Source organism: Athene noctua, chromosome 2, assembly GCF_965140245.1.
Source record: "Athene noctua chromosome 2, bAthNoc1.hap1.1, whole genome shotgun sequence".
Taxonomy (NCBI): Eukaryota; Metazoa; Chordata; class Aves; order Strigiformes; family Strigidae; genus Athene; species Athene noctua.
Window position 1 is genome coordinate 47,270,234 of NC_134038.1, and position 288,358 is coordinate 47,558,591.

General features: G+C 40.5%; 1 protein-coding gene across 9 annotated transcripts; it reads left to right on the forward strand.

The window, feature by feature from the left end:
- Positions 1-41,236: 41,236 nt before the first annotated feature.
- Positions 41,237-242,555, forward strand: NOL4 (nucleolar protein 4). 9 transcript variants are annotated; one of them, XM_074899009.1, is made up of 12 exons: positions 41,237-41,941; positions 76,273-76,422; positions 86,894-87,005; positions 87,519-87,631; positions 91,606-91,738; positions 159,989-160,272; positions 193,230-193,409; positions 194,153-194,344; positions 205,937-206,050; positions 230,109-230,289; positions 234,317-234,397; positions 240,625-242,555. In XM_074899009.1, the coding sequence occupies exons 1-12, from the start codon at positions 41,675-41,677 to the stop codon at positions 240,816-240,818; spliced, it is 2,001 nt and encodes a 666-aa protein (XP_074755110.1). In that variant the 5' UTR covers positions 41,237-41,674; the 3' UTR covers positions 240,819-242,555. The 9 variants fall into 9 exon arrangements, with proteins under 9 accessions (XP_074755110.1, XP_074755111.1, XP_074755112.1 ...); XM_074899010.1 differs by having other exon boundaries at positions 41,237-41,884; XM_074899014.1 differs by lacking the exon at positions 41,237-41,941 and adding an exon at positions 42,510-42,854.
- The last annotated feature ends 45,803 nt before the right edge of the window (positions 242,556-288,358 follow it).

Consider the following 288,358-nt stretch of genomic DNA (forward strand, 5'->3'; position numbering starts at 1 on the left):
TCAGGAATGAAAGACAAAAAGAGAAACAGGAATGCATTTGAAAGATCATGGAAAAACAGCATGTGCAAGAGGAAATAAATATGATTTTTCTATAAAAATGTGAGGACAGCTGGGTTCAAATTGCAATACAGCAACAAATACCTGTGGCACTGTCCGCAGTAGCAAATGCTATGTTGTACAACTCCAATTAAACCCAACTTTACAAAATGCACAGTATATTATTTTCCTTTCAGATGTGAGGGATATAAAGCTTTTCTTGTTCTAGAGTCTAACTAAAATAAAATTGCACAGAAGACACTATCTCTGAAAGGGAAGCTGTCAGGGCTGACAATGCTCCCACACGTGCAGGCAGGACAGTGGACACTCCCGTCAAGTCATGTCTCCTCACACACTGCAAAGTAATATTCTGAAATTCTAAAGACTGTTTGAATTTAGACAACTTCACAACCTCACAACAACTGCATTTCACTGTTACCTGCCTTGGGAAGTAAGTTGTCTCTTTATTGCCTATGTGCCATGTAAAAGCATCCAGTCTGTGTTTACATAGTTACCATTTATTTTAAACTCATAATCAGTTCAGTATGCTGGAAGATGCTAGTGTTACCAACGCGTCTTTTGTATCTTGTGACAGAGACAATTTCATCTGCAAGTATTACAGGGCAGACTATGCCTAGAAGTCCAAAGAGGAGGCAGCTCTGCTCCCTGACCTATTTTTTTCCTCTTGGCAAGTTCATGCCAATGCCCAGAAACTGCAGGAGCAGCTCCAGCACTGCTACACAGCCATCCTTGCTCCCGAGTGTTGCATTCGCTAAAAAAATCACTGTTTTCCATAGCAAGCCATGAAGTGGGACCACCTGGTGCCCCAGGCCCTCTCAGGCAAGTTAGACAGCACTGCAGGGGTAGGGAAACAGAGGGGCCTCCACCTCTCTGACATGATTTCCTGCCAATATAATGCCAGTTCTCCCACAGTTCTTTGGTCACATTTCTGTATCTGGTCCTCCATCTTCAGAAACCTTGGCTGTGCAAGATCTGCCAGACCTAGGAACTGCGAGGATGTCTGCACAGCTTTTTAGAGGGTGATGTGCTCTGAAATGAATGGAAATAATACTGTAGGTGCCATGCCTTTAGAAATAAAGGAACCTGAAGACATGCCTTGAGCCAATTCCAATGCTTAGAAACCAGACATAAACAGAAAACAAAGTGACTGCTACTGAAATAGATGATGAACGGTTGTTTGAGGGAAGGCTTTGGGTTTTCTTCTCCACAGAGTTAAACCTGGAACAGAGTTCAAGTGGTGGTTCTCACCCTGACATTTCCACCTGCATCCATATTCTGTGTCCATCTCACTTCCCAGTTTTGCAGAAAGTCATGCCCAGGAATGAGGGAAGAATGTCTTTCATGAGCACCAGCCAGGTTTTCACAGCAAAGAAGAGACAAAGTTCCCCACACCAATGCCCAGCTCTGTGCAGGCTGCAAGCACTTTTCCTAAACCCAGCAGTTGGCCTGATTTCCTGGTTTCATGCTATTGTTAGAAAGGAAAATCAAAGCTGGGTATTAAAGAAATGGGTTAAATTGTGCCCTAAGTCTGTGAACACAGATGGGTGAGAGCACACCCTGTTTATAAACTGCAGCGACTCTGTCGCCTGGAGATGACTTCATGGCTGAAGAACTCCTGTAACCTTTTTCAATTGATGCCTTTCTTCTTCTCTCACATAAATGTCACATAAGGACATACGCTACATTATATGAATGTCAGAGATAACTGCCCAGCAATTGTGTTTTCCTTTTACTTCCCTTTTCCCTCAAAAGTGAGTCCGTCCTTTTCTCTGCATGTGAACAAAAATGGGATTTGATGACAAAATCTAATACCCAATCTTTACCAGTAAAATTTTCAGAAAAGATGATAAGCAGACACACAAGTACAGCTCTTTGCTGTGATTATCACAGAAAAGTATAATGAAGAGTAATCATCACTTTATCAATGTAACCCATTTTTTAAGCACCTCAATTAAACAACAGCTTAAATTCTGTAGAAGTGGCTGAGCCAAAGATGTGCCATGGTGATGTGCTAGTGTCTTCTCTTCCCAAGGAGCCCAAGGACAAATTCTTGCACACTCTCTGAAGTTGAGCCAGAAGCAGTAGCACAACAGTTAGCTTCATTCCTACTTCTGTGCTATGGGCTTCACTGCATTGGGAGTTATCCCAAATTAACTACCTTTGATTAATTTCCTGAGTAGATGCTCTTATTTCGGAGCAAGTGCACCTACTTGTGAATTGGCACAACTCATTCTGCACACAGATATAAAATACGTATTCCTATGTAATATATGTGCAATGTCATATCACTCATGCATGCCTGTGTGCGAGGCATTAGGTACAGATGGGATCGGGCACACGGTGAAATTAGGGCAGGCTGCTCAGGCTGAAGAGGAGATATTTGAGGCTGAGCAGCATCTGCAGCTCCCCGTTATCCTCATTCCCATGTTATTTGTAAAATTGGCTGGATGGGGAGGAGGGGAAGCAGCTGGGTCCTGAGGGTGTGCTTGCTCCAAAGCTGTTTCCCCTGCCTTCTCCATTCCTCTGCTGTGCCCACAGCTGCCCAGCCCCACTGCATCGCATTATGGGTGCTCCAGGTCCTCTGCCCCCAGCCTCTCTGCCGTCTTTATTTCAGAGTGTGGGCATCCTCCTGGTGTGAGGCAGGCTCCTACTGCATTCCCACACCCCAGCAGGGCCTAGCCGCAGGCAGGGCACCCAGCCGCTAACCCCTCACCCCAAGAATGTCTCACAAAAAATAATATGTATTTGAGGTATGAGCTAAAAAACTACCCTGATTTAAGAAGACGCAATGATTGCCAAGTGCAAAATTCCCAGGCCATAAAATCTTTAAAACACCATTTCTGATCATTCTTGCAAATAGCCTTACCCAAGCGGGAAACAATTCTCCTGGTTTCCCTGTAAATGGCTTGACTGGTGGGCAATGCCTTAAAACTCAAGTTTTCAGGTCTTCAGTTTCATTTATATACATCACTGTGATTAGTCAAGCATGTGCTTAAGCCTGTTGTTGGGATAAAGCCCCGAGAAGCTATGCTATGGCATGGACATGCACACACAGATGGCCAGCGCCTGAACAAGAACAGTCATTACACTGAATCGAGTGGGGGAGAAAAAAAAACCCAAACACCTTTTTGTGTAGCACCAGTAAGACTGAATACCATTCACACACAGGTTAACTACAGACACCTTTTTACTTGAGGCCTCAGTTGCTGGTCACTAAGGGAGCAGAAAGGCTCTCGCTGTGGCTGCCCTTTGCTGGCATCCTTCCCTCAGCATCTGCTGTGACCCCTGTTGAGGCAGGAACCAGGGGGATGCCTGAGTGGCTCTCCCCATGCTCTTTCCACCAAAGTCCATGGGGTACCTGCCTGAAATAACTATCTTTCTACTAGTTGTGGGATATTTCAGTCCGCTTGCTCCTGTTTTTCTCTGAAATAATTTCTCCTGCAAATGCTCACCCTAAAAGTACTTGGAGATTTACCTGACTGAGAACTGACTTTAAAAATGCAGATTTTCAACATAATTTTAAAAATCTAATAGATCATTTAACTAATTCATATTTCTTTGTCCCTCTTTGATCATATACTACAATTGAATGCTTGAAAATAAAGCAAGCATAAGGTGCTCTGACAGATTTCTAGGCCTTCTGACACGGCCATTTTCAAGATAATATTAGGAGACAATAGGAAGCATAATCATTAACTACCTGGTAGTGATGTCAGACCTTCTGTCCTTTTGGGTTAATGTATGATTTAATTACCACAAATGGAGGTCTTCAGTATGCCCTTTTACTGGGATTAAGTTCTGGTTACATTTTGACATCCATAAAGACTTCAAACAAATACAGTGATCTATATGCATAATATGGTAATTGTGTCAACTTGAAATCGAGACAGATATTGATAATTATATGTAGTGAAAATGGCTGATAGCATTACCTATTTCACTGATTAATAGCACTAGTTAATAAAACTCCTGCTGACTTAAATCTTACCTATACCTTATCTTAAGATACAGAGAGAAAGTAAAAATGAAATATATAATATTTTATACTGCAAATGTAGCACATCTGGCTGGCGTTTTTGGCATGATATATATGTGCAGACACATCACAAAGCCCAGGGCTGCATACATTGCAGACTAACAATGAACCACTAAACCCTTTATGCTGTGACTCTGAGGCCCCTGAAAATTACTGTATTTTATCCTACAGTTTCCTTTCTTTAGCCCACCCTTACTTAAAATATACTCTACTAAATGAGCACTGATTTCTCTTACTAGTGGCACTCCAGAAACAACAGAAAAGCTAAACCCTGTGTAAATTTGCCTTGCTTTACTGCTATTTTTATTTATATCAAAATGTGGCTTGTGCTGGTGGAACTGGTGGTGCTGGAGCTCTGCAGACAGCCCAGCCACTGGCCCCACAAGCTGCCTTGCCTCTGACCTGCCGGACCCCCATCACAGGCTGGGAAGGCAGCTCACTCCCATCTATCTTCACTACTTTGGCTAATTGTGGTATAGATAGTTGTCAGCAGGACTTAAAGCAAAAGCATCAACGCATTTTCCTAGGTTAGTGATTTACAGCCAGATAACAAGTTATGGTCACTTCAGACAAGGATCAGAGGTGAAGGAGTGACCCGGAGTTGAAAGGTAATGCATCCTATTACCAGTCTGTATCTGACCACTGCCTTGCAAGCCTCCCCTTGCACTCACTAGGGGAAAGCAGATGTCTTATTAGCTGCCACCCTTAAGTGGCTTTTGTAATCATGTCAACCTTGAAATAACACAGGGTGGGTGGGGGGAAACAATGGCCAAAAATGAGCTGCTAGACAGTTTAAAAAGAGCAAGGAAAGATGCTAGTGTTTAGAAAAAGGAAAAATGCAAAAATCCAGAGAAATATTTTTTCTACCTTTGTGGACAATGAGGGAATAAAACTTGCACCCAGTTATCACAAATTATTGTGATACTTAAAATAGGAGGTGCTTCTACTGGGGATGGACTGAAGAAAGCAAGCTGCAGAAAAATGTAGAGTAATGCTCAATACTCATACATTTGTAAAATGTATAGTTAGCATAAAGCCTGTCTGACAGGTAACCTACTCTCTCTCCCAATATCTAATTTAACTGATGTTTTAAAAATGTGGATGCCCATGCAGACTTCTCACTTGACTGCTTGAAAGACATTCTTCGTATCACTGAAAACCACTCTTTTAACCCAAGGGATTAATTTACCGGGGCTGAGATGAAATCTTTGATCCCTCTTTTCTGTCCATAAGAAAGAAGGCAGGTGGAGCAGAAGCTGGCTAATCTCAGGCCATTTCAAAGCTGGGGAGGAGCATACCCAGCTCGTGGCAGAGTGGCCAGGGCACAGCAAAGGCTGGTGGCTCCATGATGGGGGACATGCTGGGAGATGAGGGCACCCACAGCATGAGCTGTGCCCTCACCAGTGGGGTGCAGGCCCAGAGGGTCTGGCCATGGCGGGCAGAGACGGGTCCAGTGACAGCCCCATGCAGGGCATGGGGTGAGCCAGGCCTGGAGTCCATATGGGGAGGCCTAGGCACCTGGTTTGGCGTTTGCCACATTTTTTCACTCACAGAAGATGTCATGTTCATGCTGCTACGTAAGAGAGAGAAGAAGGTTTACAGCTGTTGGTCCAGTTGTTCCTCTGGCTCCAGAGAGCACAACGGCCATGTGTGCTCTTGGAGGAAAAACCTCAGCAAGGAAGGAAATAAATGATGGAGTTGCTCTGGAATCAGAATTAACTTTGCCCTTGTTCTCCTTTAGAGGTAGAAGTGCAAGGCAGGAGGTAAAGCAGCACACTGTTGACACCAGACTGAGAGGCACTGCCAGCAGAGCAAGGGCTGGAATATTATCTGAAGGCATAAGGTATGAGCATGAGGACTAGTGGGGTAAAAATGGAAATTTATCTAACAGCAAAGTAATAGTCTTTGTGTTTTGGGATTAATCATGGAAATTTCTTTGAGTTCATCAGCTGTGAATGACAGAGGAGGAGTAAGTCTGGGTTTTATTAGTCACAAGGTGACAATGAGCCACTGAGATGTGTTGGCTGTGAAGAAAAAAAAGGTGACCACAAAATCTATTAGGCAAGGCACTTCCTACAGAGAGCAAGACTTATTAATGCTATCACAGAAATCTCTGGAGAGATCTCATCCCTGCTGCTTTATACCAGTCACTCTCAGTCAGGAAAGACGTGGCCAGCCTGGAGGAGAGGCAAAGGTGATGGCTGGGGGCAGTCACTCTCCTATGAGGAATATGCACAAGAGTAATTAGCTCAGCAAAAGACTGTAGAGCTACTATGATTGCTCTTCATAAGTAATTCAGAAGAGTTAGTAGCAGGAAGGGAAAAGGGCTATTTAAGTTAAGCTAAAGAGCAGTTTTGGCACAAGAAGGAGTGGTGTGAGAGGCTGCAGGGATCCCACCATGCCAGCGAGGGAGCTGAAGGAAGTGAGAAATGCCATTAACCTTTCTGGCTGTCCTTGGCTGTGAGCTGAGTAAACCGGCTCAGCTGCAGGGGACTTGGTGGGCTTTAAAAGGGAACTGGGAGGTTAATGACAAGTTCATTGGAAGAGAGAGCTCAGTTCTGGGTAGCTAGGGGCTTTGGGGTGGGGTAATTAGTGGATAATATAAGCTGCTATCTGCATTTCTAATAGGATATAGCTATTTCAAGATGCTGAGAAGTCTGGGATATTGAAAAGGATGAAACTCAGTTTGGTTTGTGCTGAAAAGCGAGGTTACGAAGCTGAAGTGAGAGTTAGCATTAAGCACAAAATCTCTTTGTCTGAGTCTGGGGTCTTCTGCCCCTGTGCCTTATGAATGAATGCTGAAAAGGGTGGATGAAATACATGCAATGAGTATATATGTTGAGAGCAAAGAAGAACAGTTCTTCATTCACATATTTGAGTTTAAACTTACTATGGCCAAAGTACAGTTCAGCTATTGGTAACTTCAGGCATATGTAGGTTTGAATTCTTTCATCTTCTCTGACAGAAACTACCTGGCCAGATACTTCACTGAAAGAGCAGAAGTTCTATTGTACAGTAGCACAGAGGACTCTGCAAATCTTGTGCTATCTCCAGCTGTGTACACTTCCAGCCTCCAGAACAGCAATTTCCTTTTTATGCTGTCAATCATGAAGACTTCATTAGCACCAAGTTGAGGTGTGTTTGTGGTGGGGTGTCTTGCACCTGTCCAAGCTGTGGTGATCTGAAATTGTGGAATTGTTAAATGGTGAGCCCAGGTGTCACTGTGCCCTTTTTGAGTGACACTGTAATGTCTCTTGAGTGTCTTCTTAACTGGGAGAACTCCCTTCTTTTGGGAGTGTCCAAGGCAATATCCATACTTACAGAAGCGCCCTCCAGGCATGTGCCACAGAATGAACACCAGATATGTTATTTTTTTCAAGTTCTCCACCATTACACACAAAATACCTTTCGGAACTGTAAGGACTGCTCATCCAAAAACCCATGCAGCTCCCTCGTATCTGCCAAAAGCCTTCGTGGCAAAAGGAATCCTGTTCATTCTACCAACAGCACAGCCTGCACAGTGCAGTGCAAAGCTGGTTTTCAAAAGTCAGATGTTTGCTGCAGTGGAAGTGTTATTAAGGTGTAAGACACAAGCAGACAACTTTTCTCTGTTTTAATGGAGAGGTTCTTTTTGCCTTTGACTAATCTGAGAAAGTGCAGGCCCACTGGCTGTATCTGCTGTTCCCTGTGATGGCCACATTATGGTTGATATGGTTCTGTGTGGGAGGTAGAGATCCCAAGTTGTGAATGATGCCTCAGGAGAAACAAACAAATCAGATACTTCCCTGTAACTCTCTCCCCCACCGTCCACCTTTCTTGTCACACATTCATTTTTACAACAGAAAATCGAAAGTCAAAGAGCAAGGCCTAATGTAAAACTTTGTTGCATTAAATCATGGGAAGGCAGTAACTATCCTGTCATCTCTGGCCACCTTCTGAAAGCAAATACATGCTCTTGCTTAACATTACTAGCCTGCATATAAGATGTCAGTACTGAAGATTGGCTTTGTATGTTGACACAGAAGATGTCCTAACATAGGAAGACAGAGTGGGAGAGTGACAGCAGGTGATCAAGGACAATCCACCCTCCTGAACAAGCATTAAATGCTGATGGAGAAGTATGAACTTGATAGGGATGGGGGAGGAAGGAGTTTTGAAGAAACACTGATTGAGGTCACAAAGATTTCCCTTTTAAAAAGAGAGAGACAGAGGAACATTAAACAGGCAATGACAAAGTAAATGGAGGAAAGCTACTGCACAGTACAGCTGCATGATAATCAGGACAGGTTATACATGTATTCACTAGCTATTTGCACTGATCAGCCCAGGGACTTAGATCATGATGGTATCTGAGCACATAACAATAAGAAGAGATTTCCCAGGTGATTGTAGGCATGATCCAAAATGAACTACCTGCAGCTCTGTGGCCATGTTGTAACGCAATACTGCAGTATACCAAATATAATACCCAGGAGTTCAAAGGCATACTTTGGACCCTGTCCATCTCCATTCCCTAGGAAGCTGAGGGAACACATTTAAATAGAATAATCATGTGAAAATCAGGATCTGTGCAGCTGTCCTTCTTAGGGACAAATAACTTCAACTGAGACCAGTGGGACCTAGTCATAAGGGGTCTGAACTGAAATCCTCTAAAATAAGTGGGAGTCCATAGTCCTATTTGCTTCAGCTCTGCTTTGTTCTGTATTTTTTCTGAGTCAGGAAAAAAGATCTCTATTGCTTCAGGTTTGGAGAGAAGTGATATATGTATTCCTATTAGTGTTAAAAATTGCATCCTTCTTTTAGTGTAGGAAGAAAAACCTGGTGACCTATGCTTCTAAAATACCTTTTGGACTAGGCAAGACTAAAAAAGGCTTCTTAATGCCACTGTTTGTAAAAGAACCCTTCCAGTGCTTCAACGTGAAAGTAGGCTGCCCTGGAATAGATATCTGCATCCTCTCATCTGCACCGTCATACTACAGCAGAGCCTGGCAAACTTAATTACCACACAGCGTTCTGTTTTCTCCCAAAGAGGAGAGAAATTTGTTTGCCTCTTGCCCTGGGCTTTTGCATGTTGTTCAGAAAGCTCCCATGCACCAGCACGGTCTGGGTGAGAGCTCGGCAAACGCAGGCCAGCTGCCAGGAAAGCTGCCTCCAGCTCTGCTGCTCCAATTCCTGAGCTGTCAGCTCGGCTCTTCCAGGGGAGCAGAGCTGTCGGGGGCAGCCGGAGCTGCACCACTCTGCTGCCCTGTTGTAATTACAGCACATCCACCATGCAGGCTGTCAGGAATACCTTTATTAAACCAGTGCCGCTGACGTGGCTTTCCCTGCTAATGTGTAACACTGCTCTGCTTTAAACCTGAATGTTTCTGAAGCATCGGCAGTGGCTTAGCTGTATCAATTGCTGTTGCTGTTAGCAGTGCAGGTGGAAGGGTGGGAAAGAGCCTGAAGCTGATCCAGAAGAAGGCCTGCATTGATAGCGCTTTTCCTGTCTCTGTGATGTGGGAATTGTCAGGATGCCAACAATTCTGCTCCCTTCGAACATCTTCTAGCAAAAGAGACTTCTGATTTCTCTTCCAGTTGAAATGCTTCCACTGGTTTCTCTTGGTTCCACCTGAAAAATAGGCTTTAGATCAGAGACTTTGGGCAACAGATTTTCTCGACACATTACTGATCCCTGGGGCGGTGGTTCACCAGTGGAAACTCCGGGAAGGTTCCAGTGGAATGTTGTCTGTGAGAGGTGAACTTGACCTGAAAATAGATTTCAGCTTCAAACATCAAAATTAACAGAAATGATTTAACTTCCTGGAAGAGATTCTGTCTTTGTGATGGTCCAGAAAAAGCAGTGCAGGAGACCAGACCTACTTGTACCCTCAGAACCCACCTCAGTCCTCCACCTTCTGCCCTTTAGTAGACCTCTGTCCAGCTGATGCCATCTGCCCATGGCACTAAAATTACTAGTTACACCAGAAATGGTTCACACTGGGAATACCTTCATTTTCACAGCAGTGCCTCACATCAGACAGTGGGTACAGATCAGCATGAGTCTCGCAGTGGCCTCACATATCCCAGAGATTCTCCAGGGCTGAAGACTTCTCACATCATTAGCTAAACACACTTCACAGTTGCTTTGATTATTACAACAGAAAGTACCATGACCAGACTGGAGGACCTGATCTATATACTGTACAGAGGCACAGCCCACAATATTTCTATTCAGTCGACTGTGTGGAACTATGTCTCAATCATAAAATCAGGCTCAAAATATTTTAGTTAGTACAATTACAATTCAAAGAATATTAAACTGGTTTTTTTTGCATTAGTTTAGAAAAAAAGAGATTTAATCCAACTAGAAGAATACTATGTCCTGACTTGAAGAAGGGAATCACTGATTAACTTTCAGCATACAAAAAAATTGGCAGTTTCTGCTAAGAGTCACAATACTTCACACTGAAATCACAGCTGAAAATCAGAAGACAGAATTACTTTCCCATGTAGAGGTATTAAGTGCATTTCATGATGGGCAGAAAAGTCTGTTAGGACATTTCTCGTTCTGGGAATTTGCAGGCTAAGGAATTAGCAGAGACATAAAATGAAGGCACTTGGGTAGGATAAGAAACTCAAGCTACTTTTACCAATATGCAATGTGATGGACTTGGCAGACACTTCACTGAAGTATTTTTTTAACTGGGATTGATTATGGGTTAAAACTGCTTTCACTGCTCCAGTTTTATCAACTGGCTTGGAGGGTATTTTTTTCAGAATAAGAAATCTGCATTTAGATGGTCCAGGGTCAGTGCAGCTACTTCAATCTTGACATCCAGTATAGCAGACTGGGGCTGTGCAGGATGGCAGGGATGTATTTATCCAAGACCACCCCATGTCCTACATTATCCTTTCCCCTTACACAGGAAAAAGCTACTTGGGTTTTCTTCTCTAACCCGGAACACACAGGATTGATCAAGTGAGCACCAAACCCTTATCCATGAAGGCTGTATAGGATGGCATTGCCTCTTGCCTGCACTGAGCATAGGTCAGGGAGACTATAGTGTAGCTTGTGGCAGGGACAGTATTTAACTTGTAGTTTTATTGTACAGAACAGAACGATTATTAGTTGATTTGGTCTGAGTGACCTAAGAGTCTCTCAGAGCAGGCGCTGAGACTTTTTGTGGTCAGAACGCAAATGGATCCATTCACCCCCAGGGGGTTTACCATGCCAGGCTTCAGTCTTGCCAGTAAACCTAATAGACAGCCAACCCTATAAAAGTCAATGGGACAACTTACATATTCACAGCTATGGATGAGTGCATGTTTGCAGGCTCTGGATCTTCTTTTTTCCCCTCTTTCTTTGAAACTTGCTGGACTACTGGAAGTTTATGTGTGTGACACGCTGCTTTTCCTTACACTGTTTAGATGAGACCCCTGGGATGAGCCTTAGTATGGGAGCACAGTGACTTCAAGTCAGCTCTGTGCAAGCACAGGGACTGTTCAGCTTTCCGTGAAGTACTGGGATCTCCATGCTTTGCCCAAGTGTTGTTGATCACCTTCTTAGGAAGCAGTGCTCTCCTTTAATTTCTGGACTTTGCCAGGGAAACCATTGATCTAACTGGCAGCTCAAATTTATCAGATACTGATCAGATGCACGTTTGCTGAAGAAAAAGGTCTTTTTGATCAATTGCATTGGGAATTCTACCTGGAATTCAATACACATACAGTGTCTGGAGGCAAAGATTTTCACTGAGTTTTATCCTGAAGTAGAAATAGCCTTTGACTATAATTGTTTTACTGATTTGCAGTCATGTCTTTTCCGTACATGGACAAGATTTCTAAGTAAGGGTAGGTTATTAAGATCAGATTCTAGCAATGATTATGCTGCTGGTTACTTTCCTGCTTACAGCATGTAGCCTTTTTTCCTCTTCCCTCCTCAGAGAGATTTAGTTCCAATAGAGACCCTTTTGTACTGAAACAGTAATTATTCTATTGTCTGTTGTTCACCTATTAATGTTGTTAATTCTCTTCAGGCATACTTTTCTTTTTTTGGTTGGTGCCTTAACAATTCATTCTGTAATTTGCTTGCTGTTTTTTTCAACCTTATTGCAAACTAGAATTTTAATCCCTGAGCTGAAGAATATAAATCCAACTTTCTGGAAGTAAAAAAATGAGGGATTTTATAGTTTATTTGATATTTAGAGCTAATAAACTCAAGAGAGTGGAGAATGCTTATCATCTCTTAAAATTAGGCTTTAAATTCTCTTCATTGAATTAGAAGAACTGTTATAGAGATTTACTTGATTTTCTGGAGCTCTTCACACCATGTGCATTAAAATACAGCCAAATGTAAATTACATATCCAGGGCAAGGGAATAGGCATCATACTTACAGATTGGATGTTCACATCTTAAGAAACAGCAGCATGCAAGAAGATATGAGGGTCCTAAGAAAGAGGCAACATAGTAGGACATCCCAGTGCTCTGCTTTGGTGATGGGCGCTGTGTATGAACTGCCAACTTGTGAGGAGAAAAGATTTTGCCACTAAATGGGGCATCAGGGTCACCATTACTGGAATAGTACAGGTCATTCTGCTGTTGGTGCTTTAAAAAAGAAAAACAGAAGTCCAGAACTGAAAAGGACAAAGATGAGGCCTGGACAGATGCTTTGAAGGGTGGAGAAAATGCCTTGCAGTGAGAGACTTCGACTCAGTCTGCTTAGGTTAGCAAAGAAGGCCAAGAAGTGACTTGATATCACTGCAAAGTACCACCACAGAGGAGGAATATCAATCCAAACAGCCCTAACCTAGCTGAGAAGACAGAAGGGATGAGGCTGACAGAACAAGGGAAACCAAAACACAGACAAATCCAAAACCAGTCATGTTTTTAACATTGCAGAAAACTGACTGAAGAACGAACTAAGGGGCATTGTTGGCTGATCATCTCTTCAATCTTGATAGAAGATAAGGGTCAATTAAAAATCAGCAATTTTGTGTGGTGCAACCTTATTGGGTAACAGTTCATATCCTCTGTCATACCAGGGGTTAGCCTACACAACCACAATACTTCTGGTCTTAAACTATATGCTACTACAAATGAAGTGCTGCTTCAAGTGGAAGCACTTGAGTTTGAGGTTTCTTTTGTAATGTCCTACTGGCTCAAGCAGCAATGACAGGCAAGTTTTTGTCCTCCTTCCGTGTTTTTTCTGCTGTTCCATTTCCAAAACAGAGAATAAAGTCACAAGTTTCAAGTCCTGATGTTTAAGTCCAGTATGTTTTGAGATTGTTGGACAAAAGGCTGAGTCTTAAAAGGATAAAAGGGTACTTCTGCCTTGGCTAAAAGGCTGAAGTATTAAAAAATTCATGTTTGCTCTAGTATAAATCTATGTATTTCCAGCTGTGGTGGAGCAGAAGGAAGACTGGAATATTTGCTTCCTGGAGGCTTACGTTGAATATCAGTAGATTACCACTCATGGGGAGAAGAGGTACCTGTATCTATCTGTATGTCAGACAGTTATCTTCACCATAAGAATAATCATAGGAGTGGGGTAAACAATCACTGAAACACTCCCTCACTGCTCTATTCCTAGGGAATACAGTTGTCTTACAAGGTCCTTTTAAAAAAGTTTATGAAGCATTAATTACCTGCTGTATCTGCTGTGTGAAGCCGTTGTTTCTCAGAGAGCAGCGACTATGAGATCTCTCATCTGAGAACTGCCACAACAGAGACATAAGGTGCTTTGGAAGGTAACCCATGCCAGATTTGCTACTGAATTATTCTTGGCTGCTTACTCTGGTCTCAAATGCTGGTCTCATTTAAGTCCTAGCTAACTGAAGAGCCAAGAGCTATGAAGTTATTTCTATTTCACTTTGATGATTTGGTATTGAGAGGGAATATTCCCCAAAGAGAGGTGAAATCATGACTACAGTTCACGGGTGGACATTTATTGCTTCTGGTTTATTGCAGGTAGGAGTTCCCGCCTACACTACAATCAAGCATGCAAAAGCTGTGGCACAGTAGGGTACTGCTTGTAGAAAATGCTATTGCTTTTGAGTTCATGTGAAAAGGCTTCTCTGATAAGAGATATCCTAAAGAAGAGTATTACTGTGCTATTATATGAAAAGAAGCTTGTTCTGGAGCTGTCCTTGACAAACTGCAGGTTGTGATATTTTCTATCTTTATTTTAAAACCAAAATTATCTACAAACAGTCAGGGACATTGGTAGTGAGCCAGGTGATTTTCCTGGGCTTCACAAGCACAAGTTGGTCCTGCCGAACATCTGTTGTTCCTTGCTTTTTTTCCTCTGCACATTGGTTTTAAAACAATTCAGGAAGTTCAAAAGCAGCATAAAGTTTCTCATTGCCCTTACACATGCGGTTTAAAACTTCGTGGACATGCTAATAGTCAATTTTGTGTAAAAGTTTCTTTAATCATCCCCTTGAAGCTTAAGGCTGGTGATATTAATGGTGCATTGGGCTGGTACTGGCTTTGTGAAGCAGAGTTTTCTCCAATACAAAAAGCTATGAACACAAGAAAAAAAATAGGTCTAGCAGATATGCATTGCATGGTACTTAACAATAGTTTGAAAACCTAGTGCAGAGAAAAATCTCAGGTTGGGCCCTTCTTGTTCGTTTAATTAGTTTAATTTCATTGTTTCATAAAGTTTAGTCCTTATCATTTTAGTGCAGATAAGTATTGCATCAGTTGAGGTGCCTCAGTGAAGTGTTTCTTAATGACTCAGATTTATTTCAGCAGATAGATGGAGGTGTTTGCAACTTGCTGAGCAAACTGCTGGTGTTTTGTTTCTATTCAACACAATGAGAGTCGTGTACTGAGCATGAAGCAAAGGACAGCTGGTGAGAAACATTTGGCTGAGGCCAGCTCAGCAGGCAAAAGGTTCCTGGTAAGGCCCTCAATACATATTGGCTATTAGGTGATTAGGTCACCTTATTAGGCCATTAGGTTATTAGGTCTCCATTTCTGTTTTATTGAGCTAGGGAAGACTAGAAGGCTGTTATTAATTTTTGACCTATTTTATAACATTTCAAAATATTCAAATGAATCATGTTTGAAAGCTCCAAGACTCACGTTTGCAGTATTTTGCCTCATCTTGATTTGTCCAGTTACTTAGAGTTCTTGATCCAAGGTTCCCAAGGGGACCATAGACATGTAAACATTTTAAAAACAGATATGAAAACTGCAGCACAAAAACAAGTTAAGAGTTGGAATGCTCTGGGTGCTAGTTGTAGCTCTGATGGATTAGTAGAAGGACTAGGGAGATTACTTCTATAAATGCTTCAAGTGCTTCAAAAACCCTAATTTCCCTGCCTGTAAAATGAACATTTACCTACTTCTCAGGCTGCTATACAAATCAGACTCAGGCCTTTGAGAATTTAATAGGAACATTTGTAAAGTGTGTAATAGTTTACAGACAGCATTATTCCCCCCCATTTCACAAAAGAGGAACCACTTCAGTACCACTAATACACCAGCTACCCAGTAAGACTCCAGTGATTTCAGCTCCAGAAGAGCTTGAATAATTCAGTAGTATTTGCTATGTGAATATAAACTGTGACTGGGCAAAGTCTGATCCATAAACAGCCTTGACACTACCCCCTCTTCCCCTTACACAACTACCACATTCAGTTAAATTTGTTGCATTTCATGATGAGGAACGAAAGCAGCTATGCAGCATGAGATGAGCCTCCATGGCCAGCAGTATTTTATTAGCTTCTATTCGCCAAATACAATTTTCAGCAAGCTGTCGCTGTCCTCTTTACTATACGGAGTTTCCTGAAGATACTGTACATATATGCAACATGCATGTAAATGTATTAGTAGTTGAAACCATATTACTAGTCTTTTTATTAATTTGATTTGTATTATAGTTTGCCCGTGACAAATGTTTTTTTTCCCCCCTTCAAAGCAGACTGCTTGCAGTCTGTACAGCCTGAGACGCTGCTAATAAAAACTAAGCCACCAGTCAAAGAGCAACATGACAAACATGCCAGGCACTGAATTGCAGAATGGTAAATTTATTTCTCACTTGTTCACTGGAATTATATAGGTTTTGTTGCACAATCAGCACTGACAGATATGTTTGAAACAGAGGCTGTTCTTTCCTTTGGGAAGAATATACCTAGTGAGGGAGCCAGCCCAAAGCACATTGCTGGCTGTACAAAAGGGCTCGGGATGAGTGGTCCCTCAGGCCACCTCGCTGCTGGGCTCAGTGGCGGCCCAGCCCAGTTTTTCTATCCTGCACAAGCTGCTGAGACACTTAAAATAGCAAATATGAGCTTCTGAAAGGAAGCAAACATTAAGGAGAACGCTATTTCCACAGTTAACAAATACGAAACTCTCATTATGTGATCCGCCTCCCTCTCTCCTCCGCATCCACATCCGTATGCACACAGAAAGGAAGACAACTGAAAAGAAAGCACCATTAAGACCACCAAAACCATCTGCACTCAGATTTCTTATGTGTGTGCGTGCCAACTGTTTGATTACAATGACACATTTGGAGGAGGGACTCCAGGAAACGTGCAGCCCCTGGCAGTGAGTGCCTGAGAAGCATTTGTTATGCTTACTTTTAATTTAGTGCATGCTTTTGGTTTTGTGAATGTATCTAGCCACGACCACTACCCTCTTGCCATAATCTCTTAACAGCCAGAACAGAAAGGAGATACAGGTCACAACTGAGGCTGCACATATACCTTTTTAAATAATGTACCAGTCCCTTCTTACACTGGACGTTGATCTCCTTTAGGGGATAGTTGTGAAGTCCTGCTTTCATTCTTTTCTTCTTTTTAATTTCTTAGAAATCATGGAAGGAATGTCTACAGTATGAGGCGTGTGCTGTCTTCATGCTGTGGAGCATCTTCATCTACCAAGGTTTATGCACTTTATGGCTTTGCCATTTAAAACAAAGAACTAATTTTGTTAACTGACCTTTGAATTTTGAGTTTACACTTTCTCAATATTCATTTTGACAGTGAATAAGGGAAGAGAGAAAGGGGAAAAAAATTAAAATTAAATCATACTGATTTCATATAGGTGTTTACTGATAGTCCTGTAGCCAGAAATAAAGCCAGAAAACACTCCTTTTCAGTATGATAAATATCCAGGTAAATCACAGAACTCACAGAAAGCTAAAAGTATGAAGAGCTTCATGTAGGAAATACTCTACAAAATTTTTTACTGCATGAGCAGCTGTCATAAAGTTATCTTTTTAAGTAGCTAGAAGACCTTTAAAACTTATTTTCTATAGGAACGTGTGATCCTTGCTTCTAATGTAAAATGCACAAGAGTAAGAAGACCTCGTTACTGAGGCAGGATAATTTATTAGCTACAAAGTGAAATAATTGAAGTTAACTTTGGACGTTGTAAATAAAACAGAGGTAGCTTTGCACTAAAAATCAGCAATATTTCCTGAAATCTACTTTAATGGTGAAAAAGCATTTCACGTTATTTATGCCAATTCACAAAAGAGTTAAAATTATTGAACCACAAATTTTCAATATCCAGCTTCTGTGATGATTGTGTATGACAAAGCCAGTTTGAGGTGCTGGGAAGAATAAGCATTGCCTACTTGCAGCACCTCAGTGTTTAGTGCTTTATTGCTACATGACAGCTTCCATGCAACCAGGAATGAGCATTTTGCTGGATAAGCAGGAGGTGGTCATTTAACTAGTCACTTTTTTCAGAAGCACAATATCTAGAAGAGAAAAAATAAAAAGCAAAATCTCTAAGTTTGTTTCCACTGAGTTTCAATCAAAACAGCATTTGTTCTTCACCACAGTTACCTTGGTGAGTTTGGATGGCAGTAACTGCAAAAATAGAAGTTTCATAATAGCGAATATAGGCCATAAGAAACTCGGGCAAGGAAGCGTTACCTTTCTGTACATGAGCTAAAGCTGCAGGTAGGATTTTAAGAAATACTTTGATCACTTAGGCAAAACAAAAAAAAATTGCTATTGATTTGTAATGGGATTTACACCTCTAAGTTATTTAGAGAGAGATTTTCAAGATGTATTTAAGTAGGTAAACATCTAATGGGATCGAGAGAAACAGGGAGGTTATATTCTCAAGGGCTCTTTGGCATTTGCAGTGGCCAGCACCTAGCAGCCCCATCATCTAGTCTAACCCTTGTCCAGGCCCAAGACTACCCCAGTGTGACTGACATCAAGTCGGGGGACTCATGTAAGGGAGCCCAAGAGACTGAAGAGCAAGGGCAAGGTACACAGAGGAAAGGAAGAACCTATCTGAAACACCTATGAGCTGCCCACAGTGCCCTCTTTATTATCTGTACTGTGATCATCTTACGTAAAAATCAAGGACAATGTCACGAAAGGCAAAGCATTTTCTTTATAAAATTACTTTTTTAGGGCAATATAATTTCCTTATTCTCCTATTAAGTGTACATATCTACCATCTTCAAATACAACTCCATTTTAAGTTTCAATTTATTGTGTAAAATGGTACTTAACGTTAGTTGAAACATACAGTTTTAAACTCACCTATAAAACATATTGTACACAGAGTAAAAATTTATCTGTATCTAAGCTTCAAGTTAATGTTTAGCAGGCTTCTGTCATCTGTCCAACAATGCTTATACAAGAAAAATACTCTTTCCAGTGCTGCACATGAGGCTGGGCATAAATTCTACATTAAAAAATGTGACAGAACTAAGCTTTGGAAACAGAACACAAGCCCATTTCCTAACACAAGACTCAAAGTATCCACTCATATGTCTTACTAAATCTCTAGTTTGCAAAACCCTCAAACACATGAATATATGAATATCCAATTTTTCTTCAGTTTAATCACATCACTGAGACTTAAAGTTTCAGAAAAATCAGCATCTTATTCAGAGAGAAAGACTGCATTACAAGAAAGTCTTTTTGCTTGCTGAAAACAAAAGAATGAAACTTTTCCAGACTTAACACAAGGTATCTCCCTGTTTTGTGTCTTCTGCCATGTTATGATTAAGAATTGACATCTTCTGCTGCATTTTAATGTTGACAATATTAAGTATCTCACAGAAATCTTTTGACACACCTGTCTAGATCAAATGACTCCTTGCTACAGTTGTTTGCTGCATCATGCAGTAGAATCATTTAGGTTAGAAAAATCCTTTAGGATTCAAGTCCAACCATAAACCCAACACTGCCAAGACCACCACTAAACTAGGTCCCTAAACGCCACATCTACAAGTCTTTTAAATACCACCAGGGATGGTGACTCAACCACTTTCCTGGGCAGCCTGTTGCAATGCTTGACAACCATTTCAGTAAAGAAATTTTTCCTAATATCCAGTCTAAACCTCCCCTGGCACAACTTGAGGCCATTTCCTCTTGTCCTATCACTTGTTACCTGAAAAAAGAGACCAACACCCACTTCACCATAACCTCCTTTCAGGTAGTTGTAGACAATGATAAGGTGTCCCCTGAGCCTCCTTCTCTCCAGGCTAAACAACCCCAGTTCCGTCAGCTGCTCCTCATAAGACTTGTTCTCTAGACCCTTCATCGCCTTCATTGCCCTTCTGTGAACACACTCCAGCACCTCAATGTCTCTCTTGTAGTGAGGGGCCCAAAACTGAACACAGGAATCGAGGTGTGGCCTCACCAGTGCCGAGTACAGGGGTGAGATCCCTTCCCTGTCCCTGCTGGCCACTCTATTGCTGACACAAGCCAGGATGCCATTGGCCTTCTTGGCCACCTGGGCACACTGCTGGCTCCTGTTCAGCTGGCTGTCAATCAACACCCCCAGGTTCCTTTCCACCAGGCAGCTCTCCAGCCACTCTTCCCCAAGCCTGTAGCATTGCATGGGGTTGTCGTGACACAAGTGCAGGACTCGTCACTTAGCTTTGTTGAACTTCACACAGTTGGCCTTGGCCCATCAATCCGACCTGTCCAGATCCCTCTGTAGACCCTTTCTACCCCCAAGCAGATCAACACTCCTGCAAAACTTGGTGTCATCTGCAAACTTACTTGAGGGTGCACTTGATCCCCTTGTCCAGATCATTGATAAAAATATTAAAGAGAACTGGCCCCAGTACTGAGCACTAGCGACCAGCCGCCAACTGGATTGAACTCCATTCACCACCATTCTTTGGGCCCGGCCATCCAGACAGTTTTTTTTTACTGAGTGAACAGTACACCTGTCTGAGTCACAAGCAGCCAGTTTCTCCAGGAGAGAGCAGTCCCATACCAGGATTATCTAACCTTTTTTTCAGTTTGTGTGCTCCTAAATATTTTCAGTGGAGAAATAAGTACCAACACCATGAGACTATGTAGTACAGTAAACTTAATGACAATACTTGCTTTCCTAATTTATGTTTTTGGGGAAGCCAAGTTGCTCTTGTTTCAGAAGGGTCTGTTTTTCATTCTTCTTGAGGTTAGCCACATGGTTCCCAACTTTCCTTTGACAGCTCTTCAGCTGCACAGAGCAATTTCTCCCCCTGCCTCGGGTGATCCTTACATTGGGGAACACCAGTTCTCATGTCTAGGCTCAAGCCAAGATGGAGAACTACAGAATGCTTAATTTACTCCTTTGCTTATAAACCTGCTGTAGGGCCCAGTTTGTAGCCACAGTGAATGATTTAGTCTATACGCACTACTTACTGACCCCCCAGGAAAAAACCCAACATGTAAATGATCTTATTTAAAATATTATTTATCTATTTCCAGAAGGTTTTTTCCTTTAATTTTACTTTGCAATCTGGGTTATGAGTGTAAAAAACAGAAGTACATATAACATTTCAGTGGGGAAATCGTGAAAGTGTAGCCACATTCGTGATTTTTATTTCAGATAGGCAATTCCGCATGGCTTTAGGGAGAAAATATAAGTTTTCTGATAAAATTCAAGGTTAGGGTCTTCAAAATATCAGCCTTGTTAGTTTACCTAGTTGAGGATATGGAGCTGCAGAGCTGTATCTTTTAAATGAAATTGCCAATATTAATTATTATTAAATATAATAGAAAAAACAGATAGAAAGGGATTGCCTAGTGCCTCTCACTGTTTCAAAGCAGGATTAACTACACCTGCAAGCTTTTACTCACATCACCCCCAATATTCCTTGCACCAGTTTAAAGCCATTGTTCTTATCCACTATAACTGAAGAGACAGTCTCCTGCTCTGAAACAGCCTCTATATACTTGAAAGTGACAATCATTCTATTTCTCCCACTCCCAGATTTTTCTTTCTTAATCTAGATAATTTAAAAAAAAATCTTTTATTTGTAGGTTATGTTCTTTACTAAGGAGAACATGTTATTCTCCTCTGGATGCTCTCCAAGTGTGCCACATTGCTCTTAAAGTATAATATCCAAAACCAGCCACAGTGCTCCAGCTGAGGCTTGATCAATGATGGGTGGAAAAAGGATCTTTCCATGTGTCTTGCAATCTATATTTCTGTCTCTCCCACTCTTATGAGGTTTAGGGGGAGTGTTGGCAACAGCAGTTATGATTTATGTTTAGTATACTCCCAAGACCCTTTTCTGAAAAAATGCTGCCTAACCATTTATTTCTCATCCTCTATTGGGAAGGAATAATCAACTAAGAAATGTATTACATCTTATTTATTTTTACTAAATCTTACCCAGTATTTTTAATCCATTTCCCCAGATCTTTTAAATTCTGAATAACTTCTGTGCACTTACAGTCCCTCCCACCTTGAGTCATGTTCAAGTTTAACTCCCACTTTCATTGCCTGAGACCAAACAGATCAGCATTAAAGCAACCAAGATGTCTCTGGCACTTTACCCCAGACAAAAGGCTTGTTTCAGTGTCAGAGGAAGTAAAGTGGCCTGACACCTCCCCAGGGAACAGGCATAGGCTGTTATTTATTTCTTTGTGATTCTCCCCATTACTTACTAGTCTTTTTATGTGTGTTCTTTCTAGGAACTGGCATCAGGCTGGCCAATCTACAGCTACCACAATCCTCTGCTTTTGCCTTTTTTTTTTTCCTGAGAAAGCTATCCCATTTACCGTTTTCCAGACCCTTATCCATCTTCAGAAATACCCGCCACATTCTAAGACAACTTTAGTCAGTTTTTAAGTGTTCTGGGCCCATCTGATTTCAAAATATCTACCTTAAGAACACTTAGTTCTCTTCTTACTCTTGGAGATCAATACTTCAGCTAATAACTGCTTTTACAATACATTTTGAGGTTATGCAAAAGCTATACAAAAGTCAAACATCAGATTTCATGACTAGTGTAAGTATACATCGTATTTCCGAAAGTAAATAAAATACTGGTGGGACTGTATACTTTCAGGTTTTAGATATATTCAACAATTTATTAGTGAGTGAAGGGCACAACATACTTTCAACAGTATTCCTAAATTTTTATCAGACCTTCCTTGTAAGAATCAAGTCTCATAATCAGTTGAAGACTACTGTGAAAGCAGAAACCCAGTTGTTTACTGCCAAATCTATAGGCTATTGATGAGAGCAAGGAGATTTGTTATTCCATAGCTTATCTTCCCCCCCATATTTATTGATCAGTATCTAACAGCTGTATTCGTATTATCACTTAGATTTCTTGCTTTGGGAAATGACTGATGTCTGCAGCAATTTTATCAATGCCTTTTTTTCCAGCCATTAGGGAAAGGAGACAGGAGATGCTAGCAAGAGTCAAAGATCACATCAGAACTCAGTCTTAAGTGTGTGATCTCTGAAAAGCTCTGCTTTACCCATGTATTAGGGTAGAGAGACAATCTTGGCACACGTTTCTTCTGACCACCACTACTGCCTTGTTGCATGACTGCTCCGAATACCTCCCTGCAGTCACCAGCGACCACAGAGCACCGGTTATATAGTCGGATGAAGTTACAGCTACAGGATGCTGCAGGCCCATAGCAGAGACAAGAGGAAAAACGTGAGTATTAAGCAGTGCCATCTAGTGTAGTGCAGTCTCTCATTCACAGGGAAGGGAGCTGGCCTCCGGGCGATGTTCAGCCTTTAACTATAAGGGAACCATGATACTAAACCCATACACACCACAGAAGGGTTTTGCTGGCAAATAAAAGATGCCAGAGAGGCTTTGTGCCTTTTAAGTTCTGCCGGATTTACACCCTGGATACCCAGATTTTTTTTTTTTTTGGATCTTTGCCTAAACTACAAAGAGGGGAGTGTGCCTGCATAAGCCTCTCTATAGATTTGAGCATTCATTCTGCCAGATTAAGAGACCCATTTGAACACTGCAATGACAGATGGTAAGAACTTGGTTGGAGGAAGCTACCAAACCAATTTGTGTACAGCACCTGGTACTATAAGGCTTTAAGGGAAGCTCTAGCAAGATTTGAAGCCCCTGATAGTACAGATGCTTTCACAAGAGAATTAGAACTCCTACAGAAGAAATTAATGCACTCCCTAGTTTTAGGCATTGCTCATCCTATACAGATCTCTATACTGCATGATGGTAAACCCTCCATATTCCTTTACTAGAGTTCATGCTTGTGGCATAGTTCAAGGACAAAAATATAGATAAAATACTCTACAAAATCACTTCAACTACTGTTAAAAGACAATGGGCACACACTACAATAAGATATCTCACATAGGCCAGCAACAATTGCTGTAATAAAACAACATTTGCATCAGCTGAACATTTTCCACTCAGCAAGCATCTCCTCAGCCCTCTGTTTCCCTTGAGCAGGCTAGCAGACTAGCTGGCTGAACTGAACACAGGCAACATTTTCTGAGACTCTTCCTAAAGGGAATAAAGCAATTACAAGCATAATTCAAAACCAGGTAAAATAGGTAAGCCAAATCTTACCACCTGACTCCTTTCAGCTCTCTACCATCACCTAGATAGCAGATAGATCAGCCAGTTTTGCATAATAGAGCTTTATCCTTAACGTGACCCAGTCTCTTTAGCTCTAGGAGGCTCCCACCCTTAAGTAAGCTGCTTGTTAGCCTTATCTCATCAGCTGGGAGACAGCTGATTAGTTACAGGTGGAGGCTAAACCCATCATCTGAAAGTCCCATCTCACATGTGACCTGAAAAATTCTATTTTTTTAAAATGTGTGGAAAATGCCCATCTTTTTTAGTACAGACATTGAAAATTAGACGTTACTAAGAAACCAGATGACATTATGTGACCTGTGTTATACAGAACAATGGGTTAGATGAGACACTGGCTTCCTCCTTCTTAAAAACTGTGAACGTATTTTGGTTTGAGCAGTACAAGAAACGCTTCGACTTGTGCCTGAGTTGTAAAACTACGTACTCTACTACATGAGAGCATTATTGTCACAAAGAAACTTTCTCTTTAAAGGAAGCAATTTCTTTGAAAATGGTTATCTATAGAAACAGGCAAATTAAAGCTTCTGAAGTTTTCAATTCTCAGTTTGGGCTTCTAAAGTAATCACCTCTGCAGATAAATATAACTGTATGTCTATTGTTATTCACAAAACAAATATTTGGAAGAGTACTGAAAAGCAGAAAAAAGTAGGAGTGTGACACCTGAGGTAGGACAAGGGGATGGGAAGGGCGAAGCAGGCAATGGCTGGTTGCTCCCCACCTGCTGCTTTGCCCCCAGCCCCATCTCTGCCCCTGCAAAGCGGGGAACTACAGAAGAGGTTTCTTCTCACCCCTCTGTTCTTCTGCTCTGCTATCCTGTACCTTTGCAGATTTGCTTGGTATTCATAGGCCCTGATGTCTGGCTTGGAAAATGCTGTGTAACACTTTACTGGCCTTGGGATGGGGAATGACAGCATCACTGGTCTTGGGAGAGGGAGTGGCTGGCACCTCTGTGCTCTGTGGCGGGTTTTCCAGCAGGTCATGGGTGGCAGTGGTTGTGTCCCCTCACAGAAAGGTGCATCCATGTCTCTCTGACTCATTTAGCTGGGAATCTGGAGGGGAGGAACATACCCTGTAGCTCTCCAGTGACAGGCTCATTACATCCATCTCTGACTGAGGCTGGTAGCAATTGGCCTGACTTTATGTTGCCCACTCATGAACACCTCCTTCCTTTACAGCAAGATCTTTGAAGACCACATGCCAACATTTTGGAAAATATGTTGTTTATTGAGAAATCTGGAAAAGATGTCCCATATTATTTCATCACGGACCTCCTGTCAAAAACCTTATGGTGAGAAAACAGGGTCAGTTATCCCACTGTAGGTTCTTAGAAGGTGCTGCTAAGAGCAGGCAGCTTTAGCCATGCTGATGCCTCAGGGACTGCCTGGTAGGCATGCCCTTAGATTTGGCCCTGTATGTAGACTCAGGGTCTACGTACAATCTAAATGTGGTGGTGATTTTTACATTTTATCACTGTGTAATTTAACAATGCTTTTCCAGAGCCTGTGTAAAGCAGCCAGGCATAGCATCCCCCTGAGAAATTTCACTGTACAATAAGTGATTTTTAACCCATATTTGCTAGGGGCAACCCATTCTCAAAGCAGGTACAATAGTGGGGGTGAAGGTCTCAGAATAGGCAAGTCCCTTATACCCATTGGTAAAGCTAAGGTGTGGGTTTGTCTAACAACAGTGATTCACATTAGAAACTGGAGCAAGCTTGGGGGGGGTGTGGTGGTGATTGCAAAATTCCCGTATAAAAATATGGTTTTCAAAGTTAGGTGTGAAGCAGTTATATGTTTGTCATGTCCCGCTCAGACGAGGGGGATAAGTGACTCAGATTCACAAATCCCCAATTGGAGCAGACAACAAGTCTCCAAGTTCAAGATTTATTAACTACCCACAATGTACTAATTGAACACACGATAATTGGCTAAGTACAGAGCAAGTTGTGGCGAGCAATATAACATGCCTTGCATTTCTTAATGGAAAAAGGAAAAGAGGGAGATAGAGGGAATGGGGGAATACAGATCACTGGTCTGGGTTTCTGCACTGATCCCGCCGGCGAGGGTTCCAGGAGGCGGCCGTCTTTTTCGCTGGCATCCGTCTTCTTCGCTTCACTGCTCTCTCCAAACCACCAGGGGAGAGGGCAGAGGGGGGGGCAGGGAGAGGGGTAGAGAGAGAGAGAGCCCTTTCTTCTCCCCTTTGATTTATACCCACTTTCCTTGGTTCCGTCCCCTAGGTCGACCCACATAGCTACGTATCCCATGTACAGGGAGGGGTAAGGTGTTTCATGGGATGATGTAATTAGCATGATCGTGTCAGCCCTCGTTAGCATATTGAGGGGTGTTAACTTTAATATGCATTTCGTGGATAATGAAGCAAAGTTCATTCACTGGACACATGGCCCTTGAAATTTGCCCAGGTGCCCTAGAGGAGAGCCGTCCTGTCTCCACAGGGCTCTCTCCCCCAGCTACATCGGACAGCCTTATCAGCTTCGACCTCCACAGAATGTACCCTGTGACTCAGAGTTTTGTCTTGAGAGTGTTTGAGGCATTTCTTCAATCAGCCTCAACTTTTGCTTTCCCAGGTTGTTTGTCTTAGTTTCTCACAGGCCTGGTTTCTCGTCTCTCACAGAGTTAACAGTGCCAGAGACCAGCCTAGCAGGGATCTGTCAGTATTGACCTGCATTGATGGTTTTTTTCCACTAAATGAAGGGTTCTGAGTGAGTTTATCTTGAATGACCAGACTGCATTCACCGCATTGAGCACCTTTTTCAAAGGGACAGTTGTTCCTCGCTGTTAGCAAAATTTCCAACTTTTCCAACTATTCAGTGATTGCTATCAAAAAAATTCAGGTCACTGTGGATGTCCTGAGCAAAATTACACAGGATGTCAAAATCAGGAACTGCCCCAATAGCACCCTGATCTGGGCTCACTCTCTAATCACCTAATTGACCCAAGATTGCAAATAGGTAAGGTTCTGAGTGCTTTTTTATTCTTCCAAAGTTGCTGTTACCTGTTAAATTGCACTGCAGATCACAGCAATTTTTCCTCCTTCTCCCTCATCCTCCAAAAATCTCTAATGCTTTACAATGCATCGCCACATATTTTGCCACCTGAACACTCTCACAGAAATGACTGACTAATCTCTGCTGTTAATGCACATCACTCATATCTGAATCATTCATACCCTGTGCAAGCTGAGTCTCATTCAGGGGTTTAACACACTAGTCGAAATCTATATTACTGTCATTTAGTAAATGAGTGATTGTTTTGGTCTTCAGAAAGGAAGGTGGGAGAGGGGAGTATTTTTGTTTTCTGTTACAGTGTTGCTGTCACCTAACTTGAACGGGAAAAAAAAAGTGATACCCAGTGTCTAACTCTTTTCTTCTCTTACTTTTTGTTTGGTTAAAGATTTTTTTTTAATTATCTTCATTATATCTTGATATAAAGTGAGGAAAAGCTATTATGAGTTGCTCTTTCTTCAGAAAGAGATGGTGGATGATTACAGCAAATAGATTCAACTTGATCATGGATAAAATTCATAAAAGGTTATTTTTCTGTGAAGTAAGTAACTGACATCAGTAGTTCAACATACAGATTCTTTTAACTACTTTTTTACTGCTATTTCTATCCATTTGAACTTCCAGACCTAGTCTGGAGGGAGAGGACACCATTTTTATAAGGAAATTTGTCATCGCTGTTAAAAAAAAAAAAAAGTGATAAAAAACTAACAATTCGTTTTCTCACCTTTGCTTTAATGTGCGTGTTTTAATGTGTGTGATCATTGCTTTTGTTTTATTTCTCAGCTCAAGTACTCTGTGCTGTATGTAAAATCAGTACTACTAACAATACTGTTTATGCAGAAAGAGCGGTAGCACTGTAGCCATGGCAGTTCAAAAACTGTTTTGCTGACTAAGGATACCAATTAAACTCGGACACCAGAGTGAAAAGAGTAGGCATATTTTATTGGTGATAACCAAATAATGTAACAGTGTAATACAGAAAACATGCAGTAAGAAAAGGCAGAATAGTGCACCTAAAGCAACAAACAGGAAAATACAGGGTAATGCATCAAATCATTACTATGTGAGAGAGAGAATAGTGATTAAGAAAAATACATCACCACTTGCACACGTTACCATCACCCAGCCCCGCAGTGTCTGGGCAGCCCCGGTTACAGCGAGGGTTTGCAGAGCCTGTCCCGGCAAGGGGGAAATCCTACGCGGTGCGTCCACCCATAGCTGAGGCTTCCAAAGTCGCTGTGAGCAGGTCCAGCCTTATACACCAGAGATCGGCAAGCCAGAATAGCTGGCACCTTTGTTTCGAGCAGAAAATTTCTGGTTTCATTCTCCTGTTGGATTCCACCCAAAGCCTGGCCAGGGCTCGGGGCGGGGAGACCAAGGGTATTTCTAACAGGGGCAAATGCATGGGTTCTCAGCCTTGAACAAGGCTAAACAAGGGAAGTTGGATACATTCTCTCAGCATTTTGTCCTCACTACTGATTATATTCTAGGCCGCATCTTTCACTAGTGAGTTTACATACTTTGTTAATGATTACACACCAAGTTAGCAGCTTCGTCTCGGGGCCTGTTGTTCAGGCTTCAGTACTTCAATGCTTTAGCACTTTTTACATCAGCATAAGTGGGGTGTTATAACTTAGTACAATACCTACTAGCACAATGGTTTCAGTTATAAAATATACAGGATTCATCTATAGGTCAACTCTGGCTTGGGCCTATTGTCCAAGCCTTAGCACTTCAAAGACACAAAGTTTGCAAGAAAAAGTTAACTAACCTCTTTGATTAGAACAGCTGCTATATTAATTTTTTCCAGCTGTAATAAAAGACACTCCCCCCCATCTTGACTCTTTTATATAGCTATGTATGTTGTAATGGCTTCAGATGCACTCTACTGAACTGCCCAGAGCTACACTTTGAAGTAATTTTTTTTTTTTTTTAAAGAATTTACAGTTCTGTATATAGTTGGTCTCCATGACTTACCATCAAAATAAGGAAAGGGTTCTCCTTTTCCTTGTGAGCAGTAATTTTCTAGGTCAAGTAACATTTGCACTGAGGACTGCTCAGAGACAGACACTCAGCTGGATTTAGACAGTATGGTTTGATGCAGTGGCTTGGAAGACCTTGTACAAGTATATAAACAAAAATTTGTCTGTCTATTTTAAACTAGATTTTTCCTTCTTATTTCATAGGCCTCAGTGAAAGGTGATCAGGAATAGAGATGGCATTTCATTTTACTTTTAGATCTGCATAACAAAATCCATGAAGGACTATTAATTGGTATTTTTGGATTTTTTTGGTGTGGCAAATACAGCATCATTTTGCCTCATCCAGTGGAATTCACTGAAATCCAAGTCAAGGTGTCTGCTGGCTTCAGCAGAGGCAGGACCTCATTCTTCAAATTGGATCTGGGGTGTAATTTACAAAAGAGACTGGAAAAATCAGGAGATTACATTCCACTGAGATGGATGACTGGGGCATCCCGCTTCCCCCTGCAGCCCTGTGGCGAACCTATGTGCCTTTTTGAAATGGCTGCCACCAATTAGATGTCAGGTCCTCAAATAGCACAGGAACGATGGGGTGAAATGCAATGCTCTGTGCTGGAGGCACTCAGGCTAGATGATGATCAGGGGTTCCTCAGCTTTAAAATCTTTGAATCCATATATCAGACAGAATGTCCCACCTGAACAGCATGCATGTAGTCCTTCACTGTACATTTCCCAAACAAATGTAAATAAAGTGAAAAATGTTTGAATCATGTTTACTAGTTACAGTAGGACAATAGGACATAGGCAACTATGCATTAGCTATTTGGTTCAAGTTTAGAGCTCATGAAACTGGAAGGACCATTTGCGATCATCTATTTTTTTCCCTGTATTACAGGAGAGGTTACAGGACTTTCTTGAATTAACTCCAGCGAGAACTACAGCATTTCTCTGAGAAAATCAATCAATTTCAACTTTAAAATATTTAGTGATGGAGAATCCATTACAATCGTTGGTAAATTGTTCTAATAATTAATTACCTTCCATGTTAAAATGTGTCTAGTTTCAAATTTCACTGGTTCTTGTCAGACTTTTCTCCACTTGACTGAAATGTCATGTAATATCAAATTTCTATTCTTCTATTTCTACAGGGAGATAGGAAGTTTATAAATGATAACCAACTTTCCCCTTAACCTTGTCTTTTTAAGCTAAATAGATTGATGTACTTAAGTCTCTCATTGAAAGACATCCCTCTGCCTCTTGTAGCCCTTCTCTGAAGCTCTCTCTGTTGGCTGATGGTGGACCCAAAAGCAAACACTACTTCAGTCACCACTGCACTGCTGATACAGAGGCAACACAGCTTTACTCTGAGAAATCCTGTGGCAAATACGAGGCACTGACAGTTTGACTCACATCCCTGGACTGAAAATTTACATTTAGCAGATTATTCATCATTACTCTTTTTTTTTTTTTTTTTTTGAGAGAGAGCCTTTATACATATGCACAATACCCCAGTACTATAAATGTATATACCGAGCCCCAAAGTGAGCCTGGAGATCCTAAGCACAGTTACGCTCAGTCTGAAATGGGTCTGATTTGGCAGGAACTGTGTGCAAAAGAGAAAGGGATTTCTCTCTAGAAGGGATGCATGTCAACTGCTTCTCTAGATACTCTAAACTGTGCCTCAGACATGGAGAACAAAAAGCAGCAACTCCCTTAACAGACTACTTTTCATGTGTACTCCAAGATCTGTGACTGTTGCTTGGTTTCCTAGACAGAATTTAAGATACTGGGATTTTTCTACAACACTCCACAGTCTTTTTGGATTCCTCTCTTCTCCTGTTTGGGAATGGTACCCACCATGGCCAGAACACCCAGCAATACCAGAGAGTTACAGACAGAGCAGTATCTGGAATGGTTGTTTACCTTTAGTTATCCTTTAGGATATATTTCATGCTCACTCTTTAAAATGGGCTGATGAGAGAATTTGACGTGTTGTATCTGTACATGGTTTTGAGAACACAAGTGATAGAGTGTTGGGATTCTAGAGGGCTTTCCGCGAGAGAATGAACATGTGAGCAATCCTGCGTGAGAACAAGATTGATAAGAGCCTCAGCCGAGCAAGAATGAGATAAGGATGTGACTCTGAATGAGGGGGGAGAAACTTGACGAGAAAAACAACCCCCGGAAGGGGTTGGGACGGAAGAAGAAGTTCCACAAGGCAGGAAGCCTGGCAAGGCTGATGTGGCACTTTTTATCCAATCATAAGAAGGTTTAAAGCGCGGGCTAAGTTAACTGTCCAATCTTGAGGACTTGTACTGCATGTTACTCACGTGTGCGGGAGAACATTATAAAAGGGCTTTCTTAGTTGTAATAAACGGGCATTGCTTGATCACATTGGTCGTGTGCGTGCTCAGCTCTCCCGCAGTAGAGTTTGACTTCAACACATTATGATTATTTCCTGAAGTATGTTTGCAAACCTGCTGTTTGTTTTCTAGGGATACTGCATCTACAGATGGATTTATTGTATTTTAATTCATTCTCAGAGGCCTGTAGCAAGTGATGGGCTAAGGGATCACCTCTTTCATGAATCCATTCATGATGCGTAAATAAAAATGACAGAACAAAGCAAGATGAACAACTGGGCCAGTCAGCATGAGCTAATGTATCATGGACAAGTTTTGGTCTAGCCTATGTTGTTTTTCTGTTCCCTCTGATTAGTTAGCAAGATAAACGCCGGAAATACAAAGTCACTAATATGCCAACAGGTAGCTTTCTGCCCATGCTAAGCACAACAACAGAGTGGGTGTTTACAGAGCAGGGAGTCTTGAAAGTTTGGAGGCAAAGGCCAGAATGGTCTTTTCCTTCCCTTAGAGATTAGGAAACACCATGGCCATACCTGATCTTACAGAGAGAGTAAATATCTTTTAAAAAAAGCCCAAACAACAAAACCTAACAGCAGAAACAGTAGAATAGCTTCCTAATCTACCCTGTCTATGGCCACGCACATTTCTACCTCCTCGGTCTCGGTCTCTGGTAAGACTAAGAACAGTGAAGGCAAGGCATTGCTGATGAAGTTGAGTGCATTACACAATGAGTAAAATTCCCCTACTGAGTCATCATTTCTCTAGCATGTAGTACCTGTATAACAAGCTGGCCAGAATTTCAACACTGCATATGACTTTTGTCATGCACAAACATATTTTTTATTGCATATTTGTTTGAGTGAGGATATCAGCTCCAGAAAACAAAGTACACCTCTGGTTCAAAAAATGGCTGTGGGAAATACAAGGAGCTCCTGTTTTACTTTCTTCCATAAGAACCATTATGCAAAGTTTGATCAGAAATGTATGAAAATATATGGAGCTTAACACTGCAGAGTTCAGTATGTGTTAAACAGAGTGAGGACTTTGCTAAGGCAGCATTGTTCTCTATAGCCTAGTGGTCATAAATACAAATATTCATGCAATCTTTCACATTTCAGGCATACCACTGTCACTATCGAGGTTCTTCACTAAGTATTTTTTTCTGTTTCTGAGCCTCGAAGCATTAGTTAATAGACTGTTTTTTTTTCAGACAGTCTTCCTTTTGGGGAGAAAGCAAAATTATGTAAGAGAACATGCTGGTTGAAGTGAATCACTCAGGCTTTAGCAGCAACAGGCAAATCTCAGAGGTACCTTGGAGACTTGTAAGCATCCAAAAGATAAGGCACCAGGATCATTTTTGTTAAAGCCACTTTTGCATTGCTTTATATACTAGAGAGTGGTCATTAAATGGCTGGGGACGGCAGGTGGAGAAATGCTACTGCTTAAAAGAAGTCCTTCCTGAAACAAAACAGGCATTTTTGCTGCCTTGTGCTCCATCTTTATCTTTCTTTCCATATCCCAACTCAGGGGCTGTATCAAAGGGGTGCCTTGGGCAGAGTGGTCATGGTGATGTCCGGCTCCATCTAAAACTTCACTGTCATAAGACCCTGATTGTGGCTTTTGTTCTGAGTAACGTGAATATGAGATTAAAGAAACACAGGCACACAAAGGTCTAAATAAACCTGCTTTTAACAGCAAATAACCCTCAAGGTCTTCTTGGTACAGATAAATGCTGTGATTCTGGCAGATCTCCAGAGACAGTGCACAGAGGGGCAGTCCTGGGCTCATACCTCATTTAATTCCTGAGTGCTGTCATCTTTCACACTTAGTGCCTCCTTGCTGCACTGCTTGCAGTAGGGCACAGCAGTTAGAAAGCAGAGCGCCACAACTATTTCCCTGCTGTTGCGAACTATTGTGGATTTTTGCCTCTTTCTGCAGGTTTCCAGATTGACATAAAGGGCTGGGAGAGCCCTGGAGCGTAGGAGAAACACGGAAAATGTGTTTTGTCCTTGACTAAATGTTACAAGGTACTTACACTAGATGGGACCTGTGAGGAGGTCCTCTCCAGACTTGTATTCCTAAATTGGGAGACCTGCAGGACACAACAACAACCATCTCCAGCGCCCTATCTTGGCATTTTCTGCATATGATGACTCAAAATTCTCTACCTCATTTGATTCGTGGCAGTGTCCTGCTGCCTTACAGTGGGCAGGGACCATCCTTGGTCAGGGGTCCTCCTCCTCACTCCTGAAGGGTGAGGAATAACCCAGTCAGGCAGAGCACACAGAAAGCACAGACCAACAAACAAAACCAGCCAACCAGAAGAACCCTCCAGACCAAACCAAAACTGCTTCTTGGGTCTGAACCAATTTTACTTGCCATAAATTAATGGAGATCTGCACCCCACTTCTATTTAGAAATCCCCAGTTGTTCTGAGAATTCCTTTTATTTAATCAAGTTTGTTGGTTGTGTTTACTTTTTAAAATTAATCATCTTTCTTCTGTTTTTATTGTTTGGAATGGGGTTATACCGAGTACAATTTATTCAGTATTTTAACAGGAACAGAGAGACCAGCCTAAGAAGTGTGCAATAGATAAGCTGCATTTGGTGAGTGGGGTAAAGTCACATGAAGGCAGATACTATTTATACTGTTCTGCTGCTTAAAGTTGATGCTAATGGCATGGACTTTGTGTTTTGATGATAACTTTATTTAGGATATCGAATGTTACCAAGTAAAAGCTACCAGTAACGACAGTTTCTGAAAGGGCACTTTTTAACATCCATTTTATGACCCTACACATACAACAGCACGATGTGTGTGGTATTTTCATGTAAAGAGCATGGCTAGCTTATATTAAAACTACAGGGGCACAAATTTGGGAAGTACTTTGAGCAAATTTCACCTGTGAAGCAAGATCAATTAGGTGAAGGCGCTAACAACCATAAAATAGTGAAGGAAGCAGTATCTGCAACATGAAGTGACACTCATTTCTCCCATCTTGGTCTTTTAGTTATCAATCTCTTTAATGTTGTGAAGAGGTGGGAGGACCCCATGTTGCTGATGCAAAAATAAAATTTGGATTTTACTTTTACATCATATGCAAAAGTAAAACTTGGATGATATTTTATACTGGGGAGGGATTAATGTTGTATTCTGCCAAATATTTCAGACTGAGTAATTATCTTCCTTCTTCTTCCTCCACAGTCTCCTGCTGCTGTAAGGAGGGCAGTGCCAGCTAGTTACCCACACTCCACTTCACTGTTGGCTTTGTTTAGTAGTGGCTGACATGTTGGCTGTAGAGCCATATCTGGAACTTTCTGGAAAAATTTCCAATTATCACATCGTCCTCCATGGCAATGAAGTTGAGAACGCTAACAGAGATAGGCTGCTAGCATTTTCAGCACTGCCTTATTAGTCCTGGCTTGGTTTAGACAACACACTGGGTGATATTCCAGTAGCTGGTTTGCATTAGTTTTGCTCTAGCTGAGAAAGATACATTACCTGTAGAAAGAATAAAAAACACTACACACAAAAAAAAATCCTTGGTGCACACCTTCTCCTTCAGGATAAAAACAAGCAAAGTTGAAGGTAAGGCATCACTATAACGTTAAAAATCATTTGATGCCTATATACAAACTTTAACACATTTGAAATATTCTTTTCATTCCACTGTATGTTACATATTTACTCCCTTTCCTTTGCTTTATTACTAAAGAAATGAGGACATTTGCATGAAAACAAGAGCTTAGAGTCTTAGAAGTTTGTCTATTCCTGCTTATATTTTCCCGCTTTGAAGGGATTGGACCCTTCTGTAGAGTATATCGCAATTGCTTCCAACCCAATGAGCTGTGATGAATAAGAAGCAGGAACTTTTAAACAAAGATCCTGTTTTCATGCAAATATTCTCAGTAATAAAGCAAAGAGTAAAAGAAATATGTGAAATTATGTTTTTCAGAACCGCTACTTAAAGCAAAGCAGTTTTGTAAAATGAAGCTGAGTGATTTTTTCTAACTGCACTAAAGGCAAGTGAGTTTGAGTATTTTCCATAAGAGATTCCAAGTGTCTCCAAACAAGATCATTAAAAGGCAAAGTTGGAATATATCCCAATATTATCCTAATCAGCGTCATCAACATTATTCTGTGTGAAAAGTTCCTAACCAGAATTATGGCACCATTCTCTCATTTCTTTATAAACCCAGGAACAGCCTCCTTCCCCCACAGGTTTAGCAATCTAGTATGTACTTATAACGCATCTCCAAGTCATTGACTTGGTCTACCCCCTCTTAATTTTCCAAACTCACCAGTAACTGACCAAAACCTACTGAAAAGAGAACAGTATTGGAATTGGAAGCAATACAGAGTTTGTAGGAAACATTTATACTCAGTAATAACAAATAGTTTAGGCTTTGCTTCACAATAGCTCAATCAGCAGATAAATCAAAAACCAGGAGGCAGTTCTCATTATTACATACATTAATACTACCAAGTATACACCTCTCTAGTTTCTGGTCTTCTAAGCAGCAAATGCCTTTGAGTCAATGATTATCAAGAAGAACTTTCTAGAGTGGTTGTTTGCCAGTAATGCTAGTAGGTGGAATGGTGACTATTTTCTCTTTGCAGAAGCCATGTCACAGCAGAGTCCTACCTCTCCAAAGGTAATGAGGTGATGGATCATTCAATCGCTCAGGGGGTTTTGTTGTGTCCCTGAGACCAAAGGAAAACAGCGCAGACGAGCCCAGGCAGTGCGTGAACAGTGACTTCTGCCTCCACAAGCAGCAGGGCTGCCAGTGCTCATAGGTATTGCCATCACCAGGCTGTGAAGCATGTGACAAAAGACTTCCGCTGAAATTCTCTCTAAAAGAGAGGAAAAGTTCTAGCAGGTACGCAGTTTAAAATAAATAATTTGGAGTTGCAGTTTCTTTATTTCTCAGTGCATCTCCTCTCAGTTCAGCATGGAAGATTTTCAGTGTGCCCAGACATTCCATCGTAACTCATGGACGGCGGCAAGTAAGAAGTGTCAAAATCATTTCTCTCTGTCAGTGAACAAAAAACAAGAGGCAGAAAATTCTTACCCTCAAAGGCTACCCTGAACCATCCAGTAACTCCGTAACAAGCACTGCGCTGAAATACTACAGTGCACGTTTTCTAAACACTCCTCTTTGGCAGAAGCTGGATCACAGATTTAAGCCAAAAGCCTTCTCTTTTTTTTTTTTTTCAGCAAGTTTTAAAAACTTGAAAGTGTCTTCTCAGCTTTTTCTATGGACTCAGTGCTATGGCACCACAACACCGTAATTTCATCTAGAAACACTGGTAACTTTAATGAGAGACATCAGGCCCTATTCTGTCCAAATCTTCACTTTCTATTGCCAATGGACTCGTTAGAGCTGATAATTCCAAAAATACAATATTTATAACTTATTCATGATTTATTTTAAACCTCTTTCACAGCCTGATGCACATGAGGCAATTTAAATCACCAAAACTTTTATTTTGCAACTAACACTTCATTACACTGAATGTAAAAGTTCACACATCTGTTGGTGTTGTATTGTTTCGGGCTGGCTGCAGAGCAAACAATCCAGCAAGGCAGATTTGCTGTAGGAAGGCTGACTCCAAACTAGAGGACAGAAACTTTCATTTTCTAACAAAGGCAAATGAGTTCTGCAGACTGCAGATTGCAGAAGAGCCTCAGTCCATGGCATCGAAGGACCAACACAGCTCCCCAAGGATGCCAAGAGAGTTTCTGCAAGTTCAGCTGAGTAATGGGGTGTCACTAGAAGTCTTGACAGAAGGAGGGTCTGTGCAAGCCTTTTTCCTTTCAAGGAGATCCTGGTCTGTGTTATTAAACCCTGTTAACTCTGATACCAAAAAACCAGAATGGTGAACCTAACCTCATGCAATTTTCCTTACTTAAATATAATCTTATAGTACTAACAGCAAAGCCTCAGATGACTTAAAAACTGGGGATTAAAAATCTGCATTCTAAACCCTCCAAATAAATGCTGCTGAAAATACTATAGACATATATATATGGATGTATGTAACAAGTACAGGTTATGCAAAGATATTCTACAATGTATTTTTATATAAAAGTGAAGTCATACACCATGCAATTGACCTCATTCAGATGACAAATTCTTTATGGTAAGCACCAGTTTTGTGTCCTGTGCTGATCCATTGCCTGGCATGGTGGGGTTGCAGGATGCTCCTATGAATTCTAGCCAAGTCATTAATGGAATCAGTAATAAAATATCCATACTTCTCACCAACGCAAATCAAAAATCCCAACTGTAAAACAAAGAAACAAATCCAGCTGAGTTAAATATTATGCGAATTTCTACTCTCCATCCCCACTCCACGCCACAGTTGGTTTTCATCTGCTTGTTTGTTCTCTCTCCTGTCATTAAACAGTTTGAAAAAATAATGAACATTTCTGGGTTTTTTTAAGGCACGATCCAAACCCAGCTGAACTTAGGAATTTGTCTCTGCTGAGAAGGCATATGGCTCCTTACATGATCCAAAGCAGTACTCCTGGATATGGAATTATTTCCCGATATACTAAAGCACTCTTGCTTATTTCAAACATTCCACTCATCCATGCTTTAACTGTCTGTATTGCCACTCCTGCCTTCGTTGCATCTTCCTTTCCCCCCCTTGCTTTTGTGAGCTTACTTTGGATTCAGGCATAGCACAGTATCAGTATGATACGGAAGTTACCGAGACCCTCAGCAGGAGGTTGGCTTGAGAACAATTATCTGACAGAATTGTTTAGCAGTGCAGCCCAATCTATGTTATGACCCTTTTTCTAAATGTAGCTATAATGGTGCATTAAAGTAATGTTACATTTCATAAAGCCTGCTGGGTGAGGGTTCAGTGAGGTTCCCCTCGCTTCCCTTCTGCACAGCAGTTCCTTTGTTACTGCCTCTCCTCCAGATCCTGTGATGGACGGGAGTCCCGCGCTCCTCGAACACTAAAACAGGGCTACCAAGGTAATTTACAGGCCCTGTGGCCAACAAAAAGTCTCAGGCCTCCTTGAGTTATCTCTAAGTCCTACTTTTCTCAGCTCATTGTGCCAGCTTTTCTTCTCAGATTTTACAAATGCCAGGAAAGGTTTCAGCCACACAAACATCCTTCAGCGCGCTGCTTTTAAACAAGTCTTCTCCCAGCTTCGCCTGCGTCTGTGGCTGTGTTTCTAGACAGAAATCAGAAAAGCAGAGAGTAAACAGAGGACTAGGGGGAGAGAAGAAGGAGAGGAGAGGGAGAGGAGAGGAAGCAGGGAGGGTGTGGTTCAGGCGGGGATATGGAAGCCGGGTTGAGGTGCCCACACGTGGGGCCGGCCCGATGGACGAGCGCGGTCCCGCCGGTGCGCGGGAGGAAGGGCTTCTCCCGGCCCTCTCTGCACCTTCCCTTCTTGCACTAGAAATCCAGGCTCGGCACTAGCAGCTTTCCTGGCACCGCAGCCCGCGGCAGCCTCTTCCTGTGGGGAGCAAGGTAGTGAAAGCAGAGGGTGCTCCTCACTGCCCAAGCCCGGGCAGGAAAACCTTCAGCGGCCTCTGCACCGGGTCCTTCCAGGCCCTGACCGGCTGGAAACCCAGGCACGGGCAAGATTTCTGCCGAGTGCGCCGAGTGAAGGCTTGGGAGCCCCACAGCCTCTTTCATTCCAGCGCAGCGGCCGCGCTTCGCCCCACCTCGGCCTCCCCCCTCCACGCCACGACGGCCGCAGAGCCGCGAAGCGGCCGCTGGCTGCCGCGGAGCGCTGCGCGATGCCCGGCGCAGCCCGGGGTGCGATGCCGCCGCTCCGCCCAGCCGAGACCCGCCCCCCCCTCCCCTTCCCGCCGCCCACGGGGTCCCCCACGCGCGGCTGCGCCCCGCGGAGCCGGGTTGCGCGGAGGGTCCCGGAGCCGACCGGAGCCACACGGAGCGCTGGAAGGGGTGTTGGTGGGGGGGCTGCCGCGGACCGCTCCCCTCCCCGCGTCCAAGGGAAAGCCCGTCCCGGCGGCGGCCACGTGTCTCCGCAGGGACACGCACCCCCCCGCCCCGGGGCCCGCCGCAGCCTCGCCGGCCGGTGCGGCGCAAAGTGCGCGGTGCCGCCGCTCCGCCCCCGCCCGCCGGCGGCTGCGGCGTGCGCGGGCCGGCGGCGGGGGAGGGGGGAGCGGGGCCGGCGGGGAGGGCGCGGAGGCCGTCTGCCCCCCGCCGCGGCTCTGCGCGCGTTCCTTGCTCCAATAAGCAATAATTAGGTCCTAAGCTAATGATGTGTCAGCTGATCCGCTCGCTCCGTCTGCGCGCGGGGAGGGCGGGGGGGGTGTGTGTATGTGTGTGTGTGTGTGTGTGTGTGCGCTGCGCCCGGAGACATCGCCATGGAAACGCTGCCCTCGCCTCCCGTCCCCCGTCCCCCGTCCCCGTCCCCCCCGCCCCCCTTCCCCCCGGCAACCCGCGGCCAGGTCCGCGACGGCCTCCGCGCCCCCGCCGCGCCCGCGGAGGCGGGGGCGCCGCGCGCGCCATCCCGACATGGGACAGCGCTGCCCGTCACCGCGCCGCGCCGCCGTCGCCACAGAAACTTTTGTCCCGGCGGCCAATCAGGGCGCGGGGGGGGCGCGGAGCGGCGCTGGGCCCGGCCCGGTGCGCCGCCGCCGCCAGCCCGCCGCGGAGCGCAGCGCAGCGCAGCGCGGGGAAGGGAAGGGCGCAGCGGAGAGGCGCGGAGCGGTGCGCGGCCCCCGGCGCGCAACCGGCCCTCGGCCCGGCCCGGGTGGGACACGGCGTGCCCCAGCCGCGGAGGTGCCGGCTGCGGGCGGGGGCGCGGAGCCGGGCGCTGGATGGCGGAGGCGCGGGCGGGCGCGGCCGCGGAGAGGCGACGAGAAGAAGCGCCGCCGAGGCGCCTTCCCCCCGCGGAGGGGGTGTCCTGCTTGGCGCGGCGGGGGAGACCGGGGAGAGCGCGGAAATCTCCGGCGTGAACTGAAACTGTGGCAAAGGCAGGGGGAAAAATATCAAGATTGCTGCTTCCCCCCCTTCCCCTTCTTCTTCTTCCCCCTTTAAAAAAAAAGGGGGTTTGCTCAGCATCCGCACGCAAACTTACTTGAATGCCTTGTAGCCAGTTTAGCCCAGAGACCAAAGGATACCCCGCACCCGAGGAGTCCTACATGTGTGAGCACCATCATTACACTGGCAGAGCAACCGAGAGCCGCCTCCTTTCCTTTACCAACATCCTCCTGGGACTGATCTCTCTCTCCTCTGGTCCAACATCAGAGACTATTTCGTATATATCTGGCTTTTGGTGTTTTTTTTTTTTTCTCCATCTGCTGGGATTGCTAAGTAAATAAATAGAGGAAAATTCCTAAAAGGGCATCTGAAAATTCAGTGGGACTGAATATGAGGAAATGAAATGCTCACAGCCCTTTTTTTTTTTTTTTTCCTTTTTTTTTTTTCAATTAAAAAATATGTACTTAAAACGCGGATCGGATGTATTAGGCTTAGAAAATAGCAGGTAAGAACTTTCTTTCTTTCCAGTACCTTCATGCCCGGAGCGGGGATATCTAACGCAAAGCCGCCCAGCCTTGGAATAAAGGGGGAGCAAAGAGACCAGTTTGCCCTTCAGTGCTTCCTCCATCCTGCGCGGCGAGGCGGCTTTGGGCAGAGGCACAGCCCGCCAGGACAGAGACAGAAAGCCTTTCGAGAAGGCAGCCGAGGGCTGCCGGGGCGGAGGAGGGTGGGCTTTTTTTTCTTCTTTCTTTTTGTTTCTTTTCCCCCCACTCTTCACCTGCACTATCCAGGGTGAATCCGGGTGCAGCTGATGTATGGAAAAGAAGAAGGATCCGAGTCAATATTTTCGCTGAGCCGAGGGATAGGATTTTAATTATTTATCCATCCGAGCCCTCACCGGGTAAGACGCTGCTGGAGCCAGTGGGATAGTCCTGCCTTGCACAATTATTAAAGAGACTGATCACGTACAGTGGGAAGGATAAGAGGAGCCTCCACCAAGCCCCGTTTTGCCTCCTCTGAAAAAAAAAATAAAAAATGAAGGAGAACATTGCCACACTATTGAATTGATTGCTGCCCCCCCTCACCCATCCCCCTCTCGGCCCCCCCACCCCCCTGAACCACCACAACAACAAAAAAAAAAAAAAAAAAAAAGAGAAAGAACCACCACCAAAGCAACCGCTGGGATCTGCCTGCACCGGGACCTCCTTCGCTCCGGCTCGGAGGTGGATGCATTTTTCATGAGCGCTGGGTGAACAGGTGCAAAGTGCAGCGGGGCGGCCCGGCCCCGCACCCCGGCCCGCTTCGGGGCGGCGTGTGCGTGTGTCCGTCCGTCTGTCCGTCCGTCCGCCCGTGTGAGTGTGTGTGCGTGTGTGTGTGTGCGTGTGCGTGTGCCTGTGTGTGCGCCCCGGCGTGTGCATGTGTGCGTGTGTGTACTAGGAGATTATGGAGAGCAGCGACCGGGACATGTACCGCCAGTTTCAAGACTGGTGTCTCAGGACTTACGGGGACTCAGGAAAAACCAAGACGGTGACCCGTAAAAAATACGACCGGATCGTCCAGCTCCTGAACGGCTCTGAGTCGAGCTCCACGGATAATGCCAAATTCAAATTCTGGGTCAAATCTAAAGGCTTCCAGCTCGGCAACTCGGACGAGGTCAGTGGTGGTGCTGGAGGAGGGAAGCAAGTGCTGTACGTGCCAGTCAAAACCACGGTTAGTAGAGAATTGTCTTCCTTGTTCTATGTCGGCCGCTGCAGCCCGCTCCGGGAGCGAGAGGCACAGGGGGAGCCGCAGCCACAGTTGGCTCCTTCCTCCCTCTTCCCCCAAGTCATCATCACCATGTTGCGTTTGCCTGTCACATTATACACCGCCGAGGTCTTTGTGGGTCCTTTTATTTAAAGCGATCGTGCGCACAACACACCCTTGCCGGGTCGGTGTCGTTCTCCTCCTCGGCCCCCCTCGCTCTCCCCGTCCCCCCGTCCCCCCCGGGCCGCCGCGGCGGGTTTGGGGTGGGCTATTGTCCCGCTCCGGCCATTGTGCCGGGCCCCGCCGCCCCGGGCAGCGGCCCCCCGCCGCCGGCGGGGCTGATGCCGATCGATAGCGCTCGGGGGGAGCCTGCCTGGCACAAAGCCAAGCGCGGCGCCGGTCGGTGATTTGGGGGGGGGGGGGGGGGGCGGGTTGGTGTTTCCCCGGGATATCAGTTTGGGGTTTTTTTGTGTGGGTTTTTTTCCTCCTTTTTTTTTTTTTTTTTTTTTTTTAATTTTTATTGTTAGCCCGCAGCCCTGGAGCCGCCGAGCGGCACGAATGTGCCTGGCTGGCTTGCTGAAGCGCCGGCTGCGATAGTAACGGCGGCGGGGAGAGAGAGAGGATGCTCAACAAAGGGAAGAGAGGGCTCCGCATGCCCGAAGGAAGGGTGTATTTTGTTCCCTCTTTCTGGGGTTGCGCGATTCTCGCAGCCATAAGGCTTCCAACTCAATTCGATGCGCTTAGGGTAGCGTGGCATCCCCCGGCAGGCGCCGGAGCTGCGGAGCTCGGCGCGGGTCTGGCAGCGGGAGAGCTATTATGCTTGGTGGTGGCAGGAGCGACAGATTTTCCTATTTAAGAAGATGGGGACTGTTGGCTGCAAGTAGGTTTTGCCTATTGAACTCTTAATGTATCATTATTCTTACTTCTTATGCTCTGGGTCACGCAAGCTAAGCTCCTTTTGTCTGTGAGTGGGGCGGGTGGGGAGGGGGAGCTGAGAAAGGAAACCTGGCAATTAAAAATATTCCTGCCTGGGCATTTGGCTTGGATGAGCAATATTCCCTCTCTCTCTCTTTTTTTTTTTTTTTTTTTTTTTTTTTTCTCGGAGTGCCAGCTTATTCTGACCTAACGGGAAGGTTGCTGGGTGGCGCAGCGAAGGGGGCTTCTTGGAAAGTATTCTGGGTTGGGTTGTGACGTAGGCTGCCGGGGAAATCTGCCTCTCTCTGCCTCGCTGAAGTCATAAACCTGGGCATTCCCAGGGGCCGGCTTGTATTTGCCCCCTTGTCATCAGCGCCGTCATGGCTGCGAGGAGGCTGAGGTGGGAAATTAATTTGAAGGAGATTACAGATACGAAGATAGAAAGTGAAAGAGAAGCTCTGGGCAGAGTTTATTCCCTCTCTATGGTTTTTATTCACCAAAGCGTTCTAGGTTTGCCTATAGATTCAGGTTATTTGGCAGATTTCTGTTCTACCGTTAGATGACTGATTGCTAATCTCTGACCCCAGGGGGTACTGCAGATACAATTTATAATGAAAACGTTGTCTAAAGCAGGAGGCTCAAATTAGTTTGGTATTTTTTAATATCTCTTCCGCTTACTGAAATAATCATTTTGGAGAGTTAGTAGGCAAGATCATTTATTCCTAAGACTATCCTTTTCCCTGCAAATTCAATACTGTAAACAAATTCAGTATTTTCTAAAATTACATTGACTACGCTACTAAATAAAAAGGCTAACCTAAATTTTACATGATGGAATTTAAAAATTAAATGCCCTTCTGGGCCTCTGAAACACAAGACACAGTGATGATCAGCTTGTCTTTTTTTCCCTCTCACCTTTGCTAGACCATGATGGTGGTCTGAAAGCCTGGAGTCCCACCTTGCATCCCCTCTTCTATTTTATTTTCAGATCAAATAATCAAAATTTTTCTCTCTTTTTTTTTTTTTTTTTTTTTTTTTCCCTTCAGAGATTTCAGTCGGAGGTCAAGCACCTTGCTGGTCTTACCTTTGTTAATTTGGGGGAAGCATACCCTCAGCTGTGGATGTCTCTATATCACTGTATATGTATCTATATTCATATAGAAGCAACTATCTTTAGATAGCTTAAGCAACCTAATAAAGTAAGGATGCCTGCTCATAAAATTAAAAAAAGGAAAGTTAGCATGACCTATCTGTAAGCAATTCCTGAGTGTATGTACAGTACTTGAACAATAACATATAAACCCTTACAGAAAAGGTCTTGCATGCAGGTAGAATTTCCTTCTTCTGGCCAACACAAATCTCTTGTCCAACATAAATGAGCAAAGGTGATACTCAGCACTCATACAACATTCAGCTCTGAGAAACAAATGCTGCCCTCTTCCTAAACCCATGGATCTGGTATTACTAGCCCATCCCAAAAGGCAGAGGAGTATTTAAGTAGACCGGTAGGGTGGCAGTGAGCTATTGCCAGGGCAGGGGCAGTGCTTGCCAGGTGCTAAAGGCTCAGAAACAACCCATTTGGCAGAACAGGGATGCAACCCCTGGCCTGGAGAAAGCCAGTGGCAAAGCTCCTATTGACTCAAGAGGCCTAGGATTTTACCCAGCCAGCAACGATAAGTTACAGGGGGAAATACTGGATTTTCATGAGATAGTAACAGTTGTTAAGCCTTAAAAGCCCATTCTTTAATTTCTTTAGCTGTTACTAATTATTTAAGAGTATTTTTATGACCATTTAGAAACATCCTCATTGTTTTGTTTTGTTGTTTTCTTCTCATTATTATCTCATATATTTGAGCCCACCTAGTCCGCACTGAAGAGCCACAGAGTAACAGATCCCCAAATTGTGAATCTCTCCCTCATCCTCTCTCTCTTCTTGTCCATCACTTGATCTCACCATAGGTAAAAATAATTTCAATTTAAAATTAATCACTGGTGGCAGCATGAGCACTCCCTCTGCAGTAACAGGATGGATGAAATTACAAGTTGGACTCTACTGTCACAAGCTGGTCAAAAATAAGCAAATATTCAAATACTTTGTTAGGAATTATTCTCTCCTTGAAGCTTTAAGATTTGCTGCTCAGCTTTGCTGTCAGCCAGAGAGATTTGCTCCTGATGGTGCTGTAATCCACTGCTGCTGGTAATTAGACATCATTACTGCTGCGTTAAAGGGAAAGAGAGAAGGGGAGAGGACAGGCTGGGGCTAATTAACTACTTGATTCTAATGAAAGAAAGAGAGCCTGATAGCAACTGGGAGGTTGCACCGGAACAGGCTAGATGTACAACACAGACTTAATTGAAGCAGGGGTGTCTTGTAGTCTCACAGTAGCTGGGGCTTGGTCTACTTTCATATTCTGTGGGCAGCAGCACATGAGGTATTATTCTGTTTTTCCCTTGCCTGGTTGGTAAGTAGCTCAAAATCACAGGCCTATCTTCAATATCAAGTTTAAACATGCCAGCAAGGAAAATGCATAAATGATAATGTGCTGGCTTAATCTCTTTTATGGGTATGGTCTCCTCAAGAGCAACAGGAACAAATCAATTTCTGAATGTTCACATCCCTCTGTGGCCTAGGAGATGCACTTTTGGTCACCAGGCAACAACATCCCCTGCAAAACAGCCATTTTAGGTCCAGGGTGGGACAACACACAGTAAGGTATTCTGATACGCAACCCAGTAGGTATCTCACTTCTGCAACTTTTCAGATGGCTACTGTTATCACCATAGGTTTTCCTTCATCAAGCCCAAGCTGCACTACATGAAAATAGTGAAAATATGCCTAGCCTAGACACGCTGTATAAATACGTAAGGCCAACAAATATGCCAAATGGCTGACAGTATTGACTTTTAATGGTTGGTGCTCACAATCCATAGGGAGGTGTGGAACTAATATTTCTGGTATAATATCTTTTCTAACTGTATACATGATTTTTATGGCAGATTTTTTTGTGTGCATTTTCTGCACAGTTCTTTTTTTATCGATTGGCAACTTGAAAACAGATTTCTTTTCACCACTTTTCCTTCTCTTGCTTAATGTTGTCCATAGACACAATATGGCTCCTAAAATCAGCCTTGATTTAAAAATAAGTTATAACATAATGGCCCAAGATACATCAAGGGATTCTAAGCAGAAGTTTCCTTTAAAAAAGAAGGGCCAAGATGACTGCAGAATACCTCTCAAATATAGAATTTACATGGTATTAGCAAACTAAGAGAATATAACCTCAAAGGCCAAGTTCAGATTGCTTTTATGTCATTATTAATTCGGAGTGACTCCACTGACTTGAATGAAATTGCAAGCCTAATGTATGAATTTTCCTGTGTCTTACATTTTCCAACTAGAAGCATAGAATGAGATTTCATTCAGAAACCAAATTTTGTTCAGTTTAGTTAAATCTTTAGAGCCTCCAGAAGGATCTGGAACTTCTTGGATTGCCACTAACAGAGCAGTGAGGCTCTCTGCAGGTGCAGGGCTGTGCTACTGAACCTGATTACAGGATTTAGGGCTTAAAATTACAAGCCAGTCACTTCCATGGAACAGGCTGTATCCCAGCCCACCTCTTGTTCTGTTGGTGATGAAGAATAGTACGTGGACGTATGAGTTTATGGTTTGTTTGATTTTATATAAATGATATTGTTTATGAACAACAGAAGAAGCAGATCACAGTATAAATAGCTTGTATGTCAAAATATGGTGCTTTAAATTATGTTTTAAATTGTTCATTATTTTAGGGCGTTTTATAGCAATCTGAAAATATGCTGCTTTGCTTCATTGTGTTTCTTCCCATTTTTGTTGCCATCGATATAAAAAATGAATAAAAGTGTTGTCAAATATATATTGGTAGCTCTGTAGCCTACTGAACTGCCAACACATAATGGCAGTAAGTACCACAGAAAGGTGATGCTAAGGGTGAGCTATAATTTATCCCAAGGCACAATTCTGCGGTAGTTTACAGTCCTGTTAAATGCACCTTCCAGGCTCAGAAGTGGTATTTGAGCCCTACCGTATTCATCCTGTTTTAACTGCCCACCACATTTTCCTTAACCCCTGTTCAGGTCTGCAGAGCTTCGTCTCCTCCCGCTACCCGCAGCCTCTGCCCTGCTGTTTGCAGACCTCCCGATGGACTCGGTGAGGAGGAATGCTGGTGAATCAGACAGACAGTGCGAGAAAATGGTCATGGCAGATGGAACAAAAACCGGTTTAGTTGGCAACTCTTAATGCAGGCATTCAGTGATGTGTGCATATAATAAGGAGAATAACTCTGTCCTGAAATTTAAAAATGTTAAAACGGCCATATGTAAGACACCATCTCCACATGCGTGTGTGAGAGAGAGGCAAAGGGAGATGAGGATTTGAGATTTCTTGGTAACAATGTTGAACTAGATTTTTCCAAAGAACTGTGAGCCAAAAAGAGCAAATTTTTAAAGAGGAGGAATTTTAAAGTGCTTCTTCTGTAAAACTAGAAACTGTTAACGTTACTTTAGAAACATTAAATAGGGTATAGCAATACCATAACAAAACCTACTACTGATACATGCATCCCATGCATATCTTGAGACAGGATGACAGATTCAGTGCTATCCCCTGGTAAAGGCCAGGCTTGTAGCTCAAAAATAAAACCTCTCAGTTTAATTTTCATGCTGCTGCGAACCTTTGCCGAGAAGACTGAGGTGACAGTGAGCTTGGTTCTTTGCCGTCTTACCCTCAGCCTCTTGTTGGTGAAGCTGCACTGGATTCAGCCGTGATGCAGCATGGTAGGGACTCCAGCTCCGACACTTCAGCCCTGATTTTCTTTAGTTGCACCAAGTTTTGTTTCTGTGGCTACATAACTATGTGATCGGTGGGAAATGAGCAGGCATTTGCTAGCAAGTTAGTGATAAAATGGGCTGATAGGCATCAGTACAGCCCAGTGTGTCTTTTTCTGATCTTTTTAGGGAGAAAGTTTCTTTCCCTAACTTTTGGAGTGATCACCACTGCTCTTGTTCAACACTCTAGACAGAAAGGAGACACAGTCTGGAGAGACTACACACATATATACACAGAAAGACTCCACGTAGAGAGGGTTTATCATTGCACACGGGCCCCTGGGTGAAGAAGGCTAGTGCTAGTGCTGGGACGAATCTGGGAGTTAATAATTCAAATTTCATTTTACGCTACAGATATAAATTAAAATGCGCTGACATTGAACCATGAGTTTTGGTCTGCTGTTGAAAGGAGGCAGCCAGCAGCTGTTGAGTTTGGTCTGAGGGAAGCTATTTGGGTCCTGATCTTTCCCCATATGCAGGGTACACCTGTTGAGAGTTTGCTGGTAAAAGAGGAACCAAACAAGCAGGGCAAATGTTGAAGCGAGATATAAATGAGATAAATGTGGAGAAAGACCATGAGATAGCATAGCAGGAAACACTCTCCAGGAGGATCATACCAGATTCTGCAGCCTCCCATGCACCACAGAGCATCACAGGAATCTTTTGTTCTTCATTGAGTAGGTTGATCCTGGTCAACACAGTCTCCATCATGAGTAGAGCTTGCCAGGATGTAAAAGATGTTTTTATCTTGTATATGTCATTTTAACCTGCAAGAAGCCTATCTGACTTTCGAAAACTCAGAAGGTATTAGCTGGTTCAAGAGAGTTGTTTGCATTGTCCTGCAGCAGCACTGAAAGTGATCCTGTAGCTTTCTTAAATTACCTTTTTGTTCTATTTAAATAGATGAGCCTCTAAACCTTATACTTCCACTAGCAAGGTATTTTTGATGGTTTATAAAAATAACATATCCAGGTAGGCATTGCCAGTATCCAGGAAAGACTTGCTACAAGTTTCGCCGTTGAGCATTCTTCCAGATGCAAATGGATTTTTTTAGTGATCAACTTTATCACAGACAGTTGTACAGGCTTCTAACTGCTTATTCAATAACTCTGCAAGCTGCAAAACCTGACAGTTACTATGTGCATCTGCAGGGATTACGGCTAGTTGTTGAAATTGAATTGTAGGGTTTGAAGCATTTAGTTGTATATGCGGATACCCTTCAACTTAAGGGGCCATCTGTAGTGAACATTTTACTTAATAAATCTGATCTATGTTAGAGTTAACCTCAAGTAAAGACTTTTTTCAGAAATAAATATTCTGTATAGACTTGGAAGGACAATTTTTATTAAATGACCTACTTGAGCCTAGGATGAAACTCATTCAACCTTTTTCACTTGACAGCCTGTAATTAAGCTCCCCTGGGAAATGAGAGGTTTTATATATTATATTGCCTGTAAGGTCTGTGTGTCTAAAAGTTTTGTAAATGTTGTTCCCCCAAAGTTTTTAATACAGCAAGAGATCGATGCTATAACATTTTGATGGTACTCACCTCTAGGAGGTGAGATCACTTGCACTTAAATGACTTATGACTTTAATTCACCATACAATTTTTAAATGAGGACGTCTTGTGATTGCTGTCTTTGTTGCCCCTGGACTTATACATACCACTACCAATACAGCCAGGTGAATTTTGGAGAAAACTTTTGTGCAAGGCAGATCCAGAGCTGCAGTAGCTGCCACGAAATCATGATCTATCTATCTGTAGGTTAAAGCAGCATTGTGTTGGCATATGGGAAATCAAACCTGGAAATGCGCTAAAGTTCACTGCCCTGAGCTGATCGAAGATGAGTAGCAAGCAAGTAATTCTATAAGAGTCCAGATACAATAACAGAAGAACAACTAAGGTATGGCCAGAGGTTTCAGCAGACAGGAAAGACAATGAGTATAAACAGGTTGCACACAACTTTATTTTTCAGTATCTTCTCTGTTGTGAGTGATGAGGAAATACCTACCCTGGGTTTACATTTTTCAGGTGATGAAACTGGAGAATGGTCAGAAATAGAGAAATAAAAAAAGAGGTGATGGCAAATCAAGATATGAAATTGCAGTGTATCACCAGGACTAATAAAAATCCAGAACACTAAAGAATTTAAAGACTGAGATAACCAAAATATCATTAAAATGCATCATTTGCCACTGTATATGGCAAGGATGCTGTAGGCTAGCCAAAAATTTACTAGAAAGAGAAAAAACAAGGTGGTAAAGATAGTTCATAGAAATGACAGACCAGTGAACCATATTTCAACACCAGAAAAAAAAATCAGTAAGAAAATAATTAAAAATAGAGTTGTTAAGTGTCAATATGAACTGTACCTGGTTGGTGCAACTAGTTTGGATTTTGTAAGGGTTAATTATGTTTCTCTAACCTGTCGTGTTCAGAAGTCTTTTAAAAAACAATTTTCAGGTGAAACTTTGGTTCTGGCTTTCTTCTGAAATGAAACAGATCTGATACTGGCTTTATTAAAGCTGGGTTGAAACTTTGGCTATGACAACGAATTAAAGCTGGTGAAGAGTTGGGAAACCATAGGAAGTGTTTGAGAGTAACACAAAAGCGATCCAATGTGCATATATACACACACATAAGTATATAAGTATACATAATATACACATAAAACGCAGACAAGGGGTTTCAACACTGGATGGAAATGCAAATTAGTTATGTTAAGCAAGTCAAAGAAGAATTGGGATGGAAAATAGAAATATCATAACAAAGGAGAAAAGGAGAAATCATGGCAGGCAGAATTCCCTACAGACCACTGCCAGATAATTTACATTTTATGCCATTGTGACATTAGCTTTTTGAAAGGAAAGGAAGAACTCAAACTTTTCAATCACATTTAAAATATATAGAATTAGTATCACATCTCAAGGGAAATATTGAGGAATAATTTCAAACAAATCAATAAGCGTATCTTCAATAACCATAGCAGGTATAACAAAAATTAGCATTAGGAATAGTATAGAGAATAATATTGAAAACTTACTCTTCTCATTAATTAAATGATATGTCCTTGCCTTTAATAACATGCTTAGTGTATTTACCTTATCTCTAAAAGGTCATGACAGATGAAAGGTCCAGGGAAGGTAACTGAGCTAATTAAAGAAAAGGGGTACTCATAGTAGATTTTAATGGTTCTATCACTCAGAAAGATGAACAGTAAGAGAAAATGCACAGTAGAAAACAGATACATAAAGAGGTAGAAAGAAGCTGAGAGAAATGGTGTGGTGTAAATACTGATGAACAGCAGAAGACAGAAAATTCAGCAGCCACCCTTTTTAATCCTATTCCATCTTCTAAGACTCTTTTGACAACCATCTCAAAAGGTAGATACAAAGCTAGGCCATTGTTTTATAACCTGTAGTGCTGGGAATGGAAAGTCTGCATTGCAGCCCCTAGAGAAACTCCTGATTGATTCGGCCAAAATTTCTACCAAGGGTTTTACAAGAGAATGATAGCCCTGTGGCTCTCGTAAGGATGTAGTATGCTCTTTATGTCAGTTAAGCTTTGCTGGCTGGAGCAGAAGTGAGGACAGGGTCACGTTCCTGCCCGTCCTTCTCTGTTCCCTGGGGAGCACAGGCATTGGTGATGGCACTTACCTGCTGCCTTGCCGTTACCTGGTGCCTTGCAGCATCTCCCCAGGTGTTTTTCCATAGAGTGTCTATCAGGGTTAGTCACGTTCCAGCCCATACAGTCAACACAAGGAGAGACTTGTGGAGTATGGTGAAATCCCAGCGTCTTCCCCATCCCCTTCCCCTTTGTACTGAATTTTAAAATTGCTGGTGGTCTCAGCTGTGATGCTCTTGTTTCATGAACAGATCATTAAGTTTTAGGTATGTGTTCTTAGGTTGGCTGAAGCTAGCGGCAGAAAATAATTCAGTCATTGCACAGGGCACCTATATTGCACTGTATTTTGTTTAGGGATTTACTTGTTTATTTACCAGTTCCCGAGCTCTGAAACACCTTTTGCAGACTCTCTTGGAGACTGGGACTAGATGGTTCATTGGTCAGTTTGGCTGTAGCAGTTTTTATGTCTCGTTGCTGTAGTGATATTTAGTCTGGAGGAAGGAAGGAGACCATCAGGTTTTGGAGCTCCAGCACTATCCTATGTGGACCAGTACATGAGGTTATTGTGATTTGCATGGAATGTTTGCAGTGCACCCTCTTCCAATTTACTCCACTTGTGATGAGATGTGCTGTTTTCACCTCCATATAAAAATATGTCTGCTTGTAGCTTTTTTGTGTGTATTTGTTGCAACTGTTACCAAAGTCTTACTACAGTGGAAGAAAAGAAAAAAAAAGAGCAGAATTATTAGAAAATTAATTGCAAATATGAGAAGAAATTAGCTCATTCAGATGATGACAATTTCTGGAAGTTTTTTGCTTTTGACCAGTCTGACCAGCAAGTGTGGCATATGTATAATTAGATGACTTGTCCCATTGCATTTCTCAAGAAATTGAAGTGGGAAACCCCCCCAAATGTAACTCATTCTTTTCTCCCTTAATCTAGACATAGTTGTATTTTTTTTTTTTAATGACATCTTTTGATAACCTTTATCTTCTTATATTCTGAGAGTTCAGCAAAGCCCCACAGCCACGGCTGCCATAATACTGAAGTTTTTCATTGGTCGTGAGCAAACAGCTCTAATGAGTGCTCTAATGAAACAGCTTTAATGAGTGCTATATTCCAGTTCCAGGCATCTGTCTAAAACCTGTAGTTCAGACAGACCACACCACAGACAACAGGCAAATGCCTGGTTTTGTCTCAATTTGGGCTGGAGATGGATGCAGCAGCAAAAACCAGAACTTCTCAAAAAGACATATATTGTAAACTTATTGCACTTTGACCCTGCTTTTTTGGAAAACCTACACAAATGCTCTGCTGTGTTTTGCCAGTGAAGGAAGTTATCATTGGTTATCATTGTTTTGGTGTAACTGAGAGTTGAATCAGGCATATAGTGAGCTTTCAAGGAGTTAAATTTGCACCAAAGCAAAAAATAAAGCAAGACAAATAAAGCTAGGTCTACAGCTGAATAAAGCCGGTTAAAGTAAGACTTTCTTCCTTTTAAATTGCCCTTCTGTAATAGCAATTTTTAGTATTTTTCTCTTCAAATCAGCCCTGTTTTGGCAAAATGATACATCAGACTTTGGGGAAACTGTGGAACTGAAAAGATTGTTTTTACCTGTATTCCTAATTGAACCTTACACTTTCATCTTGAACCAAAAGGGCTGCTTTCAAAAACTGCATAGGAAAAAGCATTACTAAATAGGAGAAAGCAGGTCAAATTTTATTAATAATAGTAAGTAGAACATTTTAATTAATAGAATTCTAATGAAGTATGTCCTTTCTGCTACTTATCGTTGAACTTTAATGAATTTATAGGTAATTACCAGATTTTCTTTAGACAGTTAATTCTTAATAAATGTAAAGTCAGGAAAATTTTCACATATACAGACTTCAAAAATTTTAAGAAATCTGCATTATCATGCTTGCTGTAATTTGAAAGCAGGCAGATAAACAAAGTACAATTATAGATGGTTATGTGGAAATATTTTTAAGTTAATTAGTACTAGGCCTAATAGATCCAAAAAGTGAACTAAGTACCCAGTACACAGATGTACGAAAGAGCTGAAAAACTGTAGCTGTAGGAAGTTGGAAGGAGTCAAGCTTGTGAAATCTGTGAGGTTTTGAAGGACCCGTCCTGTCATCCTAAATTGCACTGGATGAAGTCCCCTCCTGGGATAGGACCAGCAGAAGGTCAGTGGATCATTTTTTTGGTACAGAGATTATGTCCCCTGGTTTGAAGGCATAACGCAGTACTTGGGTGATGCTTAGACTTTGCAATGGTCAGTGCCTAACAGAGGAGTCCACCCACAAAGCATCTGCCATGTGCACTTAACACCCCGATCAGTTGGTATTGGTTGACTGGGTGACAATGACTGAATTCTCAGTAGGATACGTTCAGATAGTTTTTCTGTTTGTAAAGAATATTTTACCTGTACTGCTATCCAGTTTTGCCACAGTATATTCCAATGGGCTAGACCAGAGCTTAGAAAGTGTATAGACCTATTTATAAAAGGTACAAAAATATATATAAAGGTTTAATTACAGCAAGGCCAAATTCAGCTGTAAAATAACACTAGGAGCACCCTGCTCCCACCTCTTTGGTTGTAATTTTCTGCAATGCCAGAGTCGCGCTCATGGCAATGCACTGTACAGACAGCTCTCTGTTGTAGAAATCCCCATATTCTGATTGTTTAGGGAGGAAAAAAACAATCTGGAGAATGTGCTTGATCTTAGTCCTTTAAACTCTCCATACATTTAAGTCAATTAAAAGTGCATCTCTCATCCTGTCCCCTTCCCAACTAAACATACGCAATACATACACTCACTTTCAGTTACACGAGGTAGGTTGTTTGATTGTTTTTAAGTATTCTCCCTTTTCTGTGGGTATGGCATCAGAACAGATGCTATGGGGAGAATTCAGATCTGTTTCCCTTTTCCCTGTCTCTTTTAACTATATTTACATTAGAACAATCCTTCTGATAAGAGTGGAAGAAAAGTGAGATGAGAGAACAAATGGAGTATAAAGTCAAGTATAAACAAACTTTGGCTTAATAGTTCTCTATGAGCTCATCCTAAGGCAAGAAAGTCAGCTTTGGGAGAGGTGGAGGCTGGGAAAAGTAAAATAAGCCCGGAAAACACATATCACACATTTCAGAATAACAATAATGTTAATGAAGTAAACCAGCTAAAAGAAAGCCGATGCTTCCTGTTAATTTGGTAATAAAACTACTGTTGATCTTCGAAACCAGTATTTAAGCAACTAAGCATACCTGTTGGCCACCTATAAGCACAGAACAACCTTAAGATATTAACTACCTAACAGCTAAAACTACCCGGAAAATGTGAGGAAGATGAAACAATTTTTGGGGAGGCATTGTTCATGGAAATCTGATTTCAGCAAAATTTTGAATGAATTGTGTCTATTCCATGGTATTTATTTCAAATTGGAGTTTATTAGTCAACATTTAATTTAATGAGTATCACAGCATGACATAGCAGAAAGTAGCTAAGCAGAATGTTGCTAGACATGAAAAAGCTTGTCGTTATACAAATAAGCAAATAATTAATATAGGTGCTAGATATGCCTCACAATCTGAATTTGAATGTGTTCGCCATTGTGTCATAACTCCAATATCTATTTGGTGTCCACAGCGCTATGCATTTTCCTCGATCCTTGTCATTTGTCTTTGGTGCTGCAGATTATTATTTACTAATAGGCAGAGAACAGTTTTTTTCCGTGTGTTGCCTTTATTTCCAGACCTTGAGGCCTGCTGTTTCTCATTTTGAATTCCAATCCAACGGCAGGTGCCAAGATTCAAACGTACATTATCTATGGGCAGTAGGATCAGCCGGTTTGTGTAACATCGAACTGAACCACTCACTGTGCAGGCTGCATTTTAATATTTTTAATCTTTCTTTGGAAGGCACGCTATTTTGGTGAGCAACCAAATGCAGTCTAAGCTGCACAGAAGAGGAGATCTACAAATGGGTTTCTAAATCTAGGCTTCTGTAAAATTAAAAAAACGAAACAAAACAACTTAAAAACATGTAACTGGAGAATCTATTAGGTCCAATCCACCCACAACCATCTGGAGTAGTAAGTTATCTATCTTATTTGTCTAAACGAAACTTTGGACAGGACATGAGCAGAAATGAGGGGAATAAGTTGAGCTGAAATAATTTGTACATTAATCTTTTAAAGTGTCCAAGGCCAAGAAGGCCAATTTTAAGAACTGCTGAATGACATTACCATAATAATGTGAAATAGACCGTTTTAAAGGCAAAAACCTGTTCCCACTGCAGTCAATAGCAAAATCCCACTGACTACAATAGTAGTGGGATTGGTCTGCTAAGTAGCAAACCATGCTTTAAAAAAATCAATACTTCAATTTTACAAGATAATATGGATAGCAGTATAGTTGCCTATTATCAGATCCCATACTCTGTGGATTTTATCTCTCTAATAATACCGAGGTTCAGCACCTATCTTATGAATCATTGAGAGGAAAGACATAAGCCATTTCAAAGCATTTCCCCTGCCCCTAGCCGAGAAAGCTCTCCAGAGGCAGGATGTGCTGCACCGAGCGTGCCTCCATCAGCGCCGCGCAGCAAGGATTACTCTGAAATGAATGACTGCCTCGCTCAAAAAAAAAAAAAAGCATTAATCGCTGTGGAGCCCGCAGTAGCGTTTGATGCCCAGAACTTCAATTCCAACTCTTAATACGGGTCAACAATAAACTAAAATGCGCTGAAATGGGTCAGGTTTTCATCTCAAACCACACCACAAAAAAAAAATACTGATGACGTTTATTTTTATTTTGCATTTTCCTCTTACGTTTCAAGCATTGCAGTGTGGTTCAAAACAGAGCTATATCCCGTACGTTCATCTTTACACAAAGGATATACATAGATTTTAACAGAAATAGGCTTCGAGGAAAAGGCTGAATTTCCCCTCAGCGGCAGACCGCTGTGTTTTTTATTCCCTGGAGCTCAAACCATCCCTTGCAAGACAGAGGGTTTTCTGGGTCCCTCTGCTCCGGGGCACGCCGTACCCCAAAATCAGTGTGTTGATGGGAGCTGCGGCGGCGGGAGGGGCTGGATGTGCGTGTCCGTGTGTGTGCCCGCGGCCCCGGGCTGCGGTGCGGGAGGCGGCGGCGGGCCGGGTGCCGGCGGGAGGCGCGGTGACCGTGACTCCATCGGACATAATGAGCGCAGCGGTTCGGCAGCCGGCAGACATTTCCTTCACCCCTCCCCCTGCAGCCATATGGTGCCGTAAACAACCGCCGCGCCGTGCGGAGTTGGGGTTTTGTTGTTGTTGTTGCTCCCCCCCGCCCCCCGCCCTCTCCCCGCGCTGCACAGGCCGCGGGTGTCTCCCGGGGGTGCCGGCCGGTGCTCCGCGGCGCCTCTCCCGGGCGCACCTTGCCGGGGGGAGCGGGGGGGAGGCGGGCGCGGAGCGGCGCCGGCTGCGGAGGGGCCCATCTGCCACGGCCGCCCCCCGGGGGCCCGAGGGCCGCGGCCGCCCCCCGGGACCGCCCCGCCAGCTGGGTGCGGGGGCTGCCCCGAGGGGCGAGGAGGGGCCGGGGCCGGGGCCGGGGCCGGGGCCGCGCCGCCGCCGCCACCGCCCCCCCCCCCCCCCCCCCTTTCCCGTCCCGGTGCCGGCTCCGCTGCGGCTCTATTAATTGATTCAGGGCCCGGGCTGGCATTGAGGGCACGGGGGAGGGGGGCAGCGCGGAGAGGGTGCGGCCGTGCCGCCATCGCCTCCCCCCGCCTGTTCCTATGGCAACAGTGGAATACCTCCGGGACACACACGCACACACACGCCCGCACACCCGCGCCTCACTCCCACTCGCGGCGCGGGGGGGCTCGGCCGGGCACGGCCACCGCGCCCTCGGCACCGCCTCCCCCCCGCCGCGCCGCGCCGTTCCCATGGCGACGGGCTGCAGCAGCACCTGTGCGGCCGAGGCGGCGCAGAGCGGCTCTCGCCCGGCCATCGCCCGCCGCCCCCCCGCTCCCGCCCCGCCCCGGCCCGGCCTGCCGCCCGGCGGGGCCCGCTGCGAGGCCGGGCCAGCCCTGCAGAGGGAGGGCTGCGGTTGGTAGGGGCGGCGGCCGACCCGGCCCGCAGCCGCCATCCCGCGGACCGCCGGGCCTCAGCCCGCGGCGGGTCCCGCCGGTGGGCCCACGCTAGCCGCCGCCGCGCGGTTTAACGTGCGGTAAAATAGTAGCCCCTGTGAGTGTTTTCAGTGGAGCAGATGCCCCCATGCCAGCCCACCATGGTGGTTACTGCTGGCACTGGTAGCACCCAGAATAATGCTAGGGCTGGAGATAGGGCGGTGACACCCTCCTGCGGCCGGAGCAGCCGTGGGTGGATTCCCACACTAGCCTTGCCCAGTTCCCGTCAGAGGATGGGTGCTGGCCTGTGTACGCGGCGATGTGGCTGGTACCTATTTCATCAGGGCGGTCCCGGATGTCCGCAACGCTCTTGCACTGTGGCCGTACAGCTGGCGGACATCACAGGCCTCCGGGAAACAGCGGTTCGGCTTAGGGAAGCCGTTGTCTTTGGAAACAAGCCCCAAGTCTCTTAAGTAGATTCACCGTACCATGACGTGATGCCACATGAGACCCTGCTGGCAGATGTAGGGCTGCCCAACGGCTCAGCGGCTACAAATAGTTGCAGTAAATAGTCACATGTCGTGGTTGGCGTGACTTGAGGTGCAGGGAATGGAAATAAAACCTTGCACCTCCGTCACTGCTGGTGTTCACCCTCGCTTTCTGCTTTTGCCAGAACCCAGCGCTTGAGACGCCTTTTACTTATCAGCCTGGGTGCTCTCTTACCCGGTGTATGTAGCTAGACAGTCTGTAGCACGGTAAATAGTTACAGCTATCACTGAAAAGTAGTGTTGCTCGACTTTTGGCCCTCGAGGTACTAAACTGGCTTATTACAGTCCATAAAAACGTTTGCATATAGTTATGGCATGAAAATGCGGTCTTGGGTCCCTGATGTACAAATATTAATCTGATATGTTTTGAAGCCAGGTCTATCTCTCTGAAGAAGTCTTGTGAGTCTGTTCCTCCATGTAGCTGACTGGGGCGGCCCAGGAACTGGGAAGAGGGTGGATAGGAGGAATGTCCTTAGCCCCTGGTACTAGAAGAGGTTTCTCTTAGCTGTAATATGAGAAAACTATTTTTTATCAGCTTCACTAAATGCTGGATTGCGTGTCATCGAATACAGCTGGAGGACTCCCATTGTCTTTAATAGAATGCAGCTGAGACCTAAAAAGATAGTAAAATACCTGACCAATAGTATCACCCATGAAAATAAAAATTTAATTCCTTTGGGAAAAACTAACCACAAAACCACATCTGTATCCTAAAGATGTTAATGTAAAAAAGAGAAGGAAGCTTTCTCTTTCTTTATAGATATTAAAATAGCTTAAAAATGGAGTGTTATCAACTGTTACAATTTCATTGTGAGTCCCATGGTGTTTTGTCATTTTTTCTTGAAAAATCCCATCTCCAGTCAAATGATTGTGAAAATTCTACTTTTGTGTTAAAAAAATCAGACAAAAATAATTTAGTAATCCCCATAGCTTTATAGAAGAGATTGTCAGTTTTAGCAACAACTCCTCGTCAATTCTCAAAATCTCTCAAGGACCATGGGTATTTCATTATCAGCCTTTTGACTGACGAGTGTATAAACTGCTAGTGCTTAGTGGGGTTCTAGAGACTGATACTGTTGATGTATAAACCATGAATGGTCTTGCAGGCTGCTGTTTGAGAACTTTCATGTTAAGATCTGCAGATGTCCCAAGTGGACCCTGTAGACTTAGGAACCAGGAAACAAAAGTGGTTTTCTTCTTAAATCATAAAATTCTTCAGACCAATTTAAGGATTTTCCGTACCCTATAGCATTAATTCAAATATCAGTTAAATAATTATTTTTAAAACAAAGGCTATAAATATGAAATACGAGAAGACAAAGGATATAATTTCAGGAGAATCCTTGCAACATAATGCCAAGTAAGCTCTTTGAAAAAATTTCAGAACATCCTCAAAATAACAAAATCAGACTAAAATTTAATTACAGAGATAGGAACACTGAATACTTCTTAAATTATGTAAAGCTCAGCTTTATAATAGGGAAGTCTAGAAGCTTTGGTTTCTGAAGTTTACAGATCACATTGTAAAAGTTAATATGAAAAAAAATAGCAGAATTTGCTGCACCATAAAGCAAGCTCTGGAGAAAGAGAGCGTTCTAGTAAATGGCTTGCTGAAGACCGTATTTCCCAGGTGCCATCTCACCACAGTCAGGAGGCATTCCTTCTACTGCAACACAGGAGCACAGGAGGATCAGATGTGAAAGCAACATCAATGCCATTATTTCTTGGCCCCATAATTCTAATAGGTTGACTTCTGTGGGACCAAGAATGCAGAATACAGTGCTACAATACCTACAGCATCAATAACTCACAGGAATTAATTCAGATAATTTATATAGCTTGAGTTATACATAGTTCCTTTTAAACCATTATGATCATCACCACCATAAAAGAAGTGTGGCCAGCAGGTCGAGGGAGGTGATTCTCCCCCTCTGCTCTGGTGGGACCCTACCTGGAGTACTGTGTTCAACTCTGGAGTGCTCAGCATGGGAGAGACATGGGCCTGCTCGAGCGGGTCCAGAGAAGGCCACAAAGGTGATCAGGGGCCTGGAGCACCTCTCCTGTGAGGACAGGCTGCAAGAGTTGGGGTTGTTCAGCCTGGAGAAGAGAAGGCTCCAGGGAGACCTTATTGCAACCTTTCAGTACTTAAAGGGGGCTTATAAGAAAGATGGAGAGAAACTTTTTACGAAGGCCTGTAGTGACGGGACAAGGGGCAGGTTTTTTAAACTGAAAGGCTTTAGACTGGACACAAGGAAGAAATTTTTTATGATGAGAGGGATGAGACACTGGAACAGGTTGCCCAGAGAAGCTGTGGATGCCCCATCATTGGAAGTGTTCAAGGCCAAGTTGAATGGGGCTTTGAGCAATCTGATCTAGTGAAGAATCCCCCTGCCCGTGGCAGGGGGGTTGGAACTAGATGACCTCTAAAGGCCCCTTCCAACCCAAACCACCCTATGGTTCTATGAGTCTGTCTCTGTAACTCGTGATACCCAGTATGACTGAGGTCTGGGAATGATGAATGCAAACAATAGAATGCTAGACTGGATGTTGTCATCTTAACAGATTTTTTTTATTTCAATGAATGTACAGAGCTGAAACATACACCGAACAGAGAAGGAATGTCTATAAGCTACAAGTGGAAACAAGGAGAGAAAAGACCAAAAAAAAAAAAAAAAAAAAAAAGGAGCATCTGAGCAGAAAATTTAATAGGAAAATATGAAACAGAGCAACCTTTTGCTTCAGCATCCAAAATCTGAGGGAGTTTCAGAAAATTTTTTTTTTTTTTGTATAATCAAAAATCATAAAATATGTTTGTCAGAAGGCCCAAGGAAAAGGTATTCCTGACCCCTGGAGGAGAGTGCAATGATGGCATTGTGTTGTGAAGTACCCTCAGATGGCAGCTTACTGTTAAAAATGACAGAGCAAGACGGGAAATGGGGTGTAGTGGTGAACAGATAGATGGGATGAAACCCCAGATACGGAATTAAACCCCATCCTAAATGCATTGTAGCACCTGACGACAGCTACCTCAAGGGTCTATTCGTTTTTCTTAGGCAACATTTAGCCAGCCTGCCATGCCAGTAAAGTATTGTCGAATCGAATTGAATTTAATTTCACACACACCCATACGTAAAAAAAACCAAACACACATATTTACCAGGCATGCAGCTGTGTCTGATGTCTCCCCAGAAAGTAAATTCCAGGATACATGCAGAATACCCCCAATGAAAAGTTATGCTAGATATGATTTGATTTGATGGGAAATTACTGTGTCATTTCCTTTTAAAGACTGTAGCACTCAAAATGTAGTCCTGTAATAGGCTATTTGCACAGAACAGATCAGGGCTTGTCTGCGTGGTCTTTTTAACATCTTCCTGGTGATCCATGCTGATTTGGCAGTTGTAGATGTGGGATTTTGCATTTAGAATTTTCCGAGTGAGGGAGGACTGGCTTTATATGTGGTTTGGGTAGCAGGTGTGATTCATCAATAAAGTAATAGCATATTTTTCTTAGAGCAGACAAGGCTTAAATGATGCAGATAAAGTACATATTCAGTCCACATAGCTGACTCCATCTGTTGGTGCAAGTGCTGCAAAGCCTTTTAGGTTATTTGGAGATAGTGGTTGCTATAAAGTGCAAGCAAATGAGTGGGTGCAATGTATTTACAAAGAGGGAGATGTGGTGCAAGAATTCCTACTACACTGGCATCCTTGATTTTACTAAATGTTTCACGATACACATGATCACCTTCTGCAATGGGTCTTGGGAATTGTAGTCCAGGAAGAATTGAGCTTAATGTATGGAAAAGGTGAAGGTGACAAAAGCAAATTGCAGCTTCCTGTAGGCACAGCAGCATCTCAGAAGATGCAGTTTAATGTTGAATTGATGCAGAAGGAAACAAAATACTCCATTTGTAAATTCAGGCCTTGTTAATGTCTCGTTCAGCAGAATAAAAATGTCCTTCATGTTGTCATCAAGATTAAAATAGATGTTGGCTCTCTGTGTAACATAGATTTGAAGCTTTATACCTTTAGCAATCTCTAACATGTATGTGAAACTGTGATCTCTGTATCTGTATCAGCTTTGCTGAGGAACTAAAACTGATGATGGTGCATCGTTAGTTCTTTGCAGGCAGAGCATCATTTTAGAGAGAACAGGACAATTTGGGAGGTTGAGCCATAGCTTATTAAAATCAGTGTGAGTTTTCAGTGGGATTTTTAATTATGCTATTATTTGTGAAGAAAGAGTATGCTGGACTCCTTGCAAATGAAGCTGTTTTTGGCAGGAGCAGAGCGGGAATTGGGAGCTGCGCTGGAAACAAGGCAGTGATATGTCAAAGCCTTAGGGAGGTGATCACCTATTTCTCGTTGCCACTGAGAGGCCCTTGCTAACTCTTTCTCAGCAGATATGATCTAATATGTCAGAGAAACTCTATTTCCCAAATGAGTCCTAGACAATGTTAGTATCATGTCTGTCTTCCAAGTGAACATAACTAAGGAACAGCAGCGCAGCAGTCTGCAAACCTTTTGCAGCACGCACTTGGCATGGCCTCAGCCAAAGATTCTGTATTTACCTCTATTAGTCTGTAAAATAGTCTCTCAGAGGCAGTGATGAAAGCTACCTCAGAAGTGTTATTTAAGAAAAGTACATCATGAGCACCAGAAGACAGTCCCTTTTCTGCCAGGGGATGGGCTAATTGACCATTTGATTTTTTTTTCGTCTACAATGTCTCTGATTATGTACAGTACTATTAATCCCAAGAGATCCCATAGCACACAGCAAGCTAAGGCGTGAATTACAGCTCTGGGTTGGATGGCTGTATCCATCAGTCAAACTGTACACAGCGTGTGTACGTAATGAGAGGAAGAGAAACATTATTGTCGTTATTATTACTGAAGACATCCGAGTGCTGTGTCCCATTATCTTAATACAGCCAGTATACACAGAGGAGCGAGAAAATGGGCAAGTCACTTAATAGTGGCGAATTATGGTTTTGCTACAGTTTGAATGCAGTAGCTTGAGATATTGGGAGACAGAGCACTAAATTCTGGTGAACCTGATGATAATAATAATAATAATAATAATAATACAGTCATTATACTGTATTTCATATGTAGTTGAATTTTAAGTTGAAGTTATGTTTCAACTTTTCTTCCTGTTCTGGTAAACAGCTGAGAAATTTAAAACTTTGTTCTTTTTATATAAAGAAAGTGCAAGTAAGGATACATATTCAAAGAAAAAAAAGTTAATATAGTGCTTAGTTCGTGTTTTGGGCACAGAGTTATACTAATAATTATGAAGATTCATAGAGTTTGCATGTTAGCTGTTGCAGATATGAAAGAATAATCATGAACTTTAACTATACAGAGCAGACTATTTCATCTCCATCTTTTATTTCATCAACTGTGCTTTACATATACTAATATTAGCATGTGAAGTAATACTGTATGGTAGTAAATTCATAGAAATATAGAATTGTTTAAGTTGGAAAAGACCTTTAAGATCATCGATTCCAACCGTTAACCTAGCACTGCCAAGATTAAGATGAGCATGCCTAGATTAAGGCAGATGACTTGTGAACATCTGATTAATAGGGAGCCTTCAACTTGCAAATACTCTGATTTCCTGTCTTCTGTCATGCATAAGATGCTGGGTAAATCTGATTACCTACTTATTCAAAACATGTATTTTTGCAGTACTGTTGAGGAAATATGTTTTCCTTCATTATTTGACTGTTTCTTTAATTCTGTTGAAAAAGAAATGGTGGACATCATCATTAGTGATCAGAACTGGAGTGTACCTCCACTAAAAAATTAAGAAGCTGAATTTACCCACTAAAGCTGTCTTTGCAAAGTCAGTGTTGTGATTTGTAATTATCGTTGTTTTGAACTGTTTGCTGTTTAGGGCATGCTCCAGATTTGATACAGGAAATGTTCTGAGTAAAATTTGTGTAGCTGAAGGTCTAATCCCTTTCTGCTAGGAATTTTCAGTCCAGACATCTATGGCTGTTTCAGTTTCAAAGCAACATATTAAAGGAAAAGAGTTCCATTCACTCTCCTGTTTATAATCAGTGAAACATGTGCATGTTAGATAAGACTTCAAAACATATAAAAGAAAATTCATACGGGGGCATATATTTAAAGTATAGACTTTCGAAGAAGGGGACCACTCTGCAGTAAAGGTCTGAACGAAGGACACAACAAGCATGAAGCCACTGAATTTCATTGCCAGTGGCAGAACAGACACAGCTTTTGATTCCCAGCCCTCGGATGAGTGGTGGTGCCTGAGCATGCCTGAGAGAACATGCACACAGTCCCTGTGGAAATGGCTAACCATAAATCAGTTTAAGCCCTGAAAAAAGTGTCTGCACTGCATGAGGAGCTGCAGATAGACTGAGAGAGGAACAAGGGGGAGAAAAAGTAAAAAGTAGTGGGGAAAATGCATTTTATTTTACTGCTTCTGTAGCAGAATGAATATCACTCCCACAAAATATTTGAGTATTCTCACTGCTTTCAGAAGGGCATTAAGTAAGGCAAGAAAGACTTATGTTATTACAGTGCTTATTGAAATAAAGGTCGATAGAGTTTATTTAGAGAAAAACTGAGTCTACTGGGTCTTCAAAGAAGTTCAGGAGACTGTTTTGGGTGGTTCTGTTCTCTTGGGGTATAACCCTACAGGCCAAATAGAATTTGTTGGGCTTTCATGAAGGTTCATCGTGTGTAACATTAGCAAGTGTTTTCTATCACACAAACAGCTTCAAAGTAGTATTTGATACAGAAGAATTTTCCTTCTGAAGGAGGTTTATCAAAAGGCTTTGTAAAAACTCCCTTTTTCAATCACCAGCACCATTTTTCTCTTAGATTCCTTTTAGATATATATTTCATTTACATCACTGTAGCAAAAATTAATTGGCAAGGTGAAACTGTAGATCAGTGTTGAAAATTTCTCCTAAGCAAAGTCTGGCTAATATTGACTTCAGTGTACAGTAGCAGCATGTTTGTGCTGAATGGTGATATGAACTCTCCATCTGCAGATGTCAGCCTCCTAACTATCATGCTGGTCAGGACTGAACATATGGTTGAGCAGTGTTTTTCAAAATTTGGTTCTGCTGGCAAGGATTGTCCTCTTCATGCTGTGGACTTTGTTTACAGTTGAGGAAGGGAGGAAGAAGAAAAGGAGAAAAAATTGGTGTAAACGATCTGACCACAACAGTGCTTCTTCACAGAAACACAGGTTTTTGCATCTGGCACTTGTTCTTGCCTAGGTTACTCAGGAGAAAACAGTGCTGTTGTAGGAGTGAAAAAAATAGGACTATGGAAATGTAATTTAATTAAAGAAAAAGCCAACAAATACATTGTTAAAGAGGCCCACATAAGTCTGCTGAGGTAATTTCATTTTGTAAAACCTGATCTGTGTACACACACACAAATATTAACAAAACTACTAAAAAAGGCGCAATGTTTTTTATTTACTAACTAATTTAGTTTGCTGATACTTTTGAGTGCACAAGCCCTCCCTCAGGTCTGAGATCAAAACCCATTGTTTTTTAAAGGTATTTTTTGAAGAATAACTTATGTGCCTCTCCTAATGAATTTTCCTGAAGAACATGGCTAGATATTTGGTTCATGGTATTTGCTGGCTACACAGAGAATTTATTGCCAATATCTGACATGACATTTGCTGCTTCTCTTTTGGATCTGGTGCAGAGATTCTGTATCCTGTGTTTTGCCTCATTTTTCTGGGTGCTGTGTTGCTTCACCTGAGAACAGACCCTCATTCTCCCTACAGTTCCTACTCTGCTTATGTTCATAGGTCATCCGTGCTGTAACACCACTACTGCTAAGACCGCCCACAGGCAGAAGTCAGTGTGCCAAGCACAGACCCATGCATTCAGTTTTGTACTAATCTGACCGCTCAATCCCCAGCGGCCTCTATCCCTAGTCAGGTAACATTACCTGTGCAATTACAGTGAGCCCCTTCGTAATCCCTGCCCGTTTGTCCTTTCTGAAATCTAGAGGGACCTCCATTAGAGGCTGTTAGTTTATACTCCAGGAATATTTAGTCTTGGAACGACCTCTTTGCTCCATGGAACAAATAGATTTCTTCCAGCATGGGAAGTATATTGGTAATGTGGTCAGAGAACCAAGCCGTGTGTGGAGCACGGTGTGCCCTGGAGACTCCTGTCCCCTTTGGCACTGGAGCTGGGGACAGTTGTTGTTACTCTGCGCTTTGCCTTGCAAGCGAGGTTGCTGAACCAGTGCCTGGGTGTATCAGCACCAAAGTTTTGTATGGATGATGTAAAGCCACTAATATTTTCTCATCTGTCCCCACCATAAGCTGCCTGTACAGCACCAGTGCAGCTTAAAATCCGATCCCTACTGTCTTTACTGATGTTGCTAATGAGGTTACCAATTAATGGCACCTAATGGTCTGTTGTAGCAGTGGTTTTGGTGATGGAGACAGCTGTCCTCTGGGAACTGTGCTGAGACAGTGAATTCATTTTGTATAAGCAAGTCAACAGCTGTTGCAGAAACATCGATGGGAGAGATTAGGTCACACATTTCATCTCCCTGCCACCCCAAGGCTATTCCTTGCAGTAGGCAGCAGGTAGAAGGTGGAAGCAACTTTAAGGGACAAAAGCCCTTGCTGGAGTTGGACCCAGAGATCTAGACACAAACCCACTATATCCTGTTAGCAGTCTTCTGATCCATCCTGTTCCCCTTTTTGAAGTATTTTACAAATTAACTAGGATTTTAAAGTAATTTATTATTTTTTTAGAGGTTCTGTCACTGGGCTGTGTTGATCTGTGGTGTGGTATCCTCTTGGCACCTGCTTGCAGTATGTAACTCTTGGCACTTGCATATCACGTTATTTATTGAAAAAGTTCCCTCTGCTAACACACTTGCATCAGAGGCTTATGAGTATTTGGAATGTAATTTTTAAATAGACCTTTAATTTCACAGGCAGCACTTTGGGGTAATGAGTTCTCATTTTTTAAGCTTCACTTTAGTGTTAGGTTACTTTTGATGTACAGTAGTTGCATTTCATCAGTCTGAAAAAAGGTGGCATTATAGATCTACATTGCATTCCCCTAGTGCTTGAATACCTGTGAAGTATAGCACATTTCAAAATACAATTGTGTAATTGTTCATTTTTGGAACATGACAAGAGTGCTAAGAGTTAACATTTATTAGTAGTTTGCCCATTTCTTTTTGCTGAACTGATGACAATATCAGATAATTTAGAAAAAAATCCAAAACATACTAAACAGGTCCAAGTTAGGATTCACACCCATTCATTTTAAAATCCCCTACAGTCAAACATATTTGGAGAGAGTTAGTTGTTTTATCCTGGTAACTTTATTTGGGAAAAGCAAATCTTTTCATTCTCACCAAAGTACTATATAGATACAAAGAACTGTCTGTTTTGAGTGGAAAGTAAGAGTAAGTTTTGTATGTATTGTCATTACTAGTAACTTTCAGAAGCAAAGTTTCATGAAAATTAATGTACAGTGTGCTGAGCTGTCAGAGTGGGGAGCTGAAGTCCCTTCCCTCAGAATACTCACCAGGAGTAGCTGACCCTTATAGATTACCTGTGAAATCAAAAAGGCAGTTTCCCCTGCTTAGCATTTAGCTTGGCATTGCAGTCTTCTGTGAAAAAATCCTGAAGTAACTGTTTACAGCTTGGCAGATATAATTAAATAAAATGTATGAAGAGTAGAAAGATATGAAAAAGTGTTTAAAGGGAATGTCTTCTCAGTATTTGGATGTGGTCACTGAGTTGTTATCCTTCTATTTTTTTGGCTTAGTCTGATGGTGTATTTACAATTTTTTGAACAACTGAAGAAATCTGTACAGAGATAGATTACCTCCAACCTCAGAATTGCTTCTTTGAACTTTTTTTGCTGTCTGTTAATTAGGAGAAATCTTATTTTGTAGCTATCCTAATACTTAACCTTTGCATTCAGTTTTATTTTCAGTAAAAGAATAACATGTTACTTTAATGGGATGGATTTTCACACACTTTCATCCCGTTTCATGATAGAACTGAAGTCTTGGCAGTTTTTAAACCTTAAAACCTGTAATTTCTTAGAATTCACACAGTTACAGAAAATTCTGGTGGAAGTTCCTCATACCTAGATGAATCCTCTAATGAGTTATCGAGAAGGAATAAAGACATTTAAATTTTGACCATGAATGTGAGTTTAAACAAAAACTTCAGTTAAATTCGGCTATGTTACACTCCTCTGCTCAGTTATCCTTAATGTCCTAGCTAGGTTTATTTGCTCTCAGCTGCTTACCAAATAATGAGTTTGAAGTGGGAAGCAAAGTGTGCTGGGTATTTCCAGAACTGTAGTGAGTATTTTTTAAAAAATAGACTTCAAAGTCAAACCTTAATTATTTCTGATAAAAACTACCCCACTAGAAAAGAGACAGCATCCTACAGGGAATAGGGAATAATACAATCTGGTTATCAAAACCAGGAAGTTATTGCTTCTCTTTTAAAATACAGGCTTCTGAACAAACTTTCAAAATAGTCTAAGATCAGAAATTATTTTCAAGATGATCTTTTACAATGAAGATTTCTTTGGTAAATTATAGTTAAGTTGAATTTAGTAAAAAAAAATTGCAATTTGCTGAATTTTTGTCGTTGTTGTTGTTAGGAATTGGCCAGAATTGTTCACCTTTGAAGTGCAAACTGCCATCTCCCTGCAGGTGTTACACGTGCTCTTCCTCTCTGTCCAATTTTAGCTTTGGTTCAGTTGGAATTGTCCCGTACCTTTCACTGAATATGATGCATTTAACGCCTGGATTAATTGTTCCTGTATTAAATATACCAACTCAACATACTTTTGTAGACAGAATACAACATTACTTTGCTTTCTCTGTCAGACAACTAAAGAAAAGGAAAAAAAGGCCAGCTGCAATCAGACTGCACCTAATGATTACATTAGATACATTATCTGTTGTTTTAACAGTCTGAGTAGGCAGAAATTTGCTTTAGAGGGAGACAGGCAGAGGGAGTAATGGGGTGAATATGGTCTCCATGTCAGAATAGGTGTTCGTTCAGCTTCTTTCTGCTCTGCCCAGTCACACCAAGGCCATGTGTGTCCCCAAGCTAGACACTGAAGTATCTTCCTCATAGATTTGGGTAATATTCACCACAATGTGCATGTGTGAAAAATCCTATCTTGTTGTCTTACTGAGGAAGCAATGGCTGCATCTGCACTGTCATTTTAGTATGGAGAATGAATGTGCCTTTGTAACAAAGCTCCTGACCATGCTCACTGTGCTTCGTTTCACACTGCAGTTTGAGCCATATTCCTTTCAGTGAAAGAAAACTGTCATTTGTTCCAGGTGTGCACCTATGGGGTTGCAACCAGAAGTGGATGTCCAGTGCAGGGGACCAGGTTAGAGCTAGCCTGAAATATGTACGGTGTGGAATCAGCTCCTTTGTATCAACTGCTTTGCTCCACAGATCTGCTATTCCTGCGGTGCCCCAGTTGCTCACAGAGATAGAGCTCATGGTGTGTTTGGTTAGCTTGCAGCAACAGACTTCACAAATAGTAAAATGTGGTCTGTCTTGTGACCTGTTTTTGTCCAGAATGGTTGTGTAAATGTTTAAACACCTAAGGAAAAAAAAAATACCAGGTGTTAGTGCGCTGAGGGAAAAGAATATTCAGATCTCAGTTAAGAAGTAACTCTTAACTATGAAGAATAAACTGCAACCAGGGCTCTGCCTGTCCTGTATTCCTCACTGGGGTTTTGTCTGCTATTCCTTCAGGGCCCTCAGTGCAGTTGATCATGAGGCAGCTTTTTGAAATTGCCTCTTGCTTCCCATGTCCATGCTTATTTTCAGTATGAGACACAGGAGTCAGTAGACACATTCCATGTTTCATTTCAAAGCTCTTCTCCTGCACTGGCAGTGTTAGATCTGCCTATCTATCCACACTTCTGAAGGAAGATGAAAAAGTTTCTGCCCTTCTCCAATATGGAAAAAGCTTTAAATGCTTATCTCAGAGACCACTGGCCATGTTATGTTGTTCATGCCCAAGGGGCCTCTGAAGATACCTTTGAAGGGACCTTGTCTATCATGAAATAATCTCCAGGCCAATTTTACTGCACTTCAAGAAAAGAAAGCTGACAGACCTTTCCCTTTGCAGTTTGGCAAGTTGGATTTCACAACCCATTATCTGTAGTTGCTAGAGCTTAATTTAATAGAGCTAGCGACTCACACCAAATGATGGCCTCACCTGAAAGAACTCCGTAGGATAGTCCTTTGGTGGGATCTTTTAGACTTATATGGCACTCAGAATACACCCCTTATTGTTTATGGACAGAGATTTGGCTTCAGTGCTTTCCCATCATCTGTACTGATACAAGAGATAAAGGAGAAAGGGACTTCTGCTCAGTATTGATTTGGTCTCTCTTGATGTTTATTGGGTCTCTTGGACTCCCCTGTCAAGACAGTTAGAGGACTTTTTCTCACCTACAGGTTTGTTTCATAACATCCCCAAACTTTGTGTCTGTTGTTTAGTTTTAGTCTCTCATCTCAAATCGCATATTATTTTGCCATTTTACTTCACTTTATTCTCTTTATTTTCATGATCTATTTCCACAATTAGTTTGACCTGTTGCAGCTATAACATAGCTTATTGATTTAGTCCTTGTAGGGTTTGTTGCTCTAAAGGTTCTAGAGAGAGGACTTGTCAGCTGGAAGTTGTTCTGGTGCCTTAGTATAACTGAATTTTTCCTGTCTCCATCTGCTGGTAAAATATGAGATTTGCTGTTCAAATAGATCATATAATGAGTAACAGAAATTATAAATTACAAATAATAAATACCCCTTTTGCTTTTACAGACACTTTCCATTAGGAACTGGATAGAAATGATCCATTTATTTATTTTTAGGCCACTTAATAATAGCTATCAAATACTAATAACTTTTGATCTGTTGTAAATTCATACTGTGCTGACAGGAATGAGATAGATATTCAAATCGATGTACTAATAACCTGGGATTTCAAATCAGTGTGCTGATGAACCTACATTTGTTCATTTCTATGGGAGTAAGAGGCATTCTTAAATGGTCATCACTCTTTTTAAATAGTAGTATTTTTACAGTCACTGAGCAAGGAGATAAAGGAAATAACATATAAAGGGATTTTCAATCTGTTCATTTATTTCAACTTATTTTTGCAGACAAGTGTATGAGTTATACATAAACTACCACTGGTTACTCCTAACAGTTACAATACGAAATTTTCTAGTGTTGAGTCCAAAGGGAGTAAAACACCTACATACATTCATGTCAGGAGCTCATTATGTATAAGCTAACAAGGCGGGGGTTTATGTGCAAAACTTTTTGTAAAGATACAGCTCATTAAGAGCACAATGTTTTAGTCAGCAAAAAACTTTGCTTCCCATCCAGGGGAAGTGCATCTTCAAGACTGCAAAAGGCGATGCTAGTCAGCAGAGTTGTGGTGACACAACTGTGCTTTAACTCTGCTGTTGTCTGAACTGTTATGTCAGAAAAATGTTACACACCGTATTTCTGCATTCAAAGCAGCCTTACATTTGTATCTGATTTATGTTATGTAATGAAATGTTTAGTTTGATTGTTATTTCCATCTACTCCTAATGTTTTGTAGATGCTTCTGGCTTTGATGCATTTACAACAGAGGTTTTTATAGACCCGAGCATTTTCTATAAAACCACCAACGAAGCCTTTACTTTTATTTTCTATTTCAGTCTATCATGTGTTTATAGGAATATTTTTTCAAACACTGTAAAATGCTGGTAGTTATATTCATTCATGAATCAAGAGGGTGTTTTATGAGATCTATTTCCCCCAAGAAATTTCAATGTGAGATAGTGCAGGTATTCTCAGGCAAGGAACTGCAAGCACTTTTGTTTCAGTGGCTTTAATTTTAAAGGCTTGTATTAAATTTTTTTCTCCTCTGCAAAGTAACTGTAAAAATAACAGGCTTTCATTTAATAGATCTTTTTGCTGTCTTGATGAGTTTTATCTGTTTGCTTTACTGGCAGACTTTTTCCCCTTCTTTACTCCCGCTAGCCCTGTAGATTCCACCTCAGTAGAAGAAACTGAGTTTCTCTTTAAGCAGTCTTATTCAAACAGATACTTAGCACTTTCTGAGAGGTACACAACTCTCTGTAAAAGTCACTTCTGTCCAGAAATGTATTCTTTGTGTAGATATCTAAAAACAAACAAACAACTTTAATCTCAGAGTGCAAATGGAATTTATAGGACTGAAAATGAAAAGAAACATATTTATTTGTATCCTAAGAACATAGGAAGAACACTGAATAAACAATGAAAACAAGAGTACTCAAGAAAGAGTAAAATTAAGTAACTTCTTGCTGGTAGAGATTGAAACTATTCCAGCATCTGTTAAAGGATGAATTGTATTGTTGCAGGGCCTGTCATGCTGTTGTCTGAAGAGGAATCTAAGACAACTGGTTTAGGATAGGGGCATACCTCTATGATGGTTGGAACAAGCGGGATGAAGCTTGGCCTGAAAGATTTAGGAGTCTAAGTCCAATTTTTCAAATGAAACATTCAGTGAGGCTTCCATTCCTAAGTAATTTTTGAAAGTAGGGCTTGGACTCTTGCCATGGGGAATGAAAGTCCTAAAAATACCTCAGTGATTTATAAATATCCTCCTTGCCATTCTAGAGTTGTTAGTACCCAAGTCACTTTGAAAGGGGCATTTAAGCTTATCAGTCATAGAGTTATCAAGAAGGAACTAAATTAGTATTTAGTCTATCCAAGACAGGATTTACTCAAACTGTCCCTGACAGATATTTGTCTAACCTACTCTCAAAATCCTTCTGTGACAGACATCCTGTAGCCTCCCCAGGCAAACTTATTACTGCACTTGACTATCTACATCAATAGTAAGTTCTTCCTAATGTCTAATGTAAATCTCCCGTGCTGTGGTTTAAGCCTATTACTTGTCCTGTCCCTTGTGGACATTTCATAGCCTTTCAGACATCTGAATAGCATTATCATGTATTCCCTCATTTGTCTCTTTTAGCCCTAGTTGAGGCTAAAAAAATGTCCCCTTAGGCACTGTGAAAATTTTTACCCAAAGCCAGCTTATAAAGTAGAGCTTCTTTGTTAATGCCTTTATCAAATAGCAATTTCAGGATAAAAGTGTAGTGTAATGGCATATGGCAGGAAAGCCTGATACAACTGTGTCCACTTCAGAGGCTTTATGGTTTAAATGGAGATTTGAGGTTGTATTGTTTGCCCAGCTTTTTATTTATTAGGATGTCAGTATTTGGATATCAAAAGTCTCAGTAAGTATCTACCTTATTCAAGTCACTCATCTGGTGTATTGCTTTTGCAGCTGAGGTTTACATCTGCACGGCATTGCGCGTTGCCAGATGGACTGAACAGCTTACTCACAGCAACTCAGCACCTTCTGCAGCACTGCAGGCTTTCTGAAACAAAGTCAACCTTATAGCCTTATACAGCACTGAGCAGAATGAAGCCTGACCTAGGCATGTCCAGGCCCCACCATATAAAGTTATGGTGAAATTACAAGTATAGGTGTTAAATGATAGTACTGGCTTTGCCTGAAGCAGTTTCTACTCCATGTAAACCATTTTTTTCCTATCCTTATTGACTGACAAGATTTGGAAAGTTTGTATTCATTTTCTGGCACTTCAATTATGAGACAAGACAGAGAGTTTGTGTAGTTTTCCCTTCCTTGTCTTTTTAGAAATAGTATAGCGATGCTTACTATTTTATTCAGCTGGATGGAGAAATGCAGCTTCAAGAGCATACCCACATTATGCCTACCTACCTTTGAGTATCAGTGTCTGGGGAGGGAGGTAGGAGGACCATTGAAAAAGAGCACTGCACACTATGGCCGCCAAAAGCCGCAAAATGAATTTTAGTTTTGAGTTTCTTTTTTGAATGTATTCCTAATGTTTGCATGTGTCAGCTCTGCTGAGGTGGCATTTCAGGTTTTAAATTACTAATGTTGTAATGCTTTTCTCTTTAATTAAAAAAGAGAGCTCCCCCCTAGGAAATTCCTTAAAACAAAACTCATTAGTAATAAACAGATCACATCTTTATCAGTTAATCAACACTATAAACTTCTGAGTGTTTGGAGAGCAGTGTGAGATAACACTGTCGTCATAATAAGAGTGTTTGAAATCATTAGGGATCCCACCATGCCATTTGGGTGGTGAGAAAATAATGATTGAAGATGGGGCCCCCTACAGAGTTTACGTGTGAATTCCGCTGAAGATTAAAGATGCAAGGATTTTATGTTGGCCCCATCTCTAAAGCATTTTTTTTTTTAGATAGTGGGCAATAGTGGTGGAGTGGTGGACAATATCAAGCAAATTCTTAATGATGGTGGTACCAGAATCTGTCATGATGCCACAGAATTTTTGAGCTGGTGGTTAGTGAAATTTTAGGGACTGTTCATGGGATGGGAGCCTTGCTGCCTTCTCAGAACTGTTCCCAGCTGATCTCTATGAGGCTTTAACCTGTGGTGAAGGCTGCACTGCAAATTCCTCATCTTCCTCCACCCTAAATCCTCAGCAGTCACTTCCATCAGGACTATGGTAGTTCTCCCATCACATGCGTGCAGGAGTTCTGCTCTTGTCCAGCTCTCTCCTGGGGATAAAAGAGCCCAACCTGCTGTGCAGATAGAAGGGACCACACAGCTTTAGACCTCTCTGAAGAAGGTTGGGCATACTGGAGCAGGACAGGACAAAACTTATCTGGCTGGTAGTGTATCAACACCTCCTAACCTGGGACCATTTTGAGTCATGCACATTTAGAAAGTTATGCTATAAAGGCACTGACATTTTCTCCATTGCTACTGGGAGCGTGTCAGAGCTATGTCACCCTCGGGGGGTTCTTTGGAGCCATTGGGATTTTTTGAGTTCTTTCCATGAACTATGAAGAATAAAAGTAAGTTGGCTGGAATAAAAATTGGGACAATGACAAAAATATATGGTGTTTGTCCACATCCAGTGAACTTACTGGAATGGATTAGCAAGAAGTTATGAGCAGGGGGCTGGCAACTGGGAGTCGTACATATTGCCTTTTCATTTCTTATCTTACATCTTTATTTGGTCACCGCATCAATAATTGCATGTGTTTTGTCACAAAAGGGTCAGTATAAATCAATTTGGTCGTGGCATGAATTACAGCAGCAGTAATGGTATAAGTTTGGAGCACCCTTATTGGTTAAAATATACATTGAAGTTTAGGTGACACTGCTGCCTCCAGAGGTCTAAATTCAAATACCATGTTGGAGTACAAGTGAATTGGCCATTCTTATTTTATTCTTCATATACTTATTTTGTATTACAAAGCACAGCCTGCTTGATAGGTGCCTGCTCTGAAAAAAACAAGAGTCCCAGTTCCTGTCCCTTCATTAGATTTGAATCCATAGACAGGTGTAAGACAAAAAAAAAATCCTCATATATATGGTCCTATTTAAAAGGCGGGAACTGAACTGCACTGATTAATTTCAGAGACACTGGGGACTGTTTCTGTTTAGAAGTCTTCAGCTACCATGGTACTATCATTTTTGAAAATCAGATGGTAGGTGTCCTCACTGGACATCTGTGTGCAAAAATCACAAATTTTAAAAACATTTCTTCCTTTTCCTCATATTGTGATATGTCTTCATATAGTACATTTTCAAGCAGGTTTTTCTGGAGTAAATTGTTTGTAACAAATTCCTTTGTATTCATAATTACAGTCAGCTCTGTCACCTGTGAATTAAAACCTTTTATTAAATACCTTTATGAAGTGCTAGGTAGAGATTTACTGGGAGGGGAATGAGAGGATAAAAGAGCTGTTGTGTTCTTATTAACAGCTGCATAATGCATTTCTGTGCCACGTGTTTGGGACTGCTTCTGCCTTTGAATCTTGTTTGTGTATTTGGAGAAGAAGTATAGATACTTTTAATTTCTTTTTTTAAATACTGGAGTGAAAGATCACTTTCTATCAAGAGACTAAATGTCCTGCCTTGGCAAAATGGACTTCCTTCAAGAGTCCATATGATCTTTCTGATCATATAGCTTTCCTACAATACTGTTTCTGTCATTCACGGGGTGGGTGACCTTCAGATCTCAGTGGATCTGCTAAAACAGGAGGATGTGTCCCATGATTATCAGAATTTACCTATTCATCCCATCCTCCTTACTTTTTCTTTTTTCTTTTTTTTTTTTTTTTCTTTCAGGATGGAGTAGGTGTGGATGAGAAGCTGTCTTTACGGCGGGTAGCCGTCGTAGAAGATTTCTTTGACATTATCTATTCCATGCATGTTGAAACTGGGCCTAATGGAGAACAAATCAGAAAACATGCTGGACAAAAGAGAACGTATAAAGCAGTAAGTAAAAAAAAACAACTAAAAGTGAACACCATTCTCTAAAAGTGTGAATTACTTGGGCTTCATCACATGGCATGCGATTTGTGTTTTTTCCAGTTGGATTAGTACTGCAACCCTTACCCTCAAATCTGTTTTGGAGATCTTTCAATAATGCATCAAAATATAAAGTTTAGAAATCACATTTTCTGTGTAATAAGGGCCAGATCCATTGACTTCAGTAGAGATTTTCTCATTGGTACAGTCAGATAATTTATTCTTTCTATAATGGTGTGACAATTTCTCTAATAACTCTGTATTAATTAATTGTTATTAAATGGATGAAGTCTTAAAGAAGACTTAGAAGCTGTTGCCACAACTTTGCTAAATGAGGTGCAGTACTTCAGCATATGAATGCAGCTGCTTTATAGTTTATTGCTGCAGACTAAGCGTACTTAATGGTGTAATGGTATGAAACTTGTAAATAACCTAAACTCAAAAGTCTGGAAAGCTACTAGGTGCAATGAGAGAAGTATTGAGAGGGCAGTTCTCACACCTGCATAAACTGGCTGAGTAGAGATTATTTCTAAGATTTTTAATTGCATGTTGTTGCTTGACCTAACCAGCCTTAAAAAAGCTATAAGTAGCTTTTGTGTTTAGTGGCGCAGATATAACACTTTATTTTCTTACAGAGAACTAATGAAACGTTTACTGCACTTTCCCAAGGTGCTTAAAAAGTATGTGCTTGCCTGGATTTGGATGGCCAAACTTCCATGTGCATGGCTGTGGTAGTGCCAGGCACGCTCAGTGATTGATTCTGACCCACCTACCCAGCTGTTTCCAGCTGCTGAAGCATGATGGGCTCCCCCAAGGCAGCAGGGCAGGGGCTCACAGCCGGGGCCCATCCCACAGCCCCGGCCAGGGTGCAGGGCATGACATCCAAGGCCTCTCTCCCCGTGGTCCCAGAGGAGTGAGGCTGGTGGGGGGCTGTGCACAGGGCCCCAAGATGACCTGTCACCCTCAACACAAGTGTTCTTCATGTTAGAAACAACCTGAAGTTGTGTCAGCCGTTTTTTGTCAGAGGTCACCAAAATGTGGGGAAACTCCAGGTTTCTGATACTCACATCTTCGATTTTAGCTGTAAAAAAATAGCTATTTTTCCATTACTTTTTTTTTTTTTTTTTTTTTTCTGGTATACAACAATCTTTACTATGTATCTATGACTTCCTTCACAGATATTTTATTTATAGGCTATTTCAGACGGTTTGTTGTGGAATAAGCTCTTGGCAAAATTTCTTATAATTTGTTCCCAGTGGTATTGATCTTAAGATAGATATATGAAGGAAGACATCAGTCATCTGGGTGTGCTTTTGTAAGGCTTGGAGTGTTATTTCAGGATGAACAAAGACAAACTGTCTAAATTAATTTTCATCTGTCACCTCAGCCATTTTGATACTTCATCTTCTCTTTTAGAAAGCATTAGAAAAGTAATATTTTCATTGACCTTTCTGTTTTCTTTTACTTCAGTAAGCTGTTCAAAAGTATAGGTCACAAACTTTGTAGAATAATATACAAGTATAAGGAATGCTGCCAACTATAAATACAATACTTCAAGTCATCATCCTACAAATACATGCCAACTATAATATTTACCACCCCATGATTCCAGATCAGATAAGAAATATATTTATTGCAAACAGCATGAAAGACAACTAGTGTATCTTCTGTGAGGAGAACGATTTGTGCAGATTCAACAGCCTATACAGTAGTTTCATTTGTTGTCAACTTTTATAGCAATTGAGACCTGAGCTTATTATGTCACTATGAACAGAGGATAAGGATGCTTAAATGGTGTCATTACCAGTCTGCAATATTTATGCATTCATTTCATTGCATATTAGTTTATTAAGGGTATTGAGTCATATTTGCCAAGGACAGGATTCACATATATGATTTTTAAAAACTTACATAGATTATAAAAAGAAAAAAGACTCCAGAACAAACTAATATCAACTCTTGCTCTCTATCCCAACATGAGAATTAGGTTAAGTAAACAGGTCTCAAACTCTACCAGAGTAACTGGGGAAATGCGTGCTCCTTTACTGGATGTGTCAGTGAAAATGCCTTCACTAAAAATGATGAGTTGTAGTGTCAGTCTGTTCCAGCAAGCCACGCACTATCTCTCCTCTGTGGCATTGCAGGAGGAAAGAGGTAGTATCTTGGGTAACTGTCTCACAAAACATTATACCCTAAAAGCTTTATAAATCAAACTGAAGTACTTTGACAGGGTTTAATTTTATTGAGTGAACTGGGAACGAGATTAATTTAGTCTTTTTTCTTTATTCACATGTCAAAAGTGAATCATCCTTGAGATCTGTGAGTGTATTTATCATGCATAAGTATTCACCAAATAGTTTGAGTGAAGAATTTTTACAGGAAGAATGGTTCACAACCTGTATGCTACAACTGCTATTTGTTATTCATAATTCCTGGCATGTGATGATCACATTGCTTCTGCTCTCTGACTGGATAACTGAAACATTTTAACAGAGAAATGATGGGGAGAAAAGCACCACAGTTTTGGTACAAAATTCCTAAACTTCTGAAGTGCATAAATGTTGTCATGGTCTTTCAGTACCTGAGTATTTCTAAATAACTAATGGCACAACCCTAAGAATCGCAACATACTGATTTCAAATAACTAATTTGATTATATGTGTGAGTCTCTATTTTCAATAGTAAACCTGCTCCCCTCAAAATTTTGAATAGCACTCAAGCATGACTGGGTAATGGAATTGTCAAAGGTGACTTAGTTAACTACTGTTTGCATTTATATGGAGTAACAAACTTGGAACAGGTAAAGTCTTTGTAATTTTTGATAGAGTCACCCCAGATGCTGGAGTGTTCAGATACATCAGTATGTCTCTCTGAAAGCGTGTTCAGAACAGTTTACAAACTCAATTAGTGAATCTGTTATTTGCACTGACTTGTTTATGTTAACTGTGTGGTAATGAATGGCATTTTTACAACTGATTGATTTCTGTGGGACTTCCTACAGTGGTGCTGTACAAGAAGATAAATAGGATGTGGTGCTTGGTAGCTCTAAAAGAGCAGTGTATTGGAAGGGAGCCTTTATATTTTAATTGGAGCAGCAATGTACCAAAGTCAAACTTTATGATTTCCTGGCACTAACCTTATAGATTAATTAGGAAAGCACCTGTGCTTCAATATTTAAGTTGAGAATAAGGTTCCATTTTCTTCTCTGCACACTAGCAAATGAAATGAGAATTGTACAATGTCTATGTAGATGATGTGGGAGAATAACCTTGAAAACATGCAAAGAGTGAGCTTCCCATTTAACTGTCAGGTTTTGTGCTCATTTCAAGTGCCCAACTTGTATACAATATAAGATTGATGGGCTATGTTCCTTGCCAGCATAGCTGTAGGTAGATCAACACCAGCAAAAATAAAGACCTGGCTTGCTTACATATAGAAAATGACACCAAGAACTTTAAATTATATCCGGAGTATGCCAGACTGAAGGAATACTTAATACGATGTTTATAATCTCAGCTAGTTCCCTAGTTCTCAGGGAAGTTTACTAACAGGGAAAATGTTGCAGGCCTTGATCTGGGAGATAATTCCCTCACAAAGGCAGGATATGTGACACAAGGCCTCGCCGAGTCGTTTGCTCAGCAGGGGCACAGGTGACTAGGAAGGTGCGGAAGGTGAAAAGAGCATGTGCTTTGGTGCCAAAAAAAGCAGTGGTGCCCCTGCTTGTCCTGCATTCCCCCTGGGTCCTCTGCCAGTCTCCACAGGAGGTGGGGTGAAATGTGCTGATGCAAGGAATTGGTTAAGCGGTAGGGAGAAAGTATCAAGGATCCTTGTAGGGGTGACTCTGCTAGCACTCGCTGCTACAGCTCAGTGTCGTAGAGGAACTGTGTTCCTTTGGGATAGTACTTTTCACTCTCTGTCCTAAAGGACTTATTTTTGCATAGGCATAACACCCTGAAAGGGGAACTGCGGTGTCAAAGTGGAGACGGGGATGCACGGGAGGAGAGTGTTCAGGAAAATAATCCATCTGGTGTATTGGGAAAGGTGTGCAACAAGTGCATAGTGGGCTTTCTGTGACTCTGTAGAGCTGCAATTCTTGATTTAAACTATTCAGCTGTGTCTAAAATTTAAATTCAAGTGCTTAGGGGTATATCACAAGTGGGAGTAACTGGGTGAAGTTGTGGCTACGGTAGCAGCATAATGCAACAGGCTCAAGCTGTTAGGACAGTTCTTTCTGATTCAGTGCAAACCAGGAAAAAAAAATAGCCTTATTACATTTTTCAAGAAACTCAAATAGTCTGTGACGAGACCTAAGATGGAAAACATCTCTGCTTCCTCTCAGGCCCAGCTGTCAGTACAGGTAGGCCAGATTTAGGGATCAAGCCCTATATTTCAGAGTAGATTTTATTTTCTTTAATATTCTTAAAAAAAGAGGTTAGATTTTCTTTCATTTAAACAATAGGGAAGTGCCTTACTTTTGTATGTTATATCTGGACAAAATTTCTCGTAACTTAAGTGCTTCATCTACCTGAGAGCTGTTTGTGTAAGTCTCATAGCCACCTCAAGCACCTTAAATTCAGTGTGCATATTCCACTTGAATATTTTTACCTGTGAAGGATGATCTGCCTGTTGAGCGTGCGTAGCCACTGTGCAAAGCCTTAAAATGTTACAGCAGTGAACTTGAGTTGTGAGTGAGGGTTGCGATGTCTGAGCAGGAGAAATGGGTCAGTTAATAAAACTCCCAACCCATGAATGAAAAAAGAACACTGCTCTGATGAGCTGGAAGAGAAGCAGGCTTCTGAAACATGGGGGAGATACTGATGTGTCAAGGGGAAGTAGCTTCAGGCAAGACTCTGATCAGATAGGTAGTACATACATATATAACACCTGAGGCATAACGGGAGTCTATTACATGTGGGGCAATATCTGGGGTCCTGTGATTCATCTAGCTGTTTCAGTAATAAATGTTTCTTGGTTTGGGAACAGGCTGCTGAGTAGCCTCCCTCTTTCTTGTCATCCTAAGAAAAAGATGGCGTGGCTCTTTTCCCCTCCCAAAACAGGAGTGTGCTTGTAAGTCCTGAGCATCACAGCGGACGTGTTTTCCCTGGGAAAGAATTTTTGACAGGTCGCACTGTGAAATATCATCATCTCCTTCCAGTACAACTTCCCTGATCAGACAGGTTTAAAGCAGGTTTGGGGCCTGGCTGGTTTATGTCCACGGCAGACCGTGTTCTTGGGGAAGTGGAAGAATAGGAGGTTTGTTCAGGGCCTTAACACACTTAAATCCTTGCATCCATGCAGCTCCTATATGTACCGCCCATGCACTTTTACTCTATGGACTTGTTCTTGCTTCTTTGCAAAGGGCGAGTGTTGAGTGTCCTGGCAGTGGTCCCGCTAGCAGGTGTTCCCCACCGCTTCACTCACAGAAAGTGGCTTCTGCTACGCAGGGAGGGAAGGGAAGGGAGCTGTGAAGTGCAAGTTTAGCACGAGAGGGAACAGCATTTTCCCCAGTATAGCAGGGTAGTGAGCTCTTGATAAAACTCCCAGCAGTAATATATCTGCTTTCCTATGTCAGACTTCTACTATGACCTCTTGCTGAGGAAAGGAGAGGACTTTCCTTGGCTGGCTTGCCCTCCTGTCATCAAGAAACCAATTTCTGCCACCTGGTTTGATGGCTGTGGGCCCAGGACAGATTACCATCTTCACTCTCTCTCCCTGTCTCTCTCTCTCTCTCCTCTTGGAAATCTTCTTTGGATCATCTTCCCCCCCCACCCCCCACCCCCCCTTACCCTCCTTAATTAAAAAAATATACACACACACCAAAAAAACCCTCTATTCTGACACATTCTATCTTCCAGACTACACATACATCCTCCATGTTAATTCTTTAGGGGTTAATAGGTTCATTTGCAAAATTTCACTCCCTCTCCTCACACTTGTCTTTCCTGCTCTGCCATATGTGTCCTAAAATCTGCCTTTCACTTTAGAGCTTGTTAATTTTCCAAATAAAAATGTAGCTCTGGAAGCTACATCATCACAACACCCTGCACTTAGATCATCTGAATATTGGAGAGCATAATGGAGACTTTACCCATTTTCTCTGCCTGCAGTGGTGCAGTAGGAATGCAATACGCTTCTCATAGACAATTAGGGCATGCATCACTTAGCTCCAGTGTAAATCAGATTACATACTCAGGTACTGGATTACTTGCCTTGTAGTAGTTGTGCTCTTCATGGGATCTAGCATGTAGGTCAATTATAGGTCTAGAAGGCCTTCATTGTTGAGCAATGTTTTGGATGGGTTGATATATGTCAAATTCTATTATATCATAGACTTTTTGTGAACAGTGGAATAAGATCATAGAAGTTTTGACCCTGAAGCTACTGAAGTAAACTCTATTTTCTTCTGAATTCAGAGTTAAAAAGAAATAGTGGATTGTAATGTTAGAAAATGTTTGCTTCGTATACTCCCAACTTCTGAGGCTAAAACCAACCCTATATGATTTTTGCACTCTGCTTAATGCTCCAGTTGTCTTGTTTCTTCTTGTATTTTCCCTTTACAATGTAAAAAGCATTCAGCTGTAAGAGCTATACCTACTACACAATTCCTAAACACCAACCTGCTAGAATCTGCTTATTTTCTGATTTGTTCATGATACAAAATACATCCAGACAGAAGATAACATGTTTCTACAAGCAACAGAAGATATACTAATGTGCCATAAAACCACTAGTAAGAATAAGCAGTCCCATAAGGATACTTCTAAAGCTTCATATTTGAAAAAAAGTATACATAAATTTTTTTTAATGCAATCCAAGTAATGTTATCAATATAGCAAATCATCACTGATTGTTCTTTGATTGGTACAGGCATATGCATGAGCAGTTTCTTTTAAGTCATGCCAAAAACATGCCGATCTGTATTGTCAAGTGTGTGCATGTAAATAGTGCAATATACCCTGCTTCAATTCACTTTTCTGGCTTTATTTTTTTGTTAAAATGTAGAACTGTTTGTGTTTGGGGTTTTTTTGTGTGGAATTGCAATAAACCAATATTCTTTTATGGTAGCACATCACTGAATGAGATAGTCTGGCTGTATTTTTTGTTAGCTGATGACCTGGAGAAGAGAGCTAGGAGCTGGGCCGCTGAAGGCAGTGAGAATATACAGCATCACTGAGGACTGAGTCATTATTGTTTTCTTTCAGGTAGAATAAAGGACAGAAAATATTTTTCCTGATCAATTCAGACCACTGAGTAAGATATTTCTGTATAGCTACTTAGGAAGTGTCACAGGCCTCCAGGTTGTGCTCTGAAATACTCACACGCAAGCCAGCTCTGTCAAGTACATCAGCCCAACCTTGTGCACAAGCTGGTAAAGTCTACTGAGGGGTGAAATATAGGATTTTGTGTTTGGCCTTGTGCTTATTTGGTTAGAGAGCTTCCCAGCTACAGCTGGTGCTAAGCCAGCTGGTTCGGAGCATGGCCAGAGCTAGCAGGCGGCTATCTGCATCTTATAAAGTAGATGTGCCCTTCTTTAATGAGAAAGGCAAACAGGACTCTGCACTGTTGGGGATGTGAGGCTTGGGGTTTTTTCTTGTAAGCTTTTTGACATTGAAAACTGAAAAGAGCTTTTTGTGTATATTCAAGCAGAAGAACAAAGAACGCTGTGGATTTTGTCCTCTATGTATCTCTTTTAATGTAATACCTATTATGTTATGCTGGTTTATACAAGCTGAAGTCTTGGAATGTAAGTGATTGATTCAAATTACAAAGTAAACAGGGGAGGAAGTTGGTGAAATCTGCTGTTATTTAGGGAAGGGCATCCTTAAAACTGTGTTGCAGTGGGAGGATGGAGACACAAGCATCTGCTATGTGGACAAATTTAGTTATAAAACCCGGTTCCCTTATAGTCAGTGGAGCATACCTGTCAAATCTGGGCCTTAGCTCACTTGCTTTCCATGGAGGATTTTCATCTTGTTTAAGCAGAACTGGAATTTTGACAGAGATGCTTGATTAGAATAAATGGAGCATTCCTATCAAATGCAGGCAACTAATGAATCCATGGGTAAGCTCCATTAATTTCAATACAGTGCTAAATGTGTTAAATGTTATGAGAGAAAGGTTGCTGCGTATGCGCACTTACCAATTTTGTTAATGCTAAATTCTAGCTTGTTTTAAGTTCTTTTTTTAGATTCCATAAAGCATGAGTATAACCAATGTTTTCATATTTAGAAAGGTAAATAAGCATCTGTTCTGTGGTACAAATCCCAGGAAAAATAATCTGAAAACATTTTTTTTGGTAGGATCTCCCATTCAAAAGTGGCTTAATTTAGTGACTTCATTTTCAGATAAATTGTTTCAGGCCCAGAGAAAGTCTTTGCCAATTATTATCACAGAACAAATTTTGCTTTTATACTAATCCCCTTCTCCTCCACAGTAAGATTTCTGTTATGTAAGAAAACAACAATAAACAACCTAAACAACAATACCATAAACGGAATGGTATAATTTGTGTTCTTATTTTACGATGCATCATTTCCATGTATTTCCATGACTCATGTCTCATCAACAAACACTAATTTAAACTCCACCTGTTTTCCAAAACACTGTCACTGATAAATTTGGTCCATGGAGTTTTAGGAAACGTAAGTTTCAACACAGGTTAAGTAGGTGACAAGCCAAGGAGAAGAGTGTTAGAGAGTTAAAACTGGCCATTCCTCCTCCTCTTAGGACCCTTGTGAGGAGCATGAGTGATCTGCACAATATGTAATCCCATTTACATTCAGTTAAAGAAAGTTACCTTGTCCTTTCTGTATCCACACTTTCATACACCCCACCTCCATCCTTCTGCACTTCCTACAGAGACATGCATCAACGTAGTGCTTGATAGGAAATCAAATCCTACTGTAGGTTTTACAATAAGGGAATAAAAGCAGATATTAGTTGACTTTCTCTTGCTGGGACTTTGTCTTTCTTTAAGGATTATCTCCACTGCAAAACAACCACCTTGTTTGGGGAAAGAAAGGCTAGAGTTTCCTTACAACACCTGCACTGTTCAAATGAATCACAGAAAAGCCATGACTTTGCCTTGTAACATCTTGAAAACATGCAAGTTTGGAAATTCTTCCACTCATCTGATAAAGCTGCTCCAGTGCATTGGCCTATTAGTGAAGAATTTTCTGCTGATGTCATTTGAATGTCCTCAGCTGCAGTTGGTGGCTGTTGTCCCTGGTTATACCCTCTGAAGAGTTTCTCTCCACAGTTTTTTACCTCCCCTTCAGGCAGTGGTGGGCTGCAATTAGATCTATCTCTGCCTCATAACCTACATAAAACAAATCCAGCTCACTCAACATTTCCTTCAGGGTTTTCTTTAGGTTCCACCTGCCGTGGTGGCCTGCCGCAGAGCCCTCTCCTGCTTCTCAGCTTTCTTGAACTGTGGAGGGACAACCTGGGCACATTATTTCAGCTGCTGTCTTACCATCACTGAATAGAGAGGAATAATAACTTTTCTTATCTGCTGGCCATACACTTAATGTAGTCAGTATGAGATGTGCTTTATCTGTGATCAGAGACTGTGCTGTTGGCTCATTTTCAGCTTGGCATCAACCTCCAGGTCCTTTTCAGCAAGGCAAAATGTCTATAAAGATATATGCATCCTTGAGAGTGGGGGGAATGCAATTTTTAAAAACAGCAATAACTGCTTCTTCCTCTCCCCTTTCAAAAAACAAAACAAAAATCCCTCTGATGCCTGCTTGTGAGTGTGTGGTTGGAAAGAATGATAATGTTGAAATAAGAAAACAACCAAAGTCTGTTGTTTCAAGGTATGTCCAGATAAAGCAGAGTCTTTAAAATTAAGCGATTCACAAATTCTATAACTATTAGTGAAAATAACATATTTACTCCATAGTATTAAATCATAAGCTTTCCAACAATATTTTCACGAAACATTGAAAGTTAAAATAGTAAGGAGACTGTCATTGCTGCTAATACATGGAGTCCTATATCTAATCTACTAATTGCTACAAGAAAAACAGAGCACATAAGCCAGGTACTTTCTTTTTTAGGTATTGGTTATAAGAAAAAGGTTGCTTTTCCACTTTTTTTTTTTTAAACCTTTTTTTTTAAATCCCTCAGTGGGATGCCTGTTATGTATGAATCTTTTTACTGAAAGGAATTTGAAAAAAACTGTAAACAGAAGACAACCCCCCTTTTGATGTAAGTGAAATTTTGTTCAGTATCAACTGTTATTAGCCATTAGATGATAAGTACACAAATTGGATAGATGTTTCTTGAAATCCTACATAGTATGCAGAGCATGCTTTCATTGTGCTTCCTGGCATTATAAGATAATACGCCTTATTTGGAAATGTAATGATCAGTTCTGTTAAATCATGTTCAATCAGCTTATAAAATAACACCTATATTTTGTTACTCATTTCAGATTTCAGAGACCTATGCCTTCCTACCGAGAGAAGCGGTGACACGATTTCTAATGAGCTGCTCAGAGTGCCAGAAAAGAATGCATTTAAACCCAGATGGAGCAGATCATAAAGGTAGTTTTAGTGTCAAATAGTGGGATGTAAAGTAATTTTATTCCTAATAGCCATTTATATTTTCCCAGCTTAAGTGAGGGTTCATAAAAATTTGGTAGACTGGAACAGTTCAACAAGTCAGATCGTCTCATTTACTTAAGCTGGAAGGTAGTGAATTTTCTGCTTTCACTTAAGGATGGAGTATAATACTACACACACCCTCAATAGAAAGATTATTTTATCTGAAGGAAATAATTTATTTTGCTATGGAAATGTTTATATGGGGGCTTAAACATAAGGAATAGATAGGATGCATGTGCTTGTAGTCATTTAGGGTAGAAGAACTTAATCACTTCTCAGGGTTTGAACTTGATTTTCATTTTTCTTTGGGAGACTTCCATCTGTACAGCCTACAAGTGATTGAAAATACCAAAGTTAGAACTAAATGACATAACTGTCTGACTTTGACTGCAGAGTAGGCTGAAGTAGCCTCCACAATTAACATATAATGCATAATAAGTATTTTTATTGCAGATAATGGAAAACCTCCAACTTTGGTGACCAGTATGATTGATTACAACATGCCAATTACTATGGCTTATATGAAACACATGAAGCTACAGCTACTGAATTCACAGCAAGATGAGGTAAAACCTGAAATCTTTTGTTTTCCTCTTCTCCTGTGTTCTTTGGGATTTGTCTTGGCGGTAGCCAGGAAACTGAACTGAAAATGACTGTTGATCCCATCTTCCTAATTTCATTGCTAAAATAGTCTGAAACAAAACCAAAGCTGTTTGCAAGTAATCAGGTTGAGAGAAAATGTCATGGCTTACCACCCTTCCATGGCTGGGGGTAATATACTGTAGTGCTTCAAATTACCTGAAGGTGCGCTTTTACTGTCTGGACCAGCAGAAGGGGTAATGGGGGCAGCGTGTTCACCCAGGACTTAGTGCTGTGTTCAGCATTCAGTTTCATTGTCTACTGCTAGAAAACAATACCATCAACAGCTGAAATAAATGACATGGTGTTCTCAAGGTTAGGAGCCAGGATGCAACACATTGTAGTAATAGATGGAAGCCCTGGCAACATCATTTGAAATGTTTAAGGCAAAAAAGCTTGATCAATAAGAGTAGGGGTTCGAAACTTTGAATAAAAAAACAGGAAAAAAAAGGGAAGAGAAATAGCCTGAGAATCAAGCTTCTTCAGAGAGAACTGAAGTTGAATTGTATTTTTTTCTTCTCAAAAATTATTTTCTTTCTGTTATTTATTCAGAGTTTTTCCAAATCTTAGGAAGTGCTTCATCAACTTGATGGCACCTACCAAATTATTTGTAATAAACTAATTTTTCTAGAAATGTGTTCATTTACCATTTGAGCTGCCAAATAGTTAAAGCCCAGCTATGTGCCAGCCAAAAAGCAGTCCTGCATGCTGCGTCCTTCTGCCTGACTACAAGATATTTTTTAATACAGAAAACCTTCAAAAACAACCCTAGCAGCTGGATTATGTTAAAGACCCTGACTGCCTCCTGACTTCTGTGAAGTTAGCCAGATTTCGTTTCATAATAAGTAGATATGGGCTATTGGTGGAGATTTATGAATTATTCAACACCCCATAGAACGGGGATTTTATCACTCTTCTAGAAATATCAAGATCTTTGTTTCACTTTTTCCTTTTTTTTTTTTTTTTTTTTTTTTAATTGTGGAGGGTGTGGGGAGAGATTCGTGACTCAAGAGTTCTTTGTGCACAAATACAGTCTGGTCATCTTTACCTCCTACTGAGCCTCCCCTCTGCATGCTGCCCCTTTTCAGGCATCTGGCAGCAGGATTTCAAGTAACAAGAGAGAAGAGGCTTTATCCCTGCAGTAGCCTTAGTGGTTTTTCCACTTCTTCCCTTTGAGAATTACTCCTCCCACAACAGGGTCAAGCACTCATGCTAGAACAGGGCCACCTGCCACAGTGCCTGAACGTTTTGGTGTAGTCCTTCTGGTCTGATGACTGAAATTTTTGTTAAACCAGTTTTTCATCTAGGTGAACCAGTGACAACAGGAAGCACCATTGCTTGGTATCTCCCTGCCCAGCTCAGTTTTGCAGCTCTAATGTTACTGTGTATGAAATGTCTGCAGCACTGGGTTTATGAAGAGAAAGTAATTTTTTGTATGTTACAGTAAAAATATTTTTGCCAGGGCAGAGTGGGCACAAGGAAAGTTCTCAAGATGATCTTTATGTCTTTTTCTCAAAGCAGAGTTTTGCTAAGAATTTCTTTTTTTTTCTGGGCTGTACATTTGTTGCACTGAGAACAAAATGACAGTGAAAATGTTGTAGTACAAAGCAGGAAGATTTCTGGTGCATACATTCAAACTATTTCATGCACTTAAAAACATGCTTGGGTTGTAGGAAGGCTGTTTCCAAGGTTTCATCAATCATATCTGTATTCTTGTGGAGGGGGTGGAATTGAGACAGGAGTAAACTTGGATCCCACAACTAGCTAGCACAGTGACTGAAAGCCTCCTAATTCTCTCATCTTCAATTCATCATTTTTAAGCTGAGGTCATCGATGAAAGGGAAACAAGCTTCATCTAAAAGGAGAACTCATCACTGTGGGAATTTACAGCTGTGCTGCAACCAGTACAAAGATGCCAGTGGCTCCCTGCTCCTCTCCCCATGTCTGTGTGTCCACACAGATTCAGATGAATGTTTACACAGTTTGGGGAGTGAGGTGGAGATATTCCTCAGAGTGCTGCAGGCAAACACAGGCTGCCCACGTGTGTTGTTTTATACCTATGCAAGCATTGGATAACCAGAGCACCCTTTCTAGGAGCCCACACAGGTTGTCTAACCTCAGAATTGGAAAATGTAAGCTGCTGCTTGCTGGTTCCTGAAGTATTCAATGAGAAATACCACTGCGTCTTAACAGAGACACAGCCTTCCAGAAGGTCTGGGGGAGTTTGTGTTCTGATCTTGCTCTTCGAACATGCAGTGTGCGTTTTCCCTAAACCTCAGAACCAGCTTGGCATGTGCCTGGGCCCCGTCTGTCTGGGGCAGGAGGCTAGCGGGCATCACCGTGAGGGCAGTGCTTGGGTATTTGCTGCTGCTGTAACTGGGGTGCTCCTGCCTTATCTGGGCAAGACAGGTGCCCACTAGAGAAGCCCTCACTCTTCCATTTAGTTTTTTACAAAACTCTGAGAGCAAGGTATGCTTGTTGCATTATTTGTCATTGTTCTGGTCTGATGGTGCAGAACAGCATCATGTTGTGTGTTGTCCCACTCTCACTCCTGAATGGCATTTGGCTCTATTTCATCCTGGTTCAACAAGTGACTGCAGGGAACTTGCCTTCCGAAAATGACAGAAATGCCCATGCAAGCTGGAAACATCACTGAGATCTGGGAGAGGAATTGGTTCAAGGGCCAAGCACTCAGAAAGAAGAAAGCAGCTATGTTAGTATCTGTAGAAACCAGTTCACAACAAGTACAGAGTAAATCGTATTCTAAAGATTGCTGTTTTTCTAGGTCAGTTCTGGTGAGCAACCCAGAAAAATAGAATCCTGTCAGTTCTGTTTTTGTTTAAAAAAAAAAAAAAAGATTGAAAAAGTATTTTAAACTGATCTTCAGGAGTTACAAAATTATTTGCCATAATTTTCTCTATGTTCTTTAAAATGCTTTTCTTCATAACAGAAGTAATTATCTCAGAAAAGTTGAGACTAAAAATATATCACCTTAGATTTGCATGTTGCCTCAGCAGCTTGCAGAGCAAGGCTTGTGGATGGTTAATTTTTGTTAATGATGGGATGCATGAACTTCAGTGGGACTGAAACAAGCGAAGTTAAACATTTATGTGAACATTTGGTGGTCTATGTGCAAAATGATTTTGCTTTTGTAAATGGGGACAAAATATTTGATTGGGACTTTTACTTTTTGCTCTCTGCTATCTTCCCTGGTAGATGCTCTGTAGCTAGACTTGATGGATAAATCATATTAAAGGTATATAAGGTAGAATAAATTTGAAGTGATTCTCATGTGATTATATTACTTTGGTTTGCCATTGACTGTCATTTGAACACGCTCAGAACTTTTATAAGCTTTATAATTTTCACAGATGCTTCTTTAAACACAGTAGCAGTGCAAGGGTGACATCATGTCAAGGGAATTTGACTTGAATTTGACTAAGAAATTGATTCTTATTAGGTCAAGTTGCCATTTGGAAGTATCTTACTGTGAGTGGTTGTCTTGGGGTTACCGACCTCACTTGCAAAAGGTAGAAGATTCAGGCAGGGAATGTGGAGAGCTCTCCTCAACCAGATTTGAATAACAAGGGCTTGGTGCTGGGTCTCTAGTTACTAGGCCTCTTTTGCTAAATATTGTGGAAACAGTTATGAGCGTGTAGTAATGGAGTATCCTCACAGTTGAACAAATGGCATTTCTCAGATTATCATATCACATAAATGCTGTATTTTCCTTGATCTTCTTTATGTGCTCTGCTTGTTTGTTTATATACACAAAGATTCAGCACGATTACACTCCATGCCAGGTGTGACTGAAACAAACAGGAATGAGTGAACTGCACATAGAATGTGAACAGCAGCATATAATGATTTCTGACACGTCTCTGAAACTTTCCATTTGCAGGATGAAAGCTCTATAGAAAGTGATGAGTTTGATATGAGTGACTCGACTAGGATGTCAGCTGTGAACTCTGACCTCAGCTCAAATCTGGAAGAGAGAATGCAAAGTCCTCAGAACCTTCAGGGCCAGCAGGATGGTAAGGCTCTCGTTTCGTACAGAAAATGTGGTATTGCGTTGTCTTTTTCCCATTCTGTGCCTTCATTTAGTACCTGCTGTGTTCTTTTCTTCATAGTGTGTTTCATTAGGTAATTTGAAATATATGTATGTTCCCTATATCTCAGCATGAAGAGGATGAAGTTAGGTTTTTTTGCAGGTTAATTTATTTGTTGCTTAGGCAACAGGTGAGTGCTTAGACCACTATATGTTAAGTATTATTATTTTTCTATTTTTATGTGTGTAGTGTGATCATACACAGGCATAAAAGGAAATGAAATGAAATTCAAACCTTTCTGAGGTAACCCAGAAGGCTTAGAAAGTAGTTTTTATTGGTTGAGATGAGGGAGAAGGGTGTGACATCAGCATGGTTATTTAAGAGGTAGGAATTGGGATGTGATATTCAGAAGAAAGGATGAAGAAGACAAACTCTGATAGGGAAATAGAGATAAAAGAAGAGAGATCAGAATGAGTCCATTGTAAATTTGAATGTTAATTATTTCTAGATTAGTTACAACACAATGCTAATCTGTTGGTGAAAGAGATGGAAGTTTTACTTTGCATAGAAGATGCATAGATGTGTACATTTTGATTTTAGCACTTGTTACAAAACAAGTTAGATGGGCCTGGTTTGGAATGAACTTTCTCCTTGGCTCCTCTCACAAAGAGCCCGTCCACTACGGACTGTGAGAGTGGCTAATGAGTGACATGTGAATGTACAACACCCAAAATGCAGGTCTATTGCTATTAGGAACAACACATTGATATTCTGTACTTGTTACTCTGTAATTTCCTGGTCATGTGTGCCAGTTCAGAAATGCTTCTTATGTTTCTCCTGAACACTAAATATATGGGATTTGACAGTTAAACTGGATTCTTTCCACTTTATGCATCATGGTCAATTGCTAGCTGGTAAGCTATTTAGGTGAGAATGGGTGTGTTGCAAGGTGGCTGATAGGATCTGGCGATGGGTAGAACCTTCTGCTGTGTTGCTCTCCAGACAAATAAAGAAGGATGTCTGTGGTGATTTGATAGGCCAGTTTCCAACCACAGCTGCCTTTTTTTCTCAGCATCGTCAAGCTATCACAAAATTTGTGCAACTTTTGACTTAATTTCTATGTATGTTCACTAAAATAGCAGTTCTGATGCACAAGATGTAGAGAAAGCCAGTTCACTTTCCTGCTGAAGTTTGACTTTTCAGGGATATTATAATAATATTGCTAAATTAGAATTTTCAGGGATACTTTAGAAGGTGCCATTTTTATGTATCTAGCTTTCAGTGCCAAACTGTGCTTTAGAGGTTTTTGCTTACCTATATACTCAATCTGTTTCATATATAGAGTGTTTCTTAATAGTAATTGTGTACATGTATATGTCTGAAATAAAAACTATAGCTCAGACAGTAAACTATGAAGAAATGCCTGTCCTACATGTCTTAATACCTGCCATAACCAGATTCATGTGCCACATCTAATCATATTAGAACTTAAGTATGAATGATAAAATGCTGCAAATCTGTCACTTGCTATTTAAATGTATGGGAAATAAATGCAGTGGTCTTTGAACTGCAGGTAGTGTGATCTTACAGAATTGCTTTAAGTCTCTCATCTTTCCTTCCCTTCCTTCCAGATGGTACTTGCTCACCTTCCTAAGGCAATCCTATTTTTTGCTGCATCTTCTGGCTAAAGCATCTGCTGATAGAGAGGTTTGAAATAGAAGCTCTTCCTGCTTCACGGTTTTCCTGTGCTAGTTGTTGTCAGGTAGCGAACTTGAGTGTGGCTAGTTATAGCAACACTGCTTTTCAGATATGGGAGAAGAGGCTGAGGGAGAACTGAAAGACATTAGAGAAGCAGGAGAGAAAGAAGACTGATAGGAGAGAGCAGGAAAAAAGAAGACTGGGAGAAAATAATGCACACAGTGATAGAGAGATGGAAGCTGGAACAGGAAGGAGGGAAGAGAAAAGGGAACTTTCAATGATTTTAGCAGTACAATCCCTTTTGCTGTCACATCCTTCACTGTAAAATTTTACAAATTTAATAATTATAGCACACCCCCCAAAAAAATCATCACCAATGCATGAATTTGTCTGTCTAAAGTGATTCCTGCCCCTTTCCCTCAAACATTTGATGTGTCCATGAGAGTTATGTCAGCCATTACATTCAGTCTACAGATAAAGACACTTGGCATTTGGCTCATCTGAAATGTCTTTGCTGCATTCCGGCAGGTGAAATCTTACTGCTGCATAAGGTTGCCTGTGCACACACGGTTGGGAAAGGTGTCTGTGGTGGAGTGGGACAGCACAGGTCTTCTGCTGCCCCAAGCATGTCTTCACTGGGAGAATGATATGCTAATGGCAATCATTAGGAAAACTGCTGCCTGGGGTGGATTAGTGACAGCTCCAGTGTACCTAAAGGTGAAGTGTTCTATCATTTTGCTTACCTGGCTTTCCATGTGAGGCGCCATGAGAATATTTTGGGATGTCTGTTGTTTTTTGTCCATGGATCTCAACTGATGTGGTACTAGGATATAAACAGAGTCCATGTACCCTAGAGTAATGTAATAGTGAGCTGGGCCACGCCACTGAGGAATAGATGGAGTTTATCAGAGCACAGTGGAATGCTGCTTAAAAGGAGTAAGATGGTTTCATATCCTTTTCTCTTGGGTCTATACCTGCATTGTATTTAGGCAGGCATTTGGTTTTGGGACTCCCATTCAGAGCTCACACTAGAAAATTTGACCTGAGGTTTCTCAATATCTTCCAGTCTAGGGTTCTGTGTTCTGTTTCTCATGGTGGGGTTATTTGAACCTAAATAGAATAAAGGCAAGTATGAGAGCAACCCACAGTATCAGCTGAAAGCAATAGACTACTGCACCCAGAAATGTCATGATAGGTAGGAAAAATGCTGAGGAGGGCACATAGAGGGAAGGTGTGTGTTTGCTTGCAGTAGATGGGTGCTGGTACTACACAAAACTCCTGGGCTCTGCAGATGTACTGAGGCTTCGTATGATTCCTTGTATATAAGGCATATTAGGGTGAAAGAGAACAGGGAATTGAGGAAGAAATGAAAAGTGGGGAGAGTTGTATCCATAGTACTGAAGTTGCCACAATACTACAAAGGACAGTTCCCACTTTAAATTAGCCTTTGTACGCTTTTAAATAACAGGGCCTTGAGTCACACCTGCTGGTGAATGACTGAAAATAGCATCCTGAGCACCTGCAGGGCTGCTGCAACGATGGGGGAGGAGTTGGAAAAGAGCTGCTGCTCTTCCCTGGGGAGTTAGAAAAGGAAAGCAGCTTTAATTTGCAATCGGTTCATTCCCAGCTGGGAATGGGGTAGGGCTATCTGGTTACTAGTGCCTCAGAGCTGCTCTCCCTAGCAGCCAGCTGCATAATAGGGCTGCAAATTGCTGGTGTGTTTCCTTTCTCCTTCGCACCCTCTCCCCTTCCTGGTCCCTATTGTCTTGCTTCCTTATACATACTACAGCTCCCTTGTCCTAAGCTGGTTCTTTCGAGCGAGCCCCGCGGACCACTCACCCGTGGGCAAAGGTCCCACATGAGAGCTGTCTTTAGTTCTCCTTTCTCCTAATAATGCCCTAGGGACTCTGATGTTGCTGGAACAAACCCTTTTGTCCTTGTCTCAGACCACAGACAGCAGACAGGGTTTGCAAAACTGAGGTTTTCTTTTTGCTTCAACCTGTACAAAAATGGGTTTTGTATTGAAAACTGACCTCAAGATAGGTCTGTCAGAGGGGCAACAAGAGCTGCTACCATGAAGGAATACAGGACTCTTGTTACCTTTGCCTTTTAGCTGGAGCCCCATGCAGAACAGCTGAGTGTGTTTGCTCCCTTGGTGTGGTGATTCATTAGTTACCAAGACATGAGAGGTGTAGAGGGGTGCTCTGATCAGAGGAAATTAAGAACCTGAACAAGTCTAGAAATAACATGAGTTAGGTATAAATTTTCTGTTGAATTTTTTTTGGTTTTCACTATGTGAGCTATCAAATAAAAACCAGGGATGAGACTGACTGTAACCCAGTGATAGATGCAGAATTTGTTTATTTTCAGTACTTCTCACTGTACTGAGGTACACCAAAACATATCAGTGCTTTGCCTGGATTTGGGTGGAGGACCTGTGTAGTTTTTAGAAAATGGTAGTTACATGTCTATACATATTTATATAGAACTTCTCCTCACAGGCACTGTATGGAGACTGTGCTTACAGCAGCTAGGTATGACAAAATATGTCATGATTCAACCTTTGACAGGGGTTGTGCTATCATCTTACATGTGGAGGTTACTAATGAGTTTTTCCTGGTTGTACTTTTTTCAATTTATAGAAAATTGAGCAATAATACTGAAATGTAACGGAGAACTATGCTTTCAAGTAGTTTGTGGTCATTTGAATGGTGCCAGTTCTCTTTCCCCGCATGTTCAAGTTGCCAGGCTTTCCACAGTATGAATGTAGGAGATGCGATTGTTCACATTGACTATCTCCTTCATTCATTCTGTGTTTGTGGTAGATACAAGTATTGGAGTCAGTCATCTAAATACCTGTTTACCTGTTTTCTGCATCAAAGCTATAATCTTTACTTAACGCCTTCACCTGAAACAAGTAACATCAGCTAATTAAGTTGTCAAAACCGTGTATCTGTGCAAGGGTGCAGAGTTTGCTGTACCTGTGCTTGGAATTGATTTGTTCACTCTAAACTGAGTCCAAACCATTGGTGAAATGGCAGACCATTTAAAATTACATCTGAGCTGAGGCCCAGAGAGCTGAATTTTGTGATATATTCAGACCTTCCAGTCTTGCTTGAGCCAGTGAAACTTACAACATTTTGGGCAATAATCTCACTTCTTCAGACTAAGGATGAAACAATAAATACTGGTCTTTTGAAAGAGATCTAAGATACCTGTCTGTCTCATGGCAGTGGAAAAGGAGAGAAGAGTATAGTAACATCCAACTAATGCTAGCAATACAGCACCTTATGCATAGTATTTTGTGATCTTGCTGTAATTTCCCTGAAGGGGAAAGACCACCTGTATGGAAAGATTTTAGATTTCCCCTATTCTGGGAGATAAGAGCAGAGGCAGCACAGGCTGAATGAGGGCAACAACCGCGTCCCAAAGATGAGGGCTGAGACAAACTGGCAAGAGAGAATGAGGAAGGTCTCTGCTTTGGCTGCCCAGCAATCTGTTCTGAGGATAAGCAAAGGTCTCCTGTCTCTGCAGCTGTCAATCTGCCACTTTTTGCAAGCACCAGCTTCATTACTGAATAAAGCAAAAGACAGCACAGTCACATGCGCATGTTACGGAGTAAGTCTATGGACTGCACTAAACCATTATCTTACATGTGTCAAAATCACAAAGGTTTCTTTAGACAGGGGGTTAGTTATAATATATTGCTTTATCTGAGAAAAACAGTATAATCTTTAGCTAAGCAGAGTTAAAGTGGACCTGGGAACCTGGCATATAGTACTAGTATTATTTTGCTTCAGTGGAGCTACACCTGGGGTGATTTGGCCCATCAGATTTGCTTTGCTGTAATATGATTTGCATAAACCAATACATTTCAGAAAGAGGAAGAAAATGGTGAAACAATAACAGAAAGCCAGAGAGTTGTGGAAATGTGGCATTTTAATGGTTTCTTTAGAGATGATACCTTATCAGTGCAAAAGGCACTGTGGGTGACACTGTAATGACACTTGAACAGTGTTATGATGTCAGTGATAATGCATTGTACTGAGCCAGGGCAAGAGCTTGAAATGTTGGTGCAGCTGCATTAGAAACTTTCAGTCCTTACCATCATTAAGGAGAGCTGGGTGGGATTTTGAGCAAATCACATATTTTAATGTACTGGCTGCTGACAAGGCAGCTGGTATGTGCATTGTCAGCAGAATACTAAGCTGATACATGAGGCACTTCCATTGTACAATAAATTAAAATCTTCCTTTGACTCTCTATACAACTCAAATTTAGTAAGAATTAAGCCTCAGTGTCTTTCCATGGAGAACACTCCTTCCTTCCTCCAGTTTAATGGAAGGAAATTCCAGAACTTCACGGACTCAGTGGACCTGCCTAATCAGACCAGGGTCTCAAACCAGGATTTGGACATGAGAACTGTTCTCACTGAAGTGTAGCAAATAGATTACTTTTACAACTGACTCTTTTAATATATAGAGTTACTGTATTTTCATTTGCTAGTTGCAAGCATCTTGTGAGTTGACTGTGCTGAATGTCTCCCCCCTGCTCCGTTTTACTTTGGTGTGTCTTCTCTCATTTTTTAATAACTTGAGTTCTTTTTATTTTTGATAAGACTTTGTTTGTTTTTTATCTTATACTGTAATTTGCTTTAGAGACTAAAATATTATTAAACATGAATTATGCATTGAGCAGAGTCTCTGCTAGAGCCTGACTGGTCTGTTGCAACCAGAGAACAATCCCGTTTCTCGCACCACCCTCCCAGCTGCACAACTGTCACTTTCTATTATGCTTGCCTTGAACAATTGAGTGTGGCTTGTAATGACAATAATTGCCTCAAAATTGTTTGTCATGTTTGCCTTGTTAGCAACAAACTACTAACTGTTGGTTACAATCAAGTTCTCAGCTATTACTCCATAATTACATCAGGGAATACTTGCAGCCAATAATAGCTGAGAAATTAGAATTATCTTTTCACAAGTAATGCTAAAATGCTTGTAGGCCATTCACTCTGTTCACAGCCATTCTTTTTCACATCAGCAATCTAGTGGTAAGTGAAGCCTACCCCTGTGTAAAAGGCTAGCCACAGACCTGTAGCCTTTTGCATCTTTAAAACAGGTCTGTGGGTTGCATCAGTGTTGTACAGGTCCTCTATCAACAGATATTTCACTTTGGTAATAATACTTAACCAACCAAGCTATCTCCTCCTTATGCAGGTACTGAAGGGAACCAATTTGCTTTTGATTGTAGTGTGCAAGCCCTTGTAACTAAGCTTAGCAGGATTTCTGAAAGAATAGGTTTGGGTTTGGTTGTTTTTCTTTGTTCTTTATCTTAGCATCCTTCAGGCTTTTTCCTCCCATTTCTCTGTAACATCAAAATTAAGGAGGGGCATTCTGGTATAGGGTTTTAGTTTTGCTTTGCAGGACAGACACTTTACCCAGATTATCCTCTTCAGCAGGGTCTGTGTGCACAGATCATGTGATTTAATTTGATCTATTTCCTTACAGTATAGGTAGAGGTTTTTTTCATAACTACTGTTAAAATGCATGCTAGGCATTGTCTCTTTTTTCTTTTTTCTTATTATGTTTAATATAGAATAATATAATAGAGCATTTTTATTTCAGTAAAAGGAATGTAAAACAATGTGCTTTAAAGAAAATGAAATCTAGCCATTAATTCTTTACTGTGTTATATTTTAATTAAGGAAGCTATTAATTAATTTTTTTTAACAGGAAATTCCCTGGAGACATTGGACTATCTTGTGAAAGATATATTTTTTACTGGAAAATTCTTTGAAGTGTTTCTTGTTTGATTTATTTGTAATGCTAAACATTTAAAATTAGTAGTGATTTTTTAACCAAATAAAAATATTTTGATTACAAAGAGAGTAGTACTTTTTCAGCACTATAGTGTTTTATGATATTTAACACATAAGAAGTGGTAATATATGTTTTTCTGAGATCTGTGAAGCAGTGTTTTCAAATAATTGATTTAGTATTGCCAAATAGTAACCATATTGTTGTGAGTCAAACTGACATGCTACCTCTAGCATGTCTTAATAACAGAATGGAAGAAATTATATAATCATTCTGAAAGTTTCAGAATAGGCTCAACTCCAGTGGTGTCCTCCAAGTATTTGTGAATGCTGATAGCCTGGTTATTCTGAGAAAGATAGAAGTGATGGTTGCAGGTTGACTGGAGACAGAAAGATAGCAGAGCGGTTACATTTAGCATCAACACAGATTAAAATGTAGCCCAGCTCTTTTACAAGTTTATTTAGCACTTGGTGACTGTTTAACAGCTTGCTGGGAGATGTGTGAGGCTCAGGCAGTCTCTCCACTGCTGCATGCTCGATGGGCACTAACCAGTGCTGGTTGCTGAAGGAGCACACTTCCAGACAGACTTTAGTGGCTACTCAAACACACCGTGCAAAAAGATGGGAAGGAGCATACCTATTTATTTGCCTTTGTGGGCTGTACTGTGTGTTATGCTGAGAAACCAATCCAGAACCTCAGTTGTAAGGGTTGGCATTAACAGAAATTCAGACAAGAGCTGACATAAAGGAAGAATCCAAATTTATATAATATATAAACATATAACAATTTTCAGACTTAGGTGCACAGAAATGAAGATAAATTGGTGCCTTAGGTCAGCTCCAAGCTTTTCTCCATTTCCGTCAAGTAACAACCCATTACTGTGCTAGTCTTGCATCTGGAATGTGGTTTTCCAGCAGAAATATTGCCCTGAGATCAGTTTTACTGCAGAAATCCCTGGTTATGGGGATAGTTGCATCTTTATATCTTAAGTTCTTCCTCAGTGCTTCAGTTTCATTTCAGACATTTTACAAGCCTGCTTTCTTGTGACATGAATGGAGAAGTCAGCTTAATGCATCTCTGAGAGAACTAGTGACTGCTTCTACTGAACTTCTACAGTCCTGATGTTCTGTGTGCTTTACTGGATAGAGTTGTTCCCTAAGAAGAAGGTAGAGTGATCCTCATTAATAACCATCCTGTATCCCTGCTATAAACAAACTGTTAAACTTCCATAAAAGGAATAATTACTTCTGATGGGAACGTGGAGTTCAAACCTCTGTGTTTAGCTTCTTGTGAGATCATAAACTGGAGTAAAGCATGTGGGTCACTAGCAGCTTTTAAGTAAGGCAACAATAATAAGTACTTTGGGGCAATCATTGATTTGAAAATTTTATTTTGTGCTTTGAGAAACAGTGTGATAAAACCATGATATCAACAGACTAGTCTAAATTCTTAGGTACGATAATTTTCATAACAGCTTTGATGGGAAAACAAATTATGAGATAAAGACAGGGAATAATGTTTTTTTTCTTCTCTGCAGAGAAAACAAAATAGAAAGATGACATTTCAGTTACACAAAGTTACTGTTCGAAGAAGAACCAAAATGTCATAGAATCGCAGAATGATTTGGGTTGGAAAGGACTTAAAAGATCATCTGGTTCCATCCCCTGTGCCATGGGACACCTTTCACTAGACCAGGTTGCTCAAAGCCCCATCCAACCTGGCCTTGACACTGCCAGGGAGGGGGCAGCCACAACTTCCCTGTTCTGTGTAACCTGTTCCACTGTTGCACCACTCTCACAGTAAAGAATTCCTTCCTTATGTCTAATGTAAATTTACTCTCTTTCAGTTTAAAACACCCCTCATCCTGTTACTACACTCCCTGTTAAAGAGTCCCTCCTCATCTTTCCTGCAGGCCCCTTTAAGTACTGGAAGGCCACTGTAAGTTCTCCCCAGAGCCTTCTCCAGGCTGAACAACCCCAGCTCCCTCAGCCTGTCCTCATAAGGGAGGTGCTCCAGCCCCCTGATCATCTCCCTGGCCTCCTCTGAACCCCCTCAGCCAGATCCATGTCTTCCTTATGTTGGGGACCCCATAGCTGGACACAGTACTCCAGGTGGGGTCTCACAAGAGCAGAGTAGAGAGGGAGAATCCCCTCCCTTGACCTTCTGGCCACACTTCTCTTGATGCAGCCCAGGATATGGTTGGCTTTCTGGGCTGCAAGTGCACATTGCTGTCTCGTAGTCAGTTTTCCATCCACTAATACCCCCTTCTCCTCAGGGCTGCTCTCAATCCACTCACAGCCCAGACTGTATTTGTGCTTGGAATTGCCTTGACCCATGTGCAGGACCTTGCCCTTGGCCTTGTTGAACTTCATGAGGTTTGCACAGGCCCACCTCTCAAGCCTGTCCAGGTCCCTCTGGATGGCACATCCCTTCCCTCCAGTGTGTTGACTGCACCACACAGCACAGCTTGGTGTCATCAGCAAACTTGGTGAGGGTGCACTCAATCCCACTGTCCATGTGACCAACAAAGATGTTAAACAGCGCTGGTCCCAATACCAACCCCTGAGGAATGCCACTCACCACTGCTCTCCACTTGGGCATCGAGTCATTGACCACAACTCTGTGACCTTGAGCCAATTCCTTATCCACCGAGTGGTTCACCCATCAAATCCCTGTTTCTCCAATTTAGAGACAAGGATGTTGTGTGGGACAGTGTCAAATACCTTGCACAAGTCTAGGTAGGTGATGTCAGTTGCTCTTCCCTTATCCACCAGTGCTGTAACCCCATCATAGAAGGCCACTAAATTTGTCAGGCACGATTTGCCCTTGGTGAAGCTATGTTGGCTGTTCCTAGTCACCTCCTTATTTTCCATGTGACCTGGCATAGTTTACAGGAGGATCTGCTCTATGATCTTGCTGGGCACAGAGGTGAGACTGACTGGCCTACAGTTCCCTGGGTCTTCTTTTTTCCCTTTTTAAAAATGGGGGTTACGTTTCCCCTTTTCCAGTCAGTGGGAACTTCACCAGACTGCCACAGCTTCTCAGATATGATGAATCGTAGCTTAGCCACTTTATCTGCCAGTTCTGTCATGACCTGTGGATGCATCTCATCAGGTGCCATGAACTTGTGCACCTTCAGGTTCCATAGATGGTCTCAAACTTGATATTTTCCTGCAGTGGGTGGTTCTTCATTCTCCCAGTCCCTGCCTTCAGCTTCTGCATCTTGGGCAGTGTGGCTGGAGCCTTCGGCAGTGAAGACTGAGGCAAAAACATTATTGAGTACCTCAGCCTTCTCTATGTCCTGGGTAACCAGGTCTCCCGTTTCCTCCCAGCGAGGGCCCACATTTTCCATAGTCTTCCTTACATCATCAACGTATCTATAGAAGCTTTTCTTGTTGCCCTTGATGTCCCTGGCCAGATATAATTCTATCAGGGCTTTGGCCTTCCTAACCTGATACCTGGCTGATTGGACAGTTTCTCTATACTCCTCCCAGGCTACCTGTCCTTGCTTCCACTCTCTGTAGGCTTCCATTTCATGTCTTTGCTTATCCAGGAGCTCCTTGTTCATCCATGCAGGCCTCCTGGCGTTCTTACCTGACTTCCTCTTTTTTGGGATCCATCACTCCTGAGCTTGGAGGAGATGATCCTTGAATATTAACCAGCTTTCTTGGACCTCTCTTGCCTCCAGTGCTTTATCCTGTGGTACTCTACCAAGCAGATCCCTGAAGAGGCTGAAGTCTGCTCTCCTGATGTCCAGGGTAGCGAGCTTGCTGTGCACCCTCCTTGCTGCCCTAAGGATCTTGAACTCCACCATTTCGTGGTCACTGCAGCCAAGGCTGTGCTTGAGCTTCACACTCCCGACCAGCCCCTCCTTGTTGGTGAGAACAATGTCCAGCATAGTACCTTTTCTCGTTGGCTTCTCTATCACTTGGAGAAGGAAGTTATCATCAGTGCTTTCCCGGAACCTCCTGGACTGTTTGTGCCCCACTGTGTTGTCCCTCTCAGATATCAGGGTAGTTGAAGTCCCGCATGAGGATCAGGGCTTGTGAACGTGAGGCTGCTCCTATCTGTCTATAAAGGGCCTCATCCGATCGGTCTTCCTGGTCGGGTGGCCTGTAGCAAACCCCCACTATAACATCTCCTGTCCCTGCCCTCCCTTTAATCCTGACCCATAAGCTCTCCGTCAGCTCCTCATCCATCCCCAGGCAGAGCTCCATGCACTCCAGCTGGTCACTGACACAGAGGGTGACACCCCCTCCTCATCTCCCCTGCCTGTCCTTCCTAAAGAGGCTCTATCCTTCCGTTCCAGCCCTCCAGTCATAGGAGCCATCCCACCACATCTCCATGATGCCAGTAAGGTCGTAGTCCTGCAGGTGTGCATGTGTCTAACTCCTCTTGTTTATTCCCCATGATACATGTGTTTGCATAGAGGCATTTAAGTTGGGTCCCGATGAAGGTGACTTACTGGCTGGAGTGGATGGAATTCCTTTGTGCTGCTCCTCAGGTGCTCTCCTGCTGAGCTGTGATCCCTCTCCAGGCTCTGGGCATCTATTGCTGGTACTGGCATCAGGCTGATAGGAGTGGGATAGATTGAGGTTGTCCTCCCCTGGAAACTTTAGTTTAAAGCCCTCTTGGGGCACTTGGCAAGCTTATGGCCAAAGATGCTCTTTCCCTTCTCTGACAGATGGACCCCAGCAGCTCCCAGTAGGCCAGGTTTCTCAAAGTGAGTCCCATGGTCTAAGTAGCCAAAGCCCTGGCTGTGGCACCAGTCCCATAACCAGTCGTTGATTTGACAGATTTGACTGGCCCTTTCAATCCCCTCCTCTTTGACCAGGAGGATTGATAAAAAAACCTACCTGTGCTCCACAGTCCCTTACCACCACTCCCAGGGCTCTGTAATCCTTCTTGATACTCCTCAGACTGCTCCTGGCTGTATTGTGCCCACATGAAATAACAACAGCAGATAATAGTCAGTGGACTGTACAGGTCTCAGCAGTCTCTCAGTGACATCCCTGATTTGAGCCCCCAGTAAGCAGCACACCTCTCTAGAGAGTGCATCAGGCTGGCAGATGGGTGCCTCCGTACCTCTCAGAAGAGAGTCTCCTACTACTGCCACCCATTGCCTTTCTTTAGTTGTGCTGGTTGTTACACAGGGAGCAGACGGGGCTCCCTCACTCAGCTCCAGCATCTCTTATGATGTGATGGGTCTTTTCTTTTCAGTCTGCAGAGCAGTGAAGCTGTTCTGCAAGGGCACTCCAGACTTCAGGGGAAGTGTCCTTCTCCTGCAGGTGTCCTTGTTGTTGCAAGCTTCCATTCTTCTGCATTATTGGCTCCTTTCCCTTCTGTGTGTGCTCGTGGAGGAGTTTTTGGCTGTTTGGCCGTGGGCTGTGGGGCCACTGCTGACTGTGCTTGGAAGCAGCTATCTAACTTCTTCTCAGTGTCCCTGAAGCGTACTAAAATTTTAATGACTTAATTGGCAAAGTGGGTTTGTTACGTCACACTGTTTAAGTGGCTCTTGGATGTTTATTCTGAAGGGAGCGGATGCTGCAGCCTGTCAAAGAGAGGATGAGGAGACAGAACTACAAGACTTGAGAACTTATAATTTGAATTACTTGCAATGGGAGAAATAGGTCCTCTTCAAGAGGAGGTGGTACAAATAGTGAGAGCAACCAGGTGGTCTAGAGAGGCAAAAGTAAATGGAAGCAACCAGTCAAATCTCTTTTAAGAGGACTCCTTATATGTGTTACGAAGAATTGATAATCTTTGAATAGTTTACAGGTCTGTATATGTCTACTTTACAAAAAAAATCTAGGATTTCTGTCTGTCTAAAAGCAATTGGTAACTTCTTAAAAATATCCTTCATAGTTAACTGGCCAAGGACCATATTTTTATGAAAAGTTTCAAAGAACTTTTAGATTTAGTGACTTGTCTTTTGGAAATTGTATCCAGCACAATCATGTCCAAAATATATGGGTGCAGTTAAAGCCTTACTAAAATCGATGATAAGAATTTTGACAAACTCCAGTGGAGACAAGGTTTCATCCTTCATGTTTTTGTAATAGGTTCTGGGCAGTTGAACTGATCCTAAAGTAGTTAATGTGGGTGCTGAAATTGCTACTGAGTTGGCCAAGCTCTGTTTGTGTTCCTGTATTTTCCTTTCTGCTACATTTCTGTGATTCTGTACTAGTCATGTGTGCTCTCTAGGAACTGTGCATCTTAGATTCCTGGATCAGACTATAATTCCCTGGTTATTCCTGTACATCTGTAGTCACAGACTTGCAGTTTCACATACTGTTGTATCTCCTGTAAATATGCCCTATTTTAATTAAAAGCATGGTTGTTGTAAAGCCTGTTAGAAAGGACAAATATTTTTCTGTTCTCTGAATCAGCTAGTCAGCAGCATGCTTCCATTCAGTCCCTGGGAAAAAGGGCCTAAAATGATTGCTTACTCAAGGAGATGGGGAAATGGTGGTGACAGCATTAAAAGGCATGTGGTAAGGGTGGATTTTGAAGAGTAAGATGACAGCCTGACCAAGTTTGCCGAAATGATTTAAGAAAGAGGATTCCGTGGTGATTCTCGAACTTAATTCTCTCTGCTGGCATTGTAAAATGCTGATTTAAATTGAAGATTAAATGAGGCTTTATACAGAAGGGGGTGGACATGGTAAAACGATTTATTTTTTCTCAGAAACAATTCCTCACCACCTAATAAACTGTGTACACTCCTAGCCTTCTAGCCTTTTACAAGCAGCTACAACACTGCCATGGCCATGCAGAAGAATGTGCTCCTTTCAGAAGAGCTTCTACTGCATGGATGGGTATGACTTGGATGGGTAGTGGTAGCCTTTGAGTCTTTTCTGGTTTTTGGACCCTCTTCCAGTGTACTGCTTGGTTTTGAGTAGTCCAGTTGGTTGTCTGTGGGGCAGTTCTGTTCTATTTATGACTTTTTTTTTTTAGGCTGGCTTTGATGCCTTCTAGGGCATCTGCTGTTTTTGTGGGTGCTTGATATGAGTTTCTGTGAGTAGAAGAGGATGCTGCAATGAGGCTTTGGCGGGGAGGACAACTGGGGTGTTCCAAATCAGGCACGTGGCCCACCAAACTAGCATACTGTAATAGAACAAAAGCTCATTGCTTCTTAGCTGAAATTACACCAGGTCCTTGTGTAACAGGTGAGCTGGCTAACACCTGGGTGTGAACAGACTGCCTAGTAAGACCCCAAACCTAACCGACCATCAAGTACACATGTATGATGGAGAGAGCAGGTGTTAGCAGTACTAATATCTGTTGTTTTTTTGTTTGTTTGTTTGTTTTTGTTTTGTTTTGTTTTGTTTTGTTTTGTTGTTGTTGTTGTATACAGGTAGAAGGGAAATAGCTACTTAGTTTTTAAACTGTTCCTGCCCTACAGAGTAAATTTCTCTGAATACTAATGAGTTTCATTAAAGAAGGTGGGTGGGTGGGTCAGGAAGAACTCTAGTCTTCCATTCCGTCTGACTACCTCTTGGGAATACTGAAATTAGCTACACTTTGAACCTGAACAAAAAAATGAGGAGAAAACCACTCTCCCGACATCTCCATTATTTCTGCTGAGAGTGAAAACTGTCCCACTTCAGCACTCTTCAAGGCAGTAAAATTTTAGTTACTCTGCTTTCCTGTGTGAATATGTAGTGGATGCCTTACAGTGTTTCTACCTGGCTGTACCCACAGATGTGAACAGAAATCAGTTCTGAGGAAAAATCCAGAGAGTAGAGGTTTAGGAAGGCTGCTTAGGGAATAGCAGAAGTTGAGCTTGCCAGTTTGACAAGGTTATTTTTCTAGCAGCATTTATTATAAATAAAGTTAGCATTGAATTGTATGTTGGCCCTGTTGTATATTTCATTACACAATATGGAACAAGCACAAAGGTAATTCAAGTCTACACAGAAGTATATATTACTAGGAATAGATTTTCTATTTGTATGTTTCATAACCATATTTATAAATCTGTATTTCTCTTATCACATTTATCTCTCTTTCTATATTTATCTATTTCTAAGTAAACTATGATCAATGAAGAGAAGGCAGAGCTTTGTGGCATGGGAATCTGTTACTAAGCAGATGATACATTTACTATGCTCTAATTAGAGACCATCTCAGAGAGTTCAGAAATACCATGGGCCTGAATTTCTAGAAGAGGCAATTCTGTGAAGGCTAAATCCACCCAGAGCAGTATAGAATGGTTTGTGTTGGAAGGGACCTTTAGAAGTCATCTAGTCCAACCCCCCCTGCAATGAGCAGTGACATCTTCAACTAGATCTGGTTGCTCAATTCCTGTCCAGCCTGACCCTGAATGTTTCCAGGGATGGGGCATCTACCATCTCTCTGAGCAACCTGTTTCAGTGTCCCACCATCCTCATCATAAAAAATATCTTCCTTAGGTCCAGTCTAAATTTACCCACTTCCAGTTTAAAACTATTGCCCCTTGTCCTGTCACTATTTGCCTTAGTTAAAAGTCTTTCTTCATCTTTCTTAGAAACCCATTTTATATATTGAAGCAATGCAATAAGGTCTTCCTGGAGCCTTCTCATCTCCAGGCTGAACAACCCAAACTCTCTCAGCCTTTCTTCATAGCAGGGTTGTTCCATTCCTCTGATCATTTTTGTGGCTCTCCTCTGGACCTGCTCCAGCAGATCCATGTCTTTACTATGCTGAGGGCTCCAGAGCTGGACACAGTACTCCAGGTGAGGTCTCAATCACCTCCCAGCACCTTTTGATGCAGCCCAGGGTATGGCTTTCTGGGCTGACATCACACATTACCAGCTCATGCCCAAGTTTTCATTCACCAGTAACCCAAGTCCTTCTCTGCAGGCTGCTCTCAGTCCGTTCATCCCCCAGGCTGTATTGCTACTGGGGGTTGCCCTGACCCAGATGTAGGACCTTGCACTTGGCCTTGTTGAATCTCATAAGGTTCACATGGGCCCACTTCTTGAGCTTGTGCAGGTTCCTCTTGGATGTATCGGTCACATCAGCTGGCTTAGTGTCGTCTGCAAATTCAGAGGGTACACTCAATCCCACTGTTTATGTCATTGATGAAGACATTAAACAGTACTAGTCCCAGTATGGATCCCTGAGGGACAGCATTCATTACTGATCTCCATCTGAACACTGAGCTGCTACTCTCTGGTTGTGACCATCCAACCAAGTCCTCATCCCCCAAACAGTCCACCCATCAAATCCATATCTTTTCAATTTAGAGAGAAGGATGTTGTGGGGGACCATGTCAAAGGCCTTACAGAAGTCCAGATAGATGACATCTGTAGCTCTTCCCTTGTCCACTGATGTAGTCACTCCCTCATAGAAGGCCACTAGGTTGGTCAGGCACGACTTGCCCTTGGTGAAGCCATGCTGGCTGTCTTGAATCACCTCCCTGTCCTCCATGTGCCTTAGTGTAGCTTCTAGGAGGATCTGTTCCGGGACCTTCCTAGGCACAGAGGTGAGGCTGACAGGTCAGTAGTTCCCAGGGTCCTCCTTTCTACCCTTTTTAAAAATGGGTGCGATGCTTCCCTTTTTCCAGTCACCGGGCACTTCACCTGACTGCCATGACTTTTTGAATATCATGAAGAGTGGCTTGGCAACTACATCAGCCCATTCCCTCACGACTCTGGGATGCATCTCGTCAGTTCTCATAGTTATATATGTTCAGGTTCTTCAGGTGATCACTCACTTGATCTTCTCTTACAGTAGGAGGACTTTGCTCCCCCAGACCCCATCTTGCAGTCCATCCACTTGAGAGGTGTGGGAAGAGAGACTGCCAGTGAAGACCGAGGCAAAAAATTTGTTAAATACCTCAGTCCTCTCCTTGTCCACTGTTACTAGTTTGCCAGTCTTGTTCATCAGGGGGGATACGCTTTCTCTGACCTTCTAGTTCAGGCTGACGTATTATGGCAGCCTTTCAGTATATAAAGGGGACTTACAGGAAAAACAGGGAGAGACTTTTTACCAAGGCTGTAGTGACAGGACAAAGGGTGGTAGTCTTTACCAAAAGAGGGTAGGTTTTAGATTGGAAGGAAGAAATTTTATGATGAGGGTAGTGAGACACTGGAACAGGTTGCCCAGAGAAGTTGTGGATGCCCCATCATTGGAAGTGTTCAAGGTCAGGTTGCATGGAGATTTGAGCAACATGATGTAGTTGAAGATGTCCCTGCTTATTGCGGGGGGGTTGGACTAGATGATTTTTAAAGGTCTCTTTCAACCCAAACCACCCTATCATTCTGTGTTTGCAGTAATCAAGGTGAGAACTCATACCCTTCAGTTTATAAGGCCTATGTCAAAAAAGAATGGAGATTTTTGGGTCATTACAGGTGTAATATTATTTTTTTGCTACCATGGCTGTTTGGGCCGTATGCCAATAATGTAGCATCTTGAAAGGTCCCAGAATTGAAGAGTGGGTTGAATAATTTAAAGCTGGATGTTCTTGTTACTGGAAGATGATCAGGAGGCACTTCCTTCCTCCTACCACCTTTCATTTGTCCGCCTTCATTGTTAAAAGGCTTTTTTTACTGCTATCGTCAAACCATCCAGACAGTTGGAGAAAGAGATGGATTGTGGAGTGAAAAGTGTTGTGCACTGGTGTCAAAGTGGTAAGAAACAGTTTTTTCCACAGGTTCATATAGTTATTGGAGAAGAACACTGAGCCTTTTTTTGTCTCTAAGGTGTGGGTTTTGGAAGGAGAGAAACAGTTTTCATAATAATCCTTAGTTGTCAGTCTAAGGAAGTCTAAAATATTTCTCTTCAATACTTCATGTTTGGTTATTTGCCAGCTGAATCTATGTCATATGAGAGGAAAATGGTAGTAAAGAAAGGGGTGCTGATGGTTGAAAGACATGTACTTCCATGAGAATGGACGGATGTAGAACAAATAAAAAGGCAAGCTATCTTCATGCTGATTTCTGGTTTGGATTCTGAGTATGAGAAGAGAAAGTCGGTTTTAGCAGCAAGGAAATTCCAAAGAGTTGTCTGTCAGACAGGAAGAGAGACAGTAGTGAGGGGCTTGGCAGAGGCGTAAGTGGTAGTCAGACCTCTAACTCCTGCAGAGAGGTAGCAGGAGAGAGAGCACTCTTCTGCCATTTGTGCCTTTGAAAGTGCTGCTGTTGGTGAAGGTTTGTAAGTTCTCTTCTAGTCACTCCACAAAGAAGCTGTTTAAAAGAGTATTACTTGCTAGTGTGTGAAAGAAAAATGTCAGTGCAGGCAAATTTAGATGTCTTGCATCATATTCTCAATGGGCCTATGGTGGTTTATAGCAAATGAGTTTGTGACCTTGTTTAAAAACAGCTATTATTTTCTGTCTGCAGTATTGATTTCTGTGATAGTTGATAGTTGTCAGTGCATTCCTGTAAGTATGAAAAATACCATCTTAACTTCATTACTTATTAGGCACAATTTATAAGTCCAAAGTGCAGTGCTAATAAAGAAAACCTGACGATGTCCACCTGCTATCCATTCTCATCTTCAAATGGTGAAGTAACCACATAGATGTTTGTGGTAAACGCCTGCCTGATTTCAGTACAACAAAATCTGGTTTGGAATACCAGAGAGTCAGTAACACAGCCTAAGTGGTGTGCTGTATTATGTTGTCTACATTCCAGAAGAGACGCTGTCACCTCTTCCACCCACCCTCTGCACGTGGAGTATCTTTTCAAAGCAATCTGAGGGTGTTTGCCTGTGCATTTAAATTGAAGGCCTGATTCAGTAGTTTTATTTTTCTAAGTAGTAATACTAAAGGAAGCATTTTCAAGTGGGAGCATTTGGGGAATATTACCATCTTTGTTCTATGTACCCATCCATACAACAAAAGTGACAGCCATTTCCAATGACTCAGAGCATCATTAATCCAGAATGTTTAGAACTATTAGCAGGGATAACAAGGCTCAGAAAGGTTACTCTCCCATCTCTCTAGTTATATCAGAAGGCCCATGGAGCTGGGGAAATGAGGCAAGGACGGGTCTTTGACAAAAGAAGAATTTCTGTTGCCTTGAGTCACAGCAGTATATATTATTTAGAAGCTGGAGGTATCAGAAATTGCCAGCAATATGAGTGAAGGCCAGAACATAACTTGCAGACTGTGAAATAAATAAAATAGTCCAAAGATATGGTTTAATACATTGACTTACCAATGTGGTGATGCTGGAGTTTATTGATGGCTGTAACTAATGTGTCCAAGAACTCTGGTGAATGGGTAAAGAAGAGGGAGGACATTGCTGTCATATTCTTCCCATGACAATGAACAGAGGTGATGGAGGCTTTTTGGCAACTACAAGCTCTAATGGGAGGGACCTGTAGAGTTAGTGGGAAAAATTCCACCTTAAGTTAAATATGCACTACTCATTAATGAAATCTGACCAGCTTCTGGAAGGAAAGGATGTTTTTTGGCCCTGAACACTGAAAATGATTTGTATTTGTTTTTGTCCTGGATGTTCACACTGATTCAGCACTGACTATATATAGAATTTTTTTTCTTTCATCAAATCCACTCCTTTGATATTAAAGAGGATCAGCTTTTACACCAAGCCAGAAATCTGGAGGGTATTTTAAGATCCACCTACATCTTGTGAGATAGTCTTTACTACTCTAAATTAGATTCCCTAAACATACCAGATATGAGAATGAGTGGAACATATGGATTGGCCAAAGGTATCCGAAGTAGCAGCCTTTTCTTTCTGTATGCTACAGCTCAGCTCAGCCTGAAGTGTGACAGGCACTTTTAGTGACATGTTTGTGCAGGAAAGGAGAGGATAGCTGTGAAGATAGGCCAGAAGCTTTCTCCCTGGTAAGAGCTCTGCTGGCTGTACGACATGATTACATAAAAAGCTGTAGGGAAGCTGTGAGATGCTAATGTTATCAAGACGGGGTTGAGGCCTTGCTTCTGCATTTTGACATATTTCTCCTTATACCTATATAGATCCTGTGCAGGCAAGCTTTGGCAAAAACACAAAACACCAGTGAGTTGTTTTGTTCCTTGCTTTAAACATGGTCATCAATGAAACCTTTAAAGTCCATGTTTAAAACAATAAATATCAGTAATGTTCAAGTTTGAACCCAGGTTCCAGGCCTTTATTAGCTAGTTTTGGAGTCCTGTGGAATGCATATCCACATCTTTAGCCCAGACGAGTTTTATATAGTTGAAAAGCACCTATGAATCCTGAAACAGAGGATTTTGGTAACAGAATTAATAGTAGATAGTTTCACCAGTTACTCTGATTCCAGATCTTCAGTCTGTTGCAGGGTTTGCCTTGGGCTGGAGTCCCCTCAGGATCAACAGAGTCCAGAAAATGCCTTGAACACGCAGCTTTTCATTATTTGCTCTCAAATGTGGGCTGCTGACAATCTGACCCTCCTTGTTCCATTTCAGGACAAATTCAAGAACATATGGAAGAGGATTCAAGCTTATTCCATATCCATTGAGTTTGCCACTCCATATTGACTTCACACTAAGATAGAAGCCCTCGTGTGCTTAGTTGCAATGAGAGAAGTTCAGTTAAACGAAGCTGTTCCCTATTGTGGGGCTTCCCACTGCTCTGTTTCCAAAGAGACTGTAACCAGGAACATACAGGAAGAGCCGAAGGTTGTCCAGAACGGCTGACTCTCCCCAGCTTCTGGATCTGAGAAAGTTTTGGAGGAGCAGAATAAGGAACAGGAATTTAGCTGTTTGGATGAACATTTGTCTTGGCAGGATGTGTCAAGAATCATCTGAGCTGTAAGCTCATCTTATTTACGCATAATATACTTCCTGGGTTTGGAGGAGAAAGGAAAATGCCGTTCTAATAAAGATTAAAGTATAATAAACAGTGCACTTCCACGGTATGTTCAGATCCTGAGAAGTGTTAAATAGTGGGAACTGACATACTCTTCAGTTTCCAATTTGTAGCTGTTTGCTCAGCAATGCAAAGGATCCTCGTAAATAAATTAACCAAATCACCTGGGATTCTTTTTGTATTTAAAAAAAATACATGTAATTTTTCTTTGTACTGCTCAACCAACCTTGCAATGGCAGGTTATCTCTGCTGGCACACAGCAGAAAGTTTCTGCAGAGTAATATTGCTTCCAGTGTTATCCAGATTACTCAGCCAAACTTATCATTAACAAGTTTGGCAACACCCTTAGGCAAAGAGATGATTTGATAATGAACAGCCATCATCCTATCTGAATAGACAGCTATTGGACATAGATTGCCAAGATATCATCTGCTGAACTCTTTGAAAGTATGAATGCCTAGCTGCACGTGATTTAAACTCTTTCTTTTTGAACTGCTCAGCCTACGATAATCAGTCAAGAATAGCTTCGATGAGTGTGTGCTGGAAGTTCTTCCTTGAGGGGGGGAGATTTTTGCTGTGACACACAGATTTTACATCATGCGCTTTCCTGTGTGTGCTCAGATCTCTTTGGATTAATTTCCACAGTGTTTCTTTCATTCCAGTGATCTGTCTTTGATTATGTATGCCTTTGATTACTTTTTAAAATCATGTGGCATGGTAAAGGTTCAACCTTTTGAGAGTGTTGTGTTTTCTGTCTTTGTGTACACAAATATGTGCAAGGTTATGTATAGAAGATATTTTCTAGATATCATTTAGGTTCTAAGCCTACACAGGTGGTGCAGAATTACATTTTTGTGACGATTTTATGTTGTGAAAGTCACCTTGGCACAAAGGTCCATCAGAAGGGAGTAGATATCATGCATAGATGCACATGGTTATCCTTTAAATAAGAATTGACTTCTCTGACTGTACATATGATTAATCATTTTTTCACCAGCATATAAAGGAGGTCACACTGAAAATCTGTTGAACAATTTTGACTTAGCACAGTTCTTTTGATTTAGTAATTCCATGAAGATGCAACATTATGTGAGGAAGAAAAAATTATAGCTACTCTGAATCTAAAATCATAGAATCACAGAATGGTTTGGGCTGGAAGGGACCTTACAGATCATATAGTTCCAACAAGGGCATGGACATCTTCCACTAGACCAGGTTGCTCAAAGCTCCATCCAGCTTGGCCTTGAACACTTCCAGGGGGCATTCACAACTTCCTGGGCAACCTGTTCCAGTGCCTCTTCCTTATATTTCTTCCTTACATCTAATCTAAATATTCCCTCTTTCGGTTTACCCTAGGATGTTACCCCTCATCCTATCACTACAGCCCCTGATAAAGAGTCCCTCCCCATCTTTCCTGTAGGCCCCCTTTAAGTACTGGAAGGCCGCTATAAGTTCTCCCCAGAGCCTTCTCTTCTATAGGCTGAACAACCCCAACTCTCTCAGCCTGTCCTCATAGGGGGAGTACTCCAGACCCTTGGTCATCTTTGTGGCCCTCCTTTGAACCCGCTCAAGCAGGTTCATGTCCTTCTTATATTGGAAGCCCCATAGCTGGACACAGTACTCCAGGTAGGATCTCGTGAGAGTAGAGTAGAGGGGGAGAATCCCCTCCCTCGACCGGCTGGCCACACTTCTCTTGATGCAGCCCAGGATACGGTTGGCTTTCTGGGCTGTGAGCGCACATTGCTGGGTCATAGTTTTCCATGCGCTAATACCCCCAAGTCTTTCTCTGCAGGGCTGCTCTCTATCAACATGTCACTCAGCCTGTATTTGTGCTTGGGATTGCCTTAACCTATATGCAGGACCTTGCCCTTGGCCTTGTTGAACTTAATGAAGTTTGCATGGTCCCACCTCTCAAGCTTGTCCAGGTCCCTCTGGATGGCATCCCTTCCCTCCAGTGTGTGCACCACACAGCACAGCTTGGTGTCATCAGCAAACTTGCTGAGGGTGCACTCAATCCCACTGTCCATGTGACCAACAAAGATGTTAAACAGCACTGGTCCCAATGCCAACCCCTGAGGAATGCCACTCGTCACTGCTCTCCACTTGGGCATCGAGTCATTGACCACAACTCTTTGAGTGCGACCATTGAGCCCATTCTTTATCCACCAAGTGGTCCATCCGTCAAATCCCTGTTTCTCCAATTTAGAGACAAGGATGTTGTGCAGGACAGTGTCAGATGCTTTGCAGAAGTCCACGTAGATGACATCATTTGCTCCTCCCTTATCCACCAGCTCTGTAACCCTGTCCCAGATGACCACCAGATTTGTCAGGCACGATTTGCCCTTGGTGAAGCCATGTTGGCTGTCCCCAATCATGTCCTTATTTTCCATGTGCCCTGGCATAGTTTCCAGGAGGATCTGCTCCATGATCTTGCTGGGCACAGAGGTGAGACTGACTGGCCTACAGTTTCCTGGGTCTGCTTTATTTCCCTTTTTAAAAATGGGAGTTAAATTTTCCCTTTTCCAGTCAGCATAATGTCTTCCATCGGAATATATTTTTCAAAATGTATCTGAAAGAAATAGTATGTGCAAAGCAGCTAAAATGGAGCCTCATAAATGGGCCAGTGGGAGGCCCTCACCCAAATGGGAATTTAATTTTCATGCTACTTTCTTACTAACACTGTATGTTTCCAAGTGTATCTCCTTAGGAGATAAACTCCCTCAATTCCATTTGCTTTCCCTGAGAGAAAAAGGTAGTTAATACCATCTGAAAAAATACATTACTTGTTTGTTAGGCCTAAATATCACCAAAGCCTTTTAACTAGTCACATGGCAAGAGTAAGATGGCCAATATTCAGATATGTTCATATAGATTGTCCTCTTTCTCTCTTTGCCTTTCTGCATTTTGGTGAAAGTCTTACTGTTTCATTTTGAAAAGTGTGGCAAAGATAAAAATTTTAAATGTGTTCCCAGGCCCCTGAACTTCATTGCAGGTAACTTAGGGAGATGTCATGTCATGACAAAAACTCTGAATCAGCAAACTCAATGAGCAAAGGCTTAAACTTTTAGGGCTGAGTGTCCCATATTCAGGCATCAAATCCCTGTCTTTGATATTGCATTAAGCTTTATTATGTAGCCTGATTTTTCAAAGGTCATCAAGGCCTGCCTTTTAGTGGTTCCTTTAACAAATCATTGCAGAGAATCCTGTCTGTTTTACACCTGCTGATAGGCACTGAAATGTGACAGTTTAGCCAAAATGGAGAATTATTAAAATTGGTCTTTTACCAAATACCAACAGCAGCTTATTCTAGGTGTTGCTAGCTTCGAGTCATGGTTAGCTATACTGTGTGACAATGTTCTCCTGTCCCAGAGCTCCCAGTCCAGACTGGGGTCTGTTCCGAGCTCTCTGCAGACCACTTCTGACTTGCAGGTCTGAGGTCCTTCCCAGCAGCGAGCAGAATGAGGGCGGTGGTGAGTGAGCAGGGTGAGGGCACGTGCCCCAGGTGGGCAGTGAGGAAGTACTTTCCTGTCCCTTTCAGCCTGTACATAGCTCATTCAGAGTGTTTGGCAAATATTTCTGAGTTAATCTCAGGAAATTTTAAAACATTTGCTGCTGACTCAGATTTGGGTTTTCATGACTAGGTATTTTGCTGTGTAATTTTATTAAAACCAGTGAGAACTGGGTCTCTAAATACTTGTTGGATGTTTTGCTGATTAGGGATAGCAATTAAACTCAGACACCAGAGTGAAAAGAGCAGGTGTATTTTACTTAAAATAACTAAATAATGTAACAGAATAATACAGAAAACATACAGTAAGAAAAGACAGAACAGTGCACTTAAACAAATAGGAGAACACAGGGCAATGCATCAAATCATTACTACCTGACGAAGAGAATAGTGATTAAGAAAGATACATCACCACATCCAGATCCGCAGCCGCTGGGGAGCCCTGGTTACAGCAAGGATTTTGAGAGCCTGTCCTGGCAAGTGGGAAATCCTACGCGGTGCGTCCACCCATAGGTGAGGCTTCCAAAGTCGCTGCGAGGGGGTCTAGCCTTATATACCAAAAATCAGTAAGTCAAAATAACTGGCACCTTTGGTTTTGAGTGGAACATCTGGTTTCACTCTCTCATTAGATTCCCCCCAGAGCCTGGCCAGGGCTTAAGGGAGAAGCTAAGGGAGTTTCCCTCCTTATCTAATTTATTTATGTTCCTTTTAAAACAAGGCCATATGTTTGTCCCAAGGCTGGACAGCTAGCTTCACAGCTTTGTTAACTTACCCCTACACAGAGAAGAAGAAAGATACATTCAGAATAGACATGTTTTCATTACATCCATCACCAGTAATAAGTATATGATATCTAAGCTACATCTTTCATAAATGAGCATACATATTTTGTCAGTGACTACATACTAAGTTAGCAGCTTCGGCTTGGGGCCTGTTGCTCAGGCTTCGATACTTCCACCTTTTACATCAGAACAGGTGGTTTGTTATAACTTAGTATAATACCTATTACCACAATGGTTATCAGTTATAAAATATACAGGATTCATCTACAGGTCAACTCTGGCTTGGGCCTATTGTCCAAGCCTTAGCACTTCATTGGATAACAGCTGTGAAATAAGATTTTTATGATGTTTTTTGTACTCTAATAACATATTCCTGAGTTTTGCTCCTATGTTTATTTCCTGTTTTGTTTTCTGAAGAGAATATTTTTTAGAAAAAAAGTAGTGTAACATCAATTACTGTAATAGCCACTAGAGGTCTACTGATATCAAAATTCTGCCAACATCAATAATTTCTGCAAGTATTAAAAATGTTTCATCCAACATAAAGTGCTTCTTATTAAACATTGTTTACTTTGTGAGGTGTATCACTAATTCTTTGAATTTTTAACCTCTTAGTGTTGTTTTTAATTAAGTAGTATTTAACTTAAGTAGGGAAGAGTTGCAACGTAAAACAACTGAAAAGTGACTTAAAAGATTGCCAACTATATTCACTGGACAGAATATATTTCTGAGCGGTTAACCTTGCAGCAAACAGCTTTTTAATGAAATTGTTGTACAATTAATGGCTTCTTATGGCATTATTGAATTCCATCTGTCTTTAAGTATTATTTTGTTTCTCAAACAATAAAACAAACCCTCTTTTAAATGACCTTAGTATGATGCTTTTTAAATTTGTAACAGCAAGTGGGAAGTAGATTACTGTATTTCTTGTAGGCCTAGTTATTCATGACAAGAAAAGGAATGTATTTGTTGGGACAAAAGGAGGGATATGTTCTTTTTTCAGAGATTTCTCTGCAGTCAGGTGACAAATACTTGTTCTCAGTCAAAACAAACACAGAACGAAACCAAACAAAATGAGTAAGTCACAGTTGCCCTGTGATTCATGAGCTCCTTACCTAGAGTTCGTAGGGAATCAGGCTGGGGCATGAGAAGAAGATCTATTTGAGACTTGGCTGATGGTTAGAGTGAAACATGACTTTATCTGTTCCTGCTGAGCAAAATTTTTTTTCATCCTCTTTGTTGTGCCCTAACAAGTCAGGAAACATTAGCCTGTGGGTCTCATAAGAAGTGTCAGACTCCTCAGATTCAATCTGATGGTACTTCCTGTTCAGTATCCCACAGGTGGGGATACTTTTTTTTTTCTCTTTTTGAGAGAAGGTGATGTCACAGGTAGTGTTGCTGAAATCAGCTGCTGTGCTAGGGATACAAATGAGCCCTGATTCAGCACACTTGCAAAACTTTCCTGTTGTATATTTAGCTGAATTGGGTGCTTTGCTGAACTGGGATGAATGTCAGTGGAAATACTGATTGTGTATTGTGTACTGTATTGGATCTTGTAATGAAATACTGTCTGTGTACTGACTGTATTGTGACTGCTGTACTCCCCCTTGGTCTTAGCCTAGCACTAGCTGTTACCTTGTGAGTGGTTTTCTTCACTCACTGGAGGATGAGGGCTGTGATAGTGTGGTGGTGGTGATCTCAGATAATTCTGTGTGTGAAGTCCGTAGCTGATGACTGGCGGCTAAAGAAAAGGAAAATCTATAAAGTATTTTTTCAGACTGTTTATTATAAAGGAAAAAATTCTGATGGCCACATCTGTCAACCTTAATATTTATGAAAGTATTCAGACAGGCCTCTTACTGGTTAGAGTTCTTCATATGAGTATATCTCTTTACTAAGAAGGGAAATCATTAGTATTATAGCAGAACAACTCAGGGTAAGTGTTTTTACTAAGGAATTTGGTAAACCTGTGTATAAATGGCCACTGCGTACATAGATCACACCCAAGATAGTTCTCACTTATTGCCCTTTATGGAAATATTTAATTTTTGTCCTTCTTCACTTTGAAGAGGAAATGCCACATGAAGAGGGCAATTCGTCCCTTAAGAAAAACCCATGACATTAGTTCTTTTAAGAATATCCTTGCTTTCTTCATTGAACAGTCAGAGAATCACTTGGGCCCTTTGTGCAAAAGGCAAAAGAGCAGATTCAGTCAAGGCAGTGCTGGGAGGTGTAATCACATCTCCCTGTGCTGGTCTGGATCCAGCATCCCGACAGGGAGTCCCCTCCAGGGAGAGCAGGTGGTGGAGCTGCTCTGCTCTCCCTGGGGTTTCGGGGAAAGGGTCATTTTGAGTTGCTGTTAGGTCTCCAAAGAAGTCTTGCCAGTGAAGCTGGATAGAGCAAAACAGATATAGCCAGAGTAGCTGGGAAAAGGGAGGACAAAGGGTACATTCTCCAGCTATTTGTCTATCCTATTCATTAGCATCTATTCACCACCTCATGTCTCAGCTCCTAAATGAAGAATTGTTTTATCTGTTTGCATCTAGTATTGAGACACTTGGTTGAAAAAAGATATAGATTATTATTTTTATTGTTGTTATGACTACCATCCTCCTCCTCCTCTCTTAATAGTCCCCAGAAATTGTTCTGGTGCTAAGTCCCCCATACAGACTTTGTGATGACTGTAGCTTCTGTACAGCCCTGAGTTGTTCTTAAGGCACTGGGCAATGTGCAAAATACTAGAACTGTGGCTTTCCTCCTGAACATCCCGTACTTGAGAGGAATGAATGCTGAAAATGATTAGTGTGAGGGACAGAAAAGATATAAGATTTATCATGAGCATGGGCTATTATGTTTTTCATATTTAAGTAAAAGCAGATGTAAGCTATGTGAGGCTAATGGGGCATTACTTACAGAGTCTCAATATAGCAAAACTAATGGAAACATTTTTCTTTTTAGCTCTAAAATACAGTGTTTAAATGAAATTATATGGCAGAAGGGGTGGAGCCAGCATGGTATTTTTTCCAGATGTTTGAATTCCTGGTTATCCTTGCACCAGAATTGGTGATTCACCTCTTCAAAGCTTTATTCCCTCTATGTCAGCAGTACGCGAACATCTTCACAGCTTCTTTTTTTGTTTCTGCAAGTAGTAGGTTTCAGGGAATAGGACTATTTGGACTAGGAAAAGGCACCTTATTTCCTTTTCCTCTTGGGAAGAATGTAGCAAATTTCCCTCTTCTGCTTTCCTTTCCCTGTGAGGAGAGGATGAGAAGTCAAATGACAGTTTATTAGCATTTGATATGCTCGCCACTGTCTCAGGCTGGGACCTCAGCCAGAAACACGATTCAGGCATTAGGAGTAAATGAGAGGAATATTGTTCACTGCTAGATTCCCAGTCCTTTCTCAAGCTCGCAGATATAGCCAACAGATTTGACTAAATTCACAAGGAAAGCATCCTTAGGACCATAAAAGCTTTTTTTTTTTTGTTTCATTTTTTGTTTCAGTTCTCCAGAAAATGTGGTTGATTTTTAGGAGAGCTGTAATCAGAAATGCTTATTCAAGAAACACCTAAATGAAATGCAAAAATCCATTTTGCTAGACAAAATGCATATTTCAGGATATATATCTCTACTTACATATATATGTGTGATTTCTCTAATAATTTTGAGAATTTTGGGCTTCTAATTTGGGGCACGATATCCTGAAAGTGAAATTTATGGATAACACGTTTCTGCAGTTCCTTCCACTCTATGTGTGAGATCAAAAACCTCTGCAACTTAAAGTATTTAGATGCTGTGTTCATATTAAATACATTAATTAAATACCAGAGACTCAGTGAACTGGATATGGATAATATGCTGGAGAAAGCCATCTATGGTTCTGCTTTTTTTAACTGAGTTGACATACTGTGTATTTTACTTAAGGCTATGGTGTCTATAAATAGAATGGCCTCAGGCCTGTGGCTTAGACATAGGACCTGGGTCTATGTGCTGCAAGATGGGTGAAAGAAATCCTTGGAAAGGGTTTCCCTCTGGTATTAATACACATATAAATATGTGCAAGGAAAAATTGGCTTTTATATGTACCATAGATTCAGTGCTGACATACTAGTATCCCTGTATCTGAAGCTTTTACTTCCAGTGACAGCCTAATGAGACACCGACAGTGGCTGTCTGCTTGTCCTGAGTGAATGTCCTGCATTATGTTGTTTGTGTTGTACTGAAAAGATGCTGTGAGGTTGTCTGACTGCTGTCCCCTTGGGAAGCTCAGGAAGAGATGCACTGCATCTCCTGTGATGCTATCCTCAGAAACAGTTTTTTACCTAAATAAATACCGTCTCCTGGGGATCTTCTAGAATAGTAACCACTGTATGACTGCCAGTATCTTTTCATACTGTGAAAATATAAAGCCTGAACTATAGCATCTGTAATATGGAGGCACAGTTAAGATGCATCCCCTTTTTGATGCTTTGTCATTTACTGACTGAGCAGCATTGGCTTCCTACCTGTTTCTGTGTGTAACTTCAGTTGTATACACTTCATACTGTTTGGGACTAAGCTTTCTTAGGGAATTTTGCTCTCCTTATATACCATACAAAAGGTTATCCGCGATGCATTCTCTGGTATGTGTGTGCTAAACAGGGGAGGGAAAAGTTTAAGTCATACTGCTCTATTTCTGTGTGGGATTTCTTAACTGGAAATATATAAGTGTATCCTAGAAGTCTGCAGTGTGAGTCTAGCCCATCAGATCCACTGATGTGAGCTTTACGAACAGCTTGTATGTTCTGCAGAAGAATCTTCATAGAAACCCCTTGTGTTTGATACCTTTATATGGAAGAGTAGCAGATTTGAACTTCCCAATCCACAGCTCCTAAATATTTTATACATAAATTGATGTGATATTTGTACACTTATGGAGAAATGTTAGCTCAAAATCTTTGCTGCTTCTTCAAACTCTGTTTAAACATTACAAAAAATTTACATACAGAATATGAATTCATTATCATATGATGTTCTGTGTGCTTCCTTGAACTTTATTGCATTATTGCACCTTGAAAACTGATGTTATAAAACAAATTCTAGTACAAAATGCTCTAGTCTTAGAGAAGACACAATGAAGAAAGACTAGAATAGAAAGTAATGTGGAATGAAGAGACATTAAATAAACTCTTGGACTCCAGTTTGGAAAAAAAAAAAAAGATGTTGAGGGAGGGGTATGACAGGAGTCTGTATGGTTGTGAGCAGTGGACAGTAGTAAACATGGTATTATTCTACACTGTTTCTCATACTGCCGCAAATTGGGACACTTAGTAAAATGGCTGGGCAGTGAGATCATAAGAATCAAAAAACATTTTTGTATACGGGACTTCATTAAGTTGTGTTATTATTGTCACAGAATGTCGCAGAATCTGAAAAAATGAACAGTTCAAAAGTGGAGTGAACGTAGTCCTGAAGCATAGAGCTAGTCAATACAGTTTTTAAAAATCTTTACTCAGAGAAGCTCATATAGTATTGATTGCTGGAAGCTGCAAGGATGTACTAGGAGAAGGATCATCATATTTTACTGTTTCTATGGTCTTTTGCTCAACATCTGCTTAGAATTGGGATACTTGGCAAGATGAAGGTTGACCCACTGTGATTATCTGTGCTTTTTTTAGATTTCCAAGCATCATATCTATATGTCAAATACTTGATGGTATACACTTCATAGTATCAAGCAAGCAAAGTCCTGCAGATAAAGCATCAGAGAGACAATCTGTAGTGAAACAGGAAGAAAAGGCAGAGTTCAGTTGCATGCTGTATTGAGAGCCTGCTGTTTGATTTTCGGTCTACATTGTGCTAATTATCATCATGAACCAACATAAAGGCTGACTGTAACCTGAATGTCTGTCTTAGCTCCCCCAATTGCCTAATATACTTTTTGCCATTAGGTGAAGTAGAATTCTTCACTGAAAAGTATCTGATCATTTTGTAGAAACACGCTCAGTTCCACCATCCTGAGGCCTTTTAGAGTTTGTTACTGCTGACAATTTGCTAGTCTTTTTTTTTTTTTTAAAGGATAATACATTATTAGATGTACAAGTGGTTACACATAGAAACAAATAGGTCAGACAAAAATGAAGTATCTCTGAAAAAATTAACTTTTTTTGGCATGGTAGAAGAAAACAGTGAGGCAGCAAAAATAGTACCTGGGGGAAGTAACCCGTGTACAAGCCCTGCTCTGGTCATGAGAGAGGGTATGCAGGGGGTTTGCATTTTTTTCCTGGTTACCTTTGCCCTGGTTAAGTCTCTTGATTTCTCTTTCTCTTGTTTCCTCTCTGCAGAGTGGAGGTAATAGTACTGCATTAAATCCATCCATTTTCTGTCTTGTTTGATTAAGCAGTAAGCTTTTAGGCCAGGGATTTTATTATTATGTATGGGTACAATGCTTGGCATAATGGTGACCTGATCCTAGACAGGGCATCTGAGTGTCAATGCACTTACATGTGTGTGTACATTAAGCAGAAATACTTAAAAAAACCCACCCAACCAACCAACCAACCAAAAGAAAAACTACTTGAGGACAAAGAATAGGCAAGACCTTGGCTCTTCACTTCTCCCCTGTTTTCTTTCTTTACTTCCCCTTTTGTACTCTGCTGACACTCTCACTTTTTTCCCTAACCTTTCTCAGGTGGCAAGAAGAATCTCCCTAAAACAAAAGCCTGATTCTGCTTGATGGTGTCCTTTAAAAGGAAAAATATACTGTGAGGAAATCACTATCTGAACTGCATGTGCCTGCCTCCTCCAAACACGCACTTGGGCACTTAGGTGTTCTCCCCAACAGTTGCTCTGTGCTGCAGCTGGACACACCAGCTTGGCTGCTTGTGCCACCCTCATCTCTCCCTTCTGTGCAAAGAGTGACACACTTGTACGTGCCTTGGAGGCAGAGCTCGGTGGAGAGGCAGGTGTTATAGGCAGCCCTGCAAGACATGCCTACTGGCAATGTCAAACCAGTGTACCAGCTTTGCAAAAGAAAATCAGACACACACATCCATCCTTCTCACTGGGGAACCAGTACCTCAGGACTCTGGCTCTAGAAAGTGATTCTCTGTGCATCCATGACCTTTTAGTGTTTTGGTGTCAGGAACTGTGAACAAAAATTTAAAAATGAAATAAAAGGGATTTTATTCTTTCAGTGAAAATCTTTAAGCCTGAGATGTATGGGGAAAATGTTAGCATTCTCATTTTGATGTAATCAAAGCCCTTTATGTAATCTGAGCGTTGGTGGGAAACAGTCTTCCTGAATCGTGTTTACTAGTGGGAGTTTCAGAACTGATGAGTAGGTGGGAACTAACAATAATACCCCACACATCTCACTGCTGCATTGCGTGGATGGGGCTAGGCTGGTACCAAGAGTAGCCATCAATGTTAGCCTCACCAATTTTGACTTGCATAGGGGACATTAGACTTGCTAGAATTTCTGTTTTAGAGGCACCAGCCATATGATTGGGCAGAAAGTGGCACTTGAATTCCTCCAGATTTGCACACACTCCCCTCCCCTGCCCCCCACCCCCATGCATTTAGTATAACTTTACATATTTTTCATTTCTTAAATTGGAAGGTCTCAGTACCATTATGTTCACCCATTGGTGGCAGATAAATTATGCAGGACCTGCATGAGCTGCTGTGCATGACTGGAGTTCCAGCCCCTAGTCTGGGCCATGCACTCCTCACTGAAATCAGTTTTGCACCATGGGATCCCCAAATGATTTTGTCACTGCTTGGTTAGGCTTCGAGCAATCCTTTTGTTATTTGTCCAAATGTCCTACTGCAGTCTGTAAATCTCGGCCCAATCATCCCTTATAGTAAGTGTCAATTCATCATCGCCTGCTGTATGTGAAGCACTTGGACCTTGATGCAAACCTTCATGACATCAGTGAGCAGTGTACTAGATTTTCAGTAAGCAAGGTTAGTCAGTGTATTCACAGGTCTCATGCACAGGATTTATGTATGTTGTCATTCCTAGAGAATACAATTAAGAACATGTCTTTCCCTTTTTCATGGTGAGCAAACTGTTGCCAGTTAAAGCATCGATGTTGCAAAATGTACCAAAGACTGCTGAAATCACTGCAGTAATTCCCACAGATTTAAATGGATTTTGCCATAGGACTCTTCCTTATTATAAAAGTAGTTCTTAATCTGGTAGTGTACTGCAGACCAGTTGTGTATCACTGCTGGGAAGAAGCAATTGGGAAAGTTTTCACTTCAGCTGAGACTTAAAGACTATTTAAATTTTTTATTTGTTGTTTTAGTGTAGACAGTCCATAGAAGTTCATGCCTGCCTTCTTTTTGTGCAACATACTGGAGTTTCGTTTTCACAAATTCACTGATTAAAAATTTGCTTTTCTCAGAGCAGAAGAGGGAATAAGATATCAATCCCTGTCTTGACATGATACTTTTTTCTGCTACTTTACTATACACATGGAGAATGCTTTGCTTTGAGCAATAAAATACCCTGTATATGTGATATTCTTTTCCCCCCACTTTCCTCCTCTACAGTGAATACTCATAGATCAGTTTCATGGAGCCACCTCCATTCTGTCCCTATTAGATGTTCCTCAACTTTAATGTCTGTTTGTGAAAATTAGCTAGCAGATGGAGTAAGCAGCCGAGTTTATAACCCAGGTAATGCTCTCATGTCTCAACTTTTGTTTATTTTTCTTATCTGAAATGCATAAATGATTTACTGCAGGGTAGGTGTCCTTGGAATATTTTCTTCATATAATTCTTTGAGCCAGCTGAGATACTGAATCAGTCAACTGCAGTCTCTTCTGGTCGGAATGTAAGATAACAATTTAAATGACAGTTTCATAATTCCCCTCTGGAAACTGAGTTTAGCTGTTGCTCCTACCAGAACCAAATAATTATTCTTTATATACTCACTGATGAAACTTAACAGAGCTTTAGAACTAGGTGGAAACAGTGAGAGGAGGTAGTTTTCTTAAGACTCTTCCTCATGTCCTCTTGACATGTTATTGCTTCAGCATCTCATACAAGTCTTCTGGAGTCTCATAGCAAAGCTGAGAACTGATGCAGGTATTTGGGTACATATCAGCTATACTTAAAAGGTCTTAGATCTACCTGTCTAACTGGGTGTTTGACAACCATCTGTTTTACAGCTTGCACTTTCTTTAGCTCCACCTTGTTCTACTCCCGAGTTTTCATTCTAGCAGCCATGGGGTAATATGAGTAAATTTCTTACAAATGTAGTGACATATACTGAGCCAGAATGAAAATTTGAGTATTCTTTTCCCATATTGTATGTTCTTTGATTATGATGTTTCGTCAAGCTGGAGTTGGCTTTCTTGCCTCTTTTTATAGTTGTGCAAAGAAAAAGTACATAAACTGTTTCACTTTTGATTTTGGTACTCTTGGTCTTGTACCAAATATTCATCCTTAGATTTTAAAAGATAAATAGCTGGGATGCCTTTTTGTCACTCTGATGGGCCATTAACATGGTATCCCTTTTCTTGTTCCCTCATTGTGATTTCTCTGTGTGTCTGCCATAAATGGCATCATCAGCCGATATGGTTTATATAAACTTTGTTATTTACTGTGATCTTTAAGATAGAAGTTACTTAAAATATTTTCTCCTGCTCTGAATTCATAAAGCTATTCAGGGAGCATTAAATAGGACTTTCTGCCTGGCATGATAGGGAAACAGGCACTTTTTGTCTTTCAAAGCTGTTTGTTTACAGAACTTTCAGTCATCTCACTGTGTGTTGTTGCATGCTATTTCTAACTTTTTTTAATATCTGCACCTTTCTCCTCAACAGTAACTTAAGTCGATATACATGGGAAAAGAACCTGTAAAATTCTAAAAAGATCAAATATTATATCAGGGAAAATTAGACTTCTTGTTATCTTGAAAACAGACCTGAACACATTCAAACACAGAAATGCACAGTAGGTCATCCAAAGTACTATAGTGACATGATTTGGAGTAATAGGAAGGAAATTTGATGCAGCTTCTAAAATTAATTTCATTTGAAACCATGAGCACTATAAAAAGCATTTATCATACTGATAATATCTATTGCAATTGCATTATGCTGTGGGGTTTTGGTTTTGGTAGGGGTTTTTTTTTGAGGTAATGGAAAAGAATTTATGCATTTAGAAAACGTTCCAGTAGAACTATTTCTGCTTCTGGATAGGAAATAAACAGGTGGGAAATGTGCACTAGTCTATTTACTGGTAAACCTTAAAATTAATCAATATCCCATAATATCATAAATATCAGCATTGAAGCAGAAATTACTTCCATAAAGCTAATTTAGATTAGGTTGTCTTTTTTAACTAAATGGAGTATTTGATTTCTTCAATGCTTGAACAATAAACACGTGGATTTCCGAGATTTTTAAAATCAGCTGAAAAAGCCAGGCTGAATAGTGTGGCATAGAGATGCTGCTTTTTGACCAAAATTATGAACACTAAAAGAATAAAGCAATAAATACACTGGTCATCTTAAATTTTGTTTTATTTTTGTGTCTGACAAGCCCAACTTTATGCTAGCCTGCCCCATTTGGACAGATTATGCACAAAGACACAAGGTTGTAGAGCAAAATTCACATGAATAAACAGAAATCAATTAGCTTCCTTAATAGCGTGAAATGTAAGTATTAGAAGTAACAGATACAGAAAGGAAATAAATTCAGGGAGTTTACTTTAACAGTGTATAACAAAAATAGCACTGAGCTTGGAAAACATAGATTTGGAAATGAGCTCTCAGAGTGTGAATAGGTTTTACATTACTGAACATTTTCATTTGTCCAGATTTCCATGGTGCTAAACGCAACCTTTTTGTGACAGTACCCGGATCATATTTAATTTAAATATTTTAAGTGCCTGTGCCTTGAATTTCCTATTGGGGAATGTAGAGTTTAATGCTCACACTTAGGTAGATAAAAATGATCTGACCTTCAAAGCAATGCAATATAGCAAATGTGAATCTTGAAGTGTTGCAGCTGGTATCCAGGGAATTGCAAATGAAAAAATCAGAGGTCTTCACTTGTCACGTCAGTAGAAACTGCCCTGAAGAACTGGGTTTTTATACAGAAGCATAATAATGCAATGTAGAAATGCAGTGTACTGAGGAAGAGTCAGGAGCTCAAACCTGTTAAGAGTCAAAACTATTAGTGTGAAAGAGTCACTAAGCTTGCGACTAGGACATGTGTATGTTGTTTAGAAAAGGGTCAGGGTGTGGAAGCTTGAGCACTGGAATGCCCAGATACTCACTCAGTTTGTTAGCTCCAAGGGCTGTGCTGGGCCATTTCAGCTTGCTTGCTCCTGTGCAAATCTGTTGTAAAGGAAGGTAGCCCTCAGCAATGGGGATGAAAATATAATCCCTCTGGATTTCCTAAAGACTTTCAACAAGGCCGCCCCTAAACGGGTATCTCAGTGGCTGAAAAATCAGAAACGGAGAATATAAATAAATATTTATTTCTCTTGGTGGAGAGAGGTCACCAGTGGAGTCTAAATAGATGTGCAGTAGGGCTCTTACTGTTCAAAATATTAATAAATAGTTCAGAAAAAGGCTGGTGAGTAAGGTGACACATTGTTGATGAGACTGTTACTCAGGATCGCAAAACTTGATTTTGTAAAGAGCTATAGAAGAATCTCATGGTACTGGGTGATAACATGACATAAGAAACTCAGCTGTGGTGAATGTAAAGTAAAAATAATAAAGAAATGCGATCCTCAATTTATATACAATCTGCAAGGGCTGTGAGTGGCTGTTACCACCTTGGAATAAAACTGGGGGGGTGTGGGGATAGTAAATAGATCTATGAAAGCATCAGCTCAGAGCTTAGTAACGGTTTACAGACTGAGCATTGAGAATTTTTTTGAAGTAGCACTGAAGATAGGTGTTAAACAGGATTTGTACATAGATGTTAGACCAGCTAGTCCAGTTGGAAAAAAACAGTGTTATGGATTGGTAGAAGTAGTGCTAAAGATATGGATTTAACAGGATTTGTAGATAGATGTTAAATCAGCTAGTGCAGTTGGAAAAAGTAGACAAGCTTTTTGGCACACAAACCTTGATGAGGTTGCAGATTGAAGGACACTTCAGAGCTTAATATAGAGCTTAATAGTGGATCCACCAGGAAAGAAATAGACAGCAAAACACTGAACAGTAGCATCCCCTTTTTCACCACCATCAAATACAGTATTTTAGGCTAAATTGACTTTCTCTGACCCAGCATAGCAGTTCTTATATTCCTGTCACATTCCTGTGCAAATTTATGTACCTACAGTGCCATTCTGCCCTCCCTTTTCCAAAAAGTATATAGAAGAAAAGGTACGGGGAAAGGTGATAAAGAAGATCAAACATACAAAATTGTATGTTTGAAGAATTGTATGTATGAGAGAAGAAACTGTATTGACTATGACTCTTTAACCTGGAAAAAGGATGATTTAAGAGGACATGACTGACATTTCTAAAGTCATGAGTAGCATGGAGAAGATTAAGAAGGACAAATTATTTGTTGTCTCTCATAATATGAAATGTATGGGCCGTCAGATGGAATTAACAGAGGTCATGACCAGAAAAGGTAAAAGAATATGCTTTATTGTGCATCACAAAAGGATGTTGTAGATACCCAATTCTTATTATAAGTTAAAAAAAAAGGATGAAAATTAGCAGAGGGAAAATCCTTGAAGAACTTTAAAAGGCAAGAATAAGCTGTTCATTGCCTTTTTGCATTTTTCAGACCCAAGTCTGATCCCCAGATCATAACACACCATATCTATGCAGTTCCCATTGAAGGTCCTCTTGGGAACACGACAACCAAGTCCCTCCAAGGACTTGGACATCGCAATGCCATGTCATTGTTGTGCTTTTACAGCCACTGCTGTGGAGGATTGTGGTATATCTGTATCAACTGGTTAAACTGGGGTTGCACTGGAGATGAGACAGGATAAATGCTATGCAGTGTGGACAAAGCTAGTCCTGCCCTGAGCAGCATGGACACAAGTTCGTCTGCTCTAGTTGATCCAAAGGCCAGAACCTACTTTCCTAGTGTGGTCCACAAAGCTGACATTGTAGCCAAGATATATAAGGTAAGGTTTAGGAAACATGTGACCTAAAGGTAGCTGGATGGGAAACGTCTGACATAAAAGTAGCTGAGTGGTGGGAGGGTAAGCCAGGGTAACGTGCTGACTCTGTTGTCAGTCACACCTCTAGCTGTTGCCTGGTATCAGGTCAGGAGAGTAGATCTGTTCTTAACCTCTTGCAGGAGAGTAGTAAGGGCTTATTACTAGAAATAACAACATGTACCTCAAAGTCATTGTTATTTTCTATATATCCTCTTTTTGAGTAAGAATGTCTATCAGACATAAGTTTGGTGTAATCTTTTATTGTTGGTCTCACTCACCCGAGACCGACGTGCCACGAAGTAGCCCGTGTAACTCACAGAATTAAAGAATATTTGATATTGGAAGGGATCTCTGGAGATTGCTCAGTCCAGTCCTGTTGCCTGTTTAAGAAAGTTATGAAGTTAAGTTCTTAGAAGATGTATAGGCAACAGATATTCGAAGGAGCATTTTTATCTTTGCTATGCCTCTCCACCACTCCCAGTCCGATAAACTAATCTTACAAATCTAGAAGAAAGAACACTTTACTGAGAACATCTGCATTTATGATTTCAGTGTAGAAATAATTTATTTTAATGTTGTTTAATGTCGGCCGTGTCTCACAATGGGGTACCTTATCTCTTCAATGAGTACTTCTACATTTGGCACTACGTTCCCAAACTACAAAGCAATTGCTTAAGAACACAAAAATATATTGCAATTTTACAAGTACAGGCTGTTTTAGTTTTTCTGTATAAATTACTTTGGCTATTAGAATGAAATCACAGCAACTTTTATCATTTTGCATATTAAAAAAATCTTATCTCCTGAAATGTGTCATTACTTACAAAATCATGTGATTCAAAATTCCTGAACACTGATTCTGCTAATACCTACTCCTAATTGTAAACCTTGAGTAAAGTCAGTGAATTGAGAGGAACCACAGGTAGAGAAAATCAGTACTAAGAGGTACCAGAAATAGGTCCTGATTGCCTGTATGATCCACTGGATAAAATTGCAGGAGGAAAATTCTTACTTATATGACACATTTTCAAAAATAGTTAAACTAAGATTGTGTTTAACCATAGAATCATAGAATGGTTTGGGATGGAAGGCACTTGATCTTTAAGGTCTAGTTCCAACCCCTCTGCCACGGGCAGGGACATCTTCCACTAGACCAAGTTGCTCACAGCCCCATCCAGCCTGGCCTTGAACACTTCCAGGGAGGGGGCAGCCACAGCCTCTATGGGCAACCTGTGCCAGTGTTTCACCACCCTCACAGTAAAGAATTCCTTCCTTACATCTAATCTAAATATTCCCTCTTTCAGTTTAAAACTGTTACCTATCACTACACTCCCTGATAAAGAGTCCATCCCCATCTTTCCTGTAGGCCCTCTTTAAGTACTGGAAGGCCACTATAAGGTGTCCCCAGAGCCTTCTCTTCTCCAGGCTGAACAACCCCAACTCTCTCAGCCTGTCCTCATAAGGGAGGTGCTTCAGCCCCCGATCATCTTCATGGCCTCCTCTGGCCCATGTCTTTCTTATATTGGAAGCCCCATAGTTGGACACAGGACTCCAGGTGGGGTCTCATGAGAGCAGAGTAGAGGGGGAGAATCCCCTCCCTTGACCTGCTGGCCACATTCTCTTCATGCAGCCCAGGATGCAGTTGGCTTTCTGGGCTGTGAGTGCACATTGTTGGATCATAGTCAGTTTTTGATCCACCAATACCCCCAAGTCCTTCTCTTCAGGGCTGCTCTCAATCCACTCATCACCCAGCCTGTATCTGTGCTTAGGATTGCCCTGACCCATGTGCAAGACTTGCTGAACTTCATGAAGTTTGCACAGCCCACCTCTCAAGCCTGTCCAGGTCCCTCTGGATGACATCCTTTCCCTCCAGAGTGTCGACCACACCACACAACTTGTTGTCATCAGCAAACTTGGTGAGGGTGCACTCAATCCCTCTGTCCATGGTAAGAACAGTTTTGTTACACTCTGAAGTGCAAAAGCAAAAATTTTCATTTACATATTTAGGTGTATTCTGTTTATTAGAGCTGCGCCATTAGTTCTGTGCTTAGAATATGAAAACTGAGTATTTGCTGTCAGAAGGTAGTGGTACAGCTTGCACTGCGTTGATTTATCACTGCACTGGCACTGAAGGTCACTCAGTGTTTTGTATAAGGAATTCATCTGACAAAAGCAGGATCTGAGTTACCAAGCTATATTTAAAAAGAGAAAGGAAAGGATAGGGAATTAGGAGTTTTAAAACCCGAAATCACAGGTTTGATCCTGTAAAGCACTGGGCACTGTTGCTCTATTTCAGCAAGACTTACATGTGCTTAAACCTTTTGTTCAGGGCTCAGCATTTAACGCTGTTTAATCTCAAATGAATAGTTCTTAAAAAGAAGATTGATATTTCCTTTCATCTGCAGATTTCAAAGGACTCTGTGAACAGCTATATACAGAAACTATATAATAAAAATGAGAATTCAATGGTGATTTCACAGTTAAGAAAAAGACATGAAATCAAACCAGAAACCTTCCCTTTCTCATGTTAAATTTTCATGTTGGACCTATATATAGTTTTATTTTCCTGTCTTTTTTCCTGTTTATTTTCAATGTGAAATCCTTAGACTCCTGATTTATGGCCAAAGCTGTGAATTCATGCAGAAACATAGGACAGGATGTGTATTCTGAGCTTCCACATGTTGTCTTTAAACTGTGGGTGTCCTGTTGAGAGAAAAAAGAGACTGTTGTGTATTCACCTCTCATCTCCCTACCAAGCAAGAGGGTAGACAAAGGGCAAAATTCAGACCCCAACCTTGATAAAGGTAGTTTCTACCTTCAAAAAAGGTAGAGCAGACCTATGAAAGCAGTGGGAGCATCTTGTTTCTGCTAAAGACAGAGCTGGTTACTCTATCCGAGTCCTAAAAGTGTGCTTCTTGTCTGTTACACATGTGTGTTGTTCCTTAGAGTAGATTGCTTAAATACATGTCATCACCTTTCATTTTATCTTATTTCTTGTTCTGGCAAGCTCCACTTGTTCACTAAAACAGTTGCCTTTCTCTGGGTGTACCCAGGGATATATGTATGCCATAATGATACCTGTGAGCTTGTGGACATTCCAGGAGATCTCTGAACTTTGCACGTTTAAAGTGCTTGTTTCTCTCTAGTGTGTGTGAGGGTGTGTTCCTGTTGAGGGAATGATTTGGGTCTTCATCTGAAATAAAACCCCAAAAGTTTCAGCCAGAAACGGTAAGAAGATGGTTAGGGTTAATTTGGACGCATTTTAGTAGCTGGGTGCTACTTGTTTAGGGTGCTGGCAGGGGAATCCATTCCCTATCCAACTAAAGGAACATAGTACTTTGATTTTGTCTTTGGTTGAAAGACTGTATTTTCAGAAACACAAGATTCAGTATTACTAAGTGGAAGTTATGCACATGAGCGTTAAGAAATGAATGTTTGCATTCTAAGGGCGATATTTACTGATTTCTACAGTCATAGTTTGTGAAACAAAAAAGAAGCAGAACTTCACTTTCATTAACCATAATTGTAGTTTAGCTATTTTCACAGCATTAATCTTGCTGTTAACTGTTCTTTTCACATTGTGAGGAGACAGCATATGACAGGAAAAATCTGTAACATCATTCAACATCTGATTATATGCCCTTTTTCCTCAAAACCAATTTGCATGCCTACAAATATCAGTGTTTCCCAGTGGAATTGAAGGTGTAAAATATTGTTTCTCGAGCTGAAAATTATTTAGCCAAAGATTTTTCAGTATTTGGGAATTCTGGCTGGCTGATTTCAAAAGCAAAACCATATGTCGCTTACATGATTTGGCATTTCTCCAGTTGCATAGAACATGAGTGGAAAAGTGGAAGAAAAAAGAAAAACCTACCACTAATTAGATGATAATAAATACAGGTGCTATACTATGTGGTGTAATTCATCTTCATAGCAAGCTGTGGGATGAGTCAGAGCCAGCAGATTCTGAGGGATACTGTTTTGTGCATGTGTATACCTGATACATGCTAAGATCCAAATTAAGGTAAAACTGAAAGGATTGTGTAACACTGAGATGCTTTTCAAGGTTACAGAACTGAAATATTGCCTAGCCACAGAAAAGAAATTGTATGCTTTTTGTTTCGTTGGGTTTTGTCTGGGGGCTTCTCACTGTAAATGAAATTTGTGTAAGTGAAGCCACTGTAAGTGGAATTACCAGGAAAAAAATCAGTGATTTGATTATAATTTGGAGATCCTAACCCAGGCTTCCACATGTCCCCGTCCCCCCCAGACTTCCCAACAATTTCCTTAGCCATTCAAGGCAGCAGGGTGGGGTCCCTGAGAAGGCACCTTCCCTCTCCAACCAAAGCCTTATTACCAGCCTTATGTGGTTTGCTGAGACTAAGTTAGTTGGGACTAACCTGCCAACTATCCTGTGTAACTTGCTTACAGGGAAAGCTGTTATACTTCTGCCCAATTTTTTTTGTGCCCCAACCCCCCCCCCAACCCACAGGAGTTCTGGCTAAATGCAGCCTCTGGGGTCTTTCTCTTTCATGTATCAGAGATCGTCATGGAGGTTCTTTTCTTTTAAAATTTCCAGAGAGAGTGAAGTGGATTCAGAAGGTGTAGACTCATTTGCAGCGTTTTTACTACTCAGGTACTGAGCAGACTGGTATATCTTACCTGCTGATGGGGTGCTGTGTGTTACATGCTTGAGAAGGAAGGCACAAAGGAGGAAGGAATCTGTTCTGTGTAAACAAACAGTTAAAAACATGACTAGAGACTGGCCTTACCTTCTCAGCTGCTGCTTCTTTAATGTGAAGGCTCACTGAGACACACTTGTGTCTGAAATAACAGGAGAAGACACAGTCATGCTCCAGCCTCCAGGAATTTACCACAATAATATGTTGTGTGGTTTTGTAAGGAAATTGCAACGCAAAGAAAAAGCCTTTGCATGAAAATTTGTTTGAACAATTAAAAACGTGTTAAATAATTGAAATGCAGGAACTATAAAAAGCTTTCTATTATTCTCATTGAGAAAAAAATTAAGCATAGGATCCAGACAATATTCCGGGGCCATAAATAGCTGATATTTACAGTATGAATTACTCAGTTTTCTTTTGCCTGATGAACAGGGCTCCCAAAGCTTATTGTGGCTGTTTTGTCGTTTATATAAGACACGTGGCCACTGTGATTTGCTTTTCTGGGTATCCCCTCCCCCATCAGCAGAAACCTTTGAGCTTCAAACACAGATGTTATACTGTGCTCTTTGTGTGCATGTATGTGTATGAGTGTAAAATCATTAAAGAAAAACCGTGTGACTAATATGCTGGAAAACCAAAGCTGAAGCGCAGGACTCGGCTTGTGACTTTATTTCTTTTTCTTTATTACAGTGAGACGTTAGCGTGGACTAAGTGTAGGACTAATGTGTATGAACAAGTAGTGGTTTAAAAGCAGCCACGCTGCTTATAACATCAGCAATTTAATGTAAGCAGGAATGGCAGTTTCATTAAATAATGCTATGATCTCTCAACCATATTCTTAACTAGTAATCTCCCCGTAGCAAAATACATAGCTAATCAACCTCCTAGCCTGTCAGTAAACTTGCAGGGGAATTAAATCCTGGAGGAAGAAGCCCATAGCCCCGGAGGAAGGCTGAGTGCATGTTTCACTGTCGTCTTTTCAGCTCATCTCAGTGGTCCCACTGCTAGAATGTGCTCTGTTGTCATGGCAACCCCATCTCCTGCTTCCTACAGGAAAGATTAGCTCGTACTGTGCACTGGAGAGAATTTAGGGGAAGTCAAGCTAATCCCTGGGTGCACTGCGAGAGAAAGGTTGGACCTCGCCTGAGGGATGCTGTATCTGCAATGATAGAATTGGCCTGCCACAGACACTGGTATTTAAGTTGAAGAGCAGAATTCACAGTAAGTGTCAGATCCTCCAGAGAGGAATATTGAATGAGGTTTTCTAAGTCTTGGTGAAGACTGTCCCATGCCAACAGTGGAATAACAGCAGGAGGCTGTGCGTGGAATACCAATATGTTTCACCCGTTCAGGTGGTATTTCAAATATAGATTCAAAGCCTCAGTTCCCTGGAAACTAGGTGATAAAATTTTAAAACATCTTTGTGAGATGCGCACCTAGAAACCTGAAGCATGTCTCATTCGGTGCATAAAGCTGAACAAGTGACGATGAGCATGCCTTACAAATTGTGTATGCACTGTGCGGCGTGCTTAAGAATTCCTGTGTGCTGAAAAATAAGCGGGAAAGCGTGAGGAAACCGATCTGTGTGTGCTGCAAACTCAACTGCAAAAGTGCTGAACTATCAAATTAAGCATGAAAATTTACAACTCCTGATTCAACCTTGTTTTTTCTTCATATTAAAACCCAAACAGGGAAAACATGAGCTTTTTAAAGGTATAGTCATAATACAAGCTTTTCTTTGAGGAAAACTCATTTAAATGTAGCTAAATTAAGGTGGTATGTGACATGATGCAGAGTGTGAAATGTGTGTTTGTTTTCTTGCTAGTAGAGTTAAACAGAGGGTATTCTAGCTATTCCATTTCTGGTTATTTTAATGCTCTGGCTTTCTTTGATATGGTCCTGTATTTCACTTTAATAGATGCTGAAGACTCCCAGCTTTAAACTAGACTGTTTGCAGTAAGATTTTAACTGTCTGCTTTTTATTACTGTCAGTTTTTCCTAAACTTATTTTTTTCAGCAGTTTATATGTTCAGCCTGTGTATTTTTACAATTTTAGTATGCATGCTTTTTGTTGTTTTTAATCAAAAAATAACTTTATCATTATTTAATTGTTATTTAATATATAAATATACTCTAACTTAGATTTATTATGCATATATGTGTTGTACATGTATAAAATGTATGTGTGCTTGTGTTTTTCTGCAATACACACATACATATACATATGCATATGCAGACAAATGAGGTCTTTGTTTTAATGAGGCCCATTAGTGATTCATGATAACATAACACAGCAGAAGTAAAAGACCTGTTTTCACCTTGAAGGATAGATATTTTTCTCGTATCTAAAATGTTTATTGTTACGAAAACCTAATAAACACACTCAGTCTGCTTAAAGAAACAGCATACATTGTATTTCTGTGTGTGTCTGTAGAGTAAAAAGGGAAAGCATCTTGACTGATATGATGAAAGAGCACTATGTTGCCTTTCCAGAGACCTGGGTCCATGGAATAGACAGTGAAAGGACAGTTGTTTCTTTCTCCTCCCTCCCAGGGCAGTTCAGAAAGTGTCACACGTAAGCTCCAGATTGGTTAGTATAAGAGCAGTCTTCCCTGAAAACTTCCTTTTTTTTGTCTGGTTTACCAAATAGTAAGAGCATTGATAATCAAAGACAATGTCTTCTTTGTGGTTAAAAAAATCAGTAGCCAGCGTACACCTATTATATGGAGGACTATAGAAATAAACACAAAAGGTATGGAAGTTTTAATCCATTATTTAGACTGGCCCTTGACTCTGTGGTCGATGTATGAGTGATAAGGAATCCACACAGTGCCAAGCGAAGTGGAGATCAGGCTAAGAGAAAATTCATCAAACAAATGTTTTTCATTAGAAAGAGCGGTAGGAAATTATTGTCTGCTATCCATCAAATTAAATTACTGATTAATAAGTCCCTTCTGTGATAAAATAACACAAGGTTAACATTTGTCATTGTATATTTTCATGACCTTTGTGTTTTAGAGTGACACCTTTTAACATAGCTGTTTACACCTTTTGAACATTTTTAGATGGTTAACTGCACAAATTTTCTGCCTTGTGTGTCCTTTTATTAAATTAATTAAGCAAGAAGTTGGATTTTTTTAATCTCAAGGTCATTATTTGTTTTCCTTTTTTTCTCCAGCATTTAACTTGTGTACGGAATAATGTTGGCTGGTCAAACATTGTCTCAGCTTTTTTTGCTTTCTGCAGAATGTGTGATTTTAGGAAGTTGGTTCAAGTTCTATTAGGAGTGAGTTTTCACAAACAGACTTGAATTCCTTATCTGCACTTCCAGACAACTTTAAGCAGCAACTGTAAACAGGACTAACTGCATGTGAGGAAGTGCAGTGAGGTTCAAAGCATGCACCCAAACCCATAACCTGTGTTGCATTCTCTTCTGAGAAAAGGATGTGAACACTCCTTGTAGCAGTGGGACTGTATTATGCATGAGCAGGTACAATTGGTAGAAACTGCTCACGCTCAGGAATCCAGGCCTCCAAACTTGACGGAGTTCCTGTATAAACTCTGTTTTGATTAAATAAAATTAATGTCCTTGTGTTACCAACAACTAAAAATCATATGTGACTCTGTTTGCAGTATACAAAAAAAGTCAAGAGTTCCTAAACTCTTTAAAATAATAGATGTGGCATGTTCCGCCAGAGTTTCGCTATGGCACTCTCCTGTTGTGAGAACTGCTGGCTTCCCCACAGCAGTGGGTCACTCTTCTGCCCAGGCTTTTCTCCATTCCACTCCTGCCCGGCATCCCCACTCCCTACAGGTACTGCCCTCTTCCTGAACTGCCTTCTCCCTGTGCCACTGTGTCCTAGTGTTCAGGCTGCCTGCTGGCTAGATGTTGAACTGTCTAACATAATGCTCTTTGATGTGTCTTTTCCATACATAAAAGTTAATAGAATGATTCAGTGTATATATACTGATTCACCAGATCAAGTTTTTGAATTATGACACCCATCAGAACAATATTACTAACAGTGTGTTGCTCTCTTTCCTTGAAACGTTTCTCACTATTGCAAAAATAACCCCCAAAACTTGCACAGCACAGCTTCTGCCTACAACCTCCATTTGGAATTCATGACTAACAATTTGTCCCTCTTTCACTGAGAAACTAATTCAGGGAAAAATAGGTAAGATGTTCAGCACTTCCCGGGTGGTACGCTGTACCTCACAGAACCTGGCTGTCTTTTAACATCCACAAATCTGATAAAATCACAAACTCTATTCTGTCCCAGCAGGGATCTTGCTGCTAGTATTCTCATTAAATCAATAACAGAAATCACAAATTTATACTATATACAAACTTTACACACAATGTATTTATCTCTCCGTATCAGAAATTTATCTTTCACATTTTAATAAGAAAGCAATAATAGTGATGATATTGTTTCTTAGTCATAAGACATTTTGCTTCCTGAGGCATTTCTGCCTCTTTAATTCCTTTAAAATGTAAGTATATACATCATGTTTCCAAAGAGACTATAAACGGTCAATTTGAAGGTAGCAGAAGTTGCCATCAATGAAAGAAGTGTATCTTCAGTTGAAACAGGAAGTTTAAATCTATTGAGATTTTGTTTGCCTTTAAACATAAGCTCAAATATTTTGATTAATATTTGTATTTTTCTTTTGTTTAAACAAATCTGCAAGGATTTAAAAAATATCTTTTGAGTTGACAGTTTGCCCTAATTTGAAACAGTAATAGCCAGCGCTTGGGAATATTTTGTTTATTTTAAACCTCCTTTATCTTCTGTTTCTCCTCAAAAGTAAAATTCTGAAGCCACTAATTGTATGTAAATTGCATGAATTTAATGGACTAAATTATTTCCCAGGCTGCACACACTGGCTTCTGTTGACTCTAGTGAGATTAAGATGATATGTATCCAAAAGGTAGATTTCAGCCCTGTGTATGATGTTCTTCTGGCCAACTTTGTAGCACTTAATTTAAAAGTGCTTTCTCAGTGCTGTTCTGCTGCCTTTGTGACTTTCTGTGTAAGAAGTTCTTTATATTAGTTGAAGAGCTAAACAAACCAGCGGTGTTAATTTTTAGCAGGGCCAAATACAAAGGGAGAGAAACATAGATTTCCTGGGGAAATTCTCTGTTTCTAGTGGTAGTTGAGATACTGTGTGCTGCCTGGCTGACAGCCCTAGTACTAAAAGGAGAGGAATTGTTCTTGTTGCAGCTCCATTATTCTAGTTTTGTATGCTGTTAACCATAACAAACTGAAAGTTTTAGTCTTCTCCAGAGGTCATTTGTGAGGCCATGACAGCAGGTGGCTGCAAGGAGCATGAGAGGCATCCATGCATCCTCAAGGGTAATGTTGAGTTTTATTTTAGATTCTGAATATCAAAATAGCAAATGTTAATAATATTAGTAATATCAAAATTGCAATTGCAGTAGAAAGTTATAAACGAGAACCCAGGGTTTCTGTCATTCTCTTGTCAGAATAGTCCACTTGGAGTTTTACAGGGGATAGGAGAATGAATGTGAGCTCAAGATCTGAGTGATTAATCTTTTCACATGTAGTGAATTTTAATTTCTCATTGCAAATTTATTCTTGACAATAGAGTAGTTATTGTATCCTGGTGTGGACCCCTTTAGTGGTCTGTCTCTAGGTGGATAATCAGTCATTTTGAGTTTGTCATTTCTCTAGTCATTATGGTTTGAAATCGTTTTCTGAAACATGCTGAGGAGAAGACTACTGCATGTGTGGATTGATGGCAACAACAGCAGCAATCCTGATTGCATCTGTGATTTGTGAATGCTTTCAGCCAGCAGCAAACCAAACGGGATCTGATCAAAACTATGTTTTGGATATTCAAGTCCTATGGCAAGAGTGCCATGATATTCACTAATATCCTTCTGTTCTGCTCTTTGCCACTACATAAACTACTGAATATTGTTTTTAATGGCTCATGTTGTGGTTACCACATGATGTAGAAATTGCATTAATGGTACCAGTCTTTTTGTGATAACAAAACCAGCGTTTGTGACAACACAAATGTGCTGTCAGCGTAAGTCCACTTCTGATACAAAAGTTCAGCCTCTACTCCCTGTATTTTATCTTAATTTTCTGCAGCAGCAGCTGTGGTGTTGAGTTTGGTAGGGACCTGTAGTGTAGGAAACTCCAGGAACTGCAGTTTTCAGTGCTGAGTTAAAAAAGAAATGCATTTTGGGAAAACAGACTGCTTGAGAATCGTGTTATATCTGCCTAAAACAGACTCCACATCAGTGATTTTCACCACATTTGTTAAGTGGTTTTTGCCATTTCTTGGAGATATTTAAACTAGAGTTGTCTCAGGTGTTCTTCAACAGAAGAAGATAATCTTGAAACTACAGCAGTTCTGACAAAATTTCAATCTTCAAAGGCTTGTTAAGTTCAACCAAAAAGATTTTGAACCAAAAGTCTAAAAGACTCATAGAACATTTTTCCTAGGGTTGAGAGATGCATGTTCAAACCTCTGATCTGAATCAAGTAGTGCAGTGACTTGAATTTAGATATTTTCTGCATCATTGGTAACTGCTCCATCTTAATCTAGATTTTTTTTTCTCTTCTTTGCTCTGCTGATAATGTGTACACAACACAGGAGAGAGGCACTGACTCTGTATCCTACTGTTCTGGGTTTTCAGCTAACATTGGGGAGATAGGATCAGGAACTTGAAAAGCTATATTTACCTGTTTGTCTAAAGGGTAGTGCCAAGAATATATTTGAAATATTACAAACTTCTCCAAAGAGGAAGATGATATCCATAGACTGCCTTCTAAATGGTTCTCTATTGGAGCTGCTATATTTGACACAGGGTAATAAAGAGATGGCCTTTCTCTGAGAAAGACTTTCCTTTGAGTCCTCCAAAATGTTTTTGTTCATGTGTTGGAGAATTGAAGATGGTAACCATTTCTTTGCTTAGACAGCTGAAATTTCTTTAAGTATCTGAACTGACATATGTAGTATGATCAGTCAGTTTGTGTCAACATTTTTCTGTATTTTGGAGCCTGTCACACTCATTTAATCAGGGGTAGTAAAATTATGCTTTCCAATTGTTTTGTAATTTTTGGACCAATTCAATATCTAGCTCTGAATTTTCTTTTGATTCCTGTATGAAGAATAAGGAACAGTCTCCAAAGCTGTTGTATGTGGAGAACCTCTAGGTGCCATCAGCAACAAACTTTCGCACCCCAGTTTGTGTTTGAAGTGAAATTAATAGACTTGATCGCAGTGTGTTTACCATTTCCAGCTTTCCCTTAGGTTATTGTTTTGTTGTTGTTGCATTGGTTGTATTATTTCTTTTGATGGCAGTTATTTGCAACTGCGAAAAAGGAAGAATCTGCTGGTGTTCTGTGAAAGAGGACACACTAGGCATTTCATGCTGTTGAGTGTTGGTACTATTGTTTGATTTTACACTGGATATGAAAGATAACAGCCCAGCAAGATTCAATAATTATTATAAATAACATTCTATTCATGACCGAGATTGATACCATGTGTTTCCTTTTGCACATGCATAAATTTTCCAATAGTAACAACTTTCCACCCAAAAGTAATAAGCTTATTCTATTCTCGAACTCATCTTCAGATCTATGTTCTGCTTCTAAAAATTTTAAACTAGCTTCTGGAAAACACAGTTCCTTCAGAACTGGTACATAATTGTTATTTAGGAAGGAAGTTAATCAGTTTATGAAGGTGATGATAAGAATTGCAAAGCAGTGACCTGGGATTTGCAAGAACTTCACAGGATTCTGTTGTTTTGATGGACGTTTACAGTTTATTTAAGCAGAAGAAAGACTATTAGCAAGCATTGCTCATTCTCTTCATTTTTTTTGCAAACACTCTATGTTTTCTAACTTCTCTGGAAGATTGGGCATAGGTTTGCCATACAGCTGTTTGTCGTACAGCTGTTTCTATTTCTAATGTGCATTTCAATTAGATTAAAGTAGCTATACAATGATGATCCCTTCAAAATATAAAGTGTATCATGGACCAAATAATCTCATTTACAGATTTTAAAGGGAAAACAAATTGTATAGCAGATTTTGCAGTATCATTGTCCTTTACTTTGTTATTCAAAATAACACCAACCACTTCTGTAAGTGCTCTTGCTCTAGGTTCCCCCTTCCTCCCCTAGCTAGCTCTGCAACAGAGAACATCATCTGTGGGCAGGATGCTGTGTTTACTGGGAGCAGCCTGCTGGTTTCCACACACAGATTTGTTGGGACAGTTCAGCAAATGGTCATTTTTCACAATTTTATACTGCCCTTCATTCTCAGCCAATCTCATATGATAAGGAGGCCAAGCAGGTACTGTGGTTGGCCTCTTTGGTATGGTTTTATTCTTTCCCTTTCTAGTCCTCTGAACCTTTAACAACAATCTGTACATAAATAGTTGTGGGAATTTTAATGAGAATAGAACTGATTCACTGTGATTAGAACATTGTTAAATTTTGTTAGAAATGGTACCTCAATACTGTAAAGCACAGGAGAAGCACATGCTGCGAATACTCTGTGTGGACTGTCCCACTGCAGATCCTGCTGGGCTACCTGTAGCCTTTAGTGAATTAGAAACATGGACCAGTTATTTTACTTCTTAAGAAATCTTTCCAGTCTGCAAAGAACTGCAAAACAGTTCGTCGATTCTCTCTGAAGGGTGGTATTCTGTTCTACTTTCTGGCCTTGTTGAGTAATCTGGTTTTGAGAATGGCTCTCAGTGATGTTTCACCAAGGGCAAACTGACTGCCTTTAATGAGAAGAAAATTTTTGTAAGTTACATAATAGTATTATGTCCAAGAACCTGTAGTTTTGTTTTTGTTGGCATTAGCTTCTCAGAAAGGAACTGTAAAATGATAGTCCTCATGCAGAAGTTTTCAAGCACAAAGTTTTAAAGTTTTCCCATCTTTCATTTTCACTTTTGTTTAATGTACCCTCATACTTGCTCTGTTCCCCACCCAAGTACAGTCCACTGCATTGCAGTGGCAGGGAAAGTTCAAAAGAAGTGATGCATCGCTTAATCAGGTGGCTCAACAGTGAAAATTTCAAGTCCACAGCTCTGGTAAGGAATAGCAGTGGATATGCCAGAACTATCTATCAGATCCTTTGGGCTTTGTGAAGTTTCTGGGCATTGAATCATAGTTACTTGGTTTGCCAGAGATATTGTGCTGACAGACCATCTAGCAAAATCATTCTTTTTTGTCTTCAAATACCTCTTATTCTAGTCCATTTTTAGATGATGTGTGACCAAATGCTCAGCTATATTTTGGGAATTGTAAAAAAAATTTATTGACTGTGATGTCTGTGCTGAAAATAATTTCTGAAAATGAAAGAACATGTTTTATTTTTGCTGAAAATAATTTCTGAAAAGGAAAAAGTGTGTTTTGATTTTGCCAGTCAGATCGGAAGTCAACATGTCTATCTGTAGTGTTATGAGGCTGTTGGGATTTAAGAGTGGTGACTTCAATGAAGGCAGAAGAGACCTTGCTGTAGTATTAATACCTCATGGGAGATCTACTGTCTTCTGCCTGGTATCACCCACTTGGTGTCAAAGACCTCAAATCATGGATGTTTGTGGATAGAGTTTGCAAATCTGCCATTTTTCAACCAAAGTTATATTACATGACTTGTGATTCTGCTGTCCTGGGCCATGTGATTTTATTTAGTAGGAAAAAAATATTGTTGTAAACTTCCAAGCTGATTCTACTGCTTTGTGTATGATAATGCTCGTACATCTTTCATGGCAGTTTTGGCATTCACTACATGAGAGAGATTTTTCGGACTGATCAATGGGAGGCCAATCATCAGCACTGCTTATTTTCTCCCTCTCATTTGTTGCTTTTTATTGTAATCAACGTGTGAGGTAGACTCCTGATATGCTTGTGTCCTTTACCTCTGTGGCAATATTTTTGTGTTCCTTAGCATTGATGACTGTTGTCATCTTTTGCATTCTTTTGCTGGTGTTTGGGCTGGTGCTTAGCCTTTGTAGATGTTGAATATTTTTAACTTTCACTTGATACAGTGAAAAATAAAATTATGAAAGCATAATGGATGTAACATTCAAAAATGATTGCTTGCCAGATGGAGAAAGACCATCAAGTTTGTTATCAAGTGTTTCCCTGTGTGGCCAGAATAATGTTTTCACTCAAGCAGTGAGGAGACCACCTCCTGTAATTGCCCAAGGCATGCTCAAATCAGAAAACAGTAAAGTACATGCTGCCATGGACATCCATAAGTATTTTAAAGAGACAGAATAAAAAGCAAAGTGAACTGAAAAGAGACGTGTCATTTATATCCCTTGAACATGCTTATTTGCTCAAGTTTGTAATAGCAGCTTTCCAAACTCTGGAATTCTTCATCGGATTTCTAAACTTACAGTTTATCTGTAACAGAATCCTACACTCAACTCACTGAGACTCTGTCTCAGCAAAAACATTAATTATATCACAGCCATTAAATAAAAAAACAGTAACCCTAATGGAGTCCTGAACTTAAATATTTAGTATTCTAACTTCTCATATTCTCTGACATCCACTTTCCTAATGTATCAAGGAAGTTTTAGTTCATGTTGGTGATGCTAGAACTGCAATGAAGTACAAAGGCTGTAAAGTTCCTATTTCATATTCCACATACTTTTATTCTAGTTCTTCCCAATTCCATGTTTATTACCTATTCTTAAACTGAATTTCAGTATGTGAATAGTAGAGGCACTTATTTTACTCTCTGCTGAGTTACAAAATTTTCCTAAAAGCCAATATGTTAATATGAGTGGAGAGAACTGGAAAGGATGTGACAGAACTGTTCTAGAGTGAAAACCAAATCTTTTGCAAAAAAAGGTTGATTTATCAAAGGAAAGACAGGAAAAAAAATCATGAAAATGCTCGGAAGTGTTTTCACTTCTAGTTATGAAGCATTTTTCATGTCCTAGATTTTAGTATGCAGTTGTAAATAACAATAAAATGGCTTTAATTTACCTGATACAAGCCTATACTTCCCTGTGTGAAAAAATTCAAAAGATTAGATTGTCATTTTGAAATCCGGAACTATAGAGCTACAAACCTGATGATGAAAGGTCTAATGAGTCTGAACTATTTGTAGAAATATTGTTACTGAGAGTTATGCTGTCAAGTCAATTAAACTATTTTCATTATTATAGAGGTACCCAAAATATTGGGCTGACAGCGCATTTTGAACTTAGTTACTCTTTATTTTATGCACCTAAATAGCATCTTTAAAGCTACTGAGACTATACATTACAAATATAAAATAAAGAATGCTTGCAAGTCTTCTCATAATAGTTCTAAAATAAAACTTAAAATATAATTTAATATAAAATAAAAACTTGAGCTCGCTATGTTTGAGCATATATTTGAGATGCTCAAATTATTTGAGATATCTTTTCAATTCTCTTTTTATTCGTTGGGTATCTAAGATTTTTTTCTTATTTCTACTTGGTTGTAGACTTCTAGTGATAGGCAAAATATTAACAGACATGATTTTTTTCATATTTCACGAGGAAACTTCTGCTTGGCTTTCTGCTAGGAATATAGCAGACAGGCAAATCCATCAATTTGTACTGTAAAGTTTGGGAGCTTAAGTCAGAGTTTGGGTTAAATGTTGCTAAGGACATATGTAGCTCAAAGCAATCATTTCTGTTTGCTTTTAAGGCTTCTCCCCCCTTTCTCTCCCAGTTTTACTGATGGAGTGGGTATAATGAGCCTTTCTATAGCCTTGCTGCCTTTATGGAAGAGGAGGCAGTAGTTTGCTGAGGGGCTGTCAAACAATCATTCATCTTGCTTGTGCTCAGGGCTTCACCCTTCCAGAAGTAAGTGCAGACTGATATCACTGTGTGAACCCACTCAACACACTAAAGCTGGTAGACTAAATTTTAGACTTTAGAGGGCTTTATTGAACATGCCAGTATTTGGGGCATCCAGTCTGCAGAGAATTTTCTCTCCTGACTCCAACTTCATCTTTCCTCTTTAGTTTTGTCTTCTGGCAGATCCTGATGAAGTAAAATATGACATCACACACGTACTAGGTCCAAGTGAAAGATAAGTTTAACATAATTCCTTTCAGCTCCATTTGGGTAGATGTTTAGACATGAAACAGGTGCCTACATGTTAGTCTTTTGTCTGTTGCTGGCACAGCACCAGATTATTCTTGTTGCTGCGAATGGTGGCAGCTGCTGCTGCCCTCAGCAGCCTTTAGCCAGGGCAGCATAAGCCTCTTCCATGCTGGGCAAGAAAGAGAAGAGGGTAAAATCTCCTAGGATAGCTCTTTTTACTTGAAGGAGAAGGATTCATATTCCTCCTTCTTTTCTTAATATGTTGTAGTCTCAAATGTCTTTGTTGCTTGATATGTTCTGTACATGGTTGGACTTTTAGTAAATCTCAGAAGTCAGAGCTAGTCTGTCCTGAGCCTGCCTGTCTCCCAGCCTTCCTCAGGTCCCAGCTTCATATCAATAAACTGCTCTGAAGTCTGGAGTACTGATTGGGATGAGTGTAGGGCAACACCTCTGGCTTCACTCATATGTTATCAGGCTGAGACTCGTTCCTGCAGTGCTTGTCCAGAGATGGAGATTTAATGCCAGATGACATTTTACCTGCCAAATATGAGCCTAAAAACAGCATAAAAGGTTTTAGAATTATTGCAGGTTTTCTGTATTAAGAACTACTTGATAGACCCTTTGCCACAAAAAGTGCCCTAGAGGTTTCTCCAGAGTAAGGGGAAAATCAGAGATTTTTCTCCCAGAGGCAGTGAAAGCTATGTCTTTTGAAGTGGAAATGCCAAAGCACAAGTACAAACTAGATGCATAGTGATAATAAGACTACTGTGCACCCAGTGAGCTATTCACATATTTGCATGTGCAGTACCCTCCTAGTAGCCATTCTGCTTCATCTCCTTGTTGTGTATATGCAGGGACAGTAGCTCTGCAGGCAAAGTAAACATGCAGTCAGTCATGAAGCTTTATAAATGAGCCCATCTATAACACTGTGACTGACAGGGCAGTATCATTCTGGTAGTTGCTGATGTCATGGAGTGGCAGTTGTTCACTGTTCTGTTATTTAATGTTGTAATTGAATAAAATATCTGCCTGTTTTGTGCCTCCAACAAGAAGAGACATTTATCCACGGAAAAATTGTGAATTACCGGGGGGTTTGTTTAATAGTTAAGTAAGATTTACAGCCTGGCTAATGCTGATTCCACTGTGTATGTGCGTATGTATATTAAATTCGCCATACTCTTGTTGACAATGCTAAGGATTAGTTTTGTAGTTTGCTTTGTTCTTTTTTCTTTCATAAATGCACACAGAGTGATCGTTCAGAGTAGCTCCTGAGCTGTTCCTCCATCACTGAAAACAACAGTGAAGGATTCATTGACTGGCATCGCACTGAAACTGATGGTTTCCAGGTTCAAATTTCAAGGCAGTGAGTTCCATAGCTGAATTCACAGAAGTCAACCACATCAGGAAAGCTACATGTATCAAAAGGAGAAAAAAAAATTGTTAACATTAGTGAGGTTAGCTGAAGAGTACAATACATATTCTTGTAATGGAGCAAATGCAGTCTCACTGTGAATGAAGTGACCGAGTTCTGTGCACATTGCCCTGCTGTGTCCTCTGGAAAGGCTCTTGCCCACCTGTTAATTCCTGTTCCTTGTTTCCTTGACACCCTACTGACACTTTAGTGGGAACAGAAATAGTGACAGAAACTTTCTGGAGGCACAGAGAAAGGTGTTTGAGTTTTACGCAGGTTCAAAAAGAGACTGGATATTTGCATGGAGAAGAAATCTGATGAGTGTCAGTATGTTACTAGAAACGACAACTGGCTCAGAAATACCTTGGGTTGAAAATTATTAAGGGCTCAGCAAGACACAGGGGAAAGAATTGTATATGCTTGCCTTATTCTCTTTCCTAAACATCACCTAATAGCCAGTGATGGAGATAGGATGTTGGACTAAATGGATTTTTGATCTGACCAACTATGGCCATTCTTATGCTTCATGAAATGGGGAATAATAGAGGGTCTGAAATCACCTTTGTACCGCCATTAATTCAACCCCTGATCTTATCATAATACGAAATGGAATGGAGAAGATAAATAGATACAGTTGATTTTGACTGGCTTTTAAGTTACGTATTGAACTTCTGCTTGAAACATGACTTGTGACATAAATGAAGCATAACCAAATACATAACTGTGACAAATTGGTATTAAACGGTCCTTGTGAAAAATGGTGGGAGTGAAATGTGACCTCACCTTTTTATCAGTTCATTTAGAAAAGTCTCTATAATTGTTTCATACTACAGAAATTTCCGTGAGTCAGCGCTCTACACCAGCTTTTGTCTGATTCATGGTGTTCCTCTCCCAAAACTGCCTACTGTCAGTTGCCACCAGTAGAGCATTTTTTTCTGTAGCTCTTGTTAGGAAGGTTTGCTAGCATGCTTTGGGTTTGTGGAATTACAGAAGGAATGTAACTAACTTAGTTTGAAATGTTTGCTTATGTAGCATATTATTTTCATTAAAATTGTATTTTAACAAAGGAAAAATAAAACATGCAATATTGAAGCCAAAGATTAAAGGGAACGGCATAGTAACTCAAAACTGGTCTGGAGTCTGTCACTCTTGGTCTGCAGTACAGTCTCTTGCAAGTGATCCTGTTCAAATTAATCAGATTGCTAAGGGTGTAAAGTGGTATTTATTAGCAAGACCTGGGCTGGTGGTATCTGGCCCAAAACTGATTAAAGGAACCTTCATCATACAGGACTTTGGTAGACAGTCTTTAAGAGTGGGTTTTATGACAGCCTGTGCTTGTACAGCCAGCAGCTTCAGTCTCACTCATCCCACTCAGCTCATTCACATCCAATCTCCTCCTTTTAGAAAGAAGTTACCCACCTTACAGTATCTGCTGCTCTCAGAGATGCACTGTTGACAGGCAACCCACTCAAAGTGTTCATTTAACCTGTGTGCATGCTCCTTCGGAGTCTGCAGGAATCAGTGCCTGCTTGGGCTGCATATGTGGCCCTCTCTCATCCTCACGTCTTAGAGTAGAATGGTCAAAGTGGCCCCAACATTTACTTTGTTCATTTGCTGTGACTAGTCGGACTCATTATCACCAGGCATGGTTTTGACTTGTGGGACACACGCATGTAGTCAGAATGTCTCAAAAGCATCAAAGGTGCTGTAAGGTTAATTGCTTTTCCCTCGTTTTTTGTGTACTTCCTAAGCAGGCTTTCTGCCTTGCTTCATGGAAGAAAGTGAGCTGTGTTAGAGCTGCTTTGGTATCACAAAGCTCTTGCTTCATTCTTATTGTTAATGAGAAGGTTTCTTATCTCCCTGATCCATCACCATGTCTGTCCTTTCAGCAGATGGAGCTTCCATGTGGCTGTACAGTTGTAGAACTGTGCCACACTACTGCTGTTACAGCTGAAGGCCAACACTATGGATTAGTGACTAGTAAAATATGCAGTAAGTTTCAGGTAGCTGAAATCTCAGCTGTATAAACTATTTAAGCGTACTCTAAATATTAATTGAATTCTAGCCTGAGAATTAATTTGAGAGAGGGAGAGAATTTATTCAGAAATCTGTCTTTAAGTAGAATTGCTTGTTGACTCCTTCCTCACTTACCTGCAAGGAATTTGAAAAGTCTGTGTGATTTATAGTATGAAATTGATTGCTAAGAGTAATGCAAGAGATCCTTTAAAACATCTGGAGATTTTTGTCTCAAGGAGAGAAGTTCTATATATGTACCTTGGTTTGAGATTCACAGTACTTCAGTGACACTTATATCAGCGTTCAGATCTTAAATTTGTGCTCTCAGAAAACTGGTGTTTGAGGGACTTGTTATTTCAGCCAGATTTGGTGCACACTTCAACTTGCTTTCCTGTAAGAAAGCACTCTTACTGAGAATGGTGTTGAGCTTTGACATACCTGGTCTGAAGACAGTTCTCTCTGGGTGGAAGAACTGTATTTTAACCTGTAACAGAAGAATCTCTAATTCTAGCAATATATGTTCTTTGCCCATTCATAAATCTAGGCATTGTTTGGTAGGAGAACACAATCATAGATTAAGATCTGGTTTCCTGCTCTAAATAAGACTGCCCTTAAACTGTCAACTGTCACAGAAATCACCTTGCAGAATCCAGGGAGTTAAATACAGAGAAATGGGGTATTGGCAGAAGTTTATGCCATGATAATGTGAATGACTGTGGCAGATAACTGAAGGATCCAACAGTTCTGAGAGTCAAAACTCATATTCACAGCATGTTAGCTTGGGTTTTCTTTGGCATTGTTGTTTCTTCCACCATTTCCAAGTTTCCTTCAAAAGCAGGGGTAGAAGCTAACACAGTGGTGAATGCAATGAGCCTGGAAAGTTCTCAGGCAGGAGCCTGGACTTCTCAAGTGTACAAAAACAAAGCTGATGTCACTTTGTGTCTAGTTGGCCTCAAGGTGATCTAGAAGGATTGAGTTGGAAGCTCTAATGCAGTGTTGTGAATAATAAGAAACTTAACTTGAAGTAGGAAAATTGCTGCAGTTCTTGTTTTGAGAATTGTACCTAACACAGAGAGTACTTGGACTGAAGGTGCCTGAAGTGTGTTGGTCAGAGAAGAAGATCAGTGTGAAGCTCTGTGCAAGGTGGGAGAAGGAGTTCTTGTCATCAGGAGGTTTAAGAAATATTGGTCCATGAGTGAGAAGTCTATGCCTAAGCCTGGAGAGTGCTCCTTGCTTCAGCAAGAAGGCTGCTGCCCAGTCCAAAGGTACCTTCTCTCTGTTCTTGGAGTCTTTCTGTGAGGGGTGATGCTCTTTAATCCCTGGAGGAGGGTCTCTGCGTAGGTGAGACACCAGATGGCTGTTTTTGAGAAGTGAAACACATACATGTTTTGCAGTCAGACTCTCCCTTTTCAGGCTTAAGTAACAAAACCAGTTGCAGGTGTGCTTCCAGTCTTCCAGAGTGCTGGGGTAAGGATTTGAAAACTGCACAGTTCCTAAAGATGTGTCCTGCCCTGAGTAAGCAGGAGCATTTGATGAGGCCATCATTTGCTGTCATGGTTGATGCCTGTGGATAGCGATGGCCCTGGGAAGTGATGAAGACATGAGCTCATCCCACAGCCTCTTTTGTGACTGCCCCGATACCCAACGCAGGGCAGGGAAGCCCTTTTCTCCCTCCCTTCTAAGCTCCCAGCACCTGTGGCATGCTTCCCTGCAGGTCTTCCCATAAAACAGATCCTGTGGCAGCGGTTCAGACATGGGGCATGTTCTGAAAACAACGCTGTCCTAAAAACATGCTGCACCCAGATGTAGGCTGATTGTGGTAGAGTTTTATTTTGCCCCCCATCACTGATCTATGGGAAGGGAGCCTGGAGTGACCAGGGCCCATCGGTGGTGCCGAAGTGAGCCCAAGGGAGGGCCTCCTGTGGGAGGGCAGCCCTGCAGTGGGTTAATGGCTGCTGCCTCACGTGTGCTGGGCTGGGGTGGGCCTGGCCTCCGTGGGGTCCCTGGCATGGGGCAAGGGCCAGGCTGGGCCTAGGCATCCTCCAGCTGTCACCATGATGTCACTGGGTCCCAGGGGTGCCACCATGTTCCCCAGCTGACCTCCTGCAGCATCTCTCTTGGCTGCCCCAGGGATGGGCCCCTGGCCTCTCCCCCTTGGTGCCTGCTGTTAGTGATGTCCTTGTTCTGTAAGAGGAGCTCTTGGCAAGCTGCCCTGGAGAAACACTCACCAGTGGCCATAGCCAGGCAAAGCCTTGGCTCCCCTGGGCTTGCGCACAGCTCTCCCCAAGCCGCCGCACCTCTGCCTCTGTGGGGTGGAGGGGAAAAGTATTTGGTAAGAGAACAGGCTTTCAGTGTTAGCAGTTTATTGCTGAGGTGCTGCGGTAAGGTAAGAAAGCTGTGTGAGCAAACTGCTGGTCCCAACCCAGGCCCTGTTTTAGGTGCAGCTCCCGCTCACCATCCACACTGTGCCCAGGGAGGAGTAGAGATCTCACTTCCTGTGAGAGGTCGTTGCTACTGAGAAGGGTGGTCAAAGGTCCCTTTGGTCCCCAAAGGTCTCCATGAAACATCACATGGGTTGCACCTGTCCCAGAGGGGGAAAAGGATCTTGGGGCAGGAGTTAGCTGGGCTCATTGAGAGAGCTTTAAACTAGATTTGAAGGGGGAAGGGGGCAAAACTGGAATTCCCAGACATAAGCCCCAGGGTAGATTACCAGGGTTTGTGGGCTGTTGTGCCAGCAATGACCCTCACCCAGTGGAGGCAAGGTATGGAGACATGCAACACAACAAAGATGCAGGGGATAGTGATGGATCAGTAACTGTGGGGACGTCAGTCAAGCTGAAGTGCGTGTATACCAATGCACACAGGCCAGGAGAGGGGGTAGCAGAACTGCCATCCTGTTGCAGGAGAATATTGGACTTGCACAACTCTATAAGAGTTATATCAAGCAAAGCCATTTATTTTTCCAATGGTACATCCTTATGCTCTCGCCAAAGCTCTTACTCATAATTAGCAAATCAGCAATTAGACAACTATCAGCCTTTTCTCCTAGCAGCATAAGACCACTCTAACATGTGCTGTGCAGACCAATCAACTTCTTGTTCATGTGCTGTTCATGCGGCAGTAACTTCTCACAGTTCAGTACTTTTCCACAGTTCAGTGTTGCAGCTGTCCATTGTTTTTCCCTGTCACACAACTCAGCAGTTTCTTATGTTTCTCCCAAGGCCTGTTTCTCATCAAAGCCTAGCTGGTTCTCAGAGGCTGTGCAAGGCTGATAGGCTGATGTCTCCCACACCATCCTAGACTTCCAAAGGGCTGGCAGTCTTGTTTAGGCACCTGCTTGACAGAATCCCTTGGGAGACGGTCCTGAAGGGTATAGGGGCCCAGGAAGGCTGGACACTCTTTAAGAAGAAAGTGTTAATGGCTCAGGAGCAGGCGGTCCCCAGGTGCTGTAAGAGAAGCCAGCACCAGAGAAGACCACCCTGGCTGAACAGGGAGCTTTGGCTGCAACTCAGGGAGAAAAGGAGAGTTTATAGCCTTTGGAAGAAGGGGCTAGGCACTCACAGTGATTACAAAGATGCTGTGAGGCTATGAAGGGTGGAAATCAGGAGGTCTAAAGCCCAACTGGAAATTAATCTGGCTTCAGCAATCAAGGACAACAAGAAATGTTTCTGTAAGTATGTCAGTAGCAAAAGAAAGACCAGGGAGAGCCTCCATCCCCTGCTAGAGGCGGGAGGAAACATGGTAGCAAGTGATGAGGAGAAGGCTGAGGTGCTTAATGCCTTCTTTTCCTCAGTCTTTAATAACAAAACTAGTTGTAGTGAGGCAATCCAGCCTCCTCAGCCAGAAGACAGAGATTGGGAGAATGATCCCCCCGCAGGCCAGGAGAAGACAGTCAGTGACCTGCTGCATCACACAGACACACACAACTCTATGGGACCAGATGGGATACACCCAAGGGTGCTGAAGGAGCTGGCTGGGGTGCTCGCCAGGCTGCTTTCCATCATTTACCAGCAGTCCTGGCTGACCGGGGAGGTCCCGACAGACTGGAAATTGGCCAATGTGACACCCATCTATAAGAAGGGTCAGAAGAATGATCCAGGAAATTACAGGCCTGTCAGCTTGACTTCGGTGCCCAGGAAGCTGATGGATCAGCTTATCCTGAGTGCCATCACACAACATGTGCGGGACAACCAGATGCTCAGGCCCAGTCAGCATGGGTTTATGAAAGGCAGGTCCTGCCTGACAAACCTGATCTCCTTCTGTGACAGGGCAACCTGCTTATTGGATGAGGGAAAGGCTGTGGATGTTGTTTACCTTGACTTTAGTAAGGTCCTTGACACCATTTCCCACAGCATTCTTCTGGTGAAACTGGCTGCTCAAGGCTTGGATGGGCACACACTTTGCTGGGTAAAAAACTGTCTGGATGGCCGGGCCCAAAGAGTTGTGGTGAACGGAGTTAAATCCAGTTGGCAGCCGGTCACGAGTGGTGTCCCCCAGGGCTCGGTTTTGGGGCCACTCCTGTTTAACATCTTTACTGATGATCTAGACGAGGGGATCGAGTGCACCCTCAGTAAGTTTGCAGATGACCCCAAGTTGGGTGGGAGTGTTGATCTGCTTGAGGGCAGGGAGGCTCTGCAGAGAGACCTGGACAGGCTGGAGCCATGGGCTGAGCCCAACTGGAGGAGTTTCAATAAGGCCAAATGCCGGGGGCTGCCCTTGGGCCACAACAACCCCCAGCAGCGCTACAGGCTTGGGGAGGAGTGGCTGGAGAGCTGCCAGTCAGAGAGGGACCTGGGGGTGTTGATTGACAGCCGGCTGAACAGGAGCCAGCAGTGTGCCCAGGTGGCCAGGAAGGCCAATGGCATCCTGGCTTGTGTCAGCAATAGCGTGGCCAGCAGGGACAGGGAAGGGATCTTACCCCAGTACTTGGCACTGGTGAGGCCGCACCTCGATTCCTGTGTTCAGTTTTGGGCCCCTCACTACAAAAAGGACATTGAATGACTCGAGCGTGTCCAGAGAAGGGCAATGACGCTGGTGCAGGGTCTGGAGCACAGGTCGTACGAGGAGCGGCTGAGGGAACTGGGGGTGTTTAGTCTGGAGAAGAGGAGGCTGAGGGGAGACCTCATCGCCCTCTACAGCTACCTGAAAGGAGGTTGCAGAGAGCTGGGGATGAGTCTCTTTAACCAAGTAATAAGCGACAGGACAAGAGGGAATGGCCTCAAGTTGCCCCAGGGAAGGTTTAGACTGGATATTAGGAAGTGTTTCTTTACAGAAGGGGTTGTCAGGCATTAGAATGGGCTGCCCAGGGAGGTGGTGGAGTCCCCATCCCTGGAGGTGTTTAAGAGTCGTGTTGACATACCGCTGAGGGATCTGGTGTAGTTTGGAACTGTCAGTGTTAGGTTAATGTTTGGACTGGATGATCTTCATGGTCTTTTCCAACCTAGATGATTCTGTGATTCTGTGAAATCAGCCGTGCCCCTTGGCAGCCGTGCGGCAGCCATGAGTTCTTGCAGTCCCTGCAGGCCCAGGAGCGGGGCAGCTTGGTCCAGCAGTCAGTTACAAGCAGGGCCGGGAGGTGTTGGGGCCATGGCTAACTCTGTCCAAGGGTGAACATGCCTTTCCTCTCCTGGGCCAGACCCTCCTGCCTTTGTCCCCAAAACCAGTTATTCCTGATGTGGTCTGTGTTGCTGAAATATCAGAAACTCTTGCTTTAGAGTAGCCTTTATTCTTGGCAAAAATAGAGCAGCTGCCCAGGGATGAGAAATGTACTAAACCTTGTAATTTAGTTACCTTGGTAACATCTGTAAGAAACTACTAGTGCTAAACCACTATTTTTCTCTTGATCTCTTGTATTACAATACATGTTTATATTTACTTGGCAAAAGTGTGATTTATAGCCATTGCAGCTGTTCTCCTGAATGTTATCCCAACAGACGATAGTTCCTGTTTCTAATAAGCAAGGTTAAATGATTGTAAAAGCAGATATTTGACTTTATAGTAGAAACTGAGATTTACCATTGTTAAAGAAGTTTCTTCGCAGTTCCATCTCTAGATTTCTTGTAGCTGAGTCTCAGGCATCAGAGTATATATATATATATATATATATATGTATATATATAAATTAAAAAGGTACAGATGGGAAAAAACAGCTCAAGATGGGTGCCTCCAGAGGGGGACCCCAAGCAAAAAATCTCATGGGAAATTATACCCTTATGATCTATGCACATGCCCTTCATGTGATCTTTCTGTAGCTTTCATAAGCCCTTTGGTCCAATGGTGATTCTGGTCTGGGATCTCCTAACACCTTATTGGATTCCTTCACTGTCTCCTGACAGGCCATTATCTTGTCAAGTTGCAGCTTCTGCTGATGGTTATAGCCTTGAATCCTTCTTATCTTCTGGTTTGTGCCGGCTCTGGAGGCCCTCTTTTGCTTAAGGAGGCAGAAGTTCAGCAAATCTAGGTGAAAGTTAACAGCTTGCTACTCGTGTTAAGTAAGTAATGCTAAGCAAGCAGTATACTAAATCACACAATGATATGACTCTAAGAGATCCATTCCAATTTGATTTTACTTATTTAAGCTAAATGACTAATATTTCTTAACATCATCAAGTAACTGTTTTTGCTAAGCAAAGCCAAAACCACGTAAATACTGTATTATTATTTCAAAGTATTGTAATGCTTAATTACATTTACTCAACATAGGAATTTTTCAATGGTTGTATTTTAGAACAAATATAAAAAATGAGATTTTTTTTTTTTTTTTCCTCACACGTGTTTGGCAAACATTCATCATCCAGGGAAAAAAACCATTACTGCTTATGATTACAAGCCAAAACTAACAGCCTTGCTTTGGACTTGGTTATTCCTGGATCTGGCTCTAGGCACAGCTTCCTACTCCGTCATTCCCATTTAGCCATCTATGTCCTGGTAGTGGCCCCTCTGCACTGTGTGACCTGGGACACTTGCGTGCCAACATGCAGAAGTTCCCTAGGGATCAGACTTGCGTGCTGCAGAGTAGGCAGTGCTCCCATGAAAAGGTGGCTTTTTACATCCTCTGATTACTCATTTGTTTCTCTCTTTGCTCCCAACAGCAGGGAATTTTCTGAGCCCTTCAAAGGGAGGAGCATCCCTCACTTGGTGACCTATTCAGTAATTGATTTAATTAATTTGAAACTGTCACTTGTTAAACTGATAATCAAGAAGCCAATTATCTGTTAACAGTCCTAAATACAAATCAGCCGTAACCAAAGTGTTTCTCTCTTAAGTAAAGAAACCTGGGTTTCTTTCTGATATCTCAGAGCTTTTAAAATGATTTGTAAATACAGCTATTTTCTTTAAAAAAATAAAGACCCTATATTAGAATGCCATTATTATTTCTGAAACCGCATTTAGATTTTTAACCTTTTTAATGTATTATGTTCTTTTAGACGTAAGTCTCAGGGCATGATAGAAAGTTTATTAAGGATAAATCCTACTCACATTACTCATTTATGTAGCTGAAATCTTCCCAGGTTTTAAAATCAGAAAATTTCCATTGCTCTGTTGCAGATTGGGTTGGTGTACACATTTAAAAATCTTATTCTAGAAATTCTATGTCTTTTATTGCATATACATTTGTATTTGTAAGACGTAATGTAAATGTGGTACGTACCAAAACATAGCTTTATTTTTTATTGCAGCCATTTATTATAAAGCATTTTGTAAAACCAAAAAATGTTCCTTAAATAAAAGCATTTAAATTATTATTTTTATTATGTATTTTCATGAAACTAGATTTTTTTACAGGTTTACAAGACAATTTAAAAAAATATGTCCAGAATGTGTGCCCAGTCCTGTATACTTTATGACGTAAAAGTGTTGGATGAGTACAGCAAGCAAGCCACTGATGAATGATGGCTTGTCTATGGCTCTCTAAGTACTTAATTGAATTAGATCGTTACCCATTTATGCAATATTTTCTTCACTTTTAAAATTCTGATCTGAGGGTGATGAATAGTTGTTTTATGTATTAAAGATGGAGAGTCAACAATTTGATTAACCATGTAGTTTCAAGCATGAGTATTTCTGAGCACATCCTTCAAATAAAGCATCCTGATGTTTTTTTAAATTCCACTTCTATATAAATATGTTTGTTTATTTTCCATGGAAGTTGTTTAGAAGGGCCCAAAAGCAGATGATATATTAAGGTACTAATATATTAAGGTTCATCTCATCCCATATCTCCAGTTTCAAGCCATACCCATTCCTGGCTGCTAAGCCCCCAGTTTTCTTTCCAGCTTCACTGTCTGAGATAAGCACAGGCTTGTAGTGCCCTGGACAGGTGTTTGCATCATTAGCAAAACCATGTAAGCTGCCAAAAAAGAGATGCTTTAGAGAACAACAAGTAAGCAAATTGAGGGCCAAATTCTGCTCCCATTTAATCCATTGAAGGATAAATTGTTTTACTAGATAGGCTGTTGGCCAAAAGATTGCTTAGAAGTAAAGGGCTGAGTAGTAGCACAGGTGGCACATTCTGGTGCTGATAAACACAGGATACACAAACTCATAAGCATGTGAAGACACATATTAATCATACAATTAATCTGTAAAGTCTTAGGGGTAACAACAACACAACCAGAGTTTTCAGATGTAACTTTCAGGTTGATAATTTAATCCTTTATTGAGCAGTATTTTAAAATATATTGTGACACACAATGCATAAGCAAAGTGAACGAGCACCTGAACAAAATGAAGAGAGGATCTTTGTTTCTGGAGTAAACTTTTCCAGTATAATCTCTACTGCCAGCAGTGAATATATCAGATGTATTTACATCGTATCTGTGCAAGAGAATGTTTATGGATATGACATATGCTGCTCTGTGCCCTTAAAACCTGAGAACTAGATTCTCTCTCAGTACCATGTGCATTGCTGTTGATTTCAGAAATATGCAATACTGCAATAATGAACATGGTATAAGAATCTAAATAGATCCATAGACATATGGACAGACAGATGGATTAAGGCAGACTTTGTCACTTTGTCCCTAAAAATCCTTTGTGATACTTATCTTTTGTGTACACAGTGACACTAAGGTGTCAGCCCATATCATTTCCCTTAACTTAGTAATATTTTATGGATCTACATAAAGTTTTTACTTGAAAACGTGGAGGAGTGTATGTGCACATTTTGCAGAAATGTACTGGTGCTAGTAATATAAGCCATTTTCATTCTATTTTGAAAAACGTTGTGAAGGTTTAAATTATGTTTGAACTGGACAGAGATGATGATGTGGCATGTGACTGAAAATATATATTTTTTAATAGATGATTCAGCCGCAGAGAGTTTTAATGGCAATGAGACCGTGGGACACAGTTCCAATGCTTCAGGGGGAACACACTGCAGGGAGATGGCAGAAACCAACAGTAATGGCAAAACAAATCTGGAGCAGGATGAGCAGCCTCTGAACCTGAGTGACAGTCCCCTCTCTGCTCAGCTGACTTCAGAATACAGACTAGATGATCACAGCAGTAATGGAAAGAACAAATACAAGACTCTCCTAATTTCTGATCTCAAGATGGAACGGGAGGCAAGAGAAAATGGAAGCAAGGTAAGATGCTTCCACATGCACCAGATATGAAGTGTGTAGCTTAGAAAAGGAAAAGATTTGTGAGGCCAAACCAAAGGTTATTCCCAGCTAAGCACTTAATGCAATGTGTCTAATGTTTGTCACATCATTACTCAGATGCTATACATAGATTTGTATGTTCTATTACACATATATGATGCATACGTACATTAAGTTTATGTGAATGTACGTGGGTGAATACATATATATATATAGGCATATATATTGTGCTGACACACTGACAAAAGCCAGTGCAATTTTCCATCGGGCATGAATTTTATCAGTCCATTTATTGAGAACTGTCTACATTACCCATTTTAAATATATATATATATATATTAAAAATATGTATATGATGCGATACATATATATATGTATATATACTGAGATACATATATATATGTATATTTATAGATGACCATCTCATTACATGTATTATGTATCTGTAGAATGAATCCATATGAATGTTAAGTGTGTATGCCCAAGCAAATTACTACATGTGAATTATCAACATCTAAAAGAAACTGATTTGGTTCCTTCCTGATTGTTTGTGTTACACAGGCACCTAACCTGAATTAAAACTGACAAGATTGCTTTAAGAAGCTGTAATCCCCTGAGGGCTTTTCTCTGTAGTTTCCATTATGTGAGTAAGGAGAAGCGAGGATGGTTATATTGTAGATAAAGACAGATCCTATAGATTAGGTAGGAAGCTTTCTAGGAAGGTGTTTGTCATGAGGGCATACAGTAGGGAGGGTGAAGAAATGTCCCATATCATAGAATTTATCCACTGATCTTATTGGTGACAAGTTCCTGATTTTTATCTGATAACTCCCAACTGGATTATCACTTTTGCAGCAGCAATAATAGGATGTTAGTACTGGATCCAAATACTATTATTGCTAGTGACTAGCTTTCAGTAGCCCACTACAAAATAACCTGACAGCATAGATATACTTTGAATGGCCACATTTTTTGCAGAGCTTTGAAATAGGAGTGATAGGAAAATCACTTTTTCTAAGTATATCCAGAAAGGGATTGTACATGACTGATGTCTGGGGAACAACATTTCTTTATGCTAAAGTTTTAACTCCTGTCTTCATTGCCTGTGGAGTAAAAGCACAAACTTGAAATGATTTTTTAATTCAAGTGTCTGGTTTTGTTGGGTAGAGGAAAGGGAGATTTAGTCTTTTTCTTTCTTGGCCATTCCCGTTTAGCAAATCATGTATCCCAAAACCTTCTCCATAAAATCTTTATGAAAACCTGTTTATCGGCATGGAATGTTTTTGTTTCCACAAATTTTCATTTTACTGAAAATGTTTTGAGTATCTCTAGTCTCAGAGTGTGTATACACTCCAGTGCTGGATTTACTCAGTACTTCGACTGTTGCACAGTAAGTCCCAAATTGGCTCATATGAACGGTATCTTCATTTGCTTCAGGGCACATTGTTCCAGTGAACCTTTTATAAGCCAGTCACCTAAATACTGAGAGACACACAGGCTCTTTTGCCTGAGGTACATTACTGCTTCTGTCATTACTCTTGCAAATACACAAATAAGCTTGGTGAAGAAAGGGAGGAGTCTTGATGAGGAACTTAGTTATAACAAAGACAAGAACATAGCCTAATGTTACATTTCCAAAATTAATCAGTTCCAACTCAGATGCAAAAAAAAGGTATCAAAAAATGTTAAAAATCCGTTTGTAATGAATTGAGATGACAATCAAAGCCATCTCATTCTTTGTTATTCTACAAATTTTAAGAGGCCTGAATCATCCCCCACACTGATATATTCTATCATCACTCACTGTCATCCTACCCACTCTATACTGCCAACAATACACAGATTTGTCTCCCCTTTTTGTCCTAGTGAAACTCATGTTGATGTTTACAGTTCATTTAAGTATATGATTTATTAGGTATGCAGTAAAGGTTATTAAATATGGCGTGAAGACTTCAGGAAGAACACACTCCTGGGATAAATAAAAATTTGTCAGATATCTGTAAGCTGAGTGTAGAGTAAAAGAATTTTTTTGTCGCCAGTTTCGTATTTTACAGATGAATTCTACTGGTTTAAAATTTTAAAAAAAGCTATAGAATATTTTCAGAAGGAACAAAAACCATCAATGTATTAGAATAGCATGGGACCGTACTGTATCTCAATGTTTCATCTGCAGACACATACACTCATATAAATCATTACTGCTGTTTTACCTGAAGTGGTATCTTACATGCTAAAGAGTCAGAGAATGGTTTACAAGCCCTAGACCTGATTAAGGAGGTCCTCTTGGCCTTTCCCTGGTGATTCAGGTTACTGGGCCCCTCCAGGAGACTGTTCTGGCCATTGCCAAGCTGATTAATTTTGAACAATGCAGAAGATCAAACTTCTAGTTTTGTGCAGTACTCACTGGATGCACTTGGGGGCAAGGGTATCAAAAGCAACTAGCCAGAACTCTAATTCACTGCCAAAAAGGAAACAAAATAAAGAACAAGTAAGGTTAACAGAATACTATAGTTTACTAGGAGCCACATGTCACATATCCTTATTACCCAGAATACACCAAGTATGTGCGTTGTTTTTTGATGTCATCTAGGAATTCTTCCAGTGCTCTTGCAGCATCCGATCTCCAGCCATTCACAGTTATACAGTTATCAGATATGATTAGACCTCAATAGTGACATCATTGGTAGTGATGGGTAAGCAAATGTGTGTAGTGTAACCTGTAATCATGTTTTCATGAGAAAATAATCTGCAGTATTCACCAAATATCAAATTGATATGCCACTTCTTATCATGTAGTATTCTTACGGTATCTTTATGTGGCAAAGAATTGAGAAAAGTTATGTGAAAAGTTAGTGAAGAAAATATCTGGTTTCTAAGTGGAGGGAAATATATTTTAATTATTTGGCTAGCATTGCAGGAAGTAATACATTATGCTTCCTCCAGCTTCTACAATGGCCCATTCAGCCTGCAGAAGATGTTACTTGCTTGAGATGGCCAGGACCAACCCAGAGGCAAAGGGCTGGAGCTGGGAAGATCTGTTGGCTGACATGTTCCCTGCCTGCTCTGTCTGAGTCTCCTTTTTGGATACTGCATCATATATGATTTATTAATTTTGAAGCCACAGTTTCTTTGGTCAACTTGTATCCATACTGACCTGTCATTAGGTTTAAAGACAACACATCAGAGCTGAATCTAGCCACAAAAAGCCAAAAGATTATTTTTTTTTTTTTTGTCGAAAGTGATCAACATATTATACCTCCTCCACTAAATCACAGATTTTTAAAGGGAATTTACTTTTTCTGGAAACAAGTGGTTTTGTTAAACTACATTATAGGTATTTGCCTGTAGAACACTGTTTACAAGAACAGTGATACTTTCTTCACGTGTAGTGGTGGGCTCCACCATTTGACATTAGAGTTCTGATTGATAATTCTGTACATGCTGCAGAAATAGCTCAGAAGTAGCAGATGAGATAAAAATGGTAGTTTTTCCATCATATTTTCTTTGTAAATCTGACAGCTAATAGTCAAATGTTTTTTGAAAATAATTACTTTGTGGAAGTTAAATTTTTAGAATATTCATCTTGTCAGTATCTATTTGAAGCAATTACAAGCTCTATATGAAAAGTTGGATAGATATTGGCCTCATTCTGTGAAAGGGTCTTGGATGTCAAAAGGATATGTAACATTTTCCTAAAATCAGGCCTCTCTGATGAACACAGAGGAAGTCATTAGTGGTTTGTAAGAAATGCAGTTTTTGGGGAATGATGACTCAAGCTTTCTTGTGTGAAGAGACTGACGACTAACTGGAGATTAGATAACCCTGTGAACAAACTTTAATTCAACTTTTCAAACTACTTGGATATATTATTTAAAGAATGCTCTGTTCATTTCAGAATATGACTTTTAAAACTGATGTTGATAACACTCTTTAAACAAGAATGATGCCTCGGTGGACAGTGTAACTTTACTCTTTGACAGGCAGTGAGTATGTGTGGTAACCTCGTCTTTGTGTAAAAAGACCACATGCTGAGTGCAGTGAAGGGAGTTGCCAAATTGTAAGAGAACCTTAAAATCTGGTCCAGAATGTTTTACTATTCACTGAAGAAGTGTTATGCCAGGAAGAAATGGGTTTTCATAGTCTTAAATACATATATGTAAGTCTGTATGTATATATGTACTTTATATATGTGCTTTTATTAAGCTGATATTAGGAGGGAACTGATCCTCCAGTAAGACTCAGATGTTCATGGCAGTAGAACTTTCTACAGTCATTTAGGGTTAAACTGAAGTCAGTGAAATTTTGTATAGCCACAAAAATATATACATAAATTTACCTTAACAGGACTGGGTCTTTGTACTACAAAAGACTTATAAAGTACTCATCCGTAAATGCTCTGCAAATGCAGTTCTATGAATTCAAATAGTTAAGTGAACATATAAATTATTTTAGATCATTATATACTTATGTCTGAGACTGCTGGGTTTCTGTATGACCATGGTGAAGACTTTGTAGCCCTGAGATTTTTTTGATTTCTGATTCTTGTGTTATTGCTTTTTCTTAGACCATGTATTTTATTTTGAAAACTCATTATATAGCAAAACTTTGCTTTGGGATTTCACAGATAGAAACATATGCTACTGATCATGAATGCGTAGGAGATGCATTAAAGTGGGGTAACAAGGAGGACACACACCGTGAGTCCCTTTTGTCCAGATAGCTACTAACTGTGGACAGTTGGATAATGTCTTCTTTCTTTCTACAATACTAGACAAACTTTCTGATAGAAAAAATTGGACACCTACAGGCCCTCTGGATGTATGGCAGGCTAAGTTAATATGCATTATGTGTAGCTTGAGTGTGTAATTGGCTGCATGGAGAAGTGCACAAGATAAGTAAATTTTCTCTAAGTCTAAAAAGGAAAACCCACTTTTAAAGGAGAGAACAGTAAGTAATGATTGCTGCATACAGTGACCTTTAATTATAATACTGCATTCTAATGTGCAGTTACGTGGTTCACAACAAGGCAGAGCTTTCATGTAGTCTCTAAAAGGAAGATCTTACTTTCTATCACTCATTTAATGCTGGGCTTTTGAAGTGTTTTTCAAGCTTTTTTCTTCAGCCTGATGTAAAGAACAGCCTTATTGTCATGGTTGCCTGCCAGGGGCTGTTTGCTCCCAACTATTGCAACTTCAGACTGGTGTTGTAAATGATGCATTTACACTGTGGCAGGTTAGCTTGGCAGGCTGTCCACTTTGAAGACAGGTCCCACTCTAAGAAGGTATGTAAAGACTGTAACTTTGCATGAGGTCTGAAAGCCAGAGCTCATGTGGGATCCTGGGTGAAGAGTCATTTGAAGCTCATGCATGCTGCTCTAGTTAAAACTTCAGTCATCTTTGGTGGTTAGTCCAGCTGTAGAATCTTGTAACATCTGCTTTGCTGGAGCTCATCACTACTGAAGGAAACCAGGCACAGCCATCCAAGCAGCCTGACTTGAATATACAAATATACAGATAAGCCTGTTGTAATCTGCTGGTGCATCATGAACCCAGCTGTTTCCAACAGTGCACATGAATTTAGCTCAGATAGACACCACCTCTGAGGAGTAAGGTAGAGTTTCAATGTGTTTCTTTCTCACTCTGTCTCCTTTTTATAGATATGATTGCATCTTAGTAAAATAGTAAAGGTCATTCCTAATATCCAGTGAACATCATCACATCTGACATTGTGTCTCAGAGATATGTGAGGTCACAGTCTGTCTAGTTCACCTCTGCCTGTATTTTTGTCTGCAGGTTTCCTTGGGGAAATGCTTAGAAATTAAGAGAGCATACAGCTTTTTCCAAAGCAAGTAAAGTCCTCAGGAGTTAGTGGGCCTTTATATAGACCAACAGTAGCTTATCGAGTTACCTAGGAAGTAATTAAAAATTTTCTTAATGAAGTGTGAAGCAAGCATGCATCTGCTTGAAGCAAGTGGTAAAATGCAGACTGTGGGAACTTGGCACAGTGACAAACAGTGTTAAAGACTTTATTTTTTTAAAATTTTTTTCTTTCTAATTTCATAACAATTTTTTTTTTTTTCATCATCATTCATTATTTATATTCAAGTGGCATAAAGAGGTTTCAGCTGATATGGTTACCTCAGCTCTAAGCAGGAAGGAAAGCTGGAAAGGGTAAAAGAGAAGTGGCTCCTCCTCTTTTGAGGAGGCGGTTAAACTCTGCATGGTGGCTTTTTTGATACAAAGGAAATACCCTTTTGCCCTTCTAGCTTATGCTGGCAAGTGCCTAAGTTACAGATAATGAATCTGGGTTAGGAGTTAGTTAAGCCTTTCAGAAAGGAGTTTTTGACTCCAACTCTGCACAGAAGTTCTCACTCATCTCTCTTGCTTGAAGTTGGATCTCACTATCTAGGTATGGCATAATAGGAAATGAGATTATTTGTTTTAATTGTTATATTTTTTTCATTTTCATAGTCAGATAGAAAGTGTTAAAGCAGTGCTTTACTGACTGCTGTTCTGTTAATGCAAATATCTTAAGAGTCTGCAGTCCAGGTGTTTCACAGCCTTATTTTATGGCATAAGTGTTAAGACTAAGAAGAGGCTTAGCATGAAATTCTGTTTGCTACTGTAATGAATAACCTGTGAGGGGGGATGCAAAGCCTGGTGAAAGGTATAGGCAGGACACATTACAACAGTTATTGGCATATTAGATTTTGAGCAAATAACATCATAAGAGTGGGCAGAGTGCAAAGCCAGCATGATACACACCCTGTAGAGCAGCAAGACATCAGCACAGACTGAGCCTGCAGTTCCACAAGGGCCCAGCCTGCTTCCACTGTTCCAACCACAGCACCAAGGAGAGAATGGTGACTTCTTCCAGCTGTGCCTTAATTGTTATCCAGTGGATTCCATCATTGCTGCTTTTCACAAAATCCTTGGAAATAGTTTGTACGGAGATTCAAAAGTAAAACTGCTTTTTGAACTGAAGGTGAAATCCACACCTGCTGCCATCCTGTGTAGGTGACACAAGACTACAACATCTTTTGGCTTGCATCTCACATCTTTGATGTGTGAAAGCAGGCTCAAATGTTCTGTTGAAGTATGCATCTTTTTCTTTCTCTGCTATACTCAGGTTTGTGCAGAGTAGCAGGCGTGCCAGATAGGCCCCTTCTCTTCTTCTGTGCATGGAGAACATTAATGAAAAGAGAACAAAAAGTGTATGCAAGAAGTTTTGCGATCTCCTCATTTTTTCCTACCTACACAAGAGTGAGATAAACTAGCCTGTTTTCTCTTTCCCTATTAATTTCTACTTCATACATAGGGCTATAGGTTGGTCTCATTGTAAAGACTGAGTCCTTTATATTTTGCTTTATCATTTTATCAAACATTTTGGTTTTACTTTCCTTTACTTTTAGAAAATGAGAAAGCTCAGAAAATCAGAATTTTCTAGTGCCAAAAGTACATTTAATGTTTGTTTGGGGAAAGCAGTATAGTTCTATGAAGAAAAAAAAAAGGTCTGTCTTATTTTTTTACTGCTCTTTAATAGGAGAACTGTTATAGACCACTGATAAGCTTTTTGGTACCAAAAAATTGATGTTAGTTTAATGGTTTAATAAGCCTTTTCCTTGAAAAAGAAGTTGAATTTATAAAGCACTGTTTTTTCCAGACTTAAGTCTTCTGATTTTGGGGGTTACCTATAGCAAATGCCCAAATAGAATGTTGTTATGAAGAGAGACAACTACAGGTGCATGAAAAAAATCTGTGCAGTGTTTGTCAGAAAATATGAATGATCTAGTGTTCTCTAACAGTCACATTCATCAAAGTCCTTTGTCTATGATAACATCAGTTCTATGTCTAATTCCTCCCATTGGAAGTACATTTAGTAGCAGGTTTTCATGTTCAGTGAAAGCTCTTGAAAATGAAATTGGTTTCCTGCAGGGCGTTCATTACAATGATGCAAATCCAGATCAATTAAACTGAAGTTGATGATGCTACTCCAGATTTACATATCTGTAATGGAGAATACAATCTGGCTCCGTATGTATGTGAAATCCCAGCTAATGTTAAACTGGCATGGCAGAGAATAACTTTTAATGTGACCTTTTATAAATTTTGTCAGAAGGTTTGTTTTTTTTTAAAAGGAACAAATGCACATTGGTCAAATATCAGGCAAGTATCAGGTGCTGTTGATTCCAGATTGCATGTGTATTACTCATAGATCCAGCTGTCTACCCTCATTCACACTCGCCTCTGGAGTCATTGGTTCCTCATACTGAAACAGAAGCAGTTGTACCTGGAGGGGATGCAGGACTTTTTCCAACTTGGTTTTAGTGGCTGGACACCTGTTCAGACAACAGAGAAAGCTATCAAGTGCATCTGCAATCAGTGAGGTAAGGTGTATAAAATTACTACTTCCCTCCCCGTTTACACCCAAGAACTCTGTATAACTCAACAGCCTGGGAACCCAAGTCTGTATGTTTCAGGCAAATTCCTGATGACTTCAATCAGGATTTGTTCCTGACACATACCTTCAAGGCTGGGTCTTGTTACAATGAATATCTTCAATCCCTAACTCTTGCTTTTGTGTTTTGTGGTTGGTTTTCCTTTTTTTTTCTTAGGAAGGAAATTGAATTTGTGTTGAAGTCCTACCAGGTCAAATGATTCACTGCAGCTTTTTCTTCTCCTTCTGTTATCACATACACAGCTCCTCTGTCAACTAGAAAAAGACTGAGAGTACATCTTGCTCTTGAAAGATTAAGTACTATTTGATGGTAAATTGAGCAAGATATAATGGGACAGCAGTAATGGCTACCTACTGCAATTGTGTTTAGTCTTAATATGAGTTACACCTAATGAACTGTCTTTTTTTATTTTTCAGATGCAGAGGTTGAAGAGCTGATCCTCAAAACTAATCTGTGATGAATGGCTTGATAATTGGCCACTCTCTACACATGTTATCATCCTCCAAAACTGTACTGTTATTCAAGAAGTTGATAATCCTGAAATGTTACCCCAATTTTTAATGCTGATATTGAATTATTTTCTATATACCAAGACAGTTGCAGAAGAAAGGGAGGAAAGAAGTCAAAAATTTATTTTTTCTTTATTTCTTTAATGACTTTTATAACAACATATTGCTGAGGTTTTAAAATAAATATAATTTTTATTAGTTGTCTTACAAATATCTCACTTTCTAATCTTGTTTTTTGTTGAATGAATGCCAGTAGTCAAATGTCTTGCTGAATACTTTATACATCTTCAAACTGTGCTTTTGTGTGCTCTCCCATTTTCCCTCTATAGCAATTGCTGGGAATAATTAGGTACACTAGAACACTGAATGCTTTTTTTGATACTTATTTATGTAACTGGATTAGCAAGGTGATGTCAGAGAAGTGAATAGTTCCATTTTTTAATAGAATAAGGAAGAAGTAGAATTCAACTTTAAAACTATCTAACTATTTTGTTCTCTTTCATCATTGTTGCTAGTCTTTTAACCCCCCTTTTGCTGCTTCAGCTTTTTCTGTTAATTCTCCTCTGTTCCCCTCCATTTGCTTCCAAAGACTCCTAGGAAGGCCTATCTGAAATTTTGTTTTTAGGAACAAAATAGGAGATGTAGATAATAATACCAATTACCAGAAAAGAGTCCAGTCCTCTCGAAATGGCAACCTAGGTAATAGACATTTACTCCAAGAGGATCTGTAACAGTTCAGCTCACTAAACATCATAACGTGCATGAAGTTTGGATTAATAACCTTCAGCCCTTATAAGAAACAACTGGTGAAGCTGTAATATAAATACAAAAGTGAGGTACTGGAGTAATTGTTGATGTCCTAGATCCTTGCAACAAGGGATTTGCTAGGTGGATTTCCCAGATGGTTTCCAGCAGTATCTTATTCCCCACAGTATAGGGAATAAAAAAGAACAACCTCCAATAATCCCCGTCAGTCTCCTTGACGTTTTGTCTGCCATATGTTTCATCAAAACATCCTGCCTTATATTTCACCTCTAACAGTGACTGATTTTGAATACTTCAAAGCAACAATTAAAAAAGCAACATCTACATTAGTTATTGAGTCAGGGAGTGGATGGTGAAGTAGGTAAACATTGAAAGCTGTGAAATGTATGTAATGATTATTAGACATGGTCAAAAGACAGAGATCAAATAATTTTTCAAAATGCATGGTAATGAATAAGCCACTGACTGTTACAAATATTACAGCACAGTATTCTTGCACAATCAGCAAAAGATCCTGGAAACTGCTATTTGACAACTGTGTAAACAGTCAGCTTTTACTTTTCGCTGGGCACTGATGAAAGAGTATGAAAACATGAACAAGTATGAAAATATGCAGCCAAAGGTAGGGGTCTGTAACTGGTATGAGTTTTCTTTCCACACATGTAAGTGTGGCATATCGTGAAACATTTTAATACTGGATGAATTCTGTATGCATCTTTAGAGCTTTTACTAAGCTGCTGCTTCTTGGAGCTTACAGTGTTTCTATGAAATACTGCAGCTGTTGCTTGGATCTTGGCATGGTACAACTGAATATTTCCCATATAGATGCTTCTTCTCATGGACTGCTTTGGTCACAGACGGTCATTCTCAGTGTCCCTTCACACCTATTCAGTCTGTGCTTTCTTACTCTTCTAATCATGAATATACCATGTGCTGCTCCCCGGATCTGATGGGTAATGATACATGCTGTTCTCCTCATATACATATATACATGCACACGCAGAGGTCTTTTATAGATATTTATTTATTTATTTATTTATTTATTTATTTATTTTCCCTTGTCTGATGAGAACAGTCATATCTAGTGGCCATGCCCAAAGTTTATGGAATCATGCAGATTAATCGGGAGCATATGAAGAGCTCGTATCTCTTGTTGTTGAGGCACCTGCTGTGACACACACCTAACCTTTATGTGCAGGTGCTCCAGTAGACAAGTGTGTGTGATTGTCTTTCATATGTGTATTAATTAAAATCAGGATGATATCTTCTATGTTGCTTCTGACTCTATTTTATATTTGAGTAGAGGTCGTGAAGTAACATGTTTCCTCCTTTTGTGTTTCCCATGGCATTTGGGAATTGTCTGAGTCCATCAGGAAGATCCCTTGCAGAAATATTCAGAATTTCTGCCCTATACCTTCTACCATTGAGCTCCTGGGCTGTACAGTCTCAGGATGGATAAAAGAATCTACATGAAAAACAGGGAAAGGTAAGTTGATTTCCTTAGGGGTTACCACCAACGACCCCAGTATGGCCTGTCCTCAGTCCTCAGCATTATACTATGAGCTCTATATCGGCTCTCAAAAAGACACATGGATATTCTTTGGGCCTTTGTGCTGAATCTGATATCTAAGTTTTATTGAACCCCCTCTGAATGCATGTATCTTTGTCTTACTTGTACAGTTAGTCATACGCTCTTAAAAATCTTTTGCAGATGGAACTCCGTGGGACTGGACCTGTATCAAAAACTGTATTAAATGACTAAAATAAAGGTTTTTAAAATTCCTGTTTCCCCCAGTGTGTTGCTTAGAGGGAATAACTGTGTTTAGTGGAAAAGAAGTCAGATGAGTCTGGGGCATGCGTGCCACCTCGTACCCTCTTGGCTCAGCTGGGAGATGCAGAGATGGAGGAATGAGATATACAGGCATCTTTTGGAATATGTTTCTTATGTCAGTTGCTCCTTAAAGATGACTGTCTCACAAGGTTGATGCTTCTGTGTGGTTCATTAGATGCTTTTTAAAATCCACCTCTGTACATAATCATGCAATTAAGTGTCCACCCTGCCTTCAGGAAACACATAATATACAGGTTTATGTAATATTGAAAAAAAACATATTGGAAGCTATAGTGGATTTGAATAAGTGACAAAACGCAGAGGAACTAAAAAACTTGCTACACAAAGAGGGAATTACCTTGTTAGAGATAAAGCAGTGGTGACTTCACAGATCTCACTGGTTCTTACTAATTAATAGATTGTCTTTTGTTTTAGAAGACAAAGTTATTAAAAGACTCGGCAGATGTAACATTTTTTTAAGTTAGGTTTCAATTGAGATAAAACATTTTTACAATGATTGTAACCAACCATTCATATGAAAGTAGTTAATTATTATACAAAAATTTCTACATAAGGTAGTTGTTAGTTTTATAAATATTTGTTCTAATTAATCTGCAAGTTATTTGGCATGATTGTGTTATTTAGGAAAATAGTGACAACTGTTCTCTCCTCTTCAAGAGTTACCAGGTGATGTTCTACAGTGCAGGCATTCTCTTCTGAGCTTAACATCTATGAATCTGTAGAAGTGTCTTGAATGCTTAACGAGCCAAAAAGGCTTTTAGACTCTCAGACTGCCAGTTCCCTGGCATAAGCTTTTGAAAAACCTGGCTCAGATGTCTATATTTCATAGTCTTCAGTACTTAGCCCTTCATACTTCTGATCTGGGGTATAAAACCCAGGACACGATATTTATTTTTACTGCACTCACTATGCCAATTGAGGATCATTCTTATTAGTATAAGAGGTAAGTAGTTTTTAAGACTAAAGTCTGTTGAGATCACTTTTTGTCTTCCTTATTTTTCCCTTTTTTAGTAGGAAATTGGAAGGGAGTATGCTGTTTTGCTTTTACTCTGTTTCTTTGTTTCTGTGTTTAGATTTTAATTTTTTTTTTCCTATTTAATGCTCACTTTATAATGATGTTTAAAGTACCAAGAATTTATATCTAGGGCTATATATGCCAAATAGCAAATTTTAAAAAAATAATTTAGACTATGTGAATTGACTGTTCAACTGTGAGACAGTTATCTCTACTTGATCTATTCAGCCCATGTGAGGTAGGCAGTGTCAGTGGTGGCAGGATCTTTTCATAGTGATGCCCTTTAACTGTATATGATGCTGCAGTGTTACTTTTTACCTTTGTCATTTAACATCTATAATTCATACAGTTAATTTAAGTTTTAGGATGTACTATTTCTAATAAGATAACTCTGTGCATAATAACTTTTAACATATTGGTATATGTTAATTGCTAGACGTTCCTATATCTTAATTCTTTGGATTTACATAGCATGTTCGGGATTCGGAAAACATCAATAAAAATAAATCAGCTTAACATTGGATCAGTCCCATGAGGCAAGCGTATTCCATCACTGTCTATTGATTAGCAAATACAGTCATGACATAATTAATTGACTTTCCTAAAGCCAAACAATCTGTAAGAAAGCTGGAGAAGTCGTTTGTTTCCTGTGTGCTATACCTGAACATTAATCACAGTACTAATCCTTATCTCCAGATATTACTGTTCAGTTAGGGTAAAGAGGCAGAGTCAACTTCAATTGAATAGCCATAGGAAAGTTTCCTCTGGTTTTATTAGCATTGCTAAAATTCAAAGCAGTTTTAAAAAATGTTTGTTTTAATTTGTGTTTTGCTGGAACCATGAGGATGACAATTTCACTGATTGTCTTGATAAATCTATCCAGCCCTCATCATGAAAACATACATATGTATACACAAGAGATCCTGCAGACTACATTGTTAATACCTATGTGTTAATTAATACCATTGTTAATACCTTAGATGCTTTCCTTAAATTTAGTCATATAGTGTCCATGTATAGTGTATTTGCATAATACAGAAGTTAGCAGCTGTGGCAGTTCATCTTGTTTTTAGATAGCAGAATGGGATTCCGTTGCATAGAGATGGACACTTGGTACTCTTGTAGGGACCTAAGGTTAAACTGTGCCCAGCATACACCTCTCTGGAAGGATGTGTGTCTCACACTGACCTTGTGTCATACTTGCCAGCACTGTACAATGCTCTTCCATCCCCAAATAGCAATGGGGGTCAGTTGCCTTTCACCTAATGATCTGGTTCCCTTTGAGAACTGTCTTGCACATCTGTATAGGCTCCTCTCTTGACAGCTGGTAAGTTCAGAGTACTTTGGTACGAACTGCAGTTAATTTCACTTACATTTATGCTGTTGTCTTTTTTATATTCCTGAGGATAGGACACCAGCATCTGGCCTCTGAACTTCTTTAGATGTGTCTCAGAACGTGGCCCTGACTTTCAGAGTTGGAATGGATACAGCCATTCATTTGCTGATTGGATCATTGATTGAATTAAGTAATGAGTATGTAGCCAAAACTGAGAGAACTGCAGGATGACGAGACTGTTGAAGTGTCAGAATAACTGTCTGAAGTTATTTGGCAGTGTGATTTCTCCTGCTTAATTATGAAAAAAGTCAAAATAATAGTTCAAATCCCTGAAGCACTGGACTTTAGATTTCTAATTTATGTGCAAAATATGAGTGTGTATGTGTGTGTGCGCATCTGTGTACCTGTATCAAGCCAGTTTGACTTAGTCCTTAAATATTACTTCTTACCATACAATCCTTGTTTCACAATGCTGGTATATATAGCTTGGTTGGCTGAGTGCTCTCCCGATTGCTAAATTTATGTCCTACTTAGTAGTAGGCCTGTGTACTTTCCACGTGTTTCTGGCAAGTGCTTCTGACAGTGTGCCTTTATATACATCTTTAAATTACAGATTCCTTTTCCAGCAGCTCATTTTCTAAAACTTACATGCTTCAGCTGCCAAAGCCGTATAACTAATGCTGACACCAACAGATCCCACAGTAGCTTACATGTACTACTTATTGGTGTTACAGCAGTTAGGCACTATGTTTACAATTCACTGGGTTTTGGGCAAGTGTTAACTGAAACATGTAACATAGAAAACAAAAAAGATTTAAATATTAAGAGCGTTTTTTACTTTAAATAGCAAGGAATATACAGAGCTGAGGGCAAAATTTAACATCTACTAGTGCTCCATCTCTTGCAGTGCTCTGCAAAGTCTTTCTGCAGCAGGTCAGAGGCTGGGTGTTCAATAGCCTCCCTCTTCCTTCCTTCTTGGAAATGGCTTTGTCACCAGGATGTGAAATTTCCACTGCCATGCAGCCATTTTAGGCCCTCACTTCATCTGCTTGTTCCTTGTAATTGGCATAAATGACTTTTTATATTATTACGTCCTGTCTCCTGAGTTGTTGGGAACTCTTCCTCAATCAGCCTTACAAGTTAATCCAAGTCAACTGTGTTGTGATCTCTTACATAATTACTTATTGAGAGAATTCAGCTCGAAAAGTGGATCCACTCTGTATGGTGATCTCTTCATACAGGTTTATTCCAACATGATCTCATGACTTTGAGTATCTCTTCTTACACTTGTGCCAGAAGCAGAAGTTTCTCCTGTTGCCTCTGCTACAGTATATGAAGGCAAAAGCCAATAAAGAAGTCAGAACAGCTGCCCATTCAAAACCCAGCTCACAGTCCAAGTCTTACGTTACCACAGCTTTAGTTCAGTGACCTTTTCTTGCCATTGTTTATTTCAGAAAAAAAGGCTCTGAAAGACAATTTATTGACTAGAACAACTAGTGAGGTTGGCAAGAAGACATTCCCTATCTGATCTTGGGAGCACACATTTCAGGTCATTGTTTACCTGTTAGAGTATTAAAAGGAGGAAAAATTCTGAAACTGGAGAAACCAGTATAATGTTATGGAGACTTTAATTTAGCAAATAGCATGCAAAATGAAAATAGTAGTATTTTCACAAAGCAGATTTGCTGTAGTTTTTTTTGAATATGGAACTAGATTGGATGCAATAATACTTTTGTATGGTACTTTTGAAGAAGCTATTCAAAAAATTTTTTTAAGTAGAGAACAAGGAAAGAAATGATCCTGTGTGTAGCAGTTCAAAAGCAAGACTGGCAGCAGAGCACTGAAGTGATCTTTGTCAAATGGCGTGTCAGTACTTAAAGCAGATCTGATCATCAGCATTGTCAGACAGAGGCTCCTCCATAAGGGAAGGCAGTCAGGGAGCTGATGATGGCCATGACCCAAGGGCAGTACTCTCTCTCATTCCGGTGTAGCTCCAGAGCTTGCAGGGCAGGGCTGCTGGCAGTAGCAAGTCCCACCAACAGCCCAGTGACCAGCAGACAAGCAGGAGGGGGTGGCAGGTCCCAGCTCAGTGCAGGAAGGGCAGGCAACAAGCCAGGAACAGCCTGGGATACCACTGGCCCCCACTTGCCCATGGCATAGCTCAGCCTCAGTGGGGCTTCTGAGAAGCAGCACAGAGGTGGAGGTCCCAGGAGAGGTGGCCAGAAAAAATAAGGCCTAATGGTGCCTCAAGCTTCTGACAAGGGTATGGATTAATGACAGAAAATGTAAGAGGGTTTTAAGTGGCAGTGGTAAAAAAATAAGTTTTATCTTCAGACCCCATTCCTGTGTCACCTGGGAGGACTTGTATTAACTCTGAAAGGGCAAATTTCCGTGGGCTGTGCTCAGGCTACAGCCAGCTATCTTACACTATAGAGATGTTTATTTCTGTCTTTGGTGGAAATGCAGAATCCAAGATACAGGAAAGCAAAAGGATGGCAGTTAATTTCAAAAATTAATGGACCTCACTAATCCTACCCTAAAGCCTTTCATCCTTCCAGAAAAAAACACATGTAGTTACTTTGAATTAGTTAATTGAGGGCAGAGCAGCTTTCAATGATCAGATCAAGTGAAGAACTAACCAAGGTAAACCATTTCTGGTGCACAAAGTTAAGGCATAAAGCGTGTTTCCATAGCTCCAGTTATTTAAAACCTGTGAAACATGAGCTCTGCAAAACATAAGGCAGCAAAGACTTAAGTTTGGCCCCGCGATCCTCCTGTCAGCTGTAGATCTTCAGTGATGTGCCAAGCCATGGATTTGCTTGTGGTCATTAGGACTGACCAGTGCTGCTTTTTTTAAGGATCAAAAAATAATTAAAAAATACATGGTAGAAACATTACTCAAGAAGTGTCAAGTTGGAGGCTGATTTATCTGCACACAAAGGATAGAAAAAAAGAAGATAAATAGGCTTCAGGTTTATTTCAAGGCTTTTTGTAAAACAGCTACTGTAATACTGAACCTGGAAATAGTGAGTGTAGTCCACAAAGCAAAACAAACTGATATAGTGTTTCCTCTTGAGAGTTTTCCAACACTTCAACACTTTTCATGATATGTGTGTAATTACACTATATTTGCTTCTTAATTTTAACAAGATGATAAATAAGCATTATTTACTTATTTAAGATATTGGCATGAACGTATCAGAAAATATATGGGGAGTGGTAGTAGGGGAAATAATTCACTGTGGTTGGTTTTCAGTGAGAAACCTTTGGCGAAGAGTAGTGAGGGAACAAACCAGAAATTTCTCAGTGTCTTTGAAGTTTTGCAACTGGGTGATTTTGCTCCATTTTCTGGTGTGAGAGTAGACCTGCCAGACTCCAGTGATATTTTCTGTATTCCCGCTTTTGGCAAAGCATCCTGAAGAGGAAGGCTGAAGAAAATACAGCTTCCTTCATCTTCCTCTGGAGTTTGAGGGATGGCTTGTAGGGAATGCTTTTGCAGATCAAGAAGTCTGAGGTAGTAAAAAGGGAGTGGTCTGGCAAAAAAGGTTGTACACTCTTCTGTAGTTTTCTCACACTGATAATGCTATTAAGGAAAGTAGTTTATGTATCTTTTTCTCTGACTTTTGAAAGGCTGAATGGTAAATGGCAGAAATTTTTGCTTTCAGCTGTATAGGCTTGGGGGTTTGTGGTTTTAAAGAAAGGTAAGGGTTGTCCTAAAACTCATGTGGAACTTTGATTAAGCATATCATGCAGAATTTATTAGCAATTAAAAACTACTGGATGGTCCATTTGTCACACATAATGTCTTAAGAGTGGGGCCCTGGAAGGCAGTGTGTTAAAAGGAACATGGCTGTGCATAGACATACTGCTTCATACATTGGTTGACCTCTCATAAGTTTGCTAAATAAAAGTATAACAGCTACTTAGAAAGTTGATTCTTTTTAAGAACATCACCTTATCAAATCATTTTCATGAACGTTATTTCATGCCTTCAACAGATTTTGTATAACCATCACTTTATACTTCTTGCCTCCAGTCAAGCTGTGAGGCTAAATTATATTAAATAAATTTTAAAAATATTACTTCCCAGCCTTAGTCAGTATTCTGAACTACATAATAATGCCACAGAATATTCCAACTTGTACATATATCTAGAAAAATAATAGTACTTGCTCAAAGTGCTATGGAAATGGCTAATAAATGTGGAATTCTTCTCTGTATGGATACCTCCCACACACTACTTTGAAATTCATTCTACCTAGAGCAAGAATTTGCAAGTTACTTGTTAGATCTTTTAAAAGTATGACTTTCCATAAAAATACGTTTAGATGCAAAGTGTTATTTAGAGATTTTATGCCAGACTGTTCCTGTTTTACTCATGTCCCAGGTGAGAAATGTTTTTAAAAAGCTTGGCTACAAGGAAAGTTTTATCCAGAAAAAATACTGGTTTGCTATCCAGATGGTGCGGTTTATTCTATCAATGTGAAAAGATGTTTGTTGTGGTGCTGATCATTGTCTTGATTTTGTTTCCTAAGGAAGTGTTTTATGCTCTGTCAGTTTGTCTGTCCCTGCCTAACTTTTGAAAATATTGACCAATTTCAATCTAATTGGGTAAGGTAGGAATCTTGAGAAAGGTGAGTTGCTATAAGTTCTGACTCAAGTAGAAAGACCCAGGTAACTGTCTTCATGAGGTCCTTTCATTTTGAGAGGCAGAAGCTGCTTGGGCAATGAGTACCCTCGCAGCCCTCAACAAGCCACCAACTCTTTCCCCGTAATAAGTGGGAGAGACATGGAGTGAAATGGAGAAGGCATTCTGGTGAGGACTTGGGGATCTAGCACATAAGTCAATAGAATTTCAGGTTTCTTTCTACTTGTTGAAGTATAATATACTGTATATTTCTGTATAGGAATCACTGAGCAGATACTAAAGCTACTCCTTTACAGAACTCACAGAGATGAGCTATGACTGCCAGAGTGAGTCACATCCCTGTATTTTGTTTGTCGCTTATGGCACTGTTGAAAGCACTTAACTGCATAGGGAAATTCAATAGCTTGAACCCGTATGATCACATTCATTTTAAAACAGTAGTATTGGAGTTGCAAAATTTCTTGACAAGCCTGAAGAGGTCGTATTTGCCAGAGAAAACCAATTTCTATATGCTTTCATTGCCTACGTGATGTTACTTTTTAACAGTGGAAAACAAAGCTTTTAGTGTCCTATGCCACATGTGAGCAGATCCTTGTGTTCAGCTAGAGCCCTCCTATAGGGGTTGTAGGCTGAGGGTCTACAAAAGGAAATCCTGTTGTGTTTACTTTGTTGACTGAAAGATTGACAGGTAGTTTAGCAAGTTGGAATGGAAAGCAAAATACAGAAAGTAATATTCGAGATGTTGCCTTATAGACAAGTAGACGTTGCTGGTTTATACGTTCTGGCATTGCAAAGCTTGATGGTAAAAATTGCACAGGTACATATGTGTTTCAGGAAACCGTCTATCTGGGGACCATTGTCTGAGTCATAAAGTTTTCATCTAGATTTTAGAAAATCTGACTGTAATCCCTTAGCTACAAAACAGATACACTGTAGCCTTTTCAGACACCTTACAAGTTCCTTCTGGCGAGCTGAATCACAGTTTCATTGAGAAATCTTACATTTAGAGACTCATGGCTCCAAATGTCCAGTGCCTACCTAGATAACCAGCTGAGATGCTTTCTAGATGCACATCAGGGGAATCTCAAGAACTTCTGTGTGCAAAAAATCAGTAAGACAAGAAGAGCAGATGAGTTTATTTTCTGCTTTGTGCAGCTATCTTTGAATCCACAGAATTTAGGCTGTACCCTGACCCTTAGCTCACACACTGTTGATTTAATCAATCATAAGGCACAAGTAAAAATCTTGGGATAAAAACTCTTGATATTTTCTTGGTACATTGATCACAGTGCAGATCCTGACAGCTGAACCAGCTTCAAGTATATGGGTGCTTTTTTGACCCCACATGACCTTCTGCTCTATGGAATCATCTCTGAGCTGTTCCTGATGTGTCTCACTAGGCAGGAAGCAAGTTCCATGCAGGAAAGTTCAGAGAGCTGCAGGGATGCCAGCGCCAGCTGATGGTGCTGGATGCATGCAGCAGGTCTGGCACACTAAGGGGAAGACTGCACAGATCATGCATGTGCAAAAGAGATCATTCTACTTAGGTTCATTAAATCTGGTTACTCACTAGCGAAGGGGAACTTTAGTAAAGTGATCCTTGCCTTTCAATTTCTAAAATTCCTGCTTACTGGTTTCTTGATCTGTGGCGTGGCCACACAACAGAGCAGAGTCAATGCCACTTCCAGTGACAGTGATGGGGGCTGTTCACAGAAAACTCTTCTGTCCCTCACATTCTGTGCATCCTGTATTTGGGTTTAGTAAAATGCAACAGATGAGAGTTACATTCTGCATTCATATTCCAGAAGGATCTCAGCCTGTAGATCACAGCACTGCATGTCTGGAACTCAGGTAGAGCTCTGTGAAAGAGGAGAATGGGGAGTATACAGTGTAGGCAGCTGCAGCATGAGAGGAGGGGGCACTTCCTCAAGATAGGCATATGGACGACTTATTTTTAATTTTAAAAATATGTTCTATTTTGTTTTCGTCTTTATTCTTTCAATTTGATCTATGGAAGGTAAGGATAAAGTAGTAGTCATGTAACATTAGAAAGCAAATAGAAACAGACACAAACTTTTAAAGCTTTAGGCCAGTTCACATCTGGATCGGAACTTTTCAGCTAGTTCTCTTTATGCAATAAGCTGACTTAATATAGGATCGAATCCCTTTTCCCTGAATTTGAGGGCAGGAGGGAAGGATTAAATCATTTGGGTTGGAGCAAGATACAAAGCAGTTTTTATAGCTGTTCACTGCTCCATAGTCAGGCATTGAGTTGTGATACCAATATGAGAAAATGTATTGCCTGCTCTGATTTATTCCATTTTTCTGGTATACTTCTAGCTGGTTTTCCTCCCACAATTCTTCCTCTACAACAATATGGACAATATGTGTTTTTTGGAGGAAGTGGAATTTTGAAAAATAGGATTTTCTACTCTGCTAGGGGAGTTCTCCATTGCTGGATGGTGATAAGAGCTATGCTTTGTGCACTGACTTAGTAAGCTAAAGTGAACATATGTAACAAAGTGGTCTCTAGAATTTACAACTCAAAATATCTCTCCTAATAGAAGCTAAAAATATTGTTTGTTGTAAATGAGTTTGAGCTTTTACAGACCAAGTTTATTAGATCATCTTGGAAACTTCTGTGCTGCTTAATGGCTGCATGATTCCCTCTAACTGAGCTCTAAGTACCAATGTGGCAGAAACATTTTGCAGTAAACAAAGATTATACAACTACAAGAAATCACAGAGAGTACTGGAGCACAGAGTCGAGTTTGGAAGAGCAATTTCCTTTCCAAACAGCAGCTGTTCAGGGAGCTTACCCTATGCCATGCTATCTTTGTATCATATATATGCTTTGTACAAATTAGAAAGTGCTGTAGCAACTTGAGCAGGTAAATTTATGGATTACAATGAGAGTTTCTGGTTTCTTCAGGATGGTACCATGAAAGCTATGATCTAATAGAGATACTTAATGATATTGGTAGGGATTTAGGAGGCTACAGTGATCTCCCATTCTTCTGGGGAAGAGCATTTGCTCTTCAACACAACTGTGGTGTTTGCTAGAATTGGTTCCCTGAACACTTTGATCAGGAACTGCCTTTTCTTTTGTGAGTCATGTTTAATGCTTTTTGTAATATTGTCCTCCATCTCCACCCCCAAAATGTCAGACTGTGTCTTTAGCAGGAGCAGGCCAGAATAGCGTTAGGACTGAAAGGGTCTTTTGTTGTTTCTGTTTCTTGGTGCTTTTTTTAATATCAATCCTAAGGATGCATTGGTCTGTAGAACTAATGGCTAGAGATTATGAGGAAATCTCCTGCAATATTCTTATGGTGGTTGTCATGTGCTAACCTCAAGCAATACATCTGGCTTACTTGTATGATAAATGCTTTATTTCTCCTTCCCTAAACAAGGAGGGTCAAACTACATGCATTTCTTACAAACCAGTCTAAAGATTTATTTGTGGCAGATAAGTAGGGAACTAAGCAGTAATCTATTCCATCAGCTTCAGCTACAGACATCTCAGCTGCTCCCCTATCACTCAGACTGTTGCAAACTGGGAACAGTCCAGTCCAGTCCAGTCCCATCCTGTCCCGTCCCATCCCCCCAAGTTTAGGAGCCCTGTCTTCATCTGTGCCCACTTGATTTGTCTCAAGATTTAGATCTCTCTAAATCTCCCCACCTGGCCCTTAAGCAATAATTAAGGCAATTAGCTTCTGTCTCCCAGGGCTAGTTGCTAACACAATCCAGCTGATTTACTTCCAGAGACATTTTATAAAGCTCAGCAAAGAAAACAAGTTGCTACTATAAACAGGTAGAGGCAAGAGGCAGAAAGGAAAAGCAAGAACAAGCTAGTCCTTCATTCTCTAGTTGTGCCCTATTCTTCTCTGTAAGCAGTATGCTCCTCTCTTGCATGTGGAACAAATCAGTGTTGTGCCCATGTTGCATTCCTAGCTAATCAATCTTTAATATGTCATCTTATTAGTGGGATAATTATAAATGGTTCAGTACTGAACAGATTATTTTGGAATACCTGCATGTCATTAATCAATTGGCTTTGTTTTTTTAGCATGGGTCTGTCTCTTAATATGTTACCATTACTGTCTTTTTTCCTCTAATCTGTGCTTCTGAACATGTAAATGATTGGTCAGACTCTCATGATCAAAAGAGAAGCAATGACAGGACAATCACCTCTCACCTATTCTGGCACATGACTGTAGTGACTGAGCAACACAAACCGAAGGAGGGAGAGCCTAAATTTGTCTCAATTGATGGAGATGGGTGAATTGAAGTTCCATCCTCCCCTGTTTCCACCAAGTGATTTTTAAACTCCTTCCCAAACATTTGCATTTCTGCCATGCTCAGACTGGAAAGGTGAAAGGTGGGAGAACCTCTGAAATGCCATTGTGTAGGAGTGAAGTAGGAAGAGGAAATCACAGGGAAAAATTTACGATATATTCGGGAAAAGAGCATGAAGAAAGGTCAACTGTTAAACCATTTTCCTCTTTCATCTTGATCATAATATTTAGTTCCTCATTATTTCCCACTTTTGTTCTGTGCACTGTGTTCTTCTTAATCATATGAGTTAGGATAAAAAATGCTGCTCCTCCTTCCTTATTGGAAAATACAGGTTCACAGCTCAGCATGTGACTGTGTGTTTAGCAAGTTCAGCTGCTGTGTAGCTGTTCCTGGACCTCAAATAGCACTATTTTGCCAAAGTCCTGGCAAGAACAGGACAGAGGCATCCTTTCTCTATGTTCCTTTCCTTTTCTTTACCTGGTGAAAACAAATGACCCCTTCCTTTGCTGCTGCCACTCTAGTGACACGCAAATCCTGCAGTGGTGATGTATTATTATCCCTGCATCTGTCTCTTCCATTGCTCTCTGGAAGTTTCTTTTGAAACTTTGTACAACCTGGAAGCCTTTTGTGTAGCTTCCATCTTCAGCTTCCCTGGGATACACAGAGACAGAGGAGCAGGGTGAAAGTAAGTGTGGAAAAAAAAAATATTTTCTCCTGCCTTCCTGATACAATTTAAAGTCTTTTACCTGAGAATGTGTTTGCTCCTTGGGAACATTGCTCTGCAGATAGAAAAAGCTTGCATATACCTGAGCTGCTATGGAGAAGTAGAAAACTTCACAGTAAAAACTGAGAGGAAGAAAAAGGTGGTGGAGTAAAGGGGCAGGTACAAAGTCTTTAGATTCTTTGTGGTTGTAGATCTCTTAGCAAGGACTTCATCTGTACCTGACAGTTGTAGATTCAAGGGATGTTGTTCACAAATAAGCACGTAATTTCCCAGTATAGATTCATGCTTTGGGACTTGAAAAAATAGCCTCATGTTTCATGTTTGTAATTGAAGAAGAAAACAGGTTATTGAACCCTTTTGGTGTCACAGCTTAGATTTATGGAAAGAGGGAGCAGAGGGAAGTTTGAGGAGGATGTGAAGGAAATAGTATGAGAGTCAAGAGAACAATGCAAGAGGAGAATAAGGCAAAAAGAACTAAAAACATAATGAGTTCAAAGAGAAAGAAAAGAATGAAAGATTTTAGGAGAAAGCAGCTTGGAAAAAATGGTTTAAACTGATCTGAGGGGCATGACCAGAAGGAATAGCAAAGGAGGAAAAATAAGAACAAGGATTGTGGCAGTTTTCTAGTTCATTGTAGATGTTTGACAAGGGGCCTGTGACTAAACCAGTGAATTGCATGTGGTTTGTCTTCCCTGGTTTGTATTCCTCATTGCTAAAGTGGGGAAGGGGATTCTTCTACTTAAGTTTTCCAGCAGCAGTATGCTTAAGATCAAAATAGAGCATCCAGTGATGCCATGTTGACAAGAAACACTGCTCTTTTGTATTTACAATAACATTATTTCCCTGCATATAGATACCCCTAAGAAATTAATATCCTAGAAATCAAACAGTAAACTTAGGACATTTAAACTACTACTCAGCAAATTATTTCACTCTTGTATCTCAATTCCTGCTTTTGCTGACAATAACTTCATACCGAAGTCAGACTTCAGAGGCCCAGACTGCAGTTGTAGTATTCAGCAACTACTTTTGTTTTGAAAGCTAGCAGTGGTTTAGGATATTTTCTAACAAAAGGGGTAGCACTTTTGGCCTTTGATGTATAGACTGAGTTTTGTCAGGGATTCTGCTGTTTCCTTGCAGGAGAGTTCCTATGAAACTCAACTGTCTGTTGTACCCCTGTTGATGTGCTCAGTTATGCCTTACTCTTCTGTCACTTAGATGAGGACAAGCTACTAAGAGAGGAGTGAGAATCTTGAAGCTTGCATTACGATTGTCATTGTAATATTCAGGTTTATAAAGGTCTTATCCATCTTAGTTACTTCCGAAATGTCTTGCCTACATTAGAGGTTTCATTTTCAATTTAAATGGAATGAGAATAAATTAATAGCCTAGTGTTTTTGCAAAATAGTTTGTAGGTCTTACCAGCCAGTGGTCTACAATTTACTAAAGAATTGGTGGTCACAAATGTTCGCTACCTGCCTATACTGTGAACCTCAGTAGTCAATGAAGTATATTTCATCAGAAAAATGTTCTCTAATCCCCACATAAAATGTCACTATTTAATTTATTAAAGAAAACAAAAAAGAAAAAAAAACATGACAAATGGAAGGCTGTGGAATCTGGGTGGAAACTGTAAAGGTTCTTGGAAAAAGGTCAAAATTTTACCAAAAATTAAAAAGGGTGGTTTTTCAATAGAAGTTTTTGATTAATACAGTTTGACAAAAGGACAAGAACTACATGGGGCACTACAAGGCTGTTGGCTTCACAGAGCTATGGTAGTGCCTATAATGTGTGTTCATTCTGTCATTAGGAGACCACTTATGAAGTTTCCTTACCTTTGATAATAAGGTAGGTTTTCTTTTTTTCTGATAAGGTAGGCTCTTATGAGAGTAGAAGATCTTCATTCAGATCTTATGGTTTGATTTTGGGTGTACTATAGGAAATGTTAAAATCTTCTATTGGCTCACAGTTTGCAGAAATCCAGAAGTTTGTGATGGAGCTTTCCTATGTGGCAGCCTCTGTTTCTCAAATTCACAGATCCTTTTAAAGCTTAAAAATAGCAGTGTATGATGCCAAAAATAATTTAAGCTTTTATTTGAGTCCATCGCTATTTAGCTTTGACTTTTTAACTCCCACAAAGGACATTGTATTTTTGCCAAAAATACAGCAGCCACATTTTACAACATGACCAGTTATTAGGGGTCATGTAACTAGGGTTTTTCAGTATTTGTTTGAAAATACCTGTCTTCCTACATCAATGACAGGAGTTCTAGAAGTCAAACAACTTTGTAAAATAAAAGCTGTGAGAAGTAGGCAAGTGTCCTGCTCTGTTAAATCAGCTCTGCCCTGGTACTCTTGACACTTGGTGGGCTGGGGAGGTTTGGCCATACTTAACTCTGATCCTTCAAGAGTTTTCCCTCTCCAGAATGTCTGGGGAAGGAGTAGGAATCTTCCTGAAGGTGCCAAATCAGGTAATAAGAGATCAGTGGTGGACAAATTAGAAAGAAGCTTATTAAACTATTGTCTCTAAATATACTTCATTCTTCTACTTGACAAGTATTCTCAGTTGCCTCTCTGTTTTTACTCAATTTCTGAGGTTACCTCTATTAGAGCAAAGTGATGTATTTCAACAATGTTGGTCAGTACTAGTGGTGATAGACCTAGGATAGTCTATATTTTAGCTAAAGGGACAAAATATACTACAGAAAGATCGGGGGGGGGGGGATGATGATGTCTTTCAATTGTTTTTTTGTATTTCAATTGTTTCTTATCTTTCAATTATCCAAACTTCTATCTATCCAGATAAATCCTGATGGAATGAAAGTGTCTGGGTAATTTACAGTTTACTTATTGCTAATAAATGTGCTTCTGTTGAATATTATAAGCAGACTGGCTAATTACTGAGAAAGAATGAGCAGGTAGTCTTAGGAACAGTCACTGTTGTCTCAGTGACTACTGTAAAAACAATGACTCTGAGGAAAAGACCATGTCAAAGATAATTCAGGACAAAAATATTTTTATTTCCTAGTTCCTGTTGTAAGGAACTGAACAGTTGTCTTTCTGGAGCTCATATTGTTAACACAGAACAAACAGGAAAGATCTTTTAATATTTCCATGTAATACAAATGTTGTGTATAGGTATCTTACACAATCTACTCCACAACACTTTACATGTTAACACTTTTATGAAGTCAAATCTATGATGCTCTAGATTTCAGCTATCCATTCCTCCAGTAAAAATGCTGTTATCCTCATGCTCCAAATAGCAAAATTATACACAATGACACCTTCCCATTATAAAGGGTGAGATTTTATGGAGGAGCTGGAAAGGCCAATTGTGGTGTAACAAGGGCAGCAAACTGGCCATAGTCAGATGCAAGGATATGGGTAAGTTGAGAAAATGTGTGACAGGTTTATAAAAATGAGGTTAATTGGATCTTGAAATAAATGGTGAGATGCTGGAATTATATTTGAGACTTCACAGTCTTTTCTGTAATGAGAAAAATATGATGGGCAGTAAAGTTCCACAGACATGACAGTATGAAGGTTTAAAGGGGCCGTGTAAAAAGGATAATAACAGTAAAGTCTGGAAGAGAGAAAGGCATAGGATTTAAGAGGGATTGTGGAAAAAAATGGCTTATTAATGAAAAATAATAGAGCTGAACTTTTATCTATAAAAAACTGAAAGAGGATTGCTTTGGATAATAGCTGAACCTTAGCTTTCCAGTTATGCCTCCTGCTTTACTGTTTGAATTGAGGAGAAAAAGATGGGAATGTTTGAATTCATAGTTTAATCTCTTTTAATACCAAAAGGGCACGTATGTGCCAAATGTATTTTATGTTTTCTAATGTGTTATTTATATTATGTATGTTATAGAATTAATGTAAAAAAACCCCAAGCACTATCTCCTGTAGGCAAGTTCTGTGCAATATGGAAAACTCACAGTTTGCACAGGAAAGAAAGGGCAATTCTGAGAATCCAACATAAATTTCAAATATAATTTTAAGGGGAAGATATAATTTTCCCCTTAACTTTACAAGCTTAACCTTTTAATTTTGTTTATATGTAAAATAAAATACATGCTTCTTACAGTCAGTTCACAAAACGCAGTGTGTTACACTTTTTTCAAAAACCTTGTCATATGAAGAATCATTTAAAAATGTAAATATGAGATAAAAAAATTAAAATTAAGTTCTAATTTAATTGACAATTCTGGGAGAAAAACTTCTTCAAAGCAATCAAACCTGTTGTCATCAGAATATTCTAATCCCTTTCTGTATCGTAGAAATTTTTTTAATAAAAATATGTGTACACAGTAGCACATGGGAAAATATGTGGGAAAGCACACCTAATTTGCAAGAGTAATTACTGAAATTGTAGACTTTTGTGTATTCAGTGGTACAAGGGGACTGACTGAGATGTAGAAAGAGAAGGAAGAAAGGGTTGGAGATACAACTGAGGAGACAAGCAGAACTCTGTCAGCTTTACATTATGGTTTTATTTACTCATTTAAAAAATTTGTTTAGTAACTCTTACAGATGTGGAGGCAGATTTCTGAAATAACAATCGTGTATAGCCAGTAGAGTGTTTTCATCTCTGCTTACCTCCAAACTCCTTTCTTTTCCATGCAGTATGGAAACCTGTGCTAATGTCTTGCCAGCTTTTCACATCTTCAAATCTCTTTATCTCACAGGAGTGCTGTGATTTATGAGTGTCTAAAGTAACAACTGAAAGAATTACACACTATCCAACTAAGTGTAGAACTATCCAACTAAATGTAAATGTAAAACGCAATGTCAATGTGAAAAATTAAGCTTCATTTAAAAAAAAATAAAATCTGTTGCACTTCATTCAGAGGCTTTTTTCCCTGAAAAGGTGGGGTCTTTTGTTCCCTTTTGGAGTTTTTAAAAAACCCCACAACGTCATGATTTCTCCAATTTTTGGTCATACAAATAACCAGCCTCAGTAATTAACTTTCTGTCACTGAATAACTTTTGGTCCAGTAATCAGCAACCTTCTTTGTACACTCACCGAGATAGCCAAGAGTCTCTTGCTGTCAGTTGCTGGGAGTTGCTCTTTGAGAGAGTTTCAGACCAAAGAGAGAACATCCCGAGCTGACCAGTAGAATGATTACAAATCTGGAAAACACTGTTTCATAGCATGCATGAATTTATCGGGAAGAGAAGATGAAGGGAAGGGACATGATAACAGTCTTCAAATGTCTGAAAGATTCTTGTAAAGAGCAAAGAGAAGTCTCTCTTCTCTAGGTACATCTGTCCTCTATTGTGATACATGGTAGAGGCGTGAAAAAGAAATAGGCTTAGTACTGTTTATGAAAGTCAGAGGTGGGTGTTAAGAATATTTTAATAACTCTTAAGACAGTGAAGCACAGATGGAGATTGTCTGAGGGACACATGGCATCTCTGTCACTGGAAGTCTTAATATAACAGCCAGACAAACAGTGGTCAGGAATGACCTTCTGACTTTGTTCTGTGGCAGCAAGATGAACTATTTAACACTGTAATGTCCTCCCAGGTCTTTTATTGTGTGATTTGACACTTACCTTACTTCAGGTAACTTTTGTTGCTGAGTTGTAATATGTTGGAAAGATGTTGATATTTCGTGTCATAAGCTCCTGAAAGCAGGTTGGTAGGCAAGAACCTTTACCTTCATTTTTATAAAGCAGAAGTGTCTATTATTGCAAGGAAATGATTAAAATAATTAACTCAGAACCTTCAGAAAAAGTCAAGGACAAAGCAGCCAGAATATACCTATCAACATTTTAGTATTTTTAAGACAACTTTATAATCATCTAAATGTTTGGGGAAGGGAATAGTCTTGACCTTAGCCTTGGTCTCATTTGTTCTCCTTGAATAATTTCACATTTTACGTTTCTGTCATTTTCTTTTCCAGCTCCCATTTGTTAAGCACAAAGGTTTCACCTGTGAAACTTATGTGTACTAATGCTTCTGCTCCATGATTGCTTTAATCTTGCATTGTTGTCAACAGAGGTGTGTATGCTCCCTCTGTCCCTTCCATGCTCATGCCTCCTGTCAGCACAAAGGTTTGTGCTTTCAGATGGTGGACTAGAGCCAAGATCTGATCCTGGTCTTAAACAGACTAGCAAAAGAAAAAAAAAACACCAAACCAGCCCCAATACATTTTAACCAGGATCACTTCTCCAGTCTAGTTCACTGCAGGACCATAAAAATGTGTACGGGAATCTGAATGAGCAGGTTCCTGTCTGGCAAAGGTGGGAGTAGCCTTTTGAAAGGACAGTGCAACACCTAAAACTGGGGAATGTGTAAAAAGTTGTCCTCTTCAGTCCTACTCCATGTTTGTTCATCACTGCAGCTGCTTAATAGAGTACCAAAAAAAATGCTTATCAGCTTCTGCACAACTGCAGAGTCAACACTCTGTCAAGTGAGTAATCAAGTGAGCAAAACAGTCTGTTCCTTCTCTGACTCAATATTCATGTGTGTAGAAATACAAAAAGGTAGAAATTTTATTCTTAAATGAGCTTTTGTAACATCTTCCCTCAGTTTGCTGATGAAACAGGTAGGAAAAAAAACACCTTTTTTTCCTGGTACTGTACACAGTCTTCAAATCCACAATGAATAAATATGGATTCCTGCCATACAACTTTCTCAGAGTATGTTTTTCTCCATGGTTCATTTAGGATTCTAAAGTTATTCTTGAAATAAATATTTTGGAGAAGACATTGGACAAGGCTCTCTATGTAATGCTTTCTTTAAAAAAACCACAACTATTGCATTTTTGAGAGACATAGCTCATGCATTTTGGCCTATATTTCTTCCCTTCACAAAAACAAATCTCAATCCTGGTGCATAATTTATGATCTTGGCATCCAGCCCAAACATATGTACATACTGAAGTCAGTTTTGCATCTGTTTAACTTCATGCACATGAGTAGTCTAATTGGATTTAGTCTGATGAAATGACTCATGCGAAATCAAGTGTTTGCAGAACAACGGTTTCAGACAGTAGGGTTCTTCAGGGCAGTAGCTTCTACAGCTTTATATGGTGCCTAGCACATGAAATGGCTTTTTGATTATCTAGAAGCCCAGATTATCTAGAAGCCCTCTGCATGCTGTATAGCTGTAACATGAGGTGAAATGAAGAAGCACAAAAGAACAAGTCTTGCAGTCTAGGTCAGATCTTCTACTGCATAGCACTTGGACACAATTACAATAATTGTAACAACTTATTAATTATAACTTTTTAAAAAAAAAATTCTTCTGGAATCTCTTCATGATCAAGGAAATTCACTCTTACAGGCTGCAGCTGTGGGCCTTCTGATAGACACTGGCCAGGTTAAATACAATTGCTTATATATGCTAGACCCTCTGGTAAGTTATAACTGTCATCTCCTGTCACGATGGAACCATATTCTTCTGGAGCCTGATAATTCAATGGATTCAACACCTGCTGCAAGGAAGAGTTATCTGAAGGGGTAGTATAGTAGTGTAGAGATTCATCATCTTCCCAGAACAAATTATCAGTGTGTCAAAAAAAGGGACAGGGTTTTTTGCTGCTCTCTCAAATCTTATCTTTCCATGCCATTTCACATCTGCCATCCTGAACCCTGGCTAATTTCTTGCCTCATAACTGTGTAGTCATAGACTGTAGGGAGAGAAGAGGTGATGCTGAGCTTGCTGCTTGTTGAAGATGATTGTGCTCAGAGGCTGGTTCTTCTGTTTTCTTTTGATGTTTTCTCGTTCTCCCTACATCTGCTGTAAGGTTTTAGGGAATGGAGAGTGGTCTAGAGTGAAGAGACTCAAAGAAGGGGTTGAGAGAGGCTGCAAGATCTGATGTTAGGAGCATTAAGGATTAAAAAATGGAACTCCAGGGGATTAGTACTGTCAGAATATAGTCTGGGGAGGACAGATAAAAAAGGGAGGGTTGGAGTATGACTGCTGTTAAGGCAAGACAAGGAAATGTATGGGAGTGCCTCCAAAACTGATGATGTACAGAGTACCGATGTAAGATGGAAATGAAAACAGGGAAAGAAAATAAGAAGTTGGAGTAAGACTATAAAGCAAGAAGTATACCTTAAAGATGAATGGTTTTATTGTCCTTTCCCTCCTACCTCACTGCCCAGCTGTGACTGCTGAAAACACCCTGAAATAAAGACAATTTTAGGAAGCTCAGGATGTAGATCAAAGCATGTGATTTTAAGTATTTGAAATGTATTTCTGATTGAGGCATTATGCTCCTGACTTTTGGTGACATTTAGACAGGAGGCACCTAAAAAAGGCATGTATGTGAAGTTCATTGTGTAGCACCTGATTCAGGACTCTCTGAAGTTAATAGACTACCATATGCTTTGAAGCAAGAGAAGCAAATATTGAAATATTACAAAATATTATAGAAGTAAAATGCTGCTCTAAATTACCTAACGTGAATCTGATGGCTCTGGTGAAGATGATACTCTATGATACTGTTGTGTGACTGGGGGAAAGCTTTGATCTTAAACTGTTAAGTTTTAGAAGGCTTTTTTATTACTGATGTCTTTTTGTGGCCTGCAGTTTAAAATATATGCAGAGGAAACAGGTAACTGAAGTCTTGATACTGCAAGGAAAAATTCACAGTATTGGCTTCTGGTAATTTAAAACTTTTTGGTCCTACAAGTGGATACACTTTAATGAGATGGTCATCTGTTTTATCCAGCAAGCTGCTTTTCTGTCCAGGGGAAAGTTCTGAATACTGATCTGCAAAGGGAAAATGGCTTTACCATATGATTCTCAGAAGAGCATTCAAAATGTTAACAAATGTACACATCCCTAATTCATTTTGGGGTTTTGCAAGTGAAGCTAGAAGATAATCATCTCCATGTTTTGAATAACTTACTGCAGCTCTTGATAGTATTTCATATTGATTGGATGAATATCAGTTTCCTACTTAAATCCTCTTTGCCTAAAAATGTGTCATTTTTAGTCCTTTAGAGTTTTCTCCAAATCAACTGCCCCTTATTTACATCTTGGCTAATAAAAATAACTTGGTATTTGTAAGAAACTTCTGTATGTAGTACTTAAGCAAGGATGTATGGCAAAGTTCTCATGTTAAATGTAATTATCGTAGGTAATACATTTGTTAATTGATTTACTGAATTTGCAGCTGGTTACATTTTTTTAAAGTACTGAAATGAATATTATTGTGAATTGTTCACTCTTACAAGGATTATGAGCACTTTATTTGGAACAAAGAATAAAAAGAAATCATGGAATTCTTGTAATATTTATAAGCATTTTTGATGAGTAGACCTTATTTCCATGGTGAATTATTACAAACATATTATGTTTGTCCGTTTTCAGTCCCCTGCACATAGCTATTCAAGCTATGACTCTGGCAAGAATGAGAGTGTAGGCAGAGGTGCTGAAGACCTGTCTCTGAATCGAGGAGATGAGGATGAGGATGACCACGATGAGCAGGAAGATCCTGAGAAGGTCAATGAATCAGACGGGGTAGAAGCTGAGCGACTGAAAGCTTTTAATGTAAGTCCTCTTGCACTCATTGTCTTGTTTACTTCTACTATTCCTTTTACATTGTTATTTATAGGTAAGTTTGACAATATTAAAGGCACGTTAATTTAATTTTCACGATTTATTTCAATTATAATTTTAATGCACATTAAACTCTTGCCAGCAGATGACAGATTTACTGTGTTTTATTTAGAATTTTAAGGCAGAGTGCCATCTTTACCAGTGAGGAAAACAAAGTTTTGTTCTATATGTGTGCGTGTGCACCTGTGTGTGTGGATGTGGATGTGTGTATGTGCATGTTCACCCACTGAATGGAAAGGGGCTGTAGCTAGTTTATCAGAAGACCATTCCAGTGGTCAGCTGTTCTCTATTGCTTTCTCAATGTATGTAATTATGCATGAAAACACAAGCAATTGTTCAAACAAAGAAAAAGTGAGAGTCAGTTCAATAAAATGATTAGCAATCACAGCTTATTGTTAATAATGAAACTTAAGTAGTGCCTATTTTCACAGTCTGTTCTGGTTTATCTCACAAGTTCTGTATCCTATAGACTATTCTTTTCTTGTCTTTTTTTATAATCAGCCCCCCTAAAATAACCCTTTAAAGAACTGTTTGCTTAATATTTCTGGCTTCCCATTACAAAGCTCTTCAGTGGATAGAAAAAATGTCTTCCTATCAGTAATCAAGACAGGAAGCTAGGAAGAGAAGAGAGCCGCCCTCCAAACCCATCTCCTCTGTCTCCCTCTTGCCAACAGATGTTTGTCAGGCTGTTTGTAGATGAAAACTTGGACCGAATGGTCCCAATCTCTAAGCAGCCCAAAGAAAAGATCCAGGCTATCATTGACTCATGCAGGCGACAATTCCCTGAGTATCAAGAGCGTGCCAGAAAACGCATACGTACTTACCTCAAGTCCTGCAGGCGGATGAAAAGAAGTGGTTTTGAGATGGTGAGTTTTGATTTAAAACCCAGCCCTAGTTTCCATCAAAACCCCATATGTAAATCCATGGCACTATTTTGTTTTCATCTTAGTGTCTTTTTTTGTTTGTTTATTTTTTGGGTAATACCAGGTCAGAGGTTTATTTTTCCCTCCTTCATTCTTCCTGAATTTATTCCCTTTGTTCACTGGTTTAAAAATGCTTTGTGACACAAGAGTTCACAAGATGAACTAGTATGAATGCATAGGGAAAGAAGAACGAAGCAAGGCATAAGGAGGGAAACCAAATGATGGCTTGTATAGTGACTTATTTCTTGCTTTAGGTTACAGTTAGAGATGTTTTTCCTGGAAAAGTCTTTCAATAAGATGGATTTTTCTTTAAAATGCCTCTGCTAACTGGATTTCTGTGAGCTCTGTAAAAATTAGGTCCTACTAGAGAAATGGTATACCCAAGAAAATGCCCAGTGTGGTAACATCATACTGGCAATGTTTTTGACTTTGGGGTTTTTTCTTGTACATTTTAGTCTATTACTTATCAGTAAAAGTTACTCATTTGAAATCTTTCAGTTGACATACAGGTGTGCAAAACATATTAAATGGTTTTAAAACACAGACATCAAGCTTACAGATTGAGCATCCCAACGGTTTAGTAATTGTAATTGAACCAAAACCCATGAAAATGATGATGGTATACAACTGTCAGTGCTTTCAGACATTATTATTTTAGTATTACTTGGTAGCACAAGAATGGGTAATAATAAGTTTTCTTACCAACTGGCAGCTTCATTATCTCTAAAAAACTTTTGTATTTGCAAAACCCAGGAAATTTGGAAGAAGCTAGGTAGCTACACACCTTATGTCTTAGCAATCTTTGTGGCCTTTAGATGACAACAAAATCACCCCATCATTACAAATAGATACCATTTAGTGATTAAACATATCATTTTTTTTTAATTAATCATCTGCAAACCCATTGATTACATTTAAAAATTACTGGAGATAATTGAATTTTACTGTTTCTCTCTTTCTCTCTGTCTTTCTCTTTCCTGCAGTCTTTGCAGAATACTTATGATTTCCATATGTTGTTTAAAATGTTAGCTGACAGTTCTAAGAACAAAATATCAGATTTATTTATAGAGTAAGACCACTATTGGATAACACAAAAAGCAAAGACAGAAACTAAGTTTTTAGATGTGTTTGTGATTCTAATGGACTGCATGGTGTTATTATTTAAAACATGGGTATAACACTGTTTCTGAACAATGGGAACACAGATGAAGAGAGACAGGTAGAATAAAGGACATCTGTATAGATAAAAGTGCCAAAGACTGACCGGTGGTGTATGTGTCAGATCGTATAGCCTTCTGAAATAAAAGAAGGAAAACCAGAAAGTAAATATTTTCTACGATACACTAAGTAGCATCAAATTGCATCTAATCACTCTGGCTGAAAATAATTCAGCAACATCAAGTTCAGCTTTCATGATGCCAAATATTTTTATTTTGCTGTACTTTCAACTGAAGATACTTACAAAATTAGCCAATGCTAGTGAGTCTCCTCACTGTTCCAATTTATGGCCTCATTACTGTCATTATTTACACTGATGAGCGGTTATGTAAACTGACTCATTTTTTGTTATCTGAAAGACTTGTGCAACTGTTTTGCAATATAAATAAGGGACTTACCGTCTGACCCATAAGAGCTAGGTTGGCTTGACTTCAGTGCACATTTGCAAATGTTACTTTCATATGAATAAAGGTTGCAGGATCAAATTTATTCCTGGGAGGCAAAAAGGAGCAGAGATTACCAGGAACATGATCCTGGTAAACTTTATAATTCAGAAATATTCCCTATTTTTATAATGTTCCATGACAGTTTATGATGGGCTTTATTTATTTTTCAACAAACAAATTACCCTCTAAAATGTTGACTTCGCTGCCCATGAATGGAAATGACAAGGCACTGAAGCTCATGCCAAAGGTTTCAGCCCTCTTGTGCCTGAAGGGAAATCTGTCCTGCTCCCCCATTTGCAGGTAGGAACATGAGCCAAAGACTATCCTAAGTCTTTGGAGGAGACTAACATCCTAAGAGAATAAGTGGTGGTTTATGTTCATGTCTTGAATAATTCTGAAATGTAATACATACCCATTTGTTAATTATTTTCTGATTTCTAAATTACTGTATCAGCATCTCCTGCTTATAAGCAGTTTTAGAAAATGCTACCATGGACAGAGGCACTTGGCTGTATGATTATTTTAAATGTATTTACCATTTTGACAGTGGAAAAGAATTACTTTGTCTGGATAATAACATTTGTTCAAAACAATCATGAAAGGACATGTTGGTGTTGATTTGAATAAGGTGTTACCCTCAAATATAGCAAAACAGGATAATGATCTCCTCAGGAGCAATAGCGCTACTGTTGTTATATTAAATAGGATGTCAGATAATAATCTCCACAGGAGATGTCTTTTGCTATAGACATATTAAAGACAAGTTTTTCATTTTGTTCAGGTTCAGAATGCTTCATTTTGAGCATCTAGTTGCAAGAGAAAAAGAGAATTATTTCATATATGGCATATGACAGTTCAGACTGTGTGTGGAACAGTGCAGCTCTCTACAGCGTCATATTGTAAAGTGAAGAGAAAATGTAAACACTAAGTTAAATTAGTGTAAGACTGCATGGTAAAGATGAAAAAGCACGCCTGAGGCCTGCTTCTGTCAGTTATTTGCCATCTGTAATCCAAACGACAGTTCTTACTGTATAACAGGCCAGTTCTAGTTCTGAGGCAATGGGAAAGGCTCAGTCTCATGAGTGTTCATATTGTTAATTAGTGTGTTTCTTACTATTAATATTTTCAGGAGGTTGCTTATAGTTATTCTGCTTCTACTTATGACAGATATTTGTGTGTGGAATCCAAGGCAGCTTGCATAGCTTCCTGTTACAAATATTCCTTTGAGGAGTTCCCTTTCTACATTGGAAATGCTTCCCCATTTGACTGTTCCGCTTGTAATTGTTTCATTTTCATTCTGACACAAGCATATCCCTCAGCAAGGCACTGTCAAGGTTTTTCTCATGAATTGTGAGATTGTTTTTCTCCTCCCATTGTTTCTTGCTTATGGACTGTTGAGAATGTTCTCCTACTAAACTCTATGATCTTGCTCAGAATCTTTCATGGAGAGGGAAGTTTTTCAAGTCCTGAAATCGCTGGCTTTTGGATGGGATCTCTAGGTTGTGCTTTCATCTGCACTGTGCTGTAGCACTTCGTGAAATTCTTAAAATTCTTGATGTTCTTAAAGAAATTATTTTTCTCTTCATTAGCCCATAAGCAAAAGAAAAAAATATATTACTGCCTCTTTCTCGAGGACTGATATTAATGAGAATTCCTTTATATACACTGTTTTGTGACCCATATATGTTATGCAAGAGGAATTTTCTCCCTGAAATGGTCAAATGACCTGTTTCACTTATGTTTTTAAAATCTGTCCTTTAGACTTGTACCAGCCTCTGTATTTACAGAAGACTGCCAATTTAAAAAAGATAGTAGAGAGCTGCTGAGGATATGTGGTATGTATTATTTAGTTACAGTCCAGAAAAAATTTGGAAGCTAAAAATAATCAAATTAGGTTGAATTGACTTAATAATTAAATCTTCTTACTAATATCTGCATCTTCCCATCTTCATGATTTGCTATCATCAGTCTCACTGCATTCATTTTGAAACTGCATCTTACAGTATCTTTCCACAGGTGTGCCGTTTTTTCTATCTGCATCCCAATGCAAGAGCAAGGTCTTAAACTCTCATTCACAAAGAGATTCTTTGTTTTGTTTAAAAAACCCCCAAAACTCCTTCCTAGGCATTACTGTAATAGGAAACAATAGTAGCAAAGAACAAAATGTTCTTATGTATTGGAGAGAAAAGTCATAATGCTTTTCATTGTCTGAAGACAAGTTTGAATGTGTCAGAGAAGAAGAGTCCCACTATGCCTGAAGACAGTTCCTCAGTTACATCCTGGTGTTGTTCATCCCAGCTCCTTCTGTCCTATTGCCAGCCTCAATAACAAATAGCTAAGCTCTGTATCTTTCACTGCTTCTGTCATTTGGTTGTGCCAATTGGCTGTAAGAGGTGTTTTCACAATTTCTGACTGTGCACATGTTGATCGAGGTGTTTTAAATGTGTCTTGTGTCTTGGACTGCTTCTATATTGTGACTGAGCAACTTTGGTAGGGGCTGGTTTTCAGAAGGGGGTACATTTTCTGAAATCTGCCTCGTTAAGATTTCTCAGGATAGATATCTAGCTTATGTTTTTAAGTCTTGGTTTTAGAGAGAGGAAGCTTTCGTTATTTACAGAATTTAGTGCTGAATAGTCCAGCTGCCCTTGCAGTCACATGGCTTTTCAGTCCTCAGGCCTTTTATGGCTGGAAAGGTCATAAGATTTTTCAGGAAGATGAGGGTTTGTGGATTCAGGGATGCATATCTAATCTTGATTCATAAGCTGGGAGGCATTAAGAAAACTGTCACAAGAACAGTTACATGGAGATCTACAAATTGTTATAGAATTCTTGCTTTGTATTATACTATACCCCAAACTCTGTTGATTGTTCACCTTCCTTTCTAAGCATCTCACCCTTGTTTGACAGTGGTTAGCTTATGCAAGTCTGATGGGCCACCTGGCTGAAAAAGGGCAAAGCTACTCTCAGACAAACTTTGACTTCTTCCATTAGGTCTGACATATCCTTAAAAACAATAATTCTAGAAACAGTTTCCCTAAGGCTCTTAAATATTCTCTCTCTCCCCCCCCCCCCCCCCCGTTAGTGAATATTCATGATTTTTAAGAACTGCTTTTTAAATGTCTCATATACCTTTTGCTTTTCAATAACTATTCCAAGTATAGGCAATTTTGGAAAAGTGAGTGGCAGAAAAAGTTACACTTTTTCCAGTAACCTTGGAAAATATGAGGAAGTTGGCTTTGAAAAAGACATGGTATTTGGAAAAAGAATAAGAACTATAAAATGAGAAATACCTAGCAACCTGCTAGTGATTAGTCTTCCACATTCTGTGATAGAGGAAAAGATAGGAATGCAATTTTGTCATTAGTTTCACTTTTAAAATTAAATTTAGAAGAAAAACAATCCCCTCCAAAATGGCAGTAATTTCTGGTATAGAAGAAACCCCCTTTTTATGGGAAAAAAAAAATCTGGGGAAGAAGAATGTTCACCCTGATTACTTGTAAGCTTGAAATCAGAAAAAGTTAGTAAATACATCAGTTTTTCTTATGCTGTGATTCTAACTTAGATTGAGACCTCTGCTGCAATGTGATTTGATTAGCTGGTTTGTGCCAGTAGCTTAAAGATGGGGAGCCTGTTCAGTCTATTTCTTTAGGGAAACAAGAAATAATGTTAAATCAGCGTTTCCTAGTCCTCTGGAGTTCTGCTAGTAAACTGCTATTGGAGTGTTCAATTCAATCCCCACCTAACTTAGAAGGAGTTAGCATGGTGATTTCTGGGGTTCTCTGTCACTCTGAAATGCCAGATAGATTTGGTATAGAGGTAATCTTACCTAAATTTGCTAGAAAAATTAGGTGACTTGGGCTCCCTCAGCAATCAATGAAGCTCTTGAACCAATCCAGAGGGGTTCATCCTCAGCTGTCTCATGAGTCAACTTCTGGAGATACCTGTTTTTTCAATGAAACAAAAAAGAAAACTAGATGATTAGTTCAGACAGAATGCTTGAGTTTTAGGTGGATAAAGTCAGCTGGATATTCTTTTGTTGTTCACATAAGTAATTTTAAATTTCCACTAGCCCCACTTGGCACAGCAGCAGCAGAACAGTGGTTGACTGGACTGTGTCACTTGCTTAACATTTAGGCGGGAATATGGATAACTTAAGATATATATGGGTATATTTAGGTGCTGTCATAATCAAGGTGCAACGCAAGTTTCAATTAAATGTACTTTAAAGCTGAAAACTTAAAAAAGTGATGTGAACATCACTGAATGTTTTAAAAAGCCTCTTCTGCCATTTAAGAAAATATCTCTTGTTATTTCTTTGAATTCCTTAGTAGGTACTACAGTTGAGTATCACAAGACTGCAAGACTGAGCAAAATACATCAAACCCAAGACTGAAATGCAGTGTTACAAGCTTTAAAATGCCAGTCCGGTTGTTCATATTTCACTATTGTGTACTAACAATTACAAAAGTACATCCAATAGAGTGCAGTACTGTACTTCGGTATGTAAATTTAAAAACACTCTTTGGAAGGCTTTCTGAATCCTTTGTAACTAACTCTGTAGTGTAGGATAGATCTGTGTCATACATTTCACTGCGTAAAAAAAAAATCTTATTTGAAGATAATGTGTACCCTGTCCTGTAAAGTATGTTGGATGTTTTCTATGAAAAATGCTATTTAGGTATTGCATACTGTTATAAATATGTTGGGGATTTTTAACACATTGTGTTAGATCTTAATTATTATGAAAGAGTTATGACAATTTTTCAATATTTCATCTTGGAAATGAACTGGTCTTACCTGAGGAAAAACCTGACTTGCAGGAGAGCACTTGGGATTATCATCTTGTTAGGAGCCCAACATGTGAAGGAGTCCTTAGTGGTACCTCTGAAAAAACTTAGTTACTGTCAGTGAGGCATCTTAGGCATTCTTCTTCACCTTCAGATGCCAAATCACTTTGAAAGATTTGGAACTATTTTTTTCCAAGTTTTAGTAATAGATAAAATATTTTCTCATTCACACATTTATATTAGAGTTCATACATTTATATTAGGATCTCTATGAACAAAATGAAGTAACTTGTATGTTTATGTGCTTGCAACTGTCTTATAGTGGAAGATCTCCTTTTCAGTGTTAATTGGTCTAAACTAGAAGGTAGTATTTATGCACAAATGCCAGGTTATAACGTTTGGTATTTTAGTGGGTGTGCATGGGTGCCCATTATCTGACAAAATAGATAGCTGTATTTTTCCAGAACTGAGTCAGACTGGTGATAACGTGTAAGAGTATCTAGACCAAGCTTCTCTATGACAACTTTGGCTTTTATTCATAGGTAAATACTGGATCTCACAAAAAATGCTAAGGTAGTAACTTTAGAGACAACAGATCTTTAACTGCAGGAGGACAGCATGTACAGCAGATCGGAAACTTCTTTTTGATGAATATACTGCTCCTAGTGGCTTAGACTGAAATATCATCTATCTATTATATCAGTAATTGGTAGATTTATACCAAAAATGTACCTTTAAAATTAGAACATAGTGGGGTTTTAGATTCCATATAGAAATAAAGAAATTGTGTGAACATGCCAAAAAGGGTATTTTTTGTTTCCCGTGAAGATACTGCAAAGGTACCTCACTTTAAACAGAAGACCTGGTGATACTGTATACAGTTGGTGTCCTGCAAATGGGTATTTTACAGCATACTGAAAGTGCTAGTCTTTTTTATGTTAAGGAATCGGAGATTATACTAATAGAACTAATTTCTAGAGAATCTGGGCCAAAGATTTCTGATTTCAACTACTAAAAAATCAGCGGTCTTGCAGGACTACTCCATAACTCCAGAAAGTCTTGTTGTAAGATGCTTTGATTTTGAGAGGCAGATCTAAAGCCCACCAAAGCCACAGAAAGATCTTTACTAGCTTTAATGTTCTTTAAAGCAGACCAACACTTATTTGACTACAAAGAAGTAGTGACTAATTTGATTTCTCAGTAAGAAATCTGCAAAAGTACATCTGTCAATAATTTGTACACTCTTCAGAAAGAGATAAGGGGATAAATGTATGAAGTCTTCATATCACTTTGCATGAAAATGATCTCTCTTAAAACCATGCAGAAGTTCCTGTCCAATATGGTATGTTTGTTCTTTGTTGTCGTCACCATCTACAGGTTCTGTGGTGGTCTCAGGAATCAGGTTTAAATAACCTTTAAATGCGATTTCAAATATGAGAGGACTAGAGGTGGTTGGTCATTTTCCCTTGGGCTACTGAGGGAATTTCAGCCACATCCTGAATGTTAGTCACTTCAAAAGATGTTAAAAACAGAGGCATCTGCGTGTACATGAAATCTAGCAGGTTTCCCTTACATCTTTTGTCAAAATACTTGTTGCCTATATCATGTTAAAAGCTGAACATTAGTTGTGTGTCAGCTGAAGAGATGTACAAAACCAAAAACCGGTGTGTGTTCAAAAAGTGGCTGCTGTTTTAGTGCAGTCACATGCTGTATCATGTTTGCAAGTAGATACAAAGGAATTCTGTATACCGCTGCTGTGTGATGGACAGAGGCATATAGTCTTCTCAGAAGGTCTGTATTAAGCTGTTTTCCAGATTCCCTCTAAGTTTTATTCATCTCTTCACCTGAAAGTTACTATAAAATTTTCACATGCCTCTCTTCTGTCACTGGTTCAAAACAAAAAAAAAAAATGTTATCCTGCCTTCTAATTTTGCCACGTAAATATCTTGTTTTGGTAGACTAAAGTTTAGAGGCTTGCTTCTTTTCTGTTCTTTTACACATGGGTAGTTCCAGCATAGTTATTTCCTGCTTTACATCACTGTGAAGTGAAAGAAATACCAGACTGGGGCTGTGAATGTTATGTATCAACACTAGGTGTGTTCTGCAAGTTAAAGCTGGTTGGGATTTTTTTGCTAATGCCTTTTGTTTTGTTTTGTTTTGTTTTGTTTTCTTTAAGAAATATTAGTTTGTCAAAGGTTTTCTGTTTTGACATAATTTAGTAAAATGGCATCTGGTTTCCTGCTAGTCCAGTGGGCAGGTTATGGATCCAGGGGTTGGGGGAGCCGGGGAGCCCTTGGAAATAAGGACTCTTTGGCTCCCACATTTCCTGCTGTAGTCCCAAACATGCAGGAGCCATCACTCAGCTCTCAGCTCTGCTGAGGGGAGTCTGGGAACCTAGAAAATGCTGGTTTGGCTGAGATCTGCTGGCTCCCTTCTGCAGAATTGAATGATGTTGCTTTTGTCATGTTTCCCAAGGTCTTTCTGTCTCACTCTCAGATAGGGAGTTGAGAAATGTTCAGAACCCCACAAGGACTGGGATGCTTGAGCTTCTTACAGAAGTGGTTTTATAGCTGGTAGCCATGACAGAAATCATGAATAACCAGAAGTATAGAAGATGAGGAAATTAAGCTAAGCCAGAAGGGGCCTCTGAGCTTAGAAGATGAGGCTATTAATTCAGTTTATTTAAAAATATATTTTTAAAAGTGGTTATTTCAAATAAATTTTTCCTCTTAGGCAGTCTTTTCAAAATTGATCTTTTTGACATTTCATGAATATGGCATTTCATGGAACAGAAAATCCTCTTTTAAACAGCTCTGCATTTAGTGACAGAGGAATGTGTTCATCTTCTCAGTCAGTGCCAGACTACTGCTCTGCCTGAGTTAAGTTGATGGAGCCCAAACCTTAATCAGATGATTTTTCTCCTGTGCTTTGTTACAGTGTCTTATTCCCCGGGTGACTCAACTGTGCATTCATTACATTATCCCTAAGGTTCACTCCAGATAGTTCTTGACATGAACATATCAACAGCTAGCTGCAGTGATGAGTGAGAGAAAGAGGAAAGTACTCCATTACCTGGAGGTTTCCTCATTTGTATACGTACTAACTTAGAGTTCAATATTTCAACAGTGAACTCATAACCACTGCACTCCATTTCAGAGAAAAGCGTGACTGCTTGATTTTTGTGGTAACTCTTTATTTTTTATTTTATAAAACACTTCAATAAACTTATTCTCTCCCATAAACAAATAAGATGGGGGAACTTGGGTTCATGTTACTTTTTGGTTAGAACATTTTTTGTCTCATATGTCACCTTCTGAAAAACTTACTCATTCCTCTGAGGAAGGTGTCTGTTTGTACTGTAATGTTAACTTCTGTAGTGACACCAGGGTTTAGCATCAGGGTCCTTCATCTCTTAGACTGATTTATTTTCAAAACTAGAAACAAGTTCAATAGTTTGTTCTGTCAAAACAATGCAAATATATTTTATTGTAGTATTGCAGCCTCTGATTGTCTTTCTTACACAGCTGTTACACTGATGCCAGAGAGCTTGTTCAGGTATGATTAGGGAGAAATAAGCCTATTGCACTAGTGAGGGAGACTTATAAATCCCTGTCTACTTCTAAAAGCTAGCTTGGCTTCTGGTCCCAGACAGACTGTAGTCCCATGCATTAGAGAAAGTACAACGTCAGATTAAAAACTGACATTCTGCAGGGCACATCCAAAGTCAATAAATTGACTTTAATTTTTAAAGGTAAAAAGGTAATATTAGTAATGGTTGGCTCCTCAGTTTCTGGAATGTTATGAAAACCATAAAATCATTTGAGCCAATATAATGAATCTGTCCTAAGGTTGTCTAAGAACTGAATGGAAATACTCCAAACTTTCTTCCAAAACTCCGTGACATTTCATAGAAGGTTCATATTTATGCTTTTGAGAGTAAGAAGGAAACTCTTCAGAAAAACCCAACCAAAAAACACAAGCAAAAACCCAACAACAAACAAAAAAATCCAAGCGGAAAACCCACACACTTGGCCAGTTCCTGGGTATAAATTTATATAGTACTTCTGAGTTCAGTGAAGCTTTGAAAATTTATGGAAGTTCAGAACCTGGTTCAATAAAGCTGGATTCTGTGGAATGGACTTATATGTATATCAGTATCTGTGTTATTATCCCCGTTTTCTTTATTTTCTTGGTAGTTCAAGATATCTCTTTGTATATTAATGATTAGTTTTATTGTGAGCTTCATCCTCCAGAAAGTTTGTTATGCATGTAATTAGGAGAAAAAGGTGTGTAAATAGTCTTCTTAATGAAATGGTAGGAAAGATCATATTGGCTTTCATAACCAAACGAAAAAGATTTTAGCATTCCCTTGGTTTTGGGAGATTTATTGCACCTTTAACCTAAAACATGTAAGTGCTATGAAATTAGTAATAAGAGGTTTCAGATTGGAAAAATGAACCATATCTAGTTGAACCACAAAATATCTATGGTGTTGGAAGGCTGGCATTATCAAAAGAAAAACAGATTTTTTTTTTTACATCATTTTAATCACATCAGTCATATTGCAGCAAGGAATGCAAATACTCATATACTACAGATTGAGACTGCTCTGAAATGTTCTGACAATCTGTTATGTTTTGAGTGATGTTTCAACCCTATCACTTGGGGTTTTTTGTTTTGTTTTTTTATGACTATAAAAAACCACTACTCATCTCTGTCACATGCTGTACAGGATAAAAAGCCTTTCAGTTTTCTTAACAAGATTCAGACGGCCAGAGTGCTGCTGGAACGCAGAGAATATGCCACTGTCTGTTCAAAGTACAGTTTAATGAGCCAGACTAAACACACTGGACAATAGAGCTGTGGGGGGAAAGGGCTTCTCGTGGATCTGTGGATCAGCTGCAGCTTTAACATCTAACTAGTTTCATTTTTCATCTTTACAAGTTCCATTTCCCTGTTTTGTTGGTATAAACTGCATTTCAATGAGTGGACTTTCCTGTCTAGGTGATGGTATTGTGTGTTTTGAAAAAGGATATCGTGGATTATGCTAGAAATAATTTCTGTGTTTCTTTTTTCTCTCATAGTCACGACCTATTCCCTCACACCTTACTTCAGCAGTTGCAGAGAGTATCCTGGCTTCCGCCTGTGAGAGTGAAAGCAGAAATGCTGCAAAAAGGATGCGGTTGGATAGACAGCAGGTACTGTGTTGTTTGGGGGTCTACCACATCCATATTTATAAATGCACTGGACTCATTTACATGGGATGCCATGCAGAAGGGTGGTGCAATCCCTTATATATTTCTTGCTAGCAAGAATAATTAAAATACAAAAGCTGTAGTTCTTTAAATGAATACACAAGCATGTCTTTGTCTATATTTACATAAGCTGAATGAGGGTGTCTAATATATTTATAATCTGTAGCTGGATAAAACTGTATATTTGCTTTTTAATGGTTGTAGATTTTGAAGGCATAGTGTGTAATCTGCAAACTAGAATTAAAAGGAACAGAACATACAGTATATATAATTTACATAAATAACAGAAATGGTGCATGTATCCATGAGTCAGTCTGTTTATCTGTGCACATATTATCTTTCAAAATGTATATGCATTTGTAAATATAAGGTGAAATAGTGTAAGTTTCTGAAAATACGTATTTGCCTGAAACAGAAAAGTTATTGTGTTATATAGCAAAATGCTGTCAATTAACTTATTAGGGAGTTTTTAAGGCTTATATCAATATTTTAATTTTTATTGTGTGATTATCCACCTATTATAGTGCATGTCAGGAATTAATTATTTTTAATTTGCTGAGAATTGCATCTTTTCTTTGTTTTTTAATATCAAACCAGTAGTTCATTCCAGAGTTTTAGCTGCTCTACAGATACAGTGAATGTCGAACATCCTATTGCAGAGACTGTTTGCTTTATTTCTCTTAATGATTACAACAAAGTCAAATTTTAGCAATAGCTCGGATGAACTTTGTGTAAAAGAGCATTTTCCTTTCATACATAGTCCATTGAGTTCTTTCCATCATGCCCTAACTGAATAAAGGATTCCTACTACTATCCCTGGAACACTGATAGTTCAGCATCTGGGAGTAGATATTGCTATTTCTTTTTACTATTATATTTTTGGCTAGTATTTTCATTATGGTGGTATATTTCCCTTAAAATTTACAAATAACATGGAATGTCAAAGCACTGTAATGTTGAGTATGGCTCAGTTTAGAAGTAAAGCTCATTAAGATTCTGCAGGTTTTATATTCTCTCATTTTTTCTCTGATTTTTCAGTAACAATTAAATTTTTAAAAAAAAAGCTACAAAGTCGATGTGCTTACTCCAAGAACTAGAAAAGACTTGTGCAAACATCAGTTACTTTCATTGCACAAAACCAGTGGCTCAATTCCTTGGTCCAGCCAGAGTGAGGCAGTGTGTTCGAGTGATTTAAATGAGAATTCCGTAATACTCACAAGGGAACCAGAGACCCGTTGAAACAAAAACAATTTTAAAACTGTAGACAGAATTTTAAAAGCCTATTTTTTTCTTTTATTTGTGGTATTACTATCACAGAAGGATTTGGGAACAGTTCTTGTTGAGGGGAAAGGTATTTCTTTACTTTTCATTACAGAATTAAAAATCTGTAGGCATAATGGCTCCAAACTGATCACTTTAATTACAATCATGATGTTAAAGTAGCAAAGCTGCCTACAAAGAACAGGTGTTGGATTATGCTTCCTTCAGCTCTGCCCTCTTTTTGCCAGTGAGTTCTGGGAACACTGTGGAGACAGTTGCAAATAGCACCAGCCATTTGATTCAGCAAGCAATAAATTAGCTGAGCTGATGTAGCTTTGGTGCTTGCAAAACTATTTGTGAATTTAGGATAGATTTGCTGAATAGTTTTGGCTGGAAAAAAATATGGGAATGTGTGTTAGGTAGCTCCATAAAACTTATAGTGAGAAATTTACCCTGCAGGGTGAAATAGTTAAGTCTTTAGAGCAGAAAACCTTGGTTCTAGCTCCAGTTCCGTTGAAATGTAATAATTTATTAAATAGCATTAGCAAAATAGACTGAGAGCAACGCATTCCAGAATATTTCTGAGTGGGGTATTTAACACACACTGCTGTGCTCGGTTCTTATGCTGAGGTGGGAAGTGGACCTGTATCTTCACAACCAGCGAGAGTGCCTTATAGGTAAAAGGATTCTGTCCTTCTCCTCTTCCTATTTCTTCCTTTTACTTACTTTTAAATTTCCTTCATTTTTCTTACATATATCCAAAATGAAATATTTTCATTGGATTTTTTTTCTTAAACAGAAAAAGGTTGAAAGCATTCAGTTCAGCATGTTGTTTTTACTTTTCATCACTCAAAAAAAAAAATTAAAAAAAAAAGCAGCATTGTTTTCTTGTTAGCATGTCTCTACTTTTCCTTTTTAAACATAATTTTTCAAAATTGGGCATTATACTGATGAGTGGACTGAGGCTTTCAGTGGAAATTTGGGACAAGGAAAGTGGAAATAAGATCTGGATAATGAAAAGTACCACTTCATAAAATATATCAAGAGACCAATGGAGGACAAGCATTAGACAGTCCTGGAAAGTAGATTGTTAAGAGGATCTGGTAAGAGCACTCATTCATCACTTCTCCTCAGAGCTGACTGGAAGCATTGCATTAAAGGTGTTTTATTCTTCCACGCAGCACAGTGAAGGTCTGCCTTTTATTCTCCAGAGGGGTGGTCTGCCTCAAAGTGAGATGTAATTTGCATCCCCACCACCACCTTTTTCAGAATATTACCCATAAAACATGAATGTATTAAGAACACATTGTTATACCCAATCCTGAAGCTAAGACAAAACTTCAGCAGCTTCTTGAACTCCTTTTCTTGTCTTGTGTATGCTTTTTCCTCTTCTTCTCCATTTCTCCTTCTGTCCCTGGCACCACATGATCCCTGAGTGGGAAGTTCTGAGCATGTTGCCTCTATGTCCCTAATGGAAGTCTGTACTTCAGTAAAATAATATGGATTTCCAAACTAATTATGTTTTTGCCTACAGTGTTAATTTTAGCAGTGGTTTGGTGAAAAACCATCTCAATTATTGCTCAGCAAAAAGAAACAGCTTAAAAGTCAAAACTATGGAAACTTCTAAGAGCTAATTTTTTATTTTGAACAGATAAAGTATTGGCCATACTCATGAGTATTAGCTGTTTCTTTCACAGGTATTAACCATGAAGGGTTGGCTTTACATACCTATAATCCTGTGCACAGATTTGTTATTTCTTCAGAAGAAACCTCTCCAAAGTGTGTGTGTGTCTGCACACACACAAATTCTGCACCTTATGAATGTCTTTCTAGAAGCATTTCTGACAGCTGAAGTGCTTAATATAGCCCTGGTCTTGGGTTATTCATAGAATCACAGAATCATTCAGGTTGGAAAAGACCCTTGGGATCATCAAGTCCAACCATCAGCCTCACTCTACAAAGTTCTCCCCTACACCATATCCCCCAACATCTCATCTAAACGACCTTAAACACATCCAGGGATGGTGACTCCACCACCTCCCTGGGCAGCCTATTCCACTGTCTGACCACTCTCTCTGTGAAATTTTTTTTCCTAATGTCCAGTCTAAACCTCCACTGTTGCAGTTTAAAGCCATTCCCCCTTGTCTGTCACTAATCACCTGTGAGAAGGCACCAGCACCAACCTCTCTACAATGTCCTTTCAGGTAGCTGTAGAGAGTGATGAGGTCTCCCCTCAGCCTTCTCTTCCTCAAACTGAACAGTCCCAGCTCCCTCAATCTCTCTTCCTAGGATTTGTTCTCCAGGCCCTTCACCAGCTTTGTTGCCCTCCTCTGCACTTGCTCCAAATATTATTAAGTCTGATAAAGTTAAGTCTAAAGCAGAAAGAAGCCATGCTTCTACCTGTATGCCTTAAATTCCACTTATGTGATCTTTGTATTGCCTAACTCAAGGCTGAAAATTTCTGCCCACAAAATTCCAATTTTAAAAATAAGTTAATGATAACTGGTCTCACTGGCATCAATTGCTTATTTTAAAAATTTGTTTCTTTCATGGCAATGAATTTATTTCGTAATGGGAATATCAATGTGATCTTGCCTGTCAGGAAACTAGTAACTTCCCATAGTTTTTAAAACCACAACAGTAAAAGCATTGTCAGTTTCTGAGACTTCTCTGTAAGGAATATAAATGTGTTTACTAGGTCATGGTAGTTTGGACTATAATGGTTTGGCTGTCTGACGGTGTTAGATGTTACTCAAGTGCTCTCTTTAGCTTCAGGGCATTTTCATTATCTTGAGATCAAGCTCTGTTGGTTGGGCAGTAGCTTAAGTGCTGAGAAATTATATATTTGATACCTGTTACCCGACTGAAGAGTTCTGTCTCTTATACTTTTTAACTTTGCCTGGTAGTAAAAATAATTTATTCCCTTGCACAAATTTTATAGATTTATGTATTGAAATTGTATAGGTTTACTGATACTACTGCCAAACAGTGTAATGCTCATGTCACAGGGCTAGATTTGGTTGATCTTCCTCAGGCCATATCAGGCAGTGGGTACAGAGGCAATGCAGAGCTTTTGTCTTGCTCTGCAAATCATCTCTGCTGAGTCTGGATACTGAAAAATAGTAACTCCAATCTTGAATTTTGAGGACTTTTTTCATCACAGCTGATAAAAAATACAGAAACAATAATTGGATTGACCTTCATGACTTGCTTCAGTCGAAGATAGGAGAGGCATTATCTGAATCCTTAAGATTTCCTGTGCTTCTGAGTGATATCTTGTGATGCTCTCCTGGGAAAATTACTTCTCTAGCAATATTCAGTGTGAAGCAGTTGCACTGATGTGGAAGTTCTGGACTACTATCAACAAGACAGTCATTAAACAAATTAAACAGAGCTAAAATACAGCCTTTTTTTACATGCATTCATTATGTATGGTGAACGGGATGACTTCTTGTGTTGTGTCCTTCACAAACCAAATTGAGTCCTGGTTGGGCAAAATAAGAATGGCTAAATAAGTAGAAAAATCTGGAAAAAATCATCCTCTCATTACTGTCCTGGGCAGTGAACAGAGATTGGGATGCCTGTTTTGTGGGCTGCTGCTGTAGAGCCCTCGGCTCTGCGGCTCTACTTGTTGTCGATCGCAGAAATGGAAGTTTTGTTTTAAGTGGTTAACCATTTTTTAATGGTTACCAGTCTTTGCTTTTTCAGAACAGGTATGTGTGTGGTGTAGTTTTTATAAAACCTCATCATAAAACAGCCTGGACCAGTGTTGGGCTATGGTACTCTGTGGAAAGTGGAGGTGGACTAGTCTTGGTACTGTCCTGTCTGAAATCAAAAAGACCTATGAAAAATCTTCAAGGAAAGATCTAAGAGGAAATAGTAGTTTATATAAATCAGTGTGTGACAGGACCTGCCTCTTTATTTTTCCTAAGGAAGATGAAAAGGTGAAATCTTCCTTTGGAAAAGCAAGTAAGAATGATGCTAGGAAAGAATTGCCTTCACCTTTATTTGGACACAAGTTTATTTTTTATAACAGCTGCCTTTTGTTTCATTGTTTTGTTTTTTAGAATTAATTCTTTTTACATGCTATCATGATGTAAACTTAATGACTAAGCATTTTTCTTCTAATTGAAATAAGAAGTCTTTGGCCATCAAGACAAAATGTCAGCACCTGGGAGCAAGCAAGAAGGATAAATATGGGAAAGCAGGAGAAGAACTGAATCATAGAACAGTATGTCTGTAGAAGTGTATGAACCTTTTTATGGACATGTCGTGTATAATCAACCAGATAATTTAGAAAATTGATCTAGCTTCATTTGCACCATGTTGATTTGTATCAGTTAGGAATCTGGACCTCTGAGAATATTTATATTTGTGGATAGGACAATAGTGGTCAAATAGGACTGTGAAGCCAGTGGACTGGATTCTCTCCTGGATTCAGTCCATGTTATTTTAGCAATTTGACCTCTATTTCAGTGAATAATGTCATGGAAGGGCTACCATAGCATGCAGAGCTTTCTGGTCAACCAGAGGAGTGAGTTACATACACTTCCTTTCATCCAAGTCATCAGACATGCAATGTATGATTCTTTTGTAGTTAAGAAGAAAATGAAAGTTCTCTTACATATCTCCTGTCCTAATAAAGGCATTTCTCAGGCAGAGCTGTTTTTTTTAAATCAGTAGGCTCTTCACAGAGTGCTTGTCAGTCAATATTTTATAGAATATACATAAGGAAAATGTTTTCTGCATTTTCTTTTTTTTTTTTTAAATTGGAATTTAAAGAGTATAGTTTATTTTCATTCCAGAGACTAGGTGAAAATAAGTCATAGAACTTTATAGCCTGACAAAGGTGTTGTCCTCATGCCTTCACTGCACAGACATCAGAATAGTACTTTTCTTGTAAAATTCATAATTTCTTTAGTTTGACTTAATTCAACTAATTTTTATCACTATCTACAAGGCAAATGGAAGATAATACAATGAAGCTATTAGGATATCTGTTAATCTCCAAGTGCACATGGGAGACAATTTCCCTTTCACTGAACAAACCAGTTATATGCAGATTTACATTAATTCCTCACATGAGCTCATATTTGGAGATGGATGCAAGACAACTTTGAAGTTGTGAGAGTATTACTTCTTCTCTATCTCTGCTTCAATTATTTTACTCTCTGCTAGGCATCTCAATATAAGTTCCCTCAATAGAAATATTAAATGTCTTTTTTAATCATAAGGTTAAAAGATATGATGTAATATTAGGATAAATAAGATTAGGATAAATGTGTGGGTTACATTTCTGTGTCTTGTGAAAGCCACCAGTTTCTTTAATAATAAAAGCTAAAAGTAAAAAACAATCTTTGATTATTTGAGCTTTTCAAGTTGATAAGAGCAAGTCCACACAGTGTGCACAGACTATCATGCACTATGATGCTATGAAGCAGTTCTTTATGATAAACACTGAATGCAGTTTTTAAGAAACCTCTCATCAAGATGACAGCTATAATTTTTTCCATGCTGTGATTTGTAACCAGGCAAATTAAATATCAATAATCATCATGGTGGAGTGAAAGATAATATCTAAACCCCAAGGAAGAGAAAGTTTAATGATCCCAGGTTTACACTGAAACATAAATGAACATAAATTTGCTAATAGGCACTTTAAACACATTCTTCACCCCTATCCTAGTTTGGGGGATAAAGGGAAGGCAAATGTAAAGTTTTCAGTGCTTTAGTAGCATATGAATAGGGTGTTAAGAATATTGCAATATTTAGTAATTTTAACAATATTGCTTTTAGCTGTTAGAGGAGTAGGAGTAGGTGGCTATTAGGTTTCTGACAAAGCAATTATGGCCTAGACACATATGCTGGGAGCTGACCTGACATTTGCCTCTGGATAGTTGTCATAGCAGCAACCTGAATAGAGCAGCTTGATACAAGTGCTGGTTGCAGACTGGGTACAGGTTCTGTGCTAATGCATACATCTGAATATTAATAAAAGTGCACATGTACTGCCACTTGGAAATCACCACTACTGTGTTTCCTTCCATTTATATCTAATTCCTAAATGTTCATTTTTAAAGAAATTGAGGTTTGTAAGGAGATGTTAATGATCTGCCTCCATACAATTTCTGGTGCTATTTCTCTGCATGTAACTAGGGGGTTGACCTAACGAAAGACTCTTCAAGCACAGTTTTGTTAACAAAAAAAAAAAATATCTGGCTGTTGCAGACCAGGAGCAGTTTGTGTCTCGAATAAGAAGGAAGGAAATTACTGATGGACAAATTACAGGTAATTGTAAAACTGTTTTGGAAGAAACTAATTAAAAATCTGAATTGCATTGAGGGCATGGACCTCCACTGCAGGATCACTGTATCTGGCTTTTAGCAGTGTGGGGGAAGAGACCTTAAAACCTTTATATTTTGAGGACAGAGAATTTGTGTTTCAGCTGTGCCACTAATGCACAGCTTCTAAATCTTGACCCTGAGCAGGTATTTTTTGTATTACTCTTCAGACAGCAGGAAAGAAGGAAGAAGGATATATATTTGTGTCCCCGTATGTATGTTGTTGTTCTCCTTCCTGATCAATGCGTACTGCAGCTGCCAGCAGGAAGGAACAAATTGTAGGGTTCTTAAATGCTCTCTTTCTTCTGTTACTTGTATTGTCTGATTTTGTATCAAGGGCAGACTTGGACAATATTGGTTACAGAAAAAGGAATTATGCAAAAATATCTCTGCTGGAGAATGCCCTGATAAGGCAGTGCTTCTGTGACAGAAGGCTGCAAATTCAGAGAGAGCACGGAAAAGTGGGTTTGTTTCAAGGAAATGGAGTCCTTGCCACAGCTATTCAATACACAGGAAAAGCACACCAACTATACATCCTTGTTAGAGGTGGAGGAGAAAGCATCAGGAGTTCCCTTCCTCTTGGGTTTCACAAAGCCTAATTTGCTCTAGAGGATGGGAAAGAAAAGGCACTTCATCCGTGCTGACCACAAGTGGCACCAGTACGGAGGGATGGGGCCATGTCCTTGCTCTGCTGTATATTTACATACGACCTGAAAAATTCCATCTCAGAGTGATTTTTACTTCAGAATGGGAGGCTTATGGAGTCTTAGATAATAGAAAAGAGCAAAGGGAAGCAGATAGTTCACTTAACATAAAGCAAACAAATAGAAATTGGTATCCCAAAAACCACAGGAGGCAAAAGTCACTTTAACTTTCAAAGAGCTCAACGCCTCTTACACTACAGAAGCTTTATTAATAATAGCTTTTTGTATTCAGACATCTCTTTGTGATTTGGTATTTAATAGGGATCAGAGTGATTTCTGTACTTCAGTACTTTATCCTTTTTTATCTGTGTTCAAAATGATCACTAAGACGACTGTAACGTCCTTGGATATCCACATGCTAGTTTGCATTTCAGGCCTTGTTCATTTCCATCATTTCTCGACCTAATGATTATTTTACTTCTGAGTTGGTCTTTCGTTTGCTTTTGTGGTTCTAAATGATATGCTTTAACCACTGAGGCACAAAATGTTATGCAGGCACCGTTTAGCTGCATGTGGATTATTGTCAAGAGATCAAATTATGTATTAGTATTGGGAAACTTAGCTTTCTACCCAGAATGCACTGTCCATATTGTCAAGGGGAAGAAAATAAGCGGTATGCATTGTAATTTTAAATCCTGCTGCCTTTCAAGGCAGTGGCAAAATTCCTGATTTCAGCAGTGCTGGATAGGGTTCTGTCATTAGCAGATGCAGCTGGAAGGGACTGCTGATATCACAGGGCAACCCCCCTCCCTCCATGCTCCAGCCCAACCTACATTAAATTTACCACATGTATTGGAAAGGAATAATGTGCAAGGCATGCAATTGCAAGTGATTTCATGCTTTGGATTTACAGTGAGGCCCTAAGGTGAGCAGCTAATTTTTCACCTCAACACAGAGATCGTTAAATTAGAAAATGCTTTATTTTTCCAGGCTCTTTGTGCTGAGTATATATGGTTGAATTTCAAGCTGCTGATTTCAGAGAACACTTTGAACACCCTGAGCTGCAATAAGACCTTGATTGTGAAGTAAAATTGATGCCAGTGTAAGTTTTCTGTTCTGGAGGTTGATAAAAATGAAGACTCAAAGATGGAGTGTCAGGTTGTTTCTTGGACAGGAACTTTTAAACAACCTTATCCCCCTTCCTGTCATAAGTGGAATGAAAATGAACAGGGACCAGAACAACCTTCTTCTCTGTGTCTTCAGTATCCATCTCCTGTCAAGGAAGCAGAAGAGGAAAGGCTGGTCAAAATGTAGATATAAAAGTTTTCTCCTCAGGCCCAAAGATGGAGGTTTTGAAGTCAGGGCTTTTGTTCTTCCTGTTCCCATGTTGAAAGCCAGGAAGAGAGAGCTTTTTACTTATCCCTCCCTTTCATATGGCAAGAAGATATTCAATGTGAAGAATTTTCTTGCCTTCACATGTTTCTAGCACAGAGACAAGTATGTTAAAACCATGATTTTGGTTTTCCCTTCCTGTGTTTAGCTATCGACTTCATTGCACACATCCTCCTGCCTACATCACAGGCAAGGAATATTTCTGGCGAGTAAATCCCTGTTGTCATGCAGAGTTTGGGCCAGTTTAATGAAATCAATGCAAACCCACTATGCATGTGCAACTTCTTATTTTTCAAGAGAGGTGTGTTTTGGTTAATGAATTACTAGAGGTAGAAGGCTTTAAACAATCATAAATTACTCCTAAATTCAAAACATCAGTTGCACAATGGATTCAGATATATTCCTCAGTTAGAATAGTGCAGTTTACCACACAGAAAAGATATGTAGAAATGAACACAGACTGCTTATGTTTGGTAGCCGGAACATGTTTGTGATTCAACAACTGGCTTGAAGTCCCTAAACTAAATTTAGAAACATATTTTTCTAAGAAAAAATTAAAATATATAATAAGCTGTGGGAGCAGGAGCTGAGTGCATTGCCTGGGAGCAGCACCAGCTGCTAAAGAGGCTAGGCACAGGGCAAGGCAGCCAAGCAGGCTGTGGCCAGCAGCCCAGGCATCGTGCCAGAAGAATCCTCCCCTGAAATGAGAATATTTGGGGAATAGATTTGCACTGCAGTGCACAAATTTCATGCTTGTTACTCATGGTATTTCATATTAAGCTTCAGGTTTACTGTCTCCATTAATGAAGCAAATAAGAAAGTGCATCCTCCAAAGGCCAGTCAAAGTTCATTTCTTTGTTTTTCCAATGGCTTATGCCACTCTGGTTTGTTGATTGTGGAATCAAAAGGCCATACCCCAAAGCATCACTTCTTATCTACTGAATCTTTTAAAATACTGAAGTTAAAGGATGTGCACCAACTTCTGTCAAAAATTTAGAGCAGGTCTTCTTCAGTAGCAAAACATTTTCTTTCTACTAAATAGTTTGAGGCAGGGTGGTGAGGTCACATTTTTTTAAAAAAATACCTTTTATTTTTAAAAGATTTTATCTTTTTTTTTAAACCATAAAAGTCAAGTTGTACCTGAGGCAGTGTTCAAAAGCAGAAAACCAGACATCCTGCATTGAATTCATAGAAAGAACTTCGGTTTTCACAAACATGCGGTTCAGGTTTTAACACATTTGAAATTAAATAACGAGCGATCAGATGTCTCAAAGACAGGGCAAAATATCTTTAAAATATCCGAACCTACTTTTGAAAACAAGAACCAGTCATTAAGTGCGTGCAAAAAGATAATTGCTCACTTTCTAACAGACAAGAAAATTGTTTTTATAAAAGACAGCTATCTGTAACTCCCACTAGAATTTACCTGTGAAAGATACACAGTACTATAAATATGGCAATATGCTGGAATATCCAAGTGTGGGTTTTTTTTCTTTTTCAAACAAGAACACACAGACATTTTTAATTAGTTGAAACTTGAGGAAGTTAATTCATCACTGACCTCAAATGCTTCATGTCTAGGCTGTCATCTTCTGTTTCTAAATGAAGTATTTCATTTAGAATCTAATGTAAAGTGCTTTTCTCCATTCCCCCTGCCACACACTCCAATATACGTAATATTAAAAGAAAGTGCAGGGCAGAAGAGAAGTAGGAGGAAGATCTCAAAAGTCCAAATTATACCCCACAGTTTTCCAATAAAGCCTTTTTCAGTAGTTGCATCTCCATACTCCAGAGCTAGCAGGTGTATGGAAGGCTGGACTGTGTCAAGAAAATATGCTGTCAGTGGTGGGAGTGATACCAGTTGTAATGCAGTAGACGAAGAGACCTATAGTGGGAGGTTTAATTATGTTGACCGTGATGATATTGTAGTAATAAATCTGCAAAGCTAGCACAAGCATTGCTCCAGTACTCCCACACACTTTCCCCTGCATGCTCCCTAAACATTTGATTCATGAGTTTAAAAATTTTCTCTGTTGGTGCTCTGGTGCCACAGTCCTCCTGCACTGAATGGAGTAATGCTGATCTATCCCAGCTGAAAGTGTTGCCCATCACAGTCACTAAAAATGTCATGTTGGCAAGCAGGAACAGAAACGTCTCTCCCTATAGGAATGTTTCACTAAGATAATTTCTTGAGGACAGTACACATAAGTATGAGAAATGAAGAGAAAAATGCTCGATTGTGATCATAAAAGTGGAGCTGCCAGAGGCATATCAAGGCTTGTTCTGAATGAGAGGAATACACCGTGAAGGAGGAATTTCTCCCGCTTTGCATCCTTCTAGTTCAGTAGTAAGTACTGCTACGCCTTTGTCATCATGCATCAGTTTCAGTAACACGTTGATTCATTCAGCACCATTACCTGCAGGCAAAACTGCTCTTGGGATGGGAAAAGATGACATTGTTTTCTTGTGGTTTATATTGTTTCTGTTTGGAAGAAAGGTCAGATATTCAGACTCGTCCATTTGTACTGCCTCTCAGTGAGGAAGCAGCAAAAATGATCAGTAGCCATGTTCTTCTGCGAGGTGCTGGCCTCTGCAAAGGAACTGGGTTTGAAAAGACTAGAGGGGATATGCAACAACAAAAGAATAGAGATGACATAACCTGTACTTCATTTCCACTGAAGTTTTTTACCTTTATTTTCTTCAGATTTTCAGCTAATCTTATTTCAGCGGGAGCATCCTAGGCTCTGGAGTTCATTATGCAGTGCTTCACTTTTGGGATCAGGCATGTACCAAATGAGCTCTGTTAGGAATAGGCTTAGCAAGCAAGGTCCTGTGCCTTGAGCTGTCTTAGGCTGAGTGGTGCGGTCAACACGCTGGAGGGAAGGGATGACATCCAGAGGGACCTGGACAGGCTTGAGAGGTGGGCCTGTGCAAACCTCATGAAGTTCAACAAAGCCAAGGGCAAGGTCCTGCACATGGGTCAGGGCAATCCCAAGCACAAACACAGGCTGGGCTGTGAGTGGATTGAGAGCAGCCCTGTGGAGGAGGACTTGGGGGTATTGGTGGATCAAAAACTGACTATTGACCCAGCAATGTGCTCTCACAGCTCAGAAAGCCAACTGTATCCTGGGCTGCATGAAGAGAAGTGTGGCCAGCAGGTCAAGAGAGGGGATTCTCGCCTTCTACTCCACTCTCGTGACACTCCTACCTGGAGTTTTGTGTTCAGCTATGGGACCATCAGCATAAGAAAGGCACGAACCTGTTCAGGCTGGTCCAGAAGAGGCCACAAAGATGATCAGGGGTCTGTCCCCTATGAGGACAGGCTGAGAGAGTTGGGGTTGTTCAGCCTGGAGAAGAGAAGGCTCTGGGGAGACCTTATAGTGGCCTTCCAGTACTTAAAGGGGGCCTACAGGAAAGATGGGGAGAGACTCTTCATCAGGGAGTGTAGTGATAGGACAAGGGGTAATGGTTTTAAACTGAAAGAGGAAAGATTTATAATTAGATATAAGGAATAAATTCTTTACTGTGAGGGTGTGAAACACTGGAACAGATTGCCCAGAGAAGTTGTGGCTGCCCCCTCCCTGGCAGTGTTCAAGGCCAGGTTGGACGGGGCTTTGAGCAACCGGATCTAGTGGAAGGTGTCCCTGCCAAGGCAGGGGGTTGGAACTAGATGATCTTTAGGGTGCCTTCCAACCCAAACCATTCTGTGATCTATGGAGGTGGTACAGCAAAGCAAAGAATCCTTCGAAATTCTCTCTGGTCCCACCCTCTGTGGCAGGCTGAAGGAGTCAATGATGCTGTTTCCCAAGGGAAACTGGCTTTCCTTTGAAGAAAAATGTTGGCTGAGAGTGGATGGGGAGGTGCAAATAGAGGAGGTCGAGATTCTCAAGACTGGCTACTGAAACAAAGCCTAAATCAGTAATTTATCATAAGGCCCAAGACAAGGGCCATACTGTGCTCTTCTTTAGGTCAGAGGAAAAATCTGCCTTTTTTTTCTGCCTGTCCTGAGAGGAAGAAATTTTGTATGAGGCCTGGGCCGTAATAAATCTCTTCTCTCTGCTGGTACAGCGGGGAGGAATAAAAGTTCTACCTGCCTCCTCTCCTCTGGTGTTCCTCAGCAAAGCAGAAAATGGTGGCCCGGAAGACTCTTCTGCTTTTTGCATGGCACCTATGTCCCTTTGGATTTCTACCACTTTCACCATGGGAAATGTCACGTGTATTTTGTGAAATACACCATGAGCACTTAGGAATTTTGCCAAAACTCAAAGACACTGGCACAGTTTGTGTATTCAGACCAGGTCCAGTTCTGCCTCTTACATGCCTGCAGCTTTTTGTAATCTGGTGCTGGCCATCATTGGACACATTATTTAAGATTGCACTGAGGACGTCACTGCTGTGCATACACTGCAGTGCCCTGTGCGGTCTTGCACTATGCACCTGTCCTGTATGTTGAGCCAACTTTAGTAGTGGTGAAACCATTAGCTAACTAAATTTTTTCATACATTAAAATTCTCTGGAAAAATAAGGGGCATGACCATGTCCAATATAACTTATGAAATAGCTTATGAAGGGTGGTGACTACAACCTAAGACAAGAACAGGAGCTATAGAGAAATTTAACCTGCAGGATCCTTTTCATCATTAGTCCACCTCAGATGTGATTGCTACACTGAGTTACTCTTTTTAACATTCCTTTGTCCCTCATGGAAAAAAGCACACCAGGGAAAGCACATTCAAAAACCAGCTATCTAGAACTTCACTAAAGAACAGTAAGTTTATCTCAAGCACCACAGAAAAAGAGAGATGCTGTCCTTTTCCATTTGGATAGAGACATGGTCCTTTAGAATAACTCAATTTCTCTTTCTCCAGTGACTGTTCATCACAGTTATCTAAACTGCAGGAAAAGCTCATCCATGTGTCCATGCTCAACCAGCAACACTGGTGACCTCTGAAAGCTCATGTTGCTCGTCTGGTATCACAGTGGATAATGAACTGGCTAAAGCTGAGAGGCTATGAAAAATGATCCCTCTGCTTTGCTATTGCTCCAACAAAAGTGATTCTCTTGACAACTCCTTGAAACAACCATACAAATACCTCTTCCAGAAAAGTTTTCTGTTCTGCAGATGAAGTGGCAGTGGTGAAGAAACAGGACTCTGACACTGCAATGTGAAAACACTAGCCTTTTATTTAATGTTAATGTACCTATTCCAGAGTATAAATAATGTGTCATTCTATCAGAAATGCTGAAGACTGAGGTTCAGTTTTCTCTCTTCTACACAATAGCACCTTTTTGTTTTCATCTTTTTTTTTTTCCCATGTCAGTCTTATGCTTTCATTTCTTGTTGAACACTGGCTCGTGTCATTTTTGATGCCTGGTGACAGCACTGATGCTGGCAGTTCATTTCAGTGTTAATAACCTGAAAGCAAAAGGAACCTACTACCCTTCTAATCTGAAACTGAAGCATGGTGCATTCTTTTCTTGGCTCTGTACCCTGTGTCAGGAGGACAGTTTGGAGGTCCTTGAACTTTTGGCAGCCAACTTAACTTTTTGATAGACACTCTTCAAGTTCCTACATCACCATTGGCATTACAGGGAGTTCAGATGCCTAACTGGACTCTGTATTACACCTGGTTTAGCTCAATTAGAGTATATCAATATTTTCTCACCATCTAAAAAATTGTGTTTATAGTTTTTTATCTAAAATATGAAAAACATTTTGAAACTGGACTTCACAGCAAAATCATCATTAATACCTGGATGTCTGGCAGTAATATGTTCAATATGGTTGTATCTGCATTCTAGGAGCACTCTGTCATATAATGTTATGTCTATGCCAGAAAATTCTATGCTGAGACTGATGTGGTCTTCATGTAATGATGAGATGATAGATGGAAACAAGGAGTGTGGGATACAGGGTATGCACTACTGAGTTACAGGCAAGAGAAAGGCAACAATCTCTAGGTGTTTAAGAAGGGGACACCTTCCAGACCCTGCAATGGGAACATAGAATCCTGTGGCTCATCTTCCTTTAAATGCCCTGCTCCATGAAGATGAAGATGGCTGCTTACCCTGGCCGCTGCTTCTCTGTGCAGGAGCCAGAAAACTCTAAACTGAGACTGATGTCTCTCCACGTAATGATGAGATGATAGACTTGGAGCTAAAGCACAAATGTTCATCTTAGCTGGAATACCCAATTCCAACTGAGCTACAAATTGAGTAGTATGTCACACATGAACAGGTTTTCTCATTTTTTTTCATACTTGATTTAAGTAAGTAAAAGTGAAGAAAATAATGCAGAGGGAGTGGTGGAGAAAAACATGGTCTAGGTCTGATAACAGAGGGTGGGAAATCGAAAGCTGTGCAGTCCCCCAGCTGTCCTTACAAGAGCAGAAATAGTGTGCATGCCTAAGTACAGCAATTACAGCCCTCTTGATTTCACAGCTAAGCCCACCCCTGAATTATCACTTCCTAATCTAAAAAATACTTGGCATGAGTTCTGTGACATTATTTGAACTTGGCTTCATGTTTTATTTTAGCCAGCTTACTCAAATTCACTCTTAGTACTTCTGGGGAAAACCTCAGGGGACTTTCTGCTGGGTGTGCGTGGACTTCATTCATAATTCTAGTGTCTTATCCTCTGACAAAGACCTGGAATGCTGTTTATGAAGGACAACCGAACTTAAGTATAAGGAATCTATCCAGAGGTGCAATTATTTTTCAAATCTATCTGTCCTGATGATTTTGGACAACAGACTATGGTTCTGTCAAAGGTGTTACCTTTTTCTACAGAATTTACCTTGCCTCCATGCTTAGATCACAGCTGTAAGAGCACCTTCTACAATATTAAAAGATGTTGTCCTTTTAAAGGACGATAAGTATTCAGTATTTTATATATGAAGGTCATCCAATACAAAAGAATACTCTGAAGCTTCATTTGGATTTAAAATTCAGTGAATTATGTAGGTCTATTTTGTTTTGTTCAGACCTCCTTAGTCTTGACCAGGTTTTATTTAGTGAGTAGTAATCCCAACACAAATCGTAGCAACTGGAGAGGGGAGATAGAATGTGCGATGGAAATCAAAACTAAAGAGAAAACTCACATTTATCATTTGCAGAAATACTGTTTCCACCATTGCTAAGCACACTGAGTCAACAGCCTTACTGCAGCGTTAAAGGAAAATTTACCCTACTGTGACGTTTAGCTGTCTAGGCTTCCAGGATATTGGTCATAAAATTAAAAGCTAGGTCAAACACTAGAGAATTAATTTAATGTAATTAAAGCTAATAAAAGATCCAGTGTTCTGTCCAAACAATGTATGTCATCAAAGCATTCGGTGGTATCATAATTTATTAAGATTACCTGACAATTCCCATTCTAATACTAGTTAGGCAGTTTGGTGATTAACTTCATGACCTTCAGCCCACAGGGATTACATTTACTGTTCTGTGTGTCTTCCATCTGTTGAACTCTTTCAGAGACAACTTGAGTCACTTTCAAGGATGAGGAAAATGTTGTCCTGTAAGGGTAGTTTGATCCTTAAGTGTATTGGCATTCCTTAAAAAAAAAAAAAAAAAAAAGGGCTCTGTGTTTGATCTTGACATCTTGACAATGTAGTGGTGTCCCTTATGCCAAGGATGTGACACTGGATGCACATGTTTACATTCTCAAAACATTTTAGCTGCTAAATTCCCAGATTATTCAAATTTCAGTGGGTGTGGCTAGGAATCTGATCTCAGTGCAGATCAGAAAGGAGGGGAGGAGTGCTGGGGCTGTGAACCATGGCAGGAGCAGAGATAACAAGGGATGAAGGGAAAGTGAGATTATGAGATGGGGTTGGATGAGAAAGTGAGTAGCTGATGTTGGTATTGGACCAGCCGGGATTGGGGCGACGCACAGAATAATGACAAACTCACACCAGTTCATTGAGGGGGGACCATTGCCAAGAGAAAATGCTGCCTCACTGTATGCAAGCTCCCAATTTATTACCACTTGTTTACATAGGTTCATTTCTACTTCTACATCCTACTGACCTTCAGATTTTGTCTGTTTACTACTCACATGCTCACCATGCACTCTGCAGGTGGTGTTCCAACCTGCTGTTTCTCACGCTCGCAACACGGTGTTCCATAATGTTGCCTCAGTTATCCACAATCATTCTTGTAACCTTAAAATCAGTTTGCATTTTTCTAACTACCAATTCTTAATTCCCACAAGCAGAGGCTGGCAGTGAGAAGGAAACTGGTCAGGTGAATTAAAGAACTAGTAGTGAAAGAATATCAGCTATTACTAGTGAAAAATAATGTGGGTTGGAAACAGGAGCTGCCCTGGCTAATTGCGGAACCTGGCTTTTCTCCCTGTGGGACAGGATTTTGGGGGATTAGGAGACTGACAGGAATCTGAGAAGGAAAAGAGAATCTCAGATTGGACCATCAGTGGATGTGACACTGATTAAATATAAATTAGGAAATGAAAGGGCTTATGTTGCTGAAGCTGCTCAGGTATCAGGCCTCAAGACACTTGTTTGGGAAGTAGAGTTTAGGATTTGCTAGGCAAGAAGACTGAAACTGAGATAGAGGGTCGAAGATGAAACTGAAGAAGCAAGGAGGATGGGATGAGGAGTCAGGGATTCTGAAGAGACACTATGGTATGAGTTTGAAGAGACAGACCACAAGGTGTGTCGTGGGCAGGGAAATAGCAGTGATCTCCAGGCATCTAAGAAGGGGCCACCTTCTGGGCCCTGCCAGGAATCCTGTGGCTCATCCTCCTTTAAACACCTTGCTCCATCCAGACGATGATGGCTGCTTACCCCAGCAGATGCTTCTCCGCACGAGAGCTGAGGTGGACAGAGAGCTCCCAACCCCACAGCCCCCTGCAGATTCAGCAGGGTGACCTGTGATGGAACTTCTGAGTTTCTTCCCATTATTTTAAAAATTAAGTTTCACAAAGAGAAGCCTGTTATGTTGTTACGGTTGCAGAACTCAAGCACTTTACATATTAGGTAATGCTAGCTTAAGGTTGCCTTTGTTGCCAAAATCTCACCATCTGAAAAGCGGTGATAAAAGCCCTATCTAACAGGAGTATTGTGAGGATTAATTTGGTATGCTTTGAAAAGTGCTGCATGGTTTTATCATGTGTTTCTATTTATTTTACTTTTGATTCAAAAATCATAGAAATAAATTGGTGGGTTCCAAATGGGAAAAATATATGAAACATTATCTCCTTTCTTCTAAAGCCATACTACAAACCATTGAGGCTGAAAAAGAATTTAAAGCACATGAAAGCATGTTTTGTTTTTTCATGTGAATGAAATTTTTTTTCTATGCTGAAAAAATGGAAGACCATATGCAAATATTGGGTCCCTGGCTTGCCTGTTTGTTTGAAGACTAATCTGCATTTGAGTTTTCCTAACCTCAAAGTGTTATTCTAAGAGAAGTGTTTCTTGACAAGAACAACAAGCAATCCACATTTTTCAGTTTAACATATTAAAAAAGAAAACATCAAGAAACATGAGGCAAAAAAGTGTTTGCCTTTTTGTAGCTTTTCTAATTGAGTGGGAAAAAATCACCTTGACATAGGGGTAGTTAAAAGCTGTCATTCTCGGAGTTGTTAATTTGTCAGTCTGGTGGATGCTGCATTCATGAAAATGGTAATTAAATGCATGTTGCCATCTTTGCCATTTTTGGAACATTATCATTTCTATTGTTGTTGCAGAAGTTTTGTTAGCTTTCTGGTCAGCTAGCATCGTCCATGTGGGTTGATCTGCATACATACTCCCTTTTGGGATTGACATTTATATTTACATATTGCCAAGGCAATAGCACTGCTCTCTCTTATGGAAATAGACAGAATTTCTGACATTTGTGTATTTATCATATAAAAACTCGATGTAGCACAGATTTGCCAGTGCTTTTTATTTTAACAAGGTATTACTTTTGTCTGTTATTTTCGTGGTGGTGAAGGAGATGGGAAACAGAAAGGAGCAGTGGCATTTCTAGAGTTGTTTCCACGAAGGACAGACTTTTTGAAATGAAATGTGTATGCGGTGCAACCGCTAGCATGGGGAACAGGAGGCTGGGACACTGCCGGTGAGCCTCTCTCTTTGTACCACAGTCGTGACATTCTGCACTAGCATCTGTGTTGCTGTGGATAGTATTTCCTTTTAAACTATTCATAAACTGCTCAGGATATCAGTCAGAGCAGAGTAGGGTTTCCTCAATATACAGGTTATGCAACAGTTAGTTAATGAAATCTTTTCTAAGTGTGTACTGCCCTTAGAGGATTACTTAATTGCTTCTGTGATTAAAATTAAAATAAAATAAATTGCACCTATCTGCTCTTTTAAAGAAAAAAAAAAAAGTGTTTTCCTAGTACAGACCTCGACACAAAACTGAGACATAGATCTCTGATCTCTGAGGATCATAGTATATACTTAATGCTTCCACTTTTTCAAGTGACCAGATAACTTTATATTTTAGCATGCTTTTGCACCTAAAAGGTATTTTTGCCTTTCTGTGATTTACATAATTTTCCAGATGATATGTTCAAGATTTAAATTACTTCTCCTCCGAAATAAATTCAGAAGAGAAATATTGTTAGAAGGATGAGTTATTTTCGTTACCATATACAAAACAAAGATGGTATAAGTCAAATTCTAGATGGACAAATGTTTTAGTCACATCTTGTTCATACTTCTTATTAAAGGTAAATTATAAATAGGTTAAAAGTAGTTAGTTAATACTTTACGGGTTTTATAAATTTGTTATGAATTACAAAATTGTGTGTTCCAGGTAGTTAGGTCAAATATTTTAATAAATGGTTAGTTAATTGTTACTGATTATTATGAAATAAAAAACAAAACAAAACAAAACAGTATAAATAAATTATTAAGACTTTCTAGTGTAAACATAATATAGGGAGAAACAAGAAATGCTGAATGACTAACACAGAATATTAAAAAAATCGCAGTTCTGGAACAACACTATTTTTGTTTAATTTCAACATTGGGTTAAAAGCAAAGGCAATTAAGATGAAAGAGGATGAACCTGTGCAGAGTAAATCTCAGGTATACAAAAGTCATTAGGATATTCATGTTCTCTCTCTCTAAGAAAAAGACAGCCAGGCTTCTTTATCCTTGGTGTGGTTGCAAGGAAAAATACAGTTTTGCCTTTTGAAGTACAAAACATTTCTGAAAAAATGCTTAAATCCCAGGGGAATGTATAAGAGGTAACACCTAACCCCCTGGGACCAGGCTAAGGGTTTATAATCTTAACAGTAAGGCTGACAGCTGAGCCTGCTCAGAAAATGCTCACCAGAAATCCTGCCCTGCTTCTGCATTTAGTCATCCTGAAGCATTTTGCTAAGCGCTTACATGAGGCCCAGATTTCAGGTCTGAAATGTATGGCAACCTTTTCACCATTTAGGTACAGGTGATTGGTCTGCTCTTTAAAAATATATATAATATTTAGAGGAAGCCACCTTTTGTATAGTGGCCGAGAGATTAGAGCAGAACCAGGAGTCCTGGGCGCAGCATCCGGCTCAACCCCTTTCACCCCTTCGAGAAGTGCCTTCCCCACCAGGACACCTGGGCTCCACCTCAAGCCCCAGCCCATGGCACACCCCGGTGTTGCACAGGGCTGCGATTAGTTCGATACAAAGATCCCCCTTCGGCAGCACAGCCCCAGCCTTGGATTCCTGACCACAAGAACAGCTTGTGAGTTTTGTGTTAGGGAGTAGCTGTAAGGGAGCAGGGCTGGAAACCTTCCAGGGCAGCACTTCTCTGAAAGGGAACTGAGTCATGCTCCCTTTTTGTTTGCTATCTCTGTAGCCCTATGAGTTGTGCATTTCTTTCCACACAGTGGCACAGCTTCAGCTGTGACTCCCACCGCAGTTTTGCTTTGAGCCTGGTTGCTAGGAGATGGGAGCTCTGAGTTCAGGTCCTCTCCTCACCACAGCTAGCAAAGACCTTTCATTCCAATTTTACCGCCTCTTCACCGTGTATTGCAACAAGGAGCCAGAACTTAGTTGTCCCACTTCTTGGCCACGTGCTCTAACACGTGGGCTGGTAGGCACCAAGGTGCACCAGGCAGCCTTGCTGTGCCCTCTGGCCAGGCTCTGCTTGCTGTGCTCTGCTAGAAGCTCAGTGCATCAGCTCTGCAAGAAACTCACTGTTAGGTTTTCAACGCAACGACTAGTGGGGCTCTGGAGGACATATAAATTCAGGGACAGCGAATCTGTGCGTTCCAGACAGGTTAAGGAGACAGGCCCTGAGATACTCAGCTGAGCTCTAGGAGCTAGTCCCCTTTGCACTGTACCCACAGTCCAGGCCTTGATAAATTTGCAGAAGGTCTGATCTTACTGATCTTTGTGAGAATGAAATGGCTCTGAGTGAGTCTATGGTGGGAAGTATCATCTAGTTCTAGACACAAGGATATAGAACATCTCAGCCTTGAGAGTGTTAAAGATTTGGACGATGAGTTAGGCTTTGTTGCCAAGATAGAACTTTACTGTATAGCTTATGAATATTTTCTCAGAGAAAATAATACATTTTCTTTTATAAAAGACAGCAATGTCCTTTGGAGATAAAAGTAAATTATATTAAAGTCAAATTCTTGGCAAAAATACATTGCAATTTTGGCCCCCTGTTTAAGCCTATTATTACTTAAGAAAATGCACAAGAGACCAGTTTGGCCAACTCTCTTAAAAATGCAAAGGTTTGCCTCAGCTCATATTAGTGCCCAAGAGGCCCCATTCTGATTGTTTATGGAATTAATTATCAGATTGTTAAGTGTTCTGTATTAAATATTGAAATTTCTGTTAATAATATATATACCTTCTCCTGAATCATCTCAGTTGTGCCCAAGTCTCTTTCACCAACAAATGTCTACAAAACAGGGATATCTTCATCTCGGAAAAGTTAATAGTGTCTCTTTTGAGACATTCAACTGACAACTGCTACTAATGCAAACAGGAAAGCTTCTTCAGAACCCTTTTTGCTTCAACACAGAGACTGGACACTTTGAATTATTTGATCCCTCTGTGCTGGTATATACATTCTTATTTTTGTGTAAACACTGTAAAAAAAGTTTTGAGATATTTTATAGCATTCTTAATAAATTTGGTATATTTAGCAACCATTGTTGTGCAGAAGAGAGAGGCATATAATGGACAAAATCTTACACAAAGGGGAGATAATTCTAACAGATCATTTTTCAGTTAACTACTCCGAAAAGGTCTGCAAACGTCCTCACCTCTATTTTTAAAAATACTGATCTTCCACAGATCCATTTTATTTGAAATCACTGAAATATATTTTCATAAGATAACAGTGTAAAATCAGGCCCATTAAAAAAGTCTTATGAGTTAAAGGAAACAAAGAAAAAGTTCAAATACATTTGCAGACTAAATCAGAAATTCTGGCACTTGGGTCCCTGTGGTGGGCTGAGCAGTCACACACTGATAGTTTTCCTTGTTTCCGACTACGAAAATGCATTTAATCTCCTCTTAATGGTTTTCTTTTTTTTACTTGTGTCATTACTAAAGTTGCCACAGGGGCATTCTGTGATCATGAGTAGTGGTGAGGTGTTCTAAGCAGTAGCTACGCTAAGCGCAGATGGGGAAAAATACATTTTCACCTGAAACATGATCTCCTGGAGAGGAAAACTGAGGACTGTTATGCTAAATCCTGTTAAGTATTATGCAGGCATCTAAGAGGCAAACAAGGGAGCGTTGAGGGGAACTCATGGTGTACAGTCACTGCTCATACACAGATAACAAATGCTTTCGAGTTAAGTTTATAGACACTTCCTTGTCACTTGGCCCTTGTGTGGATGGACACTCACTCAGCCCTCTGCAAACATAGAAAATGCTGGGTTTTTTCCATTCCTCTATTCCTCCTGTCATTTTTGAGACTGATACATCAAAAGCAGTAGTTGGTGCATTCTGTATTGGTTTGTCTTATCAAAAATGGTATGATTCTCCGACTCAGAAGTGTCACTTCTGTACTCAGAAAGTAATGGCTTTTTTCTATCCTTTCCCACCCTATGGAAAGCTTGGACAGAGCTGGGTTTTGCAGGAGACTGTGAGCTCTTCAGGGTGTGAGAATGCATCTTCTCCTTTGAGAAACAATGTATGGTTGGCTTGTGGAGCACAAATAAATGAATATTCTCAGATTTGTAGGAAACTTATATTCTTGCTTATTTCTGTCCTTTTCAGCTGATACTTGCACAATCCGAAACACAACTGTGCGTGTTTAACATGTATTATGCTTTTCTGAAACAGTAGATGTAGAATCTTAACAATGGAAAAGACCCTCTCGTGCAAGGTAAAATGTAACAGTAATTCAAAAGCTTTCCTTGTTTTTGCAGGACGAGGCTGCTCCAGCTGACAAGCAGTACAAACAGGAGCCAGCCCAGGTCACTTACTCAACATCAGCTGTTTCCAGCACACAGGAGGTGTTGTACATCAATGGCAATGGGACCTACAGTTACCATAGTTACAGAGGGCTCGGAGGTGGGCTGCTAAATCTCAATGATGCTTCTAGCAGTGGTGAGTTTCCTTACAAAATGTGCCTGTGTGTATATGTGCTCATGTGTACATTTCCCCCTGCTGTATAGAAAGCTAGTCCGAGGGGTTTGATATCCATAGGCTATTATCAGATAATGAACAGGAACACAGTCCCACAGCTACTGCTGAGCAAAATACTTGCTCACTGCATGCTAGTCTCCTTTCAGTTTCAGGGGACTAATTCATAATAGGGCACAACTGAACCTGAAGTCTCTAACAAAGCTCAGTAAAAAAATACCAGGTTAGATCTTCAGTCAATTTGCATGACTTTATGAGGACCTGCCCTGTCATTACTGTCCTCTCCTATCTTGAGCACAAAATGAGGCCATTTGTGGAGTTTGGAGTTTGAAAGCACTGAACTCTGTATTTTGTAATACAAATGAATTGACCTAGATTTCTTACATGGTCTTGCTAGCTACTTTAATTTACTGCAGATAAGGATCTGGCATACCAAGTGTTAAATGAGAAATCAACATATCCATCTATACTCTAAACTAAAAATGATGCAGGCAGTTATGTGTTACCAGTGAGCTTCTATGCACCTCTGAAAAAAACAGTGGTGTCATTCATTTAGACATCATTCCTTTCTTCTTACATTAGCAAGCTTTTGTAACAAACAAATGTAAGTGAACTGTATTATTTGTTTGAAATAGTCACCAGTATTGATTTCGTACAAATTCAGAGCAAGGGAAAAGGTTTGCCCATTCTGATAAACAAGGGTATTGTCTGTCTGTCAGAGAAAAGTGATTGCTCTGGAAGCCTGAAGGTCTCTTGCCTCCAAGAACAGTATTTTAAAAATGTCTCAGAGGATGGAGAAATCCCTGCGTTTTTGTCCTGGCTGATCCCTCTCTGGCTGAGGAGAGGGCTGCTTCAGGTACATGGGCTGACTTAGGCAAGATGGTAATTGTTCAGCTACAGCCTCTCTATTCAACATGCTAAGTGATTTTCAAAATGCTGTCAGGGCTGCAGCCTGTAAGGAGTTATTGATATGTGGTGTCCTGGTGACCTTCAGTCATGTCTGCTTCCTCACCCCCCACCCCCAGAATCCTCAAAGGTCTGTGAATGATTTGCATTAAGTTTTCAAAAGGCTTTAAAAAGATAGTATTTTAGTTGCCAAAAGTCTTTGACTTAGAGAGTGTGAATGATGATTACAATTGTTTCCATACCCATGAAAAACACATCTGAGGTACTCAATATGATCTCTCAACAAGTATTTTTGTAAGAGTAAGACAGGCTGTGGAAATCTAGTTTCTTGGGAAAATGCACAAGAACTTTAAAATTGTCTTTTACATTGTGGCCAGAGAAGATCTGAGCCAGTTCCCACTGAAAACAGTTGGCATTTGCTCTTTCACCCAACTAAGAGTAGGATTAAACTCCCCATGTGTTATTTGTCAGAAGAAACTATCGGAATTGTCCTGGTTTACATAACCTTAAACTGTGAGGAATCACAACTGGTTTGTGTATTTGTTCTTCCCTTCAAACCTCTAGTAATAGGATACATTTTCATAACTCCCATTTTTCAGTGAATTGTGGGATTTAGGCAAAAGTATTGTATGTCACTTCAGCATGCAATTTCAAAAAATGAAGTACAAATTAAACATCATAAATTAGTGTTGTTTTCTGATTATAAGCAAAGTTTTCTTTGTCCCTTTAATGTAGAGGACTCCAGTGTTTTTTCCCAATTAAAGCTCGAGATGGTTTTGCAGGACAAGCAGTGTTGATTCAGGAGCTGCCAGATGCTGCACAGCTAACGCACAGCTAACTGTGCAGTACACTGCATTTCCCTGCGTAGCATCACTGGGGTGAGGGGACCAGTGGATGCTTACAGTTTGCATACTGACATGTGCTCAAACATTTCTTCTCCCTTGCCTTACATGCACTGGAAAATTTTTTTTCTGTATGTCCTCTTACTTTGGCAGACTAGTAAACCATCACACCTCTCCCAGATGGTTGTGCGTAGTTGGAGCGTTGTGGAAAGGTGTCTGTCTTCTCCACAGCAATCCTACATGATCCAAAGCATACAAGCTACACGAACCAAAAGTCTGTGTGCCAGCACTTGGAAACCTGTTGATGCTAACAATATAGCTGACTGCTGATTTGTGACCCACCTGCCAGTTCAGGAAGATCATCAGGAAAGTTGTGGAAAGACAACTCCATCATTTTCATTGACACAAAAGCAACCAGTAGCCAACCTAGTTATCTCTTGGCTATTGAGGGTAAAGTGCTCTGCCTCCATTAGCTGATTTCCCTATAGAAGAAATGTGAGGACTTGGAGGCCAGTTCTTTGGGATCTGTCAGTCTTCTCTGATATGTCCATGGATATACGCTTCTTCATTTGTAGACTAAGAAGAGTAGATGGAGTTGCAGTTGAGAGGGGTAACCATTGCCCTCCTGACAGACCTCACAGGATATTTGTTTGCAATAGTTATTCTGTTTCAAGGACTCTGGTTCCAAACATATGCAAGGCTGTTAGGATGGTTAATGAGTTCCCTCTCTGGAGAATAGGGTGTTGCTGGCAAATTTTTTTCAGGTCCTCCAAAGTAATTTAAGAATGCATTTCCTTTTCAGTGTAGTAACCCATCAAATGTTCTTGTCACGTTTACAAATGTTCTTCTAGTGTAAAAATAAATATACACCTCAGTCAGGATGTGTGTATAAACAAATACAGTCTGTGTTTGTATATCTGCTAAAACAGAAAAAAGAAGTTGCAAAAGCTAGGTAAAACTCACTGCTTGAATACCTATTTCTGGACCTTCTCCCATAGTAAGATGACTGTGTCCAATTAGCTTTCCTATCTAGTAGTCCAACTGATGTGTGTATTTTGTATGCTGTGACTCATGTAATTTGATTATTCCCTCCCCTATGAAGTTTATCCCTACTCTGATCCCATCCTACAGACTTAGCTATCTGCTCACCCAACTGTTTGGTGGCTCTGGCTCAGGGACCTCTCTGTGCCCACTGTTGCAGTGCTTCCCTCCTCAGCCTGTCCTTCCACATGGCTAATTACAGAAACATAATTAGCTCCTTGCACAACTGTATGGAGCAAGCCTTCATGCAACTGCTCAATATGAGCAAGAAGAATGCAACAGCTTGTACAATGACCCCTCCTTTATTGTGGAAAAAAGCACAGCAGGAAAAGGTTTGAGCTTACAGCACCAAGGTCTCTTTTTTCCCTTGCTTTTAAACCCTTCAGGCCAAGCCATATTGGCTGGAAAGCTTCACCCCATCACCAAGCAATCTACAGGTTGACAGAGCCTCTGCCAGCCTGTACATGGGCTGGGGAGAAGCCTTTGGGCACGTTATCCTTGATTCTTGGGGATGTTAAAGGAGAGCTGCTCTTTGGGAAAGGTAGATTTCAACAGCTGTCTGTTTTAAGGCTAATGCAATTCCTGCTACAGAACTGAATGGAGAATCTCCAACGTAGGGTAGCTCAGTCCATGTAAACAAAATTTGCTTGCCAGCTCCTAGCCAGCCACAAAGGTTTCAGCTGGCCCTGCTCCATTACACCTGGACTGAGCTTGGAGGGATGCCCAACTTGAGGGCAGGAGGGTGAGGACAGGAGACAGATGCTCTGTTGGGAGCAAAATCTCTTGTTGTCACCTGAAGCTGTTGAAGTCCCTGCATGCTTCCTGAGTTTCTCCTGACAAAGTGAGATTGCTCTCTCTCCTCACATCCATTGGGTTGCTGTCTGCCCTCTCCCGATGGCTGTCAGGACTCTCTGAAGCCAGGGCGGACTTGTCAGAGCCTTGCTCTCCACAGCCACTTTGTTTCCTGAAATTCATTTTCCCTAAGAGGTGTGTCTGCTGCCATTGCTGTGTTTCCTGCAGATGATTTTGGGCTGTTTCATCTGCATCGTTGTCTGGTTTTCTGGACGGAAATGTCGGTCATTTCCCTTTGTGTGTGTAAAAAGAGAGGATGTTTCATACTCGATGGCAGGCTAGCCATGGAGAACGTGCTCTCGTGTCATGGTAAAACAAAGCAGCTGTTGTGTCTCCATTTCTCTACACAGATCTGCAGCCTACTTCCACCACAGCCACAACTCAGCACTGCATCCCAGGCACCACAAACGTCCAGTCCCCTTCCAGCTCAGGTGAGTCCTCCTGCTGAATTCAAACACATTCACACCACGAGCAAATCCTGAGCCCTGACAAGTTTCTCTTTCAGCCTCCTCTCCCACAGGTGGGCCTGCAGGCCATGGCCAGTGGCCCCATGGCCCAGCTGGTAGGTGCCGGACGCCCACCACACAGCTCATCTCTCCCCACTGCTCCCTTCCAGAGGCCCAGAAGGGCTGCAGTCTGCCAGCCCTTCCCAGCTTTAGCCAGGTCTCTTGCTCATGTGAAAATCAGCCTTCCTGGTCCTTCTGGCTCCTGCTCCTTCAGGCGATGCAGCCCTGCTGAAGACAACAGGGTAGCTGGGGGAAGCTCCTGGAGCTGGTGCTGCTGAGCTGGCTGAGCCTCAGTGATCAGCGTGTCTGTGCTGCTCTGGGCCAGGGAGAGGAGGGCCAGGAGCTCTGGTCTGCTTTTGCATGTGACAGTAGGTAGGGTGCCTCATTTCCACACCCTCAGATTTAGTGAAGTTGTAACATTCTGTAAAATCTTGGCATTTTCATGATCAGTAGAGGCTTCCTGGCAATCAACTAGGGAAAAGTCCAGCTGAGAATATCCAGTATGTAGCTAATTCTTAAAGTGCTCACTGGGTTACCCTCAGCATGGCTGGCTGTGATGTAGGGATTGGATGGGATTTTTGCTGTGGTTTCTCTCTCTACCTCTTTTTTATACCTCTACTCTTGCACAGTCTTCTGTGTTCTCAGTGCTACCCTGATGACATCAAAGTGGAGAGAGGGAGGAAAGACAAAACAGTTTGTCTCTAACACAGCTGGAGCTTAGGGCATGAAGAGACACAGAAAAAGAGCGATAGAGTCAGGAACATGGGAGAGTGTGTTTAGTCCTGTTTAAAAAAGGAAAAACGTGGGGTTCGGAGACATTAAATAGTTTAACCTTTGACAAAGGTGGGTATTTCTTGCTGGGAAATGCTGGCTGAATTCTACATTAAGATCATCCCCACATACCTCTTGCCCCTTCCTCCTCCTCTTCAAATTGTCGGATACATGACATGTGCAAGTATTATTCTGCTCCCACCATAGGAATGCAGATGGAATGTCTGTGGATATAGTGGGCAGTATCCTATTTTTCTACCTTTGTACAAAGCTCAGGAGACAGCCATTAAGGCAAGACAGGTGTATGCCACATAATTAATCTCCTGTGGTGGATAGGAAACGTTACTGGCAGACCTCACACAGTCATTTCATCACAAACCAGTGTGTTTGCTGCTTGTTGAAAATGAATGATGTTCAGTGGCTATAGGCATTTCTGTGTTTTCACATCTCTTTCCTCAGGCAACACAGCAGTTTCTTCTGCTATCTAAACTAGCTGAAGGTATGTTTTCCAGAGGGAAAGGTGTAGAAGGGAGAAAGAAGCTTAAAAGGTCCTATTCATTAGTCCCCGTTTTCTTGATCTGAGATCTCTTGGCAGTCAAAACAATAGTTTTAGGCACATCTGCTCTCTGTTTGAAGGCAGGAGGAAAAGAAAACACTGACAGATGCATAGTATCACAATGAAACATTTTTGCAATAATAAACACATCTGATTTGGAAAAAGTGGGATACTTTGATACTTGTTTCTCTTTGGTTTTATTGGTGTATATGAGAATTTAGTACATACTTCTAAAGCCACTCATGGAAAAAAAGGGGAGAGGAGAATAGGTGCAATAGAAAAGATTAACAAGAGAGATTTCAAAGCATGGACGAATGTATTTTTCTATAAATAAGTGCCACTGTTTTTTACATCTTCACTGAAAAAGGAGGTTGCTTAACTATTAATGAAAATGTAGAAACATAGATGCTTGAGCACATATAGCTTTTTGAAATTATTTTTGTTATTCTAAATTATCTGCAATAGTGATAACCATTTTGAGATTCATTGACACATTTATTATTCTTTCAGTAGTTTTTAATTATAAGATTGGTAGCTACCCAGTGACAGCATACAATTCTTAAGGGATTTTTGCTGAGACAGTTGATAGTATCTAACCAATCAGTGACAGCACATATACATCTGACCTGTGTTTTGGAATTTGATATAAATCATGTTGCTAATGAGTAGCGCATGAAGCAATAACTAGTTCCATTTAAGTCTTGCAATTTACAGAAAAGCCATTTGTCCCACAGTGTATTTAATGGCAGATATTCCTAGCGGCTAATTTGATGAATGATTGTCTTGCACATGAAGAGTGGGTTTTCGGAGTTCTCATATTCAGTTTGATGTGGTTCCAACAAGAACAATTTCACCTCACAGGGGAAATTAGGTCTGTGTAACTGAACTGAGGTGGTAAATCAAAAATATTCCCATGTTAAAGTGTCAATCAGGTGGCCTCAGCAAGAGACAGAGAACGATACTTCAATCTTCTGAAACAGTATAAAAGAAAGGATCTGAGAAATTTGTTTAACCCATTGCCTGAAAGAATGTTCTGCTATTTTAAAAACGTGGGAGGTGACAATTGTGAGTTGTAATAGTGTGCACTACGAGAAATAAATAAATAAATAAATAAAACTATCCTGTCTTCATCTCTGTGATATATGCTTAATCTTTGCTTGCACACATAGGCACTGTAGAATCTGATAATGTTTGCAATCAAGCTTTTTAATTGTCTTGAAGTACTCCAGGATATAAGGAGCAGTATGCTAAAATGTACAGTATCACCTTGAGGAAACCTGACATTGCAAAATTCATTGCAAAAATATTCAGATTGCTTTCTGTGTAATGGTACACTTCCTTGTTCCTGTGAAGATTGGCAGCTTAATAAATAATGTTAAGTACACTAAGGAAATAGTTCTATTTAAAGTAAGGATAGTTGTTAAAAGAAACGGTGGTGAAGCTGTTCAGCTTTCTCCAGATACAGTCATCTGTAGTGATGACTTCTGGAGTTAGAGGTATATGAAGTGTCTATCTTAACCAGTTATTTTAAGTGTTCAGAATATCTGTGATTTATTTGTCTGGCTAAAGAAATGTGACAGATATTTATGAGTAAGATTTAGGTTCCCATGTTTCAATAGCTGATTTGCATGAAATTACACAGGAAGAATCTACACTGTAAGATGCATTTATTCCTTATTTTCTGAACGACCAGGTGTGACTGATGAAGCTACAGATAAGTTACAGTGTTTTTAGCATATAGCAGCCTGGACAACCTTTAAGAATCAGTAATACTGCCCGTGAGTGTCTATCACAGCTATTAAAAGCTGAGACCAGTATAATACATCCTGGAGCTAGTCTCTGAGTGAGGTATTCTCCCAGATAAAAGCTTGGGCTGTTACAGGCAAACTTTGGAGGTGGGTTGTAGGGGTCACAAGAGAATTTAAAAAAAGAACTAAAATCCTTATTGCCACATGAAGCATGGCTTGTTCTCTTTCTGTTCAGCTCTCTGCCAGCACACGCAGCTTCCCTTCCTGAAAAGGCAGGGGTGTGCTCGCTGTCCTGAAACCACAGCTAAGGACATTTTTCTGTGTGTGTAGATTTCTTTGCCTTTTTGCTCAGGGGGCTTTTCTTTGAGGGAAAGGAGGACAGCACTGTGACTTGTTAAGTACAAGGCAGAAGTTGGGAAGTGAAGTAAAATCCTGCTTTCCTAGAATATAGAAATAAAACCAAAATCAAGTAGATGGCAGTAGCTGGGTTAAGTTGAAATCTGAGATTTCTTATTTCCTTTGTATACCCACAGTCTGCTGGGTACTGATGGTTTCTTGTGTATGGAGACTGCAGATTTGCACTTGCACAAAACTTTATTTCCAGTACCTTCAGGGATTCAAAGATATATATTTGAAGAGTTAAAAAACTTTCCTCGGGATAGTTAATCCAGACATCTAGGAATACAGGGCCAGATCTTCAGTTTGTGTAAATCACTGTGACCCTATAGACTATGCATACTGGACATCTGGTCTTCTAGCTTTCCTTTTAGAGCAGTGCTTTTCCTTTGTGTCATCAATTTTTGTAAGGAAAACCTCAGAGATGTAAGCAAACACCTTTCTATGTATTTTCTACTTATGAGTGAAATAAACTTAATATCCTATTCAATCACTTAAAAATATGGATTACCAATGAGAAGCGCCCTTCAGTTTTGTTTCAGAAAAAGACGTGCTCTGCCATAGAAGCTCCGTTCTGCCATATATTTTGTGTGGTTTTGGCTGTGACATGAATGAGAGTCAAGGAAAGAACATAAAGTAGGTTCATATGGAGCACAATGCCCTCAATATGTCAGTGGTAGCTTTTTCACTACCACCTCAATAAATATAGAAGTCTTTAATGGCTTCTTACAACCATTCAGTCCAGCTGGCTTTATGATTTGTATACCCTTCTTCTCTGTGCTGCGTTAAGATTTTACTTAGAAATACCCTCTGAGCTTCTTCACACTGTGATCGTTTCCCTGCAGCCTGTGGTCATGCTGAAACATTCACTGGGCTAATTGTCCTTTTATTTATCCTTTGTACACTGGAAGTTATTTAAAAGTCAGTTCATTTATGCTGGTGTAAAACTGGGTAATACAGTTGTAAGGCTAAGTGCTGTTCATGCTAGTTGCATAGTAGGAAATAAGATCTAATAGGACGCTTTCTGTTTGAGTAGTTTCTTTTCATATTCCCAGCTCTGCTTTCATTCACTCAAGGGGAGATTTTCATTAACTTCAGTGAGTGTGGGGACTTGGAAACCTCCACATTCTTTGTGGTCTCAGCCATATCTCTACATAAACATAAAAGAAAAAAAATGAGTAAGGTTTATGACCAGATCTTCAGCTTCTGGAAATCAGTACATCTCTTTCTGTTAGTACTTAAGATAGTGAGTCTGGTTTTGAACCTTGCAATTCTGGTGGGATTATTTAGGTGAACCTCTAGAGTATGAATTGCTATGTTCTGTATTCGACAGTTGAATATGCTAAATTTCCAGTCTTTTTAGGAAGCAAGGTTCATCCATAAGCCAATGCCTAGAAAGCCTTGGCATTGATGTACATTGTCCAGGTGAAACTGAACAGTGACATTTTTCTCATAAGAAAGCGAGACACATCACTTTAGATAACTTGATCCCAATTTCCAGGAAAGTATTAAGATTAAGATCAGGCTAGTCTGATCTTCTGCCTCCCAGAAGTATAGATTTGCTACACTGTCAAAATGAATGAGCATTATTTTTCCAGATTTGCACATAATAAACTTCTTGAAAAGTATACTTGCCATTTGTACCCTTCTATGTTGAAAAAAGTCCTCAGTCTAATTCTACCTGTCCAGATTTACACTCCAGGAAGAAAAAATGTGTCGTGTTAAATGGGAAACGCAAACATCTCGTCAAAGCATCATGCATCTTAGCTGATTAATAACGATGGTCAAATGACAAGGGAAATTCCACACAAAGCCAAACTGCATGGTGGCAGACGGCTTTGCTGATCGTTGTAACCTGCAGACTTGCCCTCAGGAGTGCTCTTGTCTCCATGCAGCATACATGGTCTCGAGAATATTCTTTGATGAAAAATGCTAAGGATATTGGTATAAACTGCCAGTGCAACAGGGTGATTGCTGCAGATTCCCTTGTCAGTGTTCAGACCTTACAAGATCCTTGCAGTATAGCGCCAGCTGTGTGCAGCCCCCCTGAGACGATAGTGTACTCCTCACTGTGGCAGCCAGATTGTCACCAGCCTAATCTCATTCATGACCAGCTATTTATGTAAGTGATGACATGGCATCAGGGCTAGTCAAGTGAATGACCATTTATCTATGTCTGTAAGGGATTCACAGTCTGGCCACAAGCTGATTGAAGCATAAAATGTGAAAATAGATATCTAAACAACCTAAGTTTGATATTCTGTGATAAAACCTGCAAGTGTGCAGATTGCCATGAAGGCTACGATGGCAGCTGAAGCTGGGGGAGGTGCAGGAGATGAACCTTCTGCCTGCTCACCACCGTCAGATCCCAGGGCAGTGTTGGGGTGCAGGTGGCTTTCACTGTTGGGATACGCCTTCAGAGCGTAATTTTCTGCTGGCAGTGGACTTGCCCCTCGTGTTACTTAAGTAGCATTTAAAGGGTGTCTGTCATATATAAATATAAATCGCTGTGGTTGCTGCGAAGGCAACTGGTAACTGAACAGTTATTGCTTGTTTCTGCTGCTTCTCACTGGCACTCAGCTGAGAGCAGATTTTGCTACTCTGCATTTGTAGCTACAAACCTGGGAAGTGTCTCTGGCAGTGAATCTGAAGCTTCTTTTCTTTTCCTTTGTTACCTGCAGGTCCAACAGATCTCAGTATGAAGAGGCAGTTAGCAACCAGCTCTGGATCCTCCAGTAGTTCAAGCTCTAGACCCCAGCTGAGTCCAACCGAAATAAATGCAGTGAGGCAGCTTGTGGCAGGGTATCGAGAATCAGCTGCGTTTTTATTGCGTTCTGCAGATGAACTGGAAAACCTTATTTTGCAGCAGAACTGAGTCATGTGACCTTCACACTGGCCTGGTCTTATCTCAGAGTTTCCACTAATGACATTTTGATTTCCCAGAGCACACACTTCAGTTACTGCACAGTCTTTTAGGAGAGTTAATTACCATAATGCCACACTGTTCTTGATCCATAAAGTGATGTGTTAAGGTGCTTCAAGTGAACTTCGACCTCCGGTATTTCTGAGGTACTTTACTGTGTCCAGCCTATTGCTTTTGTTTTAGTGTGTCAGCATAAATATCGAAAAAGTGGCTAGAAATTAACTCGTTCTAACAAGTGGAGGAAACAGAAGATGCTGTGATGGTTTAAAAAAAATGGTTCAAGATCCAAGTGCAATATTAGTGGAATGTGATACTGACTCATTGGACTTAAAGCTGCAGTATATGGCAAAACGTTGCCAAATGTCCTGTTGCTACAGGGCACAATTGCAATTAAAAGGATCTTGTATTTTAAAAAAATGTAATTTTTATAAAAAACAAAACAAAAGATTTTTGTTTTCATTCAAGATTTTTCATTTTTACTTTGGTAAACTTTTTCACTGGTCCTGAAAATGTTTTGAGGAGCTATTTTAAGTCCCCCCTTCCTCTCTTGAACCCCTGACTGTGCCCTTCTCCCCAACTTCATATTCTTTCTACAACGAGTAACTCCTGATGCTGGATAATTCTTCCCCCATGTACTGTAAATTGTCATCTATGGAATACCTTCCAAAGGAAGCATGCATTTCCTGCATTCATACCATTCTCAACTCCATTCTGTAATATATTGCAGCTTTATTAGCAATTAATAAAGAGTTGAGGGTTTTTTAAAAAAGACATATCGTTGAGAAAAAAAAAAAAGATGAATTGATTTCTTACAGTGAGCTCATCTAACTCCATGATCACTGCTGCTGTCCTGTACAAGTCCCTCTAGTTGTGATTGGATGTAGATGATGAATGTTAAGAGGTTGCAAGTGACAATCTGAAAATTTGCACTCTTGTGTGTATTTATTTTTCTTTCCTTAATTTAAGCAAAATTCTACCGAGGAAGGTCATTGACACTTCTGGTATGATTTGTATAATTCCCAGGCCTAGCTAAAACCTGTACAAACCTGTAAATGGATGCAGCTGCAACTATAATAAAACTCTTCTCTCCCCTTCCCCACTCTTCCCAACCCCTCTATTTCTTATTTTATAATATTGATTACACATAAATGGTGTTTTCTTTGTGCACTACGGCAGGCTTATTTTTAAGTATATAGAAAAAAGTACTTTAGTTTATGCTTACTGTACTATCTGTTCTGTTGTTTAGCTTTTGTTGAATAACAAGTTTCTTGTGCATTCCTAAATTTGCCTTATTTCATGTACAAAATTTTATGTAATTCTGTTTTTGACGATGAGTTTAAGGCATCAGTGATATTTTATATCTACTTGTTACATATAGTTTTCCAAGTAATGACTGTGATTGTGACCAAGTAATGTGCACTTTTTCTTGTAACTGTGGACATTGCTATGCTTTTTTTTCTCTAGTGTTTCTAGAATTACTGTTGCTTACAGTTATGTAAAAGAAAAAGAACTTTTGTGATACTGTTGGTGAATATTAATGTGAAAAAGCCTATGAAATATGAGTATTTTGGAGGTACATAGATACACAAACATCTCTAAGTTGTGGACTGATGTTCACATATTTAAACAAGAATTCAAAACCTGAGGGCTGGAATAATTTCCTCTGTTTTGTTTGGGTAAATAAACAGATTTCTGTGTTTAAATACATGATTGTGAAACATTATCACATTTAACTTGACATAGCATTTAAAGCTATAAATATTATTGTCTCTGAACAGGAAAAAGTGGGCCTTCCAGTCCAATTCATGCAGACACACAAACCTAATTTCTCAAAATTATTGAGTAAATTCAGTAGGCTGATCTAGCTGGAGCTTTGTATTAATGAAGAATTTCCTCAATAAGAGCAGAAGTGGGTGGTCTATAAATCATGAGATCCGAGTCACTAGCATTTTATAATTTTGAGTTGGCTGGAGGCAACACCATTTTGCCACTCTACATTTGTTCTTAAAGATCTATCGGATGTCTTTTTAAAGGCACTTATTTTTGGCTATGAGAGTATTGTTGCAAATTCTTACCAGTTGCTACCCATCGGATGAGAGGTGCATTTGCTCCTAACATCTCACCATGCTTGTGAAAGCGTATAGCTTATCTCTACCATCAATGCATGTTTGCTTCACCTTTCATCTTACCAGACAGTCAAAAGCCTGTTAGGAACCAAGTGTCTTTTTCCTCTCTTCCACTTTCAAATATCTACAGCTTCTTCTGTCTCGTGCATGCCAGGAGGGGATGAAGCAGGTACCTTGTGCCAGGTCACTATCCTGGCCTCATCTGAAAAAAGCTCTGGCATGTATCTTCCACAGAGAAAACGAGTGACACCTGTGCCTAGGTTTCAAAGTTTCATTAGTCCGGTTTCAGGGCACTGTGCCTCAAACTGCCAACTAAACAGCAACCAGCCAGCCAGGAATGCTTCTCAGGAGGGCAGCCTTTCCAAGCTGTCTCGCTAAATCTACATCAGGAGAAGATGCTAGAGGATGGGGAGGTAAGAGACTTACTTCAGTTCTCTACCCTCTGACTCCTCTTTCTTCTCACCCAATTGCTCCTTCTCTCAAGGGAAGGGTAGGAAATTTGGGGGTTACCATATGATGTTCAAGGTCTACAGCTAGTCTCCCCTTTTTCCTGCTCTACCCCCAGCCTACTTTGATAGTTCTCCAGCTATGTCTTCTACTGCACATATATCTTCTGTCTGCCTTCTCTGAAATATTTAGGGTCTTGTAATCGGGAGCAATTGATGTTCTTCTCTAAAGGCTCACACGGATACTTAGTTTTCAGTCCTCAGGTCCTCAGGTGGTTTGTCTGTGACAAATTCCAGCAGAGTGATGGGGTTTTTACTCTGTAGCATTTCCACCTCTAAGTACTGGGTTTATTCATCTCTTCTTTGGAACAATCATAGATTCAACTATAGTTTTAACTTTCTCTTCTTCTAAGAAGGTACTGAAATTCAGACCCATCCTGTGAAGGAGAGGCCATAAATCTCAGTCCATTTTTGTGTGTGCAAATATAGATCCAAGTATCACAATTAAATTTGTCCTCTTGGATCCAGTGTAGGTCTCAGAGCCACCTGCTCTCTGCCTGCCTTGAACCTCCTAAGGAAGTAAAGGCGCAGATGGAGAAGATCTTGCACCAGCTATAGGCTGAGTCAGCTATCCAGAAATAACTTCAGTTATTTCTTTCTCTTATTCACATCTTCTGTAGTCGATGCCTGATCACCTCACCCTAAATACTGCTGTTAGGATAAGGCCAGTCCCTTCCAGTATAGGCATGTCTCCTGAGTACGACTGCTTGAGGTTGCCTTCAGAAAAGTGTCATTGTTATATCCAATATCTTACTAAACTCGTACTTCATGCTGATTGATGTCTCACTACAGAACCTCATCAGTGCAGAGTGGCAACTGCTGGTCTTCCTTGAGACAGCTTCACATCTTCCCAGCTATCCTGAAGTTTCCTTGGGAGTGCTTCTAAAGACCTTCAGTCTTCAGGGAATTCCTGGAAAAGGAAGAATTGTAGGAGAATGTCATACCGTGTCACTAAATTCCCATCCAGAGTTAAGCACCAAAATTTACCATGATGTCAGTGGGTTGTGTCGCTTCAGGCTTACATCCAAACTGGGAAGACAAGTCATTTATCCATTCTTCTCTCTTCTCTCCCTGATTTCCAGGATAATTTTTGTTGATAGGGTAAGAAACTAGGATAATAGCTTTAGGTGCAAGCTTAGGTTGTGGGAGTGGACAATCCAACCAGCTTAGCAACTAAACCAGATTTGTTTACTGCTTTCAATGTCACGTGAAAATGTCCTAGAACACATGAAAAGAGATCTGGAGTCAAAAGTTTTTATCCAGCTTGTCACCTTGCTGCCTGTCATCAGGGGAGAACACCACCATATCAGCTATGATGAGTATCAAAAGCTACAGAAAGACAATCCATAGGTAAACAAGTACTTGACAGCTGAAAATCTGCCCATCCCATGTGGAGAATTAATTTTCTGAATGATGAAAAGCAGATGAATGTGTACATGACCATAACTATAAAACTAATTGGAAAACAGAGTTATACTGAAGGGGTTGTATATTCTTGCTGTAATGACCTGAGTCCTTGCTGAATATGGTTTAAGTGGAGGTAAATTTTGCTGATAAATCTCCATTGAAATAAGGAACAATTTCATTTCTCTCAGGTTCCTAGCACTGTGTTAAAAACTTCCCATAAATTTGTTAAAACTCCACTGAATTTGGCTTTGAGTGACTTGTGAGGCATTCATAAGGAGAACATATGTTTTTCTATATAAAGAAAAGCTGATCTCAGTAGATCCTTGAGTCAGGATCTAGCCCTGACTCCAACCACTGTTGAAAAACAGTTAGCAGCACATGAAAAAGAATTGTCAAAGAATGGCAGAAATCAAGCAATGCCACGCAGATCGCTACTGGAGTAAGTATGTAAGAATATAAAATGGCTGTACTGGACAAGACCAGTTGTTCAGAGCCTTGTATTCTGCCTCTGATAATAAATAAAACAGATAAAGATGTAGCAGATATGGCAGACCAGAAGACTAGAACAAGCATATAGCGATATTCTCTCAATGCACGTCCACAGCCTACAACAGTTTGAGGCTGCGGTGGGTTGCCCCTGGCTGGCAGGTAAGCCCCCACCCTGTCACTCGCTCACTCACCACAGCAGCACAGGGAGAGAGTTGGAAGGGCAAAAGTGAGGCAAAAAAGATGCGTCAGGGTTAATAAGTGAAGAATGAAAACAGAAGTAGTGATGCAAAGGTGATCACCCTCCCACCAGCAGACTGATGCCCAGCCAGTCCCCAAGCAATGGCTACTTTAGACACACACTCCACCCCCACTTCCCCTCCATGTTTTATTGCCAAGAATGATGTCATGTGGTATGGTATATCATAAAAAAAAATATTGGGCACAAAAGGCAAATGAGTTGCTTTAGGCCATGCAATCTGTGAATGCCTGAGCCAGGCCTGCTGACTCCTTTCCAATGTCCTGCCCCAGTAAAGCGCACTCCAGATGTGCCAAGTGCAGTACATAAAGTCCAAAAATCAGATTCTCTTTTTCTACTAAGCTGTCCTCAGGACTGGATCAACCACTGGGGAAGAGGATGCAGACATGTTTTTTTACTCCAACCCAAATAACCTGCTTAAATCTCTTTTTTTGCCACTGAAAAAAACAGCACAAAGGAACTGGAAAGCCTGCAGAAGTAATAACTGCTTTATGAACAGAAACTTTATGTTGCACCACCTTATTCAGTTATTTTTTCTGAGTGTGGAGAAAGATATTTTAGGCAAAGTTTTTTGTTCCTTTTTCTAATAATGTCTGGAAACACAATGGAAAAGAGTTCTAATTATTGTGACTACATATATTTAATTTGTTTTGTAAGTACACCCTTGCTGTGGTAAGCCAACTATAAAATTACGGTGTAAGGAGAGTGGGGAGAAGGATCCAATCTACCAATTACACATAGATAGGATCGTCCTCATTTTCCCTGAGAGTCTAGGCAACCGTTGACTCAGCAGGGGGGTAGGTCACTGTAGCTAATTAAAAAGAAAGCGTTGCCGAATTTTCAAGGGTTTCGTTGAAAATAATTTTATTATAAGTTTTTCCTAATGATCGCCTGGAAATTTAAATCAGATAATTTTTCTTTTTCCTGCAAGGCTGATGTTTTGTTATTGTAGGGTTGCTAATCAGTTCTTGGTGCTGGTTTGCTTTTTTGCACTCAGTCACAACACAGTGAAGCACTTATAGCAGGAAAAGCACTAGGAAAAACTGGACAAATGGAAAGGATGTCTTACTAATTTTTCAAACATGTCTCTGTTTAACTGTTTTAAATTATTTTTCTTTGTGGTTGCAAATTCAGGGTGCTTTAGCACCACAATCTTGACCTATTTATTTTTTCTCATATGCTGTAGCAGGGAGGGAAGGATTTGCTGTGTGGAGGAATAGCTTCTAGCTGAGAAAAGCTCTTACTGTCCTAGCCAGCAGGCAGCCTTAACGGTGCTCATTTGCTGCCCCTGACATTTGAAAATTACAAGCTACAAGGCATGCTTAACTTGTGGATCTGTTTAAGAATTAGAGGCACGGGCTTATTTTTTAAAATGTCTTTCTCCAGTCTTATTTTTATTCTTTTCAATGCAAACATTAAACTGTAAAGAAAAACATAAAGTAAAATTATAGATTTAATATAAATCTTTAAGATCCGGCATACAGTTGAGGTCTACATTCAGAAAACTTTAATAGTCTCAGTGCTAAACTGAAATATCATATGATTGCTCCTTTTTAAAAGATAATTATTAATAGTGTTTCTTTACAGTATATGGAATCCAGATTTCCTCTGTTATGTGGGGAAATCTCTACAGTGGAAATCCACCCTCTTCCTTGGACTAGGGTGTCAAAGACAGAAGCACACCCTGTCTGTTCTCCCTGCCAAGTTCTTTGTCACTCTTATCTTACAAACATTGCTGATGAAGGGCTTGAAATCACACTCAGCTAAAAAACTATCACATGGTTATTAACTAAGGTTAGTGGTTTAAACACCAAATCCTTTAGACCCTGGTAGAATCATAGAATCAAATAAAGGGTTGGAAGTGACCTTCAGAGATCATGTAGTCCAACCCCCCCCTGCGATGGGCAGGGACACCTTCCACTAGACCAGGTTGCCCAAAGCCCCGTCCAACCCGGCCTTGAACACTGCCAGGGAGGGGGCAGCCACAGCCTCTGTGGGCAACCTGTGCCAGTGTCTCACCACCCTCACTGTAAAAAGCTTGTATCTAGTCTAAGTCTACTCTCTTTCAGTTTAAAATAATTTCCCCTCATCCTATCACTACATGCTCTCATAAAAAGTCCCTCCCCATCTTTCCTGTAGCCCCCTTTAAGTACTGAAAGGTTGCAATAAGGTCTCCCTGGAGCCTTCTCTTCTCCAGGCTGAACAACCCCAACTCTTGCAGCCTGTCCTCATAGGAGAGACGTTCCAGCCCTCTGACCATTTTTGTGGCCCTCCTCCAGACTCGCTTGAGCAGGTCCATGTCTTTCTTGTGTTGAGAACTCCAGAGCTGGATGCAGTACTGCAGGTGAAGTCACACCAGACCAGAGCAGAGAGGGAGAATCACTTCCCTCGACCTGCTAGCCACACTTTTTTTTTGGCACCAAGGATATGATTGGCTTTCTGGGCTGTGAGTGTACATTGCTGGCTCATGTCCAATTTTTCATTCACCAGTATCCCCAAGTCCTTCTCCACTCTCAATCCATTCTTCCCGCTGTCTGTGCTGATACTGGGGACTGACCCAACCCAGGACCTTGTACTTGGCCCTGTTGAACTACATGAGGTTCATATTGGTCCACTCCTCAAGCCTCCTGTGTCCTGGTTTTGGCTGGGATAGATTTAACTTTCCTTGGGCTGAGAGGGAGCACAGCTGAAGGGCTGGGTCCTGACTGATCACTGGAGCATTCCATGTTATGTGACGTCAAAGCTCAGCATATAGGCAGGTGTGTACTCTCATGTGCATTGTTTTGGTTTTGGTTTCTGGATCAGCAGAGTGGGTGGAGTTCTCTGGTGTGGTGGGGTTGCTGCTTGGGGACGGGCTCTGTACCGGTCACCACTCGGTGAGCCACTACTGCATTTTACCCGCTTTGGACTGCTATTATTACTGTTGGTTTTGCTAGGGGTTTTTTGTTTTGTTTTTTTTTTAATCTACAAATTTCTTGGTTTATCCCTCCCCTATTTCACTGGGGGTGGGGAGTAAACACCTGACCACATGGCACTTTGCTACTGGCTGAGTTCAAATCACAACAGTTTTTGGCGCCCAACGTGGGGTTTGAAGTTTGAGACAATGGCAGAATGGGTAATAATGTTGATTGCTTGGCTCCTTAAGATTTTATTACCTCATTTGCAATATGTATTTCCCATGCTGTTGCTCACAGTCCATTAGAGTTGGGTTAAGATTTTGGTTTTGCTGTACTATGTGATGCTTATCTACGATGGGGTGCTGTCATCAGCCCTGGGGCTTTTTACAATTGTGTTTGAGGAATTCAGGAATTTCAGATACCTTTGGAATACTGATATTAACATGGTCATCTTATTTCTAGGATCTAGTGTGTTCCTGCATGTGATTCAGGTTTTGTTCAGTTAAGCAACTATGTAAGAGTATCACCTGGAAACCTACCCCAAGATTGCCTGGGGGTGTGGAGTAGCACGGGCAAATACCTAGAACAGAGAACACCTCCAGTGTATTGGAACTTCACTCCTGCACAAGTGCAGAATCCTGAAGAACTAGTAAAATATTTTGAAAAATTATGTTGTCACCTGGGTAATTGCAGAGAGGCATAGCTCACTGCAACATTCTGGGGCCTAGCACATGCTTACCGAGTGCTATTAAACACTGTTCAGCACCCTCAAGGGGAAGAGGAGGGCTCTGGATCTGGTAACAAAGGAACAGACAGTTCAACCACTCCAAAGTCCATAACAGAAACTGCAATCACTACAGCTCGAGGACAGGCACTGCAGCTGAACCACAGGACCAACCCATGTCAGTGTCAGTGCCCCCAGACATAAGAAGAAATACACAAGAAAATCCCCTCGTGGCGTACACGGTGACGACGAACCAGACCCATCACAATAACAGGAGGAGGCAGAGCCCGTGACAGTCACCTGATCCTTATCCCTGGGTGAGTTGTGAGACATGTGAAGAGATTTCAGCTGCCATCCAGATGAGCATCTCGTTACCTGGCTGCTCCGGTGCTGGGATAGTGGGGCCAGCAGCATGGAACTGGAGGACAGGGAGGTGAGACCACTGGGATCCCTGTCTAGGGAAGGAGGCATTGACAAAGCCGTTGGAAAGAAGACACAAAAACTCAGTCTCTGGAGGTGATTCCTGTCAAGTGTGAGGGAGAGGTATCCCTTCAAGGAAGATTTGTTATGCCGTCCAAGTAAGTGGAACACTATGGAAAGAGTCATTCAATATATGAGGGAGCTAGCTGTGCAGGAGATGATTTGCTATGACTCAGATAATGCACAGCTACCCACAGATACAGATGAAGTCCGATGCACTCCACCCATGTGGAGGACTTTTGTACGGAGCACACCCTCATCATATGCCAGTGCATTAGCACTAATGGATTGGACAGATGAAGAGAGACCAACAGTGAATGAACTGGCTCACCACCTACAACAATATGAAGGAAGTCTCTCTTCCTCCTTTGTCGTGGCTGTGGAGAAATTATTTTAAGAATTCCAGCAATTTAAAGAGAATCCTAATCCCCACCTGCATGGACTAGAATCTTGGCTATTAGGAGCAGTCATTTTTCTACTTGAGAGAACCGGTACACACCACGGGGGAAGCTGTGGCATTGTCTGTGTGACTATGGAGAAGACATGAAGAAATGGGATGGAAAACCTACCTACCTACTAGAAGAGTGGGTATGTGAGTTGGAAGGAGGAACAAGTACAAAATGTGGTCCTTTCAGGAGAAATGCTGCTCTGGTTTCGAGTAATCAAGTGCCCGAACAGAGCAGAAAGGTCAACTTTGCTCATGATCTTATGAGAAGAACTTCTGACTTGTATTCACAAGAAGTGAGTGATCAAGATGAGGCTGAAACCCATGCACACCACACTAAACCATTTGTCCAACATTAGAGGGGCCCTGCCTCCAGCCAGGCGGAGGACAGGGACAATTGAGTTTATTGGCCCGTGTGGATTTGATGGCCTGGCACATCTGATCCCCAGCAGTATAAGGCTCTAGTGGACACTGGTGCTCAATGCACCCTAATGCCGTCAAATTTTAAAGGGGCAGAACCCATTTGTGTTTCAGGAGTGACAGGGGGTTCTCAACAGTTGACTGTATTGGAGGCTGAGGTGAACCTAAGTGGAAAAGAGTGGGAAAAACACCCCACTGTGACTGGCCCAAAGCTCCATGTATTCTTGGCATAGATTATCTCAGAAGAAGTACTTCAAGGACCCAAAGGGTATTGGTGAACTTTTGGTATGGCTGACTTGAAAACAGAAGAAATTAAACAGCTGTCTGTGTTACCTGGTCTCTCAGAGGATCTTTCTGTTGTGGGATTGCTGAGGGTCAAAGAACAACAGGTGCCAACTGCCACTACAACAGTGCACTGACGGCAATATTGCACCAACCGAGACTCTGTAATCCCGATCCATAAACTGATTCATCAGCTAGAGAGCCAAGGAGTCATCAACAAGACGTGCTCCCCCTTTAACAGCCCCATATGGCCGGTGCGAAAGTCTAATGGAGAATGGAGATTGACAGTGGACTATCATGGCCTGAATTAAGTCACGCCACCGCTGAGTGCTGCTGTGCCAGACATGTTGGAACTTTAGTATGAACTAGAGTTGAAAGCAGCCAAGCGGTACACCACGATTGATATTGCTAACGCATTTTTCTCCATCCCTCTGGCAGCAGAATGGAGGCCACAGTTTGCTTTTACCTGGAGGGGTGTCCAATGCACCTGGAATCGGCTGCCCCAAGGGGTGGAAACACAACCCTACCACTTGCCATGGACCGATCCAGGCTGCACTGGAACAGGGTGCAGCCCCGGAACACTTACAGTACGTTGATGACATCACTGTATGGGGTAATACAGTGGAAGAAGTTTTTGAGAAAGGGGAAAAAATAATCCAAATCCTTCTGAGAGCCAGGTTTGCCATAAAGTGCGGTAAGGTCAAGGGACCTGCACAAGAGATTCAGTTTTTAGGAGTAAAGTGTCAAGATGGACGCCCTCAGATTCCAATGGAGGTGATTAATAACAGCTATGTCCCCACCAACTAACAAAAGGAAACAAAAGCTTTCTTGGGTGTTGTGGGTTTCTGGAGACTGCACATTCCAAGTTACAGTCAGATTGTAAGCCCACTCTATCAAGTGACCCAGAAAAAGAATGATTTTGTATGGGGCCCGGAGCAGCAACAAGCTTTTGAACAAATTAAACAGGAGATAGTCCATGCAGTAGCCCTTGGGCCACTTTGTATGGGACAAGATGTTAAAAATGTGCTCTGATACACTGCAGCCGGGTAGAATGTTCCTACCTGGAATCTCTGGCAGAGAGCACCAGGGGAAACTCGGGGTTGACCCCTGGGGTTTTGGAGCTGGGTGTGCAGAGGATCCAAGGGCCGTTATACTCCAACCAAAAAGGAGATATTGGCAGCATATGAAGGGGTCCGAGCTGCTTCAGAGGTGATCAGGACTGAAGCACAGCTCCTCCTGGATCCCTGACTGCCAGTGCTGGGCTGGATGTTCAAAGGGAGTGTCCCCTCTACACACCACGCAGCCAATGCCACGTGGAGTTAATGGGTCACATTAATCACACAGTGGGCTTGAACAGGGAGCCCCAGCTGTCTGGGAATATTGGAAGTGATTACTTCCAATAATTGGCCAGAAAGCAAAGATTTTGGAATGGCGCCAGAGGAAGAGGTGGCACGTGCTGAAGAGGCCCCACCATATGATAAATTACTGGGTAATGAGAAGTGATATGCCCTGTTTGCCGACGGGTCTTGTCGCATTGTGGGGAACATCAAAGGCAGAAGGCAGCTGTGCGGAGCCCCACATGAAGGGTTGCTGAAGCTGCTGAAGGAGAAGGTGAATCGAGTCAGTTCGCAGAGGTGAAAGCCGTCCAGCTGGCCTTGAATATCGCCGAGTGAGAAAAGTGGCCAGTGCTCTACCTCTATGCTGACTCATGGATGGTGGAAAATGCGCTGTGGGGGTGGTTACAGCAGTGGAAACAGAGCAACTGGCAGCTCAGAGGCAAACCCATCGGGGCTGCTGAATTATGGCAAGATATTGCTGCTCGGGTAGAGAATCTGGTTGTGGAAGTATGGCATGTAGATGCTCATGTACCCAAGAGGCGGGCCACTGAAGAACATCAGAACAACCAACAGGCGGATCAGGCTGCCAAGGTCAAGGTGTCTCAAGTAGATCTGGACTGGCAGCATAAGGGTGAACAATTCATGGCTTGCTGAGCCCATGACTCCTCAGGCCATCAGGGAAGAGGTACAACATATAGAGGCTCGTGACTGAGGCTGGACTTAACCATAGATGCTATTGCCCAGGTAATTCATGAATGTGAGACCTGTGCTACGATCAAGCAAGCCAGACAGTTAAAGCCCATTTGGTATGGAGGATGATGGTTAAAATATAAATATGGGGAGCCCTGCAGATCCATTATATCACACTCCCACAAACTCAGCATAGCAAACACTATGCGCTTACTATGGTGGAAGCAGCCACCGGTTGGTTGGAAACTTATGCTGTGTCCCATGCCACTGCCCAGAACACCATTTTAAGCCTTGAGAAGAAAGTCTTATGGCGGCATGGCACACCAGAAGGAATTGAGTCAGATAATGGGACACATTTCTGAAACAACCTCATAGACGCCTGGGCATTGAGTGGATACATCACATTCCCTACCATGCACCAGCCTCTGGGAACCTGAGTGATACAATCGATTGCTAAAAACTACACTGAGAGCAATGGGTGGTGGAACTTTCAAACTCTGGGATGTGCATTTAGCAAAAGCCACCTGGTTAGTCAATACCAGAGGATCTGCCAAGCAAGCTGGCCCTGCTCAATGAAATGTCCTACATGCTGTGTATGGGATAACACCCCTGTAGTGTCCATTAAAAATATGCTGGGAAAACTCTCTGGGTTACTCCTGCATCAGGTAAAGGTAAACCCATGCGTGGGACCACTTTTGCCCAAGGACCTGAGCACACTTGGTGGGTAATGCAGGAGGACGGAGAAGTCCGATGCATGCCTCAAGGAGATTTGATTTTGGGTGAAAAAAGCCAATGAATTGAACTGTCAAATAACCCTGTTATTGCAACTGGTGCCTCACAACATCCTCCTGCCACATCCAAAGCCTTCTGCTTCACTGACTGAGCTGACTCCACCTCATTCCTCCAGCCTTAAAGACTGCCATGACAGATGGAACCCAAAGTTATGGACTAAATGAACCCAGTAGACATTCTGGAAGTATGACCCATAGACTGACGAAATGAGATCTGTGAGACCTGGGAAAAGGGGTGGTGATTCTTTAGAATGTATTTGAAAGCTGAGCATGATGTCAACGGTATGGAATAAGAGGTGGAGACCGTCCTGGTTTCGTCCAGGCTAGCGTTAACTTTCCTTGGGCTGAGAGGGAGCACAGCTGAAGGGCTGGGTCCTGACTGGTCACCTGGCAACATGGATTTGCTACCAGCTGAGCTCAAACCACACCAACCCGTTACTACATTGTGCATAGGAGACGGCTGTGATGACTGTATGATGCTATAGAAATGCTCTCGTTCCCAATAGCCTTTTGGCTGGTCATTGCCTTCCCAATATTTTTGGTCTGAAGAGTTTGCAAAAAATCTCTGTAAAATGCTACAGCTCAGGTACTGTGGGCAGTTTGGGGATCTTTCAGTAGTAGTTCAGAAAACCCTCCAGTGGCAGTTTCTTGTACCATTGTCACTGGGACTTCAGACTGATGTTTTAGAACTTGAAAGAGAATTCTACTGTAAAGAAATTGAGAGGCAAATGTGGTTATTAACTGCCACTCTGTACATCATGCTAGATGGTACATTTTTATGATGTGAAGAAGTGAAAATTAATCTCTGCTTAAAAAGGGACATCTGCCCACCCTAGTCACTATAAAAGGCCACTTTCTTCCTTTCTTCTGTAGGAGAGAATAGGAATACTAACAGGGATACTGATTTTTTATTAGCCTTCTATTGCTGCCCACCAGTAAGAGGGTGTCATTGTTATGGTAATGTAGTGTGAATGACACTATCAATGGAAAAAAATCAGTAGGCATTAGGTACCCTTATGAGCACCAAGTCCCGAAAGGACTCTACAGATTCAGATCTGTTTGTCTTAACTTACTTGAGTTGAAACTCAACCCAACACATTTTGAGTTGGCACATTTTACCCTACTTGTCAACATTTTTTTCACTAAATTTATATTAGTGAAATATAGTGACTTACCTACAGTTCAGACATTGCAGATCCTGTCCCAGGGTGTGAATAACAGCTATTGGGGATACTCTTGAGTGGGAAAAGGGATGGCACTTGTTGAACAGAGAGCAGCTCTCAGGCTAAGAGCTTAGTAAATCTCTTTAAAAATGCGAAGCATTGACCTAAGTCATAGCTTTACCCAGTTCAGGCTTTGGCAGACCTCATGAACAGGGTGTCATTATGATGAGGTGCAATTTCACTTGTAAGTGCAACTAAAGCAGTAGGAAAGATACTCAGCTAAAACAGTGACATAATTTACCCAGCTGAAGTGCAGCATTGATTACATGTCTCTCATTATAATAGTTCTTTCAGTGATCACAGCTGATCTGGGAAGCCTGTACCAGACACTCTGACTGTATGTTACTTTCTAGAAAGCTGACAGCTCTAAGATGAAGGTATAAAGCTCTTTCATTACTGACTGATTCTCCTCCAATTCAAAAAAGTGTAAGCATTTGGTTTGGGTGCCAGAGACTCTGTGTTCATCCACTGAAACCTGCTAGCTAATTTGCTAATGTTCACTTGTAAAATTTAGTTGCCAAGTAGTAGACTTGGCGTGAACACTAATAAATGATAAACGGCCCTGAAGTGGTCGTTATTCATGACAAGCAGATACATTGTGGTAGCTTCTCCTTGTGAATATTTCACTGTTGTTTTATATGAGCATATTGCTTTGAAACTGAGGCTGAAATAGAGATAAGTGAAAACTGGCCCAGTCTGGCACCAAACAACCAGACCTATGCTTTTGCAAGCTGCTGAGCAGCAGCAGTTTTAAAAATCAGTCCCTGGAAAGGTCCCCAGGAGAAGGTAGTTACTTTCTCTTTGAGATGCACTTGGGTAATTAGGAATAGGATTTGAGGTAAGTACTGGCAGGACTGGCTCGTGTGTCACTGCCTTCTCTTTTCCTAAAGTGTATTTAAGGTAAGTGTATTTATGGTAGCAATTCAACAGAGACTGGACTTTTCCCCAAAGTATTTTGAGATACCAAAATAATGTAGTGATCTTGTCTCATTTCCTTCAAGAATGACAGTATGACATGGTGGAGGTGTACTGTGTAAAACCCACACTTGTCAAACTAAAGAAATTTTATTAACAATTAAGCGGTTTTGATTTGGTTCTGCAGATGGCAGTGCTTATTGCAGCACTTGAGTGTTACATCCAACACTCCAGTAAGACTTGGGTGATCAGCCCCTCCAAGTCAGAGGTGCAGCAGGATTTCTGTGTGGGTAGCTGGTAAAGCTGAGCTAAAGAGCTCGTCAAGTCTTGCCTGACTAGAGGTCACTCAAGGAGTCCTCGTGGTTAATCCTGTACACTTCCATGGTGCCTTCTTAACCCCATGCTATCTGTTTTTTCTTACACTTCCACTTGGTTTCTTTACTGAATTTCTAGGGTTGGGGTTTTCACTAAAAGGAAATGCATATTCTTAAATATTTTTGCTTCCATCCGAGGAATCCATTTAATGAGACTCCATATATTTTCTCATATTAACCCTTGGAGAATCTAGAAATTCAGCTGTAAACACAATTGCCCTAAAACCACGGGAGTAGCTTCAAAATATAGGTTGCAAAAATCATTAAAAATACCTAGAACGGATTTACATGATCCCCGAAGCTTCAAGCAAGACCTTTGCTGAGACCACGAAGCAAGGGTAGACAAAGGAGGATTTATACATATCTAATAAGATACTACACACTGTTTTTTCTTCCCTAACTGAACAGTAACAGCTCCTTTCATGCAACGTGGTGGTTTGTTTTGTTTTGGTTTTTTTTTCAATGACAATTTTTAAAGGACTAAGATAAACACAAAAAAAGAAAAAAACCCCCAAACTCTAAACATTTTAACAAATGCTTTCATTCAGAGCAGGAGACATTCAGGAGAAGTCATCAGGCCAGCAGTCAGATCAAACTTAAAACCCACCTCTATTTTATTCTTCATAAACTGCAACATGTCTGTACAGGCAAAGGCTTGAAAACTAAACATCCTATCTGGCATTTGTATCCTCATCTTGCAAGGAAGTCAGTGAGAGCTGAGAGTGACTGCTGCTCTGCAGGCTTGGTGTGGGGAAGGTGAAATAAAGCACGTGTCATACACATGTAATTTGCAGCAACTCATCTCCGTGAATGCAGCTTTGCCCATGCTAAAGCATTTGTCCCACCCTCTGGTCATTTACCCCACTCTGGAATGTGGTTATTAATATGACATTCTTTCATGCTTATTTAAAGTATTTTTATGTTTCATCATCTTCCTAGCAGGAGGGAAGAGCGGGTAAAAAGTGTGACATGGAGCTATAGTCATACTTTGCTATGATGTTTTTACATTTAGAAGTGCAGCTTCAGTGAGGAACAGTAACATTACTGAATGGGGATGATCTTAGCTAGTCCAGGCACCTGATTGACTATCTGACTATTACTTTTAATTAATTTCTCAGAGTACATAGCTTTTTTTTTTTTTTTTTTTTTTTTTTTCCCCAGAGGGATGAAACCAGGATCATCACAAAAATGGACATGGCTGTGAGTGTGCTTTGATGTGTTACAAAAACATCTAAGCGGACTGCTCTTAGATGTAGCAAATATATGTGGCATTCGTTTTGAATCTCTTTCTTCAAAGGAGAGGTTATCATGAATTTCTACAGAGGATGTAACTCCTCAGTCACTTACCCAACCCACTATTAGTGTGTCTCACTGAAGGGCAGGTACCGTTCCTGGTACAAGGGAAACAAGTATATTACACAGGATCAAAAAGAAAATTTTTGGGCAGTGACAGTTTTTCACTTTCAGTGCACACAAAACAAGGAGACTAATGTCTGGGTGGTAGCATCGAGCAAAACTCGCCACCCTTTTAACCACTGACATCCAATAATTTAAATAAAATTCCATAATCATTAGTGTTTCTTTAACTGCTTTATCTCCTACTACACCAAGAATTTTCACAGGTTGCTGTATCATGACACCTACTGGTAGAGATAATCAAAATAAATAGATGCAGCTCTTTCTGAACCATGAAATAGATGTTTCTGTCTACATTAGGATTTTTGTTTCACATTGAAGTGATTACTGATGCACATACATTCACACAGGCAGCTAGGAAATTGGTGAGGAGGAAAGGGAGGTTTAAACATAACAGTGTCTGCAAGGGGCAGGTGCACCCCAGATTGGTGTGGGCCAGGTGAGTACTGCGTACTCAGCTCCTGTGCCCTCGAGTCAAGACAAGCCACTTCCTTGTGGGTTTTATCTTCAGTTGAAGCTGTAATTAATTTCTGGTTTGTCCTAGTTAAGAAAGCAGAGCGATCATGTCAAAGACACCATCCCTGCTTCAAAAGTATAGCTGCTGGTTTAGCCTAGGTTTTTGGAAAGCAGTAGCTTATCACCGAGAAGCAACTTTAACATTCTACATGGGCTGCTGTGGGTAAGCTTGAATTTCTTTTAATTGAGGTAAAAAGTTGATGGACTATTCTGAATACACTAGGGATGGATTGAAGGTGCTATGAAGAGAAGCAGTAGAACTGAGCTTTAAACCCTTTTGTATGGTTGTCATCACCAGGGGTTTATTGACTTACAGATCTTCTCACTTTATATCATGTGTCCTTTGTTGGGGGAAAAAATACCCATATGAACAAATACAGAAAACAGATTTGTATGAACTACAATCAGGCACTGGTGGGTTGAAATTAAAATACCATATTTTACTATACATTTACTGCATCAATGGGTGCAGAATTTTCCAAAATATTTCTAAACCAAGAAACTTCTGGGCATGTTCACGAAAATAAAGCATCCTTCCATTCTGCAGTGCTAACTCGATTGGACTCTGACCCTTTCAACCATTTTATTCCAACTCAGACCCACACTCAGACTTCTGTTACCACCTTGAAAGCCACCTGCTTCCCTAATGTGTCTTGTTTCTTTACTGAATAGAACTTCCCTATTTGACAGCACACTGGCAGGACTATCATTCCTCAGGATATGGTCTACCCGTGAGCTATTATCTATGTCTACTCAAGCTTTTGAGATCTAGTTTAGGTTTTCTCCTCTTATTATATTACCGTAACAATGTCAGTTATCAAATTGTCATCCCTGTTAAGTTCTTCCACTGTGCATAAATCCATTTCCACACTGCACAAGGCAGAATCAAGCAGCTTTTCCAGCAGTGTACAAGCACCATGTCTGGCCAATACCTCAGCTGCATAAATCATCTTATGTCACACAAATATGAATGGGAGCTTAGGTATATGTAGAGAGAGAGGAGCAAAAGATGGTAGGGATGCCAGCATTTCTCATTTGTTGTTTGGCCTTTCTGGGAATAAGTAGCACAATAAAATGAACTTTTTTCCTATTGCAGCTTCCAAAGCAGTGAAACAGATGGCAGAGTTTCCCAGTAAGAAAAGTACCTTTTGCTTTAACTATTTTTGAAAACTCCAGTTTGAGATGTCAAAGTATTTTTCCTCACATGACCATCCCTTTAAAAGCTGTGACTGTATTTTGGTTGCACTCAGCTGGATTTCACCTGGAATAATTTTTCAGTGTGTGTTTTTGTATCAGCTGGAGAAGGTCCTAAGCAGATACCTCACAGTTTTTTCAGGGAGGAAAGTGCAGATCTGAAATTTGTGGTTAGATCCTTTTCGCTGCAGCCACATTGCCTCACTGGTTTGTGCATAAGAGAAAAACCTACATTCTTCATTGTATTTTCTTTTTGCAAATGAGGACTTGCTCTTGGATGTTCCTTTCAACAGCAAATTGCCTCTCACCTGAGATAAGACAGTGGCAGGAGCCTTCTTGTCAGATCAACCTCTCCTGAGACCTTTAACTGATGTATTTACTGTGCACTGCAACCATCAGAGGCTGAGCCAGGATATTTGTCTGCTAAATCTTTGCAGAAAGAGACTGTTTCTTTCCATTAATTTACACCAGATAAGGTGATATCTAAGACATGTTTTTCCTTGAAAAAAGCTTAATTGGGTAATTATAGCTGCAACACCACTTCCACTGTCATCTTTCCTCCTGGGTAAAATTTTGTGCCAATTCACAGAGATAAGTTACTTAAAAGGGAGTATGTCTCCAAGAACCAGCTTTTCAGCTATTTTGTGGTTATGAGGAATCCTTTCCAGTGCCATCCCCTGTAGTAGTGCTATTTACAGGTTCCAAGGATGAATTTCAAGTGCAGTGAATTGACTGTTCGATAGCATCTGCATTCCCATGCACTGGCATTGCTTCCCTAAGCCATAGCAAAGAGGACAGCTGCCACTTTGGGTGTCCTGAAGGTCTTCTGAGCATGGAGCAAAGCACCTGCCTGGACTTGGGGATGGAAACAGATCTAGGTATTAACCACCACTACACAAAAAAAAAAAAAAAAAAAAAAAAAAAAAAAAGAAACAAATTCCATTTACACATTTACATTTAACTCCATATAAAAACTGCAGGTTGCACTTATATATGATTCACTAATCCTCCCTCTTCTTAGTGGGTTTTTCCCTTTATAAAGTTAGTGACTTAGTAGCCCAAATCCAACCAAATACAATTACTATGCTCCCCTTCCCCATCCTTTCCCCCATGTCTGGGGCAAGACGGAAGGGAAAGGAGGGAGGCTCATTTCTGGGCTCCCAAGCTCAGAGCAGCCCCACCTGCTTTTGCTAGGCCTGTGGAAACTGTGCCCTTAGGGATCTGAGGCTCCTGACACAGCAACCAATTTTTTACCTCTGTTCAGGCAATCAAAATCTTAAGCTTATCCTGAACACACTAAATCTGGCGTTTCTTTTCTTCATATGCCATTGTGTGTGTAAGAGGAAAAAGTGTGGATCAACAGCTGCCTTTAGTCAACACAGTCAATCGGCTTAAGAATGTAATCATCTAGGAAAAGGAAGGGAGGCTAAACTGCTGTTGCTTGCTGCTAATAAAAGTTACAGCATTAAGCAACAGCGGGAGACAGGCTTTTGTTCACTCTAAGTGAGCATTTGGCTCTCTGTGTGCCTTATACTGTGGCAACACTGTACCCTGAGAAGGGCTCTTACAATGGACCAAACTTGGAGGAGACATTTATTCAACGTGCTACTTACTCTGCCATTCATTTCCAGTGTCCCTGCTAGTTCGGTGAACATTAGTGCTCGAATAAAGCTTCCCTGTCCTCTACCATCTAATTCTGCATTGTTAGGCAAAATCCAGTCGTTTTGTTTCTTGGATTTTGGGGGGTTTCTTTTTTAAACAGCGGTTGGTTGGTTTTGGCACAGTAATTACTGTTGTGTCATAAATTCAGCATAATGGCTTCACCGCAGGACAAAGCAGACAGGCTGTGAGGCAGCAAGCCCTTGTTTAAACAAAAGAGAGCTTTGATAAATAGCAATATTGGCCAGGAAAACTATTTTAAAATATTTGCAACAAAGTATGGGCTCAGTTACCTGACAGAGACCGTATCTTAACATGCCCTTCCCTTTAAAAATATATTATTTCTCTTAGCTTATTTGGGATTGTGGGTCTTGGGGAGGTTTAGTTTTGGGGAGGTTTACTTCTCACATAGCAAGTGCTAGGAAGGATACTAGAGTCCTGTTCACCCACAGAAGAGATGAACATTAATTCAGACTTCTGCATCGCCCAATGTGACCAAGAACTGATACGGGATATCAGACACCTTGGAGCTAGTACTTACCTGATGATTCAGGACTTTGTGTCTTTTCTGAGACCTTCAGGAAACCTACCAGTATTGCCAGTAACTGTGATGTCCACTGTAAACTGCAAGAAGGAAGTAAAATCACTTTAGATAGATAGACACTGAATAGTTACCTGAAAGTTAGTCCCTTTTTCAGTATTGCTAATGTGCTGGAACAAAGCAAGAAAACTGAGGCTAAACAAACTGATCAAGCCATGACAAAAAGAAAAGTTCAATATCCAAGTACAAGACATGGAAAACCAAAGCCAACATGCAAAAATTAAAAATATTCCTAACTAAAACAACAACTCTGGTTGATCTACTGACTACTGCTAGTTGTTTCTAGGAGGAATCACAAATCTGAGGAGTTTTCTACATGCTTTACAAACTAAGTAAATATGAAAATAGTGCTATAGCTGTTCACATGGTGGAAATGATGATTGCACCAAAGCACTTGAACTGGGAGAAAAAAGGCTGCCCTTCCTATACAGAACGTAAAAAAAAGGAGGAATAATTTAGCATGTCACTCAGTGGATGAAGTAAGACTCCTAGACTTTATCACTTACATTCCTTCTTATACTCTTGTTTCTAACACCATCAATATTTGGGGAGCTTGGCATGACAATCTATTAAGATTCAGTTAAGCATCTGTTTCTCCGCTCCTCCGAATCAACTCCTGTACTCTGCTCTGTATACACTGCACTTGGGATTATTAAAGGCATTTAACAACAAGCATTTAATGCAAGCCAGCATCAAGTATATTCAAGATGCGGGGGATCAGCCCTTGAAAGAAAGCTAAGTGTGGTATTTCAGATAATGTCAAATGCTCAGGACGGGTGAACACAGACTTTAATTGTAACTCACCACCATTTGTGTGGTGAGAAACTCTTGTCCGTGCAGGTCAGAAGTCACAGCATGCCTCGCATGCCCGAAGGGTGACTGCAAATGCAGCAACCAAAAACTTCTCGTTTGAGTTCTCACTCACCACTCAGTGCTGGCCTGGTTAACACTTCCAGAGGCCCTTCTGCCAGCAGAGAAGGACAGTCAAGGCACACACTAATAACACCGTGCTGGACTTTATCCTATGAGGGACACAGCAAAGCTGATAGCCCTCAGAGGCTCGGGGGAAGAGTAACGGCATTGCAGTTTCCATGTGAGGCCTCGAGTTTTCTCACCTGAGCGCTAAGGTGCTAATGTCTCGCTGGGTAAGGAATGCAAGGGGCTCAGCTGCAGACAGATGTAAGGAGTTGTTCAGCTCAGAAGTTTGGCTCTCAGCCCGAGATCCTGAACTGAAAGTGACAGCCTGAGTCCGCAGAGCCACTCAAGGAAGGAAAGAAGAGCAGCCTTTAAGCCTGATAGTTATGTGCCTCCCTGGTACAGGAATACCAGAAACATGTCATGGGAAGATTTAAATAGAAAGTGTTCCATTTAATGGGATTTTTGTCACAGTACTGTGGATCTCTTTAGCAGCATAAAATGTACATTTGAAGCACTGCCTCTTTCCCTTAAACTTCTGGCTCATTTTTCTTTGCTTAGTGCCTTAATGCTGGGCACTTTTTTTGCAAAAGGAGAAATGATCTGCAGCACATAGAGAATTTGATGGCTTAACATATTGCACTGCCAGCTGCTGAAGGCAAAATACCAACCACTGCCTCTTTGCTTTATCTGTGTTATATGCTAATTGATGTAACTGCAAGAAAAAAGAATTAAGTATGGGATTGTGCAGTTAATTTCATTGAACAAGAACACTACTCAAGTCAACCAATATGGCACTCCTCTTCAATTGAAGATCTTTTTTCTCTGGTTTGTATTTCACTTCTTCAAACCCCTTGTCACTTCAGTCCCTTCTTACTATACTGAAGCAGCTCAGGCTTCGTGTGTGAGACCTGCAACAGGGACAAAGAGAGGGTAAAATAGATGATAGAGTAACTGGCAAAGAAGACAGGGGAAGTTTGATGGGAGGGAAAGAAGTAAAAGAGTGAAGGTGTGTCTTTACATTTTTCATCAGAACATCCTTTGCTATCATGTGCCCCAGTTCCAAGTGTGAAATGGTGTCATTCATGGAGGAGCTGCCCAATCCCACCTGAGATAACCGTTTCCTCTGTTCAACAACCTGCTCTTTTCTGAGGCAGACTGCAGCCCCAAGAGTGGATACTGTTTTCAGCCGTACTGCAAGATTCAACCAAAAATCAATTTGAATAAACTCAGGATACACAATTTTTCTACCACCAAGAATACACAATCTTTGATCAAGTCCTACACACTATCTAGAGCTCCCTGGAGGCCCTTCCACCCTTTAGGCCAGTGGTGCACTCCCTCCCCACACAGAAATCTGTGACAGCGTATTAATTTCCCCCCTTTGGTCTGGTCATCATCTTCAGAAGCAGAAATAAGTCTTCATCACCCAACTCCACTCCCTGGTTCCCCTTCAAGACTGAAGCCCCCTTCTCCTGTAGAAAGCAACTCCTTAAACCTGCTTCCTTCTCTGCCCCCAGCCAGTAGCTTCTGAAGCAGAGGGCCTGATGATACCATAGCAATGCTCCTCTTTCTCCACACCAACCAGTATCCACTGCCAACACACTCTTTTTGAAGACCCTAAAAACCAGTACCTAGTTTCCACTCTGAAAACTTTCCTGATGCCTTCTACTATTTCTGCACATCCTGCAAACATTTGTTAATGTTTCTGCCTTGAACAAACAGTACATGGTCCCATGACTAGATGGTGTTTTTAGAGAAGCTAGTAGTTACTAAGCTCTTTGTATTTGCCTATAGCTATAACATATCGGAATTTTTTAAATTTAGGAGGAGAAACTATATGGAATTGTTATGCAAATAAGTAATAGAATGCAAATGTGATATGCAAATCACTATCTTTATAAAAAATATGGAATTGTCCCATAAATGATACTTTGCACAAACACTGACCTTTGGGGTTAAGGACAGGGAAAGTAATTCACAGTTCCAAGTGGCCCATATGTTCTGAGAAGAGAAACTACAGCCATGGGTCCCACCTCACCTTTTGGTCTTCCCTAACTTTCAACATCTTGTTTTTTCTACTTCTCATGTCATATCTGCTTTGCTTTCCCTCCTTTCTCCTAACCCCCCAGCCACAGAGGCCCCTGTAAATGGTTTCCAGCTCAACACATCGTTGTGCGCGCACACACAGCATGAAGTACATCTCCAGCCCTTCTCTCGCCAGCAGCAGTGAGAGGGGTCAGGCTCCATGAGCCCATCCGCATGCAGGAGAAGGCATTTAAACCGTAGTTTAGCAGGGACCTGCAAAGTCCCTGTTGAACCCCACTTTTGTATGTTGCTTACAGATAATCTCATCCTCTTAGTCATTTTTGGTTTGTTCTCCTTTTTTCTCCAGGTCAGTATTCTGGAACTTGTGCATACACCCAACATGTTTTAATACTCCTGCTGAACAGGGAAAGGGCTCTCAACTTCCTTGGGAGTTCTGAGCTATTGCTTCCTTCCACCCTTGCAGCCATCCACACTCCAGCAGAGAGGATGGGCCATTCTGTAAAGCCAAAGTCATCCTTTTACAGGCACAGTGGGCAGAAAAAACAATATCCTGGATACAAGGGCTGTCCTCCTCATATGAAGCTCCTTCTTCCTTGGTTCCTTGGTTCAACTGCAATTCATGCCACTACTTCCCTGAAAACTCTGTTCTCACAAATGTGTTCCCAAATCCCAGCCCTGATTCTTTGCTCTGGTCTCCACATGGCATAGAACTGTATTGCTAAAGAACTGAAATAAATACTTTAGGCTGAAATGAAGTTAGGTTCTCTGTTTTCTGCTCACTAAACAAGGGATCATGCTTTCAACCTCAATGCAGGCATATTAGCAGCACCTTCCACTTTGATGTGCTGATAAGCCTCCTATCTTCCCATTCTTTTTGATGTCTCTCTCTCTGCAAGACACACAGACATGATCATACAGCAAAGCATTTTGCATGCTTGTGATGAGCTGCCCTATATGCCTCCACATCTCCCCACTGGAGTCCCAGCACCCTGTGGTTGGCTACAGGTCCTCTGGCAATGGCATGTCTGAAAAAGGGGGTCCCCATGAGGCATGTACGGCTGAGCTGCTGGTGCTTTGTGTTGGCAACAATCTTCTAGCTCTTTGTGATCAGCAAAGCCCCAGCAGGTGACACTTGCCATTTCCAGTGGTGATGCTGCTGAGGCTCTTTGTAGGCTCAATTTTGCATCTGTTGAAATCTTTGTACTCACTTCAGTGGGTGCAGTTTTGACCGTCAGAAAAGGCATGACTACACTACATGTATTTAATGGTTCAAAGACTTCCTTCTCAGCAACATGTAGTTTACCCTCTGACAGGTTTCACTTGAGACCTCCTCTGATTACTTTTCCTATTCTACTTTAATCTTCTTCCTCATTGACCTCTGTTATTCTTTGCTTTGATATATCATCTACTTCCAGTTTCTCTGTCCTGTTACCCATTTTATTTTTGTCTTTTATCTCATGCCAGCAACTGCATTTGCTTGGCCTTTACACAGAAGTTCACTGGATGGCTCTATTTCAGAATGCTACTTTGAACTTTGTTTAAAGACTAAAAATAAAAAATAAAAGTCATAACATTTGCTAACAGTTACTACTATGTGGTACCTAGTGTAACCCCTTAAGAACTGCTACTAGCAATGGACCCTAGTATCCCACTGAGTTATTGATTGTATAGCTTAGCTTTTTTGAACCATCTTAATTTATGTGTTTCCCCATTTTTCCATTGAAATCTTGTCTCCTTGCCCATCTCCCTGCCATAAGTGAAGAGAGAAATTATTAGCATGACTTCTCTTGATTAAAAATAAAAAAGTGATTAAAAAATCCTTTTTTATTAACTATTTTTTTTTTAACTCTATAAAACTGAAGTTCATGGATGAGATGGCAGTATTTCTGAAGTGTAGTAATCTGAACATTATCCTGTGATGGTCCTGTAAGTACTACCTTAATCACAAATAGTGCATATTAATGAAGGTCCTCACCAGATGAAAGAGAATGTTAAAGAGTAGATGAAGCTTGATGGAATTAATACAACCAACTTTGAGTTGTTCTCAGATTGAGTCAAACAGCTTCCAGCTACATTTCTGTAAGAGGGGGAGGGGGAAATCCCAAGATGACAGATGCCGTGCAGAGCAAAGCCCTCTCTAAAGAAAGAAATAAATCATTTATGTACAGTATTCACTAAAAACTGCAGGGGGCAAGAGACTGCAGGTTTTCCCTTCAATAAGGAAGAAAAATGCACATAAAATAATTGTTGTTGCAAACATACACAGTATACAGAAAGTGAGTCTGGATAAGAGTCATTCCCTTCCTCATGAAGGAACATGGCTAAGTTACTCCTGGGAGACTCATCTACTAATAGTATTGGGATTGTCTTGTTGCAAAACAAAAGGAATCTCTAACTTTATCTTTTAAATTTGGTAATTTCTATCATTCAGTTGGACATTGCAAAGTGCACAACTACCCGTACTAACAGGCGTGCACACATGGTCCACCTGCCTAAACATGAGAAGTGGTCACAGAGAGTACAGAGCTGCTAACAGAAGTGGTTGGATAGAGTTTGCAGGAGGGGAGTAGGTTGCTGTGCTGCAGCACTGTCGCTGTTATTGAAGTAATGAATTCAGTGAGGTCAGCAATCTAAGCAACTGTTGCCACAACCACATTCTGAGTAAGAGTTTTGCTTTTCCTTTCAAAACAAAACACAATTCAGAACAGCAATCCGCTGTCTCAAACTTTATAAATCAGACCATCCATTTATGTGCTTAAGCACACGGGAAAAATAAACTCTTATGGTCTAATGTACGGCAATGAATTGAAAAGCCTTCCACATATAGGTTTCCCCTCCTTATGTTACAATTGTTACTAGTTGTTGTAATTCTGTAAGCTGCAGGACCCTGTGCCCAGATGGAGAAGCCTCCCAGGGCGGGGGCTTCTCCCCAGACCCTGTGCTTGGCACTGCTGGCGCCCATCCCTCCTGCCTGCTGAGGGCGGGAGGGCAGGGCCCACAGCACTGTTATGATCCAGCCATATCTGTCTGGTCGGTGGTCCCTTGAGGGCTACTAGCCACAGACATTGTGTAGAGGAGCTCTGACTCTGAGAAGGAAGAGCCTGTAACTCTTTTTTTGCCTCTTCCCCTGAGTTACACTCTCAGAGGATGACTGCAGCAGAGTATCTGGGTGTCTCATACACGGAAGCAGTATTCATCATATGCATTCTCAGAAGTGTATTAATCATCATAAGATATTAAACATTTCAGAGATCTGATGTTTTCAGTAGTTGCATCTGTTCTTTCCAGGGGGAAGTTTGTGACTAATGACACTAAGCCTACCAATCTCAGTTAATAGATGCACTTGCAAATCAATTAGGTGGCTAACCTACAAGCTTGCCTGCCATGTATGTGGAGGCAAGAAAGCCCACCCAAACCCCAGGTTCCCAGGGGAAAACCAACTTCATGCTGAAACATTAGGCTGTGGCTGGCAGGCCTGGTGCATGTTACAGCTCCTCCACATGCATTGTACCTCTCTCCTGCTGTCAGCAACGCAGCACCAGTTCACCCCACTTACAGACTGGGCCCTGTGTGTTTGAGAGGGTAAAGTCTAACATGGCTGTTGGTGTTTCTCAAACATCCTGGCCTCGCATCTGCTGGAGGTAAGGAAACACTGGCATATCTTATCTCTTCAAGCTCTTGCTGTGATAGCTGGCGCACACACGTTGCTGTCAGCTGAACCCACAAATGGCTTAATGGCAGGTACATAATAGTCCGTTAGCATGGGTTTGCCTGGGATGCTGGCAGGTGTTTACATGAAATTTTGCCCTGCTTGTCATAGCATATAGGACAGCCAGCACCTGGCAACCTCCTACCGAACAACATATTCTTTAATTGCTCCAAAGCGGTAGCAGCAGCTGCCGCCAACCTTGTTAAATAAACAACAGGTTCTGCACCTGCCTGAGCAAAATCCTGACCCGGCTCCCAGCCAGGCAGCGGATGCACAGGTAACCCTGCCTCCCCTCCACACAGTGGCTTCGGGGATTAGTAGGAGTCTATCAGTATTGATTTGTCCTTCGGCTGCAGAGGTTTGCCCTGCCCTTCTCTCAGGAATATTTTATTGAGCTAGGAGATGTGAAAATGTCCCTAATTAGATTTCTGGTTTATGGATGATTCTCATCACACACACACACAAACACACACAGCTCCCCAGACATACAGGCACAATGGTAATGAGAAAAAATGACCATAGCACGATAGCCCAGTGCCTGTCCCTTGTAGAGCACTTTGATATAGTACGGAACAATTCTGAGTTGTTTCTGAGGAAAGACTTGGTACAGGACAGGGCTTTTTATTCTCCAAGGAGTGAACCTGTGCAAAAAGCCTATTTTTTTTTTAGGTATAGCCAGCAAAGAAAAGAAGACTATGTATCCTGATTTGTAGCAGGTGAACTTGTACTCTCAAAGCGGTAAATGATTATTTTATCATTGCCCCTTCCATCAGGTTTAATTAAATCTTGGTATCTTAATAGATTCTGCAGTAAATATACAAACTTACCAAATCAGGAGGAATAGTGGGGAGAAGGAGTTTCTTACCTGCTGCCAGATTACTTTCCCTCTGGGCTTTTTTTTTTTTTTTTTTTTTTTCCCTTCTCTTCATACTGTTGAACAAGATGTGCTCTGAGCAGCACTGTGGCCCTTCCAGCCTCTAGCCAGTGGCAGGTGCCTGAAGCGGCTGCACCTGAAGCACAAGGGAGTAAAAAGGAGTAAATGCAAAGGTCTTTTTTATTCACTGGTAAGACAAAAGCCACTGAAAGAGACAAAGTGATTACAACAAAGAAAGTGGAATTCCAAGTGAATGCTAGTAAAAAAAACCAAACTAAATAAACACCCCTCAAAAAACAGGTGACAAAAGACCAAGATGGTCCATTTAAAAAGCTGCAGGACCTAGTTTGGGGCAGCATTCTGAGAGCAAAGCGCCATGCTAATAGGGCTCTGTTTTTTTGATCTGTAAAGCAAGATTTCCTCCATTTACATGTTTTCTTGAAAATTAAAAGGTAGAAAATACTAAACAGCAGCTCTTATACTACAGTTTTAACACACAAACACAGAAAGGCCCATCTGTTGGGTCTCTCAGCTACAAGAGAAATGAAAAAGAAAAGGTGAAACAGGATGACTGCATCTATTTGACAGCTGTATATCCAGCCAGACATGGGGATACATTAACTATGCTTTGGGAGCATTAAATTCCTGACAGGGACAAGTTATTTCCTAGTAATAGTTCACAAAAGCAAGGTGGCACAGCTTCACGCAGTCATAGAGAGCTTCAGGTCTAAGAAACCAGTACCGACCATCAAGAGACTAACTATTATTTGCATTTAGCTATTGTCCAATAAATTGTCATCATCCTGCTTTGCAAACATAGCTGATTATAAATACAGTAAATGCTGTTAAAGCACAAGACTGGAACACCTATGTGACATCAGTGACCACTGCCTCTTCTCGTGCTCTGCCTTCCAAATGGCATGTCACTGCAATCACTACACAAGTCAAACACTGTATTTTTAATAGATCCCCTACTAATTACACATACAAGTGACAAAAGTGATTTTATTGAGCAGAAGTGCAGGTTTCAGCTTAAGTAGCTCCGAGGGAATATTGCTTTTGGCTGTTTGTGGGATCACGTTGCCTTCTAGTGGCTGGCCCCAGTTGACTTGTACCAGAAAGGTTTCAGGATACTTTTCCACAAATGTATCCAGTGTGCAGGAAATTTTAATTCCTTCTAGGGGAGTAACAACTGTCCGAAAAGACTCATGTTCTGTCTTGCTTAGGAGGCAAAAAATAACAGACACAAAGAAAGTGACACGCAACACTGTTTGTTTTGGTGTCTTCTAGGGGAAATTTTGAAACTGTTTTAAGCTCTTCACAACCTAGCAAGCCAAAGCAATGGAAAATCATCAACCCATAGTGCTGAATAGGCCTGTCTTTCCTGCCTGAGCACAAAGAAAGAAAAATTTAAAAATCAAGAAAAATGAAGTAACTTCTTTCAAAATACTGATAGTACTACACGCACGAGAACGGGAGCTGAAGATCTCTGGGACGAGGTTTCCTTACTGAACTCTGAGAATCAAGGCAGTCTCCATCTTAGCAAGTGAGGAAAAACCAGGTACTGCTGAAAAGCAGAAATATGTTGTGGAAATATTTAAGTCAGTAGATTCAGGAATACAGAAAGCAGGAGAAAAGAAAGATAACAAAGCAGATGGGGCAGCTGCCCTCCCAAACTTGCTAGAGGAAGAATTCACTAGTGAGGCAGTTAACTGAAGCTCTTTTTTTTCTGCATGTAAAAACAATTCCATCTGAAGTGGCTGCACTTGAAAGATGTTGGCTGCTTCAACAAAATACTTCTTACGGGCTTGATGTTGGTGGTCCATAATACCTTCAGGATCATCTGAGGGGCTGGATCCTAAAATGTTTATCTCAAAATGCAAGAAAAGTCATTACAAGAATAGGAGTTAGAAATGACTGCAAGAAAACAGTGAATAACCTGCATCACTGAAAGAGGAAGCCACATGAAAATGTCCAAAGCCATGGATTATTTAAAGAAGCACAGTTATAGAAGGCATTTTTTTCCCTGTTTGATGTACAAAACTAAGGTGGGGTGGGCGTAGGGGTGGGGGGGGTGGAATAGAGGTTGGACACAAAGAACAGAGGGAGAGGAAACAGAATTACAGCTGAAAATTAGAAGCAGAAGCCAAATTACTGGAGGAACAGAGACTGGATTGTCAGTTCAGAGGGTAAAAGAAAACGTGACAGTAAGTAAAATGTAAGGGGCCTGTTACAAGACAGCTGAAGAAAATGAAAACAAAATGGCAAGAAATTTGAAGGAAAGACTTGTAGTTGCACAAACTACAAAGAAAAAGTGGGCAAGGACAGATGGATGGGCCTGGAAAGGAATCCAGTCATTGAAGGGTTGGGTATTTTTAATAATTCAGCACCCCACAAACACCTTCCTGCTTCAACAAATAGTTTATTTGCTCAGGAGAAATGAAGTCCTCAATATTGGGGACTACTGATTACCATAGCTAAGGAAATAAATATTTAAAACATAATGGCATGTTTCCCTTCGAACTCTTTTATGCATGTACAGAACAGTGTGATATAAATCAGATTAGACTGTTGCAGTCCTCTCTCTTGGCTCTGTAATTCTATGAATACACTTGCAACACATGGCTGTGTCATTTCCACCTGTTCTCCAAAACCCTGCTCATGCACACATTGCATACATAATGGAGGAAAAAGCAACGCATACTTGAACAGTAAGTGGCTTCAGTGCAAGCTGCAAGAGATAAACATGACACAGATGAGTTAAACACATGACTATGTCATGCAAAATCTCAGACTGTCTTCTATTCAGAGCTCCCAGTACTGGCTCTTGGGGAACTACCAGTTTGGAGAACGTATAGTTCATCTTCCTTGAATATTCAAGCAGCAGGATTTGTGGGAATACAGGTTTCCTCTCTAATATATTCATTATATAACTGCAACTCTGAATCTCCTGCAAAGTACAGGAGTGCTAATTGGTATACATTGGTATACCTCACTTTTAAAACCCAATAATCAGAAATAACAGACTCCTCATAACTGTGAATTTATACATAGTAAGGTCGCATGACTTATTATGATCCCTTTCCCAAAGAGATTGTCATCCAAGTAAGTTACAATATTCCTTTCTGTTGGTCCAGTGAAGGAATGGATGCATACAGGACTGAATTTAACCTATTAATTGACTTTTTTTTTTTTTTTTTTACACCAAAGGCCACCAGCCACCTTTCTTCTGTCTGGTTAGATTCTTGGGTGACATCACACTGCACAATAAATGCAGAATGACTTGAAACACACAAAATAGTCTTCCAAATTGTTACCTGTGAACTCAGGTCGTAAAAGGAATGAGAAGGAGGAGAAGGAGAAGGAGGAGAAGGAGAAGAAGGATAAGAAGGATAAGGATAAGGATAAGGATAAGGATAAGGAGGAGAAGGAGAAGGAGAAGGAGAAGGAGAAGGAGAAGGAGAAGGAGAAGGAGAAGGAGAAGGAGAAGGAGAAGGAGAAGGAGAAGGAGAAGGAGAAGGAGAAGGAGAAGGGGAAGGGGAAGGGGAAGGGGAAGGAGGAGAAATGTTAGAAAAATATTACTAGTAACTTCCTTATAGCTTTGGTGTTTTAAGAAAGTTGTGGCTCAAAACTTATCACCATTTTCTAAGGAAATGTCATCTAAAGTATTCACAGGGCTACCTCTTAGAAAGAGAAAATACTCCAGACTTCTGTAATCACTGTGGTCTATCTAATGAGATGATCCTGAAGGTAATATGAACCATCAACATCAAGCCTCTCGGAAGCATTTTGTTGAAGCAGCCAATGCCTTTCGAGTGCAGCCACTTCAGATGAAATTGTTTTTACATGCAGATAGAAAGAGTTTGGCTGTGGTAAACAAAGGAATGCATTTGGTATAGGGTAACTAATCACTGTAACAGTCTGCCACTAACTGAAATACCACCTCACTCCTCAAACAGTAAATTTACTCCTAAGCTTGAGAAAACTTTAGAAAGAGCAATTCCTTTTTCTTCAAGAAAACTAAAAATCTCCCCCTCCCATATGTTGATAAGCCTGATATATATATATATATATTCTCTATATTATAATTCTACAATATGATCTTTCCAGAAATTCATAGTGTTAAATGAATGGTATTCGTGAGACAGATTGAAAGTAGAAAAGAAAGTGGAGTTCAGATTTTAAATATAAACCCATTGGGATTCAGTTAGATGAAGTAGTGCCAAGGGAGAATTCAAAATTTCTTCAATATTCTTCAGGTTCATCATAGCACACTGTATAAAAATCACGATGTCTGTTCCTTAATCTTCCAGAGAGGATTAATAACCAAGGTAGGCAGTGTGGAACAATATTAGTGTTCATGTCTATGAATTTAGATAGTCATACCACCATGCTGCATTTCTAACTTCATCTATTTAATGAGACACAAAAATAAAGCTTGGTAGCCCTTATGTCAGCATCTCCAGCTATGCTTCACGGGGGCAAGGTTCCACCCCCTTGTGGATGGAGGTAAAAGCTTTTTGTTCCCAAGCAGGTAGTTCTTGTTTTCCAGTGTAAACTGAGCTACAGCTTTTATGTAGCTTAGTGCATACATAGCCCTTCATTATTATTCTTTCCCATATTGTTATTAAGACAAAAAAATCCCTGTGCTTGGAACTGTATTAGCCTCTCTATTTACAAGCAATGGGAAGTTTGTCTCAAGATGCCATCTTAGATTCAGAAAAAATGACAGCATGTGGATGACTGATTTCACATGAGGAACCCTAAAGTGTAAACCAAGCAGCTTTTCTAGGAGGAATCCCATTCTAAACAGGGAGAGTTGATTCATCAGTTTGCTTCCTTTTAACTTAATGACTCACTCTCAAATTGAAGTGTTAAAGGAACACCATGGTTTTAAGAACCATGAAGAACTCAGTTACATCTACATGGCATTTTCTGTACTGTCATTCTCTTATTCTGCTCACACTTGAAGTTAGCTAGAAGCAAGCAACCTCGGAATAAAAGCTAGACATCCATGCTTGCATAAAGCTGGGCCCAAGCTAATACGCCTTGCTGAGAATCAAATGTTTTTGTTGCTGTAGGCTGGCAACACATTAACATGGTTATGTAGCCTCCAGTAAGGCTATAGCATCAGTGAGGTAAGCTCATGTCTGCTCAAGGCATTTGTAGACATATTCTGACTGCGGGAATAAAAGAAGCAAAACAGAGGGTTTTATTTATTACAAACAATAGACTTAGTGCCTGTGCTGCAGTCATCCCCCACGGACCAGTCAGCACAGTCAATCTACTGCTAGTAAGGAAACACCAGCTAATCCTTCTCTGTCATGTCTCAGGGAGCACAGAACCATATGACAGCTTCCAGAGTCACAACTCCATCCCCAGTCTGTTCCCAAGACTGCCCAGCTGTACCCCACAACCGACTGCTGCACGGGCCATGTTAAAAGCTAACAGTTGGCTTATGAATAGTCTCAATTTTCCACTACCAGACATAGATTTTGTCTCTTCTTTTACAAATATTGTAATTAAGATTATGTGAATGCTTAGTAATCCTGATTTACAATAATGACATCCTATCCATTCCTAACTGTTATTCAGTCCTAATTGTCTCCTTGGAACACATACTCGATTAGAACAAGATTTAAAGGCAAGAACCGAAGCAACTGCTTGGGATCTCAGACCAGAGGACAGGGCAGAAGATGGTCCATCGAAGTCAGAGGAGGTAGCAGTGCAAGATAGTAGAGTACAGTTAGTTAGAAGAGAGACTCCACCATGCCTCTGCTTCTGCCTGGAAACTCCATAGCTGTAACACCAGCTTTGCATCTGATGTTAAAAAAAAAAAAAAGTCGCTTTGGAGTGTGAGACACCACATGTCAGAAGTGTACTGTGAAACATATGTTCATGTTTTCCCTTTAAGACAGAGTATTTCACATTTCATTTTTTATATATACTTTAGATTACAGATGAATCTATTGTACCAAAATATTGGCAGCTGCTTTCCAACATGGGAGACTGCCTTCCATGTTGAGCGAACTCTCCGTGCTTTTGACTATAAAACATTTCAGCAGACTCTTGTATATTGATATTCATTACCAGTACAGTTTGCATAACAGACATGCAAACAGCCCAACCAATATTATCAGCTCATATTGACTAGCTATTTCTACCCTGAAATAGCAATGTCAAGCTTCAATTGATTCACATTCATGCACTGTGTAAACTTAATTTAAAATTAACATGTACAAGATAGAGCACATATTATTATTACCATGTGGAGTAACCTGGGAGATGGACCGTAACACAATGCTGGCCTACCAGACAGAACTAGTCAATAAAATGCAAGGTATAATTTGCCAGCTAAATATACCATAAACTCCAGCTGCTTCTGGCTGCTACAAAGCCCATTCTTGCACTAGCACCAGTAGCTCCCTGCAAGCCACAGGAGGGACAGTGAGAGAAGGTACAAAACATGGCTAACCAGGCTGGGGCTTCCCAGGAGGAGGAGCTGTAGCTGCAGCTAAAAGTCCAGGAAAGGACAGTGACTGGGACAAAGGGATGCTCTGAGTACCAAAATACCTCTCTCTTTCCTCTAGAGCACACTGAAGAAACAGACTCCCACCTACCTTGAACAACTGATTAGAAAACAAAACTTAGCTTACACAACATGTTTCCATATTTCCGTATAAATATTTCCATAGAATCAGAATATCTCAAGTTAGAAGGGACCCATAAGGATCATGAAGTCCAACTTCCTGCTCCTTGCAGAACTGCCTAAAAGTAAACCATATGACTAAGAGCACCGTCCTGATGCTCCTTGAACAGACTCTGATAGGCTTGGTGCTGTGACCACTTCCTTGGGGAGCCCGTTCCAGTGACTGGCCACCCTCTCAGTGAAGAACTTTCTCGTAATGTCCAACCTATAATTTCCCTGATGCAGCTTCATTCCTACTGCTGGTCACCAGAGAGAGGAGATCAGCACCTCCCACCTGCTGCCACCCTTGAGGAATTTGTAGACTGTGATGAGGTCACCCTTCAGCCTTCACCAAGCTGAACAAACCAAGTGACATCAGCCACTCCTCGTACAGCTTGCCCTTGAGACGTTTCACCAGCTTGCTTGCCCTCCCCTGGACACAGTCCAATAGTTTGATGACCTTCTTATACTGAGGTGCCCGAAACTGCACACAGTGCTCAAGGTGGGGCTGCACCAGTGAGGTGCAGAGTGGGACAGTCACCTCCCTCAAACAGCTGACTATGTTGTGCTCGATGCACTCCAGGACAAGGTTGGCCCTTTTGGCTGCCAGGGCACACTGCTGACTCATATTTAACTTGCCATCAACCCAAACCTGCAGATCTCTTTCCGTGGGGCTGCTGTCCAGCCTCTCATCCTCCCAGTTTGTACATATAACCAGGATTACTTTGTCCCAGATGGAGTATATGGCACTTGCTCTAGTTAAATTTCATAACGTTGGTGATTTCCCAGCTCTCTTGTCTATCTAGATCTCTCTGGAAGGCTTCTCTACCCTCAAGAATGTCCACAGCTCCTCTTAGCTTAGTATCACTGGCAAAATTACTTAATGTACATTGAATTCCTGTGTCCAGATCATTTACAAAAACATTAAAGAGCACTGTACCTAAAATTGAGCCCTGGCGAATCCCACTGGTGGCTGGCTGCCAGCCTGATGTAACCCCATTTACTATAACCCTTTGAGCCTGACCTATCAGCTAATTGCTCACCCCGTGTGTTATGGACTTGTCTATCTGTGACAACTTATCCTGGAGGATACTGTGAGAGACAGTATTAAAAGCTTTGCTAAAATCCAAACTCACTACATCTACTGGCTTCTCCTGGTCAACTAGATGGGTGACCTTGTCATAAAAGGATATTAAGTTGGTCAAGCAGGACGTTCTCCTCGTGAACCCATGCTGGCTATGACCAATGACTGCGTTGTCTCTCAAGTGTTTTTCAGTAACTCCCAGAATAACCTTCTCCATAATTTTACCAGGTACTAAAGTGAGACTGACAGGCCTGTAATTACCAGGGTCTTCCTTCTTACCGTCATGGAAACTGAGACAACATTTGCCAGCTTCCATTCAACTGGGATCTCTCCAGAATCTTAAGACCATTGAAAATGGAGAAGTCCTGAGATGACATTGGTCAGCTCTGTCAGAACCCTGGGATGAATCCCATTGGGGTCAATAGATTTATGTGCACCCAGCTGGAGCAGCAAGTCTGAATCACAGATTTGTACAACTTCATGTTATATTTGGCTTCTCATGCTGCACGTGCTGGTTTTCATGCACATTATCCATAGGAACACTTCTCACTTTGGGCCAGTACCAGGTTCCAGTTCAAACAAGCAAGCTCTGAAGACCTAGGAAGACCCCACTCGCCCACACTCTGAGGACTTTGTACCACCCTCGCTCCTTCCTCCCCAGGTGCCTGCTGCTATCTGGTGCCTTTGTCCTTTGATCACCCTGGCGAAAGAAAGAGAGAGGTATGGAATCTCTTCCTTACTTATGGTCAACCGGGGCATAGCAATTTCCCCAGCACACAAAGGAAAAATGTGGCTGAGTAGCTCAGTCCTGAGTTAACTAGTTCACCCTGATGCTCCTTAAACACACACACGCATTTCTGAACATCCACAGCACTTCTTTCAGTGCCTGTGCTGTTCAGTGATTCATGGCTCACCCTTTGCAAGGCTTTGATGTTCTTGTCTCAGTAACCAGGGCTGAACAAAACACCCAAAAGATGTTTTTCCATAAGTTTATATCCTCTCCTGTTACACTGACAGCCTAGAGTTGGCTGTCCGGGCCCTCCCTTCACTTTATGCCTACTCTGCTACCTTGGCAGTGAGCTCCGCAGCCTCTGTAATCACAAGGTGGCCCAAGGAGGGATGCGGCAGAATAAACCGCCAATGTTTAGTTACATGTAGAGGTAAAAAGATCCAATATAACTGTCTTTTAACTCAGCTACTATCAATTAACTGTGAGAAGGGGAGGGAGGGGACAAAAATCTCAAGCTCTAGAGATAGTAAAATAGATAAAATTTAATCCTTCCTACATGGTGTCAGTGAAACCTATTTGGTACTGAAACACATTGTGAATCACAGGACAGTCACTAAGAGCTGTAGGATGAATAGCTTTTTTCCTAGTCCTGGGAACAAAAAAAACCCCAACCAACATTAAAAAATCAGGATAGTATTCACAAATTCCTCTAGAGATTTCTGCCTCTCTTTCGGTACCATCACAAAACCCCTGACAAGATTTTGAAGATATTTTCTCACCTGGGTTTGCTTGCTTTTTAACAAAGCAAAACCCATAAAAAACAAACCCAAACTGCTCAGCACAAACATTACCATTATAATGACAGCCTGAATGAAAACAATTTTTAAAAAAATCAAAGAACTAAGTAGTTTGGGTTTGGTTTTTTTTTGTTTGTTTGTTTGGGTTTTTTTTAAATAAAGAAAAGGAGTTTCTTCAACAGAGGAGAAAAAGGCACTTCAGATGTCTTCCCGTCAAGCCAGGACTAGACCCTAGTCCTTCAGCTCTCCAGTTCCACAAACAAGTTTCAGTGACACTCTCCACTGGTGATGAGAGGGACCATATTTTATCCACCAGCACCCTGATGCTGTAAGATCTCTGTGCCCTACATTTTTATCTATTGAGGTCTCATCATCTAATGTTTTCAAGGAAAAAAAAATGAAGCTAAATGATGAGAAGAAAAAGATACCATAGAGCAGCTGCAGCTGTAATTGGCTGAAGGGCTAACAAATGACCTAATATTCCTCTATACAGGATTTATCCAGCTGCTCACTGTTCTGATTAAATAGGATTAATCCATCAAATGAAAATTGGTTTGTTGGTTCAAGAAATAAACTTACCTGTTTCTTAATTTTTCTTTAATTTTATTATTAGGAGATAAAGCTCCACTTCTCTAAATCTAATGTTTGTTCTAAATTATTCATGGATAATTTTGTAAATGAACACATAAACTTGCTCCCATAGAGCTCTCTTATGAAGCTGCTGTTTCTGATCTTTATTTAAAGCTGTGAATTAAAACAAAGCACAAGATGAACCACTAAAACTCCCAGACTTCTTTATCAGTGAACGTATTTCATACAAGCTACAGTTTTTTCTAGTATTTGACCTCTGAAATAGGAAGCTTCCACAGTTATAATTAGCATTTGATTGATCACAATATATACGTATCATTGTTCCACTTCTGATAAATGGTTTGCATTCCAAGATAAATATGCCCAATTAAATTGTAATCAATATGATTTTTTGAAATATTTTGATTCCCATCATCAGAAATAATATAAAAGGAATGTTAAAAATGATTGAACTTTTGACAGTCCTCACCTTATTTCAGTTCTCTCTCCTGATTCAACTTCTCAGCATCCTGCCCGTAAATCCCGGCCGACAGACAGGCTCCCTTTTGCCCTGAACACCTCAGTGTGAACTCGCCAGCCACAGACCACCATCTTTTGGTATTCTGCTACCACAGTAATGGAGCATTTTCTGTCTCATCACCATCTTTGTCTTAGCCTTCCTTGTACAGAGGAGAATAATGATTCAAAGCCCTGAGTGTTCTTCTATCAAAAGAACCAAAACTTCTAGTATCAGATAGCATACTACAGTATATTATACACCTTTGGCTAATGTCACTGTGCTTCAGCAAACATTATGAGTCTAGTGCTAGTAAACATCACTTGATCTGTTATTAAGTCCTGCCAGCAGAATACATATTAAAAAAAAAGAAGAAAAATTAAAAAAGAGAGATAAAGGGAGAAAGCAGGAAAACAGAACAGTACAGGAGCTTCCACTAAGAGGAGAGACTTGTTATGAATCCACTTAATGAGCAGAATGTTCCTTTTCCAGTGACATTTGCAAAAGCCAATTTCCAACACTGCATGCCTTTTTGCACTGAAATACATGACAAATCTTCTCTATAAAGTCATTCAAGACTTAGCATGCATACAAACAAACAAAAAAGAGTCGCTGTGGCAGCATTTTCTTTCCCTCACTGCTCAAGTGACCTCCATCAGTATGTTTCACTTCAGTTCCATATGGCTGAGGTCATGTTTCAGGGTCTTGCTCCCCATCAGTACAGAGATTGCTATGGCTTCAGTTCTGGGACAGCTTCACTACTGAGACCAGGAAGAAAATGGAAATGCTGGAAGGTTCTCCAGATGGGCCTGCTGGAATGGACCATTAAAAGAAACAAAAGACCAAAGACTTAAGAGTTAATGAGTGCAAGATCCAACTTCCAAGTCTCTCTTCATTTACAATACACAATGTGGTTTAACTACCAGAGAAATGGAACAGCAATCAAAGCTGTAATGTGACTTGTATTTCACCAGATGGCAACATCAAAAATAGCCTTTACAAGATCTAACCAGACAGATAGAAGATGCGATTTTGGTAGAGCGCTGTTTGCTGGATCTGACAGAGTACCTTTTGCAAAGGTGCACATGTCAGCATTAGAATAGTTCACTGTTTTATTCTGTTCAAATCAATAACTGTAAACCTGCTACAAAATGATTGTTTGTAAGTATACAAATAGTCACAAAAATCAAAAGAGTATCAAAATATTTACTCTTAAATTTAATTTATATTTTTGTTAATGAATCAAGACTGTGCATTTTGGAAAAAAATCTGCAACCTTGCTTGGTCTGATCTCTTATCTGCTCAAAAATGAAGGCAAATAATAGAAGATAGCACTAACAAAAGGTGCTATATATGTTAAGTGCAAGTGAATATTATTACTGAAAGAGCTGTGTATAGATATGGTCCTTCAGCAAGAAACTTAGACTTAAGCAACCTACTGTCTTGCCTGAGGGTCCCAATCACTAGCCACGGGTTCATTTCAACATTTCTGACATTTGATCCTTAATTCTCTCTGACATCTGGGAGTCCCTTGGGACTGAGCCCTCCTGGCAGAACAGGAGAGATGGCAGCAGTTCCATAGAATGGGTTTCTCATGGGTTGAGCAAACATTTTCTAGTGCTAAAATTGGTGGTAGTCGGCTCCCTGCTAAGATCACTCCCCACTTCCCATTTTCATCTTGAAGCTTACATGAAACCTGTGCTTTATCTAAGGCTCCAAAAAGCTGATCTAAAAAGAAGTGTCAAGGCCTTTACCATCATAAGAAAGAGAGGCTCATAAAATTGTTATTGTTAAGTCTCTTCAGTCAAGTGAAGCAGGAAAAAAAATGTATCTAAAGGTTTTAGTAAACACATCTGAATTTGTCATCTTGGATAACTGAGTACTGCAATAAAGTGCCAAGTAGAGATGAATATATACTTACATGCTACTAATTTCCTGGTTTCAATAAATCCAATATAATAAAATTGACAGATGCTGTTTTACCTACTCAAGTGATTCATGAAGGGCCTGAAACTGTAATGCTGGAACAAGATATGCCATCTGTGCTAGGGTTTGGAGATTTTTAAAATAAAAAGAACTGACTGGCTGAAGAGTGGTGACAGCACATGATTTGCCTAGCACAAAATGAGAAGCTTGCCACCTTTACCTACAGAGGTAAGAGGATTACTGGACTTGGTTACTGTTTTCCTATCCATTGTCTACCCAGACTGTTATTTTGCAAATGCTCAGTAAATCAAATAAATAATTGAAATTTAAAGCAAAAATAGATATTTTTTCATGTGTCCTTTTAAGATTATGTTAACTGGCATGCATTTTTAATGACAACATTAGCAGCAAGTCATAAAAAGTCAGCAGGATCTATACATGGATAAATAACAACACACTAATGATAATTACATAAACCTTCTGTGTAGTGACATGTGGGTCAGGAATTGAATTTGCACTCTCAAATTAAATCATCTATCAGGTCCCCACATCATCAGTAACAAATGTCACTCATAGTTTTCATTCTCCTATATTGAGTGCTCTCATAGTTCCGTTTGTTAACATCCAATAAAAGATTAAGTTTCAAGGTCAAATCTTGACACATAATGGTATTCAACGGGAGTGCCGATTGCAAAAGGGTAGCAACATTTGAGTTTCAAAAAAGAGCTTATTTCAGAAACTTAGAGAGTGTAATGTCTAGTTTATATTGAGGCACTTAAAAGGGCCTTTCTGATAAAAAAGGATCAGCTTAAATGTATGTGTGTGTAGTTATATACTGGCATAGCTGCCTTTCTGAAATGAGACATTTTCTTAAGTGGGTGACTTTTAACAGTGAAGATTTAAAGACGGAGCGAAGTGCTTCTGAATTACTGAGATCAGGCCAAACAGGGAATAATGATTGAAGTCAAACAGAAAGGTTGCCTTTAGTTTCAAAGAAAATACACATTTTTACATCCTCTCCCTTTTTTTTTTTTTTTTTTTTTTTGATATAACATGGTATGCTTTCTTGTCATTGTAGAACACACTGAGAAAGTAGCTGAAAATAGTTCTCGTAAGATCAGAACATGGTGCTTCTGAATATGACTTTTTTCTGTGGTACCAGGAAGCATTTGACAGAATAAGTCACATAACACAAGCGGTTTGGGAACCCTGAAAATGGCACCTGCTCTGCCTTGCTTTAGGCACAGGTAGGACAACGGTTTGCTTACAAAGCCTGTGGTCCTGAGCTACACTGACATAAGAAAAATAAAAACTAATCTAATACCTGATGTAATGAGCAAAACTGGCAGCATTTGGGTAGCTGGGAGCTGACGGGAGAAGGTCATGAGTTGCCCTGAGCAGGTAACAACTACATCCAGCCAGCTCTAAAACTGGTGTGAGCAACCCATCGCCTGCCAAAACTCCAGTGCTGAAGGAGCACGTGGTGCTTCTGCTCAAATGCATTTCTGAAAAAGCAGGAGCTGCAAAGGGCAGGGGACACATGGGAAGATGCTCTTGGGCAGATGCATGGAGGAGCCACAGGGTAAGAGACATTTTGAAGCATAGAGGTGACCCGTGTCAGAGTGGGGACAACCTCAAGGGACTGCAGCCCAGGGTGACCCATGCCAGGGCAGGGGCACCCCTGAAGGACCTTGGCTGTGCGTGGGCCTCACTGGAGCAGGGTCAAAATGAGCAGCAAGGAGCAGCAGAAAGAAACCATTAGGCAAAGGACCTACTAGTGGACTCATGGAATGAATACAGAGGAACTGAGCATAATCCACAGCAAAACCAAGGCAAGGTGATACTAATAAGAGGAGAGCAGAGATGTTTGCCTTAAGATGAGCCTAAAAAAGAGAAAGGGGTTACTTAACTGTTTGTTTTCTCATTTATGCACTGCCCTCCCCTCCCCGCCCCCCGCCCTGAATCAGATAATGGTCTTAACTTGTAGTAGATCAAATCAAGTGAAATTCCCCCAGTTGAGACTGTTTTGCCCATGACACCTGTGTCTTTTCAGTTGTAATTGTTGAAACAGAAAAGATCTAGTGAAACGTCCTGTCAGGATTGACTTACAAATTTACAATGGATGATGGAGAGTCTGCCACAACTCTTGATGCTTCAGGACCTCTTTAACATTTATCAGTTTCCTGTCATTGTTCAAAACATATATTTTAAATTTCTTACTTTGCCTTCTAGCCAATAGATTTTGTTACACCTTCAAAACTTTAATAATAATCCGCGTTCAAGTTACTTCTTTAAGTACCTTCATTATTTCAATACTATGAACTTTCAGGATCATTTATATTCAGATTTTCTAGTTTTTTAAATCATTCTACAGTTATTTGGCAATTTCTTACCAAGTTTTCAATGTTATTCATTGGTTATGGACACCTGAGTTGGTGAGTTTTAGTAGCAGTTTCACAAAAGCCAAAGAAAGAGGTAATACAGTCTTGACATTCCAATTTAAATTTTAACAGGGTTGACTTGCCAACAAAAGATACACTAATTTGTTAAACTCAGTCTATTAAAGTCTATTGATGATTACACATGGAAGGGTAATACATTTTTAACTCATCCTTTTTGTTTGCAAATTTCACCTTGGACCAATATTTGCTGTGTTAATTTGATATCCTGTTACTCTTTTTTTATGGAGAAAATATCCATTTCTTTTCATAGACAGTGTAGATACAGAAACAGTGGTGAAATCATAGTTTCCTGAAAGGCAAGTTATAGTTTTGAAAGTTTGATATGATTCTCAGAAAGGATAAATTAAAAATAGAGTTAATTATGGATCAAAGTGCAATATGCATTTAAAGTTAAATAATGGGGAAACGTAGCCAGGCAAATATTTCAAACAAAATGTAAAGAATTAGCATTTTCTTCCCAGAATAACATGTCCATATTTTTTTTTCTATTAAAGTAGCTATATTAAGCATGTATAGTTCATTAATATCATGAAAAAGTATGCATAAAATCTCATAGTCTAATAGAACACTTCTCAGCTTTTGGATATTTCTTGACAAGGTCAGAACTTCATCAGAGTAACTTCTGATTTCAAGAAGTTATTTTTATCCTGAAATCCTAATTCCAATTTCTTAATATACTTAAGAAGCCAAAGTTAGATTCCTTAGTGTGGACTAGAGAATAACAGGTGTCTAGCCAAACAAAAGGTTCTTTATATATCTGCACCTCCACTTAATAACTTCATTGAGTCTGGTCACCTCTCCCAAAGCAGTAAGAAGGCATCAGAAAGAGGAAGAAATTACTGAGGACGCTTGCCTCATTCAGCACTGTGTTTCAGGAGAGACAGATATAGATTTTTTAGCAATTACAGCTACATGACTAAAGAAAATTTAAGTTAAATTAATTCAGTCTTAAAGTTCTGAGCCTTTTTGTTACTTTAGAGCAAGTTTTATTAGAATCTGCAGATCTCTGAACTGTGGACTGATTTTCACTTTACCAATGAAATCCTATGCAAACACATTTTTTTTACAAGCATTATTCAGGCTTACTTCTCTTGGCTATCATATATACTGTGTTCAAACTGATGATTTTTATGAGAAATGCCACCTAGACTCTACCCATAGTTACCTCTTAAGTACACTAAGCCCACCTTGGAATCCTGCTCATCAGATGTCCTCATCTGGTGTTTTTGGAGGCCAAAGTGGAAATTTTTACTCTTTTGCAAGCCAGGATTTCTGTTCAATTAAAAAAAAAAAAGAAATAAAAATCACAGATGAGGCTGAAGCATGACTCTAATATGGAATTGGGATGTGGATAGGGCATCTATTCATTAGCACTGAAACCAGCAATTTAGATGTAAGTCTTGGTCACCAAGACTACCATTTAATACCCAGGACAGTAACTCCATTGCCATATATAACTTGAATAACAGAGTCCTGAGGAAAGCCAGAGATGGTATAAGCAGGCTGTCCATCAACTAAAGCTTTCTTTTTCATTCTTCACTGAATGTTCTTTTAGCAGAAAGTGGTGGGACCATACTTTCACACAGCTCACATAAGCCAAGAGTAAGTATTACGTTGGGACTTGTGAGACTGCATAAAGAGTTTTGGTTTTTTTCCCAGTTTGTAATTGAGAAGCAAGCAGAATAAGGATATTCAAAAAATAAATAGTGAAATACAGAAGGAAAAGGCAATAATAATTAATAAATAGTACTATTACTACTTATAAATAATTAATAACTGATAACTGCAAGAATAATACTATTTTCTTTATTGTAATAAAGTTTTAGTTTAGTGTTAGAAGGAAATTTTTTTCCCCAATTTTTCTATGTATTTTTCCGTATCACAGCTTTGAGGACATAAAATTGCAGAAACAGCAATCAAACAAAGCTGGTATGTGGTTTTTATGTACTGTCATATACTGAGGAGTTCTATTCAAAATACAGTGAAAAGAGCAAAATAAACAGGAGAAAAGAATAGTCCTTATGTTAGAAAGATGAAATTAGAAAAGAAGGAAAAGACTCTGTTCCTATTCACAAACAGAGGAACTCCTTGTTCATGCATGCAGACATCCTGCTGGCTTTGCTTGATTTCCTATTTGTAGGGATGGACCATTTTTGAGCTCAGGGTAAGTCATCCTTGAAAATCAGCCAACTGTCCTGGACCCTTCTTCTCTCCAAGGCTGTGTCCCATGAGATTCTCCCAAGCAGATCCTTGGATTTGTGGATGTATGAAAAATCACCATCTTTAACACATCAGACTGGGTCTCCATTATCCTTTGGAGACGAACATGATTGGGAAGTGAGGACCTGTCTCAAAGACCAAACACACCCTGGTTGCTTCAAAATATCAGCAGTCAGCAAGTGTTGAACAATTAATCTCTGAGGAACCAAGAGAAATAGAGCAAAGGAGATTTTCAGGCTGAAAGTGTGTCTATAGTGCACCTGCAGTGAGACTGGTATGCCCAGAATCCATCAAATTCACTGATGACCGAGGTATGTCTGTAAAAGTGATGCACCTCAAACTCCTTGTACAGTTTTGCCTTTAGACATCACCTACGCAACTCACGTACAGGAAATAAATCCTATACATCTTGATGGACACCTTGGCTACATGTATGATTGTAAATTAAGAAATGTCCAGGACCTTTGCCAGCATTTAAACATGATCATGCCTACTAATAGACTGTAGGAATATCCTCTGCTGAGGTTCTGGGCTGCAGCAAGAAGCACTATTCCGGGAAAGCCCCAGGGCTGGCTCTGCCCATTGCCCTGGGAGCTCACAAGCATTCTCAGGCACAGGTAACTCAGCAGCTTAGACAGAGCCAGTATGACCTGCTGGGCAACAAGAAATCTGGGGCATTGACCTCCTATCTAGTAGGGTAATACTTTTCAGCAGAAAAAGAGGACTTTGGCAGATAATGCTCTGTAACTAGGATGTAATTTATATGCATAACATACCCAAATGCATATGTAATAAGAAGTAATGGTGATTAACCGCACCCACGTACTTTGGGACAGTTTATGTGCCTGTGCTTTATAATACAGTTGTAGTACCAGCCACTTCAGTGTAAACACTGAATTCATGCACCTTCTAGTGGGAGGATGAGTATGAAGTATGTTAATAACTTTGAGGGTGTAAGCAGGCCGACAACTAAATATTAATAATTGAAAAACATAAGAAAATTTTATTGTGTAAACCCAAGTACTTTATTAATAAAAACTTATTATTTAAGCAATAATAAACCTACTTCTCTATATCATCGATCTTCAGTACAAGAAAATCCATGAGTATAAACTCCATACTTTTTAATAACATTTTATATCAAGCAGCAGAAAGATTCTTTTTGAGGCACAAATAAGGAGTGTTTACTTTTCTAAATGTCTGATTAGCATTTATTTCTTTTACAGTCCTGCATCTGCCAAAGCTGAGACCTGTCCTGCTTGGTAGAATGATAGAGAATTTATTTATTTTCCGCAACAGCCGCTTCTTGGCGAAGTGACAGGGGGCATTACTGCACCAGGCTGATAGCAGCAGCCGCAGTGTGGGTTTTGCTGCACTTTGGTTGGATGTTCAAATCTGGGGTCCTTCTGCATATGCATGTCAGTTCCAAACCAATCTCAATCTATTCTAAGCAAGAAAGTCAAAACATAAATAATGCCAGTGAGTTTCTTTCTTTTCTGTGTACGTGTTTTGAATATGACTGTCCCCAGACAAGAGTTTTTACTTCATGCACTTGTAATGCTTCTGCATGAGGTGGCTCAAACCCATATACTAACGTTAGAGGAAATAATTTCTTGCTCTTTGACAACTAACAGGGATCTTTGCGCAGGTAAAACAAACATCAAATTGCTCTAAAATCCTGTAATTGTGAACTGGTACCCATTTACACTTTCTAAGACTGGAACAAAGCTGTATAGCCACAGAAAATCAGTCAAAAATTACTAAATTCTGCAAAACGTGTAGCAAAGTAAGAAAGTGCAACTAATTTTAATTCACTGGTTATGACCGGTAAATTAGTCCTTTGAAATTATTTTTGTACAGTGTCTTAAAGGGCAAATTAGGCTCTCCAGTTTGTAGACTGTACAGACATTATGCTCATTATTACTTTATTGTTTTACTATAGTTAGTATTTCAGTTCATTTTCTGATATTCAGAACAGATCCCTCTCATGACTAGCTTTAAATTGATAAAAACATATGCTGTGTCAAAGTACTGTTTTCTTTGTAATTTGTATTTATGATCTTAAAGTCATAGTTCATCTCTTGTATATTGTATATTTTTGATCTTGAAGATCTTGAAATCCATTTGATCTTTTTATTTTTAGAACTTCTTAATAATGCTTGGTAGGTATTTTAATATTTAGTTTAAGATTACTTTATGGGCT

What these genes read in the sequence shown, in the direction of transcription:
- NOL4 (XM_074899009.1), top strand. Translation starts at nt 41,675, where the DNA reads ATGGAGAGCAGCGACCGGGACATGTACCGCCAGTTTCAAGACTGGTGT. An exon ending in AAAAGAGAACGTATAAAGCA is followed by an intron (nt 76,423 to 86,893) that starts GTAAGTAAAAAA and finishes TACTCATTTCAG; the next exon opens with ATTTCAGAGACCTATGCCTT. An exon ending in CAAGAGAAAATGGAAGCAAG is followed by an intron (nt 160,273 to 193,229) that starts GTAAGATGCTTC and finishes GTCCGTTTTCAG; the next exon opens with TCCCCTGCACATAGCTATTC.